The following is a 279,336-nucleotide window of genomic DNA, read 5'->3' on the forward strand; positions in this document are numbered from 1 at the left end:
AAACAGTTGTTTTAGGGTCTGATGATTCATCTTTTCCTATTAAAAAGTCTGATGACAAATATGTATCGGGTGCCCAAAAATATGGTCTCAACATCAAGCAATGAATTGCAATAATGTGAAAGGTCGATCTTGAAAGCAGACAGTGAGGAACACATGCTGGAGCTGCGTTCATCCCACCACACAGGGGGCAGCTGGCCAGGTGTGCCAGAGGTGAACATTCCATGTGCCTCCCGTGCAGGGATCATGCTACTGGATGCATCCTGTGGCTGTGTGGGGCGGCCTTTCCGTCCCTGCTGAGCGTCCGTCTCTCATTTGAGTCCCACATCTGCTCCTGCACGTGCATCTCGTACGCACAAGCTTGCAGGGCAGTAATGCTGATGCAAAGTCAGAAGCTGTTAACAGGTAAACCTGGTACACTTGGAGCCAAGGATAACAAAGCCATGCTGTGCACCACTGTGTTCTGCTGCTTCGCCTTGGAGATGGGCTGTGGATTACCCCCACGTACAAGTCCGCTTCAAATCGTGCTCATGCTTTGAGAATTCAGAGTTTTGGAAACATTCTCAGAGCTGGAGCACAGCCTGTGGTTTGAAAGAAGGCAGTGGGAAAGTAAACAAAGATGGAATAAAGTAGATTTTTTAAACCAGTTGGCTGGTTTATTTTTGTTTGTTGGTTGATTCACCATTTTTTTGGAGCCCTTTTGCCTTAGTTACTTTTTTACACCTTCTACAATGTGGCATCTTCACAAACATAAGACAAATTGTGAAGTATAACACAGCAAATTATGAGGCATATGACATCAGACAAGACATATAAATGAAAAACACTGAAATTACTCATTTTGTAGTGCATACACACATATGTCAGCAAGGGATATATGAGTGTATGTTTGTGTGTGTGGTTTTAAACAATTTCCAGAATCTTACTTTTAACTTTGCCTCTATTGTTTTCTGTAGAGGCATTCTAGCTTTGGTAATATTTGGGAAATGTTAACCTTGTGTTATCTGGGAAGTACCCACAAAATTAATCTGATGCATCTGGAGTATAAATAGGAAGTCCAGTACTCCACTGCACTTAAACTAAGCTGAGGTGGTGGTCTAAGAAAAAGAGTCCAAAAATACCATGGAGATGTAATAGGACATCTAATTCCTGCAGCAAAATGACTAATACTAAGTTTGGAGCGTTAGGCTGAAAAGAAAACCAAAAGAACAGGTTGAATTTCCTAAGTGGATAATATTCAGGAGTTGAAATTAATTCAAATAAATGGATCAGGTGGGAAATAATTAAAAAGAGAAAGAGATATAGATCATAATCATGTAGGGTTATGGTTGTATAAGCAATTTCAATTTTCTGTTTCTCTTGCTAATAGGAAGGGAGGCAATGGGTGAAGCTGGAAAGAGAATTTCTGGAATGAAGCCCTTTGGAGAGGAAGAGAGAAGCAAAAAACCATTCTTTAGCTTTTATCACAGAAACTGGCAAAAATTCTGGGGAAATTTCATTGTAAATAACCTGAAAGATCCAGAGAAAATTGTATTTCCCATGAACTTAGGGATTTTAGAATTTCATTTCATCCTTTCATTGGTCACTCCATAAGCATTTTGGTTTCTAGTTTCCATATGATAACATTCTCACCACATCCAAGAGATTTAAATATTGAGTTTACTCTTGACTTTTGCAAAGATAGTCTTTGAGGAAATATTTTAAAGAGCCAATGTAGTTGTTGTTTTTCAATAAATGAGAGAAATGATAATATGATAGAGGCCCATGCAGACTGAGGAAGCATTAGGAGCAACCACCCTCCTTTTCTATGTCCAATTTTGATGCCGGATGTCTTTTAAGATAGATGTTCATTAACAATGAATCTCATTCTCCCTTTCCACATCCACAGCAAAACCACTGTGCTTACATTTTTCTTCTTGCATATGTGAGCTGAATGTGCCTGGATGAGCTTTACTGAGCTAATGTATAATCTTTGTGAACTCTTGCTGTAAATAAAACCAGGCTTTTAAATAAAAACAGGCTTTTAACTTCTACATTGTGAAGGAAACCTGAGTGTAATTTTAGGGGAAGTTCATCAGGTGACTTCTGCCTGCACAGAGCAGAAGAAGGTTCTGCAAAGGTCAGTGCGGGGAAAAGCCAAAGCAGGTGCTGCTGCTGCTGCTGCTGCTGCTGCTGCTGCAGAAATCTTGAGGTAATTTGTGTGCATTGGATTCAATCTGCCATGGAAGCTCACCCCACTCCCTGTCTGTGGAGGAGGGCTCCTCTAACTTTCTTGACATGTGGAAACCATGCTGGGTTTACCTTTGAGGACTCTGCAGTCAGCCTTTTAAAGAAGTCTGAGAAAAATGCAGACAGTGAGTAATGATAAGGAGACTGGGAAGAAAATACCAGAAACCTGCTCCATGTATTGATTTGTTTTGGCTTTTTAGGAAATGTTAGAAAATGAGTGAACTTCCACAGAAAACTGCAGACATAAAACCCATTAGCACTGCTAATGTGGGTGCCTTATTGTAAGCTTCAGCAAACTTTCAGTCTTAGTCTGGCCATGGATCTTCCACAGATGTTGTCTGTGCAGCTGGTGTTGTGCCCACCAGACAACGTCATTCTCCAGTACTTTCAAACCAACCTCTTCTAAAATCTCTATGTTTAGCTCTAAAAATTACATGGAATTAAATACAACCCAATTCCAGCACTATACAAAGTATATGATCTTAGAGAACTAACCCAAACTGTTACATATGTATATAAAGTTTAGCTTTAATTGACTGTAAGTTCAAGGAAGATGATATGGTCTTGTTTGTTATGTTATTTTAGTAAACAAATGCAAAATGTTTATTTAACTTTAAGCAGCACTGAAACTTGCCTACTATAACCCATAATTCTCTGATATTTATAGATGAATGCTTTTAGCCCAGACACCACGAATGCAACAGATTCTACGTAGCCTTCTGTGGTTTCCTAGCATAAAAATAATCTAGGACTAAACAAACAGTAGGGGAAAAAATAAAACTCAAAGCCACAGAACAGAAATATTTCTACAACTTGAAGAATTGTGTCATGTTGTTAAAAAAAGTTCATGGTTTCATTTTTGTCATATGGAACTTTTCTTAGCAAGGATCATCTAACACTACTAGAACTAATGTGCCATCTTGCCTGTATGCTATCAAAATACCCCAGAGTAGCTAAGTACAGCTGCTTCTCACAGAGATTCACAAAAAACCCCAAGTGAGTCCTTTATCCAGCTTACATTTTAAAAAGGCTGGACTTGCTCACTTGAATAACAAGAATAATATTTAGCAAAATAGGATAAAAATTTAGGAAAACACTCTCACTGCCAATAGTGCCAAAAATCTGGAGGTGCCATCAATAACTCTGTCATCACTGAAATGTATCAACAACTCAGAATATGAAAACACACATCTTATATATTTCTACTCATTAGTCTTCAATGCCCTGTTATGAATTTTCCCTTTCTTATTTCTTCTTCCCCCATCACCCCTCCTTGTCTCTCCCCTCCCCTGCTTTGCAGCTCAGAAACAATCCAGTCATCATAACACACACCTTTTTTTTTACTTCCTTTCCCCGAAGCCTTCATTTCACCTACAAGCCTGTTGCATCTGTGTAGCTGTATAATTAACTGAAAGTCTCATTTTTTATTTATGAAAATGAAGTCATGTTTCTCCTCATTATGATTGTAAAAAACCATATACCTCAAAGGTTTTAGGTCCAAAACAAATATTAAAAAAACCCTCCAAAGTTCAAGAATTATCATGCTTTTAAGCCAACCTTTATATGTTGGACACCTTTTACTTATGTTTTCAATGTTCATATTTAGAGGTATTGCAATCAGAAAAATTAAAGGTTGTCAGACGAGCAAGTCTATGAGTGAATGCTAAAAAAAATGGAATGCAGGGCTATATCGGTGCTGTGACATGGAAAGGTTTCTTTCTGTCCCCTTAAGTTTATGTTTGGAAATCTCCATCCTTCTGGGAAAAAAAAAAAACCCCAAACAACAAAAACCCCAAAAAACTGAAAACAAAAATCACAGGTTTGGAAACAGAGGGCACTCTATGCAGGAAAAAAAAATATCTTTCTAATCTAATAAAACTCTCTATTTTTGTGCATTTAAAAACAACTGAGTACAGTACATACTAATCATACTAATCAGTACATACAAATCATGCTAATACAAAATGAGTATACAAATAATATATAATTAATACAAAAGAAAATACAGTAAAGAAATGCTCCAAAAAAGGAGTGGAAAGTTTTCCATTGAAAATAGAGTGTATGAACAATTTTATCAAATATGTTGAACTGAGAATTTGTTCTATTACTGTCTCATCACAGCCTATCTACATATCACAACATCCATCTATAAATAACCTCACTTATACTGCTATTGTGTATTGCCTATTTATGTTGAAATATCCCTAGAATAGTCACACAGTTTTTCTGCTTCACTGTTCAAATCATGCATGGTTAAATCTTTCAGTAACATTCAGAGGAAACACACTTTCAGTACAAAATTGGCCTAATGCGCCTCTTACAAGCATAGGAGAAAAATCTGCTTACAGACTTCAGGCCTATCATATAAAATACAGTGAAACCTTTTGACTTCAATGAAAATGGGAATGCAATTTAAAATTAGGCATAAAGGTGATTATAAGAAATCTCCTACATAGTATGATCCAGTGTTTTTATGGGCACGTTTTTATGATAGACTTAGCAAAGACCTGTAACATGACACCTGATTAAGCTGCCAGTGCTTTGCTACAGTCTCAGGCATCCCAAAGAACTCTAAGGTACTTCACTAGCTACTAAAATTCAAAAACCTAATGAAATATACTTGCCCCATTAATACAAGAGGCAGTGAGTGCCCATGCACTTATTCCAAGACTTAGAATGGTGTGCACAATGTCAAAAGGCGTTAATTTTGATTTCCCTGGCAGAATTATTTTTTCCTCATAATTAACCAACTGGATGTTTGAAAGTGTAGCCTGATTTGTTCTGGCACAGAACCAAATTCAGCAGATATTTGATTGGAAATTTACTCCCCTAGCTACCCATCTGGATTACAACAGTGTAAACCACCAGAAAAATATGGATCAATGCTACACTCAAGTCCATTCTGATGCCCAGCCTGATAATACAATGCATTGATTGAGCAGAAAACATTGATAAAATGAACCAATTAGTTTAAATTTTCAAATAAAATTTCTAATGTTTTTCATCTCGTCACTCTCAACAACTCACTTGTGTGTGTTTTCTCTGGAAAAGTGTCACATTCTTCTAAGAACTTAGATGCTAAACCTATTGTGAAAAAATGCAGTGGGGCTCTGTTCCCTGGAGCTCTTTGCTGAGCTCTTCCTATCCATACCAAGTATTTACACAGGAAACATTAGAAACCCAGGTAAAATACTTCCAGTACTCACCTTTTGAGAATGCCTGACTGAAAATGTACCACTCTAAGTCTGATCTGCAGAACCAAAGTTCCACTCTTGTCACATCAACATTTGGTTTGCTAATAATTGTTTTCAACAAAATGTTCACATCAAGATCTTAGAATGGTTTTAGGAAATAGAATAGGAATTCCAGTGTACTCTGGAATACTGGTGAGGCATGAAAACACCATTAGTACTGCTCTTAGGTTTAAGCAATGTATAAGCTTAAATTCTAAAGAATATAAAAATAAATAATGTTCGTTTATTATTGCTTATTAACAAAGCATAGAATCATGCCATTTTTTACGTAACCTTTTCTCAGCTGATCATGGAATCTCAGTCTATAACATTGCAAGAAATTATCCCAAAGGATTTAACATTTTTTATAAGACAAGGGAACAACCAAAAAAATTAGAAGATGCCTTATGTTACACTGCTATTCAATGTACTTGTGCATCTTCCAAGAAATAAAAAGGAAAATAATTATTCCCAATTTGGAGAGGGCAAAATCCAGCTCAGTATCTCTCAGGATTTGACCACATCCTTTCAGTTCTGCTAGCACTGCCTGTCTCTGGCTGTGTTGGAGCAGAGCAGCTCCCCTGACACACTTTGTAGTCCTGCCTCTGTCCCCAAGCTCCTTTCAGCCCCTGCCTGCCAATTGCACTAAGTTTGCTCTGCAGGGAGTCAGGGTGCAAAGGGCTGGGAAGAGGATGTGAGTCTCAACATGCACTCTTTGCCCTCGTGCACCTGGAGTCCGGGAAATACTCTGGTTCAAATAAGAGAGAGGGAGATGTTAGTCTGTTTATACAAAGGCTGACATTTCTGGGCCAAGGTACCATCAAATTAGAAAGAAGAGGGAGGCAGAGATGTTAAGAATCAGGGACTGAGTGAAGTTCCAGAATGTAATTAAGAAATGATGACAATTATTATCGCCTATTACTGAGAGGTTAAAATGGCCTGAGGATAAAGATTTTAAAAGTGTTCATGTACATCTTTCCTTGCTGTGATGGTGGTTTTGCTGCATAGATCTTGCTGGCTCTAGTAGGAGTTAGGCAACTCTGGGGTACGGAGCTCTTTGTAGCAGTATTTTACAATCTCTCTTGAAATTATATATAGAAACATTAACTACTATTGCTTTAGTTATATAAATTCAGTGTTAAAATTTAGCAGTCATCCTTCTCCCAAATGCAATGGCTGACTGCTCTTTGATGCCTGCAGACCATGAGACAAACCAGTGCACTCAGATGCTTTGCAAGACGAATTCCTTGATCACAGATTCTTCTGTAATTACTGCCCTGCTGTAAAATGAGATTGTGCACACCTGGCTCACACAGGAATCACACACAGTCTTCTTTGACTTTTCTAGGCCTTGATGAAAAGACAGACACATCTTGCTGCAGTTCCCATATCTAAAGGATTAATGAGGTTATTTAGGGAGTGTTATGAAGTTATGATTTATCTGGAAGATAGCAGAGAAGTACCATGTTATTTTTCAAGGAGATGGGTAGGGCGGGAGTCTGGCTTGCATTTACAAGCATTGTCTCTATTCTGTTGGAAATTTTCTTTCAGTTGGAAATATATTGACCTGCAGGGGGAGAAGGGGAAAATCAACCTCATTAACAGTTGTGGCATGGTTGCCTTTATTATGAAAAAGAGGTGACTAAGGGAGGTATGACACAGGCCTGTAAAATGATAGATGGTTCAGAGAAAGCATGTAGGCAGTGATTACTCACTATTTCTTACAGTTTAAAGCTTCTTCAACACTCATGCTATGATGTGACTTCAAAATAAACAAAAAGGAGGGAGTTGTGCAGGCAGCTCAGTGTTATTTCATGCAGCACAGTGTTAATCCATGGCATTATGAAGCAAAGAACTAAGAATGCCAAAGTAAGGACTTGTATTTCTGTGGAAGACAGGTCAGTCAGTGGCTATTAAAAGGTGTTTTTTCATGTGCAGTTTTCAGCTTGGGAAGGTAGTTAGGAATATGGTTAGGAAAGTGGTTGAATATTTGAAAGAATTGCTGTTTGTCTCACATTTCTTCCTTAGATAAGTGCTAATGGCCACTGGCAAAGAGTGAATAGTGGAGCAGCCTTTATGTCCCTTTTTCCTGAACTTTATGGTTTTCCATAATGTAAGCTGTTCATAACATTTTAAAACTGCTAATTTTTCATGGCATTTCCTTGGCTTTTACCATCTGATGGGACTCTTATTCATGCCAACACCTGGATTCTCATTTCACCTCCACACTGGCATTTGTGTTGAGCTGGAGGGACTGTCCTGCCAAAGTCACTCTTTCCTTAAGCAACAGTCAGATACTTGCAGTTCTAAAGGAAGCCTTCTCAGAAATTGAGATGTGTGCGAGCAACCCTCACTCAGATTACAAATGCTCCCCTAAATTAGGACTAAATACCAACTTTTCTGTGGGCACCATGATAATTAAAGTTTTACAATAAACTGGAGTAGTTTTGTCATCCCTTCTAATCCACGAAGAACTTCAGAATTCCTTCTGTGATGGCGAACCACTAGGAATGGATACAATTTCTAGTGCTACAACAATGTTGCAAGAGTGGATGCAGCATATTTTCCCCCACTTTTAAGGTCAAGTCCATTTGCTGCTTAGCAAACTCTTTAAAAATGAAGTAGGTATTTAATGATTGTTAGTAGCTAGTAGTAGGTAGTGGGCTTTAGAATGAGCAGTGGTAGAAAAACTGAAGGGACACATTTTTTTCATTTGTAAGGCTTCTGCTTCCTGCTTTTTAATTTAGGTACAGAAAATTAAATGCTAACCAACTATTAAAATGTATGTTACAAGCTAAATATTGGGTGCAGGATGTACAGAAGATATTTAAGTAATTACTTCCTGGAAGGTCAATTTTTAGAAGTATACATGCTTAAATGTGAAAGTTAGTTCCTTAGCATTGTACATTTTAATGACCTTCCTTGAAACTCCAAAAGCAGCTCTGGATAACTTTATTAGGTACACGTTCCTCCAGCTTCAAGATTTAACATGGACCCAGAAAATGATGAATATATGTACTTGCATCAATTTTTCGTGGCCATTAAGAATTAAATGGATACACGTGACTATAACTCATTTGCTGCCCAATTTACGTACCCTGTATATAAGGGGGTTTTTAGTATACAATTTTTTTACTACATTTCTGTCACCATTGTATTTCTTCAAGCTTAGGTTTATATTTCCTGATTTCAACAGCATGCCAGTGAACAGACCAGAGTGGAATTCTAGCTGAAACTGTGCCTGAGAGTCTGAAGATACATTATACTAGAAATCCATGGGAGAAAATCAATGTTGTGATTGGTAACTATACACTATAGATTAATTAAGGCCAGAGGCAAGGGATTTTAAGCCCAGCACAATTCTTTATTTGCTTTGATTGCAAACACAATTGTAAGCAAACTTCTCTAAGACTGTTCAAAGTTGAAGGTCATGTTGCACAGCATTGACAAAGCTTTTTGTCCACCAGAATTTCAGAGCAGTCTCTCTATGTAACAAGGTACTGTGATGCTGTAGCCATGTGAATAAACCACCAGTGTTCCTTGTGCTGCTCTGATGTGGAATGGCATGCCATTTGTTTGGTGGTTTTCTCCAGATTGGCAATTACATTTTAAATTTATAAATCCCTAGATTTATATAATGGTAAATCATTGTTATGAATCCACAGATTCCCTATGAGGGAACCTTTCCCTGCTGGACTGAGAATTCTACATTATTATTTGTCTGTATGAATTCTTAGGGAAACTAGAACAGTGCTAAGTAATTAGTACCAAAAGTGACAGAGGGATTGATTTGGTTCTTCCTCAGACTGTAATCAACGTAATCCCTCCTGCACCCTGCAGAGAATGTCCTGCTGTCACCTCATTGCTCTGATATGGTGAAACTTGCAGCATTTAACCCAATGAACAATAATATTTTTAATAATTGCAGCAAAATTTTGAGGTTAGAAGCTTGTTTTTTAAAGAATTCAAACCAAAAAAGAGTTTAAGTCCTTTTCTAACTTCAGTCCATTTGAAGTAATACTCACTTTGCAGAGTGGCCAGAGTCACTAGAGTAAGGGAAAATATATATGGTGAGAACATGAATGTTCTGATACAGCAAATAAAATCCCAGCTGCAAACTTATGGCAAACCCTTCATTAGTGACCTGATAATCTTCATTTAATGGAAAACACTAACTGCTACAAATCTAGTTAATGATTGTTATGGTCAATTAAAATGCACAAAGTCATCTATTGTTATAATCCAAGGCAATTAGGAGTAACTCTGGTGATGTAACATTTTCAATGTCTGACTGAAAATGAAGCATCTCAAAGCAAGGCCTGTTCTCTGATGTTGAAATGTAGTTTTCCAGAACTATGTTCTCTGCTGACTGTTTTTGATAATAGTGGAACAAAGGTCTGATTTTAAGAACCTTATCAGCACATCCCTGTGCAATTTTAGTGCATTGCTCATCCTCCCAATAAAGTAGAAGCAATTCTATCTTTACACATCCCACACCTACTATAACTCCAAAATATCCTCCAGTTTACAGAGCTTCTGTAGCAATTATTGTCTGCATAGTCTTTTCCAGGTCAATCAGTTCTTTTAAATTAATTAATTAGCTCTGTTTTTGTTAAACAATTATTCATGACCTAGTCTCAGTTTCCCCTGATTTTTTTTCCATTAATTGTAATGCGTACCCAGGTAGTCCCACTAAAAAAATATGGTCTGCTTGGGAATCACTCGCCTTCACTGTGCTTTTATATTTGTTACCAGTGCTAGTCACCTCAATTATCATGGGATGTTTTTTATTTTCTGATTATTCAGTTGACATTTTTTATGCAAGGCTTTTACAAATGAGCACTGCTGTGAGAGATGGGGATATAATTATGTTGCTGAAACTATGAGGAGGCTAATGGGGACAAGCATTTAATTAGCAATTAAAAGTAGTTTGAATACTTCAAACTAAGAAAGTTTTCATGGTTTACTCCAAAGGAAATATATTCTTCTGTTAAAAGTGCATTATCAACTTGAAGTTTAGACTTATGCTTTTATGGGGAGGTTGGGATTGTCAGTCATGCCTGTGACACATTCAGGCATCACAGCATTACTGTGTTGCTCAGTGATGTCTGAGGACGACACAGTACTGAACAAATTGTACCTGCAGCACAGAAGGTGCCAGAAACCACTGTCAGCTTAACTGAGTGCATAAAACCAGAAATTCTTGAATATATGGGAAAGGAACAGCACAAATAGAATGTTATTTCCTAGGAGAGAAAGTGGAATATATCAAACAGACTTTGAGTGAGAACAAAACAATCATACCGTGGAATCTCTCAGGGAAAGAAAAGGAATTTAGCTTCCCAAGATTGTTCCAGTTGGTGTTAAACTCTTATTGTAGTACATAGTTTTACCTAGCTCTCTTCACAAGTAAATCAGCACTGTAGCTTCTTGGGATCCAGTCTGTCTGGTCTAGAAATACCTGTCTCTGGTGCTCTGCCTTTTTTAATTGGACAGTGTGCTTGGCAGTCATCATCTTCATTTACAATAGCTCACTGGGGACCAAGCACCATTAACAACCCCCTGTGGTTTGATTCCCAGAGCTTGTGGCTGTCAGTTTGGTTCCAGAGACTTTGCTGTCACTTTTGCAGTTTTGTCAGGTGTAGCTTCAGAAGGCTGTACACCTCTCTGCCCCTTTGCCTTTCCAGTCTCCAGCTAATAAGGAGCCTCTGGGCTTGAGAATTAACTTTGCTATGCCCCATTAAACACAGTTATTTTATCAGTCTTGTAGTGTTTCTACTGAGTCTGTTTGCAGCTGATGCATAAGAATCTCTTCAGATACTTGCTGATTGTATCCCAGTAGCTTTTGCTGGTTTAAGTCTTAATAGTAAAATCCATTTTGGCCATACAAATAGTGCAGGGCAGCTCAGGACTGCATCAGGACTGTGGGGCTGCAGAACCTGTCCCCAGCTGGGGCAGGGAGCACAGCTTTGTCCTGGGTCTGTCCCCTGCCACAGAAACCATGGCAGGTGTGCCCCTGGCTATCTCTGTTTAAGGCATAAAGGGCATATGCTCTTCCTAATAGAGTGAGGAAGTTTTTTATGCTAAGGAAAACACCGATTTTGCAACATTAGAGACTTACTGAAAGTGTGAGGAAGAGACATAATTTGCACATTCATCCACATAAATCTGCAAGCATTTTCTACCTGCAGGTACAATAATGGATACAGTAAAATTAAAGCTATTTAATGGCTTATTTTGTAAGGTACCATCTGCTTCAGAGCAGTATTTAACATTCAGGACTCTATTTATAAACAGGAAGAGGTGTAGACTTCAAAGCTGGATTTGCACATCCCAGCACTATGGCCACCTCACAAGCTATATATATATTTAACATGATACAGATCTACAGACCAAGCCTTGTATGTTTAGCTGAAGGAACAGAATGTGAAAGTGAAGGCTTATACACCCTCCTCCCCAAGCTTAAACTGGAAGCAACCAGTGGGCGATAATTCTTCTTATCATTCTATTTTCATTAAATAGTCACCAGCATGTGAACGTATATTGGAGAAATAGAAATTGTGTAACTGCTTTGCTGTGATATGGATGTATTTATAAATAGACACTGCAAAAGAATTCCTATTCTATTGATCCAACAGTTTATCTTTAGTCTTGCCACTAAAACTTGTTCTTTACTGGTCAAATTGGTTGTCCAGCACATGTTTGCACGTGTGGTATTTGGATTTTATCCAGTTTCTGCCTAAACCAAATAGCTGAAATGGTGAAGGAACAGTGCAGAGAGATTTGTGGCTATCTCTAGATAACCATGAAGCAAAGCAAGCCAAGGTTTTCCTGTTTTCTACATGAAGGCAAGAGAGGAGGCTAATATTTATCAGCTGAGTTGATTTGGGGTTGTGTTATGTCTTTGTATTTTAATGGTACATTTTTCTGTGAAGAAAGGACCTTTAAACAACACAGTCATGGTGTTTGCATCCCTACTTTGTGAAACAGCCTGCCAGGCATGTCAACATATTCACTGAATTAATTAGCAATTTCTTTAATTTTTTTTGTAAAAATGTTTTCTCTGGATCTCCTTTTTTCTAGAATAGCTTTGAATTGGGAAACACAGCTATGAATTTTTGTTTCAGATATGACCCAGGGAAAAATGAGTAACTTAGACAGGTTTACAAAAAAAAGTTGAATTCTTTATAAGTATGCTCTCATGGCTGCCAGGAGTATCAACTGCTAGCAGCAGTTTCGGTTTCAACCTCTTTAGTTAGACAGAACTCGTGGGTCACTGAAAGAGTGGTAAGCGTTGGAACAGGCTCCTCAGGGAAGTTGTGGATTCACCATCCCTGGAAGTGTTCAAAAAATGAGTAAATATGGCACTTTGCAATATGGTTTAGTGGTCATGGTGTTATTCAGTCAAAGGTAGGATTTGATAATCTCGGTCTTTTCCAACCTTAATGATTCTGTGAATCATTTAAAAAATATAAGCTGTCTTTTATTGTAAATTCAAATGGGTTGCAGATGTGAAAACCCCACCTTTTTGATACACCCACAAATAAATTTAAGATGAAATCTAAGTACAAACAAATATAATACTTCTTTTGATAGAGAATATGAAGGCAAAATTGCCTGAATTGTAAATGCATTTATTTTCAGAAGTTATGTTTGACATTCTTGGCTGAAAATGAGAAGTAATTTTGACATTCGCATGGAAAAGGTACATTTGCTTCCTGCCATGGTTGGCTTACACTGCCGTCAACGTGAACTGCATTTTCCCTCAGGAGCCAAGGGAAAGTGCAGACCTTCTGCTACAAACGTCCCTTTCAGTAGACCCATGAATCTGGGCCTTTATGTAGATTTGGGAAAGGAAATTATGTAGAACTGCTTTGTTAAAATATTATATTTTGATGTGTCTTTCATCAAAAACATTACATGGATATTTAATTAAAAGTTTGAAGGGGAAGGAGGGGGTGGCTACAAACTTACTCATGTATGTGTTTATTTTGATTGCAAACCAGAGAAGAACAAATCTGTATTCCTAGGAGTTCAAATGTTAAGTAATGGTGAATTTAATTGTTAAGATTACATAATCTCTCCACACTGCGTATATTCTGTCTGTCCCAACTGAATCATGATATTTGACTAGAAAACCATTGATCTGTAAAAGTGATTTCCTTTTAAATAAGGCACTAATCTTCAAGAAAATTGTGACATGATTAAAAACTATAAAATTGTTGCTAAATGCAAATAAAATTCTCACCAAGCTAGGAAAATAGAAATACCTGAAACACTTCAGACTTACTTCCCATACATTTGACAGCACAGGTTATTTATTTACCTCCTATTTTATATGCCAGAATTGTGCATGTGCATATGTTTATAGGTATGCACTAATCTGTTTATAAAGAATGAAAATTATTTTTTTGCCACTAAGACAAACATAAAGATGAGATCCCTGCTCAGTGACTCATAGGTCTTATGCTGCAAGGTTTGGAATGCACAGAAGAGATGGGGAGTGTCTCCAAGCCCCTCCCATTGAGTCAGTGGGAGGAAGAATCTTTTTTTTTGCCTTGGAATCTGCTCAGGTTGTTGCAGATCCTGATAGGAAAGACTTTAACATATATTCAGTTCCACAGGTGTACTAAGTTTGTAGACACACTGGCTGAGGAATAAACCTTTCACAGGTTTGGGAGTTCTTATATGTCTGGTAATAGACATCAGTGAGCCAAGGCAGGTGGTTGATTGGATTATTACAAATAACTTCTGAAGGAGATTTGAATCTGCCGAGTAAGAAGTGGGTAGAGAAGCTTTTTCTGGAAAACATTCTGCATACTATACAGAACTTGGGGAGAGGCTAAGAAATGCTCTTTTACTGAGAAAAAAATTAAAAAAAAAAACACAAAGAAATGTTAATTGCATTCAGATAAGGCATTTGGCCTGGAGACGATCAAGGTTCATTGCAACTGAACAATTGTAAATGCAGAGCTGATGGAAAGATTGCTCTTTACATGCAAGTATTTAGATGATTGGTCTCAACAGTGGAAGCTACATTCAGGGTCAGTCTCTTTATCTGAGAACAAAAAGAACAAAACAGAATATTTAAAAATACTTCAAAACCAAATATATTCAGAGATATAAGATTAAAAGCACAGGAAGTACATAATCAACTGAAGTTTCAGAGAACCAATAAATTTCAAATTACTAAATTTTTGGAGGAATTTTTTTCTGGAGATATGTCTCAGAAATTTACCATTGTATAATTTTTTTGTCTGTATTAGTAGCAAAATTCTAGATTAGACAAACAACAATATGTCTTTATTACTCAAATGGCTCAAAGCTTTGGAGTAGATGGCATGCCTTAATTTTTTGAAGTACTTGGAAGTCTAAGACTCTAGTGAAATTTTCTAAACTGCTGGAACATACAATGAATAAAAAATGGTCAAAAATAAAGGGATTATTTTCTGCAATGTTACATTTCTGGGATACCTAACACAGGACTGAAAGTTGATGTAAATTACAAAAATACCACAAACTGTCCACAACTCCTGCTAAAGCATGGTCCTGTTGTACTTAGATCTAAGCCTAAGATATGCATATGTGTGCATGTATCATGAATAATTTTGCATGACTCAGCTCTTTTCAAATGCTGCATGGAATCCTTTCCCCTTTCAGGAAAAATCTCTGACATCAGTAGACAAGAAGGAATTTACCCACCTCATTAGTGCAGAATTGCTACTGCATGTGTAAATTCTAATTAAAAAAAAAAAGCAACTGAGTTAATTTTACCATGAAGAGCACTTCATTCATCTCAGCTGCAACAAGCATATACAAGGAATAATTTTTTCACTGAAAGGGGGCTCAGGCATCGGAACAGGCTGTCTGGGGAAGCGGTGGAGTCACCATCCCTGGAGGTGTTGAAGAGATAATTGGGCATAGAACTTATTCCATGGTTTAGTTGGGATGGCAGCATTGGTCAGAGGTTGGAGTCCATGATTTTGGATGTATTTTCCAACCTTAACAGTTCTATGATTAATTTAGTTTCATAGCTGGACACACTGTGATTTACAGTGGTGAATCTCCATTGAAACCTCCTGATCGGTAAATTTATAATACCATCTGATCCTGACAATTATTTTTGCAAACACTGGCCCTCAAAGCCAGTCAGCCTCCTCTGTCCTACCCTTTCTGGCTGCCAAGTCCCCATTTTTTACTAAATGTTGACAAAACACTGGTGCTACTGAGTGTCTATTTAATTTTTGACTGACTTTCCTGCTGCATGAGATCACTGGCAACTGCTAGAACACATTCTTGCTTTTCCAAACTTTGTGTTTATTTCCCTGAAGATCTTGCCATCTGCTGTGCTCAGCTGCCCAAATAAGTAAAATTTTCCATGTCTTATAATTCTTTCCTGAAAATATTGTCTGTTCTCTCAATATTTCCAGTTTTCATCAGGTTCTTTATGATCAGTTCACCTCTAAATAACATGTATCATAACAGGCCGTGTTACCAAAATCAGGAATATTGGTTTTGGCAGCAAGACAGTGGTTACTGAAGCAACATTCAGTAAGTGGCATTCCAGATATTATCTAGAGGTCAGCCAATAGAATTGTGGACAAGAGATTCATATATGATGCTGTTCATGCAGTGTATATTTCTTTGTCCTTACTTAGCATTTACACCTCATTTATTTTGACTTGCTTACTGTTGCCAACCCTGAGTGCTCAAAATCATGAAATTGGCTTGAAAATTATAATGCTTTAAGCAGTAATACATTTGGAAGTTCTTAACCCAGAGCACTTGCACTTTAAAGCATTCTTCTATAGCTAGCAGGAAATGTGCCTTCTTGGGGGGAGGGCAGAAGTGACAGGAGATATTCACACAAAATACTGTGACCCCCTCTGAGGTGAGAAACCACAAAGTATCTCACTTTTGAGAACTCAATGCTGGCTGAGTGGCTGAATTACTCATGATTTATACTGCCCTAAGTAAATCAGAATACCGCATAAATGTGTAACAAAAACAATGTATTTTTTCACCTGTTAGAACTTATGTGATCACTGCCCCTTCCTACTGGTTCCATATTATTTTATTTTAAGAATCAAGTGAGCAAAAGCTCTTGGAAACGGAAAGGCACATGGTGCAATTACATAGAGAGCTGAGGCAGTGAAGACATCTGTGCTGCCTGCCAGACTGGTTAGTTCTCATGTTAATCTGTTTATGCCCATCATCTCTATTGCTTAATGACCTCACAAGATTAGTCTGAGCATACCTTGGGTCAGCCTGAGCCACACTTTAGGTCTTTGCACTATCAAAATGGGAATTGGCTTTGATTGAGTGAAAGTACTCTGTTCCTTTGCCTTGACATGCGTTCAGAGATAGAAATGTGGCAAGGTAAGGCAAGAGAAACAAATAACAAGTAAACAAACACCCCAAATCTTGCATACCTTACAGTAAATTCTTTGAAAACTGGATCTGGGGCGCAGAGCAGAGATTTCTTGTGAATTTTAACTCTAAATCTATTTTGTCTATAGCTTCAGCAAGCAAGCTTTTCACATTCTTATACCCAGGTCCTGCTGTATTTTTCTCTCTTTGGTGATTTCTAGTGGGATGAGAGTGGGAGGTTAAGGGAAAGAGCAGTATGAAGAATGAATGAGTGTTGCTCCATGTGGATCCTGGGGACTCCCATAAATCTAAAAAAGAAACGATGGAGGAGGATGTGGCTGGCTGCTGAAACGCTCTGTGGGCTACATCCTTTCTGTGGCTGTGGCAGACCTTGCACACCTTTGGGCTGGCGTGTGTGTGTGTGCGCTGGGTGCTGAGCAGCGTGTGCGGCTCATACAGAGCTGTGCCTTGGCACTGCACCCTCTGCCCACGTGCACACGCTGAGCGCGCCTGCTTTGGGAATCGTACAAATGCTTTAGACAAATGGAAAGCTCATGTGAACCAGCATGATGTTACAAGGATGAACTTTCCCAGGTGAAGGCTTTTCCTCCAAGACAACCTTGAATTTTCATCCTACAGTGCAGCCTTTTTCTCCAGCTCTGTAAATCTTCTCTGAAATGTCTTTATATCGCTTTGTGTAGTTCAGCAGAGTGCAAAATAACCTCTTGGTGTTTGCTTTAGTTCTGTCATATTCTGTTTACAAATTCAAAAGGACCTAACATAAATAGCTGTCAACACTTACATATTACTGTGATTCACTGACTTCACTACAAGAATTTTCATATAGCAGCAGAAAGAGCATCAATATAAAAATCTTATCTTGAAAGCCACTGCAGTTGTTCATCTCTCTTTCAGTGAGTGTGTGCACAGTGAATCTAATTATGCTACTTGAGATATAATTACACAGCTGCCAGAACAGGACATCAAAATGGTACCTCAGCAGTAGTGTGTGGGCCTGAACAACTGAGAGTGAAGGGCTTTCTTTTTCCTGTACTGCTACAATACATATTGTTTTGATCATCTAGTTTTCAAAACTCATATAAATGGGGGACAAGAGAGCAAAAGAAAAGAAATCAGTAAAATCAAAGGATCTGTGTGTCTTCTTCTTTTTTGTTTATTGACAGTATAATAATTCTTAAAATTCTTGAGATTCTTAAAATTCTGCTGAATTTTTTGGTGGGGGGATCAGTTCTGACCAAATCCTACCCTGCAGTTTTCAGGATGCAGGAGTTATGCTTTAAGGAAAGTTGGTTTGGAGTCTGGTTTTGTTATAGCAATTTAATATCTAGCTATAGACTAGGAAATCTTGCAGCACTGATGGCTAGCTGCCTATCTGTGGTCCTGTGGCCTGTGACATCTCAAACCTGTCAAGTGGAAAGATGTCAGCACGCAGCAAACATTGCAGGCTGGGGTTTAAATCATGTCTGCTGTGCCATGGGAAGGGAGAAGCAAAGAGACTTGCTGAGCTGCTCTTACATAACCATGCGGTGGACAAATACGCATCTGGCATGTATTACGTTTTGAAAAAGCACTGAGCTCCAGGCTTCTCAATTCTCAAAATCAAAAATGTAGAAACACTAGAGCAGAGTTTGTATTGCAAAATGATGAACAACTATCTCACAGCTACAGGAGGACTGTGGTATCCCCAGCTAGTTCAGTTTAGTCTTACTGTCTGGAAATGCAATTCTGGGGACCTCAGTCTGACATCTCACCTAAGAGGTCTGGTTTCTCATGGATCACCATGGTACCTTCCTTCAGTGGCAGCCCAGAGCACTCTGAATTTCACAAGGACTATTCCTGGCAGTAAAAATATACTGGGAGACATATTTAGCTCTTGTGGAAGATTGTGGAGCTTCACTGAAATAAATGGACTAATTGAGGAGTAAGGTAAAACCACTGGCTTTCATGGCTTGAATGTTTCCTTCCTTTTTTTTCTCCTGATAAAATTGTAAACAAGGTGCAATTTAGGGCAACGTTCTGACTAAAATATTCCATCTAGATAGTCTGATTGGCAAAATTCATCTGACAAATGAATGACAATATTCAAATGAATAGCTGGATAAAGTTAAGCAAATTCATGATGGACTATGACCAATAACTTCTATAGTACCTCTAGAAAGATGTCCTAAGTGTCAGTGCCACGAAGCAGCCAAGAAAGAGACTTTGCCACTGAAATTCTCAGGAAAAGTCCTGTGCTTTCATGAATGGCATCTTTTACTTGCCTACAGATATTCAGTGCAGAGTATTTAGAAAAAAAGACTCACATAGTCAGCAGGCTGAATTGATAAATTTGCTGGCATAAAATGCCATAAAGAACTTTCTGAATTAATTGGAGGCAGCAGGGCATTCAGCATTCAAATATATGATTCCTAGGATTGAGAAGCTGCCATGGATTCTAGCTCTTTGGATAAAAGCCAAACTTTTATGCAAACCAACAAGGCATGAGCTGTGAAAACTGCTTCACTGCATTCCTGCTGCCTGGTCTTGATGACCAGTGCTCCAAGGGAAAGCTCCATCAGTGGGGTCTGAAATTTCTTACTGGCAATGGCTGATGAGAGTAAAGTGGAGTTTTTCTCTTTACACTCTGGGACAAGGATTTTGCTTTGCAGGGCGCTAAGACTGGTGGAACTGTAATTGTGCTTACTGTGGATGATACAAATTAAACTATGAAGACACATAGATGTCTCAGAAGAAATGCAGACTGTGGTGCTTGGGAGTCTCAACAGCTTGGTGTTGGTGAATACAGGGTTAAGCAGTGCTTTTCTGAGCTAATACCCTTTCATTCTCTAGCTGTAGCTGGTCACTGTATTATTTTTACTGGAATATAGTTCTTCATTTCCAGGCTATTAAAAAGAAGTGATTTTAAAAAATGAATGCATAAACAAAAATGTGCAAATGCAGGATTCACATTTAATTGGAATTTTGGTTTGGTTGCACTTGAAGCCACACTTTCTTCCTCTTGCATACCTTCTGTCCTACAGTATGACTAGTGCAACCACAGACAGCTAACTCTAAATTTGAATGCTTGACGTTCCCAGCAAAAGTGAATTCATAAATTGTATGCATTACCAGTATTTGTGCAAATTGGGTACACTTGGATGTGTTCCTGAGTGTATTTCCTAATCACCAAAGCCCTTGGGACCATCTAGTCCAACCTTCTTCATAGCAGGGCCAATTTCTACACTGAGTTCAGTATCTTGCAACTGAAGCAGAGAGCATCTTTTTATAGACACCCTGACGTGATTTAAAAGCTCCAAGTGTCCCAGCATATTCCAGGGCAAGAAATCCCACTGGTTAATTACTCATGGTGTTAAAAATGTGTGTCTTGTTTCCAGAGTGAATTTTGCTGAGTTCAGCTTCCAAGATCTGCATCTTTGAATGTGAAATGTGAAACTTGTTGTTGTTTATTTCTTATATAGCTTGTCTGCACAAGGAAAGGAAATTATTCTCTGCAATTGGCAGGTAGGATGGACAGAAGGGTATTAGTATTCTTTCTTCTCCTTTCTCCATTTGGAAAATCAGCATAATCTTAGGAGAAATTTAATGTTATGTTTTTAGCATTACTTCATACAAGTTTTCCTATATGCTCTTCCTAGAATGCTAGAATGGGAATATTATATATGAATGGTATGCAGAATATGAAGAACATCGAGGTGAAAGGCCAGTGTCTGCTCCTAGTATGTTTCTTCTGCTCCTAGCAGTTTCTTCTTCCTCAGTTTTGTGCTAGTATTTATTTCATTGGCCTCCCTGATTAACTTTATCCATTGTTTCTGGATTGTCTCACCACCACCAATCTTCTGATTATTGCCAAGGCTTAGTAGTTTCTGGAGTGATATTATACAGCTTGTCTGGGAAATCTCAATGCAGATGGAAGCTGGCTGCTATGTGTGTTACTGTTGGCAGTGATTGTATATTTAGAGCAGTATTAGCAATTTTTTTAAATAGGAAAAACCCAGATTTACTAAGCTCATCTCTGTGAGTGACATAGTCAGAGTTTACCCTAATTTATGTTGGTAGATAGTTCAAAGACAGTGACCAGAGAAAGCTTGATGACATTTAAAATACACACTCTGATTGGGAGAAATTTGCGACCACTTAAAATAATGGAGTTTAAAATTAAGAATCACCAGAATACTTTGGAAAGCACTTCTGGACACTATGAGGGTATATGTTGGGAGTCTGTGAAATGGGAATTCCTTCCTGGGAAAGAATCACTGGAAAATGTCACAGCAGTGTCTTAATCATCCTTCCCTATCACTGCCCACCGTGGGCTACAACAAAGCTAAGAAGATGGGGGAAGAGAAGAAGAGGGAGGAGGGAAGGGAAGGCAGGAACAGCAGCTTTAATGCAGAGGCTCTTCTAGAAGAATGTGTATGGTTACTGCCAGGTGCAATCTACATTCTTAAAGGGAAGAATACTGCTATAAAACTTTTCTGAAATACTGTTCCAGGTACTTCCAGAATGAAGAAGGAGGGGGAATAAAAAAATCCAAACTAAAAAGAGGGAAAAGAAGGGGAAAAAAAAAAGAGGAGAATTTTGAGGACACAGAAATGGAAGGAGGTGAACCAATCATTCCCCACTGCATGTTCTCCATCTGAGCCCATGAATATGCAAATTAATATCTGAACAAACATTATCACTGACACAGATTTCCTTCCACAGCATATTTGTGTTGCCATGCATATGAATAATTGCATTAGTAAGGCAGAAGGTCTGGTTCTCATATTTTACATGCACCTATATTTTATCTGTGGCTATGCTTTGCACTCTAATTATATGGTGTTGGAAGCATCCATTTGTCTTCCTTCTTCCCAGTGAACAACACTTTTTTTACCCAGCTGACCCAATGACTGAAAAAAAATTGGAGCAAGAATAGAAAGTGACAGCTCAAGCTAAGTCGGGACAGGAAGGAGGCAAAAGGAAAACATTTTAGTGAAGAGACAGAGTTCAGGTCATCTGCCATCTGCTAGACCTCATTTAATTGTATATCTGCATAGCAGCAATCACTTTTCTCTGTCTCATCTCCCTTCCCTTTCTCTTCCTGTAAGCTCCATGACTAAAATAGGTAGATTCAGAGATTAAATGACATGACACTCTTTTCCAGCTGGGGGGAACATGGCATAAGCACATGGTTCTAGCACTCTCTGTGACTTTTGTGTTTGGCAGGAGTGGTGGTGCCAGGGCTGCTCCCAGCCACTAAGTATCCAGGGACCAATGTATTGTAACAGCATCCACATCCTTCACTGGTACAGTTGTCATCAGCCCTCTCTCAGCTGATATATTTAAGTGGAAAACTTCTGAGAATCTGGCAGAGCATGCATGTCCTGGGCTACTCAATTTTGCAAGTCTCACCAATCCCACTCTGAGGTCAGGATAAGCACTTGTCAATTTTTTAACTCAGAGCAAACCCATTTTTGCAGACATTCGACTAATTCACTACTGAGCAGAAGGTCAGCACTGTAGTACTTAAATGTCATTTATGCCTTATCTGAAGATTTTAATGGGACTTATTTGGTATATGATCTTGGCCTGGCCTTGGCACAAGAGTTATTTTCACCCGAAATGAACTACTGAGGGGCTGACAACATCCTTTGGAAGACAACCAGCAAGAAGTCATTACTCTTGGGATAACTGTGAACTCCAGGAGAGTTAGAGAAATATTTCCTTCTTAGGCAGAAAGCAGTGTCATATAAAGGAACGAACGCAAGTGCTGGGTTTATTGGCAAAGCTAAGATAGCAAAAGTAACTGAAAAGTGTTTGCTTCCACTCAATAAGAAACATCCTAATAGCTTTGAATAGTGTTAATGTCTGCTCCTTGCCTTAAGTTTAAATTGTTTTCACAAACTGTTAAAGTCAAGATGATGAAATTGTCCCATCCTATAGAGCACATCTATTTACAGAATGGATGTGTTCTGTACCAATAAGAATTACAGAATCCTTTAGGTTGTAAATGACCTTTAAGGTCATCAAATCCAGCTGGTAACCCAGAACCACCAAGTCCATCACTAAACCACTAATCCCTAATGCCCCATTTACAAGCCTTCTGAATTCCTCCAGGGATGGAAAATCCACCACTTCTCTGGGCAGCTTGTTCCCATGTTTGACAGCCCCAGCTCTTCACCTTGTTGACCCTCATTGAACTGGCCTCAGCCATTGATCCAGCCTGTCCAGATCCCTCTGCAGAGGCTTTCTACCTCCAGCACATCAACACTCCCACCATCATTAAGCTCTAGACCATCCAACCACTGTCTCACATACATGGCTACCCCACCACCTCTCCTTCTTGCCTATCCCTACACCTACTGCACTATCCATTACAACATTCCAGCTGTGTGAACCAACCCACACTGTTGCCATGATGGCAAGTTGGGTCATAATTTTCCTGCTGCACCTTGGTTTCCAGCTCCTCCTTTTGCTTGCCTATGCCACATACACTGGTGTAGATGCACTTCAGCTGAGCTATTGATCCTGCCACCTTTTTAAGGGGTGAAGCCTTAATTCCTTATCATTCCCAGGCGCTTCCTGTTGTTTCTAACACATCAGTAACATATCATGTCTAAAACATCACGTCTCTGCTGCTACAGATACTTTTAAAGGAAAATTTATTATCTGAGTATTTTTAAATGGTGTTCTCCAGTCCTGTGCATTCAATTGTCATCATCTAGAGCCAAAACAGCCTCTGGGTACCACTTTTTAAGCAATTCAGAAGATTTATGCATCTCTTGCTGTGCTGAATGCCATTTTTTGAGTAAGCACAGAGCACTGAAACTTTCTTTTAAGAAGTGAGGGAGGAGGAGGAAAGATTAAAGGGGCTCATGTGCTTCTTACATAAAATTTGAGGAGCTGATGAAAAGCAATTTGATTAAAATATGATTGAAAGGATGTTCTGTGGCATGCCTTAGGCTGATGTTTTTTCAGAAACAGAGGTGCAGGGGGGAGAAGGGGAGATATTGGTTGTCAATATTTCTGGGGTTTTTCCATGAGATTAATAGCTAGTGTTGCAAGCTGCCGTGCAGGAAAGCCTCGTGGGACTAGTAGGGCACTGCCACAGTGACAGAGTTTCTTTTCCTTTGCTGCACTTGGTTAAGACAGCAGCACTGAACTTTCATCCCTGGTCAATAATGTTTGTAGTCAATTAGAAACCCAGTTTCCCTTAATTTAGGGCTGCTCTGCATCACCCTGGGAACATAAAACATATTTTAAGTGAGCGTAAGTGTAACTTGTAACCATCAAAAGCAGCTTTGCATTGTACAGCAGTTTAAAGCCTCGGGGATAGTGAGAATCTGGATTTCCAGTGTGTAAATTATGGTCAGTCTGAAAATTAAATTAAGATTTTTATATTTTGTAGTGCTACCACTAAACCAAACGAAGTTATTTACATCTAATTCAATACTGTAGTTATATTAATTAGAGCTTCTTAAACTGTATGGTAATCTCTAGTTTTCAGTATTTTGCTTTGAAAATATTTGAGAATTTTACAAACATACATTCAGAGATAAGATTGTTCTGTCCTTTTTTATCCATTCTGAAGTTCCTCAGAAAAGACAGCACAGGAGGTCAGTTTGGAAAACACTCTATAGTCCATTGTTCCTTTTCATATTCACTATGCTTCTTTAAATAACATATCACAAGACACTTTATATTCTGAGAGTTTTGGCAACTAAATCAAAGTTTTCAGTGTTTGTTACTTTAGTATCAACTTATTGTGATTAATTATCTCACTCTTAGCACCAGTTATGGTGCGCTTCCACCGAGCCTTCAGCTGGCACTGGCACTTGAATAAATAATTTACTCCAGGATGTGTTCCATGCATGTTACTTTAAAGTGGCAGAGATTTAGCTATACTGTTTTCAGGCCATAAAGGCAGCAAAACTAAATAATAAATCATGGCATCTCTATGAAAGCAAATAAAGCTTACTCTTGCAAAAGTAATTACACACATTCCTCTTTGTTCTTGTGTCTCTGTCATCAGCATTGCTCCTGAAAAAGGAGGCAGAAAAGCATCCTGGGTGTTAAACACCCTGGGTATCATGTCTTACTTCAGGATCTGTTCAGCTGCTTCTGTCACTAGTAGTTTTCAATAACACAACAGAGGTAAATCAGCTATATATAGATACTTATAATACAAAATTAATATGTATCTCGTCATTTTGCTCTTCCCATTTCCTTCAAATATTGTTCATTTCTCTCAACAGGCATTGGTCTGTCATGATTTTTTTTCATGCAAGAACATCTTTAAAATGCAGTGAGCTTTCCTTCTACTCCTTTCTTAATTTATATTTTCTGGAAGATTTTAATATTCACTGGGATAACATCCTAAAGCCCCTTGCAAAATCTGTATTCTGTAGACTCCCATTAAAAGCAATGTCTAATTAAACAACCAAAGCCTGCAGGATGAACTCCCTGGGAGCAAATGACTAATTCTTGATAGCAGGACTGTGTTTTTAAGCTGTTGCCAACATCTTGAGAACTGTTCGATGCTGGAAGCTGCTCCCAAGGGTCCTTTCTTTCAGTTTCGCAACGTATTGGCAGAGGCAGAGGCTCCGGGACGGGCGCACCAGTAGGGGGAGATGAGGGGATGTCTTTCCACTTCTGGGAACCTTGGCACTCTCTCCTGCCTTCAGACGCAGATTTTTTGGTTTTTTTTCTACAGTAACACATTTTCACTGCACAAACTTGCAGTGCGTAATTAAAGCAATAATTTTAAACACATTTAGGCAAATCAGTGCAGTGTTCTGCTGGATACATAAATTGAGTAAAACTTGCTGCTTGCACCAGTAAATTTACAGGGACAAGCTACTCCTGCAGATCAAGTTTTAAGTCAATGAATGTTTAACCACACTGTTGGGCTTTGCCTGGGCTACTGGCCCTGCAGCTGGATGCAATAGGGCAACTGGGACTGTGGCCCAGCTGTGCAGGAGCTAAAGCTTGGCTAATTTCCTCTAATAGCAGATGTGTCCAGCAACTCCACCAGTTGTTCTTGGCAGCCTGCAGTGCCATTTGGCTGTAGTTTGCTTCTGACTCTTTTGCCTTTCATTCTTGTTTGCTTAGTCTTGATTCCTGGTTCCTGCTTCCTTTGTGTTATGCTCCTGTACCTCACCTTGTCCCAGTCCTGACTTGACTTCGAACAGGGACTCTGGTTTTCAAACACCTGGCTCTGTGACGCTCTGTCTATGCTTTCCAGTTTGAGATTATTCTTTCCATCTCTGGTGTTTTGATTTATTCTTATGCTGGCTTTACTCCTTTCCAAACTCAATTCTTATCTGGTCTTCACCTTTGGGCTTAGTGGAGTCATCTGATGAAAGTAGGTGCCTCTTAGGAAATCTGAAAATGCAGTGGAGGAAACTTGTGTTAGGCTGCTTCTCAGCAGTATTGGAATGAGGACAGATATGGAAGTCCTTTGCATTTCTCTTGTGTCTGCATGCTGTGAGGGATTACAGGCATGACATGTGGATCAGTTTTGCACCAGAGGCTTAATCTGAATGCAAATATTAATTTTCAGCCTTAAATGACCACAGTTATGCTTCTTTTATATTGAAACCTGTTGTAAGCAGGCCAGTTTTGGCATGGGGTAAACAATTTCCAGGCCTCAAGGTTATTTTCTCTTACTTGTGTTCTTCTCTTTCACTATTTGTTGACTTTTCAAATGTCACTCAAACTCTGTATAACTGTTCATGGCACCAGTTGTTACTGTTTTCCATGCTGATTCAGCATCTTGGAATTTGCAGCTAACCTTTTTCTCTTCTGTATTCCAGATGCCATTGCTAGCCTTTTATTGCAACACAATTCATTTTGGTATCACCCCTTCCATGACTCTCTATAGAACTGTCTATTTAGCTTTGCTTTCTCAACAAGGCGCAGTGTCATTAACAGTGTGTACAAATTCTTCTAAAAACTTCAGGACAAAATCCAGAACCTGCATAATTAGCCAAGCCAAAAGCCCAACAGATGAATGCTGGGAAAGACATGCAAAGCTCCAGAGAGGCTGATGATCAACAGGTTAAGTGCCCACAGGGGATCCATGAAGACCATGAGTGAAGAAAGGAGAGGATACATTTAGTGATGGGTTATGTGTCTGTGTTTTGCCATCTGAACTTTCCATCTCCTTGCCAACATAACCAGAAAGCATTTCAATGATGCAAAGAATTTACTTGCTACAGGCCCTTTATCTATCTATCTATCTATCTATCTATCTATCTATCTATCTATCTATCTATCTATCTATCTATCTCCCTCTTTTGTACTGAGGTAGAACAAGAGGAGAAAAACTATTGCCAAAAAAGTCCTCAGACAGTGCCCCTTGATGGTGATCTAAATTGCTGTGTGGTCCTTTGTGTAGGCTCTCTACATGGGGGTGCATTTCCTCTCCTGAGGATATGATGGAACCAAACGACATGTGGAGTGTTGATAAATTATATTGCCTATCCAAGGCTAGTATACAACATTTGGTATGAAATTTATTTTATAAATTATTTTAATAATTTATTTAATAAATTATTTATTTTATGTTAAATGTAGATGGATCTAGTTCTTTTGAAAGTTTTAGGTGCTTGTTGTCACTATTGTGACTGTGAGCTGTAACAGAACGTTGGGTTCACTATGGAGCATCTCCTCAAGACTCACTATCAGCATAGACTGGTATGTAGTGGTTTTAATCTTGTAGACAATGATGCTATAGAGGCTATGGCCTAAGCAATAGACATAGATACAAAGATGTTGGGAATTCCCAGTAATTTTTATATTGAAGGGAAGTAAATCAAAGCAATTACACATCTCTCTTGAAAGAAAAATCAGGAAAATCATTATTTAAGGCAGCACCAATATCCAGACTAACCTTGTTGCACATATTTTCCATCCAGCCATCACAGTATTTAAGGGCCCTTGCTAATTCCCCTTTACTTCCAAGATATTGCCAAACTTACATTTATTACATGTGGAGCCAGAACTTCCAGAGGCTAATAATAATGCAGGAAGGACAGACTCCTGTAGGTAGAACAGTCTTTCTCTAATAATTATTAAAATTTTAAATACTATTTCTCGCAATCAATACTTTAAGACAATATTTTAATTGGTTGAGTCAGTGGGCAAAAGTATTGCTACATGTCTATAAAATAATCCTCACCTTGCTGCTGAAATAGAGTCAAGACAACTTGACTGCTAATTTTTCATAGGATCTATGATACAGTTTGAAGTCCCTCAGTCTGTGTGTCTTTATGAAAGTCCAGTTTGAATTACTGACTTCTCTTTGTATGGGCATTTATTCCTCCTTCCTCTTCAGCTGGATGCTGCTACTTTCCAGAGCTGCTTAAAAGAATTGCCATGTCTCTGCTAAAATGGAACAGAATTGTTCATCTGAGGCAAAGAGGTGGGTACTAACTTACTCCAGACTTGGAGAAAATCTCTCCCCCAGATCTCCCCCAGAGCTTGTCCTCAAAAATCAGTAATTAGGAGTGACTGCTCTTTGGAAGACCAGAGCTTCCAATCTATCATGCTGGGCTTTTATTCTACTAGGGGATGAAATGACTAACAATGCTACTAGGGATTAGTGATGCAAGAGGTCAAATGTGTTAGAATTTTCTCAGAATCCACTGACTGTGTTCTTTTCACTCCAAGATGTGATCTTCGTATTCTCCTCCTGCTGTTAAATGAGAAAAAGGAATCTAATAGGACTCATATCCCATGAAAAACAAATTCTTCTGTGACCAAGGAGTGTGAGGAAAACCTGAAGGACTACCTGTATGGATGGATTTGAAGGACAGATTTAAGTCATAAGGAATGCCTATACAACCTTTAGTACTAACACAAATCTGAAACAGAGTATCTCTAGTTTGTTACTATTATCAGAGAACAAAGAAAATGTTTGGCCATTTCTCTCTCTTCCTTTCCCTCCATCACAGCAAGGATAAGGATTTCCTTTTGCTACGGAAACAAGTTATGGGGTGAAGATTTCACCACAAGAAGACAGAGTAGTTATGAGGTCTTACACCTGTGATCTGAATCTTGGCTGTATCATTCCTTGCAGAAGTGGCATGATTCGTGGTATTCGGCTGTGGTACTGACCTTTGTCTTAGGAAAGCTCATCTGAATGCTCCTAAGAAGAGATGACCTGAAATGGGGATTCCACCTTGGCAAGGAAGACTGAACACATTCAACAGATGAATTTTCAAGACCCTCCACGAGATAAAATGAAAGAGCTTTACATAGCCTGGATGGGATATTATAAGTGAAAACCAGAAGGAAAGGAAAACTGTTAAAAAGGAAGAACTCCTATATAGGCTTCAGAATTAATACAAACATGCTGGATGTTCTTATTTAAGCAGCAGCAACAATGATACTTTCTTGTTAAAAAAGCAGCACTGAAGTCTTGTCCTGTGATTAATGGGGGAGCAAATGTAAACTCGAGAGTTCCAAAGCTTCTGTTATTCCAGGCTATGAGGACAAATCCAGATGACTCATGCAATCCCAGAGGAACGGATCCAAACTGGTCCTCCACACCTCATGAAGCTGGGGCCCACAACATGTAGGCACTACTGGCCATGCTGCATTCCTCACATGCTGCCTCTCGTTCCGTGTCCGAGCACCAAGTGCCGCTGGGCAGTGTTTCCCAGCAGTGGGGATGAAGATGTAGGGGTTTTTCTGTCCAGATTCTTCTGTGCCCTTCATGCTTCATGAATTATGCCTACCATATGGGGAGATGTCTGCTTACTTGTCATGGGCTTCAGGATTTTTCTGGGCATATATATGACACCCTCGGTTGAGCCCTAGCTCTGTTTCACATTCTCATGTTACCGCTGCAATAGGAATCTCAGATGGCAGCTTTATTACCAGCTAGTCTGTGCTCCTGGGACAAGAGGATGGTCACAGCACATGGAGCTCACCACAGTTATTGGAACAAGCTGAGAACTCATGCTGTTCTACTAAATGTCAGTCACATACAATGTCTTCTCATGCTCAGAGAAAATACCACAAGGACAGCCAACAAAACGTCCCCTAAAAATGTCAGGCAAATCAAAGCAGGGAGTATGTGTCACAACTGCCATCTTATATTCTTGGTGGCTTTCTAAAGCTATAGTATCTGCTAAGCAAGCAACTTATACACCACCCCAGAGGGAAGTGAGAAGTCAGGTTAGGTGTTTGTTGATTCTTGGCACATCTACACAGAAATTATTCAAAAACAATTCTGTAAACATCTCTCTCCAGAACAGGTATGCCCTATTTTCCTCCTTAATTAAAACTCACGGTGTTAAACTAAACCGGAACAGCCCAGCCTTACTCTGGAAATTAGTCATGAAATTAGTCAGGAATAGCTCCTCCTGAACAACATGTATAAACAAGCCCATAACAATATTTATGTTGTCTGGAATGGTGGAGGACACCTTCACAGTAAAGTACTTTCCAATCCTCTAGGAAACATGAAGCAAGAGTTGTTGTATTTCTTCCAGCTGGGGGCGGCGAACACTTCTCACCCATGTTTGGCCATTCCGCTTGTCCTCGCAGGCCCATTTGAGGGGACAGTGGTGTCCCAGCATCGAGGCCGAGCTCCGCAGGCTGCGCCAGCCCATGCCCCGAGCTGGCGTGTGCCCGATGCGCTGGGCAAGATACACAGCTAGGGGCGATGGATGTATTTTTCCTTTATCCGAGGGGATGGCTCAGCAGCCCCCCGGCTCAAGGATGCTATTTAATAAGATTTCCTTTCGCGGAGGCCAGCGCCGGCGTGCCGGTACCTGCGTGTCACCTCTCGGGGACGCGGCACCTCGGTGCGGACACCCCGCGGGGCAGGCGCTTGGAGCGCTCCGCACCCGCGCGGGCTGGCGGGGCACGCAGGCGCGGCCAACCGGGCGCGGTTCCCGGCGCGCAGCCGCCGCCCCCGTGAGCGGCAGGTAGTAGGCTCCTTCCCGCGGCCACACGCAGGCTGTGCCGTGCCGGACCGGACCGTGCCGTGCCGGACCGGGCCGTGCGGGCGCTCGGCGGGGGATGCGCGGCCCCGGCGGGCGGGCGGGCGCACCTGGGCGGCGCGGCGCGGCGCGCGCGGGGCGGGGCGGGGCGCCGGCAGTGAGTGGCAGCGCGGCGCGGGCCAATGGCGGCGCCCGGGAGCGGGAGCCGGGCGGGCGGGGCCGGGCGGCGCGCGGGGGCTGCGCGGCGGAGCGTGTGCAGCGGCGCGCGGGGCCGCGGCCGGTGTCGGTGCGAGGCGCGGAAAGACCCTGCGGGGGGCGGCGGGGAAGACACGGATCCGGATCCGGATCCCGATCCCGGGCGGCGGCGGCCGTGGTGGTGGCGGCGGCGGCGGCGGGAGGAGCCGGAGCGGCGCGCCGCGGAGGAAGGAAGCGCAGGGCTGGCCGCTGCGTGTGCAACCTGGCTGTTCCTGCTGCCCGCGTCCACTCGCGGCTTTTCCTGCCGGCGCTGCCTGACAGCCGCCCGCCGCGGGTGTTGTCGCCGGGGTCTTTGGCGGGGGGGGGAAGAGCGAGCCGTCCTGCACAGCCCGGAGGCGTGATTGAAAGCCAGCAATAATTAACTGGAGGAGGAAGAGGAGGACGGGGGTGGGGGAAGACGAAGGAGGAAGGCACCGCGCGGCAGAGCCCAGCCGAGCCAGCGAGCGGCGGCGGGACGCGGCAACTTCGGCCGCAGCGGAGGAGCCGGAGCCGTGACCGCAGCGGCCGCCGCCGCCTCAGCCCGCGCCTGCCCTGCCCGAGGGGGGAGAGCCTCGCCGCCTCCCCGGCCGCCGGACATGTCGGAGCATAAGGCCGTCGATCCCAAGTTGTCGACGACGGACAGGGTGGTGAAAGGTGGGTGCTGCGCCCCCGCCGCCCTTTCGGCCGGGTCCTCCCGCCGGGCCCCGCAGGGGTCGCGTCCGTCCCCCCCTTCCCCGCCTGCCCCGGGCAGGTTCCGCGGGGCTGCCGGCGGCGCGGCAGCTGGGAGGGGTGGGCTCGGCCCGGGGGCTTGCGCCGGGCCCCGGTGGAGGGTTTGCGGCTTCCCTCTCCTGCTTGCCCGGCGCTACATTGCAGCATTTCCCCCCCTTCCTCCCCCCGCCGCCTCCCCCCCTCCGCCTTGAAGGCGCTGCACAGGGCTGGCGTGAGAGAGAGGGGGAGCCCCAGCTTCCTCCCCCGCCCCGGTGCCTGGGGGAGACAGGGCAGGGCTCGGCCCCCACCCCCAGCCCGGCCGCTCCTCTGGGCATCCCCCATTCCTCCTACTCCTCCGGACCGCGCTCCCCGGAGCCCCCCCGCAGGCTGCGCCGCCGCTTGTCACTGCCGTTCCGCTCCCCACATGCAGCGAGGATGCCTGGAAGCCTCCCCGCGCCAGCAGCCGGGGCTGCGCTCCCGCACCGAGCGCCGCTGCTGGGGACCGGTTGCGCCGCTCGGCTCCGCCGTGCCCCGCTCCCGCAGGGCCGCTCCCGCGGCGGGGATGCCGGGCGAGGGGGAGCGGGCCGCGGGCGTTGTGGGAGGCGGCGAAGGCTGCTTCCTCCTCCTCCTTCTCCTCCTCCTCCTCCATCGCCGTCTCTTGCTGACGGCCCGGCCTGCTAGGATGTGAAGTTATCCGGCGGGCGTAGCGTGTCCGTGCTCCCGCGTGTGCGTGCGGGTGGCCGTGAGGGTGCTCGGCACAAACACGGATGGGCTCCATGAGCTTTTCTCTGCTTCGGAGGGGCGCCTGTGCTGCCAGCCTCGGCCGTATAAACAAATGAGAGTTTGGGTTGACAGCACGTTGTGCCCCGCAGTACAGACCAAGGTTTTATTTACTGGGGTGATGCCTGATGTAAATTGCACGTGTGCATTTCTCGGTGTGTAGGAAGTGCACGTGTATTTAGTGGTTTGTGTTTTTTGTTTGTTTGTTTCTTTCCTTCCGCACTGGGCGCACAGCCAAGTGTATCCAGCTCTAGTGTATTTCACCCAGTTAGGTTATAACCCGTATGCTACGGTGGACAGCACAAATCCAAGGTGCAGCATGGATGTGTCCAGATCCTGCGAAAGCTAGAAATGGAAATGGCCTTGAAATACATACACTTCTGTATTTACATGAGTGTATGCCAGAATGAAACAATCAGTGTAAATACTATTTGGGAAGATGTGTTATTTGTGGTTTTGTGTTTATATTTACATTTACCATCTTATGCCTTTTCCCCTCTTACTTCATTTTCTGCCCCTCCAAAGGAAAGTGTAGGTATTCAGCTATTGTAAGAAACATAATTGCAAAAATTTTAAGAAAATCGCTATTTACAATTTAAGTTTTAGTCTGTTATATCACCCCAAGTGTAGGCTTAAAGCCTGTGTTTAGCTGATACTTGTCTTCTGTAGAAACAACAAATGGCCATCCTGTTAGGAGATTATGGGGTATCTCTTTTTTTTTTTTTTTTTTTTAATTTCCTTAATCTATGTGGTCCTGGTACATGACCAAACTCCTGATCTTTGCAGTGGCCAGCTTCCTTTGGCTTAAGACAATGTTTGTAATGAACATTAATCATTTCAGTATTTACAAAACCTTTAGTGCTTTCAGCTCATCTAAATGTGTTTTGTCAGCAATTGCTCTTTGTGTTTTTCCCACGTGTAAATGTCTCAAAGATCTAAAACCACTATTTCTAAGAAAACTTAGCAGTATGTGTAGTTAAATACTTTTATAATGCAGCTCAGAGAGAAATCAACTTGGTTAAACTGAGTTCAAGTCTTGAACAAAAGGAACATAGGTGCTGCCCATTGCCCCTGCTAACTGTTTGTCTCATAATGTCAGTGTTTCAGCGTAGATGTGAAGATCTGCTCAACTGGTTCAGGCCTCCATTAAATATTGAAATCCTTTTAAGGTTTTAAAATAGCATCCAAGGAGTGTAGTATACAGTCAAGTGATTGTTCATAGGATTATTCTTTGCTGCATCTTAGGCACTTCACACTGCCTTCCTGTGGACATTAAGGAAGTCAAGAAACTGGTGGTAACGAAGGAAAGATCACCTGGTTGTTTCTGTCATATAGGACATGATTTTTACCCTCTTGAGATGAACAACTGAAATGGGCTTGCAATGTTAAATTAACACAGAATAATTAAATTAAAAGTTGCATTGTAAGCACCTCTATAAGTAGTTGAAGTCTTGTTATTTTAGAGAGAATAACCAGATACTGTAACACTGGTAAAGTGCAACCTGAGAAAGCAAGCTAGTTCTTCTAAGTTAGAATATCATATAAAACCTTACTTAAAGGAAATGCCTTTAACATGGATGTAGTCTCCGGATTAAATTTTTCCCTCTGCTTGCCTGCTTGCCTGTGTGGCATTTTTTTGGTTTGATTTTATTATGTTTTTTTGGGTTTTTTTTTGTTTTTTTTTTTAAATCCTCTCGATTGCTGGTGTGTGAGAGGAGATGTTTCCTACGAACAGTAACTCTGAGCTGGCTGGTGAAAAATCCTGGCTTGGCACTGTTACGTAACAGTGGGACGGGCTTGGGGGGATTACAGTTCCAGCAGCTTTGTGCAGATTGCTTGTGGCTGAGAGCTGCTTCTTCAGGGGGTTGCTGTGGGCTTGATTTTGTTTTTTGCTTCTCGTGCTTAAAATGCTCAAATATATGGAGAAGTGGAGCTTTTCCATAGGCGAGGATTTAATCTCACACTAATTTTTCTTTGCTTTTTGAATTGTCTGAAGTGTGCTTGAACTGATTTGACTCAAAAATAAAACATGATTTTGGGATGTGGGGAAAAAAGGCTTGGGAGCCCCTAATGTTTTTACCGTCTTGCTCTTCTGGCTTTGTTATGCATATCTTACACTGTCATACGATGAGAAGTGTAAAGATGAAATTCAGGTTTGTGTGTAATGGTAACTTTCCAGAAGCAAATTAACTGTAGTTAAAATTGACAAAACTGTCAGTTTTGTTGGGCTAATGAAAAAAGTAAAATTAATCCAGAGAATGCAGTTATGATTTGAGGAGTACTTTCATTTTACTCTGGTGCTCTCCTGAAGATGGTATGTATGTCGTGATGCAAATTACACAATTCATCTTTACTCTGAATTTTGTCATGCTGTAGAGGAGCAACACTTTGGTCTGTTGACTGCAAATATGATAAACTGTATATTCAGGTGCCTTCAGAAGTTTGTGGGATCAAGGCTCAGGACAAGATACTGTTGCAGGAGGTGCTGACTTGATGTGCTTATAATTAATTTAAATTTCTTGCCTTTTTGTCAGTGGTATGGTGCAGCTTTCACTTGAACAGAGCTGTCTTAAAAGTTAGGGTCTTTCTTCAGGATTGAGGAAGCTACTCCTTATCCATGCTGCCTCCAACTCCTGAGACTTGGCAGCCAGAGTGTAGGCTTGGTTGTTCTTGTGAAGGTAGGAATACCTGTCCAGGAAAAACTGGACTGAGGGTAATAGCTCGTTTCACATGGCTCAGCTGCCTGATGTCAACAGCTTTTGCTCACTACTGACATTAGCAAGATTTGAACCCCACCCAGAGGGAAGGAAAAGCCATGTATCATGTTACTTGACCTCCTCAACGTGTTTAGTGTTGCATTAGTGCCTCTGAGGAATACTGCATTAAAGCAGAGTAATCCTAAATAAAAACTTTGAAAGTCAACTGGAGTAGTTGTACAATAAAAGTGAATTCAGTATTTCTTGGAAATCTTGCACTTAGTTAGGTACACTAATTGTTTTGATTTTTTTTTTTCTGGGCAGGTCAGATGGTTGTATGCTTTTGTGTGGGTTTTTGTGTTTGGTGCTTTTTTATTGGAAGTGTAGTTTTAATGAAATAATTCTGTCTCAGTTGTTTAGAAGGGCTGTAGCTGTGGCTTGTGATCCTTGGTGTTGTCCTTTCCTCTTGTGCGTTGCATGGGGAGGTGTACATGGTTATATCAGCAATTGACAACACACAATAAAACCAGACACTGCTGTCTCTGGATTTCAAACTGTGTCCTTGTTAATGCTCTCCTAAAGTGCAGGCTGACAGTTGTTTGTAATGTAATATGAATGCCAGCTCAGGATCGATATTTCACCATCAGTGTTCATTTCAGATTTGTGAGAGGTAAAATTGCTGTCAATAATGGAAACTCTAAACTTCATTGGTAATTCCCATTAGTCCAGGGAGACTTGTGTGTATTCACCAAAGGCTTGTGCTCCAGGCTGGAATCCAGCATTGGTGAATTGCAGAAGCCTGCTTCTGTCTTCCTCTGAATTGAGTTCAATTTTTCCAGCATAGATGAGTCCTGCAAGCGCTTCAGTGGGTTTTGAGCAATTGTGTTGACCTGAACATCTGTAACGTTTGTGGATTTGGTGTATTTTTTGGTGTAAATTTGGGTATTGCTTATTTATGGCAAGGACCAGGGTTACTTAAATAAAGTGTCTAATGCAGTAAAGGATGATAGGCCTCTCTGTTGAGGATGCTGAAGATTGTGTCTATCTGATCCTCATGAGGAAAAAGAAGGAATTGCTTTGTAGCTGTTTCTGTTGGCATAGGAAAGCTGACTTTAATTAATTTATTGTTGTAGTACTTAGGGGTATACTGCTTATCCTGAGGAAGACTGCATCTGGGTTCAAGGTGTACCATTAACTAGAGAATCCACCCACAGCTGTGCAAGAAAGGTGGTGCTGGTACAGCTGGGGATTGATTCTCTTCCTGTCCACTATTACCTTCAATTGAAGGAGCAGGTGTACATCCAGCTCAGTTTTAGTAACTCCATAGTTGCAAGTCTCCAGGTACCTTTATGAAACAAGCTGTGTGAGAGGCACCTAGGAGCAGAAAACAGTTGAATATACTTGGAGAGATATTATGGTTGTTTAGGAAAGAAAGCAAGGTTGCTGTGTTATGGTTTCTTATGTATATAACTAATTTGTTCTTACCTCATGTCAAAACTAAGTTAATACTTGTAAGACCAATAGATTTTATCAACTGGATGACACTTAGGTGTTGCAGTCTTTGTATGTTTTACATTGTACAAACCTGTGTGTGTATGTGGGATGTGTGTAGCGCTCATGAGGGATTATGAGTGTGGTGCTGAGAAACTGAAACAAAACCAAAGTACAGTCTTTGATGACTATGTGTAATAAAGCTGGTGATTTGTTTTGATTTATGAACTCACTGAGCCTCTTAGTCTTTAAGATCATTTTGTAAATAAGCCCTTTAGTGAAACAAGTCTTTTGCTGTATAGGCATAGGGGAAAACTGTGCACTTGCTGAAGGGTGCCTTTCTTACAGAGTTATTGCTGCACTGCATAGGTGGGAGGCTTTTCTCATGCTCTGTATGATGAGAGAGTGGCTTGCTGAGTGTGCTGAGTCGTGGGACTGATATGAAGTGAGGCACAAAATTGCCTTGTTTGTGTGTTAAATACCTTTTGTATGCTTCTGAATTCCACATTGGCTAAAGCTGCCTTCTGTTGCCTGCTCTTTTTGACTGAGCCTCAGTAGGGAGCAGTGCTTTTAATACCACTGTTTGTAATCTTGAAAGGGGAGTACGTACTGAATGATATCAGCGTTTAACTTAATTGGAAAATATGAGCCAGTTGAGGTCATTTTCTATAGGGAGATGTTGAAGAGAACAGTTGTTTTCTCTCTGTTATCCATACCCAAATTGAATGGTATTTACTTTCATCACATGTATCCCACTTAGAGATGATAGTTGTTGCGTGGATATGCTTGCATTGCAGTGCAGGTTGTGGCAGGAAGATCATGTGCAAAATATATTTGTTTATATAACTTGATATTTTAAATTATCTTTTTTGTAGTTCTAGCTTCTAGAACTCAGCACAGTGCGTTCTGTCTGGTATTTCTAAAGGGATTTTCTATCAAAAGTAATTTTGGGTAATGTCAATAAATAAGTACCTGTAGCCTGGATACTGCCAACTCATCTTCCTGGTTTGTTTTTTTTTTCCAGTTTCTTATGTTTTGCTGAGTGGCTTCTACTTACAGTACAAAAGCAGGACGATAAGTTAAATTTGGTACTCCATTTAACTGTGAATATTAACTTATTTTAGGCTTCTCAGTGATGTTGAAGCAGTTTATAGTGGGGATTAGTTTCTTCTTCATAGCTTCAAGGAATGTGGAAAAAAGTACTTCCTTAAAAGTGTTTTAAGATGGAGAGATACTGCTTAACACTTACTGTAAGCATGCCATAAAAGAAGCCACAAGTTTCTGAAGTAAAAGCCACTTCAAATCGTCTTCATGAAAAGGTACCTTCTTATATTCTTTTGTATGTGGTTTCATGAATCAAATATAGGCTGTGATTTCACAATAGTTCTTCAGCTGAACATTCAAATAATTTCCACTTGTGATAATCAGTCATTTATCTTGACTTTCCCCCATAAAAGATCATTTTATGTCTATTCAGTAATGGTGGAAAGTATCACCCCATTTTTGAAAACCATTATACTGCATGTGCCGACTAACTGTGCACGTTCATCTAAGTGTGTGGCTCACGGAGTGGTCTGCCCCTTGGGTTGTGGATTGAGATGTGGAATTGCTGGAGGTGGTACTCCAGGCACATACTTAATGGTTTCCTATAATTACTGAGTGAAGGAAGAGACCAGAGATCATGTGTGGAAAACCAGGGAGACAATAAGTGCTATTATGATGGTAAATCATTCCTTTAAAGGTAAAAATCTGGACTAATTCCCACCCTATTTACTCTTCCCCCAGAAAGCTGCCGCTGTTGAAATAACACCTCCAGAGCAGTACCTCCTTGACAGTCATCTATGTGTGTTTTAATCTCTATTTATAAGAGAGCTTAGGCATGGTAGTGTTGATACAGCAACAGTGCTGTATGAGGAGAACATGACTGTCTTATTTAAGATTGATTTAGGATGCCAGCATCATCTCCAGCTAATGGTCAGCTAACACCATTGATGTTTGGAGCTGGAGAGGAAAAGAAGCAGAGTGGAAAGACACCACACATTAGAAATGGTGGTTTTAGAAGTTAGTTCTTGTGTGTCTTGGGGTGCTTGTGTCTAAGGTGTAGATAGCATCCTTTAGGGTGTATTTAACCAGTTTTCAAAAACATTTCATTTGAAAACTGTCTATCAATCAAACTTCATTCTACTTGTAATTAAAAGCTGTGCTGAGCTTCTGTTGCAGCTCCTTTTACTTGTCAGCAAGTCATGTTTTTAATGCTTTCCCCCTCTCATGTTTCAAAATGCCCTTTTCCTGTCTATTCCTGTCCTGCATTTCTAAAAACTCTTCTTTCCTCATTGCTCTTATGCTTGTTTGCTTATTGCTAAGTATGATGAGCAGCCTGAGTGCTGCCTGGTAGATTTGAGTGATTTGGGTGTGTGCATTTAATGGAAGAGGTTCATGGAACACTGTATCTTTCCTCTTGGTGCATCTGTAGGTGCCTGGGGAAGCATGTGAGAACAGGGGAAGTACTCAGACTTCTGTTGTAACTCTGCAGCCAGCTGCTGACTGTAGCTTTCTTTTCAGTGAATAGCTCCACTGTCAGTGTGCTGCTCAAGCTCTACCCAGCTTGTCACAGAAGGATGTCTCTATTCTGCAGCTCAGCTGCTGCTTGCAGGTTTCTTGCAGTTTATGTTGAACACTCATAGTATGACTGTTAGTTTCAGCTTGTGTGGTTTGCAAAGCCAGCATGAACAGCGTGTTCTCGGTTAACTTGGAAGGGAGGTGGTATGGGTCCTCCTGCTTTGGTGCTTTTATAATCAGACATGGAAGTTAGTTAGCAATGATGGGTAAGACTTGGTGAAATTGCTAATACTTGAGAAGAATCCTGAGGTTCACCACAGATCAGTGAATTTTAAAACCCCCACCTTAAACTTTAGGATTGGAAGGTGCAGAACCTAGTCTGTATGGAGACTGTACCAAAACTTTGTGTAAATGAAAGGGAAAAACCATGCTAAAAAAGGGTTGTATAAAATCTTTGAGAAAAGATGCAGCAATTATTTTGTCTTTGAGAAAGGCATATTTGGGTTAATAAAATCAAGCTTCCAGAATTAAAAAGTGCTGTAATGTGTTGAAACATGTACTGATGGAGACAGATATTGCTAAAACAATATTCTATCCTATATTCTTTTTCTTCATCCCATTGTTTGGAGACAATTAGTTTAGATATTTTATTGCATCAGATTGCTGTTGGCAAAATACTTTGAATTATCTTGACTTTTGCACAATGCTGAGCTGAAGGGAAAAAAAAACCATCCAAAATTGCTATGGAGCTACAGTGTTCATCTAATACTTCCTAGTTGTGCAGACTTGATCTTTTTATACAATGTTGCTATAAGAAAGGAAGTGCACTTTGAACTTCTGATTGGAATGGTGAAAATAACATGTGTTAATAATGGCTTATGCAGATGTGATGCTACAGAGTCTTACAACAGTCACTCTAGGCATTGTTCAATAGGCTTAACTAATGGAATCCAAACTATCCAAAACTAGAGTGTTGGCCTCATGCTGTGTGTGATTAGATTTTTATTTTTAATTAAGACTTTTGTATTTGAAGGTTGGGTTTACAAATCTACTTTTTTTTTTTTTTTTTTTTTTTTTTTTACTGATAGTGACAGATGAATAACTGTGTTGCTGCTTAAGGTTTCAGGATTGTTTGTGTTTTGAAGTAACCATCATTTGGGAAGAAATCCTTTGCAGTCTAGATAGATGTCCCAAAGTGAGGAAAAGAGGCTCAGCTTCTAGCTTGTTATCTGTTGCTAAGTTTGGCTATAAGTTCATATTTAGCAATTATTTCTTCCTTTGGATCAGGAAGTTTCATTGTCACAGGTTTTTTGTTGCTGCTGTGTTTGTTGCTTGTTACAGAGTCCCAGGCCACTGCCATGAAAATAGGTCAAAGCAGTGTATGTTTAGGTCATCATCTTTCCAAAGTATTTGGAATTTCTCTGGCAGTGTTTTTGTTTCTTAAAGTGGAGAAAGTGGTAAAATGACTTCTAATTTTCTTCATGCATTATTTTCTTGGTAGCAATAAGGAAGGTAAAAAGCAGTGCAGGATTGTGATTTCTTCCTGGTCTATAGCTCTGTGTGGATGATCTTGGAGGGGAGGACACATTGCTAGAGAGGAACCTATATTCTCTCATTTTCTTGAGAAATTCCATGAAATTACTTGAAGTAGTATGTTTAAAGTTCTGTGGAGATTTTATGTGGGAACACATGCTTTGCTCTAGCTTTTTCTCCATATGTCAAAGAATAGTGCTTCATTGGAGAGAGCTGTATCTGAAAATTCTTTCTGCATATATATATATATATATATATATATGAATTTTTCTATTTTAACCTTTTCTTTGCTTTTGTGTACTTGAATCTTTATGAATAAGTCTGATTTGGTTCATGTATATTTCAGTTAGCAAAGCAATTAAAAGCTTCTAGATGGTGATGCCTACCCTGTTCTTGGCTCCAGAGAAAAGATGTTTCATCATCTTTTCCTTCAACTTGAGACTTTAAGTCAGCACACCTCTTTTTAACCAAAAAACCAAACCAGGATTTATTAGTTCAATTATCTTTTTATTACTGGAAAAGACAATTTTGATAATTTAATACCTGTTATTTACCATGATTTTGTAAGTAGTTTAACATAATTGACAATTTGAATAAAGAACCATTCTTACAAAATCCCTTCCTATCCCCCCCAAAACACTCAAAACCAACCCATGAACAGAAATTAAAAATAAAATAGGATTTAAATGATTTCTTAGTCTTTTTTCCATGATGCTTGCCAAGTTTCAGTTTGATGTAGATTACAATGGTCATACTGTGTTAAAATCTTTAAAAAAGTGCAACTGGTCATTAGCTGCAATGACATGAACAGCTGTAGTATTTTATGACAACAGCTGGGAACAATCTAGTTCTCTTCAATAACTTTCTTTTGTTGTTTCTTTCATGCCATTTTTAAAATGAGAAAGCCAGATTACTGTATTTGTTCTCTGTTTTACACCAGGGATTTCTTCATAGGCACTGGTGGCAATTACGTATCAAAATACAGCATTGCTGTTTGTGACTTGGTACATTTCCCTCTGCAGGACCTGTTTCATAACCCGCTGAAATCTGTGGGAGTTGGAGTCTTTCATTAACTTGAGTAAACTGTGAATCAAGTTGTCATCCTAGGATTTCTTATTTTGGCCTTCCTTTTTCAGTGCATGATTTCTCTTTGGTTTAAACTACTTTGTTATATTTGATCTTTTACAGCATTAGCACTTATTTTAAGAGTGAGCTAAGTGCCTTTCTACTTTGCAATGCTCATTTACCAAGTGAGGATGAACTTGTCTGTTTGTAGGTGGCTGGTTTGCCAAGAAAGTTTGCTTCTCTGTTGCTCTCTCTTCAGAAGTGTAGTCTGAAATGTTTTCTGTGTATGTGCATATGGTTGTTCTTTATTGTTGGAAAAACAAACAGAAGACTTTATGCATATATGTTCTTTCTGTGTCCCTTTACAAAGAAGTTTTCTTCAGTAATGAACACATTTGGGTCACCTTAAATAAAATCTGTTTAACTCATTTTTCAGCTATAAGAGAGTAGCTTACGGGTAGTACTGAAGATGTACACAGCAGACAGGTATGAGAGCATTATTTGCTTCCCTGAGAAACCTGCTGTTGTATGTCACCTGAGTGGTGGTGTCTGTGATTCCTAGAGGGGAGCCTTATGGCATAACATGGTGTATTGGGATGACAGGTGGAGAGTTTGGGAGGAAGAAATGAAGAGCACAGTGGGCAAGGGGGTGTGTGTTTTGTGCAGTGAAGTGTTACCAAGGGAATTTAGAACTAAGGTAGTTTAGAAATCCAAGGAGAGCTGTTTTGGTACTGCTTCGCCTCACGAGCCTTGTTGGCTCAGGTGAGTATCCTGGAGGTGCCTGTGCAGCAGGGCAGGAAGCTGAGTGGTAGCTTCTGGGGAACTTGACTCTCAACAAGCAGAGAACTGGCAAAGGCAGTTGGTGAAATTTTTAGTTAGTCATATACTCTGTGCGTATACCCCTAAGTTTGATTTAGATAGTTCGTTCTCTGACATTCTCCATATTTAAAAAAAAAAAAAGTTTACGGAGATAAAGTGCTTATAGTCTTTGTTAACCATAACAACTTTTAATCTGTAGTTATGTTATCAGTAAGAAGGAGGGGAAAATGACTTGAGGGTCCTGTGTTTGGAGCATCCTGAGATAAGGTTACTTTTGGTAGTTGGAAGAAAGAAGTGAACTCAAAAAAAATCCCATACTTGTACTACAAAAGGGGAAAAACCTGCACTCATTTCAGTTGAGAGATCACTTTTAGCTTCTGGGCTGTTGACTACCTCATCAGGTATGGTTTGATTTGATTTTTTGGTTCCCCCCCACGATCACTTAATTTTCTGCTTTCCACTTCACTGGAGAAATAGTGTATCTGTAATTTTTATGAATGATGTGTCAAAGTACCTTTCTCAGTCACTCTCAGTAAAAAAGCACAAGCTCTGACAGCTTCACAGAAGCCCAGAATAGTTGAGGCTGGGAGGGACCTCTGGAGATCATCTGGGCCAGCTCCAGCTCTCTGTCTTTCATCACAAGAGAAATGCCTTGGTCCCATAAGTCATCTTTGTGGCACTTTGCTGGGCTCTTGGTAATTGGTCCATATCTCACAGTTTGTGGGACATGTGGAAGTACATGGAAGTCAATTTATGCATAGAGAGAAGCTTGTACGTTAGGGAATAGCATACTTTAATCCTTTTAACAAGGTACTGTTCCTTCCCTGGAGCTCTGACTCTCAGGTGACGCTTACCTCACATGTAAATACTGTTTGTTTGCTACAGAGAAGATGAGGGGTAGCGCTGTCATTAACTGAAGTCTTAAATGCATGTGAATTTTCTGTACACTTAACCTCACATCTTGTATCCTATTGTAACAGACAATATTTTGCTGTAAGTTAATTGTATAACCTTGGCTAATCTCAGAAGTACTGCCCATCAGCAAGTTACTCTGCAGATATCTTTTTTTGTTATAATCCAATTGCTCTGGCTTCTGAAAGTGTGTTAGACTCTTTGCCTTCACCCTTGGTTTATGGAGACAGAGGTTTTTATGGGTTGTCTTAGAGAGTTTGCCAAGAGCCTTCAGGGCTGCATAAAGACAATTGTTGCTAGCAGGTTGATAGAGGTAAATCCTCTGCTAAGCGCTGGTGAGGCCATACCTGAAGTGCTGGATTCAGTTCTGGTCTTCCCAGTATGAGAAAAACCTGGACATACTGGAACAAGTTCAGTGCTGGTGCACAGAGATGGCCCTGGGACTAGGGAAATCTGAGAGAGCTGGGGCCACTGAGTGTGGAGAAGACAAGAGGGGCTTTATCTGGCTGTACTAAAGCTGGTTGTAGGAAATGGAGAAGGGGCAGACAAACTCTTTTCAGCAGTGCCCAGTGACAAGGCAAGAGGTTACAGGCACTGATTGACAGCTCTCACAGTGAGTAACTTTGTGCTTTTCAAACGCTAGCACAGGTTGCTCAGAGGTTGTGGAGTTCCATCCTTGGAGTCATTCAAAAGCCATCTTGATGGGGCCCTGTGCAGCTGACTCTGTCTGACCCTGCTTGAGGACTGGTGTTGGTTGGAGCAGCTGACCAACAGAGGTCCCCTTTCAACCTCAACCCTTCTGTGATCACCTTTTACTCAGCTCTCTTAAGTGGATAATTACAACAGTTGATCAATTCAGAGACCTTTTGACCGAACATGAAGTAGAGAAATCTGCCTTAAAAATTCAAAGTCAGGTTTGCTAATGAGGTGTTCTACAGGAGGAATGCTTTGTGTGATCGAGGGTCCACCATGTAAATAATTATCCTGGCATAGCAGCAAGATATGTTGCGTTGGGAAGATTATATATATGTATATTTATGAGTTAATGCATCCATATGTAGCTAGTAGTGTTGCTGGCAAAAGACTTGCACAGATCACTCTTGAGAATTTTCAGAATCTCCCAAGCATGTGCAGCTCTGGAGTTTGGTGTAGCTTGGAAGCAGGACAGATAGTATGACCACTGTACTTCACTTTGGACAACTGTAAGAAAAAGGTAAAGCAAGCTTTTATATAAATCTTACATAGTTACTGCCAGTGTTTCTAATATGACTATCAGAAAGGTCCATTTTCTAATTACTGGAAGGAAGTATTTATCTTTCCCTAGTCCTTGGTTCATCTGATTTTGTCATAGTGGCATGACAGTTGAAATTGAGAGGGATGGCAGTTGTCTTTCAGCACTGACACTCTCTGGCATATTTTTTCTTTGCTGTATTTTCATGTTCATTTGTTTCCTTATGAGGGTGAATGTTGCCCTTTAAACCTGACTAAGTTGCCCTTTAAACTGAATCTTACATGTGTTAATCTAAAATCAAACCTGAGATAAGGGAATCTCTTGATGTGGGTAACAGAAAATGAAAATAAGCATCTGGAAAGGTTCAGAGTAATGACAGGATTATGCTGACTACTTCAGAAAAGTTAGTAGAGCAACCATACTAGAAATTCTGAGCAAGTTCTGTAGGTGGCATCACCTCCATGGATAAGTAATTTGGATAATGGAGGTAATACTTGGTTTTGGAAGTGTAGCTTCCAGGGTTGCTCAGTTGACTAGATACATTTGAGGAAAAAGAGAGACAGATACTAGAATTTAAATCATGAATGGCCTTGGTGTAGTACAAATGATAACATAAATTTAAATGGGCAAACATACATCCCCATGCAAGAAGCTCTGAAATATTCTGTGTTGTAGGAGTCTGGGAGAGCAACAGGCTGAATTTATTATTGGTTCAGTATACAACCATCAGAAAGGATGCTCCCTGAAGTTAGGGAAAAGTCACAAGAGGAGTTTGAATTACCTTTTGTTTTCTGCTTCAGCATCTCCACATTTAGGTAATTCAAAGGAGAAAGGAGTAGGTTCTCATTACCTTCAATAGTGAGTAGGAAAGGTTCTCACTACCTTCAGTAGTGAGAACTGCTGAGTATGATAAATGACCCAGAGAGGATAGTTAGTTATTTATTCATGTTTGTGTATCTGCAGCACTGTAGAAGTCTCTGTCAAAGGTCTAATTTCTCTTCAAAGAAACCACCAGAAAAATGGTCTATATAGGCAATGTGTTTGTTCACAGTAGGACTGTAATATCCTATGAACATCTTCCTGAGATCAGCAGGTGCTCCTAAACTTTACTGTGGAACTGGAAATAGAGAAGTCCTGGGTGTTTGTGATTGGCTTGTAAATACAAGGCATGCTGCTAGTTAGTTTCTGACAGAATAGCATCTCCTGCTTGTGTAAGTGTGCCTGTTTCTGGTTCAGTGGCACTGCAGCAGGAGAGGAGTATGTGAACCAGAACCACTGTGTAAGGGAAAGATGAGTGTTAAAAGCTTTCTTCTTGAAACCCCACTAATTTCCTCTGTAGTGTTTGACTTCCCATTCAGATAGGGAAATGGCTGTGGGTAGTTGTGTTGCCAGGCAGGTGTTGCAGAGGCAAAAGCATTAATATTTTGTGCTATGTACTGAAAAGATTCTGAAGCTTTAGAAGACTTTTTGTCTGTTTTCAATCCTGTAAGAGCCTTAGGTAACAGGTTACTAACTCTAATTCCTGAGTTAACTGAAATGAATGCCTTTTGATTATTAAAGGAAAAAAATAGCCAAACCTAAGATATACAAACCCTTCTCCCCAAATCAACAAACATCTCAGAAAAAATTATGCATCTGTATATGCATAATTATGCAAAATAATGATGCATAGGTATGCATTTTTCTTTCCCTTTATAAACAAATTTGGAGTCTCCATTAAAAAAAAGGATGTTTTCTTGCATTGGTGGCCTAACTGCTATAAAACCTGTGTCAGTATGGACTGTTTAATGTCATGCCTTTCTCCTGTACCAAGAAAATGGTGATGACTGGAATGCATGTCATCAACTTCTGTAATCAGAGTACTTGAAATATTTACAATACCGTGATTACAGTAAAGCTTCTTATGTACACATACACACACACTGTAGCTGCCTTATATATTTTGGCCTTTCAAGTTTACATCCTCATTTGTCTGCTAATCTCATGTGGGGTTTGTTTTTTTTTTATCTAAGGTGCTTGGCAAAAATGAATAAAATATGAACTTCTTTATCTGCTATGTGAGGTTTGCTATGTGGACACTTACAAAATATTCTAGTGAAATGAAACAGGAGAAAAGAGCAAAGTTTGAAGATGTTCACAGGCCAAAACCAAACACTGCAATGTCTACTGAAACTACCAAATTCTATTTTAGGGGTTTGTCTGTCAAGAGTCTAAAACATTTTCATGGATCCAGTGAATGGAATTGAGCAGCAGGAAATCCTGGAACAGATTTGCTGGAAAGGCCTCTCTTTGGAAGGACACCTCAAATGGCCAGGACCAGCCTACAAAAAAGTACCCATCCATGTAACTTTCTGTAGGTGTGAGATGCAGAGGAGTTTCAGGCCAAGACCTGTTGGTCTGATCTGTTTTGTTTCTGTTATGTGCAAGAGCTGTGATCAGTTGGTGCCATGCTTGGCCAAAAAATCCAATTCTTTGTAGGCACTACTCCTGCTTCTTGTTTCAGATCCTTATAGTCTGTCCAATGGGAAATAATAAGGTATCCCAGAATAATTACACCTGTAGTATTTCCTGTCTGATGGGCAAAGTTCACAGAAAACCTTCTAAAGCATGACTACAGACTCATTTAATTGAATCCAGATTCTAAACTGGGCATACCTGGACTGAGTCCAGGGCATGAAACTGGAGAGGATTGGGTGGCACTAATAGATGGTGTTCTCCTGTAACTGGATTGCCAGGCATCTGTTGCAGGAGGCATTAGAGAATGTGCCCACTCAGTGGTAGTCAAAGAAACTTGGATTGCTCCTTGCTGGGGGTCTTGTAGAACTTTTTATGCTGGTGCTTGGAGCTCTAAAATGAGGCTGTTGTAAGTAGTTTTGCTTTCCTGGCATGAGGGCAATATCCACAGCAAGAGGATATGGATTTTTGCTTTATAGGTAAACTGAAATTGTGGAATAAAGTCCTCCTTTTTCCTGCTGGGATGAAGGGTGATCCTAGATCTTATGCTCTGTGCGCCTGTGTAAAACATTTATGTTAGACCTTTCCTTTTCTTATGCAGTCTATAGTCTTCTTAAACCTGGGTGGCTTCATGTAACTTGTACCAAAAGTGAAGTGCCTTTTTTTTAAATCCAGTTCATGATTTTGCAAAAAGAGGATGATGTAAGAACAAGAAGTGAAAGCAAATACTGTTAGAAAATCATGCCCTTGTGTGTGGATGTGTGGCCATGTAGCTTTTGTCTTCCTTGAGAACTGAGGGTTTCTTTCATGCCTGGCTGACTGATGTGCCCTGCCCTGTTGGGCTGTGCAGTCTGTCTTCCCTAACAGGCTGTAACAGGGTTTTTTTTAATCTCTTTTTGATAATTTCCGATTTTGCTGGCTTTTTTTTTTTCTTTTTAGGTGTACAGTCCCCTCCCCTAAAGGTTGCCTTTTGTATGCTGATGTACATAAACTACCGCAAGGTTTTCTTAAAGAATAGTGGAAGCAGGCCCACTAGTTCTCCCAGGAGAAAAGTGTAGTGAGGTCAGTGGTATTCCTTTTACTTCCCTTTTGGTTTTGTTCACTCCTATGCCTTGTAAAACAGCCAGGAAGATTTGCCACAAATCTGTTTATTTCTTCTTCTACAGAATATAATCCAATGCTGACTTTTATTTTCCTTACAATAAGTCTTCCAAAATCCCAGCAGCAAGTCACAAATGGCATTTTATTCTTCTAATTTGGAATCTTGTGCTCCAATCTGTTAAATCAATATTGCTCTCGGAATAGTGCCACTTGTTATTACCTGTCTGGTGAAAGCATTGGATTTGGCATGCATACATGTGTGTTCTACTTGTTTTGTTTTTTCTTAACTTAGAGTAAATGTATTCCCTGCCACCTCCCCTCAGGTTTAGGAAACAGGATCTCCACAACTAGGATTCTGGAACAAAAGCAAGGTTTAATCTTTAAATGAGAGTATGGATTGTCACTGTAGAGCCTTGACTCCAAATATAGTCAGTTGTTGTGTTTTCAGTACCAAATCTCTTTATCTTCTCTGGAGGAGTCACAGCTTCCCCTTTTTGCCTCTTTTCAAACTGCAATACTTGTTACCTTTTATTAACTTTACTTGAATTGTTATGGATGGAAAGTAGTGCAGCTGCCTGCAGAGTAATAGTTAAAAGTTTACAGTGAGAAAAGAGTCTGTTGCTTTTGCAGCATCTTTTGTTTTTGATTCGTCTTCTCTCTGCTGTAACCTCACTGAAATCCAGAGTCTCTGGCACTGGGAAGTGTGTGAAAGGCCAAAATGTCTCATTCAGACAGTGACTCAGATGTGCAGTCACTTAACTCTCCAAAGGCTTTGTTGTATCTTAGAACTGAGTGTACACTGCTCTGGTATATCCTCAGACCTGAGGATGTTCATGGGCACTCAGCCAAGTACAGATTATCCCAACCCTTGAAAACTGCTTGGATCCCAGTATAGTTTGCAGTAATTTGTTTTTCTATAGCAGTGATTAATTAAGACAAATACTCTCTGAAAAGCCTCTTAAAATTTTAGAAAGAAGAGATTTTATTTTCTCTAACACATACCTTCCTAAGGCAAAGTGATTATTCTTTAAGATCTGAATCTTCTGTGGTGATTGTTCTCCCCCAAGAACATCTGTGTGGAATTAATAGAAGAGCTGTATATAGAGAATAAATTGCTTGCAACTTGTCAGATAAAGTGTTGTTAAAATTGAAAGCCTCATAATTTTACAGCATTAGGGAGAACTACTGAGAAATAATCGTTCATGTTTTTACCTTTGATCACATGGCAACAAGTAAAAAAGTGGTTTTGCATTTCAAGTAGAAGTTGACGTTGCTATTCATGAAGGCTTATGACTTGTGCATTTAGTGAAAAAAAGGACTAAGATTTGTCCTGTCTGTTTGCAGAACACCTCGTTCTTGGGTTAGAGATGATGGCTTGCAGAGGGAGTGGTGGTGCTGTCTGGAGAGGAGACCCTGTGCCACTTCATCTTTCCTTCTACTTTTATCCCTTGCCTCTTCCCATCCTCCCCCTCCTTTTTTGTTTTATTGAACTGTAGCAATTTGTGACATGATCCCAAAGACAATGAAAACAAAGTGTATCGAAAGGTTGGTGTTCTTTGAGATCTGGTGCCAGAAAGCTTTTGGAAAAATACCCAATTGTAGCAAGTACAGAAAAAAGATGAAACATTATGTGAGAGACTACTTCCATTTTGGTCACTGCAAAAGAGGAGAAAATTATATTCTTACGGCACTTTTCTAGCTGAGGTGCGCTGTCAGGAGAATTGTCCTTATGGGAATATTTGCATACGGAAGTAAAAAAAGTTGTGTAGGTCTAAGTTGGGACTCCTTTTATATATATGTCACTTTTAAGTTATTATTGCTTTTTTTACAAAAAACAACTTTCTATCTAAACTCAATTAGCTGAAAAGAAGCTGAAGGGGATATTTGTGGGTGTTTATAAAAATTTTCAGTATTTCATACTGGAGCAGTATTCCTAAGCCTCCCCATACTGGGCTGGACATGAGCAGAAATGGACCAGTCTCTTTAATCTTGTTTAATAAAGTACTTGCTTCAGCTGTACAGAGACTGTTTTGCTTTTAATTCAACTGATGTAAGAGCCAGTGAAGGCCGTCAGGTGGTTGCATATCTGCAAGAGGCAGTGGTTTGGCTGCTGAGCGTGCAGAGCAGTCACAAGGACGGGTGGTTTAGCGCAGCCTCCATGGCTTACCTGGACTTTGTGCAAGAAAACCTCTCTGGGGAAGGGTGACAAGATTCTGCCTGAGTTTGTGCCTGGGCAAGCCAACTGAAATGACAAGTGCAGCCATTTCTTTCTTTCCCCCTCCCCCTTTTTAAGTTTGTTTTTTTTTTTTAATTTGCTGATGCAGGTTTGTGGTATGGCTGAGGAACCAGTGACTCCACACATTGGCTGTGGTTCTCTCTGTACCAGCAGTCAGTCCTTTCTAAATGTATCAGATAAGCAAAACAGTTTATAGAGGGCTGAGTAAATTCACTTAAAGACTGGTAAATACTGTTTGCCTTATCTCTGTTAACCTAAACACTTTGTGTAAATGGCTGCTGGTAAATGATCTTCAGTGAGTTCTATGAAAAGAAAGTATTTAGTTTTAGAGTAGTTCAAGAGGCCAAAGGAGTTTACTTGTCTGTGATGGTAAGTTCTCAAGTAAATCACAAAATCATACATGGGTGGTCTGGAGACAAGCTAATTAAATGTAGTAGGAATCTTAAATTCAAAGACCAAGTTTTCTCTTTCAGTTTTTCTGTTCTTAAAAGGTTAGTTATTTTTTCCAGAATGATGTAATTTAGTGTTTTACGGAAGTTATTGCCAATACCTAAAAAACTTGTATGTGCTCAGAATGATTAGAAGAGCAATTTCAGTGTAGGGCTTTTGTAAACATCCGCAAGAGCTGGAGTTTGATACTTTGTTGTTTTGTAGAAATGGAGTTGGACTAAAAAGCTTTTTCCTGCTGATACCTCATTTTCTGTTCCATGGTCAGCTGGAAGATAATTAAGAGGCATAGTATCCTGTCTGTGAGGGAGGTACAACCCTTGAAATTTTCTGCAAAGCCTAGAAGATGACCAGTTTTCTCAGAGTCTTGCCTAAGGCCAAGTCCAAAATGCTGGTTTAGTAACTTAATGGTGTATTTTTGGTACTGGTGCCAGGCCTCATTCATCTTACAGTGTCTTGCTGATTAATATAAAAGTTGCAGTTCTTTTTAAATTTTGTCATCCTCTTGCTTTAAATTGGTTATATAAAGTACTAGGAACATCTCTGACATCTGTTTTCTTTTGAGCTGTGAAATGCTTTTTGCTTTATAATTTATTAAAAAAGTATGTGTTAAATTAATTCTACATCCACCTATCCTTCTGGGGGCGATGTAGGGTGACTGTCCAGGTTTTCTTAACTACTGAGTACCAGTAAGCTCTGCTTGCCAAGGATGTCTTGGTTGTTGTTCCCTTCCATGCAAGAGCAGGACTTGCTGCTCATGGCCTGGTTCTTTCTGTAGTCTCCCACCATCCAGACAGAGCAGCTTCAGCATTTCTGGTGCTGTTGCCATGATGCCTGTAACATAATACAGGTCAGGAGACTCTCACCTCATGTTAGGAAGGACCTGTGATCCTCTGCATGGTGTAGGATTAAGAGCCTCTGTGCCACTTTAAAATGTTTTTCTTTCTGTAGGAGGAGGAAAGAGAGAAGCTGAGGGTCTTCTGCTTTTGATTCCCAATGTGAGGCTCATTAGCTGATTGCTAAAACTTAGAATGATTTCATCTGTGATGCAAGGCACAAGTCTAACTACTTAACCAACAAACTAACTAACTAAAGTCACTATTAAATATCTATTCTAAAATGAAGAATCATAAGACTATTTTGTACAACATCTGATAGTACATCTGAAAATTGTAAAGTACAGATATGGATGTGCTTGTCCCTTTTTGTTGACTTTTGCATATTTGAAAAACCAAAGTAACTTCTTTAAAAAGTTTTAATTGGGTTGAGCATTTCAGCTTTTTAAATGACTATATGCAGTATATGAACTGTTATATTCTCCAAAGATGAAGTGTGACAAAGAAGTCATATGCATTTTTTTAAATCAACAAAGAAGGAAGTAGACTTGCTATACTGCCTTTTAAATAGAATATTCTGTACATTTTGGTTTCGTACAGAAATCTTTTTCTATACTGGAAACTCCTGAATGGATTCAGAGCTGCCCTTACACTGGAACATTTGCCCATGTGTAGGAATATTTCGTTGTAAATCGCATTACCAGTGTTGCAGCAGAACTTTCTGCTAGCTGTGTTCACAGCATGGGCTCTTGTGACTTTAAAATATAATCCTTACTGTTTATGAGTGCAACACTGAGAATGAGGCCTCTGTAAATAGATCCAAATCCATATTTGTGGGTGGGAACATGGGAGGTTTTGTGGTGTTTTTTTAATCTGATATCTTGAGACAAGCAGCTGCCTCTAACATCACTCAAAGGGCTGCAAAATTGAATTAATCAGACACGCTTCTTTGACTGATACTTGGAAACTAATAGCAACCCTGTCACTGTCCATGGTCAGCTGAATTTCACCCAGCTGGAAATCCCAGTGGTGTTCTCTGTTCATAGTGGAGAAAACTGAGCCACTGGCCAGACCTTTGCCTGTTGACCTTCTGCAGTGATTTCCACCTCCCCTGGGAAAGTCTCCTGCTCCCTGAGGGGTGAATTATTTGGGCCCTGTGTTTGTAGGAATTGTCTGTAGTCTTGGACATCCTTAGTGGAAGATTATAGACCTGGGCTTCCAGGTTGATCTTTTTTGCATCCATATCTCTTTTTTTGGAACCAGATAATCCAGGCTGAACAGAAGTTAGATTTGGCCTGATGATTTGTGCCTCATTAGGATCAGTTGTTTTTTTTAGATACAGAATGTACGTGTCATTCATATGTTAGAAATATACCAAGGGAACTCCAAAGCAGAAGAACCAAAAACGAAAGTAGCTAATCACAAAAGGCCAACAGTGTTTTCTGCTGGAATTACGATGCTGGGAGAACTTCTCATAGTCCCTGCAGATGAGTCAGCAGTGCTGTCCCGCCAGTAAGGCCACCCATGTCCTGGGGTACATCAGGCACTACATTGCTGGCCAGGCCAGGGAGGGGATTGTCCTGTTCTGCTCTGCATTGGGGTGGCCTCACCTCGAGTCCTGGGGGCAGTTTTGGGCACCACAATATAAGGAAGGCATTAAGCTATTAGAGAGCATCCATAGGAGGGTAAAGAGGCTGGTGAATGTCTGGAAGGGAAACCTTACAAGGAGGAGCTGAGGTCACTTTGTTTTGTTCAGCCTGGAGGAGGATGAGGGGAGACCTCATTGCTGTCTTCAGCTTTCTCACAAGGGACAGCAGAGAGGCAGGTACTGATCTCTTCACTCTTGTGACCAGTGACCAAGGGTCAGGTGTCAGGAAGAGGTTTTTCACCCTGCAGGTGGCTGGGCACTGGAACAGGCTGCTCAGGGAAGCGGTCACTGCAGCAAGCCTGTCTGAGTTTAAGGAGTGTTTGGACAATGCTCTTAAGCACATGGTGTGGTTCTTTGGGTGTTCTATGCATGGCCAGGAGTTGGACTTCATGATCCTGATGGGTCCCTTCCAACTTAGCAGTTCAGAAAAAAATTACAGTACTTGAGTGTCTACAGGTGCAGTATGAATATATTTCACATAATGCTCTAAAGTCTGCCAGGTTTCCTGGTTTTTCTGACATTATATATAAAGCTTGGAAGACTTGAATCTGGTAGCAACAAGGTCTTACTCCTTATTTTTGTATGGAATTGTTTAAAGATCCATTGGAGTCTGCTAACCACAAAATGGAAACAAATTTATCCACGCTAATGTAGTAGCAGTTATATATACAACATACTGTTACCTTCCAAACTGGCATGAAAAGCTCAAAACTTTTGTAAGACTGGAGGATGCATGGCATATATAGGATACTGACACCTTCTTTTGGATACCTGTGCTTCCTTCCAGTCTGGCAGTGGGGGGTGGACAGCTCCTCCAGGGATGGTGCAGTGGCTGTTGAGTATTGTCCAACCACTCCCAGGCATCTCCCACCCTTCTCTGAACACCGTGCTCTGGTGCCTGGTATTCCTGGTCATGAAGTCAGAAGACAGAAATATTTCCCACACCTGGGTTGTGTGGATGATGCCTCAGTACATTTCCTCAGTTTTTTTCCATTTAAATGTGGAGCTATCTGCCTGGGTCACAGATTGGAAAGTACACTGTGTTTCTTGGTACATGGCTTTGTGTCTTCTTGAGCTGTGGCTGTAATTATGGTATGGTGTAGGGGGATAGAATATAAGAAAATAAAGGTAGTATAGAAAGTAATCTTACCCCTAAGAAGTTGCAGCTGGGCTAATTATTAAAGATTAGGAGCAGGCCTGACTTTACCAGGCCACAGCTGTAGCCAATGAGAAGGAGAGTGCTAGAAAAGAGTGGATTGGTTGGTTGAGGGGAGCTGGAGTTAGTTGGCTGCTGCGGGAAGAAGGAAGAGTCGGTGCTTAGAGGAGCTGCCTACGAGAAACATCAAGGAGGTATGAAATTCTTACAATAAGGAGACAACAATATGGAACCTTTGCAATATAATGACAACAGTATGGAAGTAAAGGTTAGGGAGGGAGAGTTGCTCCCATGCAGTGTAACCTAGCATATGGCTGACCAGTGATGCCAGTAATGCCAATGACTTTTGCCTTGGGTATTTATGGCAGGAGGTGTCAAGCTGAGGGCTCTGTGTCCCAAGGCGGTGAGCAGGACAGTGACAGTGGTGTATGGTTCTGCTGACAGCGCAGCAGGAGCCTCTTGCTGGATATTTTGTTGAGGATATTCAGCTACCTGACCTGTTGAACATTTGTCTGTCAGCCTTTCAGATTAATGCAGATGCTGACATGCTCTCAGAGCAGTTTTGGGTATTATTAGTTGCACATTTGTGAAAACCTTCTCTTTGATAAATTTTTACTATGTGTGCTTAACAACTTCAGTGTAAAGCCCTGGCTCTCCCTGAAGCCTGAGGGAGCCTTGGCATGAAGCATGTAACAAATGAAAAACTTGGCTTGATCCAAAAAAGGGGGTTTCATTTCTTTTCAGATGGCTGTCTTGCTGTTCACTCTGTATAAATGTTGTCTCTCACCTTAAAAGTAAAATAAATAAAATTTGAGTAATTAATGCAATTAGTGATTGACAAGAAGAAGCAGTAGTCTTGGAATTTTTGTGATTGCTGAGGTGGCTACTTGTTAACAGTTAAAGTTTGTAGAAACTGAGAATAGAAAATTTATTTAAACTCAATGCATGCTTTTGTTAGATATTTTTTCCTTTTTTAAAGTGGACTTCCAAACCTTGTTATGCTTAGAAGCATAGTGATATGAAATAGAAACCATTGAAAAGGAAGACCAGTGTTCATGTGTTTCCTGTTTTATCATTATTTTGTGTTTAACTTGTCAGTGGCAAGAATCACATGACCAAAAACATCCTTTTGAAGCAAATTTACCAACTTGTATGACTGTGCTTATTTGTTCTGCATTTTGGAGAGCTCCCTAATGGGTTCATGAAAAGTCTTACTTTTATTATGATACATGATATTGTGAATGATCAAATACTGCTTTATTTTACCTCACTCAAGAGAAATGAAGTATGGATGACCATAATTTAGTAAGTTAGTAGTAGGTAATGTACTTTTTGGTGGTAACTTAAAGGAAAAGCAAGTATGAGTGAAGTGTGAGAAATGTGCATTTCTCTTTTTCTGTGAATAAATAAGGATTTAATTGCTCCCCTGAGGAAGAGTCCAGTTTTTACATGTATGGCTCCTTTTAGAATGTAACAGATACATTACTGTTCTCCCTTGGTCAGTCTTGCATGAAACAGGAAAAAGAAATGCAAAGCTTTTGCTTTTCTTCAAACTACAAAATTACACCACTCTGTAAAAACTGTTAAAAACACTGAAGTGACTTATAAATTAGGTTTTCAATTTTGGAGAGGGCAGTCTCCAAAACTACAGAGAAGGTTTAGTGGTAAGGTGGCAGAATGAGGAGCTGAACTGTGCCTGGGCTCACCCAAAGTGGTGGGATCAAGGTAGTTTCCCAGGTCCATGTACGTGTTCCAGTTACACCAGGACTCCATCTCAGGATGAGAAGTCGTGGCTAGTGTATTTTTCCCTCTGCCAGGCTCTCCTCTGTTGTGTTTTCCAACAAGAGGAAGCTTGTGCCTGGGTGCTGGGCAGCCTTGCCCCGGCCAGAGCTGCTGGGTCCTGGGTGGGCTGCAGAAGGCACCTGCAGGCGGGCTCCTCACAAGCCCTCCTGATTCAAGAAGAGGTGCTTGAGTGTGTCTTGTATATAAAATTCAGATTGGGTTTTGAGCTATGAGAAGGGATATTATTCATTATCTTCTTGTTTTAAACCCAGAAGCAAATCTAAGGGGTTGTAGAGTCAAGAAGTGGTGCCAATAATGGGCATTGGAAGGAAGAACTGAGCATTTGTGTGCCAAACACAGCAACAGGAAGATAAGCATAGCTCCTGAAAAGCCTGGCACTTCTCCTGCTGAAGTGATCTGTATAATGTTACAGTTGACTGCTGATGCTACACAATTTTGATAGATTAAACTGTAGTTTGTTTATATGGCTTTTCCTCCAAGGTTCTGTGATTTAAATTGAAGATGTAGGTCTTTAATTAAATAAAATTATTTTGATCTCTGTTGACAAAGTTGAGGCTTGCATAGCTTTCTGGCTGAAAAATAGTTGGTCTTTTGGGACTTAAACAGTAAGAGGTTTTTTTGTATACCTTTGCAAACATGTAGTTCCTCAGCCAAATGAATTGTCTTCTAATCTACACAGGTGTGTTTCTGCTTTATTTGAGGCATATGGATCATTAGTATACTTTTATTATCTGTATCTTTTGTGTGCTTGGGGAGGGGGGGGTTGTTGTTTTTTCCCTGCTTAGGGGAGCGCATGGTTTTGGAAGCATGGTCTTACATCTGAAAACTTGACAAGGGGCCTCCAGCTCGTGTAGCTATATTAATTCCTTAAACAATGAAGTCTTTTTTTGAGGTATTTTTTTGGTTCCTGCTTAATTACATGCTTTTGGCAATGATAGTGTTCTTTAGGACAGTAAATGGGTATATGATTGTAGAAATTGGCCCTGTTCAAACTCTGACCACCAAACTAAATGTTAGCATTTAAAACTCCAGCTACAGGATAGAGGACAGAAAAGAAGCATTCACAGAAATGGGATGACATTAGTTTGGTTAAAGCAGATGCCAGAGAAATTATTTCTTTTGAATGCCTAGATGATGACAGGCAATGCTTCAGTCCACTGAGAAATCAGTCTGAAATGTTGAGCTAAACTTGGTTGTTTGCTCTCAGACTATTAAGTTAATTCCTGCAGGAGGCTGGCTTAAGTTGTTTACTAGTCGATATTCTCAGTATTCATCATCCATTTATCGCTGTCAAAGAGGATAATTTGGGTATTTTTGGAAGATGAAGCGGGAAGGGATTATAAACAGTTAGGAGAACAGATTTAGAGTTTCCTATGATGAATTGGAAAAATGGTTTGAAATCAATTAGGTGAAATTTAATAAAGACAACTGTAAAGTGTTATGCTTAGGAGAAATCAAATGTACAGATATAAATGGGCTAGGCAGCATGCTGGCCTGGAAGGATCCAGGAATCACAGTGGCTTTGCAAACTGAACTTGTCAGGGGTGGTGTGCATTACACTGAGATTTCATTAGGGCTGTATAAGTGATGAAACATGTCAGATAAATGGCAGAGGAGATAATTATTCTTCTGTGCTCAGCACTGTGCTTTTAGCCTCTGGTTTAGACTTATAATTAAAGGAGGATGTGGTAGATAAAGGCACAGGGTCTCAATGGCACCATCAAGGCTTGGACACAAGGTTTGAAAAATTCAGCCTACAGGGAATATGTAAAGGCTTTGAGGTTTTTTTAGCCTAGAAAACAAAAAGGTTTGAGAATGTCTGAATCTTAAATGATTCAAAAAGATGGTATAAGAAAGATACAGATCAACTATTCTGTATTCTTCATTTCTACTGAAGCTAAAATAAATTAGTTTAATTTACTTTGGTTACACAAGATTGAAATTTTCCAATTACAAATATCTTTCACAGTCTGAAAAAAATACTCCAGAGACTTACAATAGCTAGATGAAACATTGACACCATTGCAAAGATGCACAAATTAAAGCTGCCCTAAGAAGGGAACCCTCTTGGTCCCCTAGCTGTGGTGTACAGCATGGAAATGGATGTCATAGCTGAACTCTGAAAGCAACAAAGCAGCAAGTTAACCCTGCTGAGAGCCTGTCAGCTCAGCCTTAAAACTACACTGATGTAGCCCGGGATATCTGCTTCTGTTCATGTAGCTGCCTGCAACGCTTCTGCAGAGAAATTACGCTATGCGTGGTAGAGATGGTCTAAAGATGGCAGAGTGTGCAGGGGCTGGTATTAGTCAGGGTTTCTCAGCTTTTTCTAGTCCATATCTAATTTTTACTATTGAAAATTCTTGGCTTATTATAGTATGTGCTTCTTGGAGTGGGAAGGTTCTTCGTGTCTCACTTGTTCTCTGCAGCATTTCAAGGGTGAGTTGCACCTCCCAAGCTGGGAAGAGCAGGCTCGGATGATTGCCAGGGGCTGTCACTAGCCAGCTCAGAAGCAGGTAGAATAACAGAGCAGGCTGTAGTGTACACATGTGAGTCAGCACAGGTGGCTGACTCGGCTGGCTGCATTTGCCTGTGCTGCAAGAGTTAAATTGGTTCTGGTACCTGAGCCTGGTGCACTGAGAAATGGCCTGGGAGTCTCTGCAGCAGTGACCTACCTGAGTCTGGGGCATCTTCCCCATCCCTGTGGTACAGGGAAAGGCGGTCTTTCCTCTGCCCTGTATTTGACAGGACTACTCATTTTGAGCCAGGCTGACAATGGTAACTACTGTGTTTGGAGTATTAAGTTGTAGCTAGAGTCACAATGTTTTTTCCTGTCCTATCCTTTTTTCCTGATTTATCCAAATGCACAGAGCACTGGACTTGGAGAAATGATTTATTTGCCTTTTGATGTGACTTGTAGTAGGGGCTGCTTGCACTGATGAGTGAAAGATCCCACAGATCCTAATGGCTTTTTTGCCTTTTAAATATGATATTTTGAAATGGATATCCTGACACTTGTGCAAAAATGGAGGAATGAGACATTTTTTGAGGAAAAGGAAATTAATAGTTCTTATAGAAGGTATGCAGCTTCTAGTTTGAGGCATGCTTGAGATTGGCTTTTGAGCTCAGTGAAGTTGCTTTCAATTTAGGTGCTATTGCAAATAAGAAGAATGCTTCTTTTGGTAAATTGAGAGGGGAAGATTAATACCAGCCTTCTGTGACATTAATTTATTCTTGGGGTAGGGAAGGCATAAAAGTAAAATTATGTTTATACTCAATCATCATACTCTGATCATGTAATTTGCAGGAGCTAAAATTTTAAAACTCTAATGTTTGTGTAAGTTTGTCACTTTGTAAGTGATTGTCCCAGTGCAACAAATATGAAATTTCTACCTCTTGTTATTTTAGTCAAATGGAAGCATACAAACCCAAAACATTGACTTTCAACATTGAGGCAATTTGCTATTTAATTCTCAGGGAAGTCAAAATGTCATATATGGAAGGGACCTGTTCTGGATAATTTACAGGAGGTGATTTTATTTTTTTTTTTTTTAGCCCAGTGTAATTTCCATGCTGTTGCTGTTAATTCCTTACTCAGGTGCTTCTTGTGGAGAAAGGAACATTCATTTACTTTGGAAAACCTTGTTCATTTGGCAGCTGTACCTGCTGATATTCAGACTGCATGACTTGTGGCATGAAATGAAGACTAATCTTAATGCCCACATTGTCTCTTTATTGAGGTGTCTGTATCTCAGCTCCACATCTGAGATACAACACTTGAGGTAGTTGCCTCTTCAGTGTGTTCCAGGATTTCACTGAAATTCCATTTCATTGCTCAGAGCAAAATTAATAATATAAAGATTTTCCCAGGCAGGCTTAGATCTGTTTTGTGGCAGTCATTGAGATGCAGATTAAATGATGGCAGCCCTCTTCTAATGAGCTCTCTTAGTGCACTTTGTCAGCAGTGAGGCTGGTTTCACTTGAGCTGACGCCTTCATTTAGCACCTTGTATTAGCCTAGTCTGTTTTAATTTCATTTCCTTACAGAATACCTACAGAAGTTTCTCATGCAGTTTTTCTCCAGTGAAAATAGCTTTGTTAATTAGCTAACATCACTGTGAGGGTTCCCTTTGCTTCTGGTCACTTCTTTTTTCTTCACTGTGTGAAAGTATTAGCTTCACTGTTTGCCATAGTATAGTAATGTTTTTTCAGAAAAACTCAAATATTTAGACAGCTGTTTCCTTTAGTCAGTACAGCACTGAAGAGGATATTTTTACTACTCTGACACTGTGCTCTTAAGCTAACTCATTAATTAATTTGGCTTGTTTTGCCAATTCTTTGCTAAGACAATTGGTTTATGGTAGTCTATTCTTTTATTTCTTTACGCTTTCTGCTCTCACAAGGTGCAGCAGCTATTTTATCAAGGAATTGGGCAGGTGTAATATCAAATGGTGTCAGGCATGAACATGATTTCCCTGAAAACCTGAAGTAATAATTTTCAGTGTTGTAAATTCAGGCTTCAAAAATATTTTATATGTGTCTGACATAGGCTTGTGCACTAAAATGCGACCACTTTTCTCTTGCAGAGCTCTGCATGGGTTTCTGCACACCAGCACTTGTGAAAATCCCCCAAACCACTCAGAACACTTCTCACCTTAGGTGAAAGGCATGTGTTACTTACCATCTGATAGGCTTGTATGCACCAGCAGGGCCTGCTACTTTTGCAGGATGTAAACATACTACTTAAAGGTCATATGCCTTGATACACTGATTTTTAAACTTAATGCTTGAGACACTGTTTTCAGTATATATCTTTGTATGTCTTAGAGTCTTACAAATCTGAGCCCCTGCATGGTAGAAGTTTGCTGAAATTCTTTGTGAGTGTCTTTGTTACTTTCAGTCCCTCTTTGAATATCATGTATTTAACAACAATTTGTAATCACCAAAACAGTTGCATAGGAGGGCTTTTAAACCTGTAATTCTCTATAGTTGTCTGTGGAATGTCTTCCAGGTTTTCTGAATTACTAAAACTTTATATATTTTGAGAGAAATTTTCCCATGTTTACAGTTCTATAGAACTTTTGAAATACTCTTTAAGACATGCAAAGGTAGTGTTTGAAATTTATGCTGGGAAAACGGTACAGCACTTGCCTAAATGAGGCATTTCAGCCTACAGCTTGGTGTTTCAAGGATGTGAAATGTGGACTGATGTTTCTCAGTGTGCAATATCCCTGTTTGTAAGAGATGGTTCTGAATAGCAGATGTGTATGACAGAAGTACATTAACGTGAGTATAACCTTGTGTACATTCATATTGATTCTATTTCTGGGATCATTTTAGAAACACTGGCAAGTTTAGATGATGGATTTTGTAGAGTTATCACATGGCAAAGATTCTTTTATTTTCATAAGAATTTTAAATTTGGATGTTCAGAGGTCAAGAACAGTATCTTTTAAAATGTGAGTTTGTTGTTTTTGGGGTTTTTGTTGGTCTTCATAATTTCTTGTTTTCCTCACAATTCCTTAGCTAACCTTGTTTTCACCAGATAACTATTTATAGACAGTATCTCTGTTACTGGGAAGACTGAGCTGGCAGGGCTTGAGGGGGATTCCAGGAGGTGACATCATCTCATCTGCACAGCAGTCTCCTGCTGGCATGGCAAGAAGGGAAAGCCCCATTACTACAGATGAGATGAGAGAGCTGGTAAAATGCCTTTTATAGAGTATATGTGCAAAGATTTAGTATCTTACCTGCTTCGTACTGCCTGAAGAAATAATGTCTCAAAACTCTTGTTGCAGGCTTGGTCTTGAATTTTTAAACTGTCCACCCACTCTTTTCTCTCCTGAAGCCTCTTCTGTATTTCTTTTCAAGTGGAACTTAAAAGCTTTTTGAAGCAAACGGAAGAGGGAAGATATTTTAATTTCCTTGTTTTCCAAGGGGATGGCACTTGAGAAGGTTCATTCTGACAATAAATGTGCCTTCAGCTGCAAGTATGGCAAAGGGGGATATGTATTTTATTGGTCCTCTTGGATAGTCAGCATCTCTCGTTTTGCATATCCAATTATTAGATAGTATCATTAGGGGAAGTGAGTGTACATGAAGCTCATATGTAGCTGTTTGCTGCCTATTTTTTTTTTTTTTTTGTATGAGAAAGAAAAAGGCTTTCTATAGGGGGAAAAGGGAAATCAACATTTTTTTCCTATTTGTGGAATGTAATAAAATAATTTTTTACAAGAGGTATATATGGGCCTAGTTTTCAGGGAAAGTACAAGTACCTGATGAGGAGGGATAAGCTACCTTGTCCTGTTTTGGAGATTTGGAGTGGACAAATACATGGACATTTAATTTTTTCAAATAATGATTCTATCCCTCTAAATGGTATGGGATACAAATTTCTGCATTTGATGTTTGCCTTTGTTGCAGCCCTGAGCCCAGGTAGCAGAGCTGCGCAGTGGGACAGTGACCATTCAGCAAAAGCAGCACTCAGGCACCCCAGAATGATTTTTGATTTGCTGCATGGCAGGGCTGGAGCAGCAGCTGGGGAGTTATTTCACTTTACCACCTGTATCCTCTGTTCACTTGCCTAAGTGCCAGAACACTTGAATTCCAATCCACCTTCCTACTTGTTGTCCCACAGTGGTCCAGCAATCTCAAGTTTAGGGTAGTGCTTGCTCTAGAGAGACTCGTTATGATAAATTTGGTTTGGGATAAAACTGTAGCTGAAACACAGAAACAACAAGTTATTGGGTTTTTTTAAAATAATAGACCTATAGTGACCTGTGCATTTCAGAAATGCAAGGGAGGAAAAAGTAGTTTGGATGAGGTATAGATATTTGTCAAATGGAGAAGTATTTAGGCAGTCACTTGAAATAGCAAGTATGACTTCCCAGTTAGGTTTGGTTTTGAGGCACAAAGTGGTCTAGAGGAAAAAAAAATGTTTGCTGTTAGGATGTGTTTTCAAACTTGAAAATACTGGGTATTTTAGTTTTTGTTTGCTTGGAAATGATGTATTATTGAGTCTTGATTCTTGTGCAAAGCAGATGCCTAGAGGTGGACAGGGGGAGAAGTGGTCAGTGCTGCGCCTGGAGTGCTCCTCCAGTTGCTGTCAAAACCAAGGGGGGAAGAAAGCGGATTTCTTGGCTGAAAAATACACAGCGGTTTTCTAAAGGCGAAAAGATTTCAGTCTCAGCTGTCGAAAACTGATCCTGAGATAGGGCTGATAATGTACTCTTGTGTGAGAAGCTCGAACCCCGGCGCAGGTGACAGCTGACCTACTTAGTGCAGCCGTGTGCAGGAGCAGTGGCCAGCCCTGGTGCCCGACAGGGACACAGAGCGGCCCCGTGGGGACCCTGCCCTGGCCGTGTGCCCTACAAGAAATCATCTGTCTCCAGTGTAATTAGTGGCGGTGCTTAAACCAGCACGCTGGCAACAGTTCCGGGCTTTTAATAAAAGCCTGTGCCCAGGGGAGGAGAGATAAAAGGGACAGTTTGCAAAACGCCTGTGTGGTTTAAGCTTGTGCAAAAGAAAGGTGTCTGCTGGCTGAAAGTTGGTAGAATCTGCTGTGTAGATTATACCAGTTAACACAGTGATTTGCATATCCGTAAAAAGAAAGTATTTTAAAAATGTCAGAATAAAAAAGCCTTAGTTTTAAACTCTTCAAAGTAAGATTTACTTGTGTAAGATCTGTATTCAGGCTCTTTTACTTCCAGTCATGATTAACTCTTGTCTCTTAACTTGCTAATTGCTTCAATGAATGTATTAATTCCTGTCAATATTAGCAGAGCTCTATCACTCTGGGTTTCTAATTTACTTGTTTTCAGAATTGCAGGGGGAGGGAGAGAGAAGGACCAAGTAAGCACATCAGTAGGCGTTTCATTATTGCTACTTGTATGCTGGTTTTTTAAGCCAAGTGAAATTGGAAATGTGTTGCATGCCTTGCACTCTCTCTGGCAGCCATCCTGAGGAGGGAAAACAATTAATTCCTCTTCCTCTCACTGGGCCACGAGTGTGTGCTTGGAGCTGAGTGCATTCTTCAGCCAGTCATACTGTGCAGCCCAGTCTTTTGCTCTGTGAGGAAGCTGGTGTTTTTATGAACCTTAAAATAAAGGAAATAATGGGCCATGTACAGTGCAGCTTCTTAGAATTTTTTTTTATTAGGCTTTTATCCTATATTTTCAAGAAGAAGTAAAGAATGGAAGAGAGAAAAGACAAATGTAACTACCCAAAACACAGCTTTTACTGGTGTGAAGGCCAGCATTCCCCTGCTGGGACCTGAAAATGTGTGGAAACCAGGTAATTATTCTTTCTGACAAAGCACAGGTGTCTCCTTATGCATCTGCCTATTTTAAAAATAGACCCTTAATATATATATATATTGTTAGATCTGGAATATTTATTTGTTAAAACACTTCTGCTAGTGGTCCTTTTGTCCTTAATGAAAATTTCTTGGAGTCATAATTTTGTGGGTTTGACCAACTTGAAAAATGTAAGGCAGAAGACAAACATTTGTCAGTTGGGAGAGGAAAAGCAAGAGGGCTAAGTATTTTCACCATGCTTTAAAGGCAGCTCTTCCCTGTAGCTTATTTAGTTAGTGAAGGCATTGTGTCACGTAAAGCAGCACATGTTGGTGTTGAGGTGCAAGCTGCTGGTCTGGACTCCTAAATTCATGGTACAACTGTTCAAAGGGTAGATGCCAAGTAGTTTAGATAGTAGTTGTTTAGGAGATAATATGTAGGACGACTTAAAGGTTCCGCTTATTGAAGCAATTGTGTTTTGTTGTTGTTTGTGTTTGGGGTTTTTTGTGTGTTTTGTTTTTTGGTTGTTTGGTTTTTTTGAGTGAAAGAAAGGAAGCTAAAAACCAGAATAAAACAGATTTTAAGGGTCGGTTTACCTTTAGAATTGAGATTGCATGTTCAGTGATTTAACAGTTTTGATGTGAAAGTTCATAGTTTTCTTTTAATTTAAAGCAAACCTTTCTATGTTGTATCTAGACATCAGATTCTGATTTTGTGGAAGTCACGCAGAACCTGCCATTTTTGCCCATAGAAGCTGAATACCGTGTGTAATATCCAGTGTATATATCTGTAGGAGCTGTGGTGGAATCCTCAAATGGCCAAGGCAGGCTGTCACAGTCTGATCATTCACTTCTCTAATACCCCAGTTCACAGTGACATTATGTAATGAGGCCTCTGCAGCGCTGAATTCAGTGTTTGCCTCCTCCAAATTCCTAGTACACGGTGCAGCATTGAAAACCTGTTAGCTGTCAAATTGTTATGTCTTGAAATAATTTTTCAACCTCCTTCCCATCCTATTTCTTGGAAAAGTAAGATGTGTTTTTTTCTGCAGAGCTATTGGTTTTGATTATGAAATTATATAATGTGAGCACGTTTAGCAGTACTAAGCAAGCTTTTACTATTTTTACTAATGTATCATCTGCAACCTGAGATGCAATGGTTAACTTCTGACCCTCAGACATGTTTGTAGAGGTGCAATTTTTTTTTTGAGTCAAGCCTACTTTTAGCCAAATACCAGTATTTGAAGTTGTGTAGTCATTATTAAGGACTGGCTTCTAGTTTTCCACATCCTGTAGTATTACATTAACCTTTCAGTTTGTGCTGGAGGTTGAAAAACCTGCATAGAATTTCTGGTAATTGTTAGCGCACACATTTTGGACCACCAGGAGTAGCCTTACCACCTTTCAGTGAGCATCTTACTGCAGTTCTGAGCATATTACTGAAAATAAGCTAACTTGTAAAGAACATTACTCTCATAAATAGTTTTTAAAAGCATTCTAATTGCAACTAAGTTACCTCTATTTAGGAATTATCACAGAATCATAAAATAGTTGAAGTTGGAAGGGGCCTTTAAAGCTCATCTTGTTCCAACCTTTGTGCTGTGGGCAGGGACACCTTCCACTAGACCACATTGCTCAAAGGCCCATCCAATCTGGCCTTGAGCACTGCCAGGGATGGGGCATTCACAGCTTTTGTGGGCGGCCTGTGACAGCATCTTGAAGAGCGGAGCAATAAAAAATACTTGTTAAGTGTTTTCTCTGGTTGGGCAAAACTGGACTTTTGGGTGCAGGCAAAATAAGACTGGGGTATCTCTAACAGTACTAGTGCATGTAGCCCTTCAGACATCAGCTTTTGAGATTGTTGAGACACTTTATTGACAAAACAATTATGGGGAATAGTGTTGGAACCTCAGTACAACTATTTTGTATTTGGGGACTTGTAAATACAACACTCTACACCTACATTACTGAAAGTGGAAAAAAGCAAAACTGCTTTCTAGAATTATTTTCAAAGAACCAGGTTTCATTTCCTTGATGAGCAAGTGCTGTTTTTTTTCCAAGTGTGTAATGGGAGTAGGGATGTCGGAGAGCAGTGCTGCTGCTGCTGCCGTTTGCAACAGCATCCTTGGGAAATCTGCACAGCTGCACTGCCACCTGCTAAAAATTGGCAAGGTGGGGAGAGAGGATATTCCTTACCTAGACAGGGACACAAACACTGTCTAACAGTGCCACCCAGTGATGTCTGCCATAACAGCACGGCAGAGCGAGGCGCTCCGAGTGCCCGTGGTGGGGGCGGCCGGGGGTCCAAGCCCCCCGGACGTGAGCGCTCGGCCACACGCGGTCACCTCTGCCCGTGCTCGAGCGACCTTCTGGGCTGCATCTTTGGCATGAGGGACAGCGTACATCTCCTTCCAGCTTGAGGCGGCGTCTTGCTTAAGTGCAAACGTGTGGGGTGAAGTGCTGGGCCGCAGGAGAGATGCTTTGTGGGGTGTACAAGACGTGTTTGGTTGAGCACACCTGGATCACACGCAGCGGGTGGTGTTACACTCACAGCACGGTTCTGTCACTGAGTGCGGTAGGAGCTCGGTGTAGCTCTTTGGGCCTGTTTCTGGTCTGTGTGAACAAAAACACTTGTGGAGAACAGCAAAATGCGCAAAGTTGCAAATCAACTTTCAAGTGCCGAGTCCAGGCCTGGAATTCGGCAGAATTGTAATTTTCAGCCTCTGGAAGGCATGCGGAGAGGTGGGAAAGTGGCTAAGCTGTGCACAGGCAGGCTCAGCATTTTAAGGCTGTAACTGCAGTGAACATAATTTTAGGAAGGTAATACAGACAAATCAAACTTTTCACATTCAAGCCTTTTATATTCAAAACTGTAAGGGGAGATATTACATAAACATCCCCCCTCATCTATTTAAAAGAAAAACCCTCACTTAATAGTGTGGTAGGAGTCTGAAACTAAAAATAATGGCTTTTATTATTATTCAGCACTTCTTTAATATCAAGCCAGGTGGAGTCAATAAAAGCTACTTTAAGGCCACAGAAGATGAGCTTCTGCCTTTTATGGCTTACACTTTTTAATTGTATCTGGCCTCAAAACATTTTGGAAAAAAATTGAAGCATTCAGAGTTCTGATGATGATAATGGCTTAATATTTTGTATTTTTAAAATATGAAATTAATGTGTTATTACATCAACATATAGAGGGCTTAAATGCATTTTGAAATCAAAAGTAGAGGTTGAATGTTTGTACATCATACATCCTAGAAATAATTTGAGGAAAGGAGGGATAAAGAAGTTATTTACCTTTTTCCTGAAGTCGGTAATGAAGCTGCCACCTCATTATTTTTAATATGAAATATGCAGGATGGTAAAAGTATGTATAAAAATATTTCTCCAGCTGGAGTGAAAAAAGGTACAAGTGATTTCTTGTTAATGTGTTTTTTTCAGAATAGGCTTTTGAAGGATCAAATACTTAGAATTTACTTGGTCATTGTCTGAGTGCTGGTGCTTTGCTTTCTTTTGGCATTTGTTCTAGTATTTTCTATAACTAAAGTTAACTGAATTTTTCCCCCCTTGGTTCCTTAATGTCACATTTGCAGTAACATGCTGTGCATGTACCAGGACATGAATGTGTGGGTGTTTTGATCTGTGTTCGTTCTTTCCTCAGATAATTGTTAGCACTGTTTAAGTATTTGCTTTCCTAGCTTAGATTTGCTTGTTCCTGTTGAGTTTGAAAAAAGTAGACTGATGCCATCTGTTAGTTTCAGACTTCTGTGTAGTTTGACCTTTGTAATCCTTGTCATATGTAGCACAGAAGCTGCCCTTGCTGCAAAATATTTCACAAGGGAGGCCCCTTCTCCTCCTCATCCATTTAGAAACAAACCCGGATGATCTCATTATTTTGTGGGGTTTTGTTGTTGTATGTTTTTTGAGAACTTTTCCTACAAGAAGAGATTTGATCAGTGTATAGGCTTCAAAACTGTATCTGCTTACTGTGTGTGGCTGCATGCAGGCCATAATTTTGGCTTGCCTTTTCTTTTAGTTCATAGAACTGTGCAAAATATGAGAATATACAGGAAGCTTGTTCAGTTTGTTCTGCCGACATATGGTTTATTTTCCTTTCTTAAACTGATAAACCATTATTCTTTTAACCCTTAACCCAAAGCATAGAAAATATTTTATTATAACTCTGTGTGCAGTCTTTCTAGTGAAAAAGGAAGGAGAAAAAAGAACTAAAGGGGAGCTAAAGGAAATATGTGAATTATAAACACAGAAATGCTCAATTCTGAGCAATTTTAATTTTCTCTTTTGCCATCTTATTAAGGAACTCGCCTCAGTTTTACTGGAAAGTTCATCAGCATTTCAGTTCAGAAAGTAAACTCTCAAATCACTGTAATGCAGTTTCAAAAATATGCCACTGTTAAAAATTTAGTTAGAATTAATTCAGGTATTTATAGAGATGATTCATTGCTAAGAAAAAGAAAACAATAGAAAAGTCTAGCAAAAAAAAAGTTTTAAGATGTCTCCATTTTCAAATAGGATGTATTAGGGAACTTGAAATGCTTCCGCATGGGGAAAAAACTATTGGCATAAATAGTCTTTAAATACTTAATATTGGCGTTTTCTAAACCCAAGGTGTTCAGTGCACTTCAAACTGTTATATGACTCTTAGTGATAAACAACTACAAAGCAAAGCGAAAAATGCACACTCCCTAACCCTAAACTAGCTCTTCTCAGAGAAACATGGTAGTATGTTTTCTATGCAGTGCAAAGCTTTTTATCCTCCCATTATAAATACTAGAACATTGGACTTTGGTTTTGTTTAAGATTTTTAAGCTCGCATCTGTTAAAATGGTCTTTATTTTCATAATTAAGTGTGACAAAATGTATAGTGGTGGAAGATGTTCCAAAATGTTAGACTTAAATACAAGTTGAAAACAGTTTTATAAACAAATACCTGAATGAAAATGCTGGTTTGAGATCATTAGTTCTCCCTGCATCTGTGTGTTAAACTGCAGAAATAACCCATGTGATAAAATGAAAGTAGGAATAATTGTCCTCTTACATCAGATGAGTTTTCTCAAGTTGCAGTACCTAAAACGTAGCAGGATTTCATAATGGAAACAGTAGAAAGAGTATAACTGAGGGTAATGTATTATAAAAAGGAAAAAGAAAAGACAGTGGTTAGAAATATTTTTCTGGGTTTTTCAGCTAGAAGAGACTTACTGGCTCCAAAAGCAAGTGTCTCACTCCACAAGATGGATTCTTTTATAGAAAGCACTCAAAGGAAAGGCACACACATTATAATATTATATAAATCACATTGTAAAACCATCTATAATTTATTCATACTTTTTTTACCTAATACAAGAATTTTTCTTTCAGTAAAGCTGTTTGTGAACAGTCTTCATCCTCTACTAGATTTTATAGAGGTTACTGTACACTGGTACAGTGTACAGTAAGTTCCTAAAATATTTATTAACTTTTGGATAAGAATGTTTTTTATATATATAAATACATAAAGTCTTTGCATATGTATCCACACTATGAAATTATTATAATTACATACAGGAAATACTTGTAAAATTAAATATAATGACTATCAAGTAAAGCTGCTAGAGTGACAGCTCCCTAAGGGGTTGCCTGTGCTATTGCTGCAGCTAGACTGTATCTGTATGTGTTGATTTCCAAAGAAATTCCTGCCTCTAAATCTGGAGCCTCTGTCCTCTCCTTTCTGTTGTAGCCGTGCTGCCTTTAAATTTATTTTTTAAAAAATTTAAATGAGTTGGAAGGAACCTTGAAGATCATCTGGTTCCAACTCCACTGCTGTGGGCACCTTCAACTACCCCAGGTTGCTCAAAGCCCTGTCCAGCCTGGCCTTGACCACCTCCAGGGATGGGACATCCACAACTTCCCTGAGTGATCTGTTCCATGCCTTGTCAGCTTTACAGCTTATGGCTGTTAGGGCTCTTCCTGTGTCTCTGCATTTGTAAATCCTTGGTTGATAATGAACAAGCAGGTGCTAGTCCTCTGGGAAGCTGCTTATGTGAGCTCTGGGGCTTGTTTGCAAAATCAGAGCACTGTATGCATGACACCAGGGATGAAATTAGCAGAGCAGTTAATGGCAGCTGATGGGGAGTCTGGAGGGATTGTTTTAAAATTGCAAAAAGGAGAAACTATAAGACTGGGAAGGACCTCTTCTGGAGCACTGAATCCACTCATCTGTCACTTCTAGCATTCTTGCAGCCCTCTCCAAAAATGGTTCAAGCTTCCCTTTTACACTGTTGAGATTTCTTTCCCAGTCTACCTGGATTCAAAGACTGTGTGAGACCTCTTTAGTGCTCATGTCTGGCAAGCTTCCTACTGATGACCCAATTAATACCCACTTGTTCTCTGGTCCACCCAGATTTCTTGTATTTGTCTCCAGCCCATATTCCTTCTCCTTTTCTTGCCTGTTGTAGGGACAACAGAGCCATCTTCTCCCTATCTTCCCCCCACCTTCATTTTTGCCTAGCTGAAGGAGGCAAAGTCTTTTAGCTTCTCATAAGAGACCCAGGGTGGCTGCTATCATTGTCACAGCCCTGCTCTGCACCTATTAGGTATGAGTTTATTTCTTATGAGTTTATTTCTTGATTGCAGGTCACCAGGGCTGTGGATGGTGTTCCGACTGATTGCTCACCACAGCCTTCCCAATTATAACATCTCAAATTCGCCTCATAAAAGTTGGATTTGATCTTGGAGGTCTGTCCTATTGTTTCCAGAGTTGTACACATTAAATAATTTGTACCTGTCTTTCCCTTCTCTCAAATGTATTTAGAAACTGAAAGGCTGAATGGATGTAGCTAACTTAATGAGGAATAACCTGATGCTAAGTGTCTGGAACCAACGGATGTTTTGAAATCAGAAAGTTTAAGAAATAGAAATATAAAACTTTAACTAATGAAATGAATAATTTTACTGAAATCTGTAAAGAAGAAAGCAGAAGACCGTCAAACCTCTCCTGATAAATTGATATCAGTAACAAGAATAATTTTAAAAATTACTGCCTGATATTTTTAAATTTGACACTGCAAAACAGCTGAAATCGTGCCCTGTCAGGAGAATGTTTTGAGTGATGCAATCAGCATTTCCTTTTTTAACCTCAGTATTTCTATAATATATCATTGATATTCACTTCAGGAAATCTTCTACAGAGACAGCATGAGCTAAATAGACTGCAGTGGAAACACAGCTTAAAAAAGTGGTCTTAGATGTGATACACCAAGTCTATAAGTGCAGCAACGAGCTTGAGGGGAATGTCCAACTGATTTTTACTGGGGTAGAGTTAATTTTTTTCACAGTAACTGGTATGAAGCTCCTTTTGGGATTTGTGCTGGGAGCAGTGTTGGTAACACAGATGTTTGCGTTACTGCTGAGCAGCACTTGCACGGAGCCTAAAGACCTTTGCTGTTCCTCATCCCACCAGCAAGAAGGCTGGGAGTGCACAAATAGGGGGACAAAGCTGGGATAGGTGACCCCAGGAATATCCCACACCAAATGGCATCTTGCTTGGCATATGCAGTGGGGGGAAGGAGGAAGGAGCAGACGTTTGTAGTGATGGTGTTTGCGTTCCCAAGTCAGCGTTAGGTGTGATAGAGCTGTGCTTTCCTGGGAATAGCTGCCTGCCTATGGGAAGTGCTAAATGAGTTCCCTGTTTTGCTTTGCTTGTGTGCATGGCTTTTGCTTTAGCTATTAAGCTACTCTTTTGTTAATCTGAGTTTTCTCACTTTACTCTTCCAATTCTCTCCCCTATTCTGACATGGGGGAACTGACTAAGCACCAGCTGTGTGGGGCAACTTCTTACAGAGAGATATTTAAAAGTTGGGGAGAATTTAATGGTGGCATTTAGTAGTTAAATATTTTGACATAAAACTCCCATTGGTTGAACTTTTCTTAGTTGAAATAAACTTGTATTTAACCCAACTTACGCACCATAAAGTCCTATTTGCCCTGTTTGCTGTGTAACAGGCTCACAGGAGGTAAGCTTCAGTGAAGTGCTGGTGAACCTAAGCTTGATTGCTGCCATGATGCTTGCACAACCAGTTCTGAAATTTTACTGCTGCAAAAATGAGGAGGAGAAAGCAGGAAGACTGATGTTTGACATTTAATTAAAAAAAAATAATTGTTTGCAATCTGCAGAAGTAGTCTGTTTCTAGTACAATTACTCTTCAGTAATTATCTCTCAATACATCACCAGCTTCTGTTGTCAGGGAGAGGACGGAGTTTGCCATTTTTTCAGCTCATAGCCTGCTCCTGCTCTGTCCCCCAACATTCTCCAAGCTGGCTCCCCATCTTTGAGTCCCTTCCATGCCCCTGCGTGCTGCACCCTGGCAGTGTGGTGTTTCCGTGGATCGCTCTCCAGCTGGCTGAGGAGCGCTGAGCAGCAGGCAGGGCAGCTGGCAGCCGGCGTCCCAGGGAGCTCCGCTCCACCAGCACTGCTCTCTCTCCCTGGCAGCCAGCCACAGTGAGCTGCTGTGCAGCAGCCTGGTGAGCGTTTGGACTTGGCACAGCTCAGCTGCAGGCTCAGGTAGCAGAGGAAACAGAGCAGAGCTTTCCAACCCATTCTGAAACACCAAACTCAAGTTACTGCTCTGAAGAGTTGAGCAGGAACCTTTGCTTCATACACCTGAGCCAGCATCTTGGGAGGACTTGTTGCACCCTTTCCAGTTTTTTATATTTTTGTTGTTCTTTCCCAGCTCTGTCAGAAAGTTCAGTAAATGAGGGAGGCAGCTGAAGTAAGGCTGTAGAGAGGAGGGTCTGGGAGCCCCGAGGAGGGAGGGGGGTATTCTGACATGAGCTGGTTCCTGCAGAAGCAGCACAGGAAATGTGGACTGGACAACAGCAAGGTAGCATGCTATCAGTGTAGTAACGCAAGGGACCCATCAGGGTCATCTTATTCCTCATTCACCCTTAATTAAATATTACTTGCTTAAATATGTATGTAATAAAAGGTAAAAGATGTTACAAGCTGACTAATTTTTTTTTCTCTAATGTTTTCTGTAGCCTTTTCTACAAGAGTCTTTCAGTGATAATTTATGTTTCTAACTGATAGACTTTTTCCTGAATAGGGCTTTATGTAGCCTGCTGTGATTGTGGCATTCTAAAAAAGCTGACATAATTTTGGTATATTATTTCAATTAAAATAGAAGATATACAGGTATTTTATGAGTGCAATTTGTGTTGCCCTTATAATATTGCAGATTTATGATTGTGTTGGAGTGAGTGGAAACAACCTACCCAAGTTCTTTATTTACAGTCATGCCAGGAAAGAAGATGGCTCTTTGCTTCAAAAGTATTGGTCCTTGTTTTTAATCTTTAATTAACTCTGAATTTGACTAGATCTGCAAATAGCAGATGGTGAAGTGTTGCCAAATTGCTGCTCATCATCTGCTTCTCACATATATAATTTGTAAGTATGTAAGTATAAAGGAAATATATGACAAGTCCTCAGCACAGTGTTCCCCAGTAGCAGGAAGTTGAATTTGTTTTTCTTTTGGCATTCAAGTTTAACAATGAGCAAGAGATTAAATAAAGCATATGCATAAAAGAAGACTTTCATAATAGATTTGTGAGAAACAAGTAAATAGGACAGCTACTCCAAAACTTGGCATTGTGCTAAACCAAATGAATAAATTAACTTGGTGATGTTCAAATGAAATGGAGAGTTGCCTATATGTGAACTATTTCGCTTGTTTCCAGTGCTGATAATTGATGCCTTTTGTTACTTGCACTGGTGCTTCTGAACTCTGACTGGGCTGTAGTAATTGAACACAAAAAGGGGAAGAAGGGCTCATTAAGGGCAAGAATTCTTATGGGAGGCTGGGGTGTCTCTAATCTTACCTAGTAGAAACACACAAGATTTCTCTTCAGCTCTGAGGAAAGCTGGAAAAGTAGACTGTTGTATTGGCAGCCTCTGTAAAAACTCTCCCTTGTTGCCCGATATCTGTTATTACCTTTAAAAGAAAAAAATAACACGTGTTTGAAAGTAAAGCTGAAATACTGAGAAAACTTGCTGCTTGTCTAGTCATGCATCTCCTGATTTAAAAATATTTCATACGCAAGGCTGGTTTTGTTTTGTAATGTTTTCAAGGCATTAGCCTGTAAATTGTACAGTCCTCAACTTGAACATGACACTTGCTGTAATTCAAATGTGGGGTTGCATCAGCAGGTCTTTTTAAAGCAGTGGTTGAAGGTTAAGTGTAGGCATGACTGTACTGCTCCTACGGTTCTTCACCATCCTCTTTCTGAGGGGTCATTTAGAGTCCCACAGCTGGGAGGTGTCTGTGTGAAAATCCATGAGGTGGAGTAGAAAGCTGCTTCTGCCCTCTTAGAATTTATTTTGTTGTGGAGGCTTTTTATACCAGAGCAAGAAATCAGCTCAGATTTTTAATCTAGGAGCAAAGCCTTACAGCACTCAGCATTTAGCAAATGCATGATGGAGCAAAATATGCCTGTAAAAAAAAAAAAGCAACAGACTTTAAAGAAAGACTTGAGTGAAGGTGTAGGGTGAAAAAATGGATTAAAAAAAAAAATACTTTATCTGTACCTTTGGAAAATATTTTATTCATGTTTTTTTTTATGGCTTCTTAATTTTTCAATTCTATTGTAATTAAGTTTGCATTTAGCGTATACCTATTACCTAGAAAGGATATTTATCATACTGGCAGGGTCTTATACTTACTTTTGCTGTCTAGTAGAAGACATGGAAAACTACATCTCGAGTATATGGGTTGAGGGCATTAATTTTGCCTTCCTCACAGATCAGTCTGTCATGTCATTTGTAAAAATCTGTTTTCAGAAGAGCTAGTTACTCTGAGCAGTGTTCTAAAGCCTTGGGAGGGGAGAAGGGATTCCTGAAAGGGAAAAAGTAAAATATATTTTGCTGAGTGTGGTTCAGGTGGTTGGTTAACTTGAATTGGATTAAACCTCAGAGCTCAGATGGTGTCAGTTGTGCTGGTGGGAGGCTGGTGGAAATTGACACTTTGTTCAGCTTGTAGGCATTATGCATGTGGGTAGTGTGGTTGCCATCTTCAAAAGAAATTCACAGAAAGATCCACAGATAGGAGGGAAAAAAGGCTTCTCATTTCTCCTTACTGTCATGCAAGTGTTCAAACCAAATGGATCGACAGCCCAACTTTTACAGTTAGAGGTGTACGTGTACTGCTGTGAGAGGATGGACTGTGACTGGTGAGGTTTTGTGTTTCTTTGGTTTACTCTGCTGACTCAAAGCTTTCCACTGGCTTGAGTGTGGGAAATGTATGATGGTAGTAATAGCTCCTTGGCTGAGAGGAGATGTGATTTTATAGGGGATGTGTAGAGATCAGGGTCTGGATTCATTTTACCTTTTGTATCTACCTTAGTTAATTGCCTTAATCTCTTTTTCTAGGCTGTGGAGAGCAGCATGCTCATGGGGAACAAATTTAACCTATTTAAGATTCCTACTGTAGAAAGAGCTCAATTGTGCTGTCAAAATTCTGGTAGAGGGAGTCTAAAGATACTGGGTTAGTCATGCACATTTGTTGGCAGTTGTATGTTAGGAATGAGATGTGCCTGGATGGTCTTGTATTTGAAGTCTTTGCTCTGGAACACATTTCACTTTAGGACCAGTGTCTCAGCGTTTATTATGTCAATGAAAAATTCAAAGAGACTTGAAAAGATCTTTAACATAATTCTGTCTGTCATGGTCACCCAGATGGTTTTGTGATCTGGGTTATGGTTTTCTTGGGTTCTCACACAAAATGCAGAATAGGCAAAGACGGAGTGTATGGGAAAGTGGTGAAATTTGCTTGCTGTCATGGAGCAGCTTCATCTCAGAGTCAGAAATGTTTAGAGCATATAACAGCCAGTCCTCTGACTAAACAAACTTCTTGGTTCATCTCACAAAGTATAAAGAAACAGGTTGGTCTAACTTTAGACTTTCAGAGATGACCTAATATACTGAACATGAAATATGGCCCAAATATAATTTCATATCTGTGTCAGGCAGAGCTAGATGAGTTCTTTTTTCATCCTAGTTTTAGTATACTGAAGAGTAAGAGGTCTTCAGTAAAATAAGGGAGGTCCAATATTTTGAGAGAAAACCCTGAGTGCATCTCCCTACTCCTCTTTTCTGTGTGAAAGAGCTCAGACCAAACCCTTACTTCCTCTGCATTTTACTTGGAAATGAACATATCTGGTATGTTCATCTGAGTTTCAGCTGCTTTCTCCTGAGAGCTGTGAAAAGATGGTTATGCTGCTTATGCTAATCTGTAGATTAGATGCATAATTTCCTGTATTTTGTCTACAAACACAGAAAACAGACAGCTTTTGCTACTGTTAGACATAAACCCAAACTGGAAACCTGCATTTGCAACAAAGTCATGGGCACAGCAACAAGCTAAATGGATTTACAGTGACGAAAGCATGTTGAAACTGTAATTTTAAAAAAACCTGACATTTAATTTCTGCTTTGTAAATCCCTGTTCTTAATGGGGGATAACAAGAGATTTAAGGGATAGGAAGACATCTTGCTGGTAGATTCAGGCACAGTTGGTGTTTGGGCTAAAACCTCATTTTCTGTTAGCTTGCCTTTTATCCTAGTCGCAAAAAAAATCTGACAAGGAAAAGAAAAGTGTTGAAAAAATATGACTGGAATGAGCACTATGTTAGATTAAGTATTTTTATTTGTACCTTTGTGAGTTGTTGCATGATCTAAACTTAATTTTCAAATGCTAATATTTGCAAGAGTTGCTGGTGGAAGTTTGTTGTCTTAATCCCTTGTATGTAGTAATGTTAAAAAAGTACATGAGAGCGGAAGGGAACAGTTCTATCTGAACAGCAGAATTGCATAAAGACCTGAAGATTCTCCACTTTTTATCCCTTTACTGGAGTCAGAGTCAGTTGTTGGTTTCCAGCCTAGTCTGACAGTGGCAGGAGAGGATGGGTAGTGGTAGGTTATTGCTTTTCCTATTACCTTTTAAATTTGCCATTGTGTGTCTGTAACCCTGCTGGGTTGCAAAGTGGCTTTATCTTGGCAACTGCTTTGTTTGCTGTAAAGCAGATAAAAAGCTGTGTAATCTATGCAGTTGGCACTTGCAGGAGATTTTGCAAGTAGATGTGAAGTAGCTGCCAGAGGTCCCCCAGACAGCTTGTTCTTCCCTTCCCTGGCTGCAGCATTGAGAGGGGCAGGTGAGCACATGGTTCTTCATGCCTCTCAGTATTGATTTCTGATGGTGGCCAAGTGAAGGGCACGTGCAGGGATTTATTTTATTGATTAAGGAGAGACAGTAATGTCAGTGCTCAAAGAAATGAAGTTTGTCATGGCTGCTTGCAGCTGACTGTTCATTTTAAAGAGAATTTCATAGTATATGGGTAGTAATATTAAATATAATTGGGAAGGCCAGTGGTGGTGGTCACTGAAGAACAAGGATTTTGGAGGGACTGACTGTGTAAAGGCTAAGTATTCAAGGGATAAAGCTCTTCTGTCTTGTATATGCATGTTTGTCACCCAGTTTTGTGATTACAAGTCAACAGTGTTGAAGAGAGAGGTTTTGGAAGACCACATTTTACTCTCTTGATAATTCCTAGAAAGTGGGGCAGTAGAGAATACAGCTTTGTGAATGGTCTGATACATCTTTTCCTTCTCACTGTAACTAACTGAAAGGATATGTTAAAATAGAATGAGAAATACTCACTGGCCCCCTTCTTCTGGAGGCAGCAGTATCACACCTGAAACCTGTCATTACCTAATTTTAATTTCCAAGAACACGCAAGTTTGTTTCTTATTTCAGAAATAATACTCCCCTCACTTCATTCTTCTGTAGGTATATTTAAATTAAAGTGTCTCTCTCTTTGAATTGATTCCTCCCTCAGTCATGCTGAGTGTGTCCTGTGTAGTTGGGCTTTTGATACTAATCTAGGGCTTTTGGTCCCCCTTGGAATGAGAGCATGGTAAAGAGAGGTTGTAGAGTCTCCATCCTTGGAGATGCTCAGCACCCAACTGTCTACACAGTCCTTAGCTTCAGAACTTTTCCCACCTGTGAGACTCTAAAGATACAAAGGATAAATAAGGCAAGATTAATGAAAATGTTGGAGACAAAGGTTCAAATTAGAGTAGTACAGGTTTCTGCTTTAGGTTAGGTTGTTTAGTCACATTTATCAATTAATGCTGTTGTGCAGGCTTTTCTGCAGTCACTTTATTTGGAGTTACAAGAGACTGGAGCACAGGCTGCTGCCTCTTCTGGTTTTCTTTCCTCCTGTTGGACCTCCTTGTGTCTTCTGCTGCAATCCCCCTTAGGTGATATTCCCCTCACTACTGGAGTGAAGTGACAGATTGGTGTTGCTAGGGCTGTCTCAATCCGTGTGCAATCCAACAGGCATCACTGGGTGACTGTCAGCAGCCTTATACTCTGGGTGAACAGGCAGAGAGCTGTGCAGACACTGCGCCTCTGACGAGCCGAGGTCTGGGTACCCCTGCTGCCTCTGTTCTTTGTACTGCATGCTTGCAGTTCTCAGATTTCTTCTCCCTTCCTCCCAGTACTGAAGTGCTGAAAATATTCTGCCTATGAAGATGCATTGCCAGTGAAAGACTGCAAAAGTGTGATGTGTGAAGAGATTTTTAATGATACTGTGATAAGCACATTTCAATGGTTTGAAAAATCATTAAAGCAAGTATTTTGGCAGCCAAATGTTTTATGCAGGCCTCTGAAATGCTCTTGAGTATGAGTCTGAAATGCAATTAGTTAAATGAAAAAAGGGCACACAGACGTGTAGGACCACTTCTGTATTTTATAATTAAGGAGAGGGGAGAAAAGGGAAAGAGAAGTTACCTGTGTGAAGAAGTTAGACAAAACCAATGTAGAGTTCAGAGTTAGAAGAGGAAAAACAATCTTCCTCAAAGCCATTCTTTGAATTTCTTATTGAGGTCTTGCACTCCCTCTCTTGCATTCTAGTCCAAGCAGCAATGTCTGTTAAAATCTGAAAAGGCAGATGAAACTGAAAAACCCCTAAGAAAATCACAGAAGGAAGAGATTTTTTAGGAAATATTAATTGACTTGTAACTCACAGTGGTTGCTCGTATTTGTCTGTGCCTTCTATCCCATATTACCATTACCCTCCTCTTTAAATATTTCAGGAAATCTCTGCTAAGGAGTTATGCTAAATGGCTACAGCACAGGGAGATGGTATTATGAATAGAGATTAATTTCATGTTTCAGTCTTCAAACCAGTTTCTAGCTATGAGACATGGTAAGCTGTAGTGAGTTGGACCCCAGCCCTCCTATGCTGGCCTCTCATTTTCTTCTGAAATGTTTGTGTAGTGTGAAAACATGACAAGAACTGTTGGGACTTTTCACTGTACAGGAGAATAATCACTCCCTTGATTTCCTTCTCACACCCCTGACTTATCCAGATACTTGAGAAGGTATTTACTTATGTGTTCAAAATTTGCCTTTTCTCGGTTCATCTGAGACCTGTTTTCCTCCTGGCTTGGCTGTATATGTAATATATGTAATATGCACCTTTTGCTGTTGCACTTCGGATAAACCTCTTAGTGCTCTGCAGATTGTCACTTCCCATATTGTTTTTATAATTAGACCCAGTTTTTAGTTTCTACCTGCTCTTCCCTGTCTTAAAAGTTATCAGTTGCTGAAACTGATGGGCACACAGGTAAATCCATTATTATCTTTAACTAGGGTATTGTATGAAACCAAGATATGCTGACCGGAAGTCTTATTCCTGAATTTGGTGGCTGTTAATTTCATCTTCCATCTGTTAGGTCTTGGGCATTAATCTAAGCTTTGGCCATATACTTCAAGTTTTTGAGAAATTTGTCCTTTATTTATCTTCAGTAACTGAATTGGAGGCCTCTCACTGTCTCCTTACTAGGCATAAGCTGCTAAGTTAGATTTCTTTACAAGTGTAAGCATTCAACTGTTTCACTACTTTTCCTATCTCCTCTTACCTACTACCTTACTTGAATGTGTGAGGTCTCACCAGGTCTGCATTCTGTATTCTGTTAACTTGTGTTAGCTCTTCAAAATAAATCCCTGTGCTTCAGCAGTCATGAGGACAGGAGGCCCACCAGATTGTTAGTTCATCTTGCAGTGAAGCTGCTGTAGCAGGTTGACTTGAAATTGTATAAAATGAGATGTTAGCAAAAGCCAAAATGGGTGTTGTAAACATGGAAAAAGCTTTTTGTGTACTGAAATGACATTTAAGTGAGTTTACTCTGGTTTTCTAAGTAGCATAGTGCAGTACTTATCCTGAAGTTGGAATTCCTTATTTTACATTCCCTTTGAGCCATTCCCTGATAATAGATCAAACTGTCATTCCTAATGGACTCAAGAGCAAAATAAGGACAAAGTGTGACGTGTGGTAACAGTGTGAAACTGGAATCAGGTCTGTTACTGCAAGAGTCATAATGGCACATAGTTCATTCCTGCACACAGGCTGCATCATCTCAGGATAATGATCTCTGCCATGAGACAAAGTGTTTCTGAGAGAGACTGCCAAAAATGAAGAGTATGAGTAAGACAGTGGAGTGTTTTTCCCCTGCAGAAAAGCACTGTGTTCTGTAGCCCTAAATGTCAAATTAAACAGTAACTTTGAAGTATAAATAAATTTTGAAATACGCAGTATCAACTGTGGAAAGCTGGAAACATTGTAATAACACACTGGAAAAAAATGAGATTTCTACTCCCTGTTGTGTTGGCTGTATAAATGATTTGGAAGAGCAGGTGAACAATGAGGTAATGAAGTACCACTTTATTCAGGATACTTAAAGGCCAGCTCTAAAGAATTGCACAACACTCTTACAGTCCTGCTTAACTAAGCCACAAAATTGTAAATGAAGTTTGATGTAGATAAACGTGAGTGCACCCATGGGAATGGAAACCCTGAGAAAATTACAGTTCTAACGTGCTAAGTTTGGACTTGGCTCTTGTCCCTTTTATTTCCAGGATCATCTTCCCATGGGTCACTCTGGGAAGGCAGGAGTCTGATGCTCTGTAGGCCTAAGTAGTGCCCAGCAAATGGAGTGGCTGATGTCACTAGGGAAGGGCAAAGGACATGGCTGTGCAGTGTGTGCCTAAGCTCATGTGTTTGAGCAGCTCTGGGTTACCAAACAGCATAGTTAAACTAAAAGACTGTTCTGAATGCTGGGGTAAGCCATGAGGAAAATGGGAGAATTCAGAACATGAATCTGGGAGAAATCCATTGATTATCAAGTTTCTCAACTCCAGGTTTTTTATTCCTCTGTTTTTACAAGTAGGAATTAATCCTAATCTACCAAAAAGCTTGGCTGTATTGTGATGATGGTTCTTGTTTATATAAACGTAGCAAGATAGTAGATGTTTTTTGAAGTGTTAGAACACAAAAATAGGTCTCTGTCAAAAAAACCCAAACAAACCTCATCCAAACCCCAGCTATTCTCATCCCATGAGAGCTATAAAGTCCTGCAGGTTGACATGCAATATTACAAATATTTGTTATTAAGAATATTCCAATTGCAATCCTTATATTAAGGGGGAACAAATAATTTTCTTGGTGAGAACTTTCTTGGTGGAGCCTGTGAGGGTGAATGTTGCCTGGCTCTGTGGCAAACCTTGAAGGGCTGAGCTAATGCAATCTACCAGATGTTGGGGTTATTTTCAATTCTGTAAATGAGTAAGCCTTGCCTTGGGCCCAAGCCTTTGCAAAAAGGAATTAAGGGAAGGAAAGAAACATAAATAGTAAAAAGGCAAAGGCAGATAATACAGCCTCCTCTTTAAATGCTACCTTGTCTGTGCATCATGGATAAACTTATCTTTATAGAACTCCTCAGTATTTGTTTGGAAGTAGTGTGTGTCTGTTACTGCTTCAGGAGAGGTTATTTGTTCTTTCTGGATGTGGTTTTAGTGTGTCCTTTTCTATTATTAATTAATTGTACCAGCCTATTACTGAGAGAAACATACACATCCCTGTTCTGTCTTTGCCTCATAGATGTATTTACTCTGTGCTTGTGTTTTACCATTAGGGTTTTCCAATTACGTGCTTGTGAACACTGGAAGGAGAAGCCAAGACTGTATTTCAAATACAGTATTTGAAATCTCATTTCTCAGGTAACCAGGTAGAGTTAAATGATGTGAATGGCAGACTTCATAGTGATGGAAAAATAAAATGGAATGCAGTGTGATTTTAGGTTCATTTTGAGTTCCAGAGGAGAGGGTTTTAAGCTGTTTCCATTAACATATACATATCTGAATATATATTTTGCTTTTTGACAGTTAGTTTCCCTGTGGAAGGATTTTTTCAATATATACATCTTCAGTGTGCTTCTGACTTGTGTTTTGCTGGAAAATGTAAGAACTTTGTTCATTTCATGCAATGAAGCTCTTCCACACCCATTGAAAAGAGATGCTTTATTCCTTGCTTATTGACCTGGTTCCTTGCACAGAGAAGCAGCCTTTCTGTGCTAAAATGTCTACAAGTTACAACAAACTCATTTTGAAGTTGCTGTATTTGAGCATTGCTGGAGTTGTGATTTCACAATATTCATCTCATTATTGAGTCTGAAATTCCAAAGAGAAGAGCAAATTTGGAAGCAGTCCAATGTGCATCCAAAAAAATTCAGGGTGAAACTTGAGGTAAGAGGGACTGCTATGGAAACTAGATCAGTTCTTTTTTGCAGGATGTCTGCCAAGGCCCTTCATTTGTAGAGGAAGGCATAATATGTTTTATCTATGTTGTCTCAATATAAAAAAATCACAGTCCCTCATATGAAAAAGATGGATATGCAATATTTTCTTTCCATTCTCTGGGATGTTGTGAACCTCAGAAAACCCATTCATCATTCTCTGCCTTGCATTTGCTGTGAGGAACAATGTTTTCTTCTTGCTTGCTGGATTAGCCCAAACAATTTTTACTTTTTTTTTCCTCTTGAAAACATAGCTTCATACATAGCTTCTAGCCAGGAAACATTCTGGGATTCCATTTGGAAGGTTTTAAGCTTGGGATGGATGGGGAATAGACAAACAAGTTAACTCACTTGACATCTGCTGCTAAAGTTGATGTACATAAATGTGTCAAAATTATTTTGGCTGCCTGCAGAAGAGGGAAATACTATCATAAATTCAGTAGTGTTTTGTTTGTCCTGTCAGCCAGGGTTGCTGATTCAACTGATGGTTGCTGGTTAAGAGTGTGAATTTGGATTAATGGGTTTCCTGTGTATCTGCCCCTGACTATAAGCAGGGTAGATTCTGACAGTGATATCACCAAGATATGAAGTATGAAAATAGGACTTGAGTAATTTAGAAATCACTTTTTTTGTAAAACAGAGATTCTAGTAAGTAGGTAGGCCTTTTCCCCCAAAGGAGTTAAATCAGAAGCAATTAAGTTTGATTGTAAAGCTTTAAATGTAGAATTTATCCTTCTGAGTTTGCATTTTCATTTAGTATTTGCATATTCGTTTTAGTGTTTATGTATCTTTAAATTATTAGGGCAGGAACATGGGTTCTGAGATCTTCAGGTAATGAAAAAAGACTGAATACTATGTTTCTTTAATGTATCCCACAGAACACAACCATTAAATAAGTTAGGGTTTGAACTTGGTGGCCTTAAAAGTGTGGTAACACTTTCAAGCCTTTGTGCAGTCGAGTCTCTTGGTTTTCAGATGTTTGCCACAGGCTTTCAGTAAGATTAGACCTGTACCAGCTAATATCAGCGTAGGGCTCTTGAGATGATGCAGAGTTTGCCAAAGCACATGTCTGATGGTACCTCAGGTAGAAAATAGTAAGAATGCAAGAGCAAAAATAAATATTACTAAAAATTAATGTGGTTAACTTTTAAGGTTTAATTAGGACATGCTGTGCTGAACGAGCATGAGGAGGTTTGAAAACTATTACATTATGTGCATCTAGGGCAGCAGGGGAATAGATCTTTTAAACCCAAGTTTCTCCTTTATGGATGATGTTACAATTAACCCAACGATCTTTGAAGTTATCTTTAGTGTAATCTTTAAACCAGGAGAAATGTGGAAGTTGCTCTGTGACAACATGATGGACAGTGATGAAACTTGAGGAACTGGAGTTAGAGCTTTCTGGATAAGGCATGGATTCTTGGGTGCTTTGGGAAATTCCCAGCGGCAGTCTTAGACTTTGTTAATACACATTCAAGAAATTAAGCACAAATGATTTTGTTTCTTGTGTGATAAATCCTACTTAGTACACATTAGTATCTTTATGTTCTTAATGCTAAGATAATATTAATCTTAGAAAAGCCTTTGTGTCATACAAATATAATATATAATACATTTGTACTTGCTTTTCACTTACATGCAGGATTTTCTACTCTTTATCAAGTTGCAGAGCAATTTGAGACTGCTTGATTCTGCAGAAAATGATTTAGTTGAAGTGCACTTAATTTAATCTCCTCTGTTTCACTGAGTATTTGATAAAAGATAATTGAAAATGCTTCAACTTGTGCTCAGAAAGTTGTAGTTAAATCAGACTTCAGTTTGCTCTTTTTTCCTGCACCATATTAAAGGTCGCTGGTTCTTATTTGTAATGTGAATTATGCAGGAAAGTAAGCCATTTATGGACTCAGTTCAGAAGTGATGGTGCACTTGGTTAAATGTGCATCTAAAATGTATTTGTTGCATTAATCTCTGTCTTACAGTGTGAACACTGAATTGGTAATACGAGGAAGATATTGCTGGCTGCCAGGTGATTAATAATTGATTCAACATCTGATGAATTCTTGATTTTCCTAACAACTGTCTTTTAATTCATTTGTAGAAGTAACTCAGAGAGGTTGGGAGCAGCACATGAAAGGTTGGGATTGTTTTTGCTGCAAATTCAATAGACTGTAGTTTGCTGGGAGGCAAACTGGTGCTGATTCTGACTTCACAGTTATCATCCCAGTCATTACCATCCTCTTGGCAGTAGAAAGAGTGAAAAAGGTAACTGTTGTATTACTTGCATGTCCACAAATTTTTTTTGTTTTTCCTCAGGGCTTCTTTAGTGACTCTAATTCAGTGTAGGTTGTTCTGTGTTTTTTCCCCAGAAGACAACACTAGAAATATTAACCTACCTTCAACAGAGCAAATTTCTTCCCTTTTGTTTGCTGCTATTTTTGTTAGGAAGTAGTCTCGCTCTTGATTAATAAAATAGTGATAATTTTTTAAAATATCTTCATTAAAGCTATTCAGGAAAACAGAACAGTCAAAGATTAACAAAGTTTGAAGGCGCTAGATAGGGGGAAGAAAAATCTTGTAAACAAATTATGAGTGTAATTAAGTGAATCATTTTGTAGTTTAAATTAAATCTCTTTTTTTTTTTTGGCAGTTGAGGTGAAATATATTCTTCCCCCACATAGGAAAAAAACCCCCAAAACAACAACAACAGCAAAACCATCCCACCAACAACTTTTTTTTCAGAGAGTCCAACAGATTATAGGTGGCCACTGGTGGGTGATAAGTGGAATGCATGGAACTAGTTACAGTTGGAGTAATGTTTTGGAGAGTAATGGCTACACAGACACCCCCAGGTCACAGAAGTTTATTGCATTGCAATAAAAAGATGTAAATCAGACTTCAGTGTTCACAATGATACATTTTCAAAACCAAATTAGATGAAAATCACTTAGGCCTTTGCAGCTCCCATTGAGATTTTCTGTGTTAGGTGACAGCAATCAGTCCTCTTAAGTAAGTCTGATGCAATACAGTTGTGAAAAATACAACTTTGTTTTATAGTGATTGTGATGTTTTAGTATATGGGGAAGGGAGGAAGCAGAGTCAGAGAGGCAGATTTTGTAGGGTTTTTAGATGAATATTACTAGAAAAATGTGAAGTTAATGGCAAAAGATAGGCTTTGCTCTGTATTAGAACTGCAACCTGATTAATAGACTGGGAACATTTTGGTCTCAAATAGTTTTTGGGTTTTTTTTTTTCTCACATCTACTGCATAGTTTACAAGGAGCTAGTTTTAACAAGTATAAAAAAGTAGTTTTGTGTATCTGGTCATAGCAAGCTCTGTAGGGGAGAGAAACTTTGTTTCAGTGCAGAGGTGGTTATTGATCTCTGTTGACTAATTATAAATTTATTTATTGTTTAGCTATTTTCTTTTTATACTGGAATGCTTAATCTTTTCTGTGAAGTTCATACAATAGGTTAATAATGCAGCTCTTAAGCTGCATTTACAAGGAAGTTCTGTTGGCTATTCTGGAAAGCTGCAGTTAAGTCAGGGAAAGCAGACATTTCACTCTGCTTACTATCTGTTTTGTCACAAATATTAAAAAAGCTATTAAAAAGTGTGGAAGCAAGTTTAAATATTATTTTGGCTCTCCAGTCCTTAGGGTGGGGAGGAGACAGGCATCTGTCCCTCAGAGGGCCCTTAATGGCGTTGTCTGCCTGGGTTTAATTTGTTTGTAAGCATTTGTTTTGTGGAACAGGAAGGGCTTTTGCAAGACCCATCTTCTCCCTCAAGTTCTCTGGTGATAAAAGAAAACATTTCAGTACTTCAAGCTTGGAGCTGGCCATTGGCTGCCCATGAAATGTGGGAGATGCCTGTGTTCTCCTCTCTGAGCAATATTACTTGAGGAGATAATGGTTTTGCTGCAGATAACTCTGAACAGAGGCAAGGCTAGTGTAGTGATTTGGGTCCAGGTGAATGTAGCCTGTACTGAGGAGTTTCTTCTGGTATGCCCTTTGGGTATAATGCATTACATAAAAGGTTTTGAGGATCCAAATTTTCTGGGGTACTCACAGCCCTGAGATGCATTTCTTTTTAACTATTCCCTCAAAAACATCTCATGTGGAATAGATGTTTTTGGTGTTTGTGTGCTTTTGGGGATTTGTGCTTGTATTTGTATTGATCAAGAGTTAGTATAGTTTAGAAGCGTTGGAGCCATTCAGTGTTGGCTAAATTTGATTCTTGAGGCTTTTGGGAGCTTGTGGATTAGTATCCATTACTTTTTGAATTCAGATGGAATTTTGTGTGAAGTGGAGAGACTTTTAAGACACATACCCAAACTTCTACAAAACTAGTCCAATTTCTTAGGGCAGCACTGTCAGAAGTGACCACTCGTTCACATCAATGCAATGTAGTTTTACCTGTCAGTAACCTGGAAAAGCATTTTAACTTCTTCAGCTGTGTGCAATGTGCATTGTTTTTGTGTGAAAAGGAAATACAGGTGAGGGTATCCTTTGGTACTTCTTTCTGATTCTGTATAGCTTTTAGAGATAAAGTCTGTAATCTGTAGAGTTTTCACTTGTGTGCATGCAAACACAGACTGGTGAGTATTTAAGTTCATTTCAATTTCTGTAATTGTAATTCGCTTCTTTATTATTAAACATTTAAGAGTGTGTAACAAGGCCATCAGCAGTCTGTCTTGATACCACCATGGTGTGTATTATTTCCTTGATAGGTTGTCTGTTAAATACAAAACATATCAGAGATTTTTTATTAGAATAATTGTGTGTAGATGAGTGTTATGAATACTTCATGTCTGTGTGCTGTCTCTGTCCTCCACACCAGTACTAATGCTTTTGCTGCAAATGGTGCAGGGCAACAAGTTAGAAATCACATCAGGAAGTGTAATCACTGTAATTTTTGCAATTATTTTTAACGATGCAGAGCTGAATGTATTTGAAAAAGCCCTCCACAAAACCTCTTGATATGTGTAAGGCACATTGCTCAGTTTGGGATACCTCTGCAGATTGCAAAGGCTCTTCCTTTTTGTTATGCTGGTCCCCAGAGTAACTGTTGCCTTGGTCACAACATGTGAGACAAAAAGAAGTGGTACTGGCTGTGCAAATTGCCACTACCTTTCAGGTTGCTAAGGCATAGATTTTGACTCTGCCTTCCACAAGTTGAGCTTATGACACAGTGAGGCCCTGCCAGGAGTTTTGAATGTGTGCTGCATTAGAAATTTGCCTTTAAAACAGAATGCAAGAGGAGACAGCTCCAAACCCCTTAATATTCCTAAATTTTGAATGCCTTGGGAAGTATCCATTTCTACGTTGATATTGTTACTCCATTGATTTTGGAGACCAGCATTATCAGAGGGCTTGGAGATAGTTTTGTGTAGAAATCTGTGAGAAGTAATTTTATTGATCCTTGTTTCCTTATTCAAACCATTACATAAAATTGCAAAAGAGTTGAGCAAACAGAAGAAAGTCTTGTGTGTGTGGCTACAGATCTGTTTTGGGAGTGTTGTGCACCTGAAATATTTTTTGTTTCCCACTACTTGTTTAGGCTAAGAAGTATTCTTTTCCCTGAGCGTCTCTGACATTCCTGCAGCCTTTCTTGTAACAGTGGGAGATCTGCATGAAGCAAGAACAGTGAATTCTCTGTCCTTGTACTCCATCATTTGGTTCATGAAGTGTGCCTTTTATCTGCAGGTCTTTATTAGATGCTTAGTGCAAGCCCATTGCTCAGCATGAGAAGTGACCGTGTTCTTGGCAAGAGGCTGCTTTGATTTGCAAGTAGCAGGGGCTACATCTTTGAATCTGTTTGAAGGAAAGAGCCCCATGTTCCACTTAAGTCAGAACTGTTTTCCTTGGGTCAGGATGATGCACTGAAATGAAGTAATGCATGTAACAAAACAGAACAGTGCAGCGCTCTGAGTGAGAAAAGCCAAGCAGCACATCACGGATCGCAGATGCCAGATGGCTTTTTGATGCTAGGCTGTGATTATGGCCTGTTTCTCCAGGTGCTGCTTTTCTTCATTATAATAATATATAATAATGTAGCAGGTCAGCTATATTAGATCAGTAATGTTGATATAGTGATATATGACACAGGTGAAGTTCTGTTTCTTGCTAAGGTAATTTAATAAAAAATCCTGATGCACCTTACAGGTAAGCTCATCTCTTGATAATGCAGTGAGTTAATGGACTTGGGAGATTAAGAAGCAGTGAAATGTGTAGGCTGTGTCTTATCATTTGCAATCCATTAGTGAATGGACCTATTTATATATTTCCATGATAAATACCATCTGAGGTTTCTCCTCTGGCTCATGGTCCTTACTTTCATGTATAAGCAGAGATCTGAGATACTTTTTAGAGCATTTGAATCCTGTTTTCTGCTTTTGCTTTTTATGGTTCTTAATGTGAAAAATACCTTAATTTTATTTGTCAAAATATTCATTATTAATACTAATCTCTATTAATACTGCCATATTGCAGCAAAAACCTGCACAGTTGTCCCTCTGTTCTTTTCCCCCCTTAATCTTGTAGCCATACTTTGATCTCAGGCTAGAAAAAAATTGAGTTCAAGGAGGGGTAAAGGTTCTTACCTCTGGGAAGGTGCACTAATACTCTATTAATTCTTCCTAGAGGAAAAAAGTGTCCTCAGCTTGTCTCAAAAAGTTATCTGCTTAGTGTAAAAGAAGAATTTTGATTCCTTAGGACCCAAAAAATATTATATGTGCAGTAGGGGAATGTTGACATCAAAATTCCTGCCCCGGCAATAGATGAGGCTATTTTTACTGCTTCTAGGAAATGAGTGAATATCTAATGTGAAAGTGGCCTTGGTAGCCAAAGGCATGAGTTTTGTTTCCCTGATGCCTCCACAGCTGCCTAGGCTGCGACATCACATTTCCTTTCTTGCTGTCTGATCCATGGCTTTTGAGTCATCTGTGGAAAAGTAGTTTGGTCTTGGTCAAGGTAGGGGAAGATGGTATTTTGACCTAAGGTCTCTCAGCCAGCACTTCACTGGAAAAGTGGCTGATTGAAATCTCTTTTGATCTTGGTTTGAAATAATAGTGACCTGTTCTGTATTAAAGGATTTGAGACCCGAGATGTGACCGAGAGTGCCTGATGTCACCTCACCATTAGCAAATGAGAGAGTCCCATTTTCTTGGTGTCTCTCTGGTAGCTGTGCTCCTTCTGTTGTTGCAGTGTGTTATAATAGCCTGTTTTAAACTTCCGGGTCCCTTCCCAGGTGTGCCTATACCTCTCTCCCTTCCCCCTTGCCCCCATGCTGAGTGAGTCCTGTCAATCAGGCTTAACATTCCAGGAAGGTGTGTGGTTGGTCAAGTTCAAAGGATGCCCCTCAGGCCTGGGGGTCATTGGCCTGTCTGGGTGTCATCTTCCCCCGAGACCCTGCCCCTCTCACCTGGTTGGTGGCTCACCTGCCCCTTCCCTGCCCCTCCCCTGGGAGCTTAAAAAGGTAATGAGACCATGTGCTCACGATTCTGCTGGAGCTGTTACCAAGATTCAGACCTCTGTGACCATGGAATAAAGCTCTGGATATAACCCTCCGGCAGAATCCGTCTCCTTCTTCCTCACCATTAGCCTGAAGCCTTCCCTCCCGAGGTAAAGGGAGTTCCTACCAAGCCTGGACTTGTTCAGCTGCCCAGCTGCAACCACCAGCGAGCTAAAGGTGTCTCTGGGGTGACACACCACAGTTGCCACCTTTGGCCTAGCAGCGAGGGTCAGACTGGCCCAGGCACAATCTACCTGGTAATATTGGGATTCGTATTCCAATATTCTGTGACTTTTTTTTTTGTTGGGGGGAAGTGTGCTGAGAGTCCTGTTGTGCTGTGCTGGTCTTCATAGAGGCGTCACAGAGTCACCATGACCAACACACGATGGTGCACGACAGACCTGAGCACCCCAGTGCTGAGCTCGTTCTGTGTGTTCTCTATGTTTAGTTACTGGCAAAAAAAATACTGCTTTTACACAACAGATCTGGGAATAAAGCACAGGTGTCTGGTTCTCTCACTGCTTCATTAAACTGCTTTTTTAAACTCCAATGTTCTGCTTAAGAACAGGATGTTTTAGAGAGTATGAGCAAAATGGTAAATTTAGACAGATTTATTTTTATCTAACATTTATTAAACAGCAATTGAGATTTGAGGGAAGATATGGTTTACAAAAGATATAAAAGCATCTATAATAATTAAAAGGAGGATTTGAGTTAAGTGTCCTTTTAGATACAGGACTAGAAGCTTTTACTGTGAGCTTTGAAACTTTCTGCCATGTGTACTGAGAAAAAAAAAGAAAAAATGTTTTAAAAAAAAGTGCCTGTCAAACCACATAATGTTCCAATCAACAAAAACTTGCCTTTTAAAAATGTTAAATTTTTTTTTCTTACAAATCCTGCTTGCGTTACTTTTAAAATCAATACGACTTTTTCCAGAAGCGCAGGTTAGTTGATGGAAATAAATGTGCTTTGATGATGAGTCCAAGGCAGAAGTTCCATGCAGATGTTCCATGATACAAGTGCTGGTAGAGGCAAGCCATGAAAACCAAACAAAAATACCAGGGCTGATTCACAGCCACATTGCTGAGATTAATGTCAGTGTCACTGGGTTTGGTTTGGTAAGTTTTATTTAGACACTGTGAGCAGGCTGAACCCAGTTTCAAAGCTCAGTGTGAACTGTTAATTCTGGATTAGAAAGGGTATTTGTTTAATGGCATTACAGCGTAGCACAGTGGTGAATTTGGTCCATAATCTTTAGTATTGATCTATGTGAACTCTAATAACATCACAGGGAAATTAGTTCTTTGAGCATGTTGGAAGAAGCACAAGTTGTATATGAAACGATTTATCAGAGTCTCATGGAAGAGTCTGAATTCTTTTCATCAGGAGAGAAAGGCACCAGTGCTTATAGGGTCTGTGGAGGGCTGACTTTGCCTTCTGCTTATGCCCCTTCTGTAAACTGAAGGGTTGAATTCCCCTGTTAAATGTTCTAGTTTGAACTGTGGCATTAGTTTGGAGTGGTAAGCCGTATCTCTGATATCAGGCAAGAACAAAGAAATTTTACTAAGCCTTTGCTGAGTTCCAGGAGAAACTAGGTATTTCAGTGAGTATAGTGAAGACTGAGATGGGGATTTTTTTGTTCCTTTAAAATATGGCTCTGTGTAACATGAAGTGTGTGCCCCTAAATCCTAATGCAGACAAACCCAAACCATGCTGGTAGAACTAGTTGGTATCCAGACATTAAACAGCATGGGGGAAAAAAGAATTACTAGTACTTCTTTATGTTGCTGTTTTTCCAGGTGTATGACCTGACCCCTAAATAAGAAGGGGCTGTTATTGGATCAATAATACATGTAGCCTAGTACAAATTAGTTTATTATATAATCAGGTGCAGGGTTTTTTAATGCAGGCATATTTCCTGTCTATTGATTATGGCTGAACAAGCAGAATTCAGTTTCAGTGGTATTCTGAAATTGTTTTTCACACTAGTATGTGTAGAGCTTGGCCTTTCCTTGTAGACCTTAAACCAGTGTGAGTCAGTATAGATTCACTCATCCAGAAGTATGCTGATTTAAAACTTCTGTCAAGGGCTAGAATGCTACTAAATAAGCAAAGCTCTTTGGAATTAAAAAAAAAAAAAATCCCAAAATTCAAACAAAACCTGAAACAAACAAAACACCCACACATCAACTGCTATTTCCAACTTCTTCTTAAGGTCAATTTGGCTTCAGCTGCACTTGGTCCTTACACGTACTTATATTGGTAAGGCTTGTTCCTTAGACTTGTCTGACTGACTTATGAGGTGTTGGTGTATATCTGCTACTTAGTGCATGTCTCATGATCGGCAAAATAATAAACTAGGTTAACATTTACAGGTCAGCCTGTGTTTTTTATTTAGTTCATAGGGCATAAATGTTTTAAATTTTTTTCCCTCTCTGATATTTATTGTCTTATGTAAGGTGATTGAGTTTGTTTGTTTCATCAAAACGTAGCTTTTAAAAAAAATTCAAATAAAATAAAACTTTTCTGATTCAAAGATGCTACTTGCAAGTCCCTTGGTCAACATGGTAGTAAAGTACCTTGGTCTGTTAGCATCCCTGCCCCCTTGTCTTTGTCCTTGTCCTTAGGCTGCACATAAAGTTATCAATTGCTAGGTGCCAAATAGCCTTAAATTTGAAATGTGAAATGTATTTTTTTAAATGACTACTTAGTAATGCTAGTAGGAATTTCTCATTTCCTCTGCCCAGTGAACTTTCTTGTAGCAGCCAGGGATGTGCTGGTGTTTCTTGTTCCAGGAATCAACCTCTGCAGGCTGACATTTAAGCCGAACAATTTCTGTAATATGGCATTTAAGGAGTGTTAGGAAACAGAATTACTCCAAATAAAGGCTGCTTTACTTGCACTTAGTCATCTCTCCTTTTAGTAGTTCAGGGCCAGGCTGGATGGAGCTCTGAGCAACCTAGTGGAAGGTGTCCCTGCCCATGGCACAGGGGTTGGAACTTGATGCTGTTTAAGGTCCTTTCCAACCCAAACCATTCTATGAGCCTATGACTTGTTTTAACAAATTTGTCTGACAAGTGCCAGGCTGTGTACAGTGTTCAATTTTTGGAAGCTAAATCTTGGTTGCCCTGGTAGAACAGCTTTGGAAAGGAAATGGTGTTTTCTTTCTGCCCTTTTGCATGTCACTAGAAACTTTTTAATTAGTCCTCAAAGCCAAGCTGATTTCTGACAGAATTTGGTAAAGGGTACCTCATTATGCTCAGAAGGTTGGAGAGGGAATTCTGTTTTGTAGGTGAGGGTTTATTTGCAGTCTCTCTTTTAGCTACCTTTGCTATATAAGACTGAAATTTGGTAGTGTCAACTGACTTAAGTTGAGCCAAAAAATCAGAAGGAGATGGTGCCATAAATTGTATTGATACCTGAAGGTTTTCCAGGTGCTAGAATTGAATGTTTGGGGTTTTTTCCCCCCTGTAGATTGAAATAATTTCAAGTGCAATTACTTCCTGATTGCCTCAAATTAGGAACAATAGTGAAGCTTTACCATAGAAAAGAAATTATCCATCACTCAAGTGTTTTGAGGGATGGAGGACTGTGACTGATTCCTTATCTTAAGTCTTGGAAGACCTTTGGTATTTTCCATTGTTACAGGGTTCTTTTTCCCCTGACTATTTTCTCCAAATGAATTGTTCTCATAGAGGAATTTAAACTCTGGGTAATTATTGTTCTCTGTTCCAAAAGCTAATAAAAACAAAGCTCAACAGTATTCAGTTCGAGGCCTATGGAAAAACTTGGGTGTAACAAAGTAGAAAAACAAACTTTTCTGATGAGGCCAGGAAGCTACGATCACATTTTCCAGTTTTTACTGTATGTGTTGGTCCTAACTGGGAATGTTTCCTATTGAACTGAATTTTTCCTCTCCACTTTGTATTGTAGTTGATTTTTTATCCATGGACTGTGGACAAGAGTGGATCGTAAATGTCAAAGATACTTGCATATGATCTCAAACACAAGGAAAGAATATTCTTTTGCAATATTTTATAGGGATGTGTGTTGTTTTGTGCTCTTTAAGACTGATAGGATTTGTTTGTTTATTACAGTAGTTGGCCAAAAGGTACTCTGGGAATGCTGCCAGTGTATAACCATGTCCACTACAATTTGATATTTCATACAGACCCATTTCTTTGAATTAGGAGGCATTTCTTTCTTGCAGTTGTTTTAAAGTGTACCTCCTTCCCCTTTCCAGCCTGTACCTCCTCCAAGGTTCTCAGGGTTCCTATGCTCTCTGATGTGTCTGTTGCCTGTAAATGTTCTGGAAAAGTTCTGATGTATTTTTTTCTCTGACTTTTTCTGAAAAACCAAAAACCAGTTTTATTGCTAATTGCTTGATAAGGACTGAAAATTAGAGTTAGATTTGGCTTGTTACAGAGATGTACATTTATCTATGCTGTTAATATCAATTCTACAATATATTACAAGAGTGTTCAAGAGTGGGTGAGATGTGTGAGTCAATCAACTCACCAGTCAAGGGTCAAGCCACCAAGGGAATCTTGTGCGTTTATCCAGGCCTTGGTGGTTTTTATAACTATTCTTCATTTGAGCCCAGAGTAAGAATAATGGGCCACTGCTCTAACCTCTTGGAAGAACCTCTTTGTGTAAATGCTTCTTCAGAGTTTTAAAGTTTTCCTGAGGTGAATATAAAGAAAATCAAATCCTAAAATAGTGAGTGTTGTTTTTCATGTTTTTTTTTAAGTGACTGAAGGTGACATAGCTACTTATGGTGGTTCTTTCCAAGTATAATTTGACCTGAATTTAGAGAAGATTGATTTATGCTTTTTAAAGAGTTGAAGAAAAGTATTGCTATATACTTTTCTTATTGTTAGGTACTGTGTATTCTGGAGGAGGCCAGTAATGCCATGAAAAGGCCATAGCAGTTCCTGAAATGGTGGGTAGTGGTAGTACTCTAGCCTTTCATCCCATAAGAACCAGGCACCTGACATCCACACAAGGGCAGCCCATCATACCTCAGCTTGGTAATTAGACAGAGATTACAGGATTTCATCCCTCCTCTGTTGGTCCAAGTTAATGGTGACTTTTATTGTCCTTCCTTTCTGCTGTGCCACTGGTGCAAAAAGATCTCTGTATGTTCATTAAAATGGCAGAGGCAGTTGAGAGATCATCCCATCAAAAACTTTTCCATGTGGTTGAGATGTACTGGCATAGCTCGTGGCACAGTGTGCCAGTCAGTCCCAGCTCCACAGCTGGTCAGAGGCAGTGCCCTCCTGTGAAAGTAACAAGGTGCACAGGGGTGAGATTTCATCCTCCCTTGTGAGTTTGAGGCTCAAATCCTGTAAAGGTATTGTGCTTCCTGAGGTGTCATGGAGTTATTCTGCATGAGAATTGCTTGAAGTGTGCTGGAATGGGTTGTCTTAGAGTGGGACATTTCACTGGAGGAGTGAAGCCTACTGATGAGAATGCCACAGCCTTAGTGTATGGAAACAGCATGGCAGTGTGTTGGGATCAGTACATGGTTGTCACAGCCCTTCCTTTTACAAACACTGTCCTATCACAGCTTTTGTCCAAAGTTAGGCACGCTTCTGTGAGGCAATTCTCTCTTTGCTGTTATGTTCCCCAGTTATGACTGAAGTGTCGGAATATATTAAAAATATTCATTGGAACTGGCGTATTTGATGAAGCCTCTTATGTTACCTTTTAACATTTTTATAGTTTGAGCTTTTGTTCATCAAAAAATAATGCTAGCATGGCTCATCTCAGTCTTGTGAGAAGCGGTTTCCTTGCCAACCTGTAGTACCTTCTGTTTTTTCTAGGCCACAGGTGTTATTGCTTCATGTCAAATGGCCTGTTTTCTGTGTTGTCAGCTGAAATATCTGTGAAAGGAACTCCTCTCTCTTTTCTCTAAATTTGGTGTATGTGGGCTTTGTTGAGGTTTGACTCTCTTGTCTGCTCCCAGTTTGGTTCACATACAGGTGCTGTTACTCAAAGGTGTTTTCATGTAACATTCTTTTTGATGGACTCTTTCTTTTTGCAGTATTGACTGGTTAGCCCAGTGAAAACCTCAGCTTTCTGTGAAGCAAAGTGTCTTGCTCATGAGTAATGTTAATTTAGTAATGTCTTTTAGCAAATACGGTTGTGAGCTCTTCTGATTACACTGCAAGAACTTGTTGGCAATGAAGAAAAATTCATGCTAAATTTCTATAGGAATCCTCATAGCTGCTTCTTATTTTATACTGTAGATTTATTTTCCAGATTCTAATTTCCAACACTTTCACCATCTGGTGAGCAGATTTAGTAAAAACAGTCCTCAAATGCGTCATGTCTTAAAATAGCAGGTGAAAGCTTGATCTTTTAGAGAGAGATTGCCAATTTCAGTGCCTACTCTAATGACAGTAGCTAATGTAAAATGAAACCTTATAGTTTTTGTTAGGAAATATCAGAACATGTGTTCCACTTTTAGCTCCACTGAGGTGATTTTGGTTTGCCTCTTTTGCTGTCATATAAATAGCTGGGTTTTTTTTTTTATCAGGTATAGACATATTTCCCTGCCAAGTACACAAAAAATTAATAAGAACTTGCATATGGTATGAATGCTATAGTACAAAATTTTATATTGAAAAGAAATTTTGTCTTCGGAATAATTCAACTTTCTGTATGCTACTCCTAAAAAAATACCTGCTAAGGAAGTAATATGCAGGTTAACAAAGAGATCACAGTGATTCAGTGTACTGGAATCATTGAATCTGTCTCCAGAAAACTTGTGTATGGAGATGAAAGCATTATCCATGTGGTGCCTGAGGAAATCTATTGAGGGGGGACATTTGTCACATGAGAATTCCATGTCTTGCATGGCTGAGCATCTTTGGCAGTTGCCTTTCCTTTTTCCACTGCTTTGGTGAGCCCTGCACTGCCTGGGGGTTTCACTCTGTTCCCCTTTAGCAGCTGAGGATGATGGTGACTCATCTTCTTGTTTCAGTCTGTCACCTGAATTAAGTAGAGTTCTTGAAAAAAAAAGTTATCGTTCCTTCCCCTTAGGTTCATAGAAACAATGTAAACCAGAAGTTCATAGGCAACTGTACAGGAATTAGGTAATGTTAAATTCATGTCTTTAGGCTGAAAAGTTAATCTTCAGCTGTGTCTTTGTGTTGCTGCATAGGTTTTGTCAGACCCAATATGGTGCAGAAATGCAGAACTCCGATTAAATAGTAAAAACTCCAGCATGGGTGTTATTGGTCAGCAGTAATGCTCTGGGTTATGCTATATGTTCAAACACATTATAAAATTCGTTAAATTTTCAAAGTCAGATTGCAAAACCTGTTAGTTAACTATTAAAAGTGTTCCTGTCTTTAAAAAAATAGAGTTTTGTTGGCATTTCGGAGATGATTTTTATCATAGTTTTAGGAAAATTTTGTGCATACTGAGTCTGAAGGCTATGAAGAAGTAGATGTAAAAAACCCAAAGCTGCAGAGTGACCTTTGAAGTTATTTGCACCTGTGGCATAGTGTCAGTGTGTTTAACTTGTGCTCTATGCATGGCTGTAGTGCAAATGTTTCTCAAAATGGAGAATTGCAAATTGCTGTCAGACAAATCCAGTGCGTTGGGTTATTGAGATGTTAGCAGATGTTATTGGTGTGTTTTCCTTACAAGTAAAAAAGCAAACATATATGCGTCATAAAAGTGCAATAGTTATGGTCAGCCATGCAGCATAAGTTGCATAAAATTATAGGACAAGTATTACAGGGGGAGATAATTTGGGAACTTGAATGTTGATGAAAGAGAGTTGTTCTTATGGGCAGCCTCCTCTGAGAGTATTAATTTAGTGTACAGCTTCCTTTTAAAATGAATAATATATAAACAAAATAATGCTTGCTTTGCCACATGCTTGTATTTTATTTATGCGAGCACACATGGTCCACTCTAATTAAGCAGAGCTCTTTATGGTTTATTTATTTGTTCCAGAGAGGCTGCTTAATATTTGAGAGAAACAGTAATGATGTCTGACCTTTGCAGTGGCTGTGTTAGCGATGAGATGGATTTTGCAGGAGCCTGCAAGAACAGCAAAAGAACAGGTTGATCTTTTCCTCCATTTGCTGGAACATGCTCAAGAGACCTGAAAGCACAAGTGGAAAATCCCCATTATTAAATGGTTAAAGAGAATTTTCTTGTGCTTTGGGATCTCAAGAGACTGTTACTGACAGGCTGAGGTCAAGGATTTTAAACTTTGTTTCTTTGCATTTGGTTGTGGTCCATGTTTTATGACCAAACCACCAGGGTAGTGTTTTGCTTAGCCAATAGGTGTTTGTTTTTTATGCCAGTATAAAGAAAGTAATGTAAATGAGATGGACACCAGTCCAGGTTTTAAGTTTTATAGCATATGATTAGGCATGCATGAGTCTTGTGTAGCGAGATTTGTCTCTAAACTTCTAAAATTATGTCTTATATGTAGATGCACATTTTATTGCCTCTCCCTTTTTATGGCCTTTGCTTAATACACGTTCCTGCCTGTTTTTACAAAAACATCCCCTGGGCCTGTGCCGTGGCGAGGAGCTCAATACTGGCAGCTCAGTACTCCACTCCTTCCTCTTCCTGCCTTTCCCTGGTGGCCTCCTTTCCCAGTTCTGTGTTCTTCCTCATTGTGTATTGTGTGCACAGTTGATGTCTGATGAAATTCTAGGGTTTATTTCTGATAAGAGTCAAATTTATTGCATTCGTTATTTACTTGTATATACTAATACGATAGGTTTAAAAAAGCAGAAAAAGAAACAAAAGAATGGAGAAACAGATAGCTGTGTATTCATAAGGTAACATTGCTCTCTATAAAGCAATGGAAGTTAAATGTTTGTTGTATTTATAAAAGGATTTTGGTTCATACCAGCCATTTGTGGGTGTTATTAGTAAAAATGATGTTTAACTGACTTCTGCACGAGTGTGACCATTTCTCACTTTGTTCTTCCGTGGAAGCTCTGTGTATGTTGTACATTCAAAGTTAATATTCTCATAATGGAAGATGCAATTTGTGGTCTATTCAGTCACTCATGTTTTTGCTAATTAATCATGAATCATCTGCTTTTGGAGGAGTATATTTTTTCTTTAATTAGGTATGGGTACATCTTTGTTAGAGCTCTGCCTGCAGTCCTGCAGCGTATGTCATTTTTTTCTATATTAGTAGGTTTTATGTCGTAGCTTCTGTTTGCTATTGTCATTGCATCTGTGTTTTGCTCTGCCTTTATGAATGTAAAAATCTCCTTTCAGCATACAAGCACATACGGTAGTTACCTCAAAGTACTGGTGCACTGCACAGGTTTGTGCATTGTCATGCCTTTGAGGAGGAGCAGTGGCCGCTGTCTTGCTAAGGAATGCAAGCTAATGGCATGTGCTTCTTCCAGCCAAAGTGATTGCAGATATGTACCAACTTTTCCCCTTCCTCCTTTCTCCATGCTGGAAATGCAGGATCATTAGGACTACGTAGTCTTCCAGGGTTTTGTTTTTGTAAAAGGTGGATTGAGGCTTGGAGAACTATTGAGCTATCACTCACCTTCTGGTTTTAGAAAAGATATTATTTTTCTGTGTTGTATAATAAATTGTTTATTTCATAAATTTTCACCTTTCCCCTGCCCCCTTTCCTCATGTTTAAGTCTGAGAGCAGTCAGGCTTCAGTGTATTTCAGACACCCACATTCATAAGTCCTCTCCAGACTATTTCAGTGAATGAACTGCTGAAGCAACAATAAGGAATGAAAACAAGATTGAGGTGGGGGGAAAGGCATTTTCTGAAGCTGTCTTTGTCAAAAATATGAGTGGAAAATAACTGTAAAGTGATTTTTTTTTTATTTTCTGCTCTGTTACTTTTGGTAGTGTAAGAGAAGAGTGTTGAGTTTGAACTTTAAATAGTGAGTGAGGGTTAGGGGTTTTTGCAGTCTGCTGCTGGTGCAATTAGAGGAAAACTGAAGCTCATGGATATATTGATCTGCTGTGTTAGGGTCTCATGTCTTGGGTGGGCTGAGGCTGCCAGTAAGACGTTCCACAGGGGACACCCTTTGGCAGGGACAGGTTTGCACTGCAGATGTGACCAGCTGAAACCAGCCCTGTGGCCACCTCCTGTCCCTGCTTGGAGCTCTGGAACAACCTGACCTTCTTGCATCTGTGGCAGGGATCAGGATAATTACCCTGTGGCTGGTGAGGCAGGTGCTGCCTAATGCCACTCCAACTGAACTGCGAGGGAAAGGGGGTTAAGCTGGGATCATGTTCCAGCCTCATCCTGGCAACTGACAGCATCACCTCTGAGCATTCTTGCTCCAGCTGGCCCCAGGAGAGCAGGAACATACAAGTTTATGCTTCTGACCTTACTTGAGGACAGTATGCAGGTTGCAGCCATGTTGCCAGGACAAGCTTTCTATTTGTCCATTTATTTCCGTCTTCACTCTGATGCATCCTGTGCCCTGTCCATGCTGGAATGGTCTCTTCAGCACTGATGGGTTTCAGATCTATCTTGTGCATCAAGCTATTACTTATACAGGGAAAACATCTTACATCCCTCTACCCAAAGTCATTAGAGAGAGCTCCGTCTTAGTTTTGGAATTTTAATTAAAGTTTATCTATGCGTGTCCATGCACAGATAGTAAATATTGCACTTGTTTATGCATTTTATGCCATTAATGGAAGGGATGGCAATGTTCTCTATTTCTACCAGAGCAGTTTAAACTCTGTTCCCTCCTTTCCCTAGTATTCCCATGCCTTTTAAGGAATTTACTTGAATGTATCTACCTGTAATTATGGCCTAAATATACTCCTCTCAATTTTTTTATAAGCATGAATTATTTCTTGCATGTGTTAAGAATATATCTTGTAGAATACATGCACTTTAATGGTATCTTTGGGAGTCTATGTACAATTTGAACCACAAATTGTAAGAGGGAGTAGAAAATATTTGATAGCATTGTTCTGCAGCAGAAATGTGTTTCGAAATGTGTCAGTAATAGAAGCTTTTCTGTGAAGAATGACCATATATTTTTTGTCTTTTTTTTCATGTAGCTGTCCCATTTCCTCCAAGTCACCGTCTCACAGCTAAGGAAGTGTTTGATAATGATGGGAAACCTCGTGTGGATATCTTAAAGGCACACCTTATGAAAGAAGGGAGACTGGAAGAGAGCGTGGCTTTGAGAATAATCACAGAGGGAGCTTCGATTCTCCGCCAGGAAAAGAATTTGCTGGACATAGATGCACCTGTCACAGGTTAGTGTGGAGTTATGGTGATGGAGAGGAATGGTTGCTGGCTGGGACATGTTTGGTGATGCGTTAGTGTGTGTGGCTTCCTAAGGCACTGAAAGGCAGCTTGAAAATCAGTTGTTCTCTCCCATACTTGATCCACTCTTTGTCTGCTACCACTGGATAATGGAGGCCATCAAGCAGCTTGTAATTTAAAGGGAAGGATTACATCTGCTGAGACCTGTTTCTAAGGCAGGCCACAGTTTTAGTCTTTAGGAGAAAACTACAACTACTTTCTGAAACGTGACAAGTTACCTGGCCTTTTGCACCAGGTATTAATTCTGTAATTGTATAGATGTTATTTATCATAGTAGGACTGTTCAGACAGCATTGGGCTCTGGATGTCATGAAGTTCAACTAGGCCAAGTGTAAGAACCTGCACATGGCTTAGGACAATCCCAAGCACCAATAAAGGCTGGACAGAAAATGGACGGAGAGCAGAGGTGATGAGAAAGACTTAGAAATGTTGGTGCATGAGAAACTCAGCATGTCTTGGCAATGTACACTTGCAGCCCAGAAAGCCAGCTGTGGTCAGGGCTGCATCAAAAGCAGCATGGGCAGCAGAGCAAGGGAGAGGGGATTCTCTTCCAGCCCCTCTGCACTGGTGAGGAGACTCCACCTGGACTGCTGCATCCAGTCTGGGGCTCCTGACATAAGGAGCCCATGAACCTGTTGGTGCAAGTCTAGAGGAGGTCCACAAAGATGCTCAGGGTCCTGGAGCACTTCTCCTCTGCAGAGAGGCTGAGAGGTCTGGGACTCTTCAGCCTGGAGAAGAAAAGGCTTCAGTGAGACAGTTTAGCACCTTCCAGTACCTGAAGGGGGCCTACAGAAAAGAGGGAATTCTTATAAAAGCACATAGTGACAAGGCAAGGGGGAATGTCCTCAAACTGATAGATGGTGTGTTTAGATGAGATATTAGCAAGAAATTATTTACTATGAGGGTGGTGAGGCACAGGCCCAGAGAAGTTATGTATGCTCCATCCCTGGAAGTGTTCAAGGCCAGGCTGGATAGGGCTTTGAGCAACGTGGTCCAAGTGGGACTTGCCCAGCCCGTGATGGAGGGGTTGAAACTGGATGATATTTAAGGTCTCTTCCAACCCAAACTATTCTGTGATTCTGTGAGGGAATTATGGTGTCAAATTTAGTGGAAATTTTAATTAGATGTTAAGGAAAATAAGAAGTGCAGAAAAAAAATTAGCAGTTTGTGTTGCCTGGGGGATTAATGAATTGTGCCGGTTGCAGAGCCCATCCTGCCCTTGACTATCAAACACTACCACCCACTCATTAATCCTCAGGAAATGCCTTATTTTTGAATTTCCTTCTCTAATTGTCTCCTGCCTCTGCCTGCATTCTGAATGCATGAATGCATTTGCTTGCTCTAATGGTGTCCTCCCATATTTTGTTGTTGCTACTACATATGAATGCATTTTTGACTACTAATTGATCTGTGGCATAGAAAGTTAGCTGGGGGAAAAAGGTATCTAATTCCAGCCAGTTTAAACTGTGAAGCTGAAGTGTAAAACCTGGTTTAAGAAGTCAGGTGCTTTCATCACTTTTGCTTCTCGAGTGCCCTGATAAAAGTACAAGAAATAGTGATTTACTGCAGCGGAAGGGTTACCAGTTTTTATTGGCAGTACTGGTAGCAGTCACCAAAAACTACATAGAAATAATAAACCCTTCATTATCAGGAAACCTTCTCTGAAGCTGAATGTAGTGTCTGGACTAGAATGATGCACAGTTTATTAAAGCTTGTAATTTTAAAAATGGCATCCAACTAGAGGATTGTAGCTTGACCTGGAGAGATAGTGTGATAGTGTGTATCATTTTTTATGTAATAATTAGCTTGTCATGCTGCTGTGCAGTTCTGATGGAGAAGATGTCAATCATGTTGCAGCTCACGGATGAATAAAGAAAACAGAATGAATAAAAGGATCCTTAGTTGACTGAAAATAAAGTTCTGCAGATATATTTTTTTTTTGATGCTTCACGATAAATCAAAGAAGTTGTAGAGGTGCAGTACCCTTGTCTATAACTGAGTGTCAGACACACAGAAAATTCTATCTTTGTATGTTTTTTTTTTGGGGGGGGTGTCATTTTTGCTTCTTTTTTTCTTAATCCATTGAGAAATGCAGACTGTAGGAGGGCAGCTGTGGTGTGTTGTGTCCCAGCTGATCTCCATAAGCCTGTGTTTAATGTTCTCTCCCTCTCTCTTTAATTTTTCTCTTCAATTTTTTTCTTAAATGCATTTGAAGGTGTTGGAATTGTTCTGAATTATATTTGGGGATTAATCTTCTGAAGTTTACCCCATTGTATAACACTGGTATAATATAAGTCTTTGATTCTTTTTTCAGTTAAGCCTACACCTTGCTTTGTTCCTGCCTTTGAAATTATTCTCATGCAGTGATTGTGATACTGCAGTATTCTTCAGGGTAGCTGGCAGCTACTTTCTTTTAAGCCAGCATAGGAAAGCTGGGCTCCTGATGTGTGTTAGCAGGGTAGCTGAGAAAGTGCTAATCTTCTGTATGAACAAACATGAAAGCTGTAGTTATGAAAGTGATCATCAAAAGAAGGAAGAACTTAAATTGTGAGGGGGAGGTTGAGAAAGCTTGTGAGGCATGGTTGTTGTGGGCCTGACAATTTTCTTTGTATGAGTAGTATGACAGCAGGTGACTGGATAAAGAGAATATCAATTGTCTGATGATGTAGTGGAAGTGCCAGGTATGCAGGCAGTCAGGAAATAGCTATGCAGTAGAGGAAAGTTTTTTCAAACATTGGGATGAACAAACAAAACCACTGATAGAGTGGATAAGAAAATAGATTTTAGGATTCAATACAAGAGAAGCAATCTTTTTGAAGAATGACAGTCATAAACCACTAATAAACCCCCCCTAATATGGGATTCTTTGTGGGAGAGGCATTCATCTTTTAGAAATATATTCCTGTCACTGGCTTATAAGATGGTGATCATCAAAAAGAAGAAAAACAGAAGAGCGTAACTGTAGAAGCAATAGCATTGTGGATTGTTAGAGTGATATACTTGGTAAGTGTTAGAGAATATGAAAAGTTCTTTCTTAAAGCCTTGTGCAACCATCCAGTCATTTGAAATTTCACTTCTTTTTTTATTTTAAGGGGTGGTAAAATTGTCCTCAGAAGAAGTATCAGAGTTCTGTTTATAAGTCATGTGCAATGAAGTGGGTACATACAAGGCTTGAATTTGAGCAAGAAAATGATAATTGGGTGTGAGTCATGCAAAGAGCCTGAATGTGACATGCACAATCAATTATTTTGCATTTGTGTATAAAACTTACTTTGTATCTGTGGTTAGCTGGAGCTATCAATGTGATTGCTATTTGAGTTAATACATTTTATCTTCAAATTTGGCAAGGTTATAAGCCTTTTGAAGTATTCCTGATGAACCCATTTGTGAGTGTAGCTCAAATTGCCATTGTTTGCTCCACACATGCACTACAGGTCTGGCTCACAGACATGGAGAGCTGTTCCTGCAGTAACACTGGGCTCCTGCTCACTGGTAGGAATATGAACTGAAGTGATGAGGCAATGTTGTCTTGACTGACTTCATCTGTAACCTCTTCACTTGGAGAAATGCAGACTTCATTTGAAGCTTGTGTGTTTAATGAGGTTGATCTACCACTAGACTACAGGTGTTCAGTGGACAGATGGCTTTATGGCAGCCTTAGGGTTTCCAGTCCTGTATTATGTTCATAACAGTATAATGACACATGGGGAAATTGGCTCATTTTTAGTGTTTGTTGTTTGTTTTTTTTCTAGAAGGCTAAGGAAGTATATCTCTGAATCACTCTGATGGCAATATTTACTGAAATCACACTCCAAAGTACACTTGGGAATGCCAGATTTATGATTGACTAGGTTGCCTCATAACAGAGGTTCATTACTATACAGAGTGATTTTGAGCAAGTGATACACCCTGCCCTTTCTTTGCATGTTGACTGACTGCATGGTTTTATGGGCTCTCCCAAATCTAAAATATGCTGCTTGGCTACTGAACATTCTCAATTGCATACCAAGAATGTGTCCCTTTGACTGCATGGATGACTTTCTCTTTGTGCTTTAATGTGTACCTTCTTAAATGACATACATAACTACAGGATAGACCTAGAACTGTAAAATGGTATGTTTATCTAATATCTATCATTGCACATCCTTGCTGGTACTTTTTAGATTATTTTCCTTGAGGATATTGTTATATTAACAGATAGTGAATGAAAATAGCATGATACCTTTTGCACATATGACTGCACAAATGAATAAGCTTGTAAGATATGTATTGGTGCTTTAAGATAAGTCTTTTTTCCCTGATGATATCTATTTTTAAAGTAATTAATGTGTGCTCTTTTTTCTTGTCACACTTTATATAGCTCATTTTTGTGCTCACTCCAGTCTTTTTAGCTAGGTCTGCCTGTCAGTACTGATGAGAGTGTCCTCCAGTAAACTAAGAACACTAAAACCAAAGTCATATACATCTTCATAAAACTATACTTTTTAGTATGTGTACTGAAATGTAATGCATGAATATTACTGAGGCAGCTGTCTGTGTACAGATGTTCTCAACTCAGTTTGTGTGGCTGCCCCACCAGCAGTGTCCATGACAGTAGTTTCTGGCTTGGTGGCTGTTGCCAGGCTATGCACAGGGCCCAGCATCTGTTATTCCTTCACTTAGAACAAAAATGGAAGATAGATATACTTCCATTCTAAACATGCTTCATTGAGGAAGTCCTGACTCTGTTAGCCTGTGTGCAAAGCTTTCTGAACTGCCAGGTGCATGCAGCTTGGTAGATGGAGAGAGGAGAGCATCAGGGAAGACAGAATAAAAGCTTATTCTTGTAGTGTAGAAAGCGTCTTACTCTCTGCAGAACTCTTTGGCCATATTTTCCTCTCCTAGTCGCGTTTTTTGCAGCTCCAATGTTTATGGCTGTGGTAAGTGCAAGGAAACCACTGCTGTTTGCAGAGTCTTTGCATCACATAATGTGAGGTAAGGTGTTTGTATCCTGTAGGTTTGGAAGTACTAACCTTGTGCACACTAAGAAGAAATATACTCACTTGCACTATTATTGCAGTGTCTTTGGGTGGAAAATTCCATTGGCTTGGTTGATGCCACAGCATTATGGAAATCTATCTTAAATACTTGAATTGCTTGTAATGTTTGTGTCTTCGGGAGCACCCAGAGTTTTTGCAATTCAAACTCTAAATTGATGAGAGGAAAAAGGTTGTAGGCATGTATGGACAAGCCTGTGTGGGAACAGCTGTGACAACTTGGGTGACCTTTGGAAACTTTTGTACATTACAGGTCCATAAAAACTAGAGGGGAAAGCCCTTTCCTACTAGCATGTTCCTTTATGATCTGTGAGGCTTCCAAATATTCTCTGGGTACATTATTCCATGGAATGGTAGGGTGTTCTGTGCCTGAATTTTTCTTTATGTACCACATATATTTTTCCTTTGCCCAGTTTCTCTCATTTGGTAGCATGAAATAACATTAGTAGGTTGCTAGTGCTGTGCAGGCTAAAATTTTGTAAACAGCAAGAATTTCTAGCTAAAGTGATCAATGTTAAGATGAGTTAATAAAAATATTTACTCCCACATTATAGTAAAAGAGAATATAATTTAAAATTACATTGAATTTAGTAGGCATGTGAATGATCTGATCCAGTCTGAGACTCAAACTAAAGCAGTTCTTTCTAACTTTTACCTTTGAAGCAGTTTAAGATAAAATTTCAGCATGGAAAATAAGGAAGGTTGCTTATTAGAGACCTACAAATGTTTTTAGATCAATCCATATTTGCACAGCAGAGTTTGTTTGAAATTAACAGTTCTGTAAAAGTAATTGTAGCTAAAATTTATTTCATACTTAGGCTGAAATCCTATGTGCTGTGATCACTGTTGAAGAAATGATAGCATTCCCAGAATATGTATAACTAAAATTTTTACACATGTGCCATGAAAAAAAATCACATACGTGATCAAATTGTCAAGTGTTATAAGGCTGGTGTCTTCAGACACCCAAGTCTTCAATCTTAATTGCTGGTTTGAAGCCTGGATACCTGCAACTTTTGAGGATAAGAATTGGACTTTTCCCTTCTTTGCCATAGGACATTCAGTATAGTTACCTTGAAAAAGCATCTTTTTTTTGTTTGTGGCACTAGGAGCCAGCGTGTGATGGGTCCACCCTCAGAACAGGATGCTGGTTACAGTACAGCTCTTTTTGCTTTATCTTGGAGATGCAGGAGAGCTGCAAATGCTCCTGGTATGACTGTATCAGTTTGAGTTGCTGTTTTAGCAGTAACACCTGAGACCTGGACACATTTCTGCAAATTAGTCTCACTCTCAGATGTAGTAGCCTGCAGTTAATTCTCCTGCATCATGAGAAAGTTAACTTTGTCTGGAGTGAGGTAATGTCTGAAGTGAACTGTTACTTGTTTATTTCTTAATATCCATTCACAATCTCATTTGCATAGATGAGATTTCAGCAGAACAGGTTGGAACTGGGAAGTGGAGGAAAGGGAAAGTATTAATAGCACCCCCTATTCTTGTAGCTGTCTTGAAAACCAATGGTAGTCCAGTCGTTTTTACTATATAAGAGCAGATAGAAGAAGAAAGCAGAAGCAGCAAGAAGAAAGCAGATATGCTTTCTCAAATTAATTAGACTTTATGAAGAAATGTTTGACATAATTTTTAAAATGTGTTAGATATCCTCTTTTCTCAATGTAGCATAAACACAGTTTGCTGTTGCACAATTATTTTCCATTACGTTATCACTGTTGAATGTCATTAAACTACAGAAAACCTGTATTTAAACTTATGTTTAAAGTAATTTACCATTTAAGCATACTGTTGAACAGCTAAAGTGATCTTGATTGGATCCTTTATTTGGGTTGCTGATTAAAACTGACACTACTCCAGCTATTTTGCATGTTTTATTGAGAACTCGTAATGCATCAGATCACTTGTGGCTTAAAATCTGATTCTTCTGTAAGAAGGTGAAGATGTAAGGCTGTATATATAATCAGATTTTTTTTTAATCTGGTCCTTCCCTAAATGCTTCTGTTGGTTCCAGATATAGATTGAAATATGTGTGCCTGCATCCCTGGTAGAACAAAGCAATTGTGTCTTGTAACTTAATTGAGCTGCTTCAGCCATTAGCATCTGACATTTTGGCAGAGCTGATGTTTTCTAGTAGCAGCTGCTTAAATCTATCATTATTGCCAACACAGTGGATACTACTGATGATATATTCTTTACAACTACCTCAGTTGTTCTTATAAATGATCTATCTGTGGTTCACTTTATTTGGTGCAAAAACTGTAGTCAAAAAAGCCAAACTGAATTTGTGGAATCTGAGATTTCCTTCAGATATGGAGCTTAATTTGATGCTGTGAAATGGAAGATCAAATATATTTTGGGCTTCAAGTCAGCACAGAAATTGCATTGATTAAAAAAATAACCACTAGCAAAAATACAAAAACAACTGCTTGCAAACACCTAAGCCTTCAGGACTTTGTTCTTGCCATCTTTTATTTAGCATGTGGGTGGTTCATCATGTAAATACTGACAGCACAGTATAGCGCATTAGCATTTCTTCTAGGACTATTCCAAGCAGACAGAGTACATCATAGCAGTGCTGTTTGTTATAGCTTCTCAAATATGTATCTGAAACTTGTAAATCAGCGTTTTTACTTGCTTTGCAATTTTGTAGTCAGTGGCACAGCTTGAGTTAGACCTGGGTCTTTGACACTTGAGTTCTTTTTTGAAAATGACCATGATATTTGTACTGTGTAATGCTCATTAAGAAGAGTGAACCTTTGTTCTTGCCTTTTGTGTTCTCTTAGCTTTGCCCAGTTACTCCTCCATTTGATTTCACCTTGGTTAATTTAACTGAATCTTAGGTCGTAGTCTCTATTAGTAAGGGATGTGGGAATGCAGTGGGATCACTGCTGAAATCACAGCCACCCATGTTCCTCCTTCCATCCATTTTGGATGGAGGAGCTACTGAAATGAGTAAGAACTAGGAGGCGGCAGAGGGAAATTCCAGCCTATGTTTGCCTTCTCCCTTGGAAAATAAAAAATCTGCCAGTCACAGATGAACAAAACAGAGTTCCCCATTTTGTTTGAATGTGAAATAATTATGGAGTCATGATTTATATGTGTGTGAGGCTGAAAGGGGGATTGATTTGGTCTTAAACACATTGTACCTGCAACAGCTGTAGAGTGGCTGCAGTACAGAAATCAAGAAAAGGAGTCAGAGGCGTGTGAGGGGGTGGGCTAATAGCAAGTCAGAGCAAACAGCATTTTGTGTCAGCTGATTGTTGCCATTGGAGGTACCATCATGTTAATCTGATTTGGGAGCTGCTGTGCAGAGGTGTGCCTCTGGTGTTCAGAGTCTGATTGTGCGTGTGGAGCTAACACCAGCTGTCTCTTGCCTTCATCTCTGCCCTATTTTTGTGTGTCTAACCTTGCACCAAAGCCTGCTGAGAAGTACTAACAAGTACAAAGGAGATAACTAATAGGTTCCTTCTTAAAGAGATACCATAAACATACCTGTCATCACTTAGAGCATAAATCAGAGAGCATTAGAAGTTGGAAATCATACTTATAGAAGGACATTATTCTGAGCTGGGTGATTGTTTTATTTCTTCCTGCCTTTACATGCTTTTGCATTAGCGTTTTAATTATTCTAAGAAATACTACCAGAGCTGAGACAGATGCTTTCTTTATTTGGTTTTCTGCATTTATCTGGAGAAAACTTTTATAGAATAATTTCCAGGTGTATATAATATCATCTGAAGATATTGCCTTTTTAAATGAAAAAGAAAGCTGCTATAGTTCAAAATATTTAAATTCATTTTTTAAAATTAGTATTTTAAGCTGTTATTTACAGCCTAAAAAAATCCATGATCTCCAAGTAAATGTATCAGTTAGGAAGATCAGTTTTGCTGAACATCTTTTCAATCTGCAGTTGATTTCAGAAAGTCTTGGGAAGTGTCACAGGGGATTCTGGCAATAATGTACAAGATTTGTACTTGTAGCGTGTCAAGCCATAACATTTTCTTTTGACATGGAGGTCATTATGTGCATCTTGTAGGGCATTAAAACTTTAAATGGTGAGTTTCAAATTATTCCTCGGTATTCTCTCTGCACTGTGTTTGCTCCTGCTTTTCTCTTCTCAGCTTTAGGTATCTAAATCTAGTTGAAATTCATGCATTGATACCACTTGGGGTGCTAATGTCTTAAAAAAAAAATTTCTTAGTGTTTTTGATAAGTGAAGAGGTTCTTACTTCTCATCCACTAAAGAAGATTCAGCATTAATTGAATTTTCAAGAGGAGTCTCTTCTATGACATGTTATCTTTCCCTTTGTTGCATACTGAACTTAGCAGTTGTATTGAACCTTTTGGATTGCTTGGCTTAAGTCAATGTTGTTCCTTCCTGTGAGATTTTTGTAAATTCAGCTATGTCATCTTTAAAGCAGGCAACCCAAGTGTGAATGGCAGAGGACTAACCTCCAGTTTCAGAGCCTTTGTGAGAGTCAAAACCAGCCATGGTGCTCAGCACAAGGGAAGGTGCTGTGGAGAATCCTTCTTGCTCATTAAGTGTCCCAGCATTACTGCTTTCAGATGGTACTTCTGAGAGTTGCGATGTTGACTTTTTGACAGTCATTCTTACACCTCTTCTCACTCCTAATTTACTTCTGCAACAAAATTTACCTTTAGAAGTGGAAAATACCACAAAAGTATTCCTTCAATCAGAATAGGTTGAATTTAGATATCAAAATTAATGACTTGTGAGAGTTCATTACAGTAGTTTATTCATCTAAACAAAAAAAAATCTTCTGAATAACCAAGGAGATAAAATTCAGTGAACTGTCAGATTTATTAAATATTAACCTGTGTTAAGAGCACTTAAATGTATCATTTTTAAAAACCTGAATAAAACAACACATAACACATTTCAGTTCGTTTTTCATGCATGTTCTCCTTTGTATTTAGTGCCCCCTGTACACACAGGTCAAGAGCTTAGTGTGGCAACAGGGGTTGGGGACCCTGCTGGTGGCCATAGAAATGAATCTTGCGGCTTCAGCTGTTGACAAAGTGGCAGAACACTTTCATTTGCTTTCTGCTTGGCTTGATTCCTGTCACAGGCAATAGTTGGAGTTGTCTAGAGCAATAAATTATGAAAGCTAATGTAGCTTCTTTGTTCCACTTCATTTCCTTTGGTTCTCATCAGACTTTAGCAGGGGGGAAAAAAACCAGTCTCAGTGCCGGGTACACAGCTGAAAGTGTAGAGAGGAAGACCTAAGAGCTGTTTGTGAGATCAGCCTGCATACATAAATCTAGGTTATATTCTTTCCCCAAACTATCAAAAAAACTTCAGTTGAAAGGGTAAAATTCCTTTGAAGAAAAAATATTTAGATTCTAGACAAATAAGAAAATATTTGTCTCTAAAAGGCAGTTAATTAGCAATGCCTATGGCAGGAAATAACCGAAAATTGTACTTGAAAGGAGAAGAGCATACTAAGCATGTTGAGGTAAAACTTGGTTGGTCTCTAAGTACAATAAAGCAAGCATTGTTATAGATTTGGATGTGGTTTGTGTTCTACATTTGTTACTGTAATGATTGATAGCAGCAGATTAAGGATAGGCTTGTAGTCTACTGTTTCATGTAGAATTACTTGGACTTAAGGGAGGTTTTTTGTTTGTCTTGTTTTCATTAAGATATCTGCTAAGGGAAATAGACTTTCTCATTATGACGGAAAAACGGAAATTTCCAAATACATGTGGAGGTTGGTTATGGCCAAAACCACCTCTAAACAGGAAACCAGTATCAAATGTAATAAAATTCTGTGTAAATCAGTAGTCCCTCTTTGAAAATCCAGTGCATTGTCCCTAGATTTTATTGTAAAATTAGAGAGACATCATTAAGGAGATGTGGGGAGAATACATCAGGCATGGTGCAGAATACTGCTCTGGCTCCCAGAATCCTTGTTGTGGGAACAATGTATCCTCAGTAAAATGATGCTTTTAGCAATGAAAAAATTACTTTCAGATCAGTGACACCAATCTAGGTCTTCACTAGTGCTTCTGCTTTTTCTAGTCTAGAAGCTTGAGGCTTCAGAATATCAAGGCTCTTATCACACGCAGGAACTCCTCTTGAAGGCATGATCTTAAAATGTAGCTGGTTGAAGATGCCATCTGGTGGCATGCGTTTGGTGTGTCTGGCTGCTTCCTGATGCACCTGCCATCAAGGCTATATATTCTCAATATGCAAGAGAGGAAGAGTAACCACAGTGATAAGGCCAGAACACAGAGGTCTCCAGCTGTTGCTAGGGGAACAGGCTGGAAGGTGACCACAGCTGTGGGAGAGCAGATAAGGGTAAGCAATTAAAGCAAGTCAGCCTAGTCAGCCTTTTACTTTGGAGTCTCATTTTCTAAATAAGCATTTGGGAAAAAATTCAGGTTATCTTACTTGGAGTGGCAGTGAAAAATAAACTGGATTTCTGTTGGGTTGAGGCAGCAATGAAATGATGAAGATCTGAAGCCTTTGCTTGCTGCAGATTTTATGGTAGAAGGAAATGTTTCAACTGCATAAACAAAGCTTGGGTGTGTGTGGGTGTGTATATCTGTGTTCTAAAACCTCAAGATTTGTATATCCTTTTATCTTTAAGAATATCTGGAATATGAATATCACCTTTCCTAGTTCTTCAGAGAAGCTCTTTTCTTTTTTCTTTGAGGAGAGCTTTTCAGGTCTAAGAGTAATTGAATGGGTAAAGGTTAAAACTTTATAGCAGTAGCAGTTATTCACTGTGCTGTTAAAGCTAAGTTACTCAGTTTAGGTAGTTTAAACAAAAGGCATTAGTCTGCCAAAGACATCTATCTTCTCATAACATTTGAGGGTTCTTTGGCGCTTAATTCATTGCACTTTTTCCCTAGGCACCTGTGACCTACTCTCCAGACTGCAGCTTTTTTCAGCATAGGTTTCATTCAGTAATGAAGATAATGGTATTTTTGTGTTGTTCTTCCCACATTAAGCCCTTTTCTTGAAATAATTTAGGTTGACCAGTATCTTTGAAAATCACATTGCGCTGCCTCTTACTCAAAACCAGGGCCAGGTTCAAAGGTAAATCAGAGTAAGTTCTGCTGCTTTTCTTAATTAATCCATCTTCTTCTTTCCAACTTACACACATTTGTCCTTTCCTTGTAGCATGATGTTTCTGAGCAGACCTCCTACTAGTCCAACTGTGTTCTGAGGGAGGTTAACTCCTCACAAAGGCTGTTATATTCTTCAGGCATCACGACTGTCCCTCATGACTATGCTTCTTACTGTCTGTCCCTGTTTTATCAATTATCCCTATTGTCTGTTTTGCTCCAAGAAAACCAGTGACTCATCGGAGTTCAGATGGCTTCATTCTAAGCCTCTGAAACATTTCTTTGATTCTTCGTAGAAGACGGACCATATGCAGCTCCTTTTACCTTTTTGTTCTTTTCTTTTGGTGATTTTGTATTCAAAAAATCTGGTCTTAGAAGAGTAGTTGTCTGATCACTGAGATGTCTCTTCTCTCAAGACCAAGTCCTTTAATGCTCCATGGGAAAGGCGGTGTTAACATTTAAGCTGTCACCAAAAGCTATTGCTCTGCAATGTGCGACTGATGGTTCGTCCCCATTGCCAGAGTGTACGGAGGAGAGCCTGGTGTTCAGAGGCTGTTTTGTGTGCCAGCAGCTGTTTCATGTGCACCTTCTTGAGTACCTGCCCTCTGTCTGCCTTTGCACTCACAGACCATTGCTGATGCAAGCATGACTTTGAAGAAAGAGTAATAATGGAAATGTGTTCAGCTGATGTGTCGCTGTCCCGGCTGAATCTATCTTGGGGATAGATATTATTTAAAATATTTATTCTGTGTCCTCAGGGACACCTAGGCACTCAATCTGTCTTGCAAAAGATCTGACTGGTTCCTTAATTCCAAGCTTTTGGAAGTGAAGTATTTGGCTCAACTCCTGTTAGTATATTGGGATATGGGGGTATAGAAAAAGGACTTCCCCAAAGTATCTTATTCACAGAAAAACATGGACAAAGGCATTTCAGCAGGAAGAGTATGTTTTTAGTTGCAGTAATTGAATTCATATTGACAAGAATTTTGTGTTAAATACAGATGCTAATGGTTAGAATTTTTTATTTGGTGCCTGTTCTGTTGCATTTTACATGTTTTCTTGTGAACTAGAAGCATTTTCCAGTAAACAAGTATTTATATCTAGAGTATTATATGTGATCTCAAAGCACAGTTGTTACAGCTGATAAATGTGTTGGGTGAGTGCTGTATCAGTTATGAAGCTCTGGTGTATTTGCATGCATAGGGGGCATAGTGTAATTAACTACATTAAACTGAATAACACACAGCCTCCCCATTGCTTCTCTTTATGGATGTAATTAGATGCTGAGAGAACTATAGCAGGAAATAGGAACAGTTTCCTCCTGCCACTCCTCAAACAGGTTTTGAGTTCCAATTAAAATAAATTACATTTTCAACCAGAAGAGATTACTGACATGATATTCATGTCATTTATAAACAGGCATGGAAAGCCTGTTGTAGAAGTAAATATTAGAAAGGAGAAAGAAGAGGAGAATAATTCAGAAAACCTAACCGATAGGAATTAAAAAGCTGATTCTTTGAATTGCTCTGTTAGTTTTCACTGAGAAATCTACCAGTGGTTGAGTAATGGGGCTTGAAAAGCCTCATCACAAAATTTTGGGTCTTAGAGATTTGTGTAGTTAAACTGTATATTATGCTCTGACACTTGGATGAAAGAGCAAAGTTTCATAGTTTTATGTATTTTTTTTTTAAATAACCTTTATCTTATGAGACTTCTTACAGAAGAAGTAACTTTCTGCCCAAGTTCTTCAAGTTTTGGTCCATCAGATGGTCCCAGTGTGCATTCCTCACTGCTGTGACAACAGAACTTATAAAACAAACAGAACAAAACTCTTAATTATGATGCAATTAGATAGAAGCATAAGATTTTTTTTAATCATCATTTTTGCTGAAATCTCATGTGTTTTATATCAAAATAAAACATTGTTTGGCTTTAAAAGAATCAGCAAGAAATGAGAAGAAAAACCACATAGTGAAAATCATGTGATAAAGGAAAACCCTGGTCTTTTCAATGATGAAAATGTTTTAAATCTGAGACTATATTTTCATTGTTAATAAACTATGTAAGGGAAACCAGCAGTTCACTTACTCCATGTTGTCTAGTACATGAGCCTTTTATCCTCTCCCTGAAGATAAAAGGATGGGTAAGGTGGTCCAAGAAAGATTTGAGAAACGAGGAATTTTTAATTCTCTATTATCATCATATGATTTCAGTGACTTGTAAATCTTTGGGTAGACATTATGATAAACGATGGCTGTCTTTTTAGCTTAATCATGCAGAAAAGGTTAATACAATCACAGGAAAAAATGCTGTTTCCTCTTCTTTCCTTAATTATTCTGACTGTTTAGGAAGGCTCAAATATCATTGTGAAAAAATAATTAGTATAGTAATAACAATGTTTTCCACATGTGGAAAATCTTCATTTCCATGGCTCCTTAATCTGGGTCTCCATGTTACCTGCTGTGTATATTATGTCAATACATTAATCAAACGGAGGGGAATGTGGTGTGGGGAAGGCTCTTGGATCAAGTGTATTTTTAAATATCATGCAGGTGTATATTTTTCAGCAATTTCTTATTCTGCAGATGCAGTCAAGCTGTGCAGGTGTATCTAGTGGAGGAGGATTTTGACAATGCTGATGCTTGATGGTCTTTTCCTGTTATCCCTCCACACTTTGTTCTCGATTGCATAAATGCACTTTTGAAGCACTTTGGGCACCGCATTTTTGAGTCCAAATTCAGTAGCCTTTGATACTTTTTGCTGGAGAGAGAACTCTGTCCTCCAAAGCATAATGTGATCTACAGCCTGTCAAGAACAGTAATTTGATGGTTATGGCTAGTAGACTGTGCCTTGATTTTAGATATAGAAAAGCAAAAAAAAAAAAAAAAAACCAAAACAAAAAAAAACCCTCAGTTTTTGGGTAGAAAAAGCAGAGAGAGAAACTAGCTGATCAATGCATGCTTGTCATGTTGGGGTTTGGAGCAACCTCACCTTTCTGCGAGTTTTCATAATGGCTTATTTTGTGATGTTTAACATAAAGATGATAATGAGTTTTAGACTGAAAATATGAGCTGCATTTGGAAGATTTGTTAGCAGTTCATGTCTCTGCAATTGTGTGGTAAACTTTAAAGTTAAAGCATTGCAATGACAATTCAATTGGAAAATTAACGGCACAATGTGGAAAATAGCTCATTCTCCTCCCACTTCTTCGCCATCTTTTCATCTACCAGAGTAGTCTAATTCCTGGCAATCTTCTTATTTTCTCTGCAATTTTCCAGTGTCCTTGATAATATCGGAAAAAGTACAAGTCTTAATTGCTTCCTTTTTTGAGATGTCTGAAGAGATTGCTCTTCATACTTTTTTTTGTGTTACATGCTGCTGCTTTTTTGGGGTTTCAAGTTAAAATGCTGAGACATTTTTGTAAAACTGGCTGTAGTAGTAAATTCAGCTCATTACATAAGGAGTTTAAAGCATGCTCTTGTGCTGTCACTGCTGTTAGTTTGCCAGCCACATAACTGCAAATACCTTTTTTGGTCTGATGTAATCACTGAGTTATTCTAATACCATTATAAATATTGTTGGTTGAAAAGAGCAAACTAAGACCTGCAGAAGATATTTCCTCAGCTGAGCGGACCTGGGCATGCAGATCCTCCATTTTCCTTTCACCTCCTGTAATGCTGAGCCAGTGTAAGTGGCCCTTTGCTCTAGCATGGCTGTTGACCTCTTAAGTGGCATTTGTGCCCATCTGGGCTGGCTGGGCTGTTGTGTGGCAGCAGCCTGAGCTGCCCACTGGCTGGCCTGGACCCCTGGGCTGGGGGCTCACTTGGACCCACTCTCCCAGCTTGCTAAGCCCACTGAGGTCTAAATTGGCAGAAGTCCTGTAATTCAGTGTAGTGCCTGGCTTTTTGCTGGTTTAGTACACTTAAGCAGTTCATTTCATTCAAGGATGTCTGAGAGCAGGAGCTGGAGTAAGGAGAACTGCAGTGGCCAGGAGCATAATCGGCTGCTGCAGCCGCATAACCAAGGCTGAAATGGCATTTTCTTATTAGGGGAGTTGAAGGTATTCTGTCATTTCTTTGAAAATAGAGTATTTTTCTCAGTGCTTAAGAAAGAATACCTGGCCATCGATATCAGTACCTGGTAAAGTCAAATGTATAGTCTGGGCATGTTCGAAACACTTTAACTGTGTATGTAATGCTTTTAAAATTTTCCTATGTTATGATAGTGAAATTATAGGAGTAATGTCTCATTTCTTGAAACTAAATTAGGTATGGTCCTTAAATTGCTACTAAATGGAAAATCTGCTGATGTTTTTTGAATATTTGCAGAATAATACTGAACTCTATATTTGAGTCACCCTGTGTCGAATTGAAGTGTGACACTTTTGTCATCAAGAAATTCAGTACAGCATGACACTTCTTCACTGTGATTTCTATCTGGGAAATATACCAAAATTGTACTTGTGAAATCTGCTCAAAACATGAAAAGCTTGAATATGCTTTCATGGAAATAATTCTCTGTGGAACCAGTATAAGGGAGGAGCTGTTTACTTTGAGGCTTAAAGAAAATCACATCGGGGTGTGTGTATGAAATACTCAGGATACAAAGCTTACACACTTTGAGCTGGGTTTCAGGCACTTGTCTGTATATGTGCACACTTACTGCACTCTATCATGGTGAACCATCAGACAGTGTATCCATTTGGAAGTTATTTTAAATGGATCTGTTAGAATGGGTCCAGAGGAGGCCATGAAGATGCTCAGAGTGCTGGAGCACCTCTCCTGCAGACAGGCTGGGAGAGCTGGTGCTGCTCAGCCCAGGAGAAGAGAAGGCTCTGGGGACACCTTACAGCACCTTCCAGTACCTGAAGGGAGCTTATAAAAAGGAGGAAGGAGGACATATTATATATTATATTGGCATGTTAGGACAAGGAACAATGATTTTAAATGGAAAGAGAGGGCAGATTTAGATTAGATATTGGGAAGAAATTCTTTGATCAGATGATGATGAGGCCCTAGAACAGGCTGCCCAGAGAAGTTGTGGATGTCCCATGTAGCGGGGACTGGAAGGAACCACATGATTCCTAAGGTCTCTTCCAACTCTTGCCATTCTCTGAATTTGTGTTTTTGTATTTGTGATGTTTATGGAAAATAAGGTAATGTTTTTCTTCAAAAGAAAAAATATTGCCTGCGTCAGTGCTCATAATTATGGTGTGGATTGCAATTGTGTTTGTTACTTGTATACTAAATACTTGCTGATTATTTATTGCATGCATCTCTTGATGAGGCATGTCCATATTTTGCTGCAGTTGTTTCCAGCATTTTGAATAGCATCCTTGCAAGTTTCATTTTGTGGTACTCCAAGGAGCATTAGTTTAAAAAATAATTTTTGGTGTTTTAGCATCCATTTGCTTCTTTTTCTCCTTTTCAAAGATTATGAAGGCCTTTCGTCTCTGGCAATAAAGGATATGTTTGCTCTAGGTTGTATCATCTTTATCATATAATTAGAGAATTGTTACCTCTAAGGTCATTGAGTTCAGCCAGTAACCCAGCAATACTGTGTTCTAATGCTAAACCATGTCCTTAAGTGCCACATCCACACGTTTTTGAACATTTCAAGGGATGGTGATTTCACAAACCTGACAATCTATTCTAATGCTTGACCACCTTTTCAGTGAAGAAATTTTTCCTAATAGCTAATCTAAACCTCTCCTGGCACAGCCTGCTTTCAGACATCCATAGAGAGTGACAAGGTCTCCTGAACCTCCTTTTCTCCATGTTAAACCATCCCAGCTCTCCCAGCTGCTTCTCATCAGATTTACTCTAGACCATTCACCAGCTCCATTGCCTTCCTCTGGACACACTCCAGCACCTCAATGTCTTTCTTGTAAGGACGGCCCCAAAACTGAACCCAGGATTTGAGGGGTGGCCTTCCCAGTGCCAAGAGCAGGGGATGATCCCTTCCCTAGCCCTGCTGGCCACGCTATTGCTCATACAGGCCAGGATGCCCTCAACTTGCCAGCTAACCTCATCTAAGGAATGCCAGCATGTATTTAACTCTGTGTTCAATTCTGGTGGGAAGCCTTATTTCTGATCTAGGCTGTGGAGACTTGAAGTGATTTTTTTTTATATTGTCTCTTCCTCTCTCTGTTGTTGTCTTTTGCAGAATCTTAAGCAGTTGTTGTGGCATTCTCAGCCTTCCTGGTACAGGCACTCAGCATTGTCTGTTTCTGTGTCATGTCTGGGTGAAGACTGCTGGAATACCTAGACTGAGAACTACTCAAGTCTGTTTAAATTTGTTTATTAAATCCCATTTTCTTTCACCAGAACCTCTTGCTGACAGTATGGGGAGGGGGAAGAAAGTTGAACTTCTCTTTCTGGGGAGAACTTGATGCACATTCTCTCAGGTGCCCTCTCAGGTTAGAAACAGTGTCTCTGAGACAGGAAAATCTAAATCATCCAGAAATATGTTTTGTAAACATCATGCAACACGTTTTTGGAGCAATCTGTGTTGTACTAAGTCATCTCATATTGAAAGCAGAACAGCACCTTTGCCTGGTCAAAAGCCCCTTGCAAATTCTCATCCAGGTGTCTTTCCCATCTCCCTCCCGCATCAGCTTTCAAAGCCAAAGGCAACCAACCTTCTGTTCACTCATCTCTGCTTCCTCAATGCTTCTGGACTTGCCTCTTCTCACTGTTCCTCTTTGCTCTCTCTGGAGCTCCCTTCCTCTCTTGGTCACTTCCCTTCCTCAGAAACATGTGGAATCCATGCAAGTTTTCACTTTATCTCAGCTGCCCTTTAAATGCTTTTGTCTAAGGACTGATATAAAGTAGAACTTCCTCTGAAAGTTTTTTTAGATTTGGGAAACTGAGTTGCAGATTTTTGATACCAGTGTGCCAGTTCCTTATCAGCTGTTGTGGTCCATATTTGAGGTTTAAAACAACAGAGCCCCCATGGAGAAGGTGGAGATCTTTTACTTATCTTTTACTTTAAGCTCAGTAGTCTAAAATCAGGAGCAAGGCAGTAACTTGTGCCCTGCCCCAGAAAGTCAGATCTGCCCTTTAAAGTCTGAGAAGTATCTTTGGGGGCAAGGTATTCCAAAGACAGATGGCTGAGACACCCTTTCCCTGGATGTAGGCAGGTGCCTTTTGTACCTCAAGGCACACAACACCTCTCAACTGCTGGAGAAAAGTTCCAGCCCCTAACTAAGGTAGCAGCCAGTTAAATCTGCAGCAATGCAAATGCAGTTTTTACTTCTTATTCTAATAGATTTTATGAAGGTTCATTATAAACAGAGTTGAAAGGACTTGCATTTTAAAAAGAAAAGAAGTCTCTTTTTAGTTCTGCCTTTAATCCAGGTCACTTCAATAGGCTCACTGTGAATCTCATAGAGCTGGCTTAGTACCTGTTGAATATTCATCTGCATGGAAGTAACACAAAGTTTTAGTTTAACAGCCTTTTTAAATTGCCTCCCAGGGTGTGAGGAAATGTGAAGATGCATTTCTTAATCTCAAGTATGTTTGTTTAAAATTTTTAGTAAATTCTGTAGAAAGATGTAACATTAAAAAAAAAAAAGCTGGCAAAATCATAATGTGAAGGAGAGTGCCTGTCTCTTCCCTCCAGGAATATAGAGCTTGTTTTAGATGTCTCTGAATTAGGGATAATTAGATAATTACACTTCGTGAGTTTGAGGGTTTTTTTTTTTAAGTTCAATTAAAATATTTCTGTTTACAAAGGAACTTAAATTTGCTACAGTTTTCATCTCAGACTTTTTTTACAACTCATGCAGTTTTGGAATTAAACAGGTAAACTGCATTAGCTCCTGGTTGGACTTCTCAAGCTTTTAGGCCTTTTTTTGCTACTTGTGTCCCATAGTCTGAAATATGGTTTTCTGCATTTGGTAATGCTCATAGTAGTACTGCAGCAAATGATGGAATAATGCTAGGTAGGGATTTTAGACACTACATACAGGATAGAGTTCAGTAACAGATGTTACACCACAGAATCACCTAGTATGTCATCTCATTTAAAGGGAAGTTTAATGCCTTTTCTCCTCTGGAATTAGATGTCAAAAGGCCTTTTTCCCCTCTTGGAAATTGGGCTTTTGTGTTATTTTCTTCCATCTGAGGAAGAATATATTTCTAATGTATTTAGTGAGGTTGATTTTTCCGTTGAGAATGACAGCAAGTGCTGTTTGCTGTGGTTCTCAAAGGAAACATAAAGCTTGGCCCCTGCTTAATGGATGGCTGCTGTTAGTCCTGAGCAATGAGTTTTGCTGTAGTGAATAATTCATAACTAGGCAGTGTTTGCTGCAGAGTTTTCATGGAGTGGGCTCTGGTCTTGGGGATGGTTTAAAGGCTCAGTACCCGTGAGAACTCTGACAGAGGGAGCGCAAATCACTCTGTGTCACTGCTGATGATTGCAGAGCTTTCAGCTGGGCTTTTCTTTGCTTATTAACATTTTATTCCAAATATTTTTCTGTCAAACATCTCCTAGGTTTCTCCTAATTTTATAATAGCATACACACAAATAAACTTGAAGTAAGTGTTGTTTAAGTTATTTCTGTCCCAAGGTACAGGATAGCAGTACAACTGTCCTGCTTGGTGTTTCTAGAAGTCAGAGAAAGTTATACAGAGTTCTCTTAATTCTTTTATTCCACAAAGTGGCTGTGGTATGTAGCAGGAGGTATCATGGAGACCTTAGTGTTAACACTGTTTGGGTTCCTACATTAGTAGCAACTTCTTCTGGAATGTAATGTGCCTTTTCCAGTCCTTATTTTGTTTGTTAGCTCTATATATGCTGCCTGGGCAGACTTACAGTTCTTGGCAGCTGTTTGCTGTTCTTAGCATAAGAAGCCACTAATTTTTTTGCTTTGCCACAGTGTCCTCTGTGAAAACGACCACTTGTATTGGTCCCTAACACAGTTTTGGGTGGCTGTATTATTGAACATCTTTCCTGTAATGATGTTTTTGTCACTGGATTGTCTCTCAAAGGAGAAGAAAATAGTTATTTCTCATAGGCTGAGTTAAGCCTGTGGTAGCTGTGAGTTCCAGAGGTTGCAGGGGGAACAGTGGCTGAACACTGTTGTGGTTCTGTCAGTGACACTGCATATTAATGCAGCCATTTCTGGGGAAGGGCAGAAATATGGGTGCATAGTAATCACTGGGAAAATTAACATTTGGTTAATAAACTAACTGGAAGTTCTCTAGGGAAAGCTAAAAAAAAGAAAAACATTATTTTGTGAGTTGACCTAAGAAGAACATGTCAACCTGTTAATTCCTTAGCCTAAAGATATCTGGTGATCCTGCTCTTTGACGTTGCTATTCGCCTTCTTTAACGTTGAGGCCAAGCACAGTCAGAGGCTGCAAATGCTGTTTTATACTGTTCAGAGCAGATGAACCCTCAATAGTATTTAACCTCTAGTTTTTATTAAGTTCCCTCTAGTATGTGTGTATCTCTCCCCCCTCCCACTAGTTCTGTTCATGTAGGCTGCTTTTTCTTACCAGCAGAGATGAGTAAGAGCTAAAGAGTGACCCAGTTCAGACACTGTGATGGAATTGAAAAGGAACACGTACCTCTGGGAACAGCAGGACATGTTTTTGCTTTAGCATGGCTAGATTTGTTGTTCCAATTTGTGCTGAAGATTTAAAAACCCTCATAGGCTAAAAAACCTGGAAAATTACGTGGTTATTTGTGTTCTCTTGAAGCATATGGAGGTTTGAGGCTTTATTCTTTGAGAAGGTGTGTTAATTTGGTGCTTGTCAGAAAGGTTGTGTGAGGAGTAGGCCCACGTGTGGTACTCTGTTAAGGCAGTGGGATATGGATGAAATATGGAGTTTGCTTATTTACTAGTCAAAGGAACACAATGTCAAACAAACAATACAAATTACAATGGTAGCATTGCAGAAAACAGAAGATTTTGAGGGTTAAAAAGGTAAATTGAAATGGATTATCCCAGCAAATGGTAGGATATGAAGACTGAGTTAATTTCCTTGTACTCTATTTTTTTATTCTACACGGAGGATTTGTGTATAATGATGTGTGCAGTGGGCTGTCTGTAGCCAAAGGCATTTAGAAAGTAGTCTGCCTAGGTCTTTGTCTCATCCTACTGAAATGGATAAGGATTTACAAGGGACACAATCAGACAGATGTTAAAAGGTTTTGAAAAGCTCCCCATTCATACATGCTGACAAAATTAATGAGGCACTTCTCAGCTTAAAGCATAATTTTTATATGCAGTTTATGCTTCTCAACTGAAAAAAATCCCTTTTTAATTCCTTCTCTAATATAAGTATTTTGTTTACTTGTTCAGACTTCACTATTGACTATACCTTAGGAATTTTAAATTAATTTAGAGTGTTCATATGTATATTCTCTGTTTGTTTCAATGAGAAATTAATGGCGCTGATGTGAAAAAATCTATCAATTTTCTGCATAAGTTTAGAGCTCTGTAGCAAAATATAGTAAATTGAACCAAAATAAAATAACCAAGAACTCCTTCATTACTAAAGACTGTAGTAACAAGAAAGTGTATATGTCATGTATTAAAAACAGAGTATGTATTTATTCTACAGGTGCATCCTAAATGAATAGAAGTACTGTGCGGTACTTTTTTTTTTTTTTTTGACATAAGTTTTTAATGAAGTTGCTTCCACTCAGGTGGTCAGCATCTAAAACCTGTAGACCAGATGGTTCTCCCCAGGAGAGTGAAATGCAGAATTGCAGAGTGCAATCTAATGGTGCCAGACCATGCAGGACAATCTGCTGCCTGAGCTTGCCTTAAAAGCAGAACAGGAATAACCCAGAATTAACAGATGAAAAATGGTCACAGGCCAAACTGTGGCAAAACATAATTTATTGGATTATTTAATGGGGAACACAAAGCAATACTTGAATAGCAGCAGGTGAGAATTAATTTTAAATCTAAAATTGTGCTTGAGGCTAATTTGCTGCTTTTACCTATTGAGTTGCTAAACATTACAGTGGGGTAGGACAACTGCTTTTAAAATCCATGCCCCCTATTCTGTGATAAGCCCATAAATATGTGTTTTGCATAGCATCAGCAAATAGATGTATAAGGAGTACCTCCGTTCCTGGTCTTAGAGCAGTCCCTGTAAATCTTGTGGTTTTTGCTTTCTTCTCTTCCCTGAAGGCAGAATCCAATCATTTTCTGAAGTCACATGTTCATTTATGTGAGGGATTTCTTTCCTGCCTTTTCTGTTGTAATCTAAACTGCCGAATTTCCTGAAAATGATGTAACTGTGCCTTGTATCAAAATGGTGGTTGTTTCTTTCTCAATGTGGGAGCATTTTTTCTTTAGCCTTTGAGGAAATTTCCTTTCTCTTTGGCAGACGTGCCAGTATAACTTGAAAGCCTCTGCATAAGAAATCAGGGCTTGCTTGCATAAGCTGCTGCTTTCATCTCCTTCGGCACATCTGCATCATGCTTTCCCTCCGGGGGCTTCCTTGTCCTCTCTGAGAGTAGGGATGGGTTTGCATCTCTGAGAATAGCCTACAAATGCAGGCAAGCTTAAATTTCATATTTCCATGGCAAGTAGTAGGTTTGGTGGAAGTCTGGTAGCAGATGGACACTCAAGTAGGAGTGAAAGCAAGAAGAAATGTGTCTTACACCATCTCTGGCTGGAGAGAATTTCTTGATCAAATTGAGATTAATGGTTATTCCAGCCTAAAATTTAAGATGAGTGGGGTGATTTTCATCTTGAATTAATTCTCTTGGCAGCAATAAAATTCTGGTGTATAACACAGTGCTTTGATCTATGCAGCTCTCCTTTTCAAGCAGCTGATGGTGGAAATAAATATATTTAATCTATAAGCTTGTGTTACCGTCTACTTGAGGCATTTTTTAATATTTTGCTTTTGTGTGTACTTTTGCTTATGTATATGTGAACTGTCAGAAAGAAATCTGAGTTTTTATTGTCTTGTTTAGAATGAGACTTTTTCATTTTCCTATGTTGAAACACTTGAGAGAGCAGGTACCAATATTTATTTTCTTCCAAGATTGAACTTGGGACCTTCTGTGCTATCCACTGGTAGAATACGTGGTTCTTTTCAAAGCTTTGCTGGTGGTGGCCTGTTTATCTGGCTTTAGGTGACTCTGCAGGTGATTGTGGGGCTAAATGCTGTGTTGAAACACAAGCATTTCTCTTGGGGGCTTCTGATGTGTGCACTGGGGTGGGTGATTGGTTTCTCCTTTTGAACAGACCTTTAACTTCTGCACTGGGTCTCCACAGTGCTGAGCATCTGGCTGCCTCTGAAGGGGGAGGGCTTGGGGTGATGAGAGGGCTTCATTTTATCTATATATCCACTGCAGAGGAAGGTTGTTGCTGGGTGTCTGTGTCACTGTGTCAGCAAGATAGCCGAAATGGGGGTGAGGCAACAGGGGTTACTGACCCTGATGTGAGGAGTACGCACCGCTGACACGGAGCAGTGAATTCAGAGAAGGAGATTCCTCATGGTCACATAATGCATCACAAAATCTCTTCTAAGAATCAAATTTGGTCATGTATTTAGTACCACCTGAATTTACTATAATATTGAATTATTTTTATCTGTCATCAGAGGGTTTGTTTTTGTAAATTATTATTTAATAAAAGAAGTAGTGAGCCATGCTAATCAGATTGCAGTAGCATTATGCCAAGCTCTCTGCAGTCATCTAGTAAAAGACAATTTCTGCTTCACAAATCAATCTCTTCCACTAAGTCCTGTCCCCCTCTGTTGTAGGCTGGCGGTGAGGGGGTCCTTTTTGGTGCTAGGTAATTGGGATAAGAGTTTGAGCTAAACAGCATTTGGAGGAAAACACTTTTTATACTACATTACTTGCCAAATTTTGATGCAGTTACCAGCATTATTCTCACACTAAAATACAGCACTATACCAGCTCACATTAAAATACAGCGCTATACCAGCTAAGAGCATAATTGTCTGTCCCAGCTGAAACCAGGACAAATAGTTATGCAATTTTTTCAGCTTCAGCTATGACGCTGTAGTAATCTGTGATGCTGCCCATGTCACAGGAGAGGAGACCCTGCTTTGGGATGATTATGTGAAAGAGAAGGATAAATCTGCTGTAACATAAAGCCAGCAAAAAGACATATCTAGCATATATGTAACAGTTCAATTTCATGTTTTCTAGAAAATCTGTTTTAAGCACCTTTGCCATGATGCTTGCAAATTTTTAATTTTAAAATATTTCCACTGTCTCAATCAGATTTTAGATCTAGAGTTTCAATATAGGCATTTCAATATGAAAATGATGTCAAGATTATAGTATATGGACCTTATGACCATTTTGGTTCTGCAGAGGTGTAAGGCAACTTTTGCAAGCTTGGCTGGTATAGCTGGTAGTGCCACTGAAGGTCAAAGAACTGTATGTGGAGATTATAGAGATTTTTAAAATGGAATTAAAAGGAGAAATTAGTTCCAGCTTTTTATCCCCAGACACCTACCACAGTAGGAAGCTACTGGAGTGAATGACAGTGCATAATTGGGTCTCACAGTTTTAATGTGCATCTTCAAGCAAACTTCTTTTTTTTCAAGAGGCCATTACTGAAGATGATGATTTTTACTTGCATCCAGATACATTACATTTCTGCAGGGTAATTGAGCATCTGCAAACAAAATTGAGAGGAATCAAGGAGTTTTAAAGAAAGGGACTATTGTGGAAACTAACAATGATCTGTCTCAACAAAATGCATGTATATGAAAGTGACCTGAGGGATTTCTAAATGCGATGGAAAAAGATTAATTTGCTTTTCTCAGAATATTGTTTTACATCACTCTCATCCTAATTGCTATTGCACACTGTGTTATTGCATTTGGATATGTACGCCAAATATTTATGACTAGTCTCATGAAACTGAAACAATTAAACATGCTGTTCTTGAAAAAATATCTAAGAACCATACAAACAGTTGATTGGTCTTTGCTAGCACATTCTTTGAGGAGCACAGCTTGGATCCTAGATGTGTAGTTGAGGTTGCAGGGGTTGCCCTAAAATGTCTGTAGTGCATTGCTAGGGCAGGTTGCCATTACCTGGCACAGATATAGGTGAGGGATTTTTGACAGACAGGCATGGCACCTACTGAGAACAGCAACTGAAATCATAGAGTCAGAAAATGCTTTGGGTCAGAAAGGACCCTAAAGATCATGAGCAGGGGCACATTCCACTAGACTGTGTTACTCAAACAGCAGCAGAAGAATCTCTTGTCCGTGATTTCACCTGTGGAAGATTTCACCTTGTCCGTGTGGAAGAGCCAGTATGCCTGTCTGCACTTTGACCAGCCAGGTCTAGCCAAGCAATGCATTAAATGCACTAATATAGCATTTTAGTGCTCTACTGTTAGGTATGGGAAATGTTTGGGGTTTTGGCAAGAATATGGCAATGTCTTTGCACTAAATAGTATGTAGCCAATGACTCTTGTAAGTTTTTGTATTTCAGTGCAAGCTTCTTTCTAGAGGGGTTAAACTGCTTCTAAGCTGTGAGCTCAGTGGTGTGGATGGGTGGCCTGTGCTGCTTATTGCTGCAGAGAGGTTGTCTGTGCTGTGGGGTGCTTTTCACGCAGAGTGGGGAGGAAGATAAAGTTTGAAATTCTGTGCCTGGGTGTTAATATTAAGAAAAACAAACCAACCTGTAATTCCTCTCTGGAGTCACTATGGAGGTGCCTGATTCAGGATATGTAGCTGCTGCTTTTGTCAAATAGGTAACAGATCACTGTTGGTGAACAGTATTCTTCCTTGCCAGGGGAAATACTTGGATGCTGTGCCAAGTTTGCCCTGTTTCTGTGTGGTGGCTGTGTCATGCCAGACAGCTGATATGCTGCTAGGAAATCACAGAATCATAGAATATGCTGAGTTGGAAGGGACCTTCTAGGATTATCAAGTCCAGCTTCTTGCCCTGGACAGGACCATTCCCAAGAGTCACACCATGTGCCTGAGAGCATTGTCCAAACACTTACTGAACTTTGTCAGGATGGTGCTGTGCCCACTGCCCTGGGGAGCCTGTTCCAGTGCCTAAATGCCTTCTGGGTGAAAAACCTTTTTCTAATATCCAGCCTAAACCTCCCCTGACACAACTTCAGGCCTGGCTGGCAATGCTGTGCCTGCTGCACCCTAGGACATGGTTGGCCTTCTTGGCTGCCAAGGCGCTGCTGATTCATAGTCAGCTTTCAGTTAGGCAGGACCCTCAAGTCCCTTTCCACAGCGCTGCTTTCCAGCATCTCATTCCCCAGTCTGTACATCCAGGGTTGCCCCATCCCGGTGCAGAGTCCAGCACTTTCCCTGGTTGAACTTCATAGGAGCTTGACCAGCAGCTTTGGCAGTAATGCAAGCAGCAATGTCTCTTGTCTGAAGTTGCACCAAACAGAAATAAGGTCAAAAGGGTCAACCAGCTGCTGAGAGTTGTAGTCATCTTCCTGGGCAAAGCCTCTTGCCTGTGATAAGTGCTGATTGGCAGGAGCAGAGTATGTGTCAAACCTGGGATGATCTAGAACATATGGGTTACAAACGTTTGGGAGGACCATGTACTTTTCTCTGCAGATATTAAAAGAAGCTCCAGGACATTGCAGAAGTGTGCAATTAGGAAATCACTTTGCAGGGTGTTTAGAAGAAGGTTGTGGCTTTTGCTGTCCATCTGGACTTTGGCCAACTGAACTTTGGTCATCCTAACGAACTATGATGCAGGCCTTTGTGTAGGAGCTTTGCCCTGCTGTTAAGAGGGTGCTGTCAGTGCATCTTTGAAACCTTGCTGGTCTTCAAGGTACAAATTATAATTCTGTGTGTGCTTGAGGTAAAGCAAGTTGTTAATGTTTTCTGAGAGCAGATATCTGGCAGGCAGATAAGAAAAAAGAGGAGCTCCTTTATTCTCCTTCATTGTAGCTGCTGTGGTTCACTGGAATTAATAGGTGCTGCAAAAGTTTTTCTGAGACTTGATTTGATTTTTATTTTTATTACTTTTTCCTGTATGTATGGTACTCAGTGTGTAGTACCACAGCTAGTAAAGCTTTTTATTGAGCCAAAGCTGTGTTGGCAGTACCGTGCTGTTTCCAAAGACAAAGGGACTGATGGTCAGTAGTTAGAAGGCCTGTGGCTGCAGTCATTGTGCATCTGAGATGTTACAGCTGTACTATGTTTCTAGAGCAAATGGGAGGAGGGGAGATGGAGAGGCAAAATTTTAGGCATTTCTAAGATATTTAGGGCATCCTGCCTCATGTTGCTACAGAATGGCTGAGGTTGGAAAGGACCTCTGAAGATTACCTGGGCCATCCCTCTGACTGATTTAGGCTTGCTGTGTGTAGATGCTTTTTAATGGTAACTTTAGGAGATGAACCACTTTTGTGTCTTGTGAATAGCTGTGTGAACAATGGTTTCTTCCCTACAGTTTCAGAACTGATACGATGGTATGTCTTTACAGACCTTTTCTTATGTTATGACCTTGTTTAGGTGTGTGTTGAGCAGAGGGTAACCCAGCAATTCTGCACTGACTATTGTATTGTCTGCTTTCAGTCAGTGCAGTTGTGTCATCTCGTTTTTCTGTTGTTGTTTGGACACAGGTGGTATCTTAATTAAGGACAGGATACTGAGGACAACGTTGATCACAGATTGCAGAGTTAAGGAGAAAAGGTGTTGGAAGTTTGGACATCAGGGTGATCTGTTACAAGGCTGGCTGCAGCGTTCTTGCCACGTACTAAATGATTGCCCTTGCCACGTGTAACAGGGAGGTAACAAAGATGTTGATCAGAATGAAGAGGTAAGCCAGGCAAGAAAAGTAAGCAGGCATAGTGGCTGATACATTACATTTTGCAAAATTATCTTGTTCATACTCTCCATATGCAAGTGCAGCTGCTGGTCTCTGTACAGGTGTTGGAGATGGGAAGCACAACAGCAACAGAAAAAGCTGCTAGGTCACATCCTTCCAAGCTGGAGCTTAGTACTGGACATAACAATTCATTTCAGCCGAGTATCACATCACAGGATACCACAACTTAGGGTGAAGGTACTCCCATTGTAATACTGCACCCAGATTTTTCTAGGCCTGCATGAGAACTTTGGTGTAGACTGAGCATCTAGGAAGTCAAGTCATGACTGAGGTCACCAGGCTTGTGGCTCTCACCAAAACTCTGCGAACCCTGCAATGCTAAAAGGAGGTGCCCTGAGCCCTGTTGAAGGAAGTGCCACTTGCCAGAAGGCTTAGAGCTTCATCAGGAGGCAAATTGTATATAATATTTTCGTTAATTATCTTGGCATAAGAGAGTGGGCATGTGCTAATAAATTCTACTGAGGACACTCTGTGGGAGGTACTGTCAAACAGAGGACTGGAAATGAGGGAAGAACTGGAATGTATTAAAGGTTGCAGTAGTAAAAATGGGATGAAGTCCTTAGTTTTACTCACGAAGTTGACTGTTTCTGTTGTTAGCATCCTGCTCATCATCTTGTCTGTGGAAGAGAAAGTCCTGGCTTTCGCAGTTAATGGCAGAATGGCTAAGTGGGAAAAAGATAAATTTTGTCTTGTCTGAGAAGACATCTCTAATAAACACAGGCAAGTGTTGCTCTGATTTTCATCCATGTGTGGTTAGAAGTCCTGGTTAAAGTTTTCTGGAATAACGAACCTGATTCTGATTGTATTCAAGTTAAAATTCAACAAAAACAAGTATAGACAAAGTGCCCCAAGGATAAAGGATGCAGAAGCAATGGAACTGTGCATATGGAAAAGGTCGAGGAGAAAAAGCCAGAGGAACAATGGCTTATTTTCTTTAAAAAACAGTGGTGGTACAAAAAGGTGGTTGCCTGTTAATAACGATAAGAGGTCAGCTTGGAATTGAAAGAAAAGTTCCCTGTCTGTGATGAGAGGCACAGTTGACTGAACTGTTCTCAGTGCATGCATATCTTCCCATAGTGTGATATCATTGGAAAGTCTTTAGTGATTTTTTTTTTGTTTGTTTTAATTAACACAGGAGCCAGAACTCTTGGTGATTTCTTGTTGCAGTTCCAAGATGGAACTGTATGCAGATTCTAAAAAAAAAAAATTCAGAAGCCTCCTTAAAGTATCTCTGATATAGCTTTAGAGTATAGTGAGAAAAGAGCCTGTTGAAGAACAACAAATCTGGAAAGTAAATTTGCTTCAGTATATTGAAAATTGAGAAGCCCAAGTCTGTCCTTGTGAAGTCTTCCCATTGTAGGTGCTGGTGGAATTGGTACTTCTGCCTGATTTACAGGGTTTCACTGGAGATGGAGCAGAATTAAGAAGAAAAACAGAAGGGTCCAAGAGCTATTGATTTAATTTAGTAGGATTTCCTTTTCAAAACTGGTGGTATACTTAGGGGGTTGAACTTCTATTGTATGGAAAACTGTAGTTTAAGCCATTGGAGGTATATTAAAAGACTAGGTAATTTGCTTTATTTTTATTTACTCTTATCTCTGTTGGCTGTACATATCCAGTAAAGGAACAGTAGCACTTTGTCAGCGGAAAATGAGAGGAGCCTGAACATCGTGTAAGTCACTGATAGTTGGCTCCTGCAGCATGACTCAGTGGGCCAGGTAACTGAAGTGGGCACTCTGCAAATTGAGCACATGGGTAGTAGTGCTGGCAGCCAAACCTCTATCCCATCACTTAAGAATATTGACCATGCTGGGAAGAGGAGGCTGGGCTTGGGGAGGAAAAAGAGACCCTATTGGGAATGTCCATCTGCTCTTCATGCTGATGAGGTTACATCCCTGTGATTTCTTGGCTGGAGAAATTTGACTTAATAAATAAATCTTAAAAAAGCTTCTGTGACTAATAACAATTTGTGCCAGAAGAGGATGCTATCAATTTGGGAGTTAAAAAAAGGAAAATTATATGTCTTCACTGTGGATCATTCAGCATCCAAGTGAAATTATTTTTTCCCCATTAAGGTATTTTAACACTTTGGTGTCTTATTCAAACTAATAATTGCATGTTTTGAGTATGCTAGTACACATGTTCTCACAGCTGCTGTTCCCATGTGGGAAAAGCAGTGCTATTAACCCAGCCTCCCGCTGGGGTTATAAACCTTGCTATTATGTGTTGGGGGAATGAATTGCAAGGAGCTTATTTGAAGGAGATACAGATTTATTTCTGCAAGTGAATTGTGCTCTTGTGTCACCATGAGTCAGAAAGATGCAAAGTTATCAAAGGTGGAAAGGTAGTCAGCTTTTTACAACCCATGAAGTAAATTACAGTTCTGGTATATAATTTGTTAAGTCAGTTCAGTTAGGGAAATATAGAGGACAAATTCCAGTATAAGATTGCTTACTATTAAGTAACAGTGATTATGTGTAATTAAGATTAGTAAGAAGATAGATACTGGTATTTTTGAAGCATTTTAATTAGTTTTATGAGGTTTTCAAAGGCATTGCACTTTTCAAGGCTCTGTCTTGAAAGTTATTTTCTTCTTTTATGACTGTCAGTGTTGTAAAGTCATGGGGACTTTCTTTACATTAATAATATGGACAAAGAAATGTTTTCTGTGGTACTTAGATTTGTTGGGTTTTGTTTGTTTTGGTTTTTTTGGTCCTTTAATGTTCTGCCTACTTCTCTTAAGAGTCATTAGGCAACATGTTGTCTTTTGTGTTTTTTTTTTTTTTTTTTTGAATCTCTAGCTTTCGTTTTGGAATGCCAACATAGCCTACCAAGTCCTTTTTATGAGTCCAAGCAGAAGTTATTACATGAAGATGTGAGTTAAGTCTTTGAAATGAAAAAGATATTGCTGAAATTCCTTTACAGTTCTAGGTATATATAGTTAAAAAATACCATCAGGTGAGAATATAGGTCTTTTTATTTATAGCTCTTGGTTTTTTTTTTCTTTAATGTTGGAGTTTATGTTAGTATATAATAATTTGTGTTATATTGTGTTTTGGCTCGATCCTGATAATGGAGAAATGTCAGTATCTGTTGCATCTGGTGAGTTAATAATTTTCTTTCCTGAGGAAGTACACTTGAATAAACTCTGCTGCAGCATACCATACAGTTATTGTACTTCTGTGTAAGTGCAATGAAATGAACGCCTCCAGTAACATGTGGAGGCATTTAATTATCAGAACCATTTGTTATTATTATTTGATTTGCTGTTAAGGAAAGTAGTGAGGAAAAAAAGCCAAAACCCTCCTGGGAAACCAAAAGCTTTTTAGATGTGTTTTGTGGTTGATGTTTCATGCTTGTTAACTCCAGAGTTTGGTTTCAGAGCCCTTTTAATAGAAATGCTAATGGGATTCTTCTCCATCTTAGAGTGTGTGATAAGAGATTTTTTGAGGGATAGCAACATGAGCTGCATAGAGCAACATACCATTCAGTAACACTGTCCAGATTCTCCAGAGCTGGTGTAACTGGGATAGTGTTTCATAAGACTGAGGGGAGTGATTCCTCTCTAGTCATTGCTTATATGCTTGTTTGGGGCTTGTCAGTTTGCTGGCAGTCCGCTTGCTTTGTGTTCTCTAGTAGTGAGTGTGTGGGTAGGCAAAGCCAAGCCATCCCCACCCCCACCCCCTGGAGTTAGGTGCCTCCCTCAGTGTGCACTTCTCACCTGTGAGTGAAAGCTCCCACCTGGAAACCTTTTCCTTCCTACCTGCAGTTGCAGTGATCTGCTGCAGGGAAACCAGGAGTCATTGGCCAGACAAGTTAGCATGGACGCCTGCACTGGTTTGATTGCAGAGGTTGGAGCTTCAGGTGGGCTAATCTACATTGCTTCTTGGGGAGATTCCCTATTCCTACTGGCCAGCTGCTGTTAATCTCTAATACAGCTTTGATCCATTCATGGATTAGAGCACTTGAGAGGCACTGACAGGACAAAGGAGATTGGAGCAGGAGAAGCATGTTACCTCCTGTGAACTCTCCATTTAGTTGTACAGTCTCTTGATCTGTCTTCAGTCTGTGACAGCTCACCTTGCTTAGTACTAAATTCTGTATTGATTATGCCGCTGATTATATTAAATATTTACTTTATGATAGTAAAGTTTTACCGTATGGGTCTTTAATTTCCTTTATTTCAAATCAATAAGATGGTGTTTTTTCCAGTATCTCAGGTCCTTCTGGGGATTTTAGTCATACTCACTGTAATTGTTACTAGTCTAAGTTAAATAATAATGCTGTTCTAAAGTTATTGTGCTACACAGTAGATTACATTTTGAGCTGTGGACTTCAGCTTTCTGAGCAAGAGTTGACTCTAAGCTTGGAGTAAATGGATTTTTTAAGCTTCCTTTTGCTGTCACCCTGCCAAAGGTAAACCCTTGAGATGAACAGCTGAGGTGAAGGAAATGATCTAACGACACTTGTTGATAATTAGTTGTAAAAACAGGTAGTACTCAAGATGCTTTAGTTAAATCTTGTTCATGCCAAGGCATCTCGCAAACAGATTTTGTTTAGATTTAGTAATTTCTGGTTTACGTTGTTTATTTTCAACTGGAAATGCTGTAAATCCCTTTCTAATAATGTGTCTGTCTGATGCATTCCCATGCAGTATCAACATCAGGCATGCCCTCTCTAGACCTAATGCAGCAGGAACTGCTTCCCCTGGAGGTGCAGAGAAGCAGAATTAGGTTTGAATGGGAAAATCAAATCAAGCTGAATTGAGAGGAAAAAGAGTTTGCATGGGTTTCTGAAGTGAGGGCTGAGTGTGTTGTATTGTGGGCTGTACACCTGCTCAGTTTAGTGGCTAGTGTAAATGGGGCTCCTCAGTGTAGCATGATACCTTACCCCTGCGTTATATGGACATTATATGGATGTGCATTATATGGACACTGTCCTTCACAATCCTTAAAAATGAATTTGAAGTGCGGCCAGCAGATATTGCCTTACTTTATTGCAAAATAGCCACCTAATGTTTGACAGCCATTTTGAATTGTGAGGACTATGCATTGATTAACTAACAGCACAAAGTCTTTCTGAAGAAGCATTTTTATTTTCTTGACAAGAAAAAAGGAGATGTAGATAGTTGTGGAAAGGAATAGCATCTGCTGTAGGACATCAGATGTTTTCCAGCAGTTCCTGAGTCTACTGGCTGTGCAGTGTGGTCCTTGCTCAGCCCAGCAGCACAAGGCAGGGTGACCTGGCTGCACACCAGCCATTGCAGTGCCACCATGAGCATGTCACCTGCAGTGTAAGTCCAGTGCAAGAGGGGATGCTGCCTTCATGATGAGGTGGCCTTGATGCTGACCCTTACACAGATGCTTAGTTCATACCAAATCATAGTCTGAACTGATGCACCTTTTCTTGATAGATAAGGTATAAGAATTACAGGACTTAGCAGAGTTTAAAGGCTTGGAGAGGGTGTTAAACTTCAATGCTGTTTTGCAGCCTCCTGTGCTGTTTTTCACCTTTTTTTTCCTGATGGTTTTCACTGAAAACTGCAACATACTTCTCTTTTTGTTTGTGTTTTCTGTTGAAATAACTGTCTAATAATACTGCAGCAATGAGGGAGAGTTTTTGTCTGGGATGCAAAGTCTCTATGGACTCACGTACATGGGTAGCATTAGACTGACGATTACAGAGGACTAATTTTCTGTAAAAAATGTCTTGAACTAAGCATGAAACTTGATTCTGACTTGGAATATGCACTGGTTTTGTTTACTCATTCCTTTCAGAATGGCAAATTTTTTTTGGCTTACATAGTTCAAAAAATAAAATACACTCCAATTTATTTTTCTATAATTTACCTGTAAAAACAGGTAGATTATTAGATGACATCTGTTGTCTCAAAATTCTATTCAGAAATTTTTTTTTTCCACATCTGTACTTCATTTATTCTTGGCCTTTCAGTTAAGTGTGAACTTGTTCCAACCCTGAGACTGGAAATCAATTCTGTGTGTCACAGGTTTTGATGCAGTCCCAGTGTCAAGACAAGCCAGGGGCCTAGAAAACTGTTGCTTTCCTTCTCTCCTGCTGTAGCTCTCCTGTCTTTGTCCTGACATATTGAAAAAGAAGGTGAAATTAAGAACAAGGGTAAGAGAAAAGCTAAAGTAGGAAATCACAGTTGTAAAGGATGTATTCAGAACAATTTTAACACTGTACCTATATTTTATTTCAAAAGTTTATAGATGTATTTGCATGATGATATTTTTTTCCTTAGTGTTGCTCTTTAGGTAATTTCTTGCAAAGTCTTAATTTGTCACACTGAACCCCTCACTGTCTCCATTCCTCAACAGTCAGGCAGGAAAAGACAGCTAAACTGTGATTAAATCAATATATTTTCCCTCTTTTTGTATTTAGGCACCCTTTTTATTCTATAATGATTACCTAACCAGGTAGCAGAAACTAACGTTTTTGTGTTATTTAATATGTATTTTGCTCAGGATACACATGCTCTTTGAAGAAAAATACAACCTTTTTTTGTTTCTTCCTGAATGCAGAAAATTACCATTCTTTTTTGTAGAATGATCACTTTGTTTGTGAAGGGAGTTTGAAGAACAGGTAAAGTGACTTCTTGCAGTTTAGAAATTATTCATTTTACACCTTGTGCTTTCCTCTTCTCTTGACACTCTATTTCACTGGTTTGAGGAATGTATCCATCAGCAATTTCAAAATGTGAATTTTCCATTGCTAGAAGTTTAGTGAATTAATGTATTTTAAAACCAACATACACTCTTAATATTAAATAGCTTTCTGTTTTTACAAATGCTAGCAAAATGACTTCATGCTGGTTAGCAGCTCAAAAACTGCATCAGCCAATAATGAATATTAGAGAACCGTAGATAAGAATTATAAAAACTCAAGTGAAGGTACAAGGAATAGAAATGGCCTTTTAAGTTACCAAAAAACTCTTTTACTGTTGCCATTTACAACAGAGAAATATCTCCTGATAATCCAGGACTAAAGCAGCAAGAGAGGCAGGTGCTGATACTTCTATTAAATCTTTAATTTGACAGAAAAGCCAGGTTTTGCAGCCTACCACTCTCTTGTGTTGTTGCTAATTGAGTTTTAAATGTTGCACTCTGTTTCCTGCTGTAATGATGATTTCTATCTTTCTAGTTAATGAGCTTAGATAATTAAAGCATCCATGTTCAAGGGCTGCCTTGAAAACCACAGCAGTGCTGCAGTCGACTGAAAAATCACCTTAAATGATGATTCTTTACCTGTTTACTTAAAAGAGAACTTCACAGAATACTGTTCTTATAGGTGGCAAATAAAAACCTGTGTTGAAGATGGAACCTCAATACAGAAAAGCATTTTGGCTAGTCAGGTGTGATATAATCCCACAAATCACGATTATGAATGATCTACAGAAAGGTGATGGCATTAGTGCAGTTCTTAGTGACACTGTGTTGTAATGCCTTTGCAAGGGTGTGAGACTTTTCACAACATCATCCTCTGTGCCTGAAAGGACAGTATAATTAAAGCAAAACAAAACAATGATATTTACTAACTTTGAGTACCAAACCCACAAAGGAAACAAGCCTTTCTTATTTAAGTATTCTCTTTTGCAAGTGTTTCTGGAGCTGTTTTTTTCTGACACTAGTATGCAAATGAGATCTATGTGACAGGGAGTACATGGAATATTAAGAATCATTGCTCCAATGCAAAGCACATCTGATCCTTACTTGTTATCCATGCTACTTCTGATAACTTGCTCCAGTTAAATAGCATTAAATAGATGTTTTTGTGTGTAGTTTTGTTGTTGTTGTTTTTGTTGGAGTTTTTATTTGTTTGTTTTGTTGGTTTGGGATTTTTTATCAGAGATATGAATACCTGGAGTAGAACTTTGTTACAACCATTTTAAAAGGGAAAAAAGGGGAAAACTGCTTTCTGGACTTGCAAGACTTGTGCCTGCAGAAGCCTTGCTAGGCTGCAGAAGTCTGTGGCTTTGTTCTTTCAGTTCCCTTATTGCTGCTGTTTGTTTCTAAAAGTAGATCAAGGAGAGGGGCTCAAGAAAAGTCCTGAGTCTGTTCCTGCTTAAGCTTAGGACTGGAAATTGTTCCTTGCTCAGCTTGGAAGGGACAACTCAGAAGCTTCCAGAATTAAAGGAGGATCTTCCAGGGATCCCTTGTAGCCACGTAGTTGGTCAGTCCTCAATGGAAGAGATGAACCGTTGTCCACTGCTGATGGAAGTAATGTTGTCCATGGCAAGTTTCTAATCCTCCATCCTCTAAGAAAAACCTGTCAAAACATTTCCAGAGTTTTAGGTCTTTTCTATGTGATCCAGTTTCACTGAGCCTTCGATCAAAGCTGGAAAAGTATTCAAAAGTAACAAATACGACAGTTTTCATTTTTTAAATTCTTAAAATAGTCTTTTAGACTTTTATAATTCTTAAACAAGCGACTAACATATATATGTCTGTTCTTTGGTGGAAAACCTTTAGTATTTCCTAGCTGTGTGTGCATTCTTATAAGGTAAGGGAATTAGTTGTTGGATTCTTAATTTTTTTTTTTAATTTTAGAATTGTCTGTTCTCAGAGACAGCATGAAAAAGGAGAAAAATAGGTTGAAAGCCTGTTCTTTTCTACTTGTGTTATTTCATAGCACCTTCATCAGCTCTACTTCCTGTGATGCATAGATATACCTGCTTTGCTTGGTCACCAAAAAGACACACACACACACACACAATTATCTTCTTTTGTGGGTGATGATCTTCTAAAACCTGATTACCTTACTTTTGTGTTTTCTGAAGATAAGGTCCTGTCTGTACTGACTCATATTTTTTTTGTCACAATGATATGTCTTCCTTTTTTTATAAGAGGCTTCTGTTGATTTTACTGCTTCTTTTTTCTTTTGGTCACATGCTTTTCAGCTTTCTAGCAGTCTATTTATAGTAGACAGACTGTTGAAGGTCCTTATTGAATTTTCTTTACCAAGTTCAGTAGTAAATATTTCAATTGGAAATATAGATACACAAAAGTATTGTATGAACTTTTCAATGAATATATAGTTATAAAACTTCTGGAGTACATGAAAACATTCAGATACAATAAATACAGGTTTATGATCCAAGAGGGTTATTTTTTTTATATTGTATTACTTGGGCAGATACAAAAGGCTAAAGACAGACTGCCAAGCAATATCTACAGTTGCAGTGAAGCACAGGCAAGCTCTACCAAACATATGAATACATTAGAATTTTATTGTTTTTATGTGTCTGAAAGGTTTCTGCCTCTAGGTCACTTCAAATAACCAGGTTATTGCAGTCCAAAAGTGAAGCAAGCAGCCTGGGAAGTCTGTGAAGTGCAAATAGCATATTTTTTTCTTAGTACACATTTTTCACTTGACAGTATCAAATCCACAAAAGAATTGTTTCCCTAAAATTGTTGGACTGTTGAAGGCCAAATTTGACTGATCAGTTGTGCAAAACCATTACAAGGGAGCAGCAGCAATTGATGTTTTATAAAGGAATGTGTAATGAGGGCAAAGGATTTTGTTTCATTAAATCAAGGCAGCATGTTCTTGGGAATAAAGCCTCCTGCCTGTTTGCAAGCAAGGAATAGAATAGCTAGAAATATGCATAAAAATTAATATAAATGCCATCAATGTAGAAGATACCAGGTTCACTATTTTTCTCCTGTTAAAAAGACAGTTTGTTAAGCTACTCATTATAGAAAACAAAGGGAATTAGACATCAATAAAGAAATAAATGAACAAGAAATTGGAGTAGACCCACTCCTTGTAGCAATGGACTATTGAATTACAAGTTATGATTTCTTTCAAGGTGCTGTTGTCCAGACTTTTTGTCTGACAATATGTGGATGGTAGTAAGCAACAGTGTAAAATTTAAGCATCTGTAAGTATCAAGGGACCTATACAGCCATATAAATCCAGGCTAGATGCAGACATGATTGCTTAAAAACACAATGGCATCTTGTGTGTTGGCTGTTTTCCTAACCAATGACAGCAATTTTGTTGCAAGAAAATTTGTAACACTGTTGTGTTTACTGCATTTGCCTTGACTGTGTGGAGAAGTTCACTCTTTTCATTTATCATTTGGGTTTTGAGGTTTGGTTTGGTTTTTTGGTGTTTTTGTTTTTTTTTTTTTTTTTTTTTTTTTGTTTTTGTTTTTTTTTTTTTTTTTGTAATAGTAACTTTTGTTTTAGTGAAAGTTGAGCTTCCTATGATGTTTCACCATTTTGGTTGATGATTTCATTGTTCTAGTGAAGGACTCTGGTCAGAGAGACTCCTGGAGTTGCTTTGATAAGGGTCAGTGGTTTTGAGCACTTCCTTGGGTTTTTGCTTGACTCTGCTTTGTTGAACAGAAGCACATACTGCAGAGGTCAGCTTGTCACCAGCCCTCACAAGATGGAACCTCGCAGCCTGTAAGAGGTGGTGAAAAGTGGCATTTCTCTCTGAAATGTAGTGGTTATGAGAAATCACAAATGGTTTAATAACGTGTTATATTAAAATTTCAAGTAAAAATGATACTCTTACTGTGAGCATTTTCAACTGATGGCTTTTGTCAAATCACCTTTCACCAGGAATGTTTTCATGGTCCTTGTTTCTTACAGCTGGGAGCCGAATTTAAAGCTGCAGGAAATGCATGCTAAAGAGAGATGAGGAAGAGAAATGCAATTCTTTTAATATCATGGAAAGGATTTTTTCTTTTTTCAGGACACAAGTAAACTAATCTATGGCTGGTTTGGGGGTTAGTATTGTGGTATATTATAGTTGGAAAGAACATTTTGTGTTATGATTTAAACTGATAATGTATTGGATCTCAGCCAAAAGCAGACAATGTTCTTTCTGAAAAGTGAGTCATTCTAGGCAGCAAGAGAGTTAAAGAGGAATGTTCTTCTGAAATAAGGATTTAACATCTTCAATCTGTGTGAGCATAGTGTTGTGTTAAAAAATCACAAGTATCCAACTTGCATGGAATGGGAACAAGGAAATACTGATCTTGTACTGCCCCATTCAAGCATTATTTTGCTGTGTGCTCTGGTGGGATTGTGTTACATATAATTGTATTATCTTTTTGTCTGGGGTTCAAGCAGAAGAATCCTTTATCCTGCAAGTGCAAAGTGTAAGGTGTGGAGATCCTTGGTTGGTGATACTGAATTCATGTACGCTTAATTCTCTTATCAAATGTCAGCGAAATCTTTTGACTGATAGGCAGCATATTAAACACTTACTTATCTCCCCTTGGAATGTCTGGTCTGTAATCATTTAAATATATTTACTAACGCTCCATTAGGAGCCTGAAATGATGTTATATTTGAGGTTACTGGTAGACTACAGAGCAGAAGCATGCCCTAAATGCCAGTTCCGTGTAACAGTTTTTCTTTTTTTTTTTTCACCTGATACTCTCTCTGCAAGGTGCTGGCCTTTTCTTCTCACCTCTGTTTCTGAACACCAGTACTCCCTTACGTCTCAGAACAGCTTAAGGCATGCGATGTGGTTGGTAGCTGTCTGCTAAAATAATACTTCTTTCCTGTCACCCCCCTCTTCTGACTTTTTGGGGTCTTTTCCCCTCTCTAGCCAGACATTAGGAATACAATTCTGAATATAGTGTGAGGGGCTGGTTAGCTTACTTGAGGAGCACAGAGCAAGAGCTAGCCCAAATCTGCCTGACTGACACCCCTTAGTGTTGCCCTCAGTCCTTTTTAACTTGCTTGCACCCTGCCTAATAACAAGGTTATGCAAAGAAACATAATTAAGGCTATTCAGTTCATCAACATGACTTCTTTGTGTTTATTTTCATAATGATCATTAAGTGATAGCAATTTGTTTCTACAGCTAGGTATTCATAAAGGTGCCTTTAAACCCCAACCATCCTATAATTCATGTTGATTTAAGATCAGCATATGGATTTAGCCATCTTCTCAAGATCATGTTTATGTTTTCATCAAGGGGAAATCATTGTAGTCAACTCCTCCTTGCACTGGCTCTCCTAACTAATTATTCTGTGAGCTTTTACCAGGACAAAAAATTACTTTGGAGAGCTTTCTCTTGAAAGCACTTTTCTCAGGAGCTTAAGCATTTTCCACCAGAATTAGATTTGCATAAGACTTTGGTTATATAATTTAGATTATATAATTTCAAAAAGTAATTTTCTGTGTCTTAAACTAGAATTGGGGAATCTTGTACGTTGCTTGCTTTCCTTTACATTATACTCATATACTAGGGGTGTTCACATGAACACCCTAGTACAGAAAGGCTGGATACAGTGATGACTCAAGCCCTCCAAGATGGGTGCAAAAACTGACATTTAAAGCTCAGTAGGTCTTTGCTGCTGGTTCTTTTCATTCATGGCTCGGAATATAGCCCAATGCTACACTTCACTGAATTTCTTTAAGCTAATTGTGCTGGCTCTTCCAACTCAGGAGGCATATGAGTATCCATGTTGATACTGATGGTTGCTAATTAAGAGCACAGGAATTTGAGAAATTTTATTTTCATTTTCCCTTCTGTTTGTGGGACGTACAGAGTGCTACATATACAAAGGTAACAAACAAATGCTGTTTTTCGTTATGGGCAAATGTTTGTTTTCCACTGATAAGATAAATTGTTGCACTGAAGGAAGGAGGATGCTCTTTGTAATAGTGTTGCTTCTGATTCCTAATAGAACACTTAGTAGGGGTGGGGTAAAGCGTCAGGTTGGGCTGTGATGGCACAGAATGAGGAAACTGTGAGAGCAAATGTTATCCCTAGGTGAAAATGGATAACCTGTATTACCAGCCAACATGAAGGCTTTGTGGTTGGGTTTTTAGATAGTAGGCATTCATATACTGAAGCTTGACATGCTAATACTGCTACCTGTAAAATCTTGTAAATTGTTGGGTGCTTGGAAGGTGATTGGATTGCAGTCTGTGATGGTAATACTGCTCTAAAATTCTGTAGTAAGCAAACTATACCATCCATCATGGCCCTGTAAATAACTGAGGCTTTCTTTGGGCTTTATGTAATTATTACTGGATCCATGTAATACTAGTGCCTGTGTTTTAGCTTTACTGGGGTTGGGATTAGTGCTGCTGAGAGAAATACTGGTTGTAGAGAAACCTGTTCCTATGAGTTGAATTAAATCATCAGAAAAAACATTATCCTGTTATTTCAGAGTCTCCTCTTCAATAGTCCTTTTCTCATTTTGCCTTGTTTCACCTTCCCTAAATTTCATTTGGAACATGGTGTTTAAAGCCAGGCTGTGACTGCTTCTTCTGCACGATCTTCCTTCCTCCTTGAAAGGGCTGTCTGCTTCTGGTGCATTGAATTGGATGCAGCAATATAAATGTGCATTGCTGCCTCTCAGGCTATCCCCGCTGACTGAACCTGTGACCTTATACACTGTTAAAATTCCTTGGGCCTTTTTTTTTCACATCTGTAAAACTGAGGATAAGAGAATTTTCCTATTGCTAAAAATAACCTTGATCTCAGGATATGAGCTGGAAATCCTGACCCAAGCACCAATGAATATTTCCTCACAAATAATCCTTCTGATGGGGTTATTTGTGGAATATTCACTGCTCCCTGATTTTAAGGGTGCATTAACAGGAGGCAATGACAGTAAACTTGCTTTTGTGTTTGCTAAGGAGGATTTCAGGGGCAGTGCTGACCTTGGGAGGGTGGCAGGGGAAGAGCTGGTTGTTTTTTTGGTGGATGTGGGAATGAATGCTAATTTAGTCCTGTCACACTTTGTTTCTCCCTCCGTGACCTCATTCAGCATCTTGTATATGTGATGAAAGCACTACCTTTGTTGATCTTGGAAAAAAAAAAAATCTGTAAAATAGTCACTAGATCACCATCCCCTACTACCGCTCCATTAAGTGGCTTTGATCTGGAATTGAAAATTTTCATTTGGTACTTCATTACCAAGTGCTACCAACTTACTCTTCTGAAAAATTCAGCTGGGGTAGGGGCATGGAGAGAAGGGCTTTTTCTCTGCCAGTGTAGGTTTTACAGCAGTTGGTAGAGCCTGTTTCCTAAGACTTGTTTCTGGTATTTCCTGTATACACAAAGGCACTCCTCTGCCTGCTAAGCTTATGTACCTGGTTTTTATTTTGTTTTGAGACGCTGCAAATAATATTGTGACATGAAAATTAATACGTAGAGCCATTTTTAAAATCTTTGTGCTAAAGACATTTTTGTAGGCTTAGCATTTTGAAGGGCTTCTGCTGCATGGGTTAGGGTTTGGGGGTTGTTTTGCTTCCTCCATCAGAGAATATTAATTGTTGTCCTGAAGGTCTTTTCTGATGTGATGTTTTCCCTTCTCTATTATTTTTCACTCTGCCTCTTCAAATCAAGTGTCATTAATTTGTTCTAGCCTTCAGGGGATGGTGGGAGAAAACGAACTCCCATTAGAAGGAGTGAGCGTGGGTGATCTTTACAGACACTGGAGTTGCAAGTGTTGGCAGAGCACAGTGTAGTGTCCTCATGTGTTGCACAGAAAACAGATTTTCCCAAGATGCTCCTTGCCATTTTTTTCCTCTTTGCAAGGAAGGAATGTTATCAGTCAAATAACATTGGCAAATGTGGCCTTGATGCTTCCTTTGTGGTTTCCTTTGCTGTACCTGTACGGTCAGTGGTTTCTGGATTTATCTCTGGCTAACCAGGCCTGTTCATGAAAATAGATGATTGAAGTTTTTTGTTAATGCCAGTTCACTCTGGTAGTATAAACTCATCAATTTGCATGCAGTGATTGAAGGGAAAAGATAGATGAAAGCCTATTATAATCACGTTAGATAACCAGATATGAATATGAATGAGATCACGCTTCTTTTGAAAATAGAGCTGTGTTGTTCAATAGACTTAGTATAACAAACATTTATATTAAAGCCCATTATGTTGAGTCTTGTACTTGTTTTCTTTGGAAGAGTTACTTAGTGAGCTGTCTACATGATTCTGACCTTAATCTCAGTAAGTAATGAAATCTGCAAGTTCTTTAAACGGCTCACAAACAGGAACAGAATTGCATGGCAATGAAACAATGTATTTAACTTAACCACAAACTTTGTGTCTTGAGTTGCCCTGTAGTGAGCAGATGCAAATAAAAATCTCTGGAGTTTCTTCTTTTATTTTGTACTTCTTCCTTGTCATTCTCCAGAAAATAAGGAAGAAAATTGCTCTTTCCTTAGTGATTAAAAAAAAAAAAAAAGGAATGAAACTGTGGCGTTCTGAACATTTCATTGCTATGGCAATATATAATATTCCTCAGATACACATTTGCTGACAAACTTCATTCAAGCTGTAAGGTTATGTAATCAAAGACATGTGACCCTTATATATGACTTTGTTATTAAATTTTGAGGAAAATCAGAGCCTTCTGATTTATAGTTGAACCCTTCAAAAACAATGCAGTGGTTGTTCTTGAAGCACATGAGAATTTTATGCATATAGCTGTTGCAGTTGTTTTCCCTCATTTTATGAGTTTTCTGAGGAAGCCCAGTCTTTGATAACTGAGCTGCAGAAGTTAGTTTAGTTGATTTTGCTTTGCCTTTGTGTGGCCACTGTAAGTACTCCTTCCCACTTGGCTTCTTCACTTACCCTTTTTTAACTTTTAATTCCTTCAAACTCCTTGCCAAGAGAAATGTTTAGGGCATACTTCTTATTGGACATGCAGCCTCTTTACCATCTCGTTGTAGATGTGTACAAGTGACCAGCCACAATTCTGCTCAGACACGTGCAGGTTTACATGCTGCAATTGTTTCTTTGTCAGCAAGGCTTTGTAAGTATCAGTTGTCTTTGCAAAGCAGTAAGCTTTTGGAAGCATGTGCTCACTAATGGAATGGTAAGCAGCTAAATGCTTCCAAAACATTGTACAAAGCAACCTCCTTTGGGATTTGCAGTCTGCATTCTACAATGTAACTCAATAGGGTGTTTTCCTCCCTTAGGTATTTTAGTATTGTGTGCTGCTTTGCTCAAGCACAGTCTCTTGGAACTCAGTGCAAAAACATCTCCAGCTCAGTGAATGTAAAGAACAAGTGATCAAGTGGTGGATATTATTCCCTACACAGTGGTTTAAAAGATATCTTTGCTATATTGTTGTTAATTGTCATATATGTATGAATTTGCAAATGTTGCTTCTGGAGCTGGTGATAGTGTTACATACCTGCTCCTAATACCTGATGGCATTTGAAGATGAGAATATAATCTTGATACATGGAATGAAAATTCACTTGAAACAGTAACTGTATTTTACTATCAGCCCATTATGTTACACCAATTAAGTATGTACCTGGTAAATGAGAAAATAAGTGCGGCATATCCAAACTGTTGCAGATGGAAAAATTTTAAATTGACAATGTTTAATGTAGTGTGAATATAAATTTTGTTATTAATGTCCATTTTGAGCGGGAAATTATATAGAATAATCTTTGGACTGAGTTTGTACATAGTGAAGAGCATTTAGATATCTGAAGGAAGGTATGTGAAGAACATTCACAGACTTTTTATTTGTGCCAGTAGACATTGCATTCTAAATCACTGTTATACCAGTGGTTTGTCATCTATAAATAAACTGGCAAATGCACTGCTCAGCTTCAAGTTTCCTTCACTGCTAGTACCACTTGAAATCAGTGGTTCCTGTTTCAGTATTGCGTATTCTTTGACATAAATCAAAGAAAAATCCTCACAGTGAAGCCATCAGAAACATAATTTAATTTGTGTTAGGATGACAAAAACATTTCTCCTGTGTCTTGCCACATCCAATTTCTATTTTTGTAATAGAATGATATTTTATAGACAGTTAAATTGGAAAAAATCTGCTGCTTACCTAAAGGTTGTGTAGTGGATCAAAATACCCATCATAACAAGTAGAAAAAGCTGCTGAGAAACATGATTTCTCAGGAATTGCAAGGGCAGTCCTGTGAATTTGAATCTTGTGAAGGGGGCCCTTGTCTTCCTTGAAAACTTCCTCAACAGAGATACATTTCTAAGGAGTCCACAAACAACTAGTGGACTCTCAAATTTTCTGATTGTACCAGGAATTACTTTTTTGGAGGTCAGGACATTAGTTTCAAATAACTTAAAAATTTGTTTACATTTAAAACATTTCTAGTGTGTTGTGTAGTTCTGGAGCTTGCTGCCCTGAGAGTTTAGGTAGGATGTTGACAGGCTCAAATACACAAATTCTTAAGCAACAAATATGATGACTGAACTGGCTCTGGAAATAGTAAGTGAGTAGAAGAAGTTTTGTTGTTCTCCAGCTGGCAATTTTAGAATACAAAGGAAGTTGAAGAGTACTGGGTAAATTAAGCAGTGCTGTCTTCTTTAGGGAGAAAAATTTGCTGTCACATTAGTTTGTTATTATAAATGAATGAATGTACAAAGGCCATGACTCGATGGCACTTCTGCGAAATCATTGATATTGGATAGTATGTGAATTCCTCCTCTGGGTTTTTGTTTTTTTTTAATATGAACATAGCTGCTTTTAATGTTAATTCTGCACACATAGAAACCATGGTTTACATTGCCTGTGTTCATAGTTTAAATCCATGTGTACATTGATCCTGGAGGTCTTCATTAAAAATTGAATTTCCTGCTTTACTGTGCTGGGGATTTTATTAGTGATGAAAGAATCTTTTCATCTTTGCATTTGTTGTTTAATAGTAAGAGCTCCAGTACCAAAAGAGGGCCTGTACAGGTGTAACAAAACAGAATGTGTCTGGCAAAATTAACAGGAACAACAGATTCAATGCTAATACTTGTAAGAGGCTAAACCTAGTGTGCTTTTAATTATATTTTTCTTGTAACATAAAGGATGAAGGTACTGGACTCAGCAGTGTGGCGTGGATATGAAACCTCTCCTGTGGGCTCTTGGTGGGACAGTGCTGCAAGTTCTTTCTTAGTGATATGAAGCTGTAACATGACATGGAGACTATGCTAGAGTTATTGGCTGGTGGATATTTCTACCTTTATGAATGGAAATATCATGCTGGGTCTCTTTTGCCCCCACCTATTGAAAGATAAAGTATTGATTCAACTGCCTGGGAAATCTTCCAGATCTGAGAGGTTCATAGGAATTTAGAGTTGGAAAAAAAAGGTGACAGAACTATAGCTTTAGAAGCAGTTGCAGTTCTTTTCAAATGATAAATTGAGCATAGTGGTGTATGCTTGCAAAATTGCCCCTTTAATTCATTTGTAAATCAGGCTGTTCATCAGAATATGAGTATATGGGTTTTATGTTACAAGGACATTTCAAGCCTATACATACAAACCTGGAAAGTGTAAAATGTGTAAGCTATTCCATCCTATCCAGGCAAAACACCAATTGGATTAACTGTATGTAACATTGTTGTTTCCCAGGAGGAACTCTGGGATTTGACCATAATAAATTAAACTTCAATGCTAACTTAATTTTGAGCATCTTCCTCTCTCTGCTTTTACCTGCTGATTTTAAATTTCTCTTTTGGAACTACTTTAATTGACAAGGTTAGTTTTGAGTGCTGGGCTTTTCAGCTTTCCATCTTTGGGGGGCGGGGGGGGGTGGGGGGTTGTTTTGTTTTTCCTGAAAACATTTCAGCATCTATTGCTAAGTATAAAAGAAGTAGGCTGCTCTGTGCAAAGTGCCTAGAATATCTGTCAAGTACCCATTTTCAAGACCAATTCAGACTTTTGCAAGTTGTGGGATTGCAGAGCTTTGCACTTTTTATTTCTGCCCTTTTTACTGATTTGCACACTGCTTTTCTGACTTGTGACAAATTCAGGGACGTGCAGGTCCTTGCAGAAAGCTTTCTAACCTTTCTGGTTTCTCTCTAATGGGCCCAGTGTATTTACCTGTTCACACGTCTGCATACCAAAAGAAAAAAAATGTCCGGTTTCTTTGTGCTTTAAGTAAAACTAAAAAAGTTGAATCCCTTTAAAAATCTGTAAGTCTTGTTCAACTTCAGGTTTTTGCAGTTGGAGCAAATGGGGGCGGGCGATAATTGGTAGAACTGTACAGTTATGTAACTAAAAGCTTTTCTGCTGCAAGTTAGGAGAGCAGATTGCCTGGCCATCAGATTGCGACACATGTTTTTAATCTTCCCACAGTGTCCGTGCAGAGGAGTGCAGTCAAGAAGTGTGTATTGGTTTGGTAGATTAATGTCTTCAAATAAAGATGTTACCAAAAACTTTCCTTCGGAGTACAGACATTTTTTTTTAGAGAAACAGTGGTGGTGCCACACCACTTGGAGATTTACATAGTATTTATTTTGCATAATTAATGGCAGATATTATTCTTAGGTTGAAATTGTAATTGTTGATGGCTTTTAGTATGAAAGTTTCCATCTAAAACTCACCGTGGGAATCAACTGGCAAAAAGATGATACAGTGTATCACAGTGGTGATAAGATGAAATATGCTATTTTATGGGAAAAATATCATGTTACTATCACAGAAGAATGGCCAGCTAGTCAGGAATCATGAATTGTCTCCAATTTCACATAAATATTCATGAAAGCAGTGACTGAGATATCAGTGAGTTTTTTCTGTACCCAAAGGGGAGTGGGTGGTTTGTTTGGTTTGGATAGGGGTTCTTTCTGGCTTTTGTATTTAGTTTTTTTGATGGAATGACACTATATGGATCTTAGTGTAAACATTCAGGGAGAAGTGATACAAGTATAAAACTATACTGTGAACTTGACTGAGATGAAAGACAGTAGCCTATGAATGCTTTGCTCTGGGAGTTTGTTGGATTTGGTGCTGCAGCTGTGGTATGTAGTCCTTTTGTATCTATATGGAGTTGTGACTTCAGCTTCTCCAAGGCATGCTGACAAATGTGAGGTTTTCTTATCTGCAGTGGATCCAACAGCATTACCTGAAAGAGAGCATCTGAATTTTACTTAAGGTGGACTGCTGCTGCATGATAAGGCCTATCCTGGACCCTTGGTTTTCTTCCGTTACTTCAAAAATCACCCTTAGAGTGTGAAAATCAGAGGATTGGTTTGGTTTGGTTTTTGTTTTTTGGGGGTTTTTTTTTGTTTTTTTTTTTTTTTTTTTTTTAAGGTCACTGAAGAACCAGTTTAAACAGTCCCAGTCAGGGCTATTAACATCACCTTGGTTAAGGATCATTACCATAAAAGCTCCAGGCTTGACCCTAAATGGGATGTGTGAGGGGAAGTTATCTTTTGAGTAGAAGAAATAGAGCTGGTTTTGACACTGCGTGCTTAGACATCCATGAGTTCTCCAAAAGCATTGCCTGCCTTCGTGCAGATGCTTGAAATCACCCACCAGGGAGTTTGAAGTTTCACAAGAGAGCAGAACCAAACTCTTCCCCTAAAGGCACAGACTGTTACATTGCTTAACTAGTGAATGATACACAAAATTGTCATAACACGTCTTTGGATTGTGTGTACCTAAGATGATTTTTGCATGATGAATCTAAATATTGCTCCTCTTCTGTTCTAGTTTGTGGAGACATCCATGGTCAGTTCTTTGACTTGATGAAACTGTTTGAAGTGGGAGGTTCTCCTGCCAACACACGGTACCTCTTCCTGGGGGACTACGTGGACAGAGGGTACTTCAGCATTGAAGTAAGTTTCCAATTTCTGGATTTGAGTGCAAAATTGCTTGCAGCCTGTTTTGTATCTTTACCATCATAACTAGCTCAGGAATACTGAGGCTCTTCACGAATACCATGTTAATGTTGCTGGTGGTGTTTTTATAAAAGTTGCTTGGAATCCAGCCAAATCCCACTATATCTGTGCTCGGAAGCTGACATAGAATGGTGTTAACTAGTGGCCATTTAAATATTACACAGAAAGCAGCGTGCTCTGCAGCTTGCAAAAGCTAAATAGCCTGAGTAGATGAGAGCTATTAGAAAAGAGATATAAGAGAAAAACTTAACCTGTGACCCATAGCTTAGTTTGACTTTTAGGCTTATTTGATCTGAGTTTCCTGGATGTGAAATTTTACGAGAATGGAAGGACTAGATGAGAGGTAGATGGGACAAGAAGCCAGCACGCAGCATGCTGTGCTGGAGAGAATGAGTAAGTTCTGTTTAGGTGTGGCATGCAGGAGTGCGTGATCTCTGGCTTTTATGCAGCACTTGAATCCACAGAGAGGTGATGCACAAGTGCCCTGCTGGTGGTCTCAGACCTGGTGTAGTCTCCAGGTGAGGCCATAGAGAATGTGGAGGTCAAATGGCCTCTTTAGCTGGCTTGTGAAAGAAACAGTGTCCTATCCAACCTGCCGGCTTTGACTAGAAGTGAGTCAAATACCAAACCCAAATTCTCTGTTCCAGTGCTTGTAAAGCAAACTAGATGTTTTCTTCTATCCTGTTATTGCTTGATTTTACAAACTGACAGGATGAAGTGCACAACTACTGAATAAAACCCAATGTGTATTTTTTTTGTCTAGGTTATAGCTGGTCTAGTTATTAACCAGTCAATCAGAAATCCTTGCTGAACTCTTGATCTTTTCTGTGAAAAGTTCAGACTTGAATTCTCTCTGAGTCAGGGCAGAATGCCCATTACCTGTTGGAAGCAATATAGATCCTATGATACGTGTCTGTGTGTCTGTGACTAGATAAGATGGCATCATGTGAGAACACATCCACTGCTGTTTCATTCTACATCCCACATTGAAGGACACTGTTGCCATATTGGTATACAAGTGTATAAGGCCGAGCACCTGAGTTTGTGCTTGGAAAACAGATCAGTGTATTATCTTGCCAGTGTTATGTTTGAAGTAAGAAGTTTCTGAAAAAATAGATTCAATAAAACTACTTTTCCTTTATTAGTTCATTTTAGAACTGCATTTCAAGTGAGCTGGTTATCACTGCTGTGGGTTTCCATGCTGGATTGCTTGGGGAGGGTTGGGAAGGAGGAGCAGGAAGAGCTGCACACACTTAAACCATTGTGCAGCTCTGTCTTGAACTACCATTTTTGAGTTGTGATAACCTCATTCATATCTCCTGCAGTCTTTGATTGAGACAAGATGTGTCTGGAAGAGGAAAGTTTTGTCTTCACTTCTATATACGTAGGCTTTTAATAAAAGAAATAGAACAGCTTTCAAGTGCTTCTCTGACAGTTTACCAAAATCTGTTCCAGGGCTATTGCCAATTAAAGAAATAGCAAACCATATGAAAAAAAGACAACAGCCTATGTATAGGCAATAATCCCCTTAAAATCTCTCATTTAGCAACCTGTGCATACATACTTAGCAAATTGTATTCTGAATGCAGTTTTTCCATTCAGGAACATTGCTTTTTCACTGGAAGCAGTATTGGCTTCCGCCAGCACCAAGGAAATATCTCAGCTGTCACTTATATTATTTCTTTTGTATGTTAGGTTCTCAAATCACTACTTTTTTTTTGGTCACGTAACTGATTTTCCCCACCTGTCACCTTGATTAAAGATTATCTTTGAAAGGAAGGGCAAGTTTCTGTTTCATAAGTGTATTTAGATGTAGAGCTGTGCATTCAGGCATGAACTCACCACAATAAGTAGTGACAAGGAAAAGAAAATTGTGAAGAATGCAACTTGGCATTTAGAGGGGGAAGATATTTCTGGTGGAGAAGGGGACCTAAGTATATCGATCAGGCACCAACTCTTGTCAGTACTTTGTGCTGGGGAAGTCATGCTGGTAAACAGCCCCAGCCTCAGTTCATATTTCTGCCATGTAAACAGCCCCAGCCTCAGTTCATATTTCTGCCATGCTAATCACATAGTGATCTTTCTTCCATCCATCTGCTGACTTCCCTTTCTGCTATGGATACAGGAGAATATTGCAGTTCTGGGGTCTTCCAAAAGAAGTAAGTGGCTGGTCCAAGGTACTAATCATGAGTAATACAAGCTTTAAAAACATTCCCCTTGATTGCTGTGTGATCTCTAGTGTAAAAGTGACACCATTGAGCTTAGACCGAGCTGAGTTCTGATAGTGGGCGAAATAATCCTTCTCTGTGGGCTGCAAAGCATTTGGAATTCTTCTGGATGAAAGGTACTACATAATGCAAGCTATTATCATTAAGAACAGAGAAAGAAATTGCATAAGGTAGGTGGAAGGCATTTGATAATTCAGAGGGAAAAAGAGAAAAGTATTTGTATAAGGCACTCAGCAGAAATGTCGGTCCTTGCTCTATGGAGCTTTTGATCCAAGGCTCAGTTCTTCATGTGCATGCTGCATTTTTACTGGTGTTAGCTTCACTGCTTGAAGGAGGGGGTGTGTTTTGTGTTTTTTATATTAGCTCTAAGCAATGAGTCAAAGGATGAGAGACTGATAAAGAAGTTCCAACAGGTAAAGTAAAAAAATGTCAAGTTGTGAGTAGAATGAGACAAGGTTTCTTAGCACTGATGGAATCTTTATTCCGTACCTGCGTTCTCTTTTCTTTTTGACCTTTTGACAGAACCTGGGCATTTCTTCACTTAAAAAACCAAATTCCTGCAATTTAATACAGTGCATTTGTTTCCTTGGCTGTATAACTGATAACATTTCCCTCTTGTGCTTGTGCATTGTTCCAGGGCATTTGACTCCAGAGTAGAAGAAACCCCTTAGTCTTCACTGTCAAGTAAGATTTATGGTCATGGAGAGTAGAAACCCAAATGATCAAAACAGAGGGCTATTTTTAAATGTAAAGAATAGTTAAAGCCTAAGTGGTTCTGCAGGAATAGGTTGTAAGGAAGAATGACTAATCTCTACCTGAGTCTGAAAACTCTTTTTTGAAAAGCAGACAAGTGCTGTGCAGTATAGGGAGGAGGGCACATATAGACTATTTTTCATCACGGTCTTGGGAAAATTACAGAGTAAAAACCAACTACAGTGCATTATTAATAATAATATGTAAACCAACTGTTGGAATTATTTTCTTGCTCAATTCCATGTAACAGCATACAGTCTTATATGTCACTTGACCATCATAAGGTATGTAGTGATCATTTTTGGCAGAGGAAAGAGTTAAAATATGGAGAATTGAACCAGTGTTCAAAACTAACAAAAGTGGAGTTAGGTTTTAAGGTTCAGAACATGCATACATTTCCCTTCCTGAGTGCACAGACTGACATTGCAGAAGGTGAAAGTGGTGTTGTGGTATTTCCAGCAAGAACAAAGTGAGGTGTTTGGAGTGAGTCTAGAATTTGACCACTGGACCTTACGCCAATTTTAAAAAAGCATCTGGCACTTGAGATGCTTCTGAATTTGGTGAACTGTTGGAAATTAAATGGTCTCTCCCAAGAAAAGAATTACACGTAAATAAATTTATGTTAGTAAACAGTGGGTGTAGTTAGTGCTGGTGAAAGTTGTGTTTATTATCTCTCAGGTCTCTGAACTTTCCAGTTCTTCATTGGAAGAATAAACACCTTTCAGCATCGTCTGTTACTGTAGTGTATTAATGTTTTCCAGTAAAGAGCTTGATTTAAAATAATTTGGGCTGATCAGGAATACTTCACCAGTGAAGTCAATAGTTTTTTTCAGTTCTCTTAAAGCAAAGAAAATCCTAGGACTTTAATTATCCTGAATTTCCTTGCCCTTTTCTTCTGTAGACCAGTAGCAAGTATCTTTCTACATAGCAACAATTTGCATCTTGTGAGATCTTATTTTTGTATGGCATTGCTCCTCAGAGCTGTGAAAATTCAGCAAATTCAGATTATTTTTATATGTATTAGATTCCCAGACTGTAACATCTGTTTGTGTCAGGGCCGTCCTTGCAGCTTGACTGGTCCTGTGCCAGCTGTTCCCAGTGTGAGTCCCCGGCATGCCAAGAGCCCCTTTTGGCTGCAGGGGGAGAACATGTGATGGCACCATTTCTGCTGCACTGATGCCATCTCTCTGTGGGACCCATCTTCTCAGAGAACAGCTGGGGCCTAGACACAGGATACCAAAAAGGAGAGTTAGGAGCCATCTCTGTCTAGAAGGTACTAGCTATAAGGATTATAGGAACATTTACAAAAAAGAATTTCCTAGTCACTTTTTGGTTGAAAAAGAGGTACTTCTTTTTGGATATTTTTGAACTTTTCAGATACTCTTTTTAAAGGCTGAAATGGGAGTAATGTGGTCTAAACATTAGCAAACAGTATATTGTGATTGTGCTGAAATGTTACTTGGAGTGAAGACAAAATGGCTTTTTCTTTATTTGCAGTAGTGTTCATAGTTTTCTTTGTGCTCAAGGGATAGTAGTTCAGAAATGGCAGTAAGTTGCATCTCATGTGAGTATTCTGGTTACAGCTGCAATGTATCTTTGTTTGTCTCTGAAATCATGCTGTAATAAAGACTCATTCCAGTAGTGTGAATGCAGCTATGTGTGTATAAAGGTACATGGTTTCCATTGGGATGGTTACTCCATTCTAGGAAGCTGTATTTGTACTGGATGTTGTGATGGTACCATTATTTCACTGCAACTACAGTAATGCAATTTTTATATTTCAGTGAGGTGTGTGTTAGAGAGTGTGGGAGCTATGCCAGTTCCACAGGTCACAGAGCATCAGTAGATACCTTAGCAATGTGTGGCTTAAATTATCCTTTCAAGTATGAATTACCTCACACTTACTCACACTTTATTTCATCTGCTGAGGAGTGCCCAGTGCTGTCAGTCATTTGGAGGGGGACTTCAACTTTTGTGGCCCCTGCAAAGCCACACAACTGACAGTGAGCTGCATCTCTCTCTTCCTGGCACTGCCAGTGCCACAGCACCAAGAAGTGAGCATTGTGATGCTGTGGTTGTACTCAAGTGGCCATGATGATGATTTTCCAAGGTACCTTGTTTTAATCACATGACTTGAGATGCACAGAAGAGCTGTGGGACCTTTGGTTTTCCTCTCCAAGGATGGGCTGAGATGTGGAACTGTGCGAATGCTCCAATTCAGCATGCAACAGTGGAGTTAAATCCCAAGTCTGTTTTGAAAATGTGGGTCTTTGGCTTACACCGTGCTTAATTTCGCAGACCTTTACTTTCCTGAAGCTGAGGCTGCCAGAACCTCAGCGGGAAAACCGCTTGACTATGGGAGCTGGGAGGTAAACAGATTACCTCTTTGTTACAAACGTAACATATCTGCTATTTCAACAGCTGAAAGACAGTAAACAAGAGGGGTTTGAGGGTCCTAAGTCTTAGATATATATATATATATATATATATATGTGTGTGTGTGTGTCTATGGATAATTTGAAATTAAATAGGCAAAAATACCTTGCAGATGTCTAGATTGCAAGGTCCCTGCTGTACGTTTTGCATAGAGTTACAGCAGAGCTGATGTTTGGTATGTTCTTAATGAAAATGTTGAAGGAAGCAAGGTATTTAAAACTTTTACAACAGGGAAGCAGTATTATGAAATACTTAAAGGCTTTAAGCTCAGATTTTCAACAAGGACAATTTATCATAAATATTTTGTTTTCAGTAAGAATTATGATATGTGAATCACAGGCAGGAAAAAATCAAAGCCAGAATGTTTGCTCGTGATTTGTTGTTTACGCATAATGTTTTTTGTATATAAATGACACTAAGTTGAAAAGCCATGAAAATCATTGCCCTCATATTTGCTCTTTAGTTTGCATGGGAAAAAAAAAATCATCTTATTAGTTCTTACTTCCTATTACAACATTACTTCACTGAACTACTGAAAAGAAAAGGGAGTAAATTAAAGAAGTCATCTAAACAAAATAAACCTTTGATATAATACTACTGAAAACAACACAAAATGTGAATAGTGGGCTTATGTTGCTTGAATAGTGGCAAACCACGACACAGAGAAATAGAACTTTCTAGACTGTATTGATTCTCTGTTATCTTCTGTCTGCTTCTTATGAGTACTTCAAAGGAAGCATAGAAAAAAAAAGAAAAAATAAATCTATGATAAGCAAATACAGAGCAATCAACTTGTAAACAAGTACCTAATCCCAAAAAGTCAAAAATGCCATCTCTCCTTATTTTCCCTGCTTTCCAGATCTGGACAATATTTTAAATATGAAGTGCTTGCTTTAATCTTGCCAGAGCTTTAGGAAAATGAAAAACTTAGTTACGAGGGCAATGTTTTGGCAGGACAAGAAGCTCTAAGGTAACTTGGCTGGAGCTTTCCTTGTGTGGATGGGGGTGTCAGTTTAGACTTCTTGTCTCACAACTTTTACATCAAATTTTTGCATGTGTCAGTAAGTTTGAAGAGGAATGTTCTGGAAATTTTTGGAGGAATGATGAAGTCATCATCAAAGAAAGAGAAACTTGCTCTGGTGGTGTGGACAAGTTCAGGTTTCTTGCCCCCTGAAATGAAACCATCAAACCCAAGTCTGCTGGAGTTTACACAGAGACAGAAGACTTTCTCCACCCACACCCTTTGGTTGTTTTGGGCCACAACAGATGACTCCTGTGACCTGACACCATAATTCCATGCTGGATTACATTAGCATGATTTCCCTGGCATTCTGGCATCTCTTCTCACTTCCTGCAGTGGCAGTAGCGCCAGGGAGGTGGAAGAATTGGCATGAGCTGGGAGGCCTCCCGCGTGTTTCCAAGAGGGGGCATTAGTTTTACAATTCTTCGAGTATACTGACTGTATTTTTGCTGGTTTTCTCTGTCTGTACACCCTCTGAGTAGAAGAACAGAAATTACAGACAAAGGACAGGCAGAGCATTCAGATGTTTACATGTAATAAATTCAAGGCAATGAGTAGTAGTATAGAACTCCTGCTGCTGTGTGATTACCTATGGATAGTGTGAGCACAAACATTAAAATGTTGAATCCCTTCATCTTTTCCTGTTTTTCTTCTAAGTTGACTAAGTAGCAAACAAGGGATCTGAAATCTACATGTTGAGATGATGAAATTTATTATACAGCTGTTTTTCAAGACACTCTGAATTGTAAAGGGAGCTCACACTATAATGTAGAGGCATTGCATTGACAGCAATGCTGTTGTTCTAATCTGAAACAAGAGAGTACATTCTGAATTTCCAATTTATTGATTATTAAGCTAAATGAAAGGATTTTTTTCCCCCAGTGGAACAAGGGGGAGTGTTGGGAAGTAGTTGTAAATAAAAGTGGGGTTTTTTGACACCTTTTTTTTCTTGTGCAGCATTTCAGCAGTTCATGGTTATATAAGAAAGGAAAGGCTGGAGGAAAAATAATTCAGACAGTTTTTCTAGCTTTCTAGTTTTTGAGAGGACATTGTGGTCTGTAAAGTGTCCCTGCAGGCAGTGGGCTCATCTCATGGGATGAGTGGTTGTTATTTCCATCAACTTTCTTGGAGCTGTGAGTTCATTTTCAAAACAAATATTTTTAATTGAGTGATTTAGAGAGGTCTGAGCAGAGCTTAGCCTCTCCAAGTCTTTTTTTTTATCTTTAAAAACACGTCTAGAAGAAATGTCATCTCAAATAGAAATCTTTAGGAAAGACAAAAGGCTTGTAGAAGCTTAGTAGTAACTTCATTTAATGCAAGAGCTTTGTGGATCTTTTTATCGCAGTTACATGTAGGGAACAATGCTAAGTGAAAAATAAACAAGCTCTCATGTAAAAACTGTAATTCTGGAAGCTGAGGTATTTCCTGAAGTGTGAGTTAAATTGTTCTGAGGCAAATTTTCCTTAAGCCAGGAAATGCAGCTCTTCCAGTGGGATTGTTTCCACGGGAGGTTTCTGCCTAACCTTGCAGGTGGAGAGTGTGCATTTCCCTCTAGGGATGCACAGCGAGAGCTGGGGCTGCTGGAGGCAGCCTGGCACGGCTGACCAGGGAGGGGCCACTCAGCAAGAGGTGTAAAACTGACAGAATATACCCACTCGAGTTTCAGACAGTATGGGCTGAAGTGCAGGGAAGTGTTTGAGTGTAGCATATGAAGAATGGAGTTAATCAGTTGAAAATAAATGCTTTGCACAGATTACTTTTACTTTCTGTGCAAGTTTTTTGTGATGGAAGGGAATGTAAATTGTTCCGTCATTAATTATGAATTCTAATTTTCTTTCTTCTTCTGCTTCACAGTGTGTGCTGTACTTGTGGGCCTTGAAAATCCTTTACCCCAAAACACTGTTTTTACTTCGTGGGAACCATGAATGTAGACATTTAACAGAGTATTTCACATTTAAGCAAGAATGTAAGTCTATCTTACCCTTCTCCTCTTAACTCCTTTTTCAGCAACTTAATTTATTTTGCAGATATTTGATACTCGTTCAGTATTAGTAAATTTTCATGTTAAATGCCATTAATTTTAAATGGTAGTCCCTGTTCCCTGAGGGGGAAGTTACCTCTCAGTGGTGTGGAATGGAAGGGCTTAGACCCCCCCCAGATCTGAGTATGGGAGCTCCTGGGGCTGCTGTGGGTCCATCTGGCTGGGATGCTCTCGGTGAGCGTGTTCTGCTGCTGATGCTCCTGGCAGCAGCCAAGGGTTTGCTGCCCCACACAGCAGCCTGGCAGGCAAAACCTGCTGGCACAACAGCCCTGGCACCTGTGACAGGTTCCTGACTGCTAGTTAAGGAGGACCTCATCACACTGGGTCACTGGGTCTCATCTCATAGAGCAGGAGAAAAATGCAAGGAATTTTTATTTTGTTTTTCCTTTAGGTATAGCATTTTCACATTTGTCCTCTGTGTCGGCTTAAACTTTTCAATATGCTCTTTTGATATAAATTCCTTTCTGTGTTGCAAGAAATGATGCAGTGACACATAAAAGCTTATTAGGTGTAGACCTTTACCTGCACAATGAAGCTTTTTTTCCCCTGTGACACAGTGAGATGAAACTATTGCCATAAGTCTGTGTTTTCTTTTTACACTGGGGATAAAGGAAATGTTAATTGGCTCGAAGGCTTCATGGTTTACTGAGTTTAATATGCATATTGGTAAATTAACATTTCAGCTTCATTATTCCACCTCGTTCATTTCATAATGGCATTTCTGTAGATAATTAATTATAAGGGACTGGGCTAAAGTTCTGACTGTTTCATAGAGAGTATATTGAGTGATAATGATGATAACCGTTCAGCAGATGTTTTAAGGCTTGCTCTACAGATTTCGTACTGAGTAGAAATGGTAGACTGTAATGGTATATTCAGGTGTTTATTTACAATTTTTTAGAAAAAATACGAAAAAAATTTATTAGCTTCACCTCAGAACAGGAAGAATTTTTCCAGCAGTGATATTTTTATATTAAGCAAAAGTTTGGGTAAAGTCCTCAATACTAGATAGAATAGTGAGAGGAAAAAGTTTGAGATATTAAGCACAATCCTTTTTCCTCTTAAGTATTGATGGCAGTTTCTGTTACTATCTTAATTTTTAAAAGGTAAAATCAAATATTCAGAACGTGTATATGATGCCTGCATGGATGCCTTCGACTGCCTTCCCTTGGCTGCTCTGATGAACCAACAATTCCTGTGTGTACATGGTGGCTTGTCTCCCGAGATCAACACCTTAGATGACATCAGAAAAGTAAGTCTTGGAGGTTATTACCTGTAAGCACAATGTAAGCCCCATCTGACAACTCCTTGTGCCTTGTTAAGTGTTCTGTGCTTTCTTGGAGTAGATGCAAAAGAGATCTAGAAGAACCTCACAATATATAAAGATGTAACAAAAAAGGCTCATGTGATTGTAATGAATATAGTTGGTATTTTTTAAATTGTCAAGAGCTTCATTCTCAAGAGGACCCACCATATTTTTAATAGTTCTGCGTTTGAGTGTCCAGCAAATGGTCTAATTGAGGCTTAATAAGTTCATACTTGTTGTACCCTTATGTTCTGAAAAGTTTCTCAGAAATCTCGTGCAAGTTCAGAGAACAGTATCAAACAACTTCTTCACATAATCCAGTGTTATTGCATTTTATCAAGGATTAATTTTTTATTCACATGTTTTGTAGAAGAGATCTCTAGGAAGTCGATATTTCTAGGAAGAGCTATTTAAACCATTCATTCTTAGTGTTCCCAGAAAAAAAAATCCTCCTTGCTTGAGACTTGCAAACATGGATATCTATTTCTGAGCTTTCAGGTTAGTGAAAGGTAATTTATGTTCTAAGGTTAATTTGTAGTCTACTAAGAAATGATTTATAAATATAGTTTTTAAAAAAACCAACAAATTGAGCCAGTAATTACATGTTTTGGTTTAAAAGCAATTAGCTTAAGATATTAACTGCACTTTAAAAATTACTGAATGCAAAGTTTTGTTTCTGAGGTAAAGATTTACTATCTCAGTAAACAAAAATACTCTGCATAAAAATTAGCTGGCTCTGCAACAGCATAATGGCAGAGTAAAGTTGTTTAGCTCTCAGATTCTAGATTAGGTTCATTAACACCTTCCCTTCTCCCTGCCCAGCCCTGCCGGTTTATTTATCTTTGGCAATCAGCAGAAATTGGGTTTGCAGATTTATGAATTTTTGTTTAAATGCATTGTAATTACATAAGCATTAAGCGGAGAGGGCTGAAATAAGACGTGTAGATATGCTGTGAATATGTCAAAATAAGAACGCAAAGGTAAAATTATAGAAGTCTCTTACTAAAACTTTGAGTGTTGAAAACTTACAACACCGATTTGTTCTCTTTGATTTTTTTTTTTTTTTTTTTTTGAGGGGAGAAGGAATCCACTAGCTACTGAATCTTTTACTTGATCTTTCTGGTCAAAATGGAGAATATTTCAGACTGCAAGCCTTATTCATACACCATCTTAACAGGGCTGCTCTTATATGAAAGAATTCTTGAGATAGCACATAATGTTATTATATTAAAGAGTTCTTCCAGGAGAATACTGATTTTTATTATTTTGCTATACTTCATCTTATTTGCAGTATGATTCTATGTAATTTGAAGTATTAAATACCCATAGGAGGACCAAAAGGAGAAGTTTTTAGCTTCTTAATTAGGGTTAAGGTTACAGGAGCAATAGCAATGTCATGCCTACATGCTGTAATTCAGAGATATTTTCTTGATATTTAGATACATTTTTTTTGTGAAAATGTACATAAATCTAAATGGAAACTGGCTTTGAAATAACTACTATATTTTCTTGAGGTGCCCCACTTACATAAATTTAATGTTTTACTGTTTGAAAAATCGTGAAATACAGAAATATTATATTCTCCCTTGTCCACTGGAATGCTTGCAAAAACCAGTAGAAAGCCAAAAAAAAAAACAAACAAAAATTCATGTAGAGTGTGAATCCACTGAATCTCTTTATTTTCAGTTCTATCTGTTCCTTCTGTCCCCATCAGTGTTTGCAAGGAGTGTTTTGGTGCTCAAACTCCTCTGCTTGAAAGCTGAAGAACAGATTGCTCTGAGTCTCTTGTTCACTTGCTCATGGAATAAAAAAGAGTAATTTTGCTTCATTGTTTCTGTGATACATAGTTGAAAGAAGTTAGTATTTCTTTGTCTCCTATTTTTCTTAGTTAGATCGATTCAAGGAACCACCTGCATATGGACCTATGTGTGACATCCTGTGGTCAGACCCATTGGAGGACTTTGGAAATGAGAAGACTCAGGAACACTTCACTCACAACACAGTCAGGGGGTGCTCGTACTTCTACAGGTGATTGTTACTACTTTGAATAGATTTCTGTTGATGGACTGGTTCTGCTTTTGCAGTATAAATGTTTGCTTGAACTTTGTGGCACCACTTAGGTAATTAGGCATTTTTATCTGCAGGCTACCCTTGTTTTCAGAAAAATTCATGCTTGCTTTATTTTAATATCTTCTGTTATGCCACAGTGGGAAAACTCTAAATCACTTAATTTTATTCACCAAAGCATGTGTATTTTGCCTCTGGTTTTGTAAGTAGAGAATGAATGTGTCACTTTTAAAAAGGGGTAGGCAACTGCATTTCTAGTTTGAAAATTAAAACGTAATTTCTAATGAAAGATGCCAGCACTGAAAAATGGATTACTTATTGTTCTGTAAGGTAAATAAAAATTGTGACTTCCCCCACAGAGGAACTTTTTTTCCTCTCAGTTTGATCAAATGTTTTTGTTTGTTTGTTTAGAAGCAATTCTTCTTAAGAAATTCAGTATTTAAAGAGCATTTGTTAAATGGGACTTAGTAATACCTGAAATGCAGAAAAGTGCCTGTAACATTCCTGCAGAAACATGTATGTACTGTCCCCTGACAGTCTGGGGATTTTAAGGAATTTGTGCCTTTTTTTTATTGTGGTAGTTAAGAACAACATACAAGGACACCAGAGTAGCAAAACTAGCAGGGGAGGAGGTTATATGGCAAAATGAGCAATGTATTCAGTGAAATATTAATTTAAAAAAGGTGTTGTTCAGGAGAAATGTGAAGATGTTATTGAAATGTTAAGAGGTTGTTGAACTTTTTGAAGTGAAGCATTTCTGCTTCAGCCCATGCTAGTTACACACAAATCTACGTTTCCTCAGCAAACTCAGAGGAAGGGAGGAATCCCAACTCTTTCCTTTGCATTAGAAAATCTCACCTTGAACACTGACTGTAGCTGTTTAGTAACACGTCAAAAGTAATTCAAGGGCTTCCACCAACAACCAGGTGACAGAGCCACTGGAATCAACCTCCTTGTTGGTGACATTATCAAGAAGGTGGCAGATGGTTTGATGTTCAGCAATGAGGTTTCTGGCTCCCTTCTCAGAGCCCCGTTGCTGCAGCGTGGGGCCGGCGAGGAGCAGAGCAGTTGGCTCTGCAGCCTGGGCTGCTGGCTCCCGCCTCCGGTGGGAGGTGACATCTGGGAGGTGCTCCATGGCTGTGTTTGGGATCATCATGGAAGGGATGGCACGCTGCTGCAAACAATTGGTCAGTGCAGAAATGGGCTATGACTGAGCAGTAAAATCATTGCTTATCGTCTCAGGAGCAGCAGCAAATGCTGGAGCGTACCTGTGACTCCCAGGCACTGCACACACGGGGAGTGATGGTGATTTCCACTCATGAATAGCCTGGCAGATGTGGCATGTGCTTAAATACAGGGCTGTTTATTTACTGGAAAAAGTTCTAGATTTTAGGTTGGGGTTTTTTTCAGAGGTCTGCTCCACACAGTTGCCATAAAATTTCTTTAATACATATCTCAGTTTCCTTCAGAAAATGTAGCAGACCTAGTCTGTGTCCTGACGTGTATTCAGAAAAGTGCATTTTCAGAAGAGGAACTATTCAGAAGACAGATAATTATCAGGTCATGTGAGGGACATATAACTGCTTGATGATTGAGTCAGAAGGCTAGCTTAGAATCACGTTATCTGAGTTTATATAAAGGCAAGCATTCCTTTTCAAAGAAGTACCTAGTTGCCCTGGAAGATGACTAATTGCTTGCCTAATGATAATACCTGGTATAAAAGGTCTCCATCAGTGTAGAATGTCTAATTTTCCTTGCCCTTTCTAGTTACTTCCTGAGTAAAGGAACAAGTTTCCCTGAACAGGCTTGTAAAGGAAGGACTGAATTACTCAGTCCTCCTTCAAGAATGCCTGTTAATAGAATGACTGTGTTTATTCTTCACTGAATAACATTTCTTAAGTTTCTTCAGTCATTTCTAGAATGGGAAGTTAAAAGACAGCAATGAGAATTTTGAATGAAAATCAGGAAGATTTCAGTCATGCCTGTGAATAAGTGAAAGAATTTCTAGCTGATTAAGGTCTCCTAATCAATTGCAGGAAATATCTGTAATAAATAATTTTTATTTATCAGAGATGTTCTTTATAATGACAAGTTGCAAGTTACTTTGCTCTGACTTAAAGTTTTTTCCTAATACAAAGATGCTGTGAGGAAAATAACAGTAATGTGGCTTTCTAACTGTGCATGCACCATCTTAACTGGACATTCCATCTCAGAAGTGCACAAAATCCTCTGCATTTAGCCAAAACCCGTTTGTGAAATGTTGGGCCATTTCTAGAGAAAGTGTAACTACTGTAGCTTACAGTAGTCTGACAAGCTTCTCAGTGAATTTCTTACATGATCACTCTCATACAGCCTATTGAATTTCAAACTGATCCAGTATTTTTTCAAGAAATGTCCCTTTATGTAAGAGTTCATGAAACTGCTGTGGCTAGGTATGAAATGTCAGATCTTGAAACCATAGGCATAACCTGTAATTTAAAGATGGCAAGAATAGTCTGATTTTTCAGAAGTGCTCAGAGTCAACATTTAGTGCACATCTTTAGCACCTAGCAGTATTTTGTACTGTGGATTGTCAAAATAGCACAATACCAGAGTGAAATGTTAACTGTGGCATATAAGGAATTAATCAAAATATATTAAAGTTTCTGTACCTTAAAGAGAACAAAAAGTGATAGGGATGGGATTTCATTTTCCCTATATGAAGTTTAAAATTGTACCTCCTTTGTAGTCATGGTCATGTTTGATGCAATTTTGTGCAAAAGTAGAAATCATTAATGGAATGCTGGTTGTTTAAATTGCTCTTTTATTATGAGTTAAGCTTTTCTTTCATCCATACCCAAAATAATGTTGTGTTCAGAGTATATTATAAACAAGAGGGAATTAATTTGTCACCGAGTGATATTAGACCCACAGGCACATAGTTTTTCAGCTGATCCAGCCAGTAAAGATGTTTTCCTGTTTACCAAATTATCTAGTTCTTGCCTTGAATTTTTCTAGCAAATATTTATTTACACTTTGCAATTTGTACTGATCTTGCCTTTGCACTTATTTCATAAGCTAGTGGTACAGTAACTCTCAAGCTATTTTCTAAGAAACAGGTTGGACACCAGGAGGAAGGGGTGGTCGGGCATTGGAATGACTGCCCAGGGAGATGCTGGTGTCACTTTGCCTGAAGGTGTTCAAGAAAAACTTTCCAGCCTTGGATAGCAGTGAAATGGTTCAACCTTGCAGATACTCTGGGGTAGAGTTATAATTTTGGCCCTACAAGCAAAAGATTTCAGTGGTGCACTTGACGTGCAAGTTAAGTTTGTCAGTATGCAAAGATTAAAGAAATATCTGCTGACAGCTTTTGAAGACTGTAGTGTGTTTCAGCTCAGGGTAGGAAGCACAGTTGCCTTTTTTTTTTTTTTAATTTTTTTTTTTTTTTAGTAATAGCATTTTTAACAGATTCTTTTGCTCACTTTTCTACTCTTCTTTCTCCCAGACCAGAAGCTTTTAGGGCTCTTGCTGCCCTCACATTGTCTGCCCAGATGCACTGGTAGAATTGCTTGTGTGCTCCATCAGGCCTGGGAAAACATCCAGTTTTGGAAGAACGACTCTGCAAAAAAAGATGTGTTTATTTGTTCTAATGCAGTTCCCCGTTCCACTTCCCAGTGCAGCTCTGCAGACAGCACAGCTAAGAGCATGGAAAATCTGGTGGAAAGGGATGTTCTGAGAGTTGCTTAAGGGACAGCACAGCAACAAAGCATTTGCCTTTGGAGAATCAAGTGCAAGGCCAATGGATTATGCAGGGAACCTATTTTATATGTGCATGTAATGTTACAGAAGCTTTTTGGACTAAATTTGAATGTTCTCTTTTGAAAGAAGTGCTTTTGCCTCTCTTTTAATGGTATGATGAGGGACATGAAAAAAACTATGTTGATTCCATCTAATTTTTCCAGTTTTCCAGTTATTGGTGGAAAAACAATATGAAAACATTTGCCATTTTGGTTCATGTTAGCAAAGTATTGCTTCTCTTTTAAAACTGCCAGCAGTAATCAGATATCATGCAAAAGAGACCTCAGAACTAGTAAACTATGCATGAGGCATGTTAATGAAAAAAGATGCCCAAGTAGGGAATATCAGAGTCACGTACTCCATGGGGAATAGCATCTCTCTAGCTTAGCAGAGGGGTGTTTTGTTTTCTCTGTGAGTCACTGCTCCTCCGTGATTCAGCATGACACATGAAGGCAGGAGGCTGGGGCGCTCTGGAAAAGCCTGTTGCGTGGGGGATTTCTGTTTGTTTGTTTTCCCTCTTGGCCAACTGCTTTATTTCTGGCTCATCTGAGTTACAGTCTGGGCTCTGCAAAGCAGGGCAAGGAGGAGAGGGTTTCTGGAAGGGTAGCACTCTGAAAAACTAGTAGGGAATTTGACTGCAAGTCAGTCATTTTAATAAAAAATATTTGAAAAAAGATTTCTGAGCAGAAGTCATTTCTGTAAAATTTTGTTTCTGATTATTTCTGCCATAATGTCTGTTTTATTGGCTCTTTGTGTGACTTTTTATTTTTACCCGCATTTTAGGACATATATTTTTGTGTTAAGGAACATTGTTTAATCTAAAGCTAACATACTAAGGAAATGCAGGATAGCATATGTAATAGCTGCACATGATGCAAAGTTTGCTACTCCCCAGCCTCTGCTTCAACAAGAAGCTCAAGAAAAATGCCTGCAGGTTGCTTTGCCTTTTTCAAAATAAAATATCCTGATAGACTGCTTATGGGTTGTGGTGGTCTGGGTAATAGGGCAGCTGGCACATTGAAGGTCCCATGCTATTCACTTGTAAAAAAAGAAGGCAGGCAAATAATTTTTTTGTAAATTTGCATGCAGCACTGTGTGACACCTCTGCCTTTGTAGGTGTGGGCCCTGTAGAATCTGCCAAGTTCTGCTAGCAGAATTCTTATTTTCCACAAATTTATGAAGAACAAGATAATTAAGCAATAAAAATCTCCACTATTTTTGTACTTGAAATGGAAAGAAGAACCTATCGTATCTATTTAGGAGCATTTTTTACCACTTCATTATGTCTTCTTTAAAAGCAGTACTTAACACTGGATGAAAAGAGTACTATGGAGGAAAAAAAAATGTAATAGCCTAGCCATTTTGAGCAGCTGCACTGATAATGAACATAATCAACTGTCTATCAGATTTTTGTGATAGACCCCAGTTTTCAGAAGTTAATGTAAAAATTTCTAAACAAAATGTACCATAAGTCTGCATTTAGTCACAATTAATTATGAAAAGAAATGTATGCAAATCAGTTCTCATTTGCCAGTGGTTTGAATGGCAGCCTGTCAGCATTTGAGATCACTGCAGTTGCCAAAATGTTGCCCCACGTAATTTGGGAATTGAAGTTGTTTTATAATGGCAGTTTTTTTAGACAATTCCAAATACCAGACCTGCATCTGAGAATACATGCTAGGTGGCTTAAATCCAGAAACAGCAATACAGCATTCCACTGGTTTTGCTGCAATGACATTTCAGCTTCAAAATACTCAGGAAAGTTTGGAAACAAGTAGTATCATTTCTCTTGGATAAACTAAAGGAAGATGATGTATTAGATTGGGGGAGGGGGGTGTGTAAGTGTTCATCTTTTTCATGCATGAAATTAGATACTGAGGGGGCTGTTAACTGATTGCAAGTGGCCACTTAAGGTGAAACCATGAAACCATGCCTGGGACAGCAGTTTTTTGTGTAATGTATAGTTAAGATTTTTTTTTTTTTTTTTTCCAAATCTTGCTCAGTATGTTTAGCACAGATGTATTCAGTGAACACATTTTTGGGGTTTCAGAAGTCACAGGATTTTAAGTTGCCAAGGGGAAAGATAATTTATTTCTCAAGGAGATAAAGTTCAGGAAGATAAACATCCCCAGTTTGAAGATTGATTTTCCTTTCTTCTTTCTCTCTCTTTCCTTTTCTTTCCACTTAACCACCTTATTTTCTGGTCCACAAGCAGCCGCTGCATACAGTAGTCAGTGGGTGAAGTTTTCTGTTTCAAGCAACTGCTGTGTTACATTTTGTTTTTTTAGAATACATTAAATCTTAGATGAATAAAAGAAAGTACGTTTTTTCTGACAAGCCATTGGGTGATTGTAGTTATGAAATGGATGAGTTTCTTGCATTCCTTTCCAAGCAGTTATGAGGTGGGATTTAAAAAGACACTGCTGGTGATGTTGTTGCTACTGAAATCTGCCTGCAGAGCAGGCGCTAATTTCATGAATGATGCACGCTTTATGATACATTTTTTGAAAGCTAGAGTTCTTTGTGCTGCTTCTGATAATGCCATAACAGGTGCTATTACTTTTTTTCTAACAGCTACCCTGCTGTATGTGAATTCCTACAGCACAATAACTTGTTATCCATACTTCGAGCTCATGAAGCCCAGGATGCTGGGTAAGTATGTGTGGAGAGGGCGAAATAATAATAATTATATATAATGGCTTACCATTCCCAAACAGAGCACAAAAAGGAAGAGCACATGAGTGAGAATGAACTGGAATGTATAAGTTGCAACAGCTCTCACTTTTTACTAATGCTACAAAAATGCACACTGGCATTACAATGTCTTTTACATAATTCTTAGTGAGTTACAAAATTTAATGAATTCTTATAAAAGCAACTTACTTAGCCTTAGTGTATTTAACTAATTTAAAATGACCAAATTTTTTTTATGCCAAACAATGGCAGGCATGTAAAGAAAAACAAATTCATTTTGGAAAAAGATTTGCAAATGTGCCAGAGTATTTTGACACACTGATTGTCATGATGCCAGAGAAGTGATTTGGCTCACAAAGGCCAGAACTGCCATCTTTTAGGACTTTCTCAGCTACCTAAAACTTTTGGGCCCACTGGTTTCATATTTCATAAAAAAAAAAAAAAATTTGTGGAACTGTATAGGCACATAAATTTTTCTGCAGGAATATCATTAATGAATTCAAGAAGTCTAAGCCATTGAATGGAAAAACAGTCCAGGTCAAGCATTAGGTAGTGTTGATGGTTCCCCATGAAACTATTGTCATTATAAAGGTAGATTTTTTTTGCTGCTTTAAAAAATTACTTTAAAAATTCCTCTTATTTGAAGTGTACCATACTTGTGAGATATTAATGAAGGATTGGAATCTGAATAAATAGCTTTGCATATCATGCCTAAATTATTATTATTATTGTATTTGTTTGGAGGTAGAAACTTTAGCCAACTTGAACAGCAATAAAAGATAAATTAGTGGCATTGTAGGAATAAGGTCAATATTCACTATGCATATTAAAAACTATTCTGAATGTTTGAATTGTCGTGACTTCCATATGGTAATGCAATTAAAAGCAAGCTATTACTATGCCAGAAATACCTAGGATGGAATACTCAAGGGTAATAAGATTTCTTTTTTCTTGTATTGCTTTCCAGTAAAGGGTGAAAATTTAAAATTTTGTGGAAAAGATTGCATTTAAACTATACAGCAGTTTCAGTGCAACTTCTGTGGATGTTTGCTAAATTCTTATGTTTCTTGTAGCTGAGGACTAAAGAGCAGTGCTTGGTGTACTTGTGTCTAAGGACTGTTTGGTTGCTTTCTTTCCAATTACTTGCAGGTTTAGTGCTTGATTATTTGTTGGCCCAATAAGCCTTGTATTTTTCATGAGGCAGTAAGGCTAAGTAATGAAAACACACAGACATTAATGAACTGGCTGATAGAGTGGATAAGATTAGACACAGCACTGAAGGTATCAGATGCCCCATTTCCCCTTCCCTTCTCACCCCTTCCATGTCCCCTGGCCTTGCCATGGCTGGAGAAGGCAGGCAGCAGGAGGGCCATGGGGGGCACCCAGGACCCTTCCAAGGCACCTGCTGGTGCTTGCTTCACCCAGTCCCCCAGAGGGAAACTCTGGCAATGTCCTGGGCACTGAGCAAATGCACAACAAATCCACCTCTGGCTCACTGAATTTCAGAGACACTCCACTTTCAAGCATGGATTCCTGGTCATGTCAAATGGTTATAATGAGAAAATCTGCAGGAAATACTTCTTTCCTGTGGCTTTTAAGTAGCTCGTGTGTGTTTTTCAGTCTTGGCATGTGTTAAAAGCCAGAGCCCTAATGCACTGGGCATTTTTTGCACTGAATGTGGTCAGTGGCAAATATGCATTCAACACTGGGTAGTAATTACTATCTTCCCTTTCTTCTTAGGTATCGTATGTACAGGAAAAGCCAAACAACAGGCTTCCCTTCACTAATCACAATTTTTTCAGCACCAAACTATCTAGATGTATACAATAACAAAGGTAAGAATTTAATTCCTGGTCATGTACAGTAGACTGTACTTGTATGCACTCAAGTATGTTGGTGTCTTTTCATTCCTGTATTTATCAGTTCATGCCCATTTTCTTCCTCTTTTGTTAGTTTGTGCCCATTCCTCTTATTATATAATACAAACCTAATTAAATTTGTTACAGGCAGATGTATGCCTCTGAACATAACTGTGTATTTTAATATGCCTTAGGATATTTCTGTATTTTGACTGCAAGTTATTAAGTAAATGTTACACGGGAAGCAAAACTTAAAACAGCTCTATTAATGAAGAAGTATATTAGGAAGTGCTCTGGGTGAGATGTTTAGAGCATAGTGTTCCTTATAATTAATTATCTGTTACTTGCTTCTTTCCAATAAAATTATTGGAGTTTGTATGTGCAAACTGTCTAGCCAGTTAAGCTTTGACAGGTCATGAGTGGATAAAGCATGGGATGGGTGTCTGAGTTCCTTTACATTTTGGGGGTTTTAATCCTTGACTACTGAAATGTAGAAAATTAAATATAAATAGCCAAAAAAATAAAAAGGTTACTACAGAAATAAGGGTCGTGGTCACTGTATAAAGGTTCCACTGAATACAAGTCTTTGCAGCTTCTCTGAATTTATTCATTTATCATATTCCTGGAAATCTCTAATGAACTGGAAAAAAGAATCATGTTTCTAAAAATAAAGTTTTCTAATATACTTGTCCTTCTATATCATGAAATGAGCCATATTGTTTACTTTCTCTTAGTCCCCATAATGATAAAATTATTTCTGTTTCTCTGTGAACAAAGTAAAATAATTCTTTCTCAATTATATTCTTGAAAGTTGCTCCCTTGCAAAGAGATCAGTTTCTCTTGCGAAGGGCTGTTTTTAATCTGGATGCTTGTTTGCAGAGGAAGCAAGCAATATTTTTTAAACTTGAATAGAAAGCTTTCTTCAGGCATCGTTTTACGTTATAAAATTTATAATCTAAATGCTTTTGTGCCGTGAACTGTATGCAAGGGAAGGAAGCACTTCACTGCTAGATAATGGGGTTTGTACACCTCAGATTTCTCAATATGCCTGCTAATTTGTGGAAAAATTAATATGTTATTCTGCAAAACCATGCAAGCAGAACTGTCAGTAGCTACTTTTGTAAAAGTTAATGATGTAGGGGCTCTGCTAGCAACCTAAGAAGTTCAGGATGAAGTAAGGAATGTGTTCATTTTCTTGGTGGGATCGTTGCTATTGGTGGAGAAATGTGTTTACTCTCCTGCTTGGCTGCTTTGGGTCGAAGGCTGAGCGATCACAAGTCTGTACAAGGAAGGTGGTAGAAAGTGTTCACCTTTTGTTTCTTGGGCATGGAAGCAGTTCTGTGCAGTGAAGGTAATGGGTGAATTATGTGAAACTTTCTCTTGAAGGCAAATGTTAAAAGGAAAGCAATGATTCACAAGGTTCAAAACCTTAAATTTACCACACAGTTTGGGTGGTAAAGAGAATTGCCTCTCTATTATCTCCATTTCCAAAGAGAGGGTCATTTCCCTTGTTCCAGGATGCTCCACTGTGACAGGCAGGTCTTACATGTGGTGGAAAGCCTATTTTGATGGGAAGCTCTACACCATTTGCTGAGGGGTTATCTGTGGCCACAGCTGGAGCTGGTGTGCACTACCAGCAATACCTGCTCAGAGTGAGCTCAGGCAAATCAGCGCTGATGCCACAACAGCACCTGTGTGCCACTCCTTAATATACAACTTCTTGTGAATTCAGAGGCTGACCTTTAGCAACTTTGTAATGGATCTCCATTGAGATTAGCTGCCTCCTTTTCTCTCATTAGAAGTTTTGAGGCATTATTTCATGTGACTGATTGCACTGGCTCTTGGCATTTAAAGTACATCATGCATAGTTTATCATGCTGCATTGCTCATACATCTTTATCTGGGTAGTTTCTGGGTGCTTGCTTCCCTGTTCAAGGAAAAAAAACCCACTATGGTATAGAATGAGTCCAAAACATGGCTACTTGTTGGCTTCCTTGGTTTGCAGCAAATAAATTTACTTAGAGCACAGTTTCTGACTGGTATCAGGAGAAAAAGGAAGGTATTTCCATCCAGAGGTGTTGTCAGGGCAGTTGCTGTAGCTGACTCATCATGCACTGGTGCAGAACCTGATTGATTTTTACAGGTCATCTGGAGGTTTGGTTACTGTCAGTCCCTACTAAAAGAGTTATTCTCCTACTAGTAAGCACCTTCCTGTCCAGTATGCATTCTCAGTGTTCCTCTGGTTGTCAGCCAACAGTCACCCTGAATAAATTCCTGAGAGGCTTCAGCTCCCTCTGACATTAAATGGGTCATTTTTAAATGTAGTATTGTTTAGGATAAATACATTTTTTTAAAAGCTGCAAGAGGTTAAGAATGCTCATTTTCTCCCCCAGGTTGATAGTTCTCACACCCATTAAAGCATACGTAGTTTCTTGAGCTTCTTCAGAGCACTTCAAGAGTAGACCTGTTTGCCAGCTTTTTCCAGGGGCTGCTTCAGTTCCCGCTGGAGAGCAACTGTGGGATCAGATCTGGGATCAGATATGCCACAAAGAGCAGTAGGGAGGCAAGGATATCAGTGCAAAAGAAGGTTTGACAGGAGTGGCTGTAGATAAGCTACCAAACAAGCCTGTGTTCAGCAAATCTGCTGTTAATAATGCTGCCCTGGAGCCTCTGCATGGGCTGTCTCACAGTGCTGACCCACCATGGAAGCTCTCCTGGCTGTGCAGGGTTCTGGCACCAAAGGGAGGTTTCTGTATCCCCTTGGTTGCTGGCTGTGGCCTCGTGCGGGCTGTGTGTGTCACTTGTGGCTCCTGTCACAGCCCCAGGCCGCACACACACAGCTTCGGGTGCCAGAGGGAGGTTTTGCATTAGGAGGCTCCTGTCAGGGCTTCCCTCAGTACTTAAGGGAGACACAGAGAGAGCCTTTCAGGGGGTGATTCAAAGACTCAGAAACTGCCTCAATATTGGGGGCCTTGTGTCCTCCATTTTCCATTATTACCTACTCCATTACTATTATTAATTCCTTCCATATTCAGTATAATGGAAAGCATTGGCAAAGGGAAGGAATTTTTTGGCAACTTCTGAGCTACTGTTCCATATCGTCATAGCTTTCTCAAACATTTCTGCTTTCATTTGTTTTATTAAAAGGCATAAAGATAAAGATACTCAAAGATTGTTATTAGTACTCGTTACAAGAAGCACCAGTGCATTGGTGATTCTTTTAAGACTACTGCTTCTGGAGAGAAAGCTTATGCAAGAAGATAAATGTTAATTGGATTGTGGTAGTTACCAGTGACTTCAGGGCCTTAGAGATCATCTGTGCTGATCAAGAAACTTTGAGAAAGTCATGTAAGTACAGATTTGCCCCTGGGCTCCAGGGTGCCTAAAACTAGGAGAAATTCTCTATAGCAACTGAATAAGAGGGTGCCAAAAATTACCTTGTGATATGATCTAGCCTTGTATTGTGTCTAAACTTTCATTCCTTCATTCAATATTTCTTAATGCCTTAATTAGGATTTGCTGTAATGCTGTTTATGCACACCCCCCAAAAAATAAACTAACAAAAAAATAAAGTGAAAGATTCTACAGAAGTTCTATATAGGCAGAAAAGTTACTTGTAAAACACTGGTAATACTGGCATTTTGTGTCTGGCTGTAACTTCACTAAGTGGGTGCTTTTTGGCTGAGTGGGCAATTTTAACTTGCTGTTTAAATACAGACTAGAATCTTTTGAACACTTTTAAAAGATTAGGTTTTGTAGTGGAGAGAGAACCACCAGAGAACCCACAGTTATTGAAAAAATCCCCAGCATGAAGTTTCTTCCAACGTGCTGCAACATACGTGTGTTGTTTCCTAAAGGAAAAGCAGGAAAAGAAAGTCAGGATGCAGGGGAGTTTGGGGTAGTAGAAAAATGAAAAACCATCTGTAAATCTGTATGCCTGTTAATGTATCATAAGTTACATGTCAGTGAAGTACATAAAGTATCAGCATGAAGTATACCATGAAGAAGTGTGCCTGATCCAGATGGATCTAACAGGAAAATTATTTTCACCTAGAAAAAGACAGAGTAGTATACCTGGAAGACAAGGATGCTCTGTGAGAAATATTAGCACTTTGAGAGGGAGAATAGAGGTGTAACCTCTGTTTGCCCTATCAGTTTTCTTTAATGCCTTATCTCTGCTGCTGTGATGAGTTCTTGTCACGGAAACAAAAGCTTTTAAAGAAGAGTTGTCAGGGTATCTAGGCCATCTCATTGCTGATGCAGAGACGTTTGCCAAAAGTGATTTTTGCAGTCTATTGATTAAATCTTGAATGTTACTTGGCTGTTTCTTTGCAAGATGCAGTTGGACATGTAAAATAAAAATCTTTAAAATTGTATAAGGAAAGATATTTCCACCTACAGTTATCTTCACTTCTCTACTGATTATTTAGACCATTACCTTGTGTAGTAAATAATTTTTGCTGTCTGATAATATTTAAACTTGTTTTACTAACCCTTATCCCTGACCTGACTTGGGTAGAAAATGCTGTGGTTACTTAGCAACTCTTCGTGAGAAGGCATTGTTCCCAGTTGCACAGTTAATGCTGAAGTTAATTTGGCATTAAATCAGAAATTGAAATTCTTTCTTAGGTGTGAAGAATTTGAGGGACTTTTCACTGATTCATTTTCTAAATGTGGGATGAGTTTTCTGAAAGAAAATTACAAGAAAATTAGTTAAATTGTTTGCTGAAAATATATTTATGTTGTTAATCTAAAAATATTCTGGGCTAGTATTTCTACCAAGCTCATTATTTTTTCCTCTGATTGTTTTTTTTTCTGATGGAAATGTTATTAATTAATTTACCCTGAAAAATGGTTTGTCAGATCATGAAGCAGGATATGTCATGTCCTTGAGAAATTCTGAGCTATCACACAGTTTAATGTTGTTCACATGGCTTCAGGCCTTGACCTACCTCCAAATATATAATCTTTAAAAGCCCCATTTGAGATGCCAGAAGGTCTGAGACATCCATTCAGATCTGGCAGGTGTGACACAGTTGTTCCAGCTCATCTTTAACTGAGGGAGACCAAGGAGGTGCAGCACTAGCTGCTGTGTCTAACCCTGAGACGGTTAGAAGGGCTGTCTCCATTTGTAGCCAAGGAAGGAGGTGTCTTACCTGCGCTGTTTTCAACACCCATATTCCCAACCTTAGGGTAGCTGTGTTAAATGCTTCAAGCTAAACAGTACAAATGCCCTTTGCCTGCTGCATTAGTGTTTCATTTCACTCTGATGTGATTTCAGCATCCAATACCTCAGTTTACTACCATTGGAAGCAAGCGTAATGTCATTTGGGCTATCTGTACATCTTCACTTTACAAAACATTAGCTTTTAAAAGTTATTTACAGCAGCAAGTATCAAAATTAGGTTAAAATGTGCATGTCTGTTAAGAATAATAAAATAAGATTCTTGTTCTGGTTGGTGATTATACATAATAATGTATAATCTTGGCTTGGTCTTTATCATCTATCTGAGTATGTGTTTGGAAAGAAAAGTATTGAGGTTTCAGCCTGGAATAATAAGCAAATGTTGAGTAGAGTCAGGTTTTCCTCTCTTACAAGTTTTATAACCAAAGGAGCCCATTCCACTTCTGTCTCCTCCATCAGCGACTGTGTGACCTCCACTCTTGTAACCTTCAAAAGCTGTGTCCTCTTTCAGGGCTGCTGCTTCTCCTGTAGCTTCTTGGGAATTGAGTTAACTAAGGACTAAGGAATGAAGCAGAGTTGAAACCCCCAATCTTTTCTGAGCCTACGGAGAGGGAAAAGAAAGCTATTATCAAAAGAAACCACAGAGGCAGATAAGCTCAGGGAAACTCCTGCTGTTATCTGAGGAGCATTTTCTACTTGATCCTGGCAAAGTTTTCCTCTTCTGACTACTAAGTAGTAATCAGGACTGTACATTCATAACAAGAGCTGATTTGCATTTTAAATATCATCTTCATAACTTACCTAATAGAAATATTTTGTGTGCGTTGTGCTTGTAAGTTACAGATTTTTAATTTAAAATGCCAAAAAGTATTTGTGATACTGATTTTATGATACCCTATTTTATTTTATTCTTTTAAGAAAATAGTTATTTTAGAAGGCTTCTCTGTTATTACCCTGCTTTATTGTGTAATGTTATTTTGAAGTAATTTGTTGAGGAGATGAACAGGTCATTTACAGGGGAGAATTTTTTGAAATACTATTATCAGAACTTTATTTTGTAAGCTATTCAGGTATATAAATTAACAAGGTGTTGTGAGGATATTTTTGTTACAGTAATCTTAAATTATCTTCCTTTCAAAGGAAACAACCTAACTAAAGCCATTTTTATTTAATTTTATGTTTTGCAACTGTTTTGCATAGGGTTCAGGTTTTTCAGAGGCCAGTTTTAAAAGTTCCCTGTAAAATTATTTCTTTATTCAAATTTCACAGAATTTAGAAGTAGACTTAATTGATAAATTGAAGAAGTAGTGGGAAGGGGAACTACCTCAGCTCACTAGATGATGAATTTGAAGTTTTAGCCCTTCTAAATGAATCTTTACAACCACTAAGTGGTCCTTTTTGTGTGGTTTTGACTCATTTTTTCTGTAAAGCCACAAACTATTTATTTTTATTATGCAATTGTGTCACAGTAATAGAAAAAGAATGAATTTCAATCTGCTGCATGTGATTTCAGCCAAAATCTGTTGGAAATATTCAGAGCATTGACACTGGTTTTCTTATTTTTGCTATTACTAGTATTAAGCCATTTTTTTCTTCTGCTGAGCAGCAGATTGACTGCCAGTTGTCAGACTGGGATGGGCAAGAGTCAAATGTGGTTTATTTAAATGGAGGGTATCTGCCTGGCAAAGGTTCACATTATTGCTGTTTTCTGTGTCTGTCAGGGAGTACGTTCCAGAAACTCCCATGTCGCTCTGGACTCTGTCATTGACCACAAAATGAAAGACATTTAACATCCTATTAAATATTTGTGAAGCAACAGCCTAGTGCATGAAAAAAAGGTTTCTTCTTTGATTGATTGACACACAATTAGAGAAATAATCAGAAAAGAGAGAAATAATCAGAAGGAATTGTTCAGCCCCTTCAGCCAACACTGCATTTCCCATGATGCTGTCTCACATTGCAGTTGTGCAACTTTATTGCTGGCTATTAAGTGATAACCAGTCCCTGGAACTACATTCCTCCCTGGGGAGATGGAACTGGGAAGGCAGGAGGAAAGGGGAAAGCATAGAATGACACACCTTATGTTGACTGTTTCCGTTGCTTGTGTTGATTAAATATCCTGCATGCAGTCTCCTGTAACTGCATTGTTTAGACAATTTCATGTCTTTAAGTCACTTTGGTGATAATCTCAAAACTACCTTTTTGGGTTACCATTTCAGACGTGAGCCTGAAGTCCATTAACAATAGTTGACACTGAACTTGGTGCAGTGCTTTGAAAAGTGGGTGTGGCATAAATATCTATATTTCTGCCTGTGAACAGACATAGTCTGTGTGTTTGTGTGTTGATAAGAATGATGAGAATGTTAAATGGTGCAAGACAAATTGTATTAGTATTGGTTTGTATTATAGGGAGCACATTTTTGCCTGCCTAGAGTTTGCATAATGTGAGAAGCAAGTGTCATCTCAGTTACAATACTGTGAATGAAATATGTTGAAAATGTCCATCAGAAGAGCAGTGTTCAGACTCTGAGTCATAAATGCTTTATTCTGTTATCTCCAAAGCATGGTTGTGAGGAGCTCAGATAACTCTGTGAAATGAGGGGCTCTGAATACTCTGCTTCATTCCTCACTGGTGGCAGATCCCAGAGCTCATGTTCTTGACTGCTCAGAGATATTAATTCACTTACCAGCCCTTCTTAGTGGCAGACAAGGCTGTTGACACTGCTTTCAGACTGAAAACAGCTTTCCACTTCAGTGAGGCTTTATCCTACCATAACTAGCATTCAGGTGGTGCCACTGGATCGAGTGTGTGGAAGCTGCTGAGCAGCTCTGTGGGCTGAGCATGCTGTCCCCATTCCTGGTCTGGTTAGCCAGTTGCACACATGTCTGATGTCTCTTCTGTTTCTTTTCTTTCTTCCTTCTAGCTGCAGTATTGAAATATGAGAACAATGTTATGAATATCAGGCAGTTCAACTGCTCCCCTCATCCGTACTGGCTTCCAAACTTCATGGATGTGTTTACCTGGTCCCTGCCATTTGTTGGTGAGAAGGGTATGTATATAAATCAGTTCTGTTCATAAAGACTGCAAAATGGTTTCTTAGCCACTTAGTCATTTATTTTAAAGGACAAGAATGATTTGAAGACAGGTGTCTTGCCTTTGAGGACAAAGTTGTAGAAATGGGGCTGAGAGAGGCAAGCAATTAACAGTGGTTAATCACACTTGTCATATTTTTTTGTAATTTCTACTCTTTCCAGGTGATGATGCCGTTATCTTTCTGCTGCAAAAATAGATTTTATGGGAGTGCAGGCCATAGGTGCATTCACTAAACAAAATTCTGATTTGTTTTTCTGTTATAAGCTTTTGAACATCCCCTTGGATATCACTTACTGCTGAATGGGTGTCTCAACAGACCTCTCTACATGGGGTTACATCTTTACTCACATTACTTTTATGGGTTGGTTGCTTTTTAATCAGCAAACACAGAGCTGGTGATATTAAGAGCCAGTCTGACTAGCTGTTCCTGGAGAGAGTAGAGGGATGCCAGTAGGAAGGAAAACTTGCTACTCAGCCCCTTCTCTGCACAGGACATGTGGTGCCTCATCGCTGGCAAGAAGAGTCTAAAGACCACAAATGAGATTTTATTGAAACCTGATGCTCTTGATGTTGCCTAAATGCAGCTTCATGCTGTGAATGGCAAGCACACAAAAGGCATGAAAACGCTTCGGTCTAGCATATTAAATTAATACAAAATATAAACTGCCTAAACCCCAAGTCATTTATTTGGTGCTTGAGATGAAGCTTGCTTTGATCCATCCATTATGGAGTATTGCTGCAACAGCAATTACTGCCAGAAAACTCTAATAAACTCTTAAAAGCTGCTTGGAATAACAGTTCTCTCTTAATAGGCAACTGGAAATACAGCCAGCTGTGTCTCATACCTGCAGTCATGACCAGCTTTGTTTTGAGCTACTCTTGTTTGAGGAATGCTGCTGGTGAGACACCTGAGGTCTCTGTGGACAAAGCAGATAGACCATGAAACAGGGATTACCAAAGAATAGGCAGCTGCTTGCACTAATGGAGACATGACATAATCCTCACTGACACATGTGCAGACTCTTGTGAAGCAGATAAAACGTGTTCATTCTCTTTGGCTGTAAACTCAGCCAGGCTGTTTTTAGGTTGGGCATGTTCTCCACACACATTTTAGTCCTGTAAAATGTTCTGTAAAGTCACTTTTCAGAGTCTTCCCATCAGCAGCCTGCTCATGGGGCCTGCAGGATGCATGGCCAGAATTGTTGAGGTTCTGGCACTATGATGTTCCTCGTTCTTCTTACGTCTTGGGGGTGATTTTTCCTCCTTCGTTTCTTCCAGTGGTCACACTTACCAATTTCTTGGAAATTTTAGAGCCCAAAGAAGTGAAATCAGTATTTTCCTTTCTATGCAAAGCAATATTCAAGGATGTAAGAGGGTGTTCCGCACAACTTGTTATTTATTTCCTTTTTTTAATATAGATTTTTTCCCTCAAAGGCCAATCAAGGTAGGAAGCTGTTAGCTTCACTGGTTGTTGTTAATGTGGAAAGTCTTTCCACTAATACTGTCAGAGGAAAATATTAAATCCTTCACTAAAGTCGGAAAAAATCTAGCTTTTTCCCACCCTTCTAATTTTCCAAGCCTTCATAGTAGTTACAGAAGAGGATTTTAATAACTACTTGACTAAAAAAATTAAAGTTTCTACTTGTGTAGCCAGTACAAGGGTAGACAAGCCTGGTAACACTTTTAATGTTGCTTACTACATGTAGCTGTAGTGACATTTTTCTTAATCTGCTAATTGCTTCACATTTTATGTCATAACTTTGGCTTTTTTGTTCTCCAAGTTGCATTTTCTTGGTTTTGGTTTTAGCTGGGGTTGTTTTTTTCACTGTTCTTAGTCTATATGCTCTCTGGTTAGTGTCTCACAGTTGTCTCTCTGGAAAGAAATGAGACCAGGGTAGGGACAGTCTGTGGCTGACCCTTGTATGCCCAAGTTTCAAAGTAAACAAGCTAAATATGACCTAAGTTCTCCAACAGTGATGTATCTGTTGAATATAGAATTGTTCCACCTCCAAGGAATGTACACTGTCTGGTCTATTTGTATTTGTTCCTTGAATTCAAGGGATACTGAGAACATCTTACAAAGGTTGTTTTGTTGAGCTTGAAGTCGTGTCCAAAACCCGGATAAATAAAGAAATACTCTATGATCCCTCTTGTTGTACCTTTTTCCACTGGAATGTTGTTCCCATTTGCTGGGCAGGGAAATAAAATCCTATTGCAGTTTAGGAGCAACAGGAGAGGGGTCATTTTGTTATCCAAGTTGAGTGAAAAGCAAAAAATGTGTTGAAGGGGAGAAAACAAATCCTACCTACATCACTGACAGTTGCAAAAAGAGAGATCATTAGCAGATTTTAAAGTCTATTTGTTGTGTTGATTGTATTTGGAGAAATATTTGTGGAAACTCGTGCTTTTTGTTAGCTACACAGGACACTTTCAGCTTCTAATTTTACGGGTCCTGTTGTTTAAAAAGTGGGTGCTGTTATTATGCTGAATTTTTGTTCACACTACTTCAGCTGGAGTTGGCTCTCTGACAGACCAGGGGAGCTTAATATCAACGTTTTGCACTTGTTTTCCGTTTTAGTGACAGAGATGCTGGTAAACGTGCTGAACATCTGCTCAGATGATGAACTGGGGACAGAGGAAGATGGATTTGATGGTAAGAGCCTCTACCCTTGGACCCTTGGTTGAGATTGTTTGCCTTGGAATTGCTTTAAAAGTTTATTTACTAACCATGAAATAATTTTCTGAGTCCCAGTTGAATTCTGTGCCACTGAAAGCAACTGTTGTGCTGGACTCCAATGGATTTGCTTCCATTATGCTTCAGGAAGAATTAATGGCCATGCCCTGACCTAAACCATTTCTTTATCCCATTCTTCTGGTTAAAAAACTTGCATTTCCCTCCATGAAATCTGGGTTATGTTGTCATGAAGGAGGCAGATGATTTCATGCAAAAGATGACAGGTATTCTCATAGTGAGTTTCATTATGTCAGTGAAATATGCTTCCTGCAGAGCTCCTTCCCAAAATGTTGGTAGTGTGACTTTGGAGGACTTTTACTTGAGGTATTTCTTTAGTCACTTCTTTTGATGCACTTGAGTGTCTAAAAGGCTTTCAAGAGCAATAGAATCATTAAAAATAAGCATGTAAACACAGATAGAAAAGGTTTTAACCTGGCATTTCTGCCAAGAGAGAAATGGTCACTTCTGTTACCCTTTGGGTTGAAGTTTATATGATGATTAGTTGCCCTGTACCTGTTGGTTTGACTGTGAATGGTATTTTGTATCCTAAAACTTGGAGATTCTTAAAAGTCAGTTTATTTTCTTAGACATAATTTTCTGTTAGGCTCTGCAAGAATAGCAGCTGTCTAAAATGTGCCTTCTCAATTGAGAAAAGATGAAAAAAATCCCATGTATCCCTGACATTCTTACTCTGAATGCTCTCAGTGTTTTAAAAAAAATCTGTGAAAAGTAATCATAGATAATCTGTCTAACAAAAATAATATATGAAAAGGACAGAAATACTAAGAAATTTTAAAAATAAGAACCTGGAAAAATCTAACACTACTGAATATTGTCAGGATGTTTTTCGGCAGAATGAATGAACTAGGCAAATGGAGAACTTTCAAGTAAGACAAATGTTTAATGAAGTTGTAATTAATAATTAAGTTTCTCTTTCCAAGTATTTATTTTTAATCTAGGAAGCTAGATCACACGTTTTGCAAAATGTTTCCTTTGTGATGGAAAAGACTGGTATAGATCATAGTACTTCGATTTTATTCTGAAAAACCAGATGGAATTCCCTGTTCTGCATCGGCCACAGAGTGTGGACATGAACAATTATCTTGCAGGACTTGGGACAAAGACTGAATTATTGAAACTGGTAATCAGTGAAGAGAAAAAAACACCTGTTTGAATATTGTGCCCCATTTTTTTTTCCTCATGAAATTTAAATAAGTCACTACTGTGTAATTAAAGTAGTATGTGAAATTGTGTGGAGGCATACGATGAGTAAAAACTGTGTCAAGTTAAATACAGTAGCAACAAACCATGTGCTTAAAATCCTTGGCTCAAGAAAGCTCTTAAGCACAGGCTGAAATCCCTCTGATTGCAATGCCAAAGCAAAGACTTTATGGGACAGATTTCTAAATTAATTCAGCCTTGGCTTAATACTTCCTTTTAAAGTTGTACTGTAAGCTTCCATTTGGCATGGACAGGCCAATGCCTATGTGCTCTTTTTCTAAAACTTTGGAGTGTCACCATTCCCATCCCCAAGTTACAGTTCACAGGAGCATGTTTTCAAAAGCAGAATCAGATATAGGGAGGTGTTGGGGGTCTTGAGCAGCAGCCCTCTCCAGCTGAAGGAGGTCTCTGTATTTACTGTGTTTTTTCTGAGAGGCAAGTGAGCCCCCAAAACACCTCCCTGGGAGTTTTGCGATGGCACTGCTCCGTACCTGGAGTTTGCAGCATTGCACGTGTCTGAGCAGGGAGACAGGCTGGAATGCTCTGGGATGGCATGTGTGTGTGCTGTGGAACAATATCTAACAGCAGTAAAGTTTCCTTCCAGCTGAGGAATAACTAAACCATTCCTACTGCTGTACTACTAATACAGTTACCTAAATCTGCTCTCAGGGTTTTTTTGTATGAATGATTTCTCTGTGTAAAACATTATGGTAAGGAAGATACTAGAAATGTAGTTGTCTTTAGCATGTGTAGCTAAAAACCAGAGCTGGCATATGTTTGTGTCTGCTTTCCCAGGTAATCAGTCCCCTTGGAACTGTAAAATGAGCTCTGTGGCACTGGTGCTGCAGCTTGCTGTGGGCTCTCGCTTTTACCTACAGCCCAATGGACATGTTAGGCTCATGGGGATCGAACACATGGAAGAGACTGAAGGATTCTGACATAGAAGTAAATTTGAGGTTGATTTAAGTTTAAATGGAAGCTGATATCTGTAATGATTTCTTAGTGGGTTCTGATTTCTTATCTGTACAGCAAACAAAAGTTCTCTTTCTCTCAAGTTGAGTTCCCTCTTTTTTTATGGTTTTGATTTTTTTTTTTTTTAAAGCCTTGCCTTTTGGGGAAGAGAAGTACAAGATGTGTTTCATTTGTGTTCTCAGTGAAACAGACCAGAATGATTACCAGCTTAATCAAAGCTGTTTCTGTAAGGACTGTCTGCTGACAGTCTTGTAGTGGCTCAATATTTCCACTGTTCTTCCTCAGTAATTTCTGTCCAGCTTCCTTGGAGGACTAGTCGTGTTTAATGGTTGATTTTTTTTTTTAACAATATTTCCCATAGTAGGAAACGCCTGATATCTGCAACAGCAGATGCATTTTGTTTTATGGAATTATTCTTAAAAGCCATTGCTATTTTTAGATCATCAATAGTTTTCAGGGCTCGCTGCTGATTTCCTTTCTCTCCTTGCAGTTTGAACATGCCCTGACCTGGGTTCCCACATGTAGTGAGAATGGTCCATCACTATGGTTTGCACTGATCATTTGTTACCTTCTTGTACATTTTCTTGCCTTCTGTCTTCCCCTCTCATTCCTTTCAAAACAAGGCCCCATCAGTATTGCCTGACTTCACTGCATGGTGTTCTTGTGAGCCCTTTTTTATTTATTATTATTTTTAGTTCTGAGTCATGTATGTTGCATCTAGCCATGAGCAAGATGCTCAACAGCATGTGTTCCTTTTTTTTTTTTCCCCTGCCCCCTCACAGTTTTTTTCCCCCCTAAGGAAACACATAATGGGGATCTGATCAATTTGTTGTAGGCAGTTTCTGTGTAAGCTTACTGTGAAAAAAGCCTAAATATCGTAATGCCCTTTATCCCATATGTCCCTGCTGGCCTGTATTGGCCTTTTGGTTTTACTCACTTTAAAAATGAGAGAACATGATAGGTCAAGTTTCCTTATCTCTGATAGTTTCCTCTTGCTGTACTTTCTCTTTCCTGTTTGCTGTGGTGGTTGCAGTATAATCTGATCCAGAAAAAAATCTCTTGGGCAAATGTTAGCTCATGTGCTGTATGTTTGTGCATCAAACATATCACTTAGCAACAGGAGCTGCAAATACCTCTACCTAGCAAGCATACAGTCAGAGTTCTGTTTTGTTTTAATTAGCAACATTTCTTGCCTCTTGCATTTGATTGAATAAACTAAACTGCTAATTAAAAGGGTACAATAATGCAGTAAACAATTTGACACAAATGCACTGCTTGCTTTGTATGCATCCTTACCATGATTTGGCGTGAAGACACTCCTAAATTATCTACAATTTTTTTTTGTATTGCCTTCAACAATGTAGCTTTCAGCCTTCTCACAGAAAAGCCACTGTCAGAGCCATTAGCTACTGCACTTATTCCTTTGTTGGAAAACAGCTTCCCAATACAGTGCTGTAGTTCCAACCTAAAGAGAATTTCCAAGTCAAAGATCTACTGCCAATCATTACCTGGTTCTGCTGTGAACAGTAGTATGTGACATTTGCCACATCTCACTGCAGTAAACTCTGCCTGGAGCCAGCTCAGCAGCAGCTAACAGAGACTGAGAGAGCAAAAGCAAGAGTCTTGTCCTTAGATCTGTTATTTACCAATATCTTGATGCAGACCTTCATGGTACGGCCTGATGAGAGTGTCTTAGCTTGCCAATGAGTTGATTTGTAGCTGGGAGAGAAACTGAGGGGTTTTCCCAGTGGTTTGCATTTGTTTTCCTCCAAACCAGTAAGGCTGGGCTGCAGTGCATACTTAATTTCTGTAAGTTAGTGGCAGAGTGGCATTTTAATGTAATCTTTGTATTTATTATTCACTCTGTGATTTGGTCAGACGTGGTTGCTTCCATGCCCAAAGCATTTTCCTGTGAGGTGTGTCACGGCACATTGGTGTGCTCTGCCTCTGGACCAACCTAGCAGCTTGCACTAGGTGCCCAGTGTCCTAAAAGCATGGTGCAGTTGTGCCTGGGCACCAAGAGCTGCACTTGTCTTGCCCTCAAAGAGCTGATTTTAAAATGCAGCACCTTGCACGGTGGTGGCATTTGCATTTGCTGCCTGAGAGCTGCTGGAGCAGTTGGACAAGGGCAGGCGAGCGGCGCGTGGCACAGATGCTCTAGGAGAGGCAGACGTGGCTGGGACAGTAAGCTGCTCTGTGAGAGACCCGGAGCAGTCAGTTTGACCCTTTTAACAGAAGAGGCATCATCACACAGGCACAGCCCATGTGGCCAGGGTGGGGCTGGTTTTGAGTCTTGGAGAGAGAAAGTGTTGGAGGGGTGGTGACACTGCTGCTGGTCTCCTGCTGCATGTGGATTCCCTGCAAAACCTACTAACAAGGCTTTAAGCTGAAAAGGTTTCTTTCTTTTTTTTTCTTTTTCCCCCTCTCGTTTTCAATCTATTTCTTTCCTTTTGGATGTTCTCTGCTTAATTTGTTTCTTTTCTGTTTTTCAGACTTTACTTAAACATTGCACTTCCATTGATGTTGTCAAATGTTCTGTATTATTTTTTATTTTCATTCTACAAACATCACTGATCTTTTTCTTTTCCCCTCTTTGGAATTCATAAGAAGATCCCATTTATGCACAGAAGAAAGGTATTCAATAAGTTGGAAGGCTCAAGTTTTATTAATTTTCCTAATACTTAACTACATAATATATATGAGTATACCAGTGAGAGATTTGGGGTTGACTTTTTTACTCAGCACTGTTTTAAATCTGTTCAATCCTACGTCTCAGAGTATTGTCAGCATTTATAGTCTTTTTTTTCCTTGTTGTGCTTCTTAACCTGGACATTTAAATTACCTTTTATATTAATCCTTCATATCCAGCTTGCAGATTCTGGGTTTTGATACCAATCCAAAATCCAATAGAACTTGTTAAATCACTGAAGTAAGATTCAAAGCTTTTACATTATCCCGTAAATAATTTTTACACTTCAACTTTAATTTTTTTAAGTTCCTTCATTCAGAAAAGGTTTGTTTAGATATTGGAATATCTTTTCAAGATATTTTCGAGCCTAAATGAGTGTATGGTTCTTAGAAAAGAAGGTAGAATCTTAAGAGGATATCAGGCAATGTTTGCAAGGGCTAAAATTAACCCTTTTACCTATAGCCAGTTCTCAGGTTTTGACCCATTTACTTTCACATAGGTGTGTGCTTAGGTATAGCTCAAGTAATTCATCAGGATTTGCAGTAATAGTTAATTTCAAAATATTAAACTAGACACACTTGGAATGTGAGTCTAAGATTTATGTATAAATAGTCAAGAAATCCACATACTGTGAGGTTAGTGATATTCAGTCAAAACTAACAGAGCAATAAAACATTGTGAATATCAGGTGCATTTGTTAATAAAGCCAGAGAGGATAAATAACATTATTCGTAAATTTTACTAAACATATGTCATTTTCACATATTTGTGACACATTAGGAAATTCAGTGGAGACCAAAATTTTTTTTAAATATATATTTTTAGTAACCTTTATGTGTATCAGTGAGATACAAAATACTCCCTTTGAGCCTGTTGTGTTTTATGATTAAGGAAGGGATTTTTTCCAATTCTTATTTTGTATTTAAGTGTAGGACATAATATTTCAATTCAGTCATAAATTACAGTTCCAGTTTTCAGTTCTCAAATATCCTACAGTCTTAGTTGCTGTTCAATTTTTTGAATATCCTTATAAGATATACACCAGAACAGTGTGGACTTGTAATAAGCAAGTAGGGATTGGGATGCGTAGGGGTAAGAAAGGAAGAACAATCACGCTCAAGTGTTTTCGGAATTGGAAAGGCTGAAAACCATGTCTTGTCTGTCTTGAGAGTACAGTTGTTCTGTGAGGTCATAGTACTGAGGTAGGAAGGTACCACTTTCTGTTCCAGGAGAACCCAGCTGAATCAGTGCTGTTTAATTAAAACTTCATTAAGCTGTTTAAAGTATATTACATTAATTCAGTTACAGCTGAATTATAGCTGTTTCTCCCACTCTTTATTGAATAGAATTAGACATTTATGCCCAAGTGTTCATATCTCTTTTTGTCTTTATATGTTTTAATATTTGCTCTATATTTTTATCTTTATGTGTGGGAGATTTGAAAGCCATCATTCTGAGTATCTTTTAAGGAGAAAGCTAACTTTATTCCACCTAAAACCAGGACAGTATCCTGGTATATCATGGCAGGTCCCCCATTTTCCAGTACACCATCACCATTCCTGGTTTTGGTAGATAAACACAGAGATATCATCCTCCTTAGTCTATGGGCTATCCCTAAAAAAGTCCATTGAGTTAATGAATTCCATGACCTTGAGCTCCTGTCATAACAGTTTTTCAGGGCAGGAAAGCTGGTGGGAGATGTTGGGAGATGTTGGATTGTTGCATGCTGAAGCCAGTTCTGATTCCATCGCCACTTGTCTGGTTTCATCCAAGCATATTCTTCACTAATGTTGTCCTGCTCATTTTTACCCCTTTCTGCTGATTTAGCTTCCCTGATGGGCTCTACAAAATGGATCAATTTGTTAGGATTTGAAAACTGAAATTTTCATTTTTGCCCTTCAATTCTGGAGTAACAGAGAAGGAAGTGTGGCAGTGATACATAGTGGTGTCTGAACAGGCAGGAGTTGTCAGGCAGCATGCACACAAGTCAAGGTTAGCTGTCCTTCAGAAACCTTTAGGAGCAATCTTCATGATGTATGTGGTTCTGATTGTGATAAATAATGAAACTGGCTTTCTGAGTGTAACAGAACATTTTCTTGGGGATGTGGAGGATCCTTTGTAATAAGTCCCGTTTGCTTTTTTCCATTCAGGTGGTTCTCTCTTGCATGTACAGATTTGATGATACCCAAGTAACAAGTACACGTGAAACTCAGCCAAACTGTAGTCTGTGTTGCACTACAGCTTTTTTAAAAGGCAGAGTATTGCGTGAGTTCACAAATTTCAAAGCAATTGTAATTTTAAGCAGTCCATAGCAGTGATTAGAAGGAAGTGGCTCTGTAGAACTCTCTTTGCCACTGCCAGCCAACACAATCCCTATAATCTCATGATCATTTCCAGGACTCTGCCCTTAGGTTTTATTATCTTTAAATAATTTTTAACTAAGAATGAGAAAAATTGTTTTCAGTTTTAATTGCAAATGTGGCTTATTTTGGCAAACTGTAGCATTAATATGACATTTCTTGTATTTAGTGTTGAAAGTATTTAGTGATAAATTGTTTATAAATTCCTATAACAGTTTTTAATATCTTTTCCATAGGTGCAACAGCTGCTGCTCGAAAGGAGGTTATAAGGAACAAGATACGAGCAATAGGAAAAATGGCTAGAGTTTTCTCAGTGTTAAGGTAAGGCTTTATGCTGGGTTAGTTTTTTTTAGTGTTGAATGATATCTTTGAATGGTTATTTAGAGCACTCAACTGTTAATCAAACAGCAAATCTGCTATTTTAGTATACCACCCAACTGAGTTCTACTGCAGCCTTTTAGAGATTGTTTTATTTATACAATGGTGCTATTTATTTAAGCTCTGAATAGTCTTCCTCAGGGCTTCTGCTGAATATGAAACAAACAAAAGACATCAGCAAAAAAAATTCCAATTACCATTTTTAAAAACTTTTACTGACCAGGTCTACTAATTAACTTCTAGCCCCTGTGAGGCAAGTGTTAAATGTGGGGAAAGGGTATGCTAACCATCACCTCTTATTAAAAAAGAAGTCAGCTGTCACACTTCGTCACCCGCAGATGTTGCTACAGCCACGAGTAATGATGACTAAAGATGAAAGCGTTAGGGTCATTTACCTAGAAATCCAGGAAATGGTTGTGCAGGCAACAGCAACTTGCTCCTTTGGGCTGCACTCCCCCAAACACATGAACATGAGTAACTAATTGCTACCCAATGTTTAGCACTCTCCATTTGATGTCTCTGAGCAAAAGAGAAAACATGCTGTACTGTGCTGAGGTCTAAATATAGAAAATACAGTTCTCCCTCCCTTTCAGCGAGCGATTTTTTCCTCAGGAAGCTGTGTGTTGGTCTGCTGGAGTCAGTTGATGGGATTATGCTTAGTGAAAAATCATGGGAGTTCTAAAACATTTACTGTTATGATTTCATGATTGATGTAAGAAGAATAAATAAAATAGTTACTTGCAGAATCCACTATTTAGTTTCAGTGGAAATGTCCAACTTGCTTGCTTTGAATGCAGCATGCCAGCAGTGGGCAGGTTCTCTGCAGGGCTTTGCATGGCCACAGCAGCTCACCCACGCCTTGCAGATTGCAGCAGCATAGCTTTAAATAGCAAACTGAGATGGAAGGCCTTGTACCTGGGGATCCCAAAGTATTACAACAGACTTACTGGTGATGCATGAGCTACTTCAAAGTGGTGCCCATAAAAAAACAGATTAGCATCATGCCTTTTCCTTAAACAAGATGGGGGAGCAATCAAATGTTTCCACCTGCTTCTCTGTACCAAGTCTGGCAGAGAGCCTGGAGGTGGCTGCTACCACCTTCATAAAACAGCACAACTATTTTCCTCTAATGATAGTTGAGCAAACAAAGTTTGGGAAACTTCTGGATTGACTGTATTCCATTGTGAACCACCTTTTAAAATATAGGATTAGTTCACAAGAGTTGTGAGCTTTAATAAGCAGAAGAATCTGAAGTTGCATGATCAGCTGATATATTTGGAGTTGTACAACTTACAGATCATTGACATCAGCCATGTGTCAGACTTCTTCAAAGGGATCTGTAGGGCAGAAGCTTTTCAATGGTTTCAAGGATGGAAGAGGGACACAGAATAATTCCTACATGTGCTCTCTCTACAATGACGCACATAAGTCTCAAATCTTAAGTCTACCCCAGGCAAAACCACCACAGCCTTTTACAGCTCCTGATTATTGACGGCCTTGAAAGCTTTGCAGGAAAGACTGAAGATGAAGAGTAATTTGTTCTCCCTTAGCTTTAACCAGCAAATACAGCACATCCTCACTGTGATCCAAGGTATAGTCAGCAAATAAACAGGTACCTACAATGCATGGTTTTGGTGACAAGTCTTCCAGGGGGATGAGTGACATTTCATCCCAGCCATCACTGGGATACCTGTTATCGTTTTTTCTGAGAAAGGCTGATTCTCCTCAGCTAGGTGGCAGGGTGCTAGGCAGTAAAAATTTCAGAAGGTAATCTTGCAAATACTATTCCTCTAGAAAAGCCTGGGATAATCTTTCTGTCTTGTCAGCATAATCCACATAAGACACAAGTGTCAGGTAGTTGTGTGTAACCCTAGAAAGAAATCAGCAGCGCCACCATCTATCATCTGTCTATATACCAATCTGCTCTGGAAATCTTTGAAGTTCCCGTTCAAATCATTGTGTTTTATGAAGTTTATTTCACTAATTCTTGAAATCTTTCTGAAAGATAGCACCCAATCTGACCATCTGCAAAGAATTTAGTCATCTCTTCTTTGGGCTGGAGTGGTCCCTTTCCTCAAGGATATAACTTGAATGTAAATCTGAAATAATTGCAGCTATTTTAATGTAAAAAATTAGGTATCAAAATAGTGTTGTATTGAGTTTCAAATGTTATAAATGAGCTTTGATGAAAATAGATATTGTAGAAGGATTGGCTTTAGCTAAATGGAAGACTTCGTGATTCCTTTCATTTACTCTCTCCAGCTTTGTTTCTCAAATCTCACTTTTCATTCGGTGTATTTAGACTGGAGAGAGTTAAATAAAATACTTAATCAGTCTATTATCCTTTTTTTAAAATAAATAGAATAAATTAAAAAAAAAAACAAATTATATCAAATAGAAATGAAGGAACACTGAAGGCTAAAACATCATGATATTTGTGACACACATCTTTCTTGTACACATTCAGTTTAAAGATAATAAAAATACAGTCAGTAAACTTAACCCATGTGGGTAAAGCTACTAGTGCCATTGCAGTTTAATTTAAAAAAATATATATATATGTAATGTACTGAATAATTGAGAGAAAGCAAAAGCTTTGCTGTGTAACTGTTGATGATAAAAATACTGTGTTAATTCTGAAAATATTTGGCTCTTGCGTTAGTTTTAATTGCTTGGGAAACTTGCAAACAAAATGGTAACAATTTGATTTTGACTGTTACATAATGAAAAGTGAGTGCAAGCAGAATTATTTTCAAACTAAAAATAGAACTGGAAGAGTATATGTAGTAGGTAAACAAGAGTTGTCTCATATATGTGAGTCATTCAGGGCATGTAGGTCCAAAGGAAATTGTAAGTAGTAGAATTGCTGAGAGACAGTTTTTATAGACAAAACCACATTATCCTCAAGTGGATATGGAACTAAATTCTGTCTTTGTATTTGTTTCCTCCAGCTTAATGTCATTATGTACTTCAAAGTAAAGCACTTCAAAATAGGTTTCTCTTAAGGAATTGGGGTCAGTTTTGCTGCTGAGAAAGTATGTCATCATAGGCAGCATCACAGTCCTTGTAGAAATCTTTATTAAAGGCTTCTCTGGATAGAGCTGGTGTATTCCTCTAGCCATATATTTAGAAACTCTATGTATTTGGAGACTAGCAAAGCATATTTCAGTTTCATAAAATAATTTTTTTTAATCCATATTATTTTTAGCATACAAAATTATTAAGGACAGTACTAGCAAGGATGGAAGTGCTTATTAATTTTAATGAGCTTTTAGCTGCCTTTCCTTAAGCGGCTGGTGGTCATCAATAAATAATGCACCTGCCTGCTAGTGTAGACAAGAGCAAACTAACAGTTAAAGTTGATTTTGGACCACACAGTGTAAAATGCCTAGATGCATTGTTGGCAATTTCTGGTCCTTCTCCTGTCAGATTTGAGTTGAGAGATGTGTTGTTCCGAAGGCACAGGTTATAGTGTTAACTGCAGTAGGAGTTGCATATGGTGTGATGCAAAGGTTTAACAAATGTACACAGCAGTGAATGGGATGTCACTGGTGCTGATGTCATCACCAAATTCAGTCTATCTTGGCACGGAGATTGGAGATGACAAAATCATTGCAGGGCATGTCTTAATAGCTTAAGATGTCTAAAACGTATCTTGTTTTTTTAACAAAGACATTTACTTACTTTTGGTGGTTTTATTTTTCTTTTTTTCTTTAACCTTTGCAGAGAAGAGAGTGAGAGTGTGCTGACGCTGAAAGGTTTGACCCCGACAGGAATGCTGCCCAGTGGTGTGCTCTCTGGAGGAAAACAAACACTGCAAAGCGGTAAGCCTGCTTGCCTGTGTGTCTTGTCCTGTGTACAAAAACAATTGGTTTTCAACTGCAGAACCTAAGAAAAGTAACCACAGCTGTCTCATAAAAAAAAAAACAAAAAAAAACAAAAAAAAACAAAAAAAAAACAAAGGACAGAAAAAAACCAGGCAGTTTGTTGTGTTGGAGCATTTGTGAGCAGTTCATGTAAGGCCAAATCTCAAGACTTAATACATGCCATCAATTTTTAGAGAAAAAAGGGAGGGGGGAGCCCCTGAAAATCAACAGTTCAGAATGGTAGCTCAGGATTGTATGTGACGTGCACTTTTTCCGCAGTTCAGAGCATCTTTTGGGTTATTTTTTTAAAGAGCAGCCTTTGATACATGGAGTACTGAAGGTTTGGCTTAGCTAATGACACTCAGACTCTTGTTTTATCTAATTTGTTCTTCCTTATAGAGAGCCACCAGTGGAAAATAGGTCTAGAATTAGATTTTCTCTCCTAGAAATTCTAGGCGACAACATGAGAACAATTCCACTCTGATTTTAAGCCCAAGTGAAGGGAGGCTCTTACAAACACAGTGTTTGCCTTATACACAAACACAATACAGATTGTCAGTTTTATACCAAGTGCTTCTTGTTGCAGGAAATTGGTAAGTCTATGGTAGGACTGCCTTTGTTTCCTTATGGAATAAGGAGTGCAAAGTGTTTAATTACTGGAAGCTCTCCCTTTTTTTCCTGTGTGTACTGCTGTAGAGTATATTGCAGGCATGCATAAAGGTCTCTCATTATAGAGATTCTATTGGCAGTAGATGTAAGAAGTAGAAATGCTTTATAACCTTGACACAGTCTCAGCCTCTTGTTTTCCTGTTTCCTTCCTGGAGCATTCTTTCTCTGTATTTTTCCCTTTACTGTCTCTTTTATCTAGAAGATTCAGGTATATGGTGGTAAACCTCCTTTTCCACTTTTTTCCCTTCTCTTGTTTCTTGTTGATGACTTGTGTGTGATGGACATAGTAACGTTCTGCTTTGGAAATGCTGCAATATGATTTCACAGGAGGCCTTTCTTAATGGGTTTGTGGTCTTCACCTAGGCTTTTCTCCACATAGTTGCTTTACATTTGTCAGAAAATTTGGTCCAAGGAAACTGCTATTGTTGCCCTGGCAAAATATTAGGAATAGAAATAAATTTGAGAAAATTGCCAAATGTTCTTGTTACAATGGCTAAAAGGAAAAAGCTCCTCATACTGCAGTATTCTGGCTCAGTAAAACATTACTATACACAAGCTTCTGCATTAGTTAACACACAGTACCCCATTCACCAAATACTCTGAAGTTTATATAGTTTCTGTTAAGCACACATATTGCCATATGTATTAACAGAAAATATGAGTAGTATGTTCTGTTGTGGAAGTATACATTTTAGTCCTCATTTTTTCTAATGTGTCAGTGCTGGTTTGGATCTGTTTATTCATTTTAATTTTTCATCCTAGTTCTCATGTTTACTTTTCTTTCAAGTTTGCGTTGGTTTTGTTGCTTGTTTTTTGGCCATCTCTCTTGCTCTGCTGCTTGAGAGGCATAGGTTTGCCTTGGTGCATGAGGGTTAAATCCTCTCACTTCCCCATGCAGCAAGATAATAGTATAGGTATTTTAGAACATATATTAATCCATATTTGATATCCTAACTTAAAAAAAAAAAAGTTTGGGTTTTATATAGGGGAAAACAAGACAAAAAAGAAGAGACGACTTCCTAAAAACTTGATTTCTTGAACTATTCTCTAAACCACAGAAATTCTTGAAAATCAAAATTTCTTTTAAAATATTTGCTATATTGGATTTCATTTAATGATTTGCATCAGCTTCTAAATCTCTGACTGTAAAATAAAATGCATACCAAAGCTGATGGGTAAAACTCAAATGAAAGTACATGTTTAAGAACCATTAATGGTTTCATAACAGTGGTAACATGGTATTTATAACATTGCTGCAATCTCCTGGTTACAAGCTCTGCTCTCTCTGACCAGGCTTTGCAACTTTGGAGGTCCAACAGTCAATCTTACATCTGCATCCATTGATTTAAATAAAATATTAGCAAAATGTGCTTTTTCAGAGACTGGGTTGACAAAAAGAAAGTTTACAGATGGAGCAGACTGGGCAAGGTTGCAAGCAAAAGCATAGATTTCTGAGGATCCCATGCTGTGGGGATGTTTCTTTTAGTCAGGAGAAAGAAAAAAATAATTCTGTTTAGTTGTATATGGAATTCCTTTGCCTTGTACTGGCATCAGTACTTTTCGGGCTGATGTTGTAAGTTGTATGAATTTTGTGCGATGGCTTTATGCCATTTTTTGTTCTCTTTTGACAGGGCAAGTCAAACTGCTCTTACTGAGATGAGAGCTGGGACAATTATATAATGACCTTTTCAGGTCAGATGTGCAATATGGAAGATATTTACATTTTATAGTTCTTTTGAGAAAACTTCTTAAATGTGTCTTTAAAAACTTTTAGTTTGTGAAACTTTTGCTTTAAAACAAACTCTAGCTTAATTCAATCTGCAAATTACTGTTTTTGTCTAAACATTTCTCTGTGTGTCTGTTTTGCCAAAATCCAGCACTTACAGTAACATTAGTGTTGTAGCTCCTTTGCTATTCACTGACTTGTTCTTAGAGTTGAAATCCTCTGCTCATTTTTTCTCATTCGTTTTGCTACCCCTTTCTTCTCTTCAGCTACTGTTGAGGCTATTGAGGCTGATGAAGGTAAATTGGCCAGTCCCCTTTCTGTTGGTGCCACAACAGATAAGGGCTCTGCTGGGTGTATTCATTTTGCTGTAGCTTGTACAGATTGTGTGGGTGTTGGGCTAACAATTGTGGCTCGGTATTAACCAAAATGTAATTGCTTTAAAGGGGAAAGTGTTTTTTTTGGTTTTTCTTTCTGTTGCTGCTGTTGAAGTTTTTCTCTTTCTGTAAGTTACAAACACGTTGGAATTGCTTTATGTGGAATTAAGCACTGAGTAATGCCACAGGAGGAGATCAGGGAACTCAGATTTCACGGGACATAACTTGGCAGCACTCATAAATGCTTTGTGACACATAGCTCAAAAGCTGTGTGCTGGAGGCTGGCTCAAACTATCCTCAGCAATTTCTGGTCAAAGAAAACACATAGCTTTTTATATATTCTCTCTTTTTGTTGTTGTTTCTTTTCCGCTTTTTTTTTAATTTATGCTTCAGTTTGTTTCCTTTCCTTTAGGTCACTAATGAAAAAATTTGATTGGTCTTTTGTTATAGTACAGCATGTTTCTGTTTCCCTTTAAAAGTAAAACAACACGAGACATTTGTCTGCAAGATGTCTGCTTCTTTTGGTAGTGGCAGTTTACACACTGGATATTTACGTTAGAGCAACCATTAACACAGGCACCATTTTAGCTGCATATAAAGTGACTGGCTGCCTTAGAAGATTTCTGAATGCTCAGTATTGAAAACCGGTGTTTTGTTGACAGACCTCTAATTTAACCCTTAACAATTTTGAACACTTCAGGTAAAATCGAAGTAACCATGTATTGCAATGTAGATGTACAATATTTTTTCAGTATTATAAAGTTTTGGAAGAAGAATTTTCAGAATTCCCCTTTAAAACAAAATTCTTCAGTTGTATTTTGTTCTTGCCCCTCTCAAATTTTCTGTGGGTATTTTTTTAAACTAATTTTTAAAAAAAGTCTGGTGATTGTTGTCCTTTGGTAAGATGTGCCTTTTTGGCCAGTTGAATTTGTTTTTGAATTTTTTAAAGCAGTGATTAAAATTACAGAACAAACAAGTAAGAGAAAATACAACTGCTTTCTAAATAGCAGTGAGTAAGCTGCTATTTATGTTGGAATTATCTATTCCTATCAGCAATCTCTAATCTGCAGTGTGCATTCTTGTTGACAGTTTGGCTGTTTTCTGTGATTTTCTGTGACTATGTGTTGTGTTTTAGTAGACTCTCAATGTAACCTGCTAATATTCGTTGTCTGACCAGCAACTACAGCAGAGCACCTTCCTTAGTGTTACAGACAATAACGTGTCTACTGGAAATACAATCCCTTAATGTGCCCCCATGCCAGCAACATGCACCCCTCAAGTTCATTTTTGATTTGCCATCCTTGCTAGTTAGACACTGTCACCATAGTCACAACTACTGCTCCACACAGGTGAAGCTTCTGATGGAGGAGAAGTTTCACCAGTTCTCCTTCAGGGCCCAGTGACACCAACTGGGCTGTGCTGCTGGCAAGCTCCAGGACATGGCAACTGCTTCAGCTTCAATGCAGCCATCCATTAAACTGTTGCTTTAAGGGATTAGCATGGGTGCTTGTTAGACTTCTTCATTTTGTGGTAGAAGGTAAATAAAAAAAAAAGCCAACCCAAAAGGCAAACCCTAAGAAAACTCACTGTACAACCTGTTCTGTTTTCACTGCTCCGTCCCTGCTCACTTGACTAGTCACCTTTATGTTGTTATTTTTCTGAGTTGAAGTATAATACATGTTAAAAACTATGCACTTCACAAAGTTCCAATGAAACATTTGTGAAACTGGCTAAAGAACTAAATCCTGAGGCAAGCAGGATCTATCATTTTTCACAGGAAAGGCTGGTGCGACCAGCATGAAAATTGCCTTTTCTTGCTCCCCACTAAATACAAGGAGTGGTAGCTTGGTACCAGGTATGTTCTGGGGTTTTGGCTGTGTTAGGCTTTTTTTTTTTAACAAAGTTACCAGCTTGCCCAGAACTGGGACTGCACATAGGAAGGAGAGTATCTGGGGGTAAGGAGAAGAGAAAAGGGGAGAAGGAATACTGAATTGGATCCCTGAAACTCCCCTACCATTTTCTCCCCAGGAAGTTTGCAGTTTCCTGGTACTAAAGCACCATTTCTGCTCTGTGGCATGTTATGATAGAGGCCTAGCAGAAATTCCAGTTCTGGAAGTGCAGTGCACTGATTTGGTACAGATAAGAGAAAAAAGACACAGAAGGCTGATCTATGGGGCTGTGACCTGCTGTTTGCCTCCAGTGCTTTTTTTCTCTTTTGCTTTAAATCTAAAGATCTGCAACACTTCAGTTAGAGAGAGAATAAAATAAAAATCGCAGTCTGTGACTACATTCCTTGGCCTGTGGCTTCCTTCTGAGGTTGGTATGGCCTCACCAATGTCGCTGCTAAAGGGCGGATCATAAATCCTCAGTTGGAACTTTGGTCTTTTGTCAGTGCATTTCCTGAGCTAAACTGTATAGCTGTTCCAAAATGACAATATCCCTGATCTGTGTTGCACAGTGCTCCTGCCATTTGAGTCAAGCTGCTTTCTATGAGTCCAGGGTTGTATCAGGGAAAATAATTGCCCCAGGCAATCAACAAGCAGCTCACCTGTGTTGAGAACAGAAGGCAGCTTGTTGTAGGGTCACTGCAGATCTTCCCTAGCTTTCATGTATATCCCACAAAGTGGCCTCACCATGTCATCACCATCTGGAAGTAGCCAGCAGTTTTTGCATGATGTTTGGCAGTCAGGTGAGAGTTTTGCCTGATGGAAAAGCACTAGGACAAGGCACAGTGTCCACAAGGCTGTAAGTGGTGACAGCAAATGCCAGCTCACCAGCTCACAGCTGTGCCCCCAGCATGGTTCCAAGTGCAAACCATAGTTTCATGTCAGCGTCTTGGTGTTCTGAGCAGAGCCCCAGTGGACAACAAAATACTGGAAGTTGATCGTGTTGAAAACAATGGTTGTGTTGGAAGGGACGGTGGTGGTGAGCCCCAGCTCTTTCTGAGCGTGGTAAGGAGTTGGTGGTGGTGTCAGATCTTCTCTTTGCTGCCTTCCCAAAGAAGGACTCCTGCACTTGTTGCTAAATTGGGGGAAAAGCTGCTGAGAGTTTTAACTTGCTAATTTTATTTTTCAATAATCCTTTATTTAGCTATCAAAGGATTTTCACCCCAGCATAAGATCACTAGCTTCGAAGAGGCCAAAGGCTTAGATCGAATTAATGAGCGAATGCCTCCGCGCAGAGACGTGCCATCCGATGCCAACCTTAACTCCATCAACAAGGCAATCTCCACAGAGACTAATGGCACGGACAGCAACGGCAGTAATAGCAGCAATATCCAGTGACCACTGTCCGGGAGGGGGGGTGAGCTGCAGGGAGCGATGGGGTTGCTGCACGTCAGCACTGGGGTGTTCTTGCCTCTGATAATAGCTTGTTTGCTCTGGGGGCCAGGTGTTGGATTCAGTTTACAAAAATCATCAACAAAGAGATCGTCAACTTTAATTTGGTGGGAGGGCGGGTGGGGGAGACACACCTCCTTTGGATATGCCTTTAAATGCTTGTAGAAAAATGAAAGCTCATGCTGGTATATATTGCAAAGTTAGGGGAATGAACATGTTTTCCTACTGCATTGGGAACGTCTAGCTATGTTACTGAAAGGCCTTTTATTATGTTACTGGACATGAAAACTTTGTTTAATTTCTTACTAACTATTGTACGTTTACAGTTGCAGCACTCAACATCTACAACATCGAAACATTTTTAACAAAATGTACAAACTAAATAAGGACTATTTATTGATAATGTTTTGCTACTCTTGTCAGACAATGGCTATGAAATAAATTAGGCACTCTTTAAAAATATAGAGAAAAAAAGAAAAAAAAAAAGTTGGAAATTTGTTTAAAATGCCAAAAAAAAAGAGAGAGAGAGAGTGAGAGAGCGAGCGAGAGCGACAGTTTATTTTGTACAGATTATGCTTACCTCAGGTTTCTTTAGTGTGCTTCAATGCCCTTCTTTAAATATAACACTTACCTTACTAATTTGGCAGCAATTATCTTTTTCTTTGTTAAAAAAAAACTGGAATAATAACATTTATCTTTTTTTGCTGTTTATATTTAGGGGGGTTTGGTTTGGGAGGTTTTCTGGGGTTTTTTTGGTAAAACAAGTCTTGGTTGTGGCTTGCTAAATTTAAATATTTATGAGTGGTGCATTTTTAAGTATAGTGAACAAGACACCATATTAAGTGCAGTGAAAAGCATCTATATTCTGTAAAAATCTGCCTATGCATGTTTTTTAAGAAAAAATGGCTGTATAGGCCTGTATGGGACTGTAATGCGCTTAGTGGTCTGACTTATACTGGAAATGTATGTATACTGGCGTACTTTATATTCTCTAAAAAGAAAATGCTTAATGCCTTTGAAATTTTGTAATCAAAAAAGCTTTGAAAAATCTAAGGGGGGAGAGTATTCTTAAAGTTTTTAACATAAGCTTGTCAGTGCACATATAGATGGGTAGCATGTTTAGCAAACCTTGTGAAATTTAAATAAGTTTGTAGTTACATGTGAAATTCTAAATGCATGATAACTGTTAATGTCATAATGGTTTAGTCATTTTGTTCTGTTTTGTCATGTGCCACAAAATGTGTAATTTTTTCACTTTTTTCCCTTTGTATATCAGTTACGGGTTTCAACTGGTTCATTCTAAAAAAGAAAAGGAAACAAAACAAACAGTCCATTGATATTTTTTAACAATTGTATAAGTGCCCAAGTAATTCACTACAGCCTACAGCCTTGCCTTTGTAATTTGACTTCGAAATGTTGGCAATCAAAGCATGCACTTGTAACAATGAAAGAAGCATTTTATATTACTACTCAATAAAAATGTGCATGAACTTAAGCATCCTGCCCTTTCTTGCCGTCTCAGTGGCAGAAGCGCGCAGGCACCACACACGTGTGCTTCTTGCTCTCTTTTGCTGTGGACAGGAGAGGACCGCTGGTGTAAGAGATGAGTGACTTGTTTCAAGATTCAAGGTCAGTTCTTTATCGAGAAATAAACCCATGTATTACCCAGCTACTGACTTCTGTCAGTCCTTCAGTTCTGCAGACTTCCCCCAAGGTCTGGTTAGAATGTTGGGTTTTCACTAAAATGAGTGGGATGTAACCCACAAGTAGAGTGCCCAAGAAAAAAAAAAGCCCTCTGTGTGTTTTCCCCTTTTCTGGAGTGTTTAAAAAGGTCAAAAAGTATCATTTACAATGATTACAATTTTATTTCAAATGCTCTCTCTTTTAGTCAGAGAAGAACTGTCAAAGCTCTGCCTTCTCATTTTCTCCCTAACTGTGCTCAGCATCCTTCCCAAGTCCATCATGCTGCAAAGAGCTGACAGATGATGCCAAATGGTGCAATGATGTGGGTATTGCCTTAGCCCTCCTTTCAGGTACCATTATTAAATATAGGCTCAGTGCCTGCTTTCTTATATGTTTTTCCCACTTTAGCTCTTGCTAATTTTGACAAAATACGACAGGTGGCAAAAATAAAGAGGTTTCATAATATCTGGGACTATTTCAGATGTAACTTTTCATTTCAGATTGTGTAGAGGTGCAGCACAGACGCACAGAGTCTGTGTGCTCGTCTGCCAGGTGGAGCTGTTTGTCCCTCTGGTTAAGGGGCACGCTGTGTGCAGAAGGGGACAGTGACGCTTTGCGTGACCACTTGGCTTTCCTGCTGAGCCCTGTGTGCTCCCTGCGCACTGCAGGTTACCTGAGGTAAGTCCTGCTCTGGAGAGGCCCCGTGCTGCACGGCAGCGCTGCTGGGCAGCACAGTCTGAAACGCTGTCTGCCTGCATTTCACTGGGCCCTGGCAGTTCCACCAGCCAGTCTGACAGTACAGAAGGGGGGGTTCTGCTCCGCAGTGACTCTGCTTAGGCTCTCAGTTGGTAGATTTAACCCAAAAGGTCCATGCTACCAATCACTTGCGCTGGAAATGTCTGCTGTAGTTGCTGAAGAATTTGTTAGATAAGCAAGTCAGCCCAGGATGAGTGATCCACTAGGGAATGTACAAAGTATCTGGTCACAAAAGAGGTTTTGGAACTTTTTGCGTCTCAGAAGAATGAAAAGTGTCCAGAGCATGCAAAAGAGCTGTGTCCTGTGCATCCAGGTAGGATGGCCAGGCTCCTTCCTGAAGCAAGCCCTGCCATCCTACTGAGGGGCAGTTTCTGCATGGCTCCAAGGGATAGTCTAAGCTATACTGAAATGTTCCTGGAAGGACCAAAAACAATTTCCAAAGCTTCTCTCATTTCAGGGCATCCAATCTCTTCCAGCTTTCCTTCTTTTTTTCCTAATGCAGAAGAAACTGTGGATGAATTTGAAGGAAAACCCTGCTGCCACTGAAGGCTGAGTTTTGGATTCTGTGGCCTCATCAGTGACGTGTCATGCACGGGACTGTGTCATCCTGTACAGATGTCTTCCTTATTCTTACTGAATACCCCACCTTAATGCCAAAACCATCATTGGTGCCCACTCGAGAGATTTCCTGTATTTTTTAGCCACCTGAATCTTGCTGTTTGAGATAGTATTTTATATAGTGTCTTATATTTTCTGCACTATCATAATTCTGCTTTTCAACAGCTATTAAGCACAAAGTGCATTAGCTCTTAGTGTATCTTTTTTGCAGAAGACAGCATTCAATTTTTTCTGGATTTTCCTCCAAAACTGCAGTAGATTTAACCCTACTTAAGCTTGTGCTAGTGTTGCCTACTGTTGGGTACAGGTAGGAATTTTTCAGCATTTTCCTCTTCTGAAGCCTCTAGAGGAGTCCTGACCTCTCTCCTCCCTAGCTTAAGTTTTTAGTGAAGTGGCATTCAGAGTGTAAAATAATGAAAATTTGGGGGCATTTTCTGGGTGCAAGATGAATTTACAATTTTAGTACTTCGAAATCAGTTTCCCTTCTTTTTTCAAGATACTGCTGCTCAGATTAGTCAGATTGATGAGTCTTCCCACTTCTTTGACTAAGAGAAGGATGTGAGAATCAGCTATTCCAAATGCTAAAAAAACCACAAGCGCCAAAACAACCATTTGAAAAATAGTTTTCAGTTTGCTTTCTTAGTTACTTTTGGAATTATGTTTAATCCCCTTAAAAGTGGCCATTTTGAGCATGCAAAAGGATGAGACTTCTTGGTCTTCAATGATTTTGGGAAAATATGTCTACATGCACATTTTTATATGTAAATGTTCAGGCTTTTAGGCACTTTCCTTGCAGTAAAAAAAGATGAGCTGTTGGAGCTAGAGATAGGGCTTGGGGTTTTGTGTCTTGCTGAGCTGATGTTGCAGTATCAGGCCTGCTGAACTTCATAAAATAACAAGTTTTGTGAGGCCCTGATTTTTTAAAATATTTTTAAAATAACTCGAGCAGTTTCAGTTTGACATGTGACACCAGGTTTCATCAGGCTGACAGATAGCTGTGTGCTCTGGGCAGTATTCTGCCAATGATTGCAGAGGCAAGGGCTGCCTTGGCTCTGTCATCCCTGTCAAAAGCTTGTTTTAGGTAAAGTAACTTGGCAAAGATTGTGCTGCAGGACTGATTTAGCCACCAGTGGGAAGCCTGCAGGCATGGTGACAGACATGACAGTGTCTGCTCCTTGTGCAGCCCCACTTGTGGCCATCACTAGTTGCTCTGGGAGTCCCCATGGCCCCCCCTTCCCTTTTGGGCAAAGCCTGGCATGGTTGTCTGCTGAAAGTTTGGGTCTGGACACCCAGTTAGGCAATTCTTACAGCAGCAGGACTTGAGCAAGAGGTGGTTGTTTCATATTTTAGCTTTTGCATTCCTGAGGTAGCTGATGCCGCTGACCATGCTGTGATTGAGCAAGCCCATTGCTCTCAGCATTTGGCTATTTAATAATCTCCTTTGCTTTAAATGAGCAGTTGAACACTGAGACCTGGACTAATTTCCCAGTGTTCTATGCCAGAGGAGACTGGCATGGATCATAACTGCTGTTGTGTTACAGCATTGAGAGTCACTGAGGCCAGCAGGCACTGCTTAGATGGGCTCACACAGGATCAGCTGGAGCAGGTTGACTGGGGCCATGTACTGTCAGGTCTTGAGTATCTGCAAGGATGAAGACTCTGCAACCTCTCTGGGCAAGCTGTGCCAGTGCTTGAGAGCTCTTAGAGTACAGAAGGCTTTTTCTTACATTTAAAATTTTGCTGTATTTCAGTTTGCGTCCAATGGCTTTTGTCCTGTTGCCAGGCCTCACCAAGAAGAGCTTGGCTCTTTCCTTTTACTCCCCCCATCAAGTACTTATCACCTTTTCTCCAGGCTGAGCAGTCCCAGCTCTCTCCATCTCTTCAGGTCTTCCAGTCCCTTAATCACCTTTGTGTTCCTTTGTTGAACTCACTCCATTAAGTCCATGTCTGTCTTGTGCTGGAGAGCCCAGACCTGGGTATGGGTCTCCAGGTGTGTCTCACCAGTGGAGAGTGAGGGGGAAAAGACTCCATCTGGTTGCCTGTATGTGCCATTAAATTTCCACAATATATGCCTGTAATTTAAGACAAGTGAAGACGTTTCTGGCATTGTGAGTTGAAGAGATGAGAGCCATACCTCAGAAAGCAGAAGGAGCAGAGGGACATTGCAAGTGCAGAGCTGAGATATACTAAGGTACAGATCCAAGAAGGTAAGAGAAAATGAATGCCTTGCCAGACTGAGAGAACAGTGAAAGACTGGATTAATAGTTGTTTGCCAGGTCTGGTAATAAATTTGATTGCCAGATTATCCAGGTAAGTATCAATTGCAAGAGGGAGGACCTTCTTCATTCTTTGTCCATTCCTGTGCTTTGTCCACACCTACTGCTGATCCTTCAGAAGGTGAAATAGTCATGAAAAAAATCTCACCAAATTTTTACGAGGGAAATATTTCCTTCCTGTATTCAGCAGGCAAGTGGCTGAAGCCCTGAAGCATGTGATGTGTATGAAGTCATTACCGTGGTGCAGATCTGCACGTTATCACATAAATGAGAGATCTTGTGCCTCCCTGGGGAGGGAGAAGTAACCTTCTGACAAGGTTGCCTGAGGAGGAGGTGATTTGTTTATCTGTCACTTGGTTGTTTATTGTTTTCAGTACATATTTAATAAGCTTTGTAGTCAGACTGCATTTCTCTGAGGAGCAAGAGCACTCTGAAGGGAATATGGGTCTGACATTCTGGCTGAGCTTAAATAAAGCTGCAGAGCTGATGGGCTGAGAAGGCCCTGCAGCCATGGACCAGAGTGCCAGAGAAAGGAAAGGAATGAGTAGTGGATCTGGGAGCAGAGATTGGGTTATTTATTTCATTCTCTTTTCAAGGTAGCCAGGAGATGAGATGGTGGTAGCAGTGCTACACTGCGAGTCTGAGATGACGAGGCAAGGAAGCCGTACCAAGCTCCCAGGGCTCTGAGTAGGCCATGACAGAAACTAGGCTGATAAAATTCACCTGAAACTAGATGTGCACTTAAAATTTATAGTGGAGTTCAGGTGCTGACCTGAAGGCAGTTGTGTAGAAAAGGAAAGCAGGCAATGGCATGGAAAGTAAAGTTTTGGAGGGCAGACTTGTGATAAGGAACGAGCTGGGATTCAGAGCCCTGGCAGAGGAGGAAGCACAGATTGTGGAATAGAGTGATAAATTTATTACATGCTGAAGAGTTGAATCAGTTCAGCCTTAGTGCAAGGATGGTATTACTAAGGAGTTTGGACCTTGTACAAGGGAGTTGCCTTGCAGTCAGCTGGGATGACTGGCTAAAGCCTGTGTTCTCTGCAGGATAAGAGGGCAGGAATTATGAGGACCTTAAACCTCAATTAGCCTTGTAAGGTAGGGATTGCAACTATCCAGGTCAGAGAAAAATAAAAAGCTAGCAAGGAATGGAAGAATGACCTGTTAGCCAAGTAATTTGGATATGACCAGTAAAGTCTAGGAATACAGTGAAAACCAGCATGAGTCCAGCTGAATTATCTTTGCTGATCATGGTTGAAAAGCAGCAGAAAAGTTTTCCAGACACTTGAATAGAAAAAGCAAGGTTAAATAAGTGGGAAATGATGCAATGACGGTAAGGGAGAGATCTAAAGTATTGGCTAAAGGACTGTGGAAGGAAAGCCAACAATGAGATTTAGGGTATGGAAACAAGGACTACAGGAGTTGAGACAGAAGCAAGTTAAGAGTTGATGGCACTTATTCCAGGAAATTGCAAAAGTTTCTTTCCTAGCCACAATAAAAAATACCACATTTCTTGCTTGTCAAATTAGCAGTGCTCTTTTACAGCTCTCTGAATGGGTGGTATGTTTTGAAAATATACTTGGAGAGTATATAAGTACAGAAATTTATATAAATCAGGAGCAACCACAGGGTGATTGGTCTAAGCATAATCATATGCAAGGATTTAAATCTTGAAGGAGCTACTGACCACAATGTGTGTGAGGGGCTGTCTGCTGCAGTACTGTGGGGCTAACAGGCCCAAAGGATCAATGTGAGGAACGCACACATGAAAGCTGAAGCAGAAAGGAGCCAGATGGAGGGAAGATCACAACTGTTGATGTTGGAGAGGAAATTAGAGATGCCGATCCTTAGATGTAGCAAGTAGAAATTTAGCCAAGCAAGAAATGCTTGTGGCATTGTAAGTTGTTTCATGCTTCCTTTTTTGCATCTGCCTCTGTCCACTTTCCTTGGTGAGACTGGGTGAGACTGTTCCTAGGTTTGTACTTTCTTAGGGAGACTAGGGTTACTGAGGGGCATCAGGATTTCCTAGCAGGGATTGCTGCTGGAAGGAAGTTCTTCCACATGTTTCTCTTCCTGTTCCTTATTTTCTTCCCCTCTTGTCCCTTTTTCTTTTCTCTGCCTTGTTCTCTTGTTTATCACAGCCACCATTTTGCCCCTGGTTCCTTTTCCCAGATCCTCTGGGGCACTGATCCTGCCTGCGTGCTGGGCTCAAGCTTTTTGTTCCTATAAACTGTTCCTGTTTTTGTTCCTTGTGAATAGGTGGTGTTAGGAAAACACTGATATTTGTGGGGAAGGTGTGGACAGGGGAAGAAGATAATTTTTCTCTTAGCAGATGGGGAAATAATATTGGCAATAAGCTATAGACACATTGTTAAAAGTGCTGACGTTGCTGCCGAAGCAGGTTGGCATCAATAGGTGATAGTACTGATCCTTGCTGAGAAGCTGCTGGGGAAAACAAGCAGAGGATCAGCTCTGTGTAAGGAAGAAAGGGGGCTTCTGGCCTCTCCTGCCTCTGTGTGGCTATTTTATTTATAGTGGAGAAAAAAAATAATGGTTTTGCCTTCACTCCCAGCGAAGTTTGTCTTGGCCCTTTCACCCCTGCAGCTTTTTCTTGTAAGGAGTGATTCATGCGTGTGCCTGCATATGGAAATAGATTTGCAAGACTTGCCAAACAACTCACCTCCTAAAAGCACAGCTGGGTGCTGACACCGCAGTGTTTCCCTCAGTCCAGAAAGTTACATCCAGAAATAACCTTCCATCTCTCACAGCTCCATGACTCACACAGGCTTTGGGGGGTGCAGGGATTCCCATCCCCAGAAAGCCCCACTGCTGCTGCTGCTGCCAGGGGCTCAGGGAGAGCTCACTGCCAGGGAAGCAGCTCCTGGCACAGCCTGCACCAGGAGATGCCATCCAGCCCACCAAATCTTGCTTCTGTGGGGACCCAAAGGGGTATAAAAGCAGGCACGCCCTGGCCCAGGCTCCCTGGGGATGTGTTGTCTGCAGCTTCCCAGTGGGGAATGGGGGGAGCAATGTGTCAGGACTTGTGGTCCTGATTCACCCAGCTTCCCAGCCATGGTTCCCTCTGTGGCTCGGCTGGCAGCTCCTAAATGATGTTTTCTGTTAAAACCACCAGAGCCATCATGTGGCTTGTCTGAAACTCATCCTTGTGAACGAGCACCTCTGGGATGGTCTTCCATAATGACTGAGAATATGTGCTGTGACATCTACTGGAATCTAATTCCAACCACGGCAGGGGGGGTTGGAACTACTGAGTTTTCTTCCAACCCAGGCCACTCTACATTCTACAATCTATAGTGATTATTCTATTAAGGTATAGCTAGCCAATAAAATAAAAATATTCATGCACTAGTTAGAGAATGGACAGTTGCTCTGCACTGCCTGGAATTTCTTGCTGGGCTGCTCTTTGGCATCTTTGCTCCCATGCCAGTCCCAGAGTATGAAGCTTTAAGTAAAATAATTTATAGAAATACTTTACTTTCTCCACTTCCTGTGGACTGTGCTTTTATTGTTTTTTAACACAGTTAACCCAAGTTCACCTTTGTGTGTAGTGCATCAGAATTACTCCTGGCTCCTCACAGCTTCATCAGGAGTGTCAGCACAGGCTCTGCCTCCAAGAAGTTACATATGTAGATGTGTGTGTGTGTATATATATATATATATATATATATATATATATATATGTATGTATGTATATAGATGTATGTTAGCCAGCACAGGTGTTTTGGAGAGAGAATATGATCTTTTTTCCAGCATTTAGATTGTCTCAGTATCACACAGTTATCAAGAGACAAGATGTAAAAGTGGGACATTGCCCTGTCTGCCTCTTCCCCCCCTTGCTGTGTCCCCATGTGTAATCTGGCCCTTCCTCTGGCTTTCTTGGCTGCTCTCTCCTAGGAAGTCTGAGGGACTTTCTAGTCCCTCTCTGGGAAAGCTGAAGCACAGAGATGACCCAGTGGTGGCTTAAAGCCTCTCAGCCTGTGTGGCAATTGCACCAGCACCAAGAGCACCTGCAGCCCGTCCCCACAGTTCCAGCTTCAAGGGCACTGGGGCTGGGAGGGGTAACTGCAGCTCACTGAGGCAGAATTTCTCAGGAATCAGAGCACAGCCCAGGAAACAGCACTTTGGAGCTGAGAAGTGTATGTGTGGGGAGCATTATTGTTGCTTCTCCTGCTGTTGCTGGCCCGGCAGCCTTGCCTGCCCTTGGCTGCACTTCCTTCAGGTGAAGCAGGAGGCCAGAGATGAGCCCATAGGGTGAGGATGTGCTGCAGGGCCGCCAAAGCCAGCAGCCAGGTCAGGAGCTCACCTGCTCAGAGCACACTGCAGGTGTTTGCAGAAAACCTGAGCCTGTGGGAGCTGGGGGGCTGCCCGGTCAGTGCCTGGGACTCGCATCGGGACAAAGAGAGCACATGTGTTATGGCAAAAGTGTTCTGTGCTGTTCAGCAAACTCTGCCAAGGTGTTCTCAGGAGAAGAGAGGGATACAGTGCAGAGCAGCAGGACAAAGGGATATCTGGGCTACTTAGAGCTGGAAGGGAGTTTTGGGTAATAATATTAACTGTGTAATGCTTTTTTAGTGAGGCTTGTGGAGGAATATCTTTGTATCTAATGGAATAACTGTCATTATTTCCTGGCTCTGAAATATTTCCAGTCTCCTGCAGTATCAAATGTACTGGAGAGGTCTCAGGGATTGCCTGTTTGCAAGGGCAGTGAAAGGCCAAGGCTCAGGGAATGGAAGGAAATAAGAGAGGAATGAGAGAAAATATTATTTTAATAGCAGAAAATGCATTTCTTCCAAAACTCCTATTTTTCTTTTTATAACAAAGATTAATTAAGGATAAAAATTCCTGAAATATACATAATTTGAAAGAGATCAGCTGGGAATTAAGCTTTAGCAAAATTGTCAAAAGACTAAACACATCATTTATCTCTGCAACACAGCTGAGATGCAACAAAAAATGCATTCTGCTGAGCACTGAAAATTAAATTAAGTCATGCTTGTGTGAGCATTTGTACATCACAGGAATAAAACCCTGGAGTCTTGTGATTGGCTTGGATACTAAAATCTTTGTGATGTCTGTTGTAGGATGGGCTTGCCTGGTTACAGGCAGGCTGCTGCTCCATCAGTGGATCACATCCATAGTGGCTACTGAGAACTGAGGGATACAATGCCTTGGAAATCAGCATCCCTGGAGGGGTTCAAAAGCTGTGTGGATGTGGCACTTAGGGATGTGGATAGAGGTGAACACGGTGGTGCAGGATTGGTGGTTGGACTCAATGATCTTAGAGCTCTTTTCCAAGTTAATAATTCCTGCTGATTACCCAGACTTCCAGGCCTTTGGTGAGGACCTTGTCCTCAAAAGCTGCTACCATCCCTGGTGGTGGCAGCCTGTTGTCTTCCACAGCCTTCTCCTGGAGCTGCAGTCTCACAGAGTGTAGCTCAGAACAACAAAGGTTTACAAGGTACATCCTTTAAGGGGATCCTTCCCTGAACTGAATCGCACCTCCTGGGAAGAAAATAACTGTAATTCCTTTCTCTTTTTTTCATGACAGGCAATTCATTTGAACATGCAGCAAAAACACTCAGAGAGGCCAGACTCTTTATGGGCACTGCCTTGCTCGGGGGGCAGCAGCACAGCCCCAGTGAGGAGCTGGCAGTGCCATCACCCCCTGCCCTGCCAGGGCTGGAGGATCCACGGCACCCCCTGCCCGGGTTGGAGCATCCATGGCACCCCCTGCCCTGCCAGGGCCGGAGCATCCATGGCACCCCCTGCCCTGCCAGGGCCGGAGCATCCAGGCCTCTGCAGCCCTACGATTAAGCGAATCTGGTTGCCATGGTGACAGTGGGCCTTACTAAATGCGGCCTCTGATGCCCAAAATCCCGTGGGTGGTGACAGCTGAGGTGCACACAGGGTCCCTGCTGACAGCAGAGACCTGCTGGTGCGGCTCACCCAGGGAAAGGTGTTTGCACTGGTGAGCGAAGGAAGCCCCGGCTCTGCTGCTGGTGTTAATTGTGGGTTGCTGGTTTTTATCTTCCACAGCACCTCGGTGCTCCCCAGATCAGGCAGGCTGGCTCAGGGATCTTGCACTGCTGCTGATAAGAGGCTGCAGTAGATTTATCTGACAGGTGCAGGGGGGACTTGCAGCCTTTTCACTCTTTGACATGGCAGGGTCCCTTGCTCAGAGTGACATAGCCATTCCCATGCTTATCTGCACAGGGCTGCATGGAGGAAGGGTGAGATTACACCTGATACAATTATCACTCTTTCAATTACCTGCAGCAGCCCCAGACACCCTCTTGGGTTTACTGTAGGAATCTAGTAAGGCTCAGGCATGGGAGTATAACAGGCTGAGGGAAACTGTGTTTGCCAGGCCTTTTCCTGCAGCTTTCATCGAGAGCTGTGGTGCATGGAGAGATGCAGCAATGTGTGTGAGGCTGCAGGGCTGGCTGTGTGTGTGTCCATCCAGCTCTGCTCAGCAGTGTGCCACTGAGGAGAGGCAGGAGGCTCACACACTGGCAGTCCCCATGGTGCTCGTCCCTCCCAGGCACGGGGGTGGCGTTTGCTCGCAGGAGGTGGGAGCTTTTCCGTGCTGTCTGCCCATCTGCACAGCTCTCACACTGAGCTGGGGGTTGTTGGAGCAGCAGGACGTGAGTCCCCAGTGCTCCCAGCTCCCTGTGACAGCCTGAGCAGCTTCTGGCCCCGCTCCCAACAGATTTCAGTGAAAGGCTCCCCGCAGTGTGGGGCAGGACATAGGGGTCCAGCCCCCACTGATGAAAAGCTCTGCTCGGGTTTTGGAGCCAGCAAGGCAGCCCAGCAGGAGCCACACAGTCATCTCTGCAAGCTGTGGGAGATGCACATGGGATGAGATGGAGCTGGAGGGATATAGGGAAGTGGTGCAAGGCGAGGATCCCCCTGTGCCTCGCAGCATGCGAAGGAGGAGAAGGAATCAGAGGTTACAGCTCCTGCTTGAGCTGTCTCCTGGAGCTTCCCAGATTCTTGGAGCAGCCAAGACCTTTGTAAGGCAGATTTCCTGAAAAATGACAAATAGCTCATTCTTGAGGTATGAGGCATTAGGAGAAAAAGGGCAAGGAGTGAGAAATATGATGCTGCAAAACTTCCAGAAGCCATTGCAGCTGATACATAACAAACCTAGAAGCGAAGGCAGAGAGGGAGGGAAGAAGACTGTGAGGCAGCCTGCAATAAACAGCTTCTTGCAAGAAAAGCAGAGAGAGGAAAGGGGGGCCAGACACACCAGTTTTGCCGGTGAAAAACAGGTGTACATGCAGAGAGGTCAGCAACAGGAATTACTGAGATGCTCTAAAGGCCACTGGGGACATCCACCCTCAGCAGGTGCCCCAGCACATGACCGGTGGCTTCTGTGCTGGGTCTGGTCTCCAGGCTGCTCCAAGGCACTTGGCCAAGTGTGGGGCACATGGGGCTGCGGCTGAGCTGGGGCTGGTGGCATCCAAGGGGGCAGAGAAGAATTTGGTGGGAATCAGAGGGGGAGCCTGGAGGATGGAAATCACACATCACCCTCATTTCCATTTCACAATGGAGGCGAGGAGGTGTCTTTTGGAGGTTGGAGGTGGTTGTACTTTTTAAATAGTGAGTGAAATGTGAAAAAATTGTTCCTGGTCCTACACCCTCAGAATGATTTATCTTGGTATTTAATCCTGCTTGTGTTTCCCTACCCACCACGTTCTGGTTTTTCTCTGCACTTTTGGGAAAGCAGTGGGAAAGCAGCACGCTGCTAATTACAGCCCAGGGCTGCTTGGACACAGAGGAGAGAGGCAAAGGGAAATAAATAAATAAATGAGAAGTCCCATCACCATAATCCATGAGTATAGGTGCCACTCTTTGCAAAGCCCACAGCTGTATTCCAGAGAGATTGCAAGTTACTGGCAGCAGTTTGTCAGGGTCTGGCTGGCTCAGGGTTGGACTGGTGGCAACATTTGATCTCCATTTTTGCACTGCTGAGACAAAATAAAATGTGTTGGTGTCAGGGTCTTGTCTGGGGACATCTGCATGGCCAGGGTGGTGCATCTGCCCAGCCCTGCAGGTTTTGGGGCCGTTGCTGGTTGCAGGGTGGGACAGGTGGCTGCTGGGGGATGCCCAGGGAAGCACCATGTGCTGCACACTGTGTGTGTGCTGGCAGGGATGTTTGCTTTTATGGCAAGCATATCTCAAGGGCTTATGTTTGAAATCCCAGGCTGTCCTTGCATCCATGTGCTGTTGGACTGCACAGTTGTATCCTTCATTAAAAACAAATGTGAAGGCACCTGTGCTGCCTCTGGGCAGGGACTCAAGCCTTGATAACAGGAGCATGGGGAGGCAGGGAGGGAGCAGTGGAGGGCACGTGCATCCCCAGGATGCTCCTTTTGCTTCCTCCCCACAGACTCCTGGTGTCTTGGCTGGTGGGGCTGGCAAGAGGATGCTGTCAGTGGATGCAGGTAGGGGCTGCTGCTGCCTGCATGGTTCCCACTGCCAGTCAATTAATTAATAAATCTTTCTGGCACCTTATCAGATCCACAATTCAGTCAGTTTGGGCTCCCTGTGGCAAGTCATCCGTGACTGTTTTTATTCACTTTTCTTTCTGGCTGCAGGTCCCTCAGCAGGCTGCCTCAGGCCAGTGAAAAATCAGACAAGCTGTTCTCAAAATGGGGGTGATGAGTGCTTCCTGTGGTCAGTGCTCTGCCTTGCAAGTTTGGCTCTGCATCATGTGCTTGAGCCCATCACCTTGGCATGGTTCAGAGCAGTACTGCAGTGGCCAGCTGCCAGCATGGTTCTTCCTCCTTGGGTGGAGTTCTTTTGCTTTGTTTCAGGTTTTGGGGGAGGTTCAGGGGCTTTTGGTTGATTTGCACAGGATCCCACTGGCACAAGGGGCTGGTGGATGAGGGTAGAACCCTCATCCCTGAGGCACTTTCTGTGGGACAGCATCTGCTCTCTTCCCTCTAGCAGGGAGCACAGCACTCCCAAGAGTTCTGGGGCTAATGGAGCTTCTTCCACACCTTCCCCCATGCCTGGGAGTTCTTGTAGGAACAGTCCATTTGTCTGGCAAGGACCTGTGCAAAAGCTCTCTCCTTGGGGATGGGCTGGTAATGCCCATTTCCATTTCTGCCTCTGTGCCAGCCCCAGAGACAGCCTGGGAGCTGGTACCCGACTGCTCCCAGTGCCTCTCATGCGCCCTGAGACCTGACAGCTCCTAATGAATGAAGAGAGAAATAAACCCCTCCTCCTGCTATTGAAAATTGAGGTATTTCTCTTTTTTTTCCCCATCTTCAGAAGACAGAGCACTGGGAAATATGAGATTGTTGCTCTTCCACCAGCCTTTGTCTTCTCAGAGAACAAAGGTGTTGAGGGAGAGAAATGGAAGTCAGTATTTGTATTTTTCAATGGAAGAGCAAAGAGTCCAAATCCCTCCCACTTTTGACATGTACAGTAATTCTTTCCACATCATAAAATCTTGGAGGGCTGGAACTACTAACGCTTATGATCATTAATGTTGTTGCTAATTACTTGTCTTCCATTAGGTATTAAATATGCACTCAAGGCTCACCACTCTTCTGCAGTATCTGACACAAAAAAATGACACTTTTTGCTTTCCAGACCCTGCTTTTTTCCCCACTGGAGTTGCCCTCACCTCAACTGTGCCACTACAGGACCTGGTTTGAAGAGTTTCCATACAGTCACATGCACTGCAAACCCCAACATCTCCTCTCCCCTCTTTTCCTCATCCTCCTATTGATGATCTTCTGGTCCCACAGGTTTCAACGTGGGGGACAGACACCGCACACATGTCCAGAAGTGTGATCTGAGAATTTCCAAGCAGCTAAATAATCATTGGTTTACCTTCAGAAGAAAATTAACGTGATTTAAAATGAAACAAATTTGCCTTGGAAGCAGCAAATTTATATTCTAGGCCATATGAAGAAATTCAGGGATTCAGTTAACTTGCATGGAAAAAGAAAAAAAAAATAACCAAAAACCAAAGGGAAAAAACCCTGCTGCAAGCAGTATTAGCTGCCAAAGCCATAATTGTGCAAAGCTGGAAATCCCTTGCTCAGCTGAACCTAGCACATTGGTACAGCATTTTAAGTGAATTAGCTGGCATTGGAAAGCTAGCGTTTCTTATAAATAATAAACCAAATGTTTTTTTCAAGTCATCCTGACAGCTTTCTTGGAAATCTGAAAATACAATACTTATGTTAACCAGCTGTGTCATCTGGATCAGCATTTCAGTTTTTCAATGGGAATTATAAAAGGTAACATCTGTAAAGCAGCACAGTTCATATAGATTGTGAAATACTGCCTCTAATGCAGAAATACATCAGCGATGAAGTGATAATTTAAAAATCATTATCCCTGTAATTTATTAATATGTTCATATTACACAGTAATTTATGCTGTTATTTTGTCACTTTTCTTGTTTTCACTTGGCTTTTATTTTTACATGTTAATCTTCTGTTAAGCTAGACATCTTAATCTGTTAGCTCAGACAGGCTACTCAGCTGCCTGCCCAAAAGCTGGAACACTTGTGCATGGCGTGGGTGGGACTCCCTGATCTGTGCTTTGGGATGATCCCAATTGCTCCTGCAGGCTTGGGTACACTTATAAATGTCAAGGTTAGACCAAAAAAGGAGGCAAGGCAGTGTGATCATTGTCTTTACTGAAGGAAAGCTGCTTGGTTGTCTTGTTCTTCCAAGCATTTTCAGGCTGTGAGGAGTGAGGCTGTTTCGCCAGCATGACCTTTCTTAAGGGAGATCTTTCTGCTTCTACCACCCAGACCCTTGGTACTCTCAGATCCCTTCTGCACTCACTGGAGCTTTCACATTTTGCCACACTGGGCAGTGACAAACTGCCCTAAACCCCTTCCTTGGTGAGACTTACAAACCCAGAGAAGGGCCTCTGTGATGAACGCTGCAGGTGGTTTATTTCCCCTTCTCTGTCTGGTTCCTGTTCTCCAGGACATGCCCATCCTGACCAACTCCAAAAACCCATCTCTCATGTCTGTGCATCTCAAACATCAGATAAGAGGACTGAAGAAGTAGGCCCAGAGGAAAATTGTCCAAGAGGCCCACAGTGTGGCTCGGTCGGGCACGCTGATGTCTCATTTCTCATCGAGAGCAGTCCCATGGCCAGATGAAGAATTCCCAGGGTGGTATGTAAGTCACTCAGCTTCCAGAGCCTGGCTAGAAGAACTGGTGAGGTTCAGGCTCTGAGATCCCTTTGAAATCTTGAGATGGGAAAACGGCCGTGGCAAGGGAGACCCCAGAGCAAAGCATCAGGGTTATCCTGAGCAGGGTGGTGACGATAGCTGCTAGTAACCATGGAAGGTTTAAATTTAATTCCATACCCACGTACATTGTCACCACTCAAATTAGAGCAGCTATCCCACAGCGACGTGAGAAATCACAGGGCTTTAAAAATACATGGTAATTAAAACTATTAGAAAAATTAAACATTTTTATACCCTCATTTTCCCAGTTCCCCAGTGGGATTGTGGTACTGGTAATTTAAGATGGGGGGGAAGGGGAGGAGAAGATGCATGTATCTTGGAAAATGAATTTGGGTCTGAAGTGAAGGAATCCATCCTGTGCTGCAGAAATTATCAGTAACTGCAGCTGAAGAAAGCAGAAACCACTCTATCCCACTTGTCATACAATTGTCCATATGGAAACACTTATTTGAGAAGGAGTAATTGAGAGCCTTAATATGAAAATCATTTCAGATTTGCCTCTGAACCAAAATGTCTTTCTCCTTCAAGATGAAACTTTTGCATGAAATATTAACAAAAGAAGGAAAGCAGTTTCTGCTGAGGATTCCTGGTGTGCCTGGGAAGCCATCAAGAAAGTGTTCACAGGGGGTTGCAGCTGTGGGGGCTGCGTGCCCAGGGCAGGGCACTCCCAGACTCATGGCAGGGCTGAGATTGCAGCCACAAAGTCAGCCTGGTTTAAATAATTTGAAAATGAAAAATGAGTTTCCAGAGCACAGAATGAAAGAAAAGCAGTTCCCCTCTTAGGAGGCTTGCAGTTAAAAAAAAGCATTTTGGGGCTGAGTTCTTTGCTGAAAACCTCTGTGTGCCCATGGTTTTGAACAGTGTCACTGCAGCACTGCCAGGATTCAGTCTTCTCCCTTCCTCCTCCTTCTCCTGCTTTGACAAAGAGGCAATTGTAAATAATTGAAGTCTGTAAATTGCCCAAGTCAGTGGCTATCCTTTTAAGATAAAGTTTTTAAGCGCACTGATGTAATTTGTACAGTAGTTTGAAGTTCAGGATTACAAACACCAGGTAAGGTTTTATTTTAGGGTGTTTCTGGATAGACCAGCCTGGTTATTGGAGAAATTTTTTTAAAAGCATATTTCCATCTCTGCCTAGTTTTAGGAATGGCTGTATCTAGATTCAGTCCATGTTCCTCTCCACATGCTCTTTGGCTATAAAATGCTCCCTGCGCGAGGGTGTTGCCCTGGCTCACTGGTGCTGGAACACTGCCCTGGATGGTCCCAGCACCTTCCCACCTTCCCCCCTGCCCTCAAACTAAGCATTGGAAGAGAGGAGCTCCAAATAAATGAAGATAAGGGCACAGACTCCAAGCCCACCGGCTGTCTAATGCCTGGCACAGAGCCAGGCTTCTGTGCATTTAGAGCAGAGGCCACAAGCAAGTATTTATTTATTGATTGAGAAACGGCGCAGCGTTCCTCTGACTCGCTATCGGTTTCCAAATCTGATTTAAATAAACTCTTCCAGTGCATAAATCCAGGCAAAATGTCATTCACCATATGTTTATTACTGAAACTTGGCTCTTGCTTGCATCAAAGTAGTTTTCACACGCAGGCTGTTTGTTACAAAACCTCAGTGAGGCAGGTATAATTAGCACTAGCGCTTGAGGGGGAAAACTGGGGCTCAGAGCAGAGAAAATAATTTCCTTGCTGCTGCAGAGGGAGTCAGCATGGGGATTTGGATTAGAAACAGCCTCTCCTACCTTCCCATTTTCTTCATGCAGATGACTAGATTTGCATCTTTTATTAATTTATAACAATTGGACAAATTTTACCTTGCTCATTTCTTAAAGAAAGAGCTAAAAACGCTTGTAAGGCCAGCTTAGAAATATCCAAAAATATGGGCTTCTACCTGAGTGGCCACAACTACCTTGCAAGAAAGAGGTGTGATTAGTTGCTGTATGCCATTTTGCATACAATTAATGCTTATCAAGTGGAACACAAAACACTCTCTGAATATATCATTTATATGAGCTTTATAAATGATCCCCTCTCATAAAGCCAGCATAACTCATTCTGATGAAGCCATGCAAAGAGCCTCACAGAAATAAAAGCTAGATCATTTTGTATGAAACTCCTCCAACCCTTTACATATCACCACTAGGATTATTATCAAGTAGGAGTTTCAAATGAAGTTTGTGAGCTCTAAGGAGGCAAAACTTACAGATATATTTCCTTTCTTTTCACTTTGATGTTCATATGTGAGCAAACAGAACTATAGGCTGATTTTTGATATTTTCTTGTCTGCAAAACAGACCAATGAAAAGATGAAATTTGTGTCCAGGTATCCTCTTTTAGGTAAATTCCTAATAAATATGAATCCTAACCCTAACTGTCTGCAGGCACTTAGACAAGTTATAAAATAAGAAAATGTTATCCTGCTGCACATATTGTAGGTGTCCTTCAGCATGTGCCCAGGGAATTAGCTCCTGGTTTGTGGCTTCAAAACAGGCACCTGTGTGGTGTGATGCCGGCCTTGCAATATCCTTTATGTCTTTCAGAGTTCCCGTCGTGTGTTGGCTGCTCCTGTTGAATCTGCCAGGGTGGCTTTTTGGATCATGCTCAGATGGAGGAAAGGTATTGCAGCCCAGGGTTAATTGGTAGCATTTGCAAGTGCAGAAGGATGGTGCAGTTGGTGTGAAACATATGATGTACACAATGTCACTCAGGCATTTCCCTGGGTCTTAGTGCAGTACTAAAGTTAAATTAATCTTGTTCCTGTTCCCAAGAAGAACTGGAAGCTGGGAAGTTATCAGTAAATTTAAGGAATGTTATGCATGATGCTACTGTAATTTGGTTACAGAGCATACTATTTTAAAGGCCCTTATGTTTCTATTTCACAAAAGCATTTTTAGTGCATCCAAAGAGCTACTTGTACCTTTACAGAAAGGACATTACCTGTCTTGTTTTTGTTGTTGTGCAAAAAAGAAATAAGACCTAGATAAATTATATTTTCAAAGGGTTTGTTTCTCTCCTTTTGCTTATGCCCCCTGGGGGATTTTCTGCAGCCTAGAAATGAACCTGCTGGCAGGGCTAAAAACCAAACAGCAAGTCAGGCCTACGTGGCAAATGGCCCTGATGCTTTCAGGCTTAGCCCATTGCCAGCACTGGTTTCCACACAGCGCCTGCTGGGCTTGGTTATCTTTGCCTTTGGCTGATTGATAGTGCAATCACATGGGGAAGAGCCTGGAGCCAGCCCAGAAGTGCAGGGTAAACCCCCCAGTATTCCAGCAGATGGGAAGGCAGGCACGGAGAGCGGGTTGTGTCTGGGTGTGCAGCTGGGAGGCAGGCACAGCAGGGCAGGTGGTGCCCTCTGGTACACTCTGCAGGGCAGCTGAGGTTATTCATCAACCCCATTTCCTTCTTTCCAGCTTCTTTACTGCTGCTTTGTGTTGTTATGGGGACTTTTCTTTCCTCTGAGGTGTTGAAAGCAGCAAAGCTTTTGCTGGTACATTAGTGCTGCTTCGGGTGAGTGGTTAGCAGGTCAGAAAGAAGGAAGAGCAGGGGAAGCACCTGGAGTGCAGCTTGTGCTGCGAGCACCAGGCAGATAATGGAAGAACAGAGGGAAAAGATCATTAACCACCTTCCCTGGAGGGAAAGGGCTGCTCCTGCCTCACCTGTGCAGCCACCTCAGCTGAGATGCCTTGGCATCTTCAGCAGGAGCGGCCTGTGGAGGGCACAGCCCCAGGGGGTTTGCAGGGTGGTTTGTGCCCTCCTGCCCACAGCTGTGGCACAGGACCCAGCCCCACCCACCACCACTGTTCCCATGTGCAGCAAAGATTGGGAAGTGGGAAAGAGAGAAAACCCAAAAAACCCAAAATTTTGACCGAGGTATCAGTTTAGATATTGTATGTATTAGAATCACTTTAAAAATCACAGCTCAGAAATGAAGCATAGACTAAAACTCTGATCCAATCCAGAAAACAATTATCTCCCCACATCAGCCCACTGGGACTATTACAGAAGATGGGTTGATTTCAGAATGACACTCCATGGAAATTAGACTTTTATAAAGCCTCAAAGGGAAGGAATCAAAAGATGTGGAAAATGTTTTTTAAAAGTGTATCTTGTGATAAGAACTGGAAATTTTGGAGCAAGGCAATTGATTTTTCTTGAGAAACTGGTTCTTATTTTGGTAGGGGGAACTGAAATTGAGGAGAGGATGCCAGATTCTGACAGCATGGTTGAGGCTGCAGTGTGCCCTCTCTTGGATGTCTTTCTTTTCCTGGCTGCTGTCAGCATGGCTGAGATGATGGGTCATCTTCACTTGGGCTTTGGCTGGGTATTTTCACTTCCTGGAAGTTCTGTTTTGGTTATTCATCAAGATACAGGGAAGGGGAGGAGTTAAGTATATCTCACCACCTTAGGACGTTTCCCTAATCAGCAAAATTGTTTTGAAAAGGGGAAAAAAATAAGCCCATGTTAGATGATGCACTGAAATGCAAATGTTGACTCAAACGTGCAGGGATGAAATAACAAATTTTACATCAGCAGGGTCAAAAAAAAGAAGGTTTCAAACAAAATAAAACCAGGGTTGGGCAGAGGCAGGATAAAGGCCTTAAAAGTGGTCAGAGAAGGTGCAATGCTCCCCTTTCCCCCACAGGTAAGCTATGCTGGAAAAATGGTAACAATGGATGAGGAGAAAGCTAAGGTACTCAAGAACTTTTTGCCTCAGTGTTCAATAGCAACTTCTCCTCCCACACCTCTCGAGTGGATGGACAGCAGGATGGGGACCAGGGAGCAAAGTCCCTCCCATGGTGAGTAAAGACCTGGTTCATGTCAGTCTAAGTGTGCTTAAGTCTATGGGATCCAATGAGATGCATCCCGCAGCCCTAAGGAATTGGCTGATGTAGTTGCCAAGCCAATCTCCTTGCTTTTTGGCAAGTCATGGCAGTCAGGTGAAGTTCCAAGTGAAAGGAAAAAGAGAAACATTTTACCCATCTTTAAAAAGGGTAGAAATGAGGAGCCTGGGAGCTACTGGCCTGTCATCCTCACCTCTGTGTTTGGAGAGATCATGGAACAGATCCTTCTAGAAGGTGTGCCAAATCACATGGAAAACAGGGAGGTGATTTGGGACAGCCAGCACAACTTCACCAAGGGAAAGGTCTGCCTGACCAGCCCAGTGGCCTTCTATGATGGAGGGACTGCATCAGTGGACAAGGGAAGGGTTGCAGACGCCATTTGTCTCATTTACTTCTGTAAAGCTTTGACAGGGTCTCCCACAACCTCCTTCTCTCTAAATTGGAGAGAGGGGGATTTGATGTGTGGACTGTTGGATACAAAAGTGGCTGGATGGGCAGATCCAGAGGGTGGTGGTCAATGGCTCTGAGGGGTCAGTGGATGTCAGATCAGGTGTCTGTACTGGCACCAGTGTTATCAAATATCTTCACTAATGGCATCATCAGGGAGATTGAGTGCACCCTCAGCATAGCTGCAGATGACACCAGGCTGAGTGGGGCTGCTGACACACCTGAAGAGGGACCTGGATAAGCTGAAGAAGTGAGCCCATGGAAATCTCATAAGGTTTAACAAGACCAAGTGCGAGATGCTGCACGTGGGTCAGAGCAACCCCTGGTACCAGCACAGGCTGGGGATGAACAGACAGAGAGCAGCCCTTGAAAAGGACTTGGAGTGCTGGTGGGTGAGGATACACAGATTATAAGAAAGGTGGAGAGGGCCTTTTACAGGAGCCTGTACTGACAGGACAAAGGTGAATGGATTCTAACTAGAAAAGAGTAGGTTTAGGTCAGGCATAATAAATTCTTTACTGTGAGTGTGGTGGGGTACTGGAACAGACTTCTCAGAGAAGCTGTGAATGCCTCATCCCTGGCATTGTTCAAGCAGGCTGGATGGAGCTCTGAGCAACCTTGTCTAGTGGAAGGTGTCACTGACCATGGCAAAGGGGTTGGAACTGGATCATCTTTAAGGTCTCTGTCAACCCAAACCATTCTATGAATCTATGAAAATAAGGTTTCACAGCAGCCCTGTAGTAGGCTTATATGAATGGAGAGGATGGCAAGCTGAATGGGGTTAATTAGGAAGGTAATTTTGCAGACAATTACATTATTTGTTTGAAACGCTGGATACACGCATTTAAGCTTATTTCAGTTGCCATAACAACCTGATACAAGCATCATATAATCTTTTATCACATTATCTTGGATATGATTACATTATTTTACAACTTTGGTTGCTAGGAGAACACAGTACCTTCCTGCATGCTCCAAACAATTCTCACTTTGCAGAGACATCAGCTTCTGGCAGCTGGCCTCTGAGATGGCTTATAGAATCATTAGCGAGGCAAGAAACTGAGCTATATGTGTAGGCGTGAGTTGCACTGGGAAAACTCTGAGAGAGGATGGATGGGATTTTCTCCTGCCATGGGGCTGGCAGGGGAGGTTCTTTTTGAAGAGCTGGGAGCCAAGGAGGCAGAAGTCTGGGGGGCAGCCTTGGAGGGAGCCTTGTTTGAGAGTTAGCTTGAGCTGATGAGCTTCCTGTGCTCGTTTTGATGAGTTTGCATCACAGAGAACAAGTTGCATTTCATGTTATCAGTTTCCTTTGATGAAAAGGCTGATAAATGTGTAGTTATGCCTCCCCAGTTGCTTCTGACACGACAGCAGAAGCCTGCTCTCTACCAGCAATGCTTCTCTACCTCTGATATCTCTGGAGCTCTTGTAGATTACCGTGTTTTCCACGTTATTAGGTCTGTGTGTGGATGGTGGTTACTAGAGGTAATATGGAGGTCTGAGATTCATAAAAACATGAGTAGAACACTGAAATATTTTTAAAATTTTTAAAACCCAGGAGTGTTAGCAGGAGCATAACTTTTATTTTCTTGTCTCTCTTATTTGTGATTACAGAAGCTGTGTGGGAAGACTTTGTTCTTAAACCACACTTAATAGCCAGGAAGGAAAGAAAATTAGTTGAGGTTTTCTTTTTCCCCTTTGATCTCCCTCTGTCCTGCGCCTTAAATTGAGATTGCAATTAAAAGGAAACCCCAGCTGCCCAAGAACCAAAACAGAAGTTCGCAAGGTGGCCTAAATATCAGCCTCATCTTGTTTTCCTTTCGCCTTCTGCTTTGAGAGTTACAGAGTTGGGCAATACAGGCAGCAGTGTGAAGACAGAGATTTGAGTAGCAGCACACACATTTTACAAAGAAAACATGGAAACATCATGGTCACTGGTCCTTGTGACAGCAGCACCTCCCAGAGGAGTGGAGGGGCAGAGATTATGGGCATGGACCTGCAGGAAGGAGGGTTTGATCTCCCAGGCCATGGTGTGCTTGACAGAGCTGCCAAACAAACGATGCTCAGCAACACGGGACCCTCCTCCCTCTGCATGGAAATGTCAGGCTTTGGCAGCTGCAGGGAACCTTGCTGCTTTGGAATGAGAGCACAGCTCTCCAAAGTGTCACCAATGACCCAGTCCCCAATTAACAGCATGGCTTTGTGGGTTTCTGACACTATTCTTAAAGCTCCTGTGGGCTGCTGCAGCCTACAAGCCAAGGATCATTTCTGCTTTGCAACACTCAAGAGAGAGGAAGGGAAAAAAGCTGGGAAGGGAAAGCTATGGTTTCATTATTCCATGCTAGCAGGATAACAGAATACATTTCCTTTATTACTAAAATGTGTCATTTGAGAAAAGATCCTGCTGTCTGATCAAGCTCTCCATTAGTTATTTTTGCATGTGCATGCACAAATCCAGCAGCTAAGCCTAGAGCACTGCTGTATATTGGAAACCAGAAAGTGCTGCAGGGTGTTTCTAAAGAATAGCAATTTGGAGGTTGTGGGTGGTTTGTGGGTGTAATCAAAAAGGCTGCATACTGAGGCATCTGAATTAGGCTTCTCTTTAGACTGCTTACAGCCTCTATCAAGATTGTTAAGAACCTCATTCTGCCACTCTTAGCCTCACCCAGTAGAATTTTCTCCTGAGAGCAATTTTATTGGCATACCACCCATTGTATGAAGGAGCCTAACACAGAAGCTGAGCTCCAGCATGGCTGAACACAAGTGGAAAAACACTGAGCTTTACCATACACACCTCTGCTCCCCATATTTTTTCAACTGCTGAGAGCTGAGATCAGCTGGTGAGCAAACCATGGAGCACTGGTGGCACCTGTGTGTGTCACCCCTCCATGACCAGCATCCTGGGGGCTGCAAGGCCAACACAGTCAGCATCAATAAGGGTGAAAACCATGCAGTTTCTTTCTGCTCTTCTGGCTTGTGTTAGCCCCTACCCACCATGTCAGAGCATTGGCTCAATGTCCTGCTGCCCCAGCAGGCTTTCCCCCCGCTCCCATCCATGGTGATCTGCCACAGCCACCACCATTTCCAGATCCTCAACAGCTCTTAAATTCCTGGCTGATTTTTTTTGTTGTTGTTGTTTTATTGTGTGTTTTCTTAGTTGTGTTGGAGAGATTGTTTTGCAGAAGTTCCTTCATCTTCCCCCTGAGGATCCTTGTTCTTGCTTGTCTTGAGGGGACCCAGCAGAATGTCACCTGAGTATCCTGTGCCTCGGGGAGCCTCGTGCCCTGCGCGCAGCCAGCCTGCAGCACAGGCAGCTGACTCCAGCCTTGCCTAATCTGGTTGATCAGTTAGTGTGGAGGTAAAAAGTTTAGTGTCTGTGCAGGGAAGTTTCTCCCGGCCTTTACCTGCGCTAGCAGCACGCTTCTGGCCTGCGCGCTCCCGCTCCGCGTCAGCGCCGGGGCAGCGCGTGAGCCAGCTCAGCCCAAACACGAGTGCAAGAGCACGTCTAGCAAGTTCGCCCAGACATTTACAGCCCTGACTTTGCCAGTGGAAAGTTAATCATTGGTTTGAAACTGTGCAAAAGCATTAAGGGAAAAAAATCACAAGATCACAGGAAGAACTCTAATGTGTTTCCTAGTATATCCCTTTCATTTGCCTCCACAGATCACAGTTCTAAATACCTTGGGGAGAAATGTGTCTGAGCATTTCAACACCTGGCAAATATTAACTACCTCAGAGCACGCTCACACAAGCAGGTTTAGGGGATGCTGATGTCTATGGAAATAGTCACTTTCAAATTCTGCCCTTCATTTCAGTATTTTTTTGAATAACCACCAAAGACAAAGTAAAGCTACAAAAGCACTCACAGTATTCAAAGATCATTTAGTGCTTTACAAATATTACTTCATTAAGCTTTTTGATACCTTTCCAAGGTAATTGTGGTATTGTTGTCTCTTTGTGCTTTTAAAAATAGAGAAATTATGTATTCTCAGAGAGTAATGCAGAGTGAGACTCAGTAAAACTGGCTTGTGATGTCCTGATAATTCTTTGCAGATCCTCTCACTGCTACCCAGCACTCCTGACCTGTGGTGGAGGAGCCCATCTGTGTCCTCTAGCTAAGAAAGGTAAAATCCCTGCTAGATGAGCTCTTTTTTGGTAAAAAAGGGTTGAGGGGGGAGAGGGAGGAAGTCTGTGTTCAATAATGCTGAACAATATTCTTTCTGAAATCTACTTTTCCTGCTTAGAAGCGGTATTGATTCAACTGCCCATTGGAAGCAAACAGTAACATGAGCAGCAACCCACATATGAGGAAGTTGAACAGGTAGGATTTCTTATAGGTATGCTCTTTCTTATTTCCTAGCATTCATTGCTGTCCTTCCCAGGGAAGAGTGGATAGTGGGCTGGACTTCATCAATATGTATCAATTTTAGTGACCTACTTGGTCAAAGGAAATATGAAAACAAATCTGCAAAGTCTTGAAATCTCCTCCTTGGTAGACTAGAGGGACTAGCTAGCCCTGTGAACCACACCTGATAATATATTTCTCCATCAATAAAAAGCAAAGTCTGTTTGCAGCCTTCTTTTTTCTTTCTGTGCAATGTCTTCTAAAACAGGAGTGATATACAGCTGGTAAAAATGCATGTGGTAGAAAGAAAAATAAAATTCTGCTGTTTATGCAGAACAACCAAGTGGGGGAATGTGGAAGTGCTTACATGCCTGTTGGTAATTTTTTTTTTGTGAGTTTAGGGTGTTTTTTGGATGTTTTTAGAGAATATGGTCTGGCCACCCATAGAGAACAAACTTGAGCCCTGTGGACGGGCGTGTTTGCCTGGCAGCAATGCAGCTGTGCTCTAAGGAGCAGCATCCCATAGAAATATAGCCCACAAAGCAAAGCAGGCTGGCCTTTTTCCTTCCTTAGACTTGAACCACTTGAACAAATTGAGGGGGGTATACTACAGAAAGAAGAAAGTGCACCCAAGACAGGATATTGCACACCTGGATCCACAGATTTGCAGACATCCCAGACTCCAGGTGCCCACAGGAGTTTTGTACTCATATCCCCACCCACAGCTCCCCTGGGGACATGTCCAGTGAGATGTTTGTCAGGGAAATGGCACAGCTGTGGTGGCCTTGACAGCTGTCCCTCCCTCAAGCAACCAGTTTTCTCTCTGCAGCAACATGCATGGTGGAAGAGTGGCTTCGGCATGTTTGCATTTTAGCTCGCTTGCTTTACTGATTTAGTATAAATTACCATGATTTCTAGAAAACCTGGATGCTTATAAAGTTAATGAGGCAAGAGAAGAGCACTATAGGTAAATGCCAGGGAGCAACCTGTACTTCTGTCTTTTATGGTTGTACTTTTCACTGTATTCTGAAAGCTCCCATTGAGGTACAAACTTCTCCATGCTGTAAAAATTTTAAGACCCTAATAAAAATAAGATTGAATACAATGGCCAAGAACTAGACACTTAAACAACACTTAAATACACTGAAACCAGGCACCAACTCACAAAAAAAGAGTAATTATCCTCCCTGTACTGCTGTGCTCTTTTCTCTCTGGTGAGCCACACAAGGTGGCATGAGAGCCATCATCTTACTCTCTGGCAGCCCTCCTAGACAGAAGGAAGGATTGATTGATTGATTGATTGATTGATTGATTGTTTCAAAGCAACGATGAATGGGGAGTTTGTCCCTGAGAAGGCTTTATTTGCTGCTGAGCATCGGCCACTGTCACTGCTCTAGCCGATGGTGACTGTCCCAGGGCATGGTGAAGGGGCTGGGGGTGGGCACACAGGCCACTGCCTGTGTCCTGAGCCAATGAAAGTGGAGCCAGCTGCAATTCAGAAACTGCATGAACTTGGGTCCCAGCCCCATGCAGTACCTGGTTTGCTGGCCAGCTGTTTTTCAGTACCACACCAGCTTCCTTAGGTGGTGCTCAGAGGGTTTGTGCCTTAGTGCTCTGTACATCTCCACAACAGTTGCTCCTGGAGAACTTCAGTGTCTTTGTGTGACTCCTCATTTCTGTTCTTCAGACACTGATGAAGACAGAGGTCTGCAGTCCCACCTGCCTGTACAGAGCACTGGTAAGTACCTGCTGGTTCATTCCCTTTGGTGGCAGCCCCCTCCTGCAAGGGAGCAGGCTAGCCAGCGCTGACTGCATAACCTACCCTTTCCATAGGTCACAAGCTGTTTTCTCAAGGGAGCTTTTGTCTTAGACACAAACAGTAAATCAGTAGATTTCCCCTCGTCTGTGTGACCAGCACAATCATGAGTCCAGAATAATTTCTCTGACTGACACATGCCAAAATCTAAGTGGAACAATGCATGACACCATCTCACACAAAGTCCCTAAGAAGTAGGCAGCCCAGATATGCTGGCCCTAGGTGTGGCCAGCCAAGAAGGTACCTCACCTTGGGAAAATATTTCCTGGTTTATAAGTTTATCTCATTTTTTTTTCCAGCTGCTGTGGTTCTGGCTGAAGCTGCTGGCCCCCACATGCTGTGACTGCCACCTCCAATATGACTGTGGGGGATCAGGTAGGTCCTCTCAAACCTCTTTCCATCCAAAGGAAGTGAGAAAAGAGATGCAGTTGATTGTAACTGAGATATGGTAAGAGGCTACTGATCTGGGAGGGCTGCAGCATCTGGCAGAGATCAGTGAGCTGTTGTAGGAGAGGTCCCAAACGATGTGCATGCCTGAGGTAAAACTCTGGTGGTTTTGGGACTGTGGTTTTCAGCCAAGAAATGTGCCTCACCCAAGGCAGTCCTTCATTCTTTTCTTCAGTGTTGGCAAAACAACCTCTTGGATCAAGAAAGACTTGGGTCTAAAGAAACTTGATTTGGACAAACCATAGCTACTATTTCATTGCATCCTCTTGCAGTGACTTTTTAGAGCTTTGTGCCTTTTGTTTTATGCTACGGTGCCGATGTTGCTGTGCAGTTGGTGTATGTACCTCTGAATTTAGTTTGTTCTCATCTCACAATTGCATCCCTGAGGAAATGATAAGTGTACTGTAGACAAACACAAGAGTACAGTTGCTCTTCCAGGTCTGCCATATGTTCTGCCAAGAAGAAGCCTCTGTGGATGCTCAGTCACTCCCAGAGTCTAAACTGTCCCTCTCATCGGATCACAGTTCCCAGTCCTTCTGCTTCAAGACCTTAAACTGTTTTTCTGGCCCATGCCAGACAGGTGCTTTAGATTAAGACTAGGTAGTTACACTCCACAGGTGTATGAGCTGCTTGAATAGTGTCAGAGGTTTGTTACAGGCTTTTTACTAACACCTGACTTGGTGTCTGGATTCAGTCCAGAGAAGATGTTTGCCAGTGTGGGTGGTGGTCCTTGATTCAGGGCCCTTGGATTTAGAGAATGTCTGGAGATGTGCAACTCTTCTAGCACATCTTTGTCCAGGTGTCCATCTGCAGCAGAGAACAATTAATTGCTCCGCTAGGGAGGTGTTAATTATATAAAAATATAGCTGCTCTGTTACAGCTATAGCTGGCTGGCTGAGGCTGTAAACAAACTGTGCCACAGAACCTTCCACCCCCAAGATGGTTCCTGGTGTCCATGTGGATTGCTGCAGCTCAGAAACCTTTGCCATGGCAGAAGCTCCACTGAAAGTGCAGGTAGGGTAGAAGGAGAGAGAGTGCCCCTCCAGGCTTGCTGGATTGAGTTTGGCAAGAGGTGTTTAGGCAGCCAGGAGGGGGCTGAGCTGCAGTGGAATGAGCTGCAAGGATGCCTGCTGAGCCTTTGTACCACAGTCTAGAGGACATAGCTCATGTCCTATTCTTTTTAGTGCTGTGTTTTAGAGATGCTTCAGGTACTGAGCTCTGGGGTCCTCTGTGCTGTTGGGAAGTTGTGCTCTCTTGTGGAGGCATCGGATTTGCTCTGGGGGGACAGCAGCACGCAGGGCTTGCTGCTCGTTCAGCCTCAGAGCCCCAGGCACCCTCTGGCTGCAGAATAACCTGCAAGTGCTGCCTCTGGCATGTTCCCTTTCCCCTCTGGTGTGCCACAGTGCAGAGCTGTAGCAAGGAGTGTGGATCTGAAGTGTTCACTTTGTCCTAATGGTGCCTTAATCTTGAGCAGAGGTGGTGTGCTGACACTGTGTGAGCAGCAGACAGCTCTGTCCTCAATAGCTCAAGGTACTCTAAATTAATGCTGATAAAGCTGGCAGCCTATGTTAATCCTCAAGTAAATGCATGAAAACTGATTAATAAAACAAAGCTTCAAGCTCCAGCGCTCCTGCATTCAGGTCACCGACCCTATTTTAAGAAACAGGCTTTTGTGCTTGTCCATGGCTCCCATTCCTAGGATGGGAAGGCAGAAGTGACAGCTAGGGCCACAAGCTGGTGTCTGGTGTGGCATGGCTTCACCCAGGTGGTTTTTCCCTGGATAGAAAAGAATTGCCATTACATACTCTTTTTTACTAAATCCTTCTCCTACTCGTATCAAATGTTTCCTGATGTTTTGAACTAATGTTCTCATTATTTAGTAGTGACAAAAGAATATATTTTGTTTCCCGGAGAGCAAAAGCCTTATTTTCTAACTGTGTTTATCTCTCTTGGAAGTTTATTTTGAATGCAATGCTATTAAGACTGCATAAATTTAAGCCAGGAATGGTTTATGACATGCTTAAAGTGTATCTCTGATTTGTTTATAGTGGTGAATTGGGCAGGAGGTAAATGGCATATTACTTCTGGACACAGTCTGAGGACTTAGCTATATGCAATTCAGCCAAAGCTAATGAAACATTTCTGTCCAAGGAGGCTCTGACTTAAGGAACAGTTCTCAGTGGGGGTGACAGTGGGAATCTTTCCATTCACGCTTTCAGGGTGTTGGATTTGAGAAGCAGGGGCAGCAACATCTTTCTGCTACCACCATGGTCTCTTTCCTGCAGAACAGCCAGGAGATAAATAGCTGTAGGTTTGCTGTATTTCAAGGCCAGCACATTTGTCACACACCCCTTTAGAGCTAACCTCATGGTTGACTGCTTTGCTGTGATTAAGCTGCAAAGAACTTAGAGATCCCACCAATCTCAGTGCTGGGATTTGCCTTTATCCTTAAAGAGGGCTGTTATTATTATCACGTTCTCTGGCAGGACAAATTTGGTCAGAAGATTACAGATTGCCATCCCATCCCAAACAATCCAGGCTTGTAACCCATGACGTGGACTCCCTCCATGTACCCTTTGGGTCTCACTCAGAGCCAACTGGAGCTTGCCAGCAGGCACGACACAGGGGACTCTCCAAGGATTAGGCACAGAAATTTGCTGGCCAGAGCTTATACCAGCTGAAGGCTGAGCCTGCCTTTGTGAGCTGTTGTCTCAGCAGAGATCCCTACTTTTATGAAATGTTTAAAGGCACACATTGCTCCTGAGCATGGGAATTCACAGCCATTTTCTTCAGCCTTTGCAGGGAACTATAAGCTGCAATTTGGATTCTCTGCAAAGCCCTCTGAGTACAAAGCCTTGCACCAATGGCTAATGTTTGCTCCTGCTGCAGGCTGAAGGCTACATTTGCAATCAACAGGGGCACGGAAAGTATTCATCTTCCAGGCATTTTATAGATGCTGCTTAGCATCCCAGGTTCTGACTTCCAAGTGCATTCTTTCTTTAGTGCGACATTTGTGACAGAAAATTGGATTTCACTGAAGTATGAGGGGCTGGAAACACTCATTGCTCCTGTCTCACTTGAAAAACAGCTCTCTCTCAGCCCCTAATATATTAATATCCTTCCCCTGTCATTTCCCCCAAGTTCACCTACAATAGGAATGAAATTCAGTGGAAGTTGCAAGTACCAGATCATGTTTGGCAAGAGATGCTCCATGATGGTTTGTTGCCAAGTTGTATTTAATCAGCATTTTTCAGAGACTCACAGACTGGTTTTTTTCTCCCAACCTTCTCTCTCTGAAGTAAAATTAAGTTAATTCCAGGACTGGATGGACCTTCTGCATTTGCTTGGTCTAGTTTGGACAGGGAAGTCTAAGTTAAAATAAAGCTGTGCTGGTCCTGAGCTTGAACCAAGGAAATTGAGAGGCCTAAGGGGTCTTTGCAAGGGAGAGAGCACTTCTCCATTGGATGCAGCATAGAGCTCATCCCTCACTCTCTCTGGGCCCTGGAGATTTCACTCTGGGCTGCTTTTCATGGGGACTAGCATGCAGTCCCTTGAGGAAGCTGTGGTGCAGCTCACATTGCTCTGTTAGAAGTAAAATCTAAATTAAGATGGTGGAGGTGGTGGGTTTCTAGCCGAGGAGAGGAACAAAAAGACTTGCCTCCAAGAGGAACATAACCAGCCAGGCTCTGTAGAAGGATTTTAGGACTTGCTAGACATTTCTTTTTTAAACCTAAAAAATCTGAAAAGCAAATTAATAGGCTCTTTGAGTCATTCTGTGAAACCCATAAGAAGCTGTGAAATTTCACTCAACAGCTAAACTTCTGTGTAGATTATTTGGGCTATTTTTCCCCCACAGAGAGGGGAAAAGCAAGAGCAGGAAGTTACCACCTGGGAGGGACTAAGGCCAAAAGAGACCCTATGCCAGAACTGGATTTCATTCCTCTCCATCATTTCAGTGGAAAACCTATGAATAGCTTTAGTCCCAGAAGGCTTAAGTGAAGGACCATATGTGATAGAGCAGTTTTGCACTGGACAGCTATGTGGAAGGGTGAAAATTGTCTTGCAAAGCTGGCCCTTGGCAGGGGGGGTATAATGACAAGGACATATGTGTGTGACAAGGCATTCATGTGTGCTGCATCCTCTGGGAAAATCAGGACAGTGAAAAAAGGAGTTTTGTGTAAAGGACAATGAGTGCGGCTTGCCTCTGTTTTTTGCTACTTCACATCAAATCACCACTGTATCATTTTGACTTTTTTATCAGACCAAAATTTTGAGCACTGTAGGCCATCAATCATTTTACTCACATATCAAAATTTTTGCTATAATGAGAAATAATGAGATATAGCACTGCATCCTGGTGAAAGATGTCCTTGTGTTTTCTTGGGATACTGGAGCACATGCAGGGACTAGCCTCTGTTCCACTGATGGTTCCTTACAGCCTCTCTGCCTCCATGCCCTTCTTTTCTTTCAGGAAATCCAGCTCATCTGAGGGTCACTCAAGCATCTGCAGGTAGAACTCTCACAGCTGACAAGCTTCCCCCATTTAGTGATTTTTTTTTTTCCTTTCCCTAGGCCCTTCCACATTACATTCACTGCAGGGCCAAAGAAACCTCATGTTCTTCAGAAATGCATTGTGTAGTTTTTTTATGGTGTAGCATTGACAGAAAGCCTGTGCTCTTCAAAACCTCCTGAGGGCCTGGATGGATTGCATGGGAGATCTGTATTGCTCAGGGTCTGAAACATCTCAATCCCAGATCTCTGCATTTTTTGAGGAAATGAAACTGTCTTCAGAAAGGAAAGAATTTTCTTCTACTGAAGGACAAAGTCATGTCTTCTGTGCAAATTTGAGAGGGCAAATTTCTCCTCTCAGATCAGCATGACAGATTGTATCTTGGGTTGGGAGCAGCTCAGACATATGGGGACTGGGATGGGGAGCTGGTTTCCATGCAGTGCGCCTGTAACCCTACAAGGCTGGTGCTGGCGTGGCAAGCCAGTAGTCATCCCCTTGAAGTTCAAGCTGAATAAGAATTCAGCAGCTCTAGTCATTATTTGAAACTCTTGAACTGGCAAGATTATTCTGATATTTCAACCTCCAGACCCCCTAGTTCAATCCCCTAGGATTTCTGATACTCATTATGTCCTTCACTGATGGAACACAGCAAATAGACAAAGCCAGGCATTCTGCTGTGACAAGGTCACAGCAATCCAAGGTGAAACAAGATCTGTTCCACGTCTTTACGTAAGTAAAATTTGAATTTAGGTTTAAAAAAATAGCAAGGACTGGAGAATCCTCTGTTCTTTTTCTCTCTCTTGCTCTTCCCATTGCACTCATTATTCTGCTTTCCTGCATGACATCTGTAGGAGTCCAGCTACTATCCCAGGGGCACAGCAAATCTTTCCTGTCATGATACAGAAACATAGTATTGGGGGGTTCTTAAAGCCAGATGGAACTGCTTCAGTTTTAAATAAGTCTGAGGAATAATGCTGCTCAGTTAACATAGAAAAATTTTTGTCCTTTGCTATCAGTATCTTTGTCCCTTTCCATATACCATTACAGCATTTCTGTGCTGTATGTGAAGGCTCACCCTTACACACACTAAAAAATCCTTCAGCTCAAAGCGTTTATTGTATTCCACTTGTGTTCTTCAGCTTATTCTAATAAGAAGTATGAAAGTCCTTAACATTACATCCTGTGATGTTTGGGCAGTCAGTGTGAAATACCACCTGAGCAGAGGTAATGGGGCCCAGTTCACTGACAACCACAGGGGTGGCTGCTGAGAACCTGGGGTTGGAAGATGCTTTGCCCCCAACACTGAGTCCTTCTGGAGGTCCCCTTGTGCTGCACAGGGGTCAGAAAGGAGTAGGGTTTCCATGTTTAGTAGAATAAGAACCTGCAGTTCAGGGCTTGTGCTTTCCACCCAATGTTTTACCAGAACCTGTAGCAGACTCCCCTTCAGCACCTTCTGTTTCTCTGTCCCTACTGTGCCCCTCTCCCAGGGGTGGGGAAAGAAAATGTTCTGATGTTTCAGACCCCGAAAACACAGTGTGAAACCACTGATCACTGCTCTGCATCCCAGTAAGACTGTGAACCAGGGTGGCTAGAAGGTGATCACACAGCTTGGTCTCCTGCCTTCCCTGCAAGAAAAATAATGCTTACTGGGATGCAGCTGAGGGTGGGAATACCTTTAAGCCTTGCATCAAAATCTTTCAAACTTTGGCTTTAATCACTCCTCCAAAAGGCTGAGTAGGAAGTTAAAACATCTGGAGCCACAATTTCAGGGTATTCCTGAAGGTGATTAGTCTTTTGCAGGATTTTTTAAAGGGTATAAATATATCCTGTGCAAATTCCAAAATCTTGCCATGGTGTTAACTACAGACAAGAGAAAACACATTTTTTCCCCCCAAAAGCCCATCTGAGCCTTAAATGAGAGCAAGCATTGTGACATGTTTACATTTTGTGGGGAGGGGAGCGGTGGTGGAGGAAGCATAATCAATGCAAGGGAAGATTGTGTTGGCACTGCTCTCTTCTGCTGGCAAACTCAGCACCTGAAAAGCCCTGGAGCCACTCTTATGCAGGAGAAGAGATGCTGCCATGCTGATGAGCTATGACTTGTGGGGAAACAAGTCCAAGAGAGAAGTCTTCAAATCACCCTGAGTTTGAATCTGGTGTTAAGAAAAACAAAAGCAGCCTCAGGTATTTCTGCTAAAAAGGAATGGAAACATAGTTATAGGGAAGGTGGGAGTTGGGGGAGATGAGAGGTGTGAAATGCATTTATTTCAATCTTGTGAAGTACCATAGCATATTGAAGCACTTCAGTGAAAATCAGGAGAGATGGATTTTGACACAAATGTGTCTTCTAAATCAGCTAGATGCACGTCTCCCTGCCAAGATTATGCATAGGTGAACTTTGAAAAGTGCTAGCCTCATCAAAATTAAAAAAACAGATCTCTTCTTCCCATCTCCAGACAAACTAAGGTCTGAAGGAAAATATATCATTAGTTGCAGGAATATGAACTTTGATGAGCATATAGGGCTGGATGGACCTCTGGAGATCAGCTACTGATTTCTTTCTTTTTTTCCTGAGAGTCTGAGTAGCTCTACAAGGAAAATGTAATTTTGTGTTACTGAAATAAAATCAATTTCTCATTTCTTCCTACTTCACACAGGCCCTAACTTTACCAGCTACTGTTGCAAAAATAACTGGAGTGTTCATAACTGAGAATTTAAATGGAATATGAGGTGCTATAATCCATCAGCACACTCAGCTTTTCTTGCACACGGTGCAGGAGCGTTTTCTGGAGTAGAGGCAGAACCTCCCTTCTAACACTGCCGGGATCCGTTGTGCTGCTGTAAACTAAATTATCTCAGACAAACTACGGAGGTCCCACTGGTGTCAGGAAAAATTTTCAGCTTCTTATCTTTTCCTCTCCAGTTTTTCAAGTGGGTATTTTCTGTGGGGTCACTACCAAATGGAAACCACAACCACACTGGTCAAAATGCTGTTGTGGGGCTCGAGGAGCAGAGAGCTGTGTGAGTGTGTGGAGGAAGATTAAGGAGGAACTGAGGAAGTGGAGACCAAATCATCCAGAGCTTGAACACCATCTACAGCTACTCTAGCCTGATAGGACTGCCACCTAGATGAATAGAAACCATGGTCTGTCTTTGTCTTTCTGTATTGTGTTGTGATGCTGACAAGATTTGTGTTTGTCTGCACTTCCAACACTTTCTTCTACTTTTTGGATGTTTCTGTGGATGAATTATAGTAGAAAGAGATAAATTATGAGCTAGAATATTTTCTTTTAACTTAGACCTCAGATTAATAGAATATAAGAAAGAATATATTTGAAAATTATGTAAGTAGATTTTTGAGTCTGCAAAGTACCTTATTTTGCCATGAAAAGGATGAGTAACATTTCCCAAATACTAAATTTTGGTTCAAAACTCACAAAACCATGCTCTGACGTGGTGCAGAGAAAGGTTTGTAAGATGATCTTCTCTGATGTTCACACCTATAAGTAGCTAATGTTTACATGAGCACTCCATCTTCTTGGCTTGCTGTTGCCCACTGGGCATGCTCCAATCTCTAGTGTACACATTTCCAGCCAAGACTGCACCCTAAGTCTGAAAATTAGGAAGCTTCAGACTTTTTTCCCAAACCTAAAGAAAATCCACATTAGTTGTTGGTACCAGTGACCCTGTGTTTCCTCAAGACTGTGCCTGGGAGCAATGACCCATCACCCCTGTCTTTGCTGATGCTCATGGTAAAAAAGAAAAACATTTTTCTGTTGATTTCAGCGAGGCAAGGAGTGGGCCCAGCTTCATTCACACCCACACTCTATGTTTAATTAGAAACTATTTTCCTCTAAGAGCAGGCATTTGAATTTCTTGAGATGTTGCAAAGAGCTTGAAGTAGGAGCTGCCGAGAGGTGGGGGTGTTTCACGTAGGAGGAGGCAAATAACTGTTGGAGAAAAAAAATAATTAGGGTCTTGGATCAGTGTAGTTTTGTAATGTTCCATAATTAAAGACTGTTTGCATGTTCTTCATGCAACAGAAGAAGTGTTTTCGGTCCCTTTCAGTATAAATTTGACCACTATCTGGCAAAATCTATTTTCTAACTAGAGTTAATGTGGGCTAGGATCACCCAGCATCAGGGAAGGTACCACAGCTGTGAGGAACAACCACCTTGAGCCGAAACTCACTTTTCTTTAGATGTCCTTTTCTAGCCTGCCAGGACATTTTTCCATTGTGTGCCTTCAGTCCTGTCCCAAAGGGAATAGTTATTTATTAGTGCTGTAAAGCAAAGGTGTGTGCTTGACTAAATTCACAGAGGCTGTGCCCACAGCCTCCTTACTGCTGGACAGTCAGGATTTAGGAGGGAGCCATTAACCGTAAGCCTTGTGTGTGCAGTTATATATGGAATCACTGCAGGTTACAGCCCCTGTGTGACAGCTTAATGGCAGTACTAAAACACAGCTGGAGTCAGAGATTTCACCAGAGTCCTTCTCATTTGTGCCCTAAAGACATCCTTGGAAGTTTGCATTTGTAAATGCCCTCATATCTTGCGCAGTGTGCAAAACACAGAACTGGGGATTGAAAGTTGATCTCTGACCAGGGGGAGATAATAAAAAAACCCTCCTTACTACAGCCAACAATATCCAATCCCTACAATGGGAAGGTTGCACCTGAGGTAACCTTTGAGACCAAAGCAGGTATAGTATTTAGAGAAGTGCAAACATGGAATGAAGTGTCCCCAAGGCTACTCCTTTCCTTGGGAGGTCTAAAGGAGAAGTTGCCTTTGGCTTTCCCATGAAACCTTTCAACCCACCATGTCCATCTCAGCTGGGGGAGCACCAGTGCTGACCAAGTGCAAGCACTGCTCTCAGTTAAAGGTGCGAGTGGGGCTTGCTGGGAGTCAATGGTAATTTCAAGCCTCCTTATTAGGCTCTTCAAAGCAGATAAAGACAGGCAGGCATGTGTGTGGAACCATCCCACGGAGACAAGCTGGACTGACAGCTGACTCTGAAAGCTGGTGATAGGAGTGGCAGGAGGTGCTGGTTTCCTGGTGTTCTGGAGCTGCTCAGAGATGCTGTCTGATGGCAGTGATGGGGAACCCGGGGGGATGATGATAAGAGGAAGATGTGCAGTGACTCCCTGAAGCACTCCAGTGCACACTGCTTTATTGGATCCTGGCACAGCCTTTCCTTCTGCTGCTTAATTCATTCTGATTACTTGATAGCTGACTAAAATTGAGTAAAACTGTCACTTACCAGCAGTGAAAATTAAGATGTGCTGTGCTGCTTGTGTTTATTTTCCTTTCAGTTTGGAGGATAATGTGGTGCTGAGGCACAGGGGTGCTGTGCCTGTACTGCAGCCTCCCCCTTCTGCTCTGGGGGTGCCTTGGCTCCTCTCAGCCGAGTGAGGAGGAGGAGGAGGGAGTGGTGGTGCAGCACAAGGAGTTGCCCTCTGAGCAGCTCTCTTCCCAGGGACGGGGTGCTTAAACAAGCTGCTGTAGGCAATGCACTGTGTGCAGCTTGTAAAGTGGAAAATTACTGCTTCATGCTGCAGGGTAGAGGCTACCTTGGAAAAGATGATGGTGTTATTTAGCCTCAGCATGCTGGCTGTGAGGTCTTTTATAAGAGGAACCAGGGAGTGGGATGTCACTGAGGCTGTCAGGGAGGTATTAAGGAGCATGAGTATTTCAAGGGAATGGCCAAAAAAAAAAAAATCTTTATTGAAGAGGCTGTGTAGGGGCCTAGGAGCCAGCGCCACCTCACTCTGCAGTTTTCCATCTATTTAACCCTCTTGCACTTGATATTGCAGCTCTGATTATTACAAATTGTTAATCTGTTTCTGGATATATTAATAACCGAGTAGCCCCTGTTAGGCTCATTGCAGTCCAGTCATATGCTTATAGAGCCTGTCCATTAGGAATTTCACATTGAAATACAGCTCTTCCACAATCAAACTTTTACAAAGGAGGAGTTTTGGTTTTGTAGAAAGGAAAATGCAAATGAAGTTTTTCACTGACTGAAATTTCATGTTTGTGGCATAGAAACAAAATCTGATTTCAGATTTTTTTGCCCAGGTGCACTGTAATCACTGATGATTAGTTCGGGACACTAGGCTCTGAGAATCACTCTTTTTCTGTATCAGTGGCTAAGTTAAATATGTTTGCTACACATTGTAGCAAACTCACTTTTGGGGAGGTAAGCTTTAAATGAGTAGAGATTTTTTGGTGCCATTTTCTAGCTGAAAACAGGGACCAGGGTACAAGGTAACTTTGACTTTCTGACCTGCTCTGGTCTTGTCTTCTGGCTTGACCCAGAATTGTTCTTTTTCTCCCAATGACTTACTATATTGTATTTTTTAAATTATGTTTTTGTGTAATTACTACTTGAGAAAGAGACCTATCCCTCTCTTTTAGGGCTTCTGGCACAAGGGGAAGCTAAGCATAATTGCAGCTTAAATATGTGATCATATTATAATAAGGGTTTAATAATCAGGAACCCATTATAAATAGAGGTGGAGTTTTATCAAGATACAGTTTAAAATGTCCTGGTTTCAAAACAAGCTTAAAAGCAGTATTAAGTTGATCTGCTAGAATTTTATTTTGGATAATACTAATTTCCAATACCCCAGAGCCAAGATCTACAGGCTCTTTTCATTTTGGGGAGCCATATAATAAAGGCTGTAGCAGTGAGTTATGTGTCCTCTGTGGTGGCAGGCTGTGATTAAGGGGAGCTGGATTTTCTCCTCACACAACTGAGAGACCAGAAAAAAAGCTAGGCTTCTCACATGGAGCAATCTGATTTCTTGCTGTGCAGCACATTCATGACTAAGTAACCATTCCTGCTGATGCTGCAGTCACAGGGGAAGCCCAAAATGAAACCCCAGCCAGCAATCAATGTAGCTAATTTTCTTTTTACTGTTTTTTTCTCCTTTTTTTTTTCTTTCCTTTTGTGCAGTGGAAACAAATAATTGGATGCTATGGACAGCAGCTTGATCCAAGAACTATATTTTTTTCTTCCCAATAAAGATAAGAATGAATCCCCTCCTTTTAAAAAAATCTTTTATTGAGTTGCTCAGTGGGAAGTTCTGAATCCTTCATGCAGTATTAGGGAATTTATTCTAGTGAAAAATTTACCATTTCTAAGGACCAGAAGCACAGCATTAAAAATCACTAAAGCAGTGCTGTTTACTCAAGACAATGAGTGTAGTCAAGTTTTGCCTTCTCCTGCTGATGAGCAAATTCATGCAGAGAAGATAAGGGGCCTGTCTAGGGAGTCTTCAGTGGGGAGCAAAGTCCCATGGGCACCTAATTTCCAAAAAATTATGTTTCTCTTTGAAGATATTAGTAAACAGGGAGAAGTTCCTCATTCTGATAAGGTTTATTTTATTTTGTTTCTGATACTTACTGCGAAAACCTTGATCCAAAGGTTTAGTGCCATTCCAGACAAGGGAAAAAGTTCATGAATGCTTCTAAACTGACTCAACATTTGGTAAAGGCCAACCTGTCAACCAACTACCTGCCAATCTTTGATAGGTCATTATCAAGTGATTCTTAAACTGATTTATAGTCTTGTCTCCTCCAGTGCTTGAAGAACTGGAAAATTCAGAACTCAAAGCTGGCTGCTGAATCTGGCCTGCTGAGTTACTGAACTTTGAGGAAGATGGCAGTGGAGGCTCTATTGCTTATTGTTGTCTCACTCGAGGAGTTATGAAGGGGATTTTATAACAAAAGTCATAATTACAAGTAGGAGTTTAAAATTAGGCATGAAAATGCAAATATATTATAAAAATGCCAAATTCAAGATGATAACCTGAGTGTAGGTTAGAGAGATTCTTCAATCTAAAAAAACTGAACAGTTTTAGACTGCTAAGGGTCCTTCAAAATAAAATATCTGGGAAAATAGTGAAAGGAATGAGGGTGTGTTAAGAAAGGAAGATGGCAGTAAAGCTCAAAGAAAAGGACAATTTAAGCAGCATTTTTTTTTTATATCAGATAAGGTATAGAAGATTCATGAGAAGAAAATTTCTCCCTTTATAACATTTTTCCAAATTTAGAAAATAGAGATGAACATGAGACTGGTTCCACACAAGTAGCAGAGAACAGACTCCAGCCAGCTGTCCCAGCTGAGGAGCCCTACAGTGCTGTTTCCAAAAAGGAAATGAGAAAGGAAGTCTGAGGCACTATGGGAAAGTTGTATCTTGCAGTTAATTCCTTCAAATATGGCTCAAAAGTTGTTTTCCATAGGACAATATCCCAGGCATGAGAATTGCAAATCTATTTTTATTTAAGAGGCAGTGACCTGGTCTGTTTGTGGGGGTTTGTAAAATCTTCTGTCTGTCAGAAGGTAGGTCTGATGACAGAACACCAGGATAGTAGTATTCATATAGGATGTGGATAATTGGAAGTACAAATGGGAGAGTATCCTGTGTCTTGGGTGAATGCCCTTCCATATGGCAATTGTGGTTTGCCTCTCCCCTTCTTGAATGTCATATAATTTCTGTTCTAGACTTGAGCAGTGTTGCCAGTGAGTTTCATCAAAACCAATATATTACTGCAGAAAGGGTCAGTTTTGACTTGTAATACTTTTTTTTATGGAAAGTTTTTGATAGAAAATTCTCAAACCAGCTCTTATCTCAAATGTCAGTGTTGCTCTTTCTGTAAAGGAAAAGCTTTGTGGAAGCAGGACTAAGTTTTGGTTTTACCTATTTCCTCCAAATATGCATTCCCAGGGACAGATTCCTTCAAATGAGAATGCTTATTCTGAGCCATCACAACTTTTATCCTAGATTTTTATGGCTGCCTTGTTTTGGAAACACACAGCAGCTGCTGGTAGTGATACATTAAAATTTAGACTTTGGCACAGCTGAACCCTAAGTGTAAAATCTGAACCACACTAAGGTAAGACTAGGAAATAGAAGTGTTTCAGAACAAACCTCTTGTGTTCCTCTAGACACAGAGAAGGCAAAGAAGTGAGCAACCCTGGACCTTCCCCCAGCTGGTACCCTCACATAATCTCCACACACAGCACCAGGTAAAGAGGATGTGTGCAGAGGAGTCACATGGATCAGGGTCACTGCGGGCAAACTCTCAAATGAGAATTTGGTCAGGGTTTCAAGACACAAAAAAAGAAAAAAAAAAGCTGCCTGGTCATCCAGGCTTTGTTGGGTCAAATAGAAAATGTGCATTGCAAGACTCAGCCATGTGGAGAGGTCAAGTGAATGCCTTCAGTGGTTCTCCAGTTTTCTCCTCCTCCTCCTCCTTTGATGACTGGCTTGTCAGCAAACTCACTTGAGCCCGGTGCTTTTCATTTAAAAGCTGACTTTTTGCAGTCATCTTGACTTGTAAGGAATGGGATGGGACTTAAGCCTACAGGCCTCTAAAAAGTTAATTTCTCCTATGAAATATCCTTTATTCTGGCAGAAAGCCCTTGAACTGCTAGTAAAGGCAAACCTGAGAGTTTTGACTGTAAAATGCCCTGCTCTAGAGAGAGCCTTGGTATGCAAACACTGTCACTCAGGTATGTAATGATAGTGAACTACTGAGAGGAAAGGTGGACAAAAGATTTTATTGAAGACTGAAATAAAGATTGTTCTGTGTGGCTATCGCAGGGAGAAACCTGAATTATTTTCCCCTGTAGCATCAGGTGTCTGACAGAGCACAGGGAGTAAATCTCCATGTAGTACTTACATGGAAAACTCACCATGACTTTTGGCAGACTTTCATATTTAATATTAAAAAAACCCCAAACAACACAAAGCCTTAATATTTGTAATTTAGAGCAAATCTAGACAACAGCCCTAGCAGTTTCACCAATTCAAAGGACAGTGCTTGGCTCATGGACACTGCTGTGGGTGTGCTCTCAGAAATGAAGGTGCCAGTTATATTTTAGGAACAGCTTGGGCAGAAGTGGGAACCTGTTGTTGCAATCAGCAAAGGCCTGTCAGTGAATGCTGAAATTCTGCAGGACAAATCACAATGTTTTAGTCACATATTCTCTTTCTGCTCCATCTTCAGCAATGAATCTGTCCTTGAGAGTGGTATGTCTGTTTAGCATCCAGTGAATAGGGGTTGATGAGTTTGGGTTTTTAGAATTTGTAATGTGGAGAACGGAAATATAAAGCTTGGTAAATATTAAAAAATTAAAATGTACTGACAAATGTTCAATTGCTTTGAATTATAAAGTGTATCAGTCAGCAGGGTATACAGCCTGTTGTTTAAACTTACTTTTTACAAGGGGGGCAGAAATACAGGCTGGAAGAGGAGGAGAATAGATTAAAGAATATTTAGGTAAGATGAATGAACTCCAGTCAGCAGGGCGTGATGAAATTCACCCCAGAGTACTTAAAGGTGCTGTCTGAAGCAATTGCTGAGCCATTAGCGATTATCTTTAAGAACTCACAGAGGAGAAAGGAGGTCCCTGAAGACAAGAGAAGGGCAAACACAGTGTGTAATATTTTAAAGAGAGGGAAAAGGGGGACCCAGGGAATTACAGACCTGTCAATCTAACTTAGTCCTTGAAAGATTCAGGAACAAATCATTAAGCAATCAATCTGAAGTAGCCAGCTGATACAGGAAAACAGTCTGGTCAAGAACAATTGATGTCAAATCAATCTAATTTCCTTCTTTGTCAAAGTAGCATGTCTATGAATAAAGAGGGAGCAGCTGGTGCTTGATTTTTAGTAATGCTATTTGACATACATGACAGACTAAAGAATATGGTATAGGTATAATTACAATGGGGTAGGTTCACAGCCTGTTGAAAAATAGCTCCGCAGCAATAGTTATCACTGGATCACTTTCAGGGAAGATATTTCAAGAAGGTCATTCAGCAGTTTCCTTATACTCAGTTCTTTTAAATAGTTTGGTTTTTGGTTTTTTTTTTTTTGTTTGTTTGTTTTTTTTTATTATTGACAATTAACAGCAAGCAAACAAAGTCAATCTCTCTGTGTCAAAACTAGGAGATGATAGAAGTCCTTGGAGGTCAGGATCTGAATTTGAAATGATCTTCACAACTTGGAGAAACTACTCCCAAATATTTAAATTAAATTCATTCAGGAACAATCCAAAGTTCTGTGGTTGGGAAAGAGAGATGTAGATAGATAGAGGTGGGTGAAAGGTGGGGAAATAACCAGGCAGCAGCATATTTGAGTATTGAAGGGAATAATGAATTAAATGTTCTGGGCTATGGTTCAGAATCATCATCCTTGAGATACAACCAATATTTATTTTCCTCTCTTCACTGGAGTACTGCAACCAGATGCTCCCTTTCCCTGCAGGTGAAGAGAAGGACAAAAACCCAGGTAAATCAGACAGAGTATAGGGCATGGAAAAGCACAAACTGTGAAGAGATGCCAAGGGAATTGGGTTTGTTCACTTTAGCCAAGGGAAGGCTGACAGTAACATGGCAGCAGATGTCCAGAGCAGAGGTGGGGGCTGTGAACAAAACAGAGAGCAATTGTTCTCCTTGGTTGTGGAGAGGACAGATTTTTGTGTAGATTTACCAGTTAATGTCAGGGTGAGAAGGGCTGGTGCAGTCACGCAAGGATTTTTTTTTTCCTTTACCTTAGGACTAGTCAGACAGTCCCTTTTGGGAACTCCTGGCTTTGTGTCAGTGTGGGGAACTCATGCCATGCAGTTTCTCCTACAGCTGCACATTTCTGCTCAGGAAAAAGTATGAAAAAAATGTTCTTATCTCTCAAGTTTCCATTTAAATGTTGCTTTCATTATGTGCCAGAAATGGTTTGATTTGATGGTCTTGCATTGCTCACCATGAAAATGTCAACATTTATTCCCCATTACCATCCTCTGCATTGAAGATACTGCAGAATTTTAGTTCATAATAAGCCAGCTGGTCCATTACACATACCCTTTTTCTAACATCAATTACTGCCTGCTTTAGACTCTCCTTCCTTCTCCATGGCAGCATCACTCCAAACCTTATTTCGTGGAAGATAAGAGACAAAACAGGCTTATATAAATATTAATTGACAATGTTGTGAAAAAGATTATCTGAGAATCTGTCCCTTGGAGAGAGCAGCAGAGCAGGCTGTTGGATTAAAAACATCTTAATGCAGCTCTCCAGCAGAACACAGACACCCCTAATGCCACCACCTATTGCAACCCAGACAGTCCCTTCTTTAAATTATACATAGGCTGAGAGAAGTCCTTGATTATAGGGTGCATGAGCAATAACCCCACAGTTACTGTCTGCTGGTTTGTTAGAGTGGCAAACACCCTCAGATTTGCTTTCAGCTATTAATTAACCAACCAGTCATTAACTGCTGCTAACAATTGATTTACAGGGAATTATTGCTTAAATAGCAGGAGGTATTTAAGAGGAAAATAAATTAAAACAAAGAACTGTTGGATCCTTGGGCACAAAAAGGACTCCTTGTAATATAGAGCATGGCTGCTACAGCACTGTAATTACAGAGTGATAAACAGTGATTGGGAAGTACGTTCCTTTCCAGAGACAATGACATTATGTCTCCTGGAAAGAGCCCTTTTGTCTACACTAATTGAATGATCTGAAATGAATGATGTTATCAGAAACCTAACTGAGGCAACTAATGTTATATTTATGGGTTATCAAAAATGTTTAATCACAGCTGCGGTCTCTCCAAGATGTGTCATGGACACTGCAGCATCCCAAAAATATGATTGAGGGCTGGTGTGGCATATTATCTTAATTAGAAAAGAGAATTACAAGTTCTTCCATTGGTTCTGCCTCCCTCCACACTGGCAGAACAAATGAGACCTATTAACCTAAGCACAAGAAAACACTGCCTCCTAATGACACCTTTTCCTCTCCCTGGACAGGGAGCGAACAAGTGGTTGCATAGTTATTTTCCAAGGAAATCGTGACCCAAGTGAATTTAGGGAGCTTGTGACATGTGAAACCTCACTCTTGAGCCCCACTGTTGAATTTGCCCGTGTTTGTGCTGCCAAGGTCAGCGTTTGGGTTGACTGAGCAGGCGCTGCTGAGCAGTTTATGGTGCATCTGCCCTTTCCTGGACAAGTTACACCGTATTTCACTGCCCTCTCCTGGAGTGAGAGGCTGCCTGCTCTGCTGCCTTCCAGGCCTTTTTGGTACCTCAGCACCAGCTAAAATGGTTTTAGTACTGGGGGCACAGGGAGGACACTGCAGCTTTTTCAGACCTGAGCCTGTGATTTCCCCTGCTCTGAGGCTCTGAGTGAGACAGATGGGAAAGGGATGGGAAGTATCACTGAAAACATAGATCCTGTGCTTCAGCTTTTGGGAATATTTGCTTTCATTGGCTATATGTTTCCCCTTCACCTGCATTTTTGGGAGTTGGTTTCTTGTAAATAGATTGGTGAAAGTGTGACCCATCCCATGGGGGCACTGTGTAATAATGCTGAAGGTGTTCTGCTTGAGGATTAGGTTACCGAAGTAGAGAGGAGCTTAGGAAAATATCTGACTTGCTGTGGTAAGAAAAGGCACATCTTGGTCATTTTTAGAAAGTAAATTGGCAAAGCCCTGACTAGAGTCCTGTTCTGCTGCCTCCTGTCAGCAGCTGTGTCCTAACCTGTAGTCTTGCCTCTCTCACTTTTGTTTGCCTGGATAAATCAGTGGAAATTCTATACCTAAGATGTGGGGACATGGATTCTCCCTCAGGTTTCAAATCTTCAGTCAAATCTCAGATTTTGTATCTAAGGTTCATAAATGCTGCAAGAATTATTTCCTCAGTCCTGAAATGAATGCAGACATTTCTGAGTAAAACTTTAAACTCACAAGCTTTCTCTTGTTCAGCTTCAGCTGGTTTGACCAGGATATATATATATACATTTCTTTTTTGGTTTTAGCTTTGTTATGGATATCCTGGAAAGGAAAATCCATGGTAACTTCTTGCCTTTGATAGCTTCCCTGCCCTTTCATTCAATACATATAGCTACAAAAGTATTTCACTTTTTGATTTCCTGTAGGATAGACAGCTGTTTATAGAAGGCTGCAGAGAGCAACAAATATTAAGCAGGAAGAGAGGGTTGGGATATTTTGTGTTTCTTCATCCTGCCATTCCTGAGTGGCTGGATCTCAGTATGTTTCTGCACCAGGAGGTGGCACTGATAATTGCAGGGATCTGCAGCAGACCCAAACAGAAAACTGCTAAAACCTCTTGACACAAAGTATGACTGCAGTCATGGAAATCTTAAAAAAGGATATATATGTGTGTTTTAGCTTTATTTAGCTGCCTGCAGAATAATGGGAGACAGCCTGTATCTAGCCAAAATTCTCAATTCATTCTCAAAATGGCAGAGCAGGAGTTTTATGAGTTGTCATAGGATGTGCAAAAATGAGTAGCTGCTGGCAAGGAGAGTATCAGTAGCAGGGCTCCCTAATGCATTTATAGGATTTCAAAACCTCATCAAACTGTTATCCAGTGAGACATACCTATTCCTTCCAAAATATGCCTGGTGTTCCTGGGAGTGGCAGGAGTCATACTGGTATGGTTTTTGGGCTGAAAACTCTTCTGTGATGGTTGTAGAACTAGAGCAAAATCCAGCCTAAATACCTTCAGGCACTGCAGTGCATGACTCCTAGATATCTGGGACAGGGTAAGTGTTTTTCATCTTGATATGAATAAACAGATATTGGAGAGAATCCTACTAAAGGTGTGTCTCAGACTTTGATCCATGGATGGTGGTATTCTGTAAGATGTCAGGAGGTATCCTGTTTAAAAATTGCAAAATTATTTTAAAACTCTCATATATGCAAACAAGGAAAGGAACAAGTTGGAGAATTATAGTAAGAAGTGAGCAATCAGATGTCAGCATGCCCAAGTCATGGCTCTGATTGAAAATATTACAGTAACACTGCACAAAGTATTGCTTGGGAAAAACAAATGTTTGTTTTTGATATCTATTATCACTCTTGCTTCTATGGTGTCTTCTCAGGACTGTGAGGAACAGCAGCAGCTCCTGCCTCTCCTGAGGATGCAGCTTTCCCCCACCCTGGGTCTGTGAAAAAGCAGAAAGGGCTTTTCTTGTCTTGGAAAATATGAGGGGGGCTTGTAGTAGCTCTTGCTTGAAGGCATTTTGGAGATACTAGAAGTGCATAATTCAAAGCCTAAGAAATTTTAAAGCTGCATTTATGATCTCCAAAGAGTTCTGTAATTGCAAAGCTGTAAGCATGAAAAGGGATATGTTCCTCAAAACTCATTCTGGAGCTTCCCTACTTAGTTTCCTAAGCCTAATGGAGGCATAAGCACAAGGTGCTGAAACAGCAGCTGTGCACATGCCCAGATGTGAACCTCTCCTTGCACAAGGCTTGCTTCCAGTTCTTGGCTGGGCATCTCAAGCACAGCCCTCTGAAGGCTTCCCTGGCATGCCTGAGGAGTAAGATATAGCAGGAAAAGTAAATAAATTGTGCTGCTCTGTTGGAGGATTCAATATTTTTAGGCAGTGGATATGACTGGCTTTGGGGGAATATGAAGCACAGTTCCTCTCATTAGACAGCCTATCCAACTTGAAGTACAAATTTCCTCAGGCCAGGGAGCAAGCAGACTCTGTTTTCCAATTTTAGCTCTGTGAGTATGAAGGAGCCAATAAAACTAATGAAACAATGATTGATTTAGTTTGTGTAGTGATGGTTGCCTCTGATTGTATCACCAGCTCCTCTAAACAGTTACCATAGAAATGAAAAATATCTGTAAGGATTTAGAGGTTTTAGGGACAACAAATGCGTAATTTAATCCAAGAAATATCCAAGAAAGAAGTGATTAGGAGGAGATGATACTGGATTACTTCTCTGGATGGTATTTCTCTGTGCACATCATGACATAGCCACAGACATATCCATTTGCACACCTGTTCTTTGCTCTTATATCTACATCTCCCAAGACCGGTAGGGATTGTTTATTGAACAAATTTGCTTCCTTCTTCAACTAGACTTAGACAAACTCAGAAGAAAATGCCTTGCCTAAACAGTTCCCTTTTTATGCTGTAGGAAAGAACCTGACATTTATTTAATGTCATATCTCTTTTTTTTCTCACATTTAATCAATATTAATTGATCTCTAGTGGTCTTAGTTCAACTTAATGAAGTATGGCATGTTTGAAACAACCATAAAGCTCATGAAGTAGATACAGTAACTGCTTTGTTGGGTTTTTTCCCCCTGTTGTTATCTAATTAATGCTTTTTTTCTTCTTTTCCATAATTTCTTCTTTCCTTTGGAATACAAATTCAAGGGACTTAATGGAGATAGAATGATTCCACTGCTGTTATGTTGAACTAAAGTACTAGAAAAGCTGCTAAAATCCATGCCAGAGCATTAGTAGCAGCATTTGAAATGAGCTTATTTTATGTTCTCTCCAGTCAAATGTTTGGGTTTTTTTTGGTGGCTGAGTGAACTTAGGTCAAACTACAGTAAAAAGAGGCTCTGAATAGAGCCTATGAGTGTTTTTAAGACCCTGATTAGTTTGTGGGTTTCAGGTACTTGAATGAGCTTTGTGTGAGGTGTTGCCTGCTGTCATGGATAATTCACAGACTGGTCATTATATTATCCCTTCTTCTTTTTAAATTTAAAATACAGAAAAGCGCCTCAGTTTTTCTTAAAGGCTTGATGTGTTGTTAAGTCCCTGTTTAAGAGTCCAAATAAATGTTTCAAGGGTTGAGTGTGATCAGGAAATGTCTGCAACAAGGACCGTGAGCAGCTCTGAAATTGCCTACAAAGGCTTTCCTTGCTCCAAGCTATGCAAAATATTTGAGCAGAGGAAAGAGGAGAAGGCTGACATTTGGATTAAGAATTGTTGAGTTCTGAGTGTTTTTGAGATTGAAGATCTAGCAGCAAATAAGGTGAACTGAAGTGCAGCTTATCTTTTTGGCTGGATTTCCAGGGCTAACACATCCCTCATCCAGGAAGTGCACAGATTCCCAAGGGAGGAGCTGGGATGGAAAAATATATTTTTTTTTACTGAGAGTGCTTTCACAGGTGTTCTTCCCTTTTGACAATTATTCCCAAATAGCTTCTTTCCTTCAGCTGTGTGCAAGGCTCACCTGCACCTGGGTGTCAGAAATTTGCACTTGAAGGGCCATTTCTTGATGAAATATCTGGGCAGGGAGCTCCACAATAGCCTTGAGATTGGTCTGTAGCTGTCTGGGCCTTTTATCCAGCACTTCTCACCAGAAGTTAATTCTGTTTCCCCCACAGGATTTTGTTCACGTTGATTTAATCCAGAACATTTAAGATACTGACAAATAGTAAAGAATAACAACAAAGCACTGACTGAAAGCCTGAAAAAAAGATGAGTCTGGGGTGACCTTATGGTGTCCTTTCAGGGGGGCCAACTGGAAAGCTTGAGGAGGACTTCTGACAAGGGCATTTATTGTTAGAACAAGAGGGAATGGACTCAAACTGAGAGAGTATGTTTAGATTACACATTAGGAAGAAATTCTTTACTTCAAGAGGGACGAGGCGCTGGCACAGGTGGCCCAGAGCAGTTGCAGGTGCCCCATCCCTGGAAGCATTCATGGCCAGGTTGGATGAGGCTTTGAGCAGCCTGTTCTAGTGGAAGGTGTCCCTGTCCAAAACAGGGGGTGGAAACTGGATGGTCTTTAAAAACTCCTCCAACCCAAACCATTCTATGGTTCTGTGAAAGAGGAAATCTTCCTCTCAGCTGATGTTAAATCTGATGTTATTTCTGCTGAAGTGTAGCTCCTCTACGAAGAAAACACTTCTTAAAGAAAAAGAAGCATCACATGGCATGAAAAGAAGCTTTCATTTGGTATCCATGTTGGAAGGGGGGTATAGATGCAAAATACTGGTCACTGTAAACTATTTATAGAAAAGTATTCCTTAATTTCCTGGCAATAAAATGAAAGGCAGAGAGAAATTCAGCTAAAGCGGGTTTAATAGACTCTAAAATGTTTGTAGGAATGATTCCAACCTTTAATCTTAGATTATTCAGTTATGATGCTTTGAGGTTTAATTTCTGTATGCAAAAATACCCTTCTTGGGAATGATAATTTGATTTCTGTAGCTTATTCCCACAAGGGCTGAGCAGGTTTGTGACCAATCTGGCCATACCAGGTAAATTTGTTTCAATTTAAACGGCTCCAAGACCACTGAAGGAATGAGAAAGAACACCTCTTACATCTTGCTCTATATCTGAAACCCGTATCCATGTACAGGAATGTCTCCTTGGAGAATTAACACTGGCTGTTAAATACATAGAGGGAAAAGAGACCTTTTAAACACAATGTTCATCTCTTTGTGCACATTCTTTTCTCAAGATGTTTTGGCCTTGAATGTAGGAAGTTTCTCCTGTCACTTTAGGAGCAAGCTTAAAGTCCACATAAGTTCAGATATGCCGCAGGAAAGAAATAAAAAATAAAAATATGCAGGTGATAGGATCTGATTCAGGATAGGATCTGGGTACCTGCACTGGGACTTGTCTGAAATTCCTTTGCTTTTCTCGAAGACAGTAGCCTGTGTTTCTGGATGGACCCAGGGAAACTTGAAAGGCATTGTTTTGAAGGGCTGCTGGCTTTTCCTACAGTTCATCACAGATCTTGTTAGGAAAGGAAGGAGAGGAAACTGGGCAACTGCACTGCTCAGCCATGAGGAAATGCACAATGAGTGTGATGAAGCCAGCAGCTGCAGGACAATGGGAACAGGCCGGGGCTATTTTTGTTAGTGAACAATCAATCAAATGTGTGAGACCTTATCATCTTCCCTTCTCGCCTTCTCCCCCCACTTTTCTTCAACACTGGAAATCTTCCCAAAGAGAAACAGCTTTCCTTTTCTCTTAGCAGAGCTGATTACCGTAATAATTTTCTCTTTCATCTGAGAGCAGGTTTCTTGTGGAAGCCTTTGATGGCTTCCTCTGAGCACAGTTATTGTCTTGCTGTGGCTGAGTGACTTGCAGCTGGGTCATGCCCGGCACTGTGAAACCTTGGAGAGCATTAATCAGTATTTACAAGTGGGTAAGGGTCCCCTCACCTCTCACTTGCTGGATGTAGAGGCTGGAAGCATTTCTCCCAGAGTTACCCTCAGGGCAGAAATCTGAATTTGAACTGGGCATAGCTTTCACAGATGGAAAATAAACAGCAAGTGTTTCCATCCTATAAGATGTAATGAGAAAAAATACATAATTAAGATGGTAATCAGTGCTCCAATAGCTGAATTCTCTGTTATTTTTATGAGTCTTTTCTCAGAACAGTCCTTTTAAATGTCATGGCAATATTAGCTCCAACTTACAAATGGAAAAATAGAAGGACATAAACACATGATTTATGGTGTTAAGTAAAAAACAAAAGAAAAAAACGTATTTTTTGCTCTCTCTAAACAGAATTGTTTTCTTACTTTATATTCAGATATAAGTGAACCCTCACAGTATAGTTACGTCTAATTTATATCATTACAATGTTCTATGTACCAACACCAGATATAGTACCCTAGATTCTCATACTTCATAAATATGAAGGGAATGTTAATTTGTAAATGAGTTTTTCCAACATCTTGTGATATTTCAAGCATGCACTGAAGCAGCACTTCAGGTTTTCTATTAACTTTTTTTAAATCTTCAGTTCTTTGCTGTGTAAGTCCTTCTCCCTGTGTTAAGGAGCCTATTAGTCATGGAAGATCAATACTTTTTGCTCTTCTATCAATTATCTTGGCATCACTGAGATCTGGCCAGAACTTTGTATCACAGTTCTTGCTACTCCTTAAATTTCATTATAATGATATGTTTACATCAGTAACAGTTCGATCAAAATTGGATGTGTTTACAACACTTACCACAGTTTAGATTAACAGCTTACTTCCACTTTACTACAAGGAAACTGCTAAATTGACTGTAATTCCTAATCAATATAGGCATAATTCTTAGAATTTAAATAGGTTTTTAAGTGTTGCCCGTGCTGCTAAAGGTGACACGGATGTCCTGCAATTTGTCACCCAGCTGCTGCAGAATCCATTTCCAAGCAGTCGATTGTTTCATTCCAATTCCAGTTACCAAACCCAGCAAGACTTAATTACTAGCTCTTTTTTTTTCCTACTTCCCAGTGCCTTTCCTTCACCTAGGCTTGGTTTAATGAGCAGCAATGTTATATCATGAAACAATCTCAAAATGTCTAATGACTCGATCCATCATCATTATAACACATCCATGCCTACTGCAGAGGAGATACTGCTGGTGGGTACAACTGTCTGATTCCCTCTTTAACCCCTGAGGATCATAAACTTTCTCTTATCATCCCATTAGAGTGATAACTCAGGGTAATAACTCCTCACTTCACTACACTTGTCCAAATATGCTTCTCTGTTCCTAATTTGTGTCTACCAGTTCACCATGATTTTTCTCAAAACCAGGCTAAATTTCAATGGGAAGAGCTGCAGCTCAAACTCAGCTCAGTACTTAGCATTAAGATCACAGATTTCTCAGAGTTTTCAGAATATTGGAGTTGATGGTCTGCCCTTGAATAACCATTCTTTGTCAGTGTTTGACTGTGTTTCATGGGAGGACCTAAGCGTGTTTCTGAACATGCCTCAGGCACACGCTGCTCCCGTATTAGAGAGCACCAGTCCTTATTCAGTATATCCTCCTTGCTCTCTTGTGGGAAGAAAACCCACCTACCTGGTACCAGGATGTTTTTGGGATAGGTCACTCAATGAAACTGCCAGGCATTTCTGAGCATACTGTGGAACTTGGCCACTACTCAGCCCATATGCACCCAAAAGAGGCTTGACTAACTTCTCTCCCTCTCACAAACCCTCCCTTGTTGCCTTCACAGCCATCACATGAGAGGGAGTTTTGGACTTGCATGATTGAGCACAACCTTGGATAGATAAACACCGTTCCATTGATCAGAGGTAAGATGGCATCCTGAGGGAGGCCAGCACTGTAGGCTAGGCAAGAGCTCTACTGAAAATAGATGCCTATTTCCTATTAATTTAATTTCTCTTGCTGCTCAGATCGAGTGATGGAAGCCTTAAAGAAGGTGTTGTGTCAAACCCTACCAGAGGTATTTTCTTTCTGGATGTAGCTCTACTGGAGCAAACTGATACAAAGACTAGAGAATAAGAGCTTCCAAACAAGTAAGTGTCTAAGTGTTATAGCACCATGCTTATTATTTCTTGCCTTTTTCATTTCCTGACTGACTCTTTCTGAACAGAATAAAACAAGACTCAGCAAAGCTTTTTAACAGCTTACATGATTCCATAACTTGATTTCCCTGGTTTCAGGGAAAAAAGGAGCTTCAAAACCTCTTCTCTGAAGCAGCTGGAACTCAACTTATCTCTTGTGCCTGTGGCCCTACACTGGAAAGATTGCTGCCCTCTGACTTTGGCTCTGAATTGCACAGTGAAATGCTCAGAAACTGGAGCCAGGTTTGGTCAGTGCTTCTGAGTATTTAAGAGCTCTGTCATCAAGACAAGAACTTTCTTTCCAAATCAACTCAGAGAGAAAAAAAAATACACAAGAGGAACAGGAAAGATAATCTCTCAGCTCACACAACACAAAGCTGATTTTTGTGTCCTTGGAGATGGACAATATTTTTAATCTAATTGTCACAAGCGAGTCTGAGTTTAGTGAACCTGGGATCTGTTTCCACTCTCTCAGGCATAGTGAATCAAAAGCAGTTTCATAGCAAATCCCAAATACACTGGGCTCTCCATCTTATTGGAGCAGGCAAGACTGATGGGCCCCAGCTATGTAACTATCACCAAACCTGCTTCAGGAGTTCCAGTGTGAGCAGATGGGCCCCTTCAAAAGCACCCATCCCTCTCCACTGCTCCGTGCTTTCACAGGCATGGACTGAGTGGGTGTAAACAGTGCTCAGGCTGGGCTGGCTGGATCCTGTCCCATCTTCTAAGCAGCTCTCCTGTATCTAACGATGGAAAAAATCTTTCCCATTTCCAGTCTTTCTGCCTGAGATTGTAAATGTGAGTCCTTTTCCCAGTGAAGAAGTTTGACAGGCTAGCAATGGCAGGTTGTTAATACTTAGATGACTTCAAGTACAATATCAGATTTGTTGCCTGGCTTGGGGTTTGTCTAGACGAGTAGTTTTATTAGATAGCAGATGGTTTGGAAATTGTTTGCAGTGACAGGGCCGAGTATAATTGGAATTCTCTGTTCCCAGATCAGAAGGAATGGGGTTGCGAAAGTGGGGACCAAAACTCCCACATTTCTCATTCAGATGGAAAAATGCATATAGATGTAGATTTAGATATAGGGCGGGGGGGGGTGTGTGTGCGCATTATTGAGAGAAATGAGGTTCACTCTGTTTATCGGGCATCCTTAAGCACCTCTGATAAATCACAGGAAGAATTTCCTTGGTACCCCCTTAGTGCCAATATTGGTATAGTGAATTTACAATCTTTGAGAGTTCTTCACTTTGGGTCATTCTTCACCTTTCTCCTTTGCCCTTCTCTTTCTCAGTCCCCATTCCACCCCACTCTGCCCATCTGTCTCTGCCCATTTTCTTTGGCCTTCATTCTCCTCTGCCCTTCTTCTCTGCCCTTTTTTTTCTTCTCCTTCCTTTCTCTGCCTCCCTCCTGTCTCTGCCCTTCTTCAGCCTTCTCTGACCTTCTCTTTTTTCCTGATCCTTTGTCCTTCTTCCTCTTTCATCTCCACCCCTCTTCTCTGCTGTTCTGTTCCATCTGCCAGCTCTCTCTGACCTTCTCTGACATTCTTTGAACTTATCTGACCTTCTCTTCATTTATCTTGTTTTCTCTGCCCTTCTTTAACCTCTGCCCATCTCCACTCTTTCTGCTTTTCTGCCATTCTTCTCTTCTTTTTTCACCCTTCTTTGCTGCTCTTCTCTGCAGCACTCACCCCAGCTCTGCCCCACTCTGACCTTTTTTGACATTCTTTGATTTTATTGCCCTTCTTTCTCCCATTTACACACCTTTCGGCCCTTTGCTCACTGCCTGTCCATCTCTACACACTGCTCTCATCCCTCTTTTGCCCTTCTCTGTCCTTCTTCACCTCCTTTAGCCTGGTCTCCCACATGCTATAAAACCACAGCTACAGGCCATACCCCCAACTCCCTTTCCCTTCTTCTCTGCCATCTTCTCTGCTGTTCCCTGCCTTCCTGTGCTGCTCTTCTCCCCTTTCTTCCCCTTTTCACCTGCCTGTGTCATCAGGGTACCTGGAGTTAACACTGTTAATTTATTTAGTGCTATTCCCCAGGATGAATAAATGTATTTTTTTCTGTACACTTGAAGCTAACGCTTGATGATAGCTGCACATCACCATAGAAACCAGGACAGGTTCTTCTGTAAGTCAAAGGTTAATTTATAATTATTTTTAAAATCATCTTGCTCAGATGCATCAGTGTAGACAGGACTTGTCCAAAAGGACTTGTCTTCTCCTTTACCAAATAATTTATCTTTCTATTCTAGCTCTTCCAAAAATACATTAACATGGCTCCTATTTACTTTAGACAGAGTCTCCATAAGGTGTTATACAAGATAACTGTCTGGTTTTGAGTGTTCGTAGCTATGTTTGCAATTGACAGAGTTACTGACAGCCCCAGCTCTCTGTGGGATGGCTGTGGACCAGAGCACAGATGACTCATTGTGTATGATGTTGTTTCACACCAAAGTGTTTGCTCTGTGTACTGAACATGTGTGCAAGTCAATAGCAAAAAGTTTGAGGACAAACACAGCTTAGATGGGAAAAAAATTCAAATTGACTGAAATCATTATGCCCAAGTCAGAAACAGGAATATAAATATCTTTTTAAAGGACAAGTTTTACTTGGGATCATTCTTGCATCTTCTGCCACTGTTTGAGGGTCAGGCAGTGTGAAGAGGTCTTGGCATTTCCTTGCAGCAAAAGCCTTTTCACTCCAAAGATGGGCACAAGGGGGTTTGGGTCACTGCTCAGATTTCCCCCATGCAGCAGCAATACCCAATCATTGGATGGTATTTTTCCCTTGGAAACACAGACTTTTGCCAAAACTGTTTTCCTCCCCCACCTGTCTCCCCAGCTGCCTTTTCACAGTTCAGCAGATATCTGAATAACTGGTTTTGTATTTGGAGATATTTAGTTGCCTTGTTGCCAATTAACCCTCCCCTAAAGCCCTTGCACATTTATAAGGTGTAGTTAATAAAGTCCTTTTGATCTGTTAATGTCCTCCTAGGAACAGCCTCAGTCACATGTCCCCTCAGCTGCCTCCTCTCTCCCCAGCTGAACTAAAACACATCTCTGAGAACAGCACATTTCTTCAGTCCCTCAGAATGCTTGACTGTACCTCTGGGCCACATCTTTTATTAAAAAAACCCTTTACAGTGTATGTTGGAAGATTTCCCATCTGCAGGACACTATACACTTACAAAGGCAATCTCCTACTGTAGGGGCAATCTCCCCTTTATGAAGATGTGGTGAAGGACACAGAAATAATCCACTTATCTGGTTGGTAGACAACAAATTGCCTTTGTGCTAGTGTAGGAGATTAAACTGTGTCATTTACTTATAAAATCAGGTTTCTCGTGGAGTATGGGTATAAACCCACAAAGACTTCAGGAATCTTTACTGGGCTTTGAATGGTGTCCATAAGATCTTGTTGTAGGTGACAGCCGGGTTCAGAGAGTGCTATCTTATGGGGATCACTAGGATGAGTCATTCTTACTTATGTGGAGACTTCTGTATGTGGTAATGTGCTCAGGGGACTGGGGAGCAAAGGAAATCCTCTCAGTCATTTCCCCCCAGTCTCTGGCAATGTCCCTTCTGCAAAGTATTTCCACACCCTAGACCTGCTCTTGCAGCTTGTGTGTTTCTGGAAGTACAGCAGCCAATAAAGCCAAGATGTTCACACCCTCAAGGAGTGTCCTGAGACATGGCTGAGCTTTGTCAGCTGCAAGGCTCCAGATGTGGCCAGGCTGGGGCAGACAGGGAATTCCCATTTTCCTATGCTACAGACAAGCCACAAGGCTGCAGTACCATCCCTTTCTTTTCTGTGCTTGCAGAGGCTGAGCTGCAATAATGTCAGTTCCACTGCAGGCAAGGAGCCACCTCCTGGGACCAGCCTGAGGGACAAATCCAACCTTGAAAAACAGCCAGCAGGATGACATGAAGATCAAAGGGGTATTGCAGAGCTCAGCTGCAAGAGATCCCTTAGAGAGTTTTTAAAGCATTTTAGCCACCCTTAACTTCCTTTAAATGGAGCACAGGTTCTCTCCGGAAGAAAAAGAAGAGCAGAGTTTGGTACATGCCCTGAAATGCACAGGCACCTGAGGAGCAGTGCCGTCTTCTACACCTGTTTGCTCAGTGACTGTGATGTTTGCAAGAGGTTTATTATTCCTATTGTACCTTTAGGAAAATTACCCCACAAATCTCTGTTTTGATGACATTTAAACTTTTTAGGTGTCATCACAAGAATTTTAATGTAGTGTGTGTGTGTATGTGTATCCAATGTCCCACAAAGTGTGGGCAATGTGTATGGGTGTGAAAGAATTTTCCCAAGAGCAAGAGGCAGAGCAGTTATTTCAGTATTTCATGTGCCTTGGTAAATTTGTTTTTAATGAGAGAAAGAATGGGGTTTTTGTTTTGTTTTGTTTTCTTTTTTTTTCACAGTTTCCATGCTGTAGTTGGATTTATCAGTCCGTCAATGGACATAAACAGTGTAAGTGCGCGACAGTATCTGCACGCCAGTGCAGGTTTCCAAAAACGTACAAGCTACAGTGAGCCATCCTATTTTGCAGTCAAATTCCATGTCTCTGATGGATTTCCCCACACTGTTGCTAGGAGATGAAGGTAATGCCTAACAAAGGATATATTGACAAGAAATTTTCCAGAACAAATCTATGTTGTTATGGTAAGTAGAGACTGACATAAAATGGATATTGCTGGATTTATTTCCTCAGTGGTGGCACTGGCAAAATTGCATACATCAAGTGAAGGTGAAATTTCCCCATCACAAATGCAGTTTTGTTTTGTTGACATAAAGACTTTGAGTGTGTTTAATGCCAAAAGCGCTGCTGCCTTCCAATGTGTTTTGTTTCTAGGCTAATAGGATGGACACATCCTACACCAGCAATTTTCCTTCTTCCCTTCTCTACTACTTCTCCCTTTCAGGAAGAAAAAGGGCTTATCAGACTGGTTCCCCTCTTTTCATAACTCTTCTGGGAAACATGGATTCCTTCGTTTAAAGCAGGGGAAAAATGTGCATGACTTGGGACATGTTGAGATTTGGCAAAGAAGCAGCTAAATGCAATGGAAAAGCAGATCAGCCTCTTGCTTTATAGCTCTAGGCACATCTGCATTAAAACAAAACAAAACACAAAGTTAAATGGAAATCTGATAAACAGAGGAACTTCAGGAATTCTCATGGAAAGTATTAAATTTCTAGAGAATGACAAATTTTCTCCCTTTCTTCTGGTGACATAATGAACACACAAATAGATTTGAACAGCAAAAACCAACATTACTTGAGCCATATAAAATATAAATTTTGCTGGGGAAAAAGTTTTGTTCTGGTGTGGCATTTATATTTTCCCATCCACTGCCATCCCAGCAGTTCCTATGCCACCACAGGAGTCTCTGGCTCTGACATGCAAGTAAACAACTTGCTGTCTAGAAAGATGAGGCCAAGGCTGAAAAGTAGATTGCCTTTTTCAGGGTAGGAAAGGAGTCAGGGAGAAACACATTCCCCTTCATTTTCCTATATGCATCATTGCGCAGAGGGAACAGAGAATCTAAACTTTTTTGAGTTAAAGCTACTGTGTCCCTGACTCCACAACTATTGGGTGCAAATATTGGGCTGGTTTCATCTTGGGTGTGAATCTGCTCACACAGGCAAGGCCATCTGCACAGGCCAGTGGATGGTGTGGTCCCCTCCTCCTCTGTTCACAAATGAATGGTGTGGAAGGGAATGAAGGCAGAAATTGTCACTTCTTATCATCTCACTCCTTGGCTGGTCCCCTCTTGGGATGCCTGTTTTCCTTCTGCCTTGCAGGGCACCATGAAGGTGAACCCACCAGTTGGCCAGAAAAATGCAAGTGGGAAAGGAGGTGACATCCTGCCTGGAGTCACTTGGTACCATCACAGCCCTTCCCTGTTTTGGGAGGAGGGAGGGAAATGCTGTTTCTGTGGTATTGATGAGAAAGCCTTGGAGAAGCACTCTTTCCACCACAGCTCTGAACATCTGTGTCAACTTTTGTAGCACTGGTAATCACAACCAAGAGTTGCCACAAGTCAGAAATGTGCATTAAATTTGTCAATTCGCTTGCACAGAGTTTTAACTAGACAGGAATGCACTGAGATGTTATCTCTATTTGTTTTGATGGAGAGAGGGGACAGCTGGGAAGGGCCTTGCAGCTCCTACTGTTACTGCGCTTATCCGGTTTTCTGCTGTAATATCCTGTTTTTAGATGCTTACATTTCAGCCAAGCATTAACCATTTAGAATGAGACTGACCATGCTGGGATGGCGCAAGCCTGCACCTGTGAAATAGAAGTTTAAAAAAAAGTGATTTAATTTTTTTCCAGATCAAAGCCAAGTGAGGGGGCGGGGGGCAATATTTTATTCTATATTAAAAGATCACTGCAATTTCTTTGCTTTGAGATTTGGCATGGTGGTAGCCGTTAGGTGAAAAGGCTCTTTGCTGAACATATGGCAAACCAAGCACATTTAGCCAAAGTAAAAAAAAATAGTTACAATAAGCCCTTAAAGCACAAGCAGAGCACACTTGCATTCAGCAGAGACTTGTTTCTCAAGACTGTGTTGCTTAAGGATTTGCTCTTATAGATGCGTCCTGTTGGTTTCCCCCAAGTTACAGCTCTGCAGGGTGTGGATCCTTTCCCCACAAACCTGTGCAGTGTAGGAGGCACCTCTTGGCAATGTGCAGAGGTACAGCTAGAGAGTGGAAAACAGAGCAGAACTGGGAGCTTGGGCAACCTCCACCAGAGCTGAAATGTGACTGGTCTCTGCTAGGTAGCAATGCCTCCTCTGGGCTGGGGCTGACTGCAGTGGGACAGCAGACTGCAAACAAAGCACAGCACCTTTACAATACACCAGGCAATCTGGAGTGGGAGGTTTGGGAAACAACCTGTTTGATGGGGAGAGGTGGAGAAAAGATAGCAAAGATGACAAAGGAGATTTTGTGAGGAAGGGAGATTTGCTGGGTAAAATCTGAAGGCAGAAAATCAGGAGCTCTGAAGAGAGCCAACAGGTTGCATATGAGAATAGGGACATGGCACAGGGAAAATGACTATCAGGACACAGTAAAGTAACAACATCAAGAAATTAACAGAACAGGAAAGGAAAAACAGAGAAGAGAGAGCTTTTCCTTCTTCTTTTACATTTATGCCAAGTGCTTATTTTCTTTATCCAGCCCAGTGTAGTTCATATCCAAGAGTCATTCAAGGGGATGGTTAAAAATCATAATAAAGTTTTCTTCAGCCCTTTGCAGCTTTAGGCTGAGCACAGTACCCACTCTCTCTGCTATACACATTGGTTTCTGCAATCTTTGAGGCACTGGTGACTTCTTTTCCAAAGGTTCAATAGGTAGGATGTTGTTAAGCTCCCATTTTCTACTGTCTGTTGTAGAACAGCAATCTGCAGATGCTCTGAAAGCTGCTTATACCGCTGCTCAGCTTCAGAGAGCTCCAAGTGCTGTGAAAGGCAACACTCTTTGTGACTTTTGGGTGTCAGCCAAAGGTTGAATGTGGACATTCAAAGCATTCGAGTCCCTATTAGTTTAAACAGAGTTTAGACCATCAGGTGTGATGGCCAAAAAGTTTTGGGAAAATATTGGTGACCAGGGTGCGCTGACAATGGAAAAATTTTTTACCAAAGAATTCATCGGAAAAATGCTTTTTTTATGGCATTGACTCTGCATCACTGTCATTTGTCAGGTATTTACTGAACTTCACCAAATTGTCTTCAGCAGGCTTGAATCAGCATTCCGTAAGTTGGTCAAATGTGACTGAACTCTGTGGCCTCTTAACTGTGAGGCCACAGGTAAGATGTTAAATGTATTTTGTGTTCCACTGAGTGTTTTTTGAAAAAAAAAGCATTTTCCGGCATGTCCCCAGTATTACACAGACTGCCATTACTCACCTATTATTTAGCTCATGCACTGGCAAATTAAAATGGAAAAAGCCTTTTCACAGAAGCTGCAAATAGGAGAAAATCTTAGCTGTATGCAAAAGTCTATTTCTTCTGTGGTCCTGCCCTTACAAGGAGCAGCCACAACTCTTTTCCTATCCATCCAAATTAGATATTTTTCAGTACTTGAACATAATATTCATCTGCCTTGAGTGGCTCCTGACTTTGTGAAGAGCAGATGGCCTGTGATAGCTGTGGGCTGCTGCACTGAGTGTCTCAAAGCTTACCAGAGTGATTTTAACTGCTTTAGTTTCTCCTACATTCCTAACACTTCTGACATCTTAGTTTATTAAGTGTGTCTTGTGTTCTTCTCTTCTATTTCCCTCTCTCCTCTGCTCACCTGTGAAGAGTGTTATTAATTCAAATATATTTCAGATACCTCTGTTCACTGAAACCATATATATGTATTATGGGACTCTTTACAGAAATGGCTGGAGCTGGCTTCACTTTTGCACTCTGCTCTCAGAGAGCTGATATTAAGCTTTCTGGAGTCTGTCCAGGTGTATAGACATAAGAAAATATTCCAGAAATTTTATGGAATATGTAAAGTATAAGACAGGAAAACTCTGGAAACATAAACAGTAGTTCATAGTTATCTGTAAACTGTGAAATACCAGATTATTTTCTGATTCAAGTATGAGCATACACACATGGTATGATAATCTTCATATGAATTATATTGAACCCTTAAAAAACCATTGCAATGTCGCACAAAGATTTTTTTGAGGAAAAAAATATTAAGGTAACTTTGTTTTCCCTAACAGACATTATGAGTTAATTGCTTTGAAAGGAAAATCTTTTCTTGTGTTCCTGCTTCACTCTGTGTGAGAGACTAAAGTGTTAATAATGGTTAATGACTCAAAACAATCAACCATTTGTGGAGGTGAGTAATTGGCTCATGTATGCTGACCTGAGAGGAGCTGTCATGTCTTAGAAGGGGTTGTAAACCATCAAAGACCCCCAAAGTGCCCACAGACTCCTTTCTGGAGCCTTTCATCCCCACCCCTGATGAATGAGGACTGCAGCCATCACCTTAACCAACAGCTCATCACAGGATCCATGTGTGGTGACATCTTTCTACTCTTATCTTTTATTGCTCTTTCTTTCCTTTTTTTACACATTTTCTTGTTGTTTCTATGCTTTTATATTGCTGTATTCCTACAGGTAGTAACAAAAAAGGCTACATATCTTTTTTCTATTGCAAACAAATTGTTCAAAAATAAGCCCTACATATATATATATTCATGAACACTGATCATTCAGTGCTGTTTCAGTCTAATTCACCCCAATGGACCTATTAAGAGAACCTGAGTTACCCTTTCCTTCAGAGGCAGGTCATAACGTGAAGATATGGGTTCTTTGCTAAGAAAAATTTATTTATGAGGCAGTAATTAGTTCTTAATTCTTCATTGCAGTTACCTCAGTCAACCCATTAGCATGAACTTCATAATGTATGAAACCTGCCCTGTTTTTCAAAGCACAAAGTCTAAAGACAAAAGTCTAAAAGTTCTTTTTAGGAGAAATAGTGGTTGTGTTTAGTCACTAAAAAAGTTTCTTTATTGCTTTTTCTTCTATATTCAGAATGTCTTAGAAACTGCAAATGTACAGTCTGTATTTAATGTAAAAATTAATTTCTAATAGTAGAACCTTAATGAAGATGTTCTAAGAGAAGAATACAAAGTTAAGCAGATTGTGGGAATATAAATTCTATGTAGATGGAATGGGATGTCAACTGTAATTTCAGAATTTCTTTGACAACCAAGGAAAGATATTCAAAACCTTGAAAGATATTCAAAATTAAAGTGGAACCTTTAATTCTTATTGAGACATAGCTGTGATAGCACTGTTGTGGTCTCATTCCAAATGGGGCTTTATAATTAATTACTAAGTCATGAAGATTGTAACATTTATTATTATTAGACCATCTTTTTAAATTATTGTTATTATTATATTATGATCTTCCTTTCTGCCTTTCATTTGTGTCCTGATGATGTGGTTTTCCTTCTGTACAACTGCTATTTAACTCATAAAATATACAGGATAAAGTCTTGTTTGGATCCAAGTGTGGCACGCAGAGCAATCTAGCTGCAGTGCTGTTAATTAGACTACAGCTATTTTGCATATCAAAAATATCTGTTTGAATTTCAGCAGGAGTTGGTGTAATTTTTATACAAAGACTGCAAAGACCTGTGGAGGCCTTTGTGTGTAAAGATACCACTTAAATGTAAACCACTGTGCTTTGATACCATCTACACAAGGTTTGATCAACAAAGGGGCTAGGGAGCACCAGCAGCTCCCAGTGGAGATGGAGCTGCTTGGATCCTCACTGTGGGGGAAGCAGCTCCTCTCCTTTCCTCCCAGGACTTTGCTCAGGGTGCTGGGCTCAGGTTTCTCAGATCTGAGCAGCCTGGCAGAAGGACCTAAGGGATGATCTAGTGATTTATTTTTTTTAATTAATTTTCTGCCTATGTTCCTCTCTTTACTTCTCACACAGCCTTTGCTGTGATAGAAAGAAAACTGCCTTTCTAGCACACTTCCAACTCCAGCCGTGGACATGTCACTTAATGGGCTCTTGCACAAAGCCCCTGCTGCTGCAGCTGTGTGGCAAACGCTTGTTGTTTATGTAAGTACTAACCATGAGAAGTTTTATTTCTCATTTGCTGTTTCCTTGCCAATTTTCAAGTGCAGAGACAATGGATCTAGGGGACTGCACCGTTTTTAAACCTGCAAAAACTCAGAGGAGGAAAACATATCCACGACTCCAGGTGCAAACTTCAGTAGAGCAACATTAAGGGAGAAGGGTTTTCCTTCTCACTTGCTTTTCAATTTCTTTAATTTTTCCAAATAGTTTAATTAGTTCAGGTGATTTAATTAACAATTACACTGCTTGAGTTTGCTCTGAAAAAGTTTGACTGAATCAAGCCTTGCCCTTCCTTTTGCATCAAACTAACAATATAAAAATCCTTAAGGAGCAGGGAACTAAGAGCAGTAAGTTCACAGAAAATGAAGCCTGGAATCAGAGTTTGGTCACCAGAGCTGCTGGCTTTGGCTCCCTTCACATTGCAAGGGAGAAGGCAACATGTAGTTTAAAAAACAAAGAGGATTTTTTTTTTTTTTCAGGTATAGGCAAGGAATGTTTGGGGGTTTTCTTTTGTTTTGGGGTTTTTTTATGTTACATTCACCATTCACTTCAGAAGGCCTCATCGTGGGGCTCAGTGACCAGCGCCGGCTGCCCACCGGGCGAGCAGAAGCAGCCCGGCTGGAATCCCGGCTGAATCCCGGCTGGAATCCCGGCTGAATGCTGGTGCCACCTGGTGAGGGCCGGGGAAGTGGCAGCACTCTTCCCCTGCGAGCTGCCGTGCGGAGCCAGGAGCATCACCTGCACTTTGGCAGCCACCGTGTGTCACCCCCCAGGGTGGTCACTGCCCCCTATTCCCTCCCCTGGCAGCACAGGGATGGGGGAACAACCTCAGGCTCAGGCTCCTGGGACGGCTGGACATGCAGCGAGGCCTGGGCACTTCTTATTCACAGCTTCCATCATGGTTAAGGAGAGCTTCAGCACCACTGGTATTTATTAACAAGGGTCATTCTCGACAATATAGTAATTTTGTGGTTTTGTTTCCCGAGGATTGGCTGATGGCTGATGGAATGCCAGCTCCCACAGAGCCCTCTTCACCCAGCAGGGCCTGGGGTGAAGTCACCCACATGTGGCAGAGAGACCAGAGGCCTCAGAGACACGAGCTCCTGAAGAATGAAATGAAATGAAATGAAAACTGGCTTCTGGAGAGAGGAGGGAGATCCCCGAGTGGGGCCTCTGGTAAGGGAAATTGACACTGCTGACCTGTGCTTTGCCAGGCCAGGGCGTGTGTTTGGCTGAAGAGAGGAGCCCAGGCAGAAGGTGGTGCTGGTACAAGGAATATGTGCTGGGAGCACGTGGGGAGGGGTCGGAATAGGGAAAATGAGAGCATTCTGAGAGTGGGAAAAAGGAGAGAGAGGAGCTGCTCAAGCTTCTGGAAGACCAGGCTTTGCTAGCACATCTCAGAGTTTGATGTGTTGGCTTCTCAGACCTACACCATCCTCCCCTCTTGCTTGCCTAAATGGAGCATGGCTAAATTCCTGTGGCTGCAAACATGTGGTTATTACTTAAGCTCCTTTTCCTCTTGACCTCTGTTTATCTCCTCTCTGAAAGTTTACTGGTATATCCACACATTACAGATTTATGTTTGTTTGTTCTTAGGAATTATCATCCAGACAATTTGGGATGTACCAGGAAGGCAGGGAGCGGCGTTGCTTTTATTTTGCTGACAGTTGTCATGATGGGTGGTGCAGCACAGCTTCCATCCACTGTGTGGATAGGTTAGTTATTGGAATGTGACATGACCTTCAGATTAGGTAATCTGCTGGGCTGCTGCATTATCAGATCCTACAAGAAAAAAGATTACTTCCTTCAAAACCAAATTAGAATTCATGATTTTTCCCAAGGAAACATCATACTTTTGGGGTATAATAGGGAGATGAGGCTTTGTTTGTGGCCAAAATTCTTCTCTTGTATGTATGAAGAGAGTAAAATATGACCTTGACATTTCTTAATGGTGCTCTGTGCATGTGATGGTGTGCAAGACAGTGGTTCCTGGGATCCTGGAGCTTTAGATAATGTAGGCACAGGCTTGTACTTCATTTGATTTTTAATCCACTGGGCAGTATTACACAAGGAAAATATTTATTCCACAAAATAATAAAAGAGCTGCTATTATTCAGGGATTATTGCAATTCATTCATATGCAAAGAAAATATTCCAATAGTTGCTGTTCAGTGTTTCTTGGAACAACAGTCTGAAGTCTGCCTAAGCCTTCTCCCTTCTGTATTGAACATTTTGGTGTAAGATTTGTCAAAATATAAGAGCTTAGCCAGTTTGTCTGAATGCTGAAGTCCCTTGCACATTGGGTTCAAACTGTGGCAGGGTTTTCTTCGGGGAATATGTGTTAACTGCTGCCAAATATTGTATTTACATCAGGAAGTGAGATTTCCGCCACTGGAAACGTGCACTGCCAAGTACAGCATTCCTAAGTAAATATGGAAGCACAGATCATTGTTTTTGGTCCACCTATTCACCCATCTGAACCTCTGTATCCTGATGTCTGAAAGCAAAAGGGAGTTTCAGAAGTACACAAGACCACTTTTCTCCTTGTTTGACTTAGGCCCTGACCTGAATTCTTGTGAAATCAGTGGGTGGAGATGCTACCCCTCTATGGCAGGAACCCCTTCCAGAAGCTTCATTCCTAATTTGGAAGTGGGATGCAATTTAGCACCAGTCTCAGGGTGACTGATCTGAATGAGATGCAATTTTCACGTTATCCTAACTAATTCCACCAATTTGAGGCCGGCCACCTGGAAATTCTCACTGTCATAGTTTTTTGGTCTGAATTTTTATGAAAGGTGAACCATGACAAAATGACTTGCAATTTTTACATACATCAGTGTGTCTATGCAGTGTGAAAGCCTTATGAATATACGTTCGTTAATTTGATAGAACCTGAAACAAAGGAGTGCTTAACTGACTCCCATGAGCTTTGCTTGAGTAAAGAATGAGAAAAAAAGGAAAAAAGCTGTGCAAGGTAACACACCTCTAGTTAAACAAATAGCTTCAGTGATTGTGAAGCTATGTCCAATCTGAGGCTATGTATTCTAGATTTATTCAGGCATTGGTCCACTTGCCACAATTGTCATAAAAACTTCCATTTAAATATGGAAGGAGCTTAGCATAAAGAAGCTTATTAATTAAATGCAGGGTCATGATTACACCTGTGTGGGTGCTGTGGGATGTGTTTATTGATTTGGATGGACCTGTTCCTGGTTATACCTGCCAGAAGTCCTGTGTTGAAATCTGGTTAAAAGATTTTTCTATTCAGATGGTTTCTCCTTGCTGTTCTGGCCCAGGAAGGCAGTGGGCATTTGGCATGGTGCAGGGCAATGTCAGAATCACTCCTGCTACTTACCAGCTAGCTCTAAATGAAGGAAACTGTGTTACTGCCAGATTTGCTTGCTTTTCCCATTGTGATATGCACCCAGCCCAGCTCAACTGCTCTAAAAGGTCTGGGACGTTATGTCAGTTTCTATCAGTCCTTCACAATTGCTAGCTAACGTCATTTGTTTGTTTGAGGAGATAGAGCATTGTGGCTGCTATGGTGTTTATCCTATTCAGGGATGTTGCAGAATGTCTTTAAACAAAAAAATGTTCATGCTTTGTTTTATCATTTGCCTGAAGAATTAATCTCTTGTACGTTTAAACCTTGCTCTCACCAATGCTGCTCTTGCATGCACGTACACATATGTTCCTGTAAAAAGTGTTTTTCATCCTATGCCTCTTTTAACGTGCTTAAATAACAATGTTTCTATTATATATTTATTGCACCTAAACACATATGTACATAAATATGTAAAGCTATTAGTGTCCTTCTCCTTTAAGGGCTGTTACAGTCAGCTTTTCAGTAGACGTTTAATGTGTTTTAAAGGTCCAATTAATCAGCTTTTTAACAGTCCTGGAGCTCCACAATGCAGTCATGCCACACTTTCTGTGCAAAGGTTTGTGACTAGCTATTGCTGCCTTGTGTGACTTGTGAAGTGTAGTTGAGTGTGGTGGGAGCCAGGGAGGCTGCATTTGGATCATTACATTTAATAGTGTCTGCTTTTTTTTTTTTTTTTTTTTTGGAACTCAGATATATGCAGTCGCTTCTACTATACATCATGTACCACTGTAGTCTCAGCTTTGGCCAAACATGTTTAAATCTCCAATCTGTGCCTAATGACAGGATGAAGAATGGTGTTTTTCTGTCTTTCCTAGGAGGAAAGCATATCAAAGATATTACTTGTGGTGGCAGCATGCTTACTATAGGCACTATCTTAGAAATGACTTGAGATAATTATTAACTGCGATTTATACTTGTATGACTGGAAAGAAAGAAAATCAATTAGTGCTGGCCATTACATAGCCCTGAGCTAGTAATATATAGGCAACAGATCCTATGTGTTCTTTGGGGATTGCCAATTATCTAGTTTAGACAATACTAATACTATTAGTATTTGGAACACAACTCTGTTAAGAAAATTCCTTCAGGACAGCTCGGCACCTCTGACTTTGGAATTGGAAAGGTTGCAACAACACAAGTAATGAAAAAGAATGATGCCTAACCAGCATTCTAAATTTTAAAAATTGCCTTTGAAACTGAAAAAAATTACCATATTTTGTATTTAAAATTAGTTTAATTAAAAATAAATTAACATTATTACAACAGTGATGCACATCCTCTCTACATGTGTTATAACATCCTGAACCACTTGCAGTGAGAAAAGACAGCTGGATTTGAACATGAGTGAGAACTAAAATGTGACTCACAACTTGCACCTGTAGGGATAGACAGTGCTGCTTCTGGTTTGTTGAACAAGTTTTCAGAGGCTGGTTGTGTCAGTCTGACAGAAGAGTAGAGCAAGGCATTCCTTCCCATAAGTGAGGAATTTCAGCATGTGAAGTTATGCAGCGCAGTAGGGTCTGCGTGCCCCCTTCAACAGCTCCAGTAGTGTTGTCTTAAACCCTGCTGCTCTGCTGGATCTTTGATGGACAGCAAGCCATTCCCAAGTTGTGAATCTTGGCAGTGGCTCCAATGTCCTGTAGCTGTTGTGTAAAATACAGGGGTAAATGGATCTTCCTTGTGTCCTACCCTCCTGCTCTGGCTGGGGCTATAGCTGCTCTTTAACTTTCACAGCCATGAAAACACCCTCTCATGCATAGCTAATTCATTATCCAGGATATTGATTTGGAGGAAAATATGAGGAAATAATGCTTGTCAGTTTTGTGTGATCTGAAATCCACAGAATTACAGAGGACCAGGGGCACCACTCATGTATTCTGGCTTAGCAGTTCCATCTTACTCACAACATCATTCCTGAGACTTCTGTTTGCAGAATGTCATGCAAAATATTTTTTTCTCATTCACCCTTTGGTTGCTCTGTCTAAAGAACCTTGAAGAGGTGCAGAGAGAAAAATCACTTTATCAGTTTTGTTTTGAAAGCTTTGGAAGGAAAAGCAGAGCAAATTCCTGAGAGCCTGTGGGAATTCAAGGCTAAAGAGCAGAGGGGCTGTGGAGGAAAGCTCAGAGTTACAAACTTGTGTCTGATTCAGCTTGCAGGATGAAATGGAAATGATTTTACTGATTTTGCTGGGAGCTGAGCCAAGTCCTTTAGAAGATAGGGTGGCATTATGCCATTGCAAACTTGGCGACAGGACTCTGAAATTGAATATACAGAACTTTGATAGAGGGAAAAGTCCAGACAAGAACAGGTGATGAAATCCTGCTCAAGAGAGGAGGGGAAAATAGAGCAGTTGACTCATTCTTGCAATGCAAATAGGGGATGTAGGAACTTAATAGCAGCTCTAGCTTCCATTAAAATCTGTAGCTGTTTTGCCATAGCTCTTAATAAGGCAGGAGTTACAGCCATGAGAGATCAGGTTTTGCCTCTTTCCAGATTGCTGAGAAAACTCCAATTGACTTTAGAAAGTGGGGAATTATGCCACTCAGTTTGTAACACATAAATTATGTTTAGTCTATTTGTTTTGTGCAAAAGTTGCTACAAGAAAAGAGTCAAGATAAACGAGGAATGACAAGTTGAAACATCAATTCAGTGAAACTGAGGAGCTGCTTTTAGCATTTTTATGTTAAAACTTCCTGTTGAAATAGTCCCACTGATCTTACATGGGTTCTTTGAAGATAAAAAGAAGACTAAGGGTGGCCTTTTCAACAGGGATTTCCTTCTCAAGTCAGTTGGATTTTCACGCTGGCAGGTCTGGGAAATGCTTTATAGAGAGAACATAACCTAAATCAAGGCCTAATTACAATACCTAGTCCAGTGGAAGTCCTTCCCCAATGTCAATTCCTAATGGAAAAAAAAATTAAAGAAGGTTAGCATTTCTATTCGCTATGGTTGACTGCAGTGATATGTGTAATTACTGCTATTAGTCTGACCAGTAATAAAAACATACTGCTAGTTAGAGCTTACTGTACGAAAAGCTTGATAAAAGTTATTCCAGCCACCTTGAAAGGCTCCTAACCTTCTTTGTTGAGGTTATCCTATAAAAATCAAGGAATTCCAAAAACACAGGTTCAAAACTCAATTTAATTCCCTGCACACAGCTGGACTATCCAGCAGCCCTTCAGCTGGGGCATGAGGATCCTGGTGTGTTTCATGGTCATGAAATAGGCAAATAAAACCTTGTCTGTTTTTTGGGGTGTTTTTTAAGAAGTGTTGGTGTACAGCTGGAGAAATCAGTTTATTGCAGGACCTTTCCAGGACACTTTGGAACACCATGTCCTTTATACCCCTGCAGATATCACAAGCTCATTTAAGCCATGGCGCAGATTTGAGATCCCCTGGATTAAATTACTTATATTTTTATTTTTAGTTTGAAGAAAAAATCAGGACTTGAGAGCTAATACTTGTACATAGTAACACCCTACCAGATATCTCTGATCTCACTGAAATAGCCAGGTCTCTGTGGGAGTGTTTTAGCACATTTATCTGAATCAGTGCAGCAAAGAGATGCCTTGCAGAAATCCTGCATGACAGCTGAGGGAAGAAAACACCTTCACATTTATTTAAAATTTATATTTTTCTTATTTTACAACTTGCTTTTGTGGGAGATAGTGTGAGCTGGTGATCAATCCCCTTGTTTCTCAGGCACACAGGATGGAGAGGCCTGCCAGGCCACAAAAGCAGGACAATGCTGGTGGGCACAGGCGTGCTTGCCTGCTGCAGGGTTCACTGAAGGGGACTGCAGGGTACCCCTGGAAGTGAGAATTGTTCCTCAGAGAGCCCAGTGGGTCACCTGGAGACCCTGGGGGTGTTTGTGGGACAGTGCTGGTGCTGCCGCTGCTCTCCCATGGAAGGCAAGTGAGGAGCTGGTGGCTCTCTCTTGCACTGGGCAATACTTAGTGCAGCACCACACTGGTTAGTGTGCAGACTTGTCCAGTAAAACAGTAGCTGGGGATGGAAGGAAGGAAGTCAATGAATCACCAGGAATCTGTGCACAGCCCTTCCTGCTTTCTTTTCCTTAGAGAGATTTTGTTAAGCCTTTGACTAATGATGGAGCTGAAAATGCATAAGGCCCTGTTAATTACTGTGGGGCTATGCTTTAAGCAAATCATAGGTGGGATATTTTCATAATTGTAATAATGTTTGCTCTCATAGCCTTCCTTTGCTGCAATACTGAATTACTCTTCAATCACAACCAAATCAGACACATTAGGAAAGAGCAAATCCAATCCTGCATTTCTGTTACTGCAGATACCTACCACTGAACAGTTCTTATCAGTTTACTCACTTTATTTTACCAGCAACAATGATGAAAATAAAGCTAGGATTTAGGCATTCCTGAATTAATGATCTGAGTCTTGCACACATGGCAATGCTCCAAAGTGGAAGCCCTTGAAAATTGGTCTGCAAAGTTTCTTGACATTGTACTTGAGCACAAGTGTGCACTTAAATCCTTGAAGCAGCTGTGCCTGGGTGAGCTCTTGAAAGTGCAGCTTCAACAGGGCACTGCAATTGTTCATTAAATGTTATCTCCCACTGTCACAGTCATAGAATGGTTTGGGTTAGAAGTCATCTCAAAGATCATCCAGCCCCAACACCCCATCCCCATGGGCAGGGACACCTTCCACTAGACCAGGTTGTTCAAATCTCCATCCAGCCTGGCCTTAAATCCCTCCCAGGGATGGGGATTCCGCAACTTTTTTGGGCAACTCTGTTCCAATATCTCACCACCCCCACAGTAAAGAATTTCTTTCTAATATAAAATCTAAACCTACCCTCTTTTATTTTTAAGCCATCCCACCTTGTCCTATCCATCCTTATTTAACTTTTCACCCTGCTTTCTGCCCTTTTTCAGAGGGTAAGCAGTTCTAGAAGATAAACCCAAAGTCATTTTACAAAGTTGGTGATCCTGTAAAAGGTTCTCCTGCAAAAATGTTTTCTCCTTTTATCCAGGGAATATTTAAAGGTGTAAACTCATCAAATTCACATGGCTTGCCTTCCTGACTTTTGTTTTCTCAGTCCTGTCAGTAAAAAACACTTGCCACCTTGCTCTACACACTGATTAAGGTGGCTACAGTTTTAAAAAAGCTTCTTCTTCATGCTATTTTTAGTGCCTTTTTGGATTAATTCCCTACTTGTATATGACCAGTCAACACTATAATCTTACAGTCTGCGTTGCAGTCCTGCAGAGGATGACTTTTGTTAATTCATCTTACACTAAATTCAATTAAGGAGTTTAGAAAGATTTTTGCTCTATGTAAAATTATTCAAATGTACTCACTAAAAAAATTCCAGACAGAAAACGTGTACTATGTGCACTCTGAGGACGTCAGAGACAAAAGCTGCCCTGGTCTGTAAGGAATAAATTAAGACAAATCAGTGCAAGGTGTTCTGAGGATAACCAAAAGAACAAAAAAGGGCTGCACTAATTAAAATAAAAGTCAGTTTCTGAAAGAGCTTAGTAAAATGGTTACAGCTTTGTGTATAGGCAAGACCTGACAAAATAAGAGCGTAACTACATTTTTATTGGAAAAGAGAACTTTCTAGGAATAGAGCAACACATTTGGTTTTGATTTGTGCTTCTGGTTTGGCTTTGGCTTCTGCTTAAGTTTAGCCTGGGTTTTGATTTCAAGCATACTCTGGAGTTAAGCTTTTTGTGTTCTGGAGGGTCTTGAGAAGGAATACAGAACCTCTTTAAAAGTAGCCAATTAAAATAGCTTATTTTGGGTTTTTTTTTCCCTTCCAATTCCTTGTAGAGCATCCTGTTACCAGCTGCATAGCAGCGGAAATCCACTTCTTCAGCAGAAAAAGGCATATCATTCCAGCTGATGGAGTGTAGGAGTTCCCTGGGCCCTCAGGGGTGCCTTGTCTGGCAGAAGGTGGGAATGGTGCCCCTGCCTGGGCTGGAAGCGATGTGAGAGCCTGTGGAGCCCTGCTGGAGCCCTGGCAGACAGATAAGCCATCAGTGACTTTTGCCCAGATAACGAGAGGAAAGGAAGGAAGCAGCTGGGGCAAATGCAGCAAGAGAGCATTCACAAGAAGCCAGGAGGAAGGGAAGCAAGGCTGTGGCACCAGAGTTGTTCTGGAGCTCAGTGATCCTCCATGGGCTCTGCCATCATTCCTTTCATGCACCTACAGGGTATTGTGGCAGTGGTGACATTTGGAGTTGTGTCTGAAGTGGAAGTAGAAGATTATAGCCCTTCTGATTTTGTGTTTGACCTGAAAGCAAAACTCTAATAGTAACTGAAAATCCTGATGCTCTTATTTTAGAAGCTGAAATTAGGTTCCTAAAGCTGACATTTAGGTGCCTAAATGAGCAACTTTCTCAGAACCTGCTGGGCAATTACCAGTAGTAAAGATCAAGCTACTAATCCTGGTGGCTAAGAAGGATTTAGGAGCCTAACATTAGACACTCATTTTTGGAGCATGCTGACACTGAGTTTTAGCTCATTCCTGATTTATGCATTTTTATTTCTATGAAGGTTTTTTCCAAATATAAGAAACTTCTCTTAATGTCTTGTGTTAATAGATAGTGTTGGCAATACATTTGTCCAAAGCTATCCCAAAGACCATCACTAACTATTACAGGATTTCAGATTTACTGACTGGAGTCTGCCAGCAGTTCTCCCTGCTTTAAAGACCAAGGAAATGCATTTGGCAAAAAGTGAAAACTACATTAACTGAAGAAGGATGTTAGCAGTAAAGTAGTCCCAGCTTTTGCACATCTGATATAATTCTCCTTAGTAACTTAAGCAGGAATATCAGCCATCTGCAGAAGTATGAGCTCTATCTTCATTTTTTTCTATCCTTGCCAATTATTTATCATATTTTCATGATCTCCAAGAGGATAATTTGGCTAGGGAGACCTTAGTTGCGTTGGTCAGCCATATGGCCAGAACCCACTCCAGCTAAGTATGAACTGTATTGCCTGTTGTATAAACATGGAAAAATATTGCTTATTTTCAATGCAGGTGCAAAGGGGAGAAGAATGTATAGGGGTGCAACAGGGGGTAAAGGCCAACAGAAGTACCATTTGTTACAGGGAAATGGAAAGCATGTCAAAACTGTTGAAAACTGTGAAACAAAATGTTAGAAGTCTTGCAAAAGTCAAAGCAAGGAAAAAGAGGTGTTCAGCCAAGCTTTTAGCTCCATGTTGTTATGGGAGGTATAGAAACCAGGAGAATTGGCCACCTTAGAGGGCTTTCTTTATTACCATGGCAAGTCTGTGTGCAAGGGGGTATGTTTGGTTACAGCTGGGCACTCAGGTATCTCCAGGTCACGTTAGCAAGGTCACATGTGGTTATGAGAGAGAGCTGATTCCTGCACAAGGAGCAGCTGAGCTGCAGAAGGGCACTATCAGGTGCTTTATTGAGGTATAGATCACATGTGCCTCACCTTTCCAAGGGAATGGGATGTATGCTTCTCGTTCCATGCCCTAATACTTAGAATTGCATATGCTTGCTTGTTTTCATGCTCAGTGAATGTCACAGGCTAGTGGTTCATGGAGTTCACAAAAACCTCAGCCTTAGATCTGATGTGATAGAAAATTCCTTGTTGTTGGTATTGTTTCTAACTTGCAGGTTCCCTTCTGTCACATAAACTGGGCTAATGCCCAATGGAAATAAAGATTATCCCTATTCCATATAATCCCCACCCTGAGTGAGGCCAACCTAGTAACGTGTATGGGAAAGCAATATGAGACTGGAGTAGGATTCTGGAGATTTGCAGAAAATAGAAATACAGGACTGCTGTTTGCATGGCACTGTTCCTTTTCCAGGGCCTGTTTCTATGAACACTTGAATGTGTAACTTTCAGCATTAAGATGTCCAGCTGAATTTAATAGGAGTAATGATTAGGCACTCAGAATATGGATTTGTTAACCTGTCATTGAAGTAAATATTGAATAGGCATGAGAAAATTTTTCCAAAGTAATCAGTCCTATTGCTGCTCACCAAAATTGTTGAAAGGATGGTTCTGGATTTTTTTCATTGACTTCACTAGGAGTACAGTTAGACTGGTCTGGAAGAATCTGATGAATTTCCAGTAACTTTATTTGGAGAGCAGATCTGGCCTGGCTTGAGCACAGATCTGGTATGTCTGGGCACCAGGAAACATTATTTTCAGTTAAATTCCTCAGCAAATACTGCTATTTACACCCCAAAACATGAACTGAAAGCACATATATCACCAGCTGTGAAGATGATCAAATATTTAAACAATTCTTTATCAAACAGATCTTTTAGCAAAATGTAGAAAAACTCACTAAATTTTAAGCTTGATAAATAGTATTCCATCAGCTCTACTGTTTGAAAGATTTGTGAAAACGTTCAATTTTGCAAGAGGGAATAAAATAAAAATATGGTCTGAAAGAAGCATAATTCTAATGCAGTTGCAAGAGTTGTCAGCAACCAGCAGTCTAGCCTAGATGAAGACACCCCCCAGACACTGCTGTTCTTGAAGAATTTTGTCACTCTTCTGTTGTTTTGTGGTGGATGGCTCAGTGGCTCAGCCCAGGGCCTCCCACCCAAACAACAGGAGCCCAGGGAAATGAAACTACCTCTAAAACACCAAAAAACCCAACTCCCCCCCCCTAAAAAAAAACCAACACAAAAAACCAAACCAAAAACCCCCCAACAAACAAAAGGAAGGTATGATTGCTATAAAGATGTGCTCAATCAAAGTAGGGAAACCACAGAGCAGGGGCTGGCTGTGCCTGCAGTGAGGCGTTGCTCCTCTTGCCCCTTGCTCATTGGTGTTCTGCTGGAGCAGCTCTAATGTCTAGATATTACTTCTGTAACATATGTACTTTCCAATGCTTTTTTTGCTTTCAGGTACTGAGCTGATCCAGCCCTAGCTGCAAGCTGATCCAAGTATCAGGTTATATAGTGATTATATAGTGATTTCCAGCAGCTCTAAGCTAGGTTGAAACAGTCGCTTCTCATAAAGCTCTCTTGTGCAGTGAGGATGACAGAAAATGGTTGTACCAATTAAATGAAATAAAAATCATAGGTTTCTTCAAGGAATACTGAACAAGTGCCAATACTTTACAGTTCTCCTAATGCAGATGAAGGTACTCTGCAAAAGTGAACTTTCTGTCAGTACAGTAATGCTTCTGCAGAGGAGGAGTTTTGTGCAGTCATTATGTCCACTTCAGTAAATGGGACAATACAGGATGTCATGTCACAGGTCTGGGCTGCTTCTACCCATCTTTTGCTAACACATGGGTTTGACAGTCTGTGTTGAAGAATTGACACCTAGAGCAGCCAAAGGTAGACTTTGCACTTCATCTTGTTACTCTGATGGACTTACCCCAAGGATCCCCAGCTATGGTCTGCACATGCAGGCTGAAAATGGCTCTGCCTATCTGTGGGTGATGACAGAAGTTAAATGAGTAGTGGATTACTAAATTGATAAATGATACATTTTCCAGACTGAGATTCTACCTCAAGACTCTGAGAATAGCAAGGGCTCTACAGAAATACAGGTCAGATTTCTGCTTGACACCATGGTGCTTTATCTCAGATAGACACTTAGCCTGCTTTTACATGCTCCCAGTGATGGCAGTTCTCCATCTTCAGCCAAACTATTCAGACAGTAGAAAGTCAGATAAAAACAATATGCTGTGCTTTTATTGAGTGCTTACTTCCTTCATTAATGTGATGAGGGTACTCAGCCTGGAATGATGGCTGTGTGAATAGCACTGTCACAGCCTTGACATTGTTCCTCCTTTCTTTGCCCATCCCTCAAAGAACAAAAATAACTGTCTGCAGAAGTAATTACTGTCCACTTGCTACTCCCAGCACTGAACAAAAATGAAAGTTAAGGATTAACTTAAGTGTCCTAAGTGCTGAAGTTGTGTATGTAACTCCTGTTTTACCAGAAGTCACTGGGGTTTTGCATTCTAGATGGGCCATAGGAATTAACAGTCTCCTAATCTAATCCAGCTGTGAAGGAAAATAAATTATCTTAATCTGCTGGAGCGTAACTTGTAGGTTGTACGTGGTTCTGTTCTTCATGGAGAGATGCAGGAGAGAAGCAATTTCTAAAAACTGTTCTTTACCTAGCCATCTTCTCGTGGTACCCCAAACTAATTTGTAAAGGTCTTGACTGTAAATCAGCACTTTTGAATATTAAATTGAGGGTGCTGCTGCTGCAAAGACTCCATGGTGTTAATGTCCCTGAGCATAGTTTTATAACTCCAAATATCTGCCAGTGTATACCATAAAGTTAATTTTAAAAAGTGATTGGCATAATATATAGTGGTTTATTAACAGCTTTTAGTACTACAGGCAGTTTTCATTGCTACTGGTCAGCCTGAAGTGTAGTATGTGCAAGCACAAAATGCTGGTAGTTCATTTTTTCTATTGTTTGGTGTAGGGTTTTTTCCCTTAAAAAAGTAATAATTTTATCCCAGCTGTCTGGAACAAAAGTTTAGATGAGTGTAAGCACAGATGAATGTCAGTCAGTGCATTCCTGATGACAAACCACCCAGCAATATAAGAAATTTCCAAAAGCA

The 279,336-nt window shown here is 40.4% G+C and overlaps 1 protein-coding gene across 1 annotated transcript; it reads left to right on the forward strand.

Annotated features, from left to right (window-relative positions):
• Positions 1-31,117: 31,117 nt before the first annotated feature.
• On the forward strand, positions 31,118-202,167 carry PPP3CA (protein phosphatase 3 catalytic subunit alpha). Its single transcript, XM_059469843.1, has 13 exons — positions 31,118-31,672; positions 102,026-102,226; positions 151,697-151,821; positions 160,177-160,288; positions 161,470-161,615; positions 163,558-163,697; positions 170,088-170,165; positions 171,948-172,042; positions 180,176-180,301; positions 182,924-182,998; positions 190,558-190,642; positions 194,426-194,523; positions 200,425-202,167. The coding sequence occupies exons 1-13, from the start codon at positions 31,615-31,617 to the stop codon at positions 200,616-200,618; spliced, it is 1,533 nt and encodes a 510-aa protein (XP_059325826.1). The 5' UTR covers positions 31,118-31,614; the 3' UTR covers positions 200,619-202,167.
• Positions 202,168-279,336: the final 77,169 nt, after the last annotated feature.

This window comes from Ammospiza nelsoni, chromosome 4 (genome assembly GCF_027579445.1).
Source record: "Ammospiza nelsoni isolate bAmmNel1 chromosome 4, bAmmNel1.pri, whole genome shotgun sequence".
Lineage (NCBI taxonomy): Eukaryota > Metazoa > Chordata > Aves > Passeriformes > Passerellidae > Ammospiza > Ammospiza nelsoni.

Bases quoted from the DNA above. Each gene is read 5' to 3' on its own strand.
- PPP3CA (XM_059469843.1), top strand. From the start codon at position 31,615: ATGTCGGAGCATAAGGCCGTCGATCCCAAGTTGTCGACGACGGACAGG. The intron at 161,616-163,557 runs GTAAGTCTTGGA...TATTTTTCTTAG, and splicing joins CCTTAGATGACATCAGAAAA to TTAGATCGATTCAAGGAACC. The intron at 180,302-182,923 runs GTATGTATATAA...TTTCCGTTTTAG, and splicing joins GCCATTTGTTGGTGAGAAGG to TGACAGAGATGCTGGTAAAC.